This window comes from Rhinoderma darwinii, chromosome 5 (genome assembly GCF_050947455.1).
Source record: "Rhinoderma darwinii isolate aRhiDar2 chromosome 5, aRhiDar2.hap1, whole genome shotgun sequence".
Lineage (NCBI taxonomy): Eukaryota > Metazoa > Chordata > Amphibia > Anura > Rhinodermatidae > Rhinoderma > Rhinoderma darwinii.
Window position 1 is genome coordinate 23696803 of NC_134691.1, and position 288358 is coordinate 23985160.

Sequence of the window (288358 nt, forward strand, 5' to 3'; positions counted from 1 at the left end):
CTATACTACTCTCTTGCACTAGCGTGTATAAGCCTATCTGCAGTCTGTATGCAAAAAAAAACAAATATACCCGCTCCCTCAGAGCGCACTGACACTCTGGCGTCTGACAATTCACGCTGTGAGAGTATTATAAAATACACCTATACTACTGGCAATCTGACCAGAGTTAAGATGGCGGCCCAGGAGAAACGCGTGCACGTGACGGCCTTTCCATACTTCCCACACTCCTTATGTAACGGTCAAATTACGTCACTCGTTAGTCTCGCTAAAGAAAATAAGAATTACCCAGGATTCCAAGCGTCTATAGTTTAGGCGTCAATCTCAGGGGGCGTGGCTAACATTCCCGCTGAGCTGCCCCGCAACTCTTCAGGTGTAGCGACCGGGGGAGGGGGGCGTGGCTTGTCGTCTCCTCCACTCCCATATACCTACAGTTATCATTACTCCCAAGTCTCCTCACAACTGCGGCAAGACCAGGTACTGTACACACGGCACATGTGACACGACTAAGACGCGATATATACAGTTATCATGCACCAGAGCACAGGCTGATATGTGCATTATATAGTATTATTACATTATACCATTCTGTTTGTCCCTAGACTAAATAAAGGACTTGTACTTCCCTGTCAATCCATGACTAGTTCCATCAGTCCTATCTGTTGTGGAGAAAGCTGGGTGACAACCAATATGGCCGCAACTACAGCACCTGTATGTGTGGTCACCTGGTGTCCTGAATGCGAGAAACGAATTACCGTATAACTAGACAGGTTTTCTATTCAGGAGCCTGGGAAAGATGGGTGACAGCCCCTATGAGCGCTGTAATGGTGGTCATCTTGCTTGACACCCAACTTTATAAAAACAGGCAACTGGACAGCTCCGCTGTGATCGGCTGATTGTCCTGGCGGTCTGGCAGGAGACGCGCTTTGTGTTCTGGCTCATAGAGGGGGGTTATGAGGAGGGGGTTCCACTTTATGATCTACATATGTCTTCATAGGGTTTATTTCTGGGTATAATCCACCATGACTGACACATTGTAGTATGGAGCCGTTTTCATACATTTATATTCACACTGTGTCTTGTTTCAGCTCATCGTCACCCAAGAAAATCTACAAGTTCGTCGCCTTCAATCTGGCGTCATGCAAACTACGGACTTGGGGAGCAAAGAGACCGGGAAGATCTGGCACAGGAAGCCGACAGCGGCTACTAATGAGGGGTACGTGTACGTGCGGGGTTGTCTCATCAGAGGTGACCCCTTTCTGATTGCTGCCCCTAGAATGATCGCTGGCAGCCAGGCATTTACCCTATCAGCGTTGGGTTCCGTCGGGTGAACCCCTCAACGGAAAGGCAGACGGAAACCCTAGCTTCCGTTTGCATCTCCATTGATATCAACGGTGACGGAAACATTGCTGATGGTTTCCGTTTCGTCAGTCACTTATGTGAGGGGGCGGGGGAGCGCTCTGCTCATGAATACAGCGGACTTGTAATTGGAGTTGTACGATACTATTTCAATACCGTGCACCCCCAAACAGTTCAGTACCGTGGATTCATGTATTTCGATACTAAACTGTGTTGCTAACTAGCAGAGGCGCCGGCCCTGGAGGGAGAGCACATGGCGGGCACACTGCACAGCGCCAGTTATGTTCTCTCTCTTCAGTGCCGGCCGCATCACATCATTCCGATGGTGTGTGCCCAACAAGGGTACGCGCGCAATCAGGAGCGGGGAAACCTCTGCTCTCCACCGCTATTTCCTTGAATGCTGTGATGAAAGCGGACCGCAGAATGAGCAGGGGGGACCCCCCTTTGATCGCATCACAGGGAATCTCTGGGACATACCATATATGGGCAGACAGCTGAGGGTCTATTGACGGACGCCAGGGCTGTCTGACCATATTTCCTGTTATTAGGGCATACTGAGGTATGTCTTGCAACTGCCTGTGTACTTTTAGTGCACAGGCTAATGTACTGGTATATAGATATATGCCTGTGTACTATCAGTATATAGATATATGCCAGTACATTAACCCCTTCCCGTCGTAAACAACTTTCAGGTTTTAATTTTCGTTTTTTCCTCCCCACATTCCAGAAGCCATAACGTCTTTATTTTTCCGTCTATATAGTCCTATGAGGGCTTGATTTTTGCGGGACGAGTTGTAGTTTTTCGTAGCACCATTTATTTTGCCGTATAATGTACTAGGAAATGGGAAAAAATTATTTGTGGGGTAGAAAATGAAAAAAAACAGCGATTCCTCCATGGTTTTTTGCGCGCCGTTTTTACGGAATTCACTGTGCAATTTAAACCACATGTTAACTTTATTCTGTGGTTCAATACGATTACGGCGATACCAAATATATATAGTTTTTTCTATATTTTACTACTTTTACAAGTAAAAACCAAATGTAAAAAAGAACATTTATTTTGTGTCGCCAAATTCTGAGAGCCGTAACGTCTTTATTTTTCCGTCGATTAAGCGGTATGAGGGCTTATTTTTTGAGGGATGAGATGTAGTTTTTAATAATACCCTGTTGGGGTTCATGCGACGTTTTGATCACTTTTTATTTCATTTTTTGTGGGAGATTTTGTGACCAAAAAATAGAGATTCTGGCGTTTACAATTTTTTTTTTTTTACAGCGTTCACCGTGCGGGTTAAATAATGATATATTGTAATAGTTCAGACTTTTACGGACGCGGCGATAACAATTATGCTTATTTATTTTTTTACTATGCTCTAGGGGGGAAATGGGAGAAGGTTTTTGTTTTTTTAATATTTTTATTTTTTTGACACAAAAATAAGACTTTATTTAACTAATTTTTACTTTTTTCTATTAGTCCCCCTAGGGGACTTCAACCAGCGATCGTTAGATCGCTTGCACGATATACTGCAATACTAATGTATTGCAGTATATCGTGATTCTGACTGGCAACTATTAAGCCCTGCCGGAGACAGGGGTTAATAGGTGTACAAAGATGGCGGACCTGGAGGTCTTCATTAGGCCCCCAGGCAGCCATAGCAACCATCGCCCCCCCAAGATTGCATTGCGAGGGGCGCAATGAGCTGTTAGAGGGGGTCGCCCCTCTTTCTTACGATTAAATAAATACTGCAGTCGCTATTGACCGCGGCATTTAACTAGTTAAACGAGCGGGATCACACTCGAGCGCAATGCCGCTCATTACTCTGAAGTGTCGGCTGTAACAAACAGCCGACACCAGCATCGTATGGAGCGGGTTCACTCCGTGAGCCCTTACCATAATTCCCCTACCCCGCTATGACGTAACTGTATATCATATGTCGGGAAGAGTTAAAAAAAAATAAGTGTAAAAGTAATAGAATAAAAATGATGTTAAATATTGTAAAAATACACAAATGACCCTTTTTTTATTTTTTAACAATAAACATTATTCAAATAAGTCCCAAAACATAAAATATAAAACATATTTGGGATCATCGCGTCCGTAATAACCTGCACAGCAAAGTTATGGCATCGTTGATGATTAAACTGCTTTTTATTTCTGTGTTTTTGTCCACATAAAATGTATATAAATTAAGCGATAATGTAAATGTACCAAAAAACAAAGCCTCATGCAGCTGCGTCTAGCGAAAAATGTAACAAGTTATGAGCGCGGGATGCAAAGAGGAAAAAAAAAGTGTTCTGTCCTCAAGGCTGAAATCGGCCGTGTTCCTAAGGGGCTACCCCAATGTTGCCGTTATGAGGGAAATGATGGGGTCACTTATCAAAGGGTAACTAAACGTTCAACAAACTTCTGTCATGTTATAGTGACGTGTCAGAATATTGATTGGTGGGGGTCCGAGCACTGAGACCCCCACCAATCACTAAAACGAAGCGGCAGAAGTGCTTGTGTGAGCGCTCAGCTGCTTTGTTTCTGATAGTCTTTTTCCGGAAATCGGTGTATCGGAGGACGGACTCAATAGAAAGTCTATGACCCTGTACACCGCTGCGTCTGCTTTACGGAAAATGCCGAACAGAAATTAAGTGGCTGAGCGCTCACACGAACACTGCTGCGGCTTCGTTTTAGCGATTGGTGGGGGACTCAGTGCTCGGAGTCACTATGAGATGTCATAAGTTTGTTGAACTTTTAGTTACCCTTTAATGTGAGGCACATAGTATGATCAACTTTGAACCTCACATTAAAAGTATTAACCCCATCATGTACCTCACATTAACCCAATGTTGCCCATTATGACTGGGGAACATGATGGGGTTAATTACTATGAAGGTGAGGCATCTGGGGGTTCAAAATTCATCACACCTCGTGCCTCACATCCGAAAATGAGAATACTTTTTTTTTTAAATAGTTTTATTGTTGGCAAAGTATCGTTTTGGGATCGGAAATCGCAGTACTACACAAAGTATCGGTATCTAAGTCCAAATTCTGGTATCGTGACATCCCTACTAGTAATTAGGAGTCTGCTGTATTCTTTATTAGGCTAATAGTAGAGCCGACCTGTCCCCATATAATGCTGCCCTTAAACAGAACAGCAAAGTGTGACGACGGATCTGCTTTAAAGTCTAACTAAACTTTTTTTACACTTTTGACATGTCATAGTGACATTTCAGAACTTTTGATTAGTGGGGGCCTGGGCACTGAGACCCTCACCGATCAATAAAGAGAACAGACCGAAGCGCTCGGGTGAGCGCTACGCCGCTTCGTTCGCCGCTTCGTTTCTGGTCAGCTTTCCTTGGATAGCCGAGTGAGCGGTGTATGGACTCATGGAGGACATTGATTATTCTCACTAGAAGTAAGTCCTCATACACACCGCAAAGAATGCATGGAGCCTGTACAGACCGCCACGGCATTCCTATAGGTTAGGGGTGCACATCCTTTTTTGGTCCTAGGGCCACAATGTCGGACTGTGCCACTCACAGGGGCCGCAAGTATATTTGTCCTTATGAATTATCCATTTTTTTTCTTTGCAGGATTATAGTGAATTTACTCCATGGAGCGGTGGGTTCCCAGGCAAAAACAATGCGGTTTTTACAGGTTGCGTTTGACAGCTCTGGAGATTGCTTTCTTGCCGGAGATCACTTAGGAAGTATTTATCACTTCAACCTCAACAGAAACAGGTGAGAAGATTCTTGTCCTTTAAAAAGTGTTGACAAAACAACAAATAAAGTTGGTGTGAAGCACGCTCGACCCACCCCCCCCTCCGCTAAATACAATCTCCTTATCACCGCGGTACTGCTGGTGAGGAGGCATGGGGGTTGGGGGTCCCTCGTACTAATGATCATGAGGACCCCAGTGATCTAGCACGTTGATAGGTGATAAATGTTTAACCTTTTCTTCTCTAACCCCCGACAGTCACATGTTATCACCAAGGGAAAGCTGCTTCTGGCCAGACGTTTTTGGGCGCTGCAAGGGAAATGTAGCGTTACATGGCGGTCTTTCAAATGAATGCCTGTCCATGTAATGCATGGACATTCCAGGTCCACCAGATCAAGAGCCACTCTCTGTTCTCGGGTCCCGAGTGCCCCCCCCACTACATCCATATGTCTTAAGAGGTTTCCTTCATGAGACAACAACATTCAAGAGGACCGGTCACCTCTCCTGACATGTCTATTTTAGTAAATACTTGTATTCCATGAAATAACAATTCTGGAAAAAAAATTCTTCGAACTTTGTGTTGTCATTCCTCTGTTATTCCTCCTAGAAATGTATTAATAAACTGAGAACTTGGACATTACCATTCCTCTTGTCAAAGGGGCGTGTCCCTACAAAGTAGGAGACACTCAGCACTGATTGGACATTGCCAGTCTGGGGGGACATTCTCCCAAATGGTAACGCCCAGTTGTCAATTTATTCATATGTTTCTAGGAGGAATAACAGAGGAACGGCAAAATGGAAAGTTCTAAGAAAAGATGTTCCAGAATTGTTATTTCATGGGGAATACAATTATTTTGTAAAACAGACGTGTCCGGAGAGGGGACAGGTTCTCTATAATGGATGAATGTACTAATATTCCTATTCCTGGGCCATGTAAAGGTGTTAATGTTTTTTTTCTTATATTGTTTTCTTAGATTTGATCTTGTTCAGAGAACTTTGCAGGCGTGCACTGCTCTGGCGTTTAATTTACATAGGAAATCTGAATTCCTTGTGGCTTTGGCTGATTACTCTGTCAAGTGTTACGACACAGGTAATTTATATATTACACAATATGTCATTCTCCGGGTTCTTCTCTTATAGGTTTGATGACATCACAGGCCCCTTTTTGGCAAAAGTGTTTGTTTTGAATCTCCTAGTGACAGAAGCAGCAGAGTATCAGACTCCTCTGTCACAGATTAGTGTATTAACCCCTAAGAGACATGCTACGTACAGTTACGCCGTATGTGCACTTCCTTCACGTGGCTCAGGGGCATATAGCCTGCGGCAGGTGCCGGCTGTCACACCCGTTGGGAACAGCCGGGATAACTCCAATCCTGGCTTATTAACCCCCTCCGATGCCTTGGTCATTTGCGACCGCGGCATCTGAGTGGTTAGACAGAGAGCGGGGATTCTCTCTCTACCCTGATCTCCCCTTCCGCAACGAAAGTATTGCAGCGTATTGTATGGTAAAGTCTCCACGAGGGACTAACAATAAAAAGTAACAAAAAAAAGTTTAATAACATTTTTGAAATATAAATTAAAAAAAGTGAAAATGCAAAGTTAAAAAAGAGGTTTTTTTTATACAAAAAAGATTATGTAAGCAATAAAAAAAAAAAAAGTTAACCTAATTAGAATCACCGCACATGTAAAAGTCTGAACTAGTTAAAATATCACGTTCTATAATCTACTAGGTCAATGCCATAGGAAAAAAAATAATTCACAATACAAGCATTGCTGTTTTTTGGTCATCTGGCTTCCAAAAAAAATAATTTAATAAATAGTGATCAAAAACTTGCATGCGCCCCAAAATGGTACCAATGTTAATTACAGCTCGTACCGCAAAAAACAAGCCCCCATACCGCTCAATCGATGAAAAAATAAAAGTTATCGGTTTCAGAATGTGGCAACGCAAAAAGTTGTCAGATCGGTGCGGGTCCCAAAGGTGGGACCTGCACCTATCTCTAGAACGGGGCTCCCTAAATTCCATTCTAGCTTTTTCTGCTCCTTCTGCCTCCCGGCTACTTACTGATTACATTGTTCGGAGCCACGCAACCCGCAACCCGCTGAGCTACGCTGTTTGCGTAAGCCCCGTAGAACCGAATAGTAGTTACGGAAACAACGTAGCTTCACTACTTCCGTAACCGCCATTTACTACTATGGGAGTTACAGAAACAGCATAGCTCAGCAAGTTACGTGGTTTCCGTAACTCCCGACCATGTAATCAGGAAGTGGCCGGGTGGCAAAGTGAGCACCAAAAGCTAGAACGGGGCTTAGGGGGCCCTGTTATAGAGATAGGTGCAGGTTCCAGAGGTGGGACCCGCATCTATCTGACATTTATGACATATCCTGTGGATAAATCATAAATGTCCCTAATGGGGAAAACTCCTTTAAACGTAAAAACAAACGTATAAATTCCAGGATAAAGTAAACATGTGGTTTTTATTGCACGGTGAACGCAGTAACAGCGAAATACAAAGAACAATGGTGGAATCACAGGTTTTTTTTCCCCATTCCACCCCACAAAGACATTTTTTTCAGTTTCCCAGTGCATTATATGGTACTATTAAATACTCCTCCTGCACAAAAAAATAAAATCCTATGTCGACGGAAATATAAAACGTTACGGCCCTTCGAATCTGACAATGCAAAATCTAAAATGAGAAAAACAAAAATTGTCTGTCTCCCACGGATTAAAGGCGTTGTCTCATCTTACGGACGTTCTGCAAATAGCACCCTGGCGGACACAGCCCGTCAGTGTATTACATGAACCAGCCACTCTCAAGTCTGAAAATGTCAGTAGTTCTGACGCGTCGCGCCCATCGCTGTTGTTTTGCTTTCTAGATAACAAGGAGCTGGTGAGCTGGATGCGTGGCCATGATTCTACCGTCACATCCATCTCTGTACATGGGTCCGGCAGATACGCAGTCACCACATCCAGTGAGACGGCTCAGCTGTGGGACCTGGACACCTTCCAGAGAAAAAGAAAGCTAAATGTACGCCAGTCCGTAGGGATACAGAAGGTGAGCACTTCTATATACACTGCTGAATGGATGTACATGATAAGACCGTCAGTGCGTGTTTATTTATATAGAATTACACTTCAATACAAGTAATATCGGGGAACACAATCTGTCACCACAATCTTAGATTATCTCTCGGGTTAGTTGCAATTGAGGACATAAATCATCTCTCCTTTCCCAGCTAACATTAAAAATGTCCGCAGCCCGGTAGACCAGATGGTAAGTACGAGTGCCCTAAACAGGGTCATTTATTCATTCAGTCCGCCAGAGACCCCAGTATTCAGCAGGACAGTCCTGGATTGCTTTTACTGCTGTCATGGGATACTATACATCTTAGGCAATGGACATGAAAAAATGGTGTATCAGAACAATTAAAATGACAATCCCAGGACCACGCTTACGCGTTTCAAACTTCTGAGGTTCTTAATCATAGCTATTTTCCGTATTTTACGGGCTGTGCTCCCATACTTTACATGGGTGAATGTCGTGTGCTTGAGGTCTTAGCAATATCGTTTATGCATTTAGAACACTATTATTTACAATATGTCATAAATGTCAGATGGATGCGGGGCCCCACCTCTAGAACGGGCCCCCTAAACACCGTTCTAGCTTTTGGTGCTAATGCTGCCTCCCAGCCACTTCCTGACTTTATGGTCGGGAGTTACGCAATCCGGCAGTCCCATAGAACTGAATGGTAATTACGGAAACAACATCGCTCGCATGCTACGCTGCTTCCGTAACTGCCTTTCACTAGTATAGGAGTTACGAAAACGGCGTAGCTCAGCGAGCTACGCTGTTTCCGTAGCTCCTGACCATGTCCCGACCATAAAGTCAGGAAGTGGCCGGGAGGCAGCATTCGCACCAAAAGCTAGAACGGGGTTTGGGGGGGGCCCGGCTCTAGAGGGTCTTCGTGGTGGGACCTGCATCTATCTGACATCTGTGGATATGTCATAAATGTCCTTCATGTGAAAACCCCTTTAAGACCGGGTTGATAAATCCCAAGAGGCAGGTAACCAAAAGATGCGTAGACTTTTTCTTGCACTCACAGCCAGTTGTGATTTTTTTCTAAGCCATAATATTTTTTTTATTTTTGCAGGTATTTTTCCTTCCGTTAAGTAATACAATTCTTAGTTGCTTTAAAGATAATTCCATCTTTGCATGGGAAAGTGACACCCTCATCTGCAAATACCAGCTGCCAGCTGCAGAGAGTGGATCGGTTTTCCAGTATAAAGCATTTGCCATTACAAGGTACAGTTCCTAGTCTGTGAGGAAAAACGAGTGAAATTCTTTGATGTTACACTTAAAGGGGTTATCTAATTATTCATTTTCATACCAAAAAGTCCAGAAATACATTTTAAAATACCTTTGTCATGTTTCTTTTTCTTCCTTGTATCCCCTGAATGCTGCTGGGGGAGAGACTCTGAGCAGGATTAGTCTCCTTTCCTCCATTGGCAGCTGACAATATAGTCCCTTCCTACTTTCCCAGTAGATGGAAACCAATGAAAATATAATTATATAAAACAATAAAGACTAAGCGGGCATGTGCAGGGTTTGTATCTCCTGTCAGGATTCAGAGCTTTACAGTCCTAACAAGCTGTAAGGAGTCTCCGCTCTACTGCCATGCTACTGCAGAGACTCTGCTCCTTCCCTGACAAGCCGGGCAGAAAGCTATTTCTATTGGCTGCTCTGTTCTTTACTCTGCGCCATATGAGCTTTCTGCTCTCCGTTCTAATCGGCGCTACTGCGCTTGCGAAGAGTAAAGAGCAGGGACGCGTGTTTGTTACAGACAGTACGGGGCAAGGCATGAACGCGCCAATTACGCTGCCTGGCCCCTGTCGATGTGAGAAGGGAGGAAAGGGGTTAAACCGGGGAGCGACGTTAAGGTTTAGGATTAAAGGTGACGCCCTGGTTGCACCTAAATGCTCATTAGCATATAGTTAATAAAACTGATTTCCCTACAAAGTGGGCAGTAAACACAAATTGAAAATAAACGTTAGAAGCAGGTTACTCTCCTACAATACCCTGGTACTAGTTTAATTTAGACATTCTGGTGACAGACGCCTGTGTCTTGGATTCATGATCCTGGAAGTGTTCTCTGAAGTGTCTATTCTACAAAATTGGTGCTTCTGTCCATAGCATCTCCTACATGTTCTTTTACACCCCCCTGTAAGCTTCGTGTGCACCCACTTCCTTCCCAATTTTTCTGCCTTTGGTAAGCAGCTGTGAATTCTCAGACATCATTTTTTCCAGTTTTTTTTCCCCCCCCCTTGTGTGGCTGAAGGACGACCTCACCTGTATAAGTGGTTTGTGCAACATTTTGCCTTATATTTCCAAAACTAAATTCCATCACTGTTTTGCGTGGGGTCATACAGTAATGTTCTTCTCTCTGTGTTTGTGCTGCAGGGACGGGAGGATGTTGGCAGCAGGAGGGAAATCCAACAACCTGCATCTGTGGTGCTTGAGCTCCAAACAACTGTTCAGAATCATCCAGATGCCCAGTAAAGTGCGCAGCGTGCGCCAGCTGGAGTTTCTTCCTGATAATTTTGATGGCGGCTCCAGCCAGGTCAGTGACTACACATTGTTCTGTGTTGCGCGGCGGTCACAAATGACACTCTCTGCTGACCGTGACGATTCTAGCGGCCAATCAGGCGACCGCTAGACTCGTCACTCAATGTGCATGAACGAGACAAAAGGTATCATTACAATGCCCTCCCCTTCCATATATCGCTCTGTCGGCAGTTTTAAGGCCTTAAAACTGCTGACCGATTCCCACAAAAATAATCCGGGTTGTATGAATATATCTGTCTCTTTCCCCAAGCTTATTCTGCATAGGATTCCATATTTGTTAATACGTAGGCCCCATTCACATCTCGTTTGGGCCTAAGTTTAACGTATATGCTGGGAAAAGCCCCCAACGTATAGATTAAACGTAGGCTGTGGCAGATGACTACCAGTGGCATCCGTCGTCATAAACTATTATGGCATCTGTTTAATGGATATGTCATTAGCTCTCGTGACCTTTTGACGTATCTATAGAAAAAAAGATAAAAGGAAACACGGCGCACAAGGGGCATCATCCCTGGGCGATTGAACAAATAGATAAATACAGGACGGTGCTCACCTGATCTCGTTGTGCTGGGAGCACAACGTCCTTGATAGCATGAAAATCAGAGGGGGTCTGCAGCCTGGGATATGTCCTGTGACCCGTAGGGTTCCGTTGTCAGTAGTTGAAGATATTTTGTAAAAGAAAATCCCACTGAACGGCGCTGATCCACCCAAATGTAAAGAAGCTAATCCAGTAGGCTCCCTGGAACAAAGAGCTACCGGTGGAGATTCCAATAAGATCCTAGACTGTTAGGTAAGGATCTTTAAACTAGTTATTGCGTTTTTAAAAAGTTACATATATGGAGATGCTACGCGTTTCGAGACCGAACACACACAATTGTGTTTTCTCCTTGCCTGATGAAGAGACCAGTTCGGTCTCGAAACGCGTAACATCTCCATATATGTAACTTTTTAAAAATGCAATAACTAGTTTAAAGATCCTTACCTAACAGTCTATGATCTTATTGGAATCTCCACCGGTAGCTCCTTGTTCCAGGGAGCCTACTGGATTAGCTTCTTTACATTTGGGTGGATCAGCGCCGTTCAGTGGGATTTTCTTTTACAAAATATCTTCAACTTTTGACGTATGTGTCACCCATAGACTAATATGGCATCCATTTAACGGGTACGTGATGAAAAGCTCATGATGTTAAGTGTTTAACGGATGCATGTGATGGCATCCGTCACCTATAGCCATCCACGTCAAAAAATAATACAGAGCAATATGCAGTATTTAACTTTTTTGCGGGGTGGAATATCGTGGTCTACTACACTATTTCGTACCTAAAAAAGAAATACTGACATGTACCAGCCCGATGGAGACCAAACAGACACTTTTTTTGTCCTCCGTCGGGCTAATAGAGCCCCCTGGACACGTCTATCATGTACGTTAGTAGCTTTACCGACGTACACACTAGGGAAATTACGAGATGTGAATGGGGCCTAACCAAGTCTTCTGAGTGCCAAGTGCTCAATCTATACCTGGTAGTTTACTGATTGCTCCCGACAACCTGTCACCTGACAAATGGCAAGAGTGAACCCAGATATATAAGGTGCTGGAGGTTATATCATAAAGGGTAGATACAGATTAGAAGTTGTCAGCGTGACTACCAATGATTGCTAGAATTAACAAACTGCGGCACTTGTCACGGTCACCCTACTTCTTCTCTTGACTTTTCTCGGGAGGGACAAAGATGGGCCCTAAAATGCAGCCCGGATTGGCTGACCGAACATGGAGTATTCAACTCCCGCTACATTAATAACCATTGCTCATATGTGATATTCTAGGTTCTAGGGGTGCTCAGTCAAGATGGGATAATGAGATTCATCAATATTCAGACGTGTAAACTTGTGTTTGACATCGGAAGCGATGAGGACGGCATAGTAACGTCATCTGTTAGTCCAAATGGTCGATACATCGCCAGCATCATGGAAAATGGCAGCATTAACCTATACAACGTCCAAGCTCTGACTAAAGAAATGAATAAGGTAGGGCCAAGATCATTTCTCTAAACGTCTTTCTCCCATGATCCTCTGCTTTTGCTATTACTAATCTCTGTGCTATGTTCTTTATTTCAGCCGCCACCACCGCTAGTGAAAGTAGTGGATTTAACAAAAGACAAGGACTCTACCGCTAATAAGTCTGGGACGACTATTGAGAAAGTGAACGTTTCGACTGGACGACCTTGTCGGCCTTGGAAGTCCAAACAAGAAGTAGTGAAGACGAAATATCTGCAACCAGAGGAGAATAACACGTCCGATAACAAAGAGGTGCGTTGTTTTATGACATATTGTAGATTTGTTTGTAAAAGTGTTTTCTGTTTTTCGACCAAGGAAACGACAAACTAAAGGCCGGGTTCAACATTTCTACAGGAAACGGGGTACATAAAAGCGACATTTTGGCTTGGAGACACTTGTAATGATATATTATGGAATGTCCTTATGAGTGAATCTGTAATATAATGTTATTACAACAATCGTTCCCTTTACAAGCCGAAATGTGTCCAATAATAATTCCTATAAAGGCTTCTATTATTCCACTTACATTGTGACACGGACTTGAGGAAGCGAATGGGTTCTAGACTTTTTCAAGCGTTTTTTTGGGTTGTAAGTAAAGCTAGTTTTCTACAACTTTCTAATATACTTTGTGTTTCAAATACTGACCATTGTCTAGATCTCTGCTTGCTGACAGTGAATAGGACCGTTCTTGTTTACAGCCAGGGGCTGAAAACCTGTACATACTTTAAGGGGTATACCCATCTAAGACAGTTATGGCACATCAGTTACGAAAAGAGCGGGTTTCCGTAATTCCCGGCCACCTTTCTACTGATTCCACGCCTAGATACAGCAGCCAGCTCCCCAGTTGGGACGGGGTCAGGGGACACACCGTTCAGTAGATGGATGTGGTTCCCAGAGGTGGGACCGGCATCTATCAGACATTTCTGGCATATCCTGTGAATATGACTTAAATATCGAAGATGGAAATACCCCCTTTAAAGGGTGTATTCTTATGGGGCATAATGGTAATGGCAGAGAGCAGGTTATCTGTAAAGCTTTCACTGCAATCTCGTTACAGCCACAGCAAAAAAATGCACTTACATGCCGTTTTACTGCGGGGCAGTGATGGTGCGGCTCTAAGGGGGTTATTTCAAGAAAACCAGCTTAACTTGCATAAAATACGTGGTTTTTTTATTTGGTTTTGCTCTGTATTCCAATTTGGATTCACAGTTTTCTAGTTACAAGAAGAGAAACGTAATCATTTTGCATGTGGATTTGGGGTCCTTATTTTCTTGCAAACAGTAATAGCTTTGTATTCATCTTTGCTACAGAACGAGTTACCAAGTGGACTAAGCAAGCAGCGGCTCCGAGCTATACTAAAGGGGTTTGGAGAATATCCAGCAAAATACAGGTAAGAATTGGATCACAACATGTTCTTGTATTCAATATTTCTGTTCCTAAATGTCAACTTGTAGATCAATAACAGTGTCCACTTGATCATATGATGGACTGGGGTGTAAGAACAGAGGTTGTGTCAGGCAACGTCAAGTAGATGGGGAATAGAACATCTTGTAGCCGATCAGATGACAGGAATTGAGAGCAACATCAGATGGGTATGGTGATCTGTCCGTCCTCTAATTGTGTTATTCTGAGCGTAGACATTTAGTTTCAAGTTTGTGGTTGGAATCTCCCATTCGTTGCGATATGACAGTAATGCACATTCAGTCCCATTGCAATGAATAGGAGAATTTGATGACAGACTCGTAACTCTAAAGATCTCCAAGATAAGGAGCTTAGAGTAGAAGAGCAGCCCCTTCATGCTAGTGATTGGTGGGGATCACAAGACCCAGTCTTCCAACGGTGACATTTTCTGACGAGTTAAAGCCTTTTGCACAATTTTCACACTTTTGACGCTAAAACCTGAATTATAATATTAAAAAATAAATTGTAGATTATACCCCCATACCCATATATTTTCTGAAAGTAAACACTTGACGCATTGTAAAAATGCAAGCATTCAAGCATAACGTTGTGTAAAAAAATGCATAGAAATTCATGTTTGTGGCTAAAAGTCAGACCCATGCTGAGCCTGAGGCACACAACACCTCCTAAATTTTAAAAATCACGATAACCCTTACACCTCTTTCACACGAACGAGTTCGGCTGTGACAAACAGTCCGAGTGTCAGCTGCATTTCCCAGCCTGACCACGGTACAGATGAATGAGACTCCTGGCATAATAGGCATTTTATGAGGCTAGGAGGCTCTGCTGTTCCGTACTGGATAATTTTGTTCAGTATTGAACAGCAGTTCCGTGGGGAGGCAGGGACTCCTAGCAGCATAAAATGTCTATTATGCCAGGAGTCCCGTTCACCTGGACCGCGGTTGGGCTGGAAAATTCAGCCGACACTCGGACCGTTTTTCAAGGCCCGAACTCGGTCGTGTGCAAGAGGTGTAATACCTACATACACATATCACATATTGAGCAGACCAAAAATCTTTGAGTTGCAGATGCCGGTAAGTATCAAAATCAATAAATGCTCTGATCAGGCGCAGCGGATGACTTCTCGTCTTCTCACTTTTTTGGTAGAAATTTCCCATTCCTCAAACGTGATAATAGAAGAACACGTGCTTTGCTTGTAGAAATTCGCAGTTAAAACGTTTGTAAAGACATGCATTTTTTACCATCCGGTTTTCACAGCAATTCAGAAACCCATGAAAACTGCTTCTGAACTGCAGTAAAAACCTGATGAAAACGCCCTGTGGAATCTCAGCCCTATAATAAAACCTCATTTAAATTAATATGCAATTTTCTAATGATACAATTCTTTTTAAGGGAGAACCTTCCCTTTTAACCATTACTTATTTTGATAAATCTTTTGACTGTTTATGGCGTAGATTGAAATTAGTCGTTCCTTGGTATGTAATGTTTCTCATTGCTTTGTCTTCTAAGGACTGTTATACTTTTTATGTTCATACAGAATGTTTATCTGGCGTTCCCTTCTCCAACTCCCCGAGAACCATGCAGCCTTCAGCAGCCTCACCGACAAGGGCACGCATCCCCAGTACACCCTGCTTCACCAGGAATACCCCCTGAAGAGTACAAAGCTCCTGAGGGTCTTACAGAGGTAAGATTAAGATGGCTAACAGAATTTTATCCACTTTTGTCACCACAAGCTTGCAGGTCATGATAGATTCTGTTTCAGTTTTGACTCCTGTCAATGACCTTTAAAGGGTAGCTAAACTTTTTTTTAAAAAACTTTTGGCCTGTCATAGTGGCATAGACTTTCTATTGAGCCCGTACAACGCTCACTCAGTTTTTCTTTAGGAAAACCGATCAGAAACGAAGCGGCACAGCGATCATCTGTGCGCTTCTGCAGCTTCATTTTAGCGATCACTGGGGGTCTCTGTGCTCGGATCCCCACCGATCAAAACTTCTGATATGTCACTATAACATGTCAAAAGTTTGTTTAAAAGTTTAGTTACCCCTTAAGTGAAAAATTAACTTTTTAACAAAATATTAGTCCATTTGAAATGCAAGACTATAAACTTTTAAACTACTTCACCATTGCTGCACCTGTGTACATTATGTTATACGTACTGTATAGTTTGCTTTACTATTTCGCACATGTTGGTTTTACAGTCTACAGGGTGGGCCATTTATATGGATACACCTAAATAAAATAGGAATGGTTGGTGATATTAACTTCCTGTTTGTGGCACATTAGTATATGGGAGGGGGGAAACTTTTCAGGCTGGGTGTTGACCATGGCGGCCATTTTGAAGTCGGCCATTTTGTATCCAACTTTAGTTTTTTCAATGGGAAGAGGGTCATGTGACACATCAAACTTATCGAGAATTTTACAAGAAAAACAATGGTGTGCTTGGTTTTAACGTTACTTTATTCTTTCATGAGTTATTTACAAGTTTCTGACCACTTATAAAATGTGTTCAAAGTGCTGCCCATTGTGTTGGATTGTCAATGCAACCCTCTTCTCCCACTCTTCACACACTGATAGCAACACCGCAGAAGAAATGCCTCCCGATCTGACCCCCTTAGACTTTTATCTTTGGGGGTCATCTGAAGGCAATTGCCTATGCTGTGAAGATACGAGATGTGCAGCAACTGAAACTACGGATACTGGAAGCCTGTGCTAGCATTTCTTCTGCGGTGTTGCTATCAGTGTGTGAAGAGTGGGAGAAGAGGGTTGCATTGACAATCCAACACAATGGGCAGCACTTTGAAAACATTTTATAAGTGGTCAGAAACTTGTAAATAACTCATGAAAGAATAAAGTAACGTTAAAACCAAGCACACCATTGTTTTTCTTGTAAAATTCTCGATAAGTTTGATGTGTCACATGACCCTCTTCCCATTGAATAAACTAAAGTTGGATACAAAATGGCCGACTTCAAAATGGCCGCCATGGTCAACACCGAGCTTGAAAAGTTTCCCCCCTCCCATATACTAATGTGCGACAAACAGGAAGTTAATATCACCAACCATTCCCATTTTATTTAGGTGTATCCATATAAATGGCCCACCCTGTATATATGTCTTGTGTTTTCTCTGGGACAGGAAGCACAATTTTACTGATGTGTGGGGAATTGTCAGCCATGTATACTACACTACATCAAACCAGTCTACACAGGCTCCAAATATTAGTTTGATGTAAGAGAAAGCTACATCTCCCACAATGCACTGCAAGAAAGTGCAGTGATGACCTAAACTGTTAGAGGTGGGGTCTGTCAACTATACAAAGTTCTTTCAAGATATTCAAAAGTAGAGCTTTTTCGCCTCAGGCAAAACCTGTCATATGTACTATTGGGGTATATGGAGGTTACAGAGGAGGGTTCCCCACTTCAGACCTCCCTCTATTAGCCGGAGTGAAGAGCCGCTAACCAGCAGTTCTTCTGGCAAACTCAGGCCTTCCATGTATTATGTGGACGGCCATTCATCTGAAGGGGAAATAAGCAGTCGACTGCGTCTTCTCCCGGCAAAATCACTGTTTGCTGGGGGATCTCGGGAGCTGCTCGTGTTAAAGGTGTTGGTCTGTGTTGAGACAGACCCTTTTAAAGCGGTGATCTTCGTATAATGAAATATTCTGCAATTTTAACATATTGTTTCAATCCACCCACGTTTTCATGATCTCTGCTTGCTGTCAGTAAATGGGAACATTCTTGTTTACATTCAGATACTTGAAACCTGCACAGACCTAATACTTCCCACAGCAGAGTGTACCCAGTTTAGGCAATACATCAGCAGCACAAATCTGTCTCCTGCCCTAAGGGTTTGCTACAATGTATCAGTGCAGGTAAAATGTATCTGTTAGAGTCCAGGCTCTTTAATTCACAGAGAATGGACTTGACTGGATACAATTGTAGTAAACTCTCAGCTGTGTGAGCAGGACTAGGTTAGATGCGTAGCTGTAGGAGGTGCAGAGATCGCAGTTGGATCTGGTGCCTAAGCTGTCCATAGGCCTCGCTGTCATAAAAGACGATACCAGAATTATAATAGACGCATGGTAAGTGGGGAGCGCTGTTACAGATATTGCATTGGGGTTCAGGAGCTACAAGATACTCCTCTGGATTGGGTCAAGATGGGATTTCGGACTCTAAATGTAAACCATTAATATGTCTCCATTCATTATACAATGATTGCCATTTCCAGGCTTTTTGTTAATAAATAATTGTGAGTTCTTCAAATAATGGGGTTTCTCTTTGCTGACTAGGACACTATCTGCATCGGCTCATTGGTCTGCGATATTTGGAGAAACGAAGTACCTTCCCCTCTTGGCGTTTCCATTTGTAAAACTTTTTCAGAACAACCAGCTCATCTGCTTTGAAGTTGTTGCCACGGTGATAAGTAAGATCGATCGTTTTATTTACAAGGGAAAGTCACTATGAATTAAAGGGATAACGCTTATAGACGTGGCTCCACATATATGTCAAGGATTTTATACAGATTTTAGTTGATGATCCTTGTGCAACTGCCTCATGTCTGTTGCTTTGGACCATTTTGTTAGAAGGGTCCCTCCCCCTACAATAAGATGATTACTGGGAGTCCTGATGCTAAAAGTCCCAGCGATCAACCTGTAATCTGTGTGGATCCCCGACAGGAGGTTTTGAGCTCTTGGGCAGCGCCACCATAGGTGAAATAAAGCTGCACACCGTTCCCATTGAAATCAGTGGGCTGCCCATATAATGCATGGATTTGCTGGGTCATCCAGAGACATATACATTATTATTAGTAGCCGCTCTCCACTCTGACTACTGAGATCCTGAATGGCGGACTCTCCTCTATTAATGCAGAATTCCCTAATAGGGTATTTGAAACTGGATTTCCTAATCTGCCAACCCCTGTAGCGCCCGGTTACGAGTCCCCCATGACCCTCTTGAACATTATACTTAATTCTATTGATTAGTTGGTAAGACTTACACTAGTATTTTTTTTTTCCTGTTAGCCAATTGGTGCCAGCATTGGTTTGAGTATTTCCCGAATCCTCCTATAAACATTCTTGGGATGGTTGAAAATCTATTATCTCATCATGACAAGGAGCTTCTCCAGCACTTTGTGAAGTATGACGTCACGTCACAGGTAACCAGTACAGCCTGCGTCTAATCTGTCCACGTGTGATTTGGATGTATCCTTGTATGCGTGGATGAGGATATACTTCTTTGGTATTTTATGGCCTGTTATATAAAGACTCGAGACCCAAAATGTCACACGACTGTTAAGGAGAAGCTTGAATGTGCACAAGGCTCCGGGACCAGATGGGTTACACCCTAGAATTCTTAAAGAGCTTAGTTCAGTTATTTCTGTCCCCCTTTTCATAATATTCAGAGAATCTCTAGTGACTGGTATAGTGCCAAGGGACTGGCGCAGGGCAAATGTGGTGCCTATTTTCAAAAAGGGCTCTAGGTCTTCCCCGGGTAATTATAGACCAGTAAGCTTAACATCCATCGTGGGGAAAATGTTTGAGGGGCTATTGAGGGACTATATACAGGATTATGTGACAATAAATAGCATTATAAGTGACAGCCAGCACGGTTTTACTAAGGACAGAAGTTGTCAAACTAACCTAATCTGTTTTTATGAAGAGGTAAGCAGAAGTCTAGACAGAGGGGCCGCTGTGGATTTAGTGTTTTTAGACTTTGCAAAGGCATTTGACACTGTCCCCCATAGACGCCTAATGGGTAAATTAAGGACTATAGGTTTAGAAAATATAGTTTGTAATTGGATTGAGAATTGGCTCAAGGACCGTATCCAGAGGGTTGTGGTCAATGATTCCTTCTCTGAATGGTCCCCGGTTATAAGTGGTGTACCCCAGGGTTCAGTGCTGGGACCCCTATTATTCAACTTATTTATTAATGATATAGAGGAAGGGATTAATAGCACTATTTCTATTTTTGCAGATGACACCAAGCTATGTAATATAGTTCAGACTATGGAAGATGTTCATGAATTACAGGCAGATTTAAACAAACTAAGTGTTTGGGCGTCCACTTGGCAGATGAAGTTTAATGTAGATAAATGTAAAGTTATGCATCTGGGTACCAACAACCTGCATGCATCATATGTCCTAGGGGGAGCTACACTGGCGGATTCACTTGTTGAGAAGGATCTGGGTGTACTTGTAAATCATAAACTCAATAACAGCATGCAGTGTCAATCAGCTGCTTCAAAGGCCAGCAGGATATTGTCGTGTATTAAAAGAGGCATGGACTCGCGGGACAGGGATGTAATAATGCCACTTTACAAAGCATTAGTGAGGCCTCATCTAGAATATGCAGTTCAGTTCTGGGCTCCAGTTCATAGAAAGGATGCCCTGGAGTTGGAAAAAATACAAAGAAGAGCAACGAAGCTAATAAGGGGCATGGAGAATTTAAGTTATGAGGAAAGATTGAAAGAATTAAACCTATTTAGCCTTGAAAAAAGAAGACTAAGGGGGGACATGATTAACTTATATAAATATATTAATGGCACATACAAAAAATATGGTGAAATCCTGTTCCTTGTAAAACCCCCTCAAAAAACAAGGGGGCGCTCTCTCCGTCTGGAGAAAAAAAGGTTCAACCTGCAGAGGCGACAAGGCTTCTTTACAGTGAGAACTGTGAATCTATGGAATAGTCACCGCAGGAGCTGGTCACAGCAGGGACAGTAGATGGCTTTAAAAAAGGGTTAGATAATTTCCTAGAACAAAAAAATATTAGCTCCTATGTGTAGAAATTTTTCCTTCCCTTTTCCCTTCCCTTGGTTGAACTTGATGGACATGTGTCTTTTTTCAGCCGTACTAACTATGTAACTATGTTACTATGTAACTAACTATGAATGTTTTCTCCTGACTGTTTGCATATTCATGGACGTCTGTAAAGCCGTGACGTCGTAAAACACATTTCCTTGAATTAAATGGACATTACTAAGGATCAGTATATTTTACGTGTTTGTGACCGGTTTTCCGGAGACAAACTTTAATATCACTTGGCAGCAGCAATGGCCATGACAGTCCCGTCACACCATGCCAAGACAGTCGTGATGCACACGGCGGTGCCGATGTACCGTCGCAGCCATGCTGTGTGGTTATGTAACGGCTGCTATTTGTGACATCACATGATGTTTCATTGGCCATGGAAAAAGGGCAAATAAGTGCTTCTATTCTGTCGTCTATAGGAGCCATATCGCAGGACCACATCAAAACCTGCAAATGACCACAGGACAAAAGAAAAACTATTCACTTCTATGGCCCCAAACCACAATGTAATTAATGTAATCCAGCCGTCTATACATTTTTCACTGGGGTATTGCAGCTTTTGTGGACATCCAGCATCTATTAGTCTATGTTGACCTCAGCTTTTTTTTGCCTACGTTTAACGTATAAGCTGGGAAAAAGCTCCCGACATATACATTAAATGAAGGCTGTGCAGGATGCCTAACATTGGCATCCGTTACCATAGACTTTAATGTTATCTGTTAAACGGATACCATTATAGTCTATAGGTGACAGAGGGCACTATAAGGCATCCATTTAACAGATCCGTCACCCATATACTATAATGGTATCCGTTTAATGGATACATCATGAAAGGCTATTGGAAAACCCATGACGAATCCACTAAGCCGATGACTGTCACGTATGCCATACAGGGGCATACGTCACCCATAGGCTCCATGTTAAAAAAACAAACTGCGCTGTATAAGTTATTTTATTTATTTTTTGTGGGATTGCGTAGTTCACTAAGCTACACCATCCATCAAAAAAAAAAAGTTATACCAGCCTGATGGAGGCCAAAAGGGCACTCTTTTGGCCTCCGGGCTAATGGAGCCTTATGGACATGTTTACATTGGGAGCTCTCCCGACGTACACGCTTAACGGACCTCACATGCGTGATGTGAACAGGGCTTAAATAAGATCCAAATGTTTGTTCTTCATCAGCTCGATGGTATTTTCTATAGTGCTAGTACTTTGATGGGGTTATTTCCTATGGGAACATATGCGTTCGCTCTAAGTTCTTTGTACTTGGATATAACACTAACAACCGTCCTTAGGTCTGTTATCTAAGGACATAAAGGCAGCAGCAGTTCTCGCTGTCAGGCATGTATGGCTTATGCTGTGGATATATAATACAAGCTTCAAACTCTGAAAGGAAATGTTAACCAGGGGCTCTGACATTAGTATCACTAGTGTAGGAAACTACTGAGGTCAAATAGTAAAAACATTTAGTTAAAAAATGTTTTGAAAATTAAGTTTTATTCTGAATATTATTCCAATCCTGCCTCCGTATGGAGAACGTTTTTATTCTCTAGCCTAGGTTCTGTTTTCTTCTATGCTCATTTTCTCCCACTACTGAATAATGCACATTTGATGTGTTAAAAAATGACTACCACTGTCACATACCCTCCCCAACTTCTCTTTTTAATACTGCCCCCTATGTAGAAGAATATAACTACTATAATACTGCCTCCTATATACAAGAATATAACTACTATAATACTGCCTCCTATATACAAGAATATAACTACTATAATACTGCCCCCTATGTACAAGAATATAACTACTATAATACTGCCCCCTATATACAAGAATATAACTACTATAATACTGCCCCCCTATATACCAGAATATAACTAGTATAAGACTGCCCCTATATACAGGAATATAACTACTATAATACTGCCCCTATATACAAGAATATAACTACTATAATACTGCCCCTATATACAAGAATATAACTACTATAATACTGCTCCCTATATACAAGAATATAACTACTATAATACTGCTCCTATATACAAGAATATAACTACTATAATACTGCCTCCTATATACAAGAATATAACTACTATAATACTGCCCCTATATACAAGAATATAACTACTATAATACTGCCCCCTATATACAAGAATATAACTACTATAATACTGCCCCCTATATACAAGAATATAACTAGTATAATACTGCTCCCTATGTACAAGAATATAACTACTATAATACTGCCCCCTATATACAAGAATATAACTACTATATTACTGCTCCTATATACAAGAATATAACTACTATAATACTGCCCCCTATATACAAGAATATAACTACTATAATACTTCCCCTATATACAAGAATATAACTACTATAATACTGCTCCTATATACAAGAATATAACTACTATAATACTGCTCCTATATACAAGAATATAACTACTATAATACTGCCTCCTATATACAAGAATATAACTACTATAATACTGCCTCCTATGTACAAGAATATAATTACTATAATACTGCCCCTATATACAAGAATATAACTACTATAATACTGCCCCCTATATACAAGAATATAACTACTATAATACTGCCCCCTATATACAAGAATATAACTAGTATAATACTGCTCCCTATGTACAAGAATATAACTACTATAATACTGCCCCCTATATACAAGAATATAACTACTATATTACTGCTCCTATATACAAGAATATAACTACTATAATACTGCCCCCTATATACAAGAATATAACTACTATAATACTTCCCCTATATACAAGAATATAACTACTATAATACTGCTCCTATATACAAGAATATAACTACTATAATACTGCCTCCTATATACAAGAATATAACTACTATAATACTGCCCCCTATATACAAGAATATAACTACTATAATACTGCCTCCTATATACAAGAATATAACTACTATAATACAGCCACTATGTACAAGAATATAACTACTATAATACTGCCCCCTATATACAAGAATATAACTACTATAATACTGCTCCTAGATACAAGAATATAACTACTATAATACTGTCCCTATATACAAGAATATAACTACTATAATACTGCCCCCTATGTACAATAATATAACTACTATAATACTGCCCCCTATGTACAAGAATATAACTACTATAATACTGCCCCCTATATACAAGAATATAACTGCTATAATACTGCTCCTATATACAAGAATATAACTACTATAATACTGTCCCTATATACAAGAATATAACTACTATAATACTGCCCCCTATGTACAATAATATAACTACTATAATACTGCCCCCTATGTACAAGAATATAACTACTATAATACTGCCCCCTATATACAAGAATATAACTGCTATAATACTGCTCCTATATACAAGAATACAATTACTATAATACTGCCCCCTATATACAAGAATATAACTACTATAATACTGCCCCCTATGTACAATAATATAACTATAATACTGCCCCTATATACAAGAATATAACTACTATAATACTACCCCCATATACAAGAATATAACTACTATAATACTGCTCCTATATACAAGAATATAACTACTATAATACTGCCCCCTATATACAAGAATATAACTACTATAATACTGCTCCTATATACAAGAATATAACTACTATAATACTGCTCCTATGTACAAGAATATAACTACTATAATACTGCCCCCTATATACAAGTATATAACTACTATAATACTGCCCCTATATACAAGAATATAACTACTATAATACTGCCCCCTATATACAAGAATATAACTACTATAATACTTCCCCTATATACAAGAATATAACTACTATAATACTGCTCCTATATACAAGAATATAACTACTATAATACTGCCTCCTATATACAAGAATATAACTACTATAATACTGCCCCCTATATACAAGAATATAACTACTATAATACTGCCTCCTATATACAAGAATATAACTACTATAATACAGCCACTATGTACAAGAATATAACTACTATAATACTGCCCCCTATATACAAGAATATAACTACTATAATACTGCTCCTAGATACAAGAATATAACTACTATAATACTGTCCCTATATACAAGAATATAACTACTATAATACTGCCCCCTATGTACAATAATATAACTACTATAATACTGCCCCCTATGTACAAGAATATAACTACTATAATACTGCCCCCTATATACAAGAATATAACTGCTATAATACTGCTCCTATATACAAGAATATAACTACTATAATACTGTCCCTATATACAAGAATATAACTACTATAATACTGCCCCCTATGTACAAGAATATAACTATTATAATACTGCCCCCTATGTACAAGAATACAATTACTATAATACTGCCCCCTATATACAAGAATATAACTACTATAATACTGCCCCCTATGTACAATAATATAACTACTATAATACTGCCCCTATATACAAGAATATAACTACTATAATACTACCCCCATATACAAGAATATAACTACTATAATACTGCTCCTATATACAAGAATATAACTACTATAATACTGCCCCCTATATACAAGAATATAACTACTATAATACTGCTCCTATATACAAGAATATAACTACTATAATACTGCTCCTATGTACAAGAATATAACTACTATAATACTGCCCCCTATATACAAGTATATAACTACTATAATACTGCCCCTATATACAAGAATATAACTACTATAATACTGCCCCCTATATACAAGAATATAACTACTATAATACTGCCCCCTATATACCAGAATATAACTACTATAATACTGCCCCCCTATATACCAGAATATAACTAGTAGGTATGTCACGATACCAGAATTTGGACTTCGATACCGATACTTCGTTTAGTATTGCGATTTCGATACCAATTTCAATACTTTTGCCAACGGTAATAATAAAAAAAAATCTTCCGTTTTCTGATGTGAGGCGCAACATGTGATAAATTTTGAAGGCGCCACACATTAATAGTAATTAATCCCATCATGTTTCTCAGTCATATTGGGTTAATGTGCGAGGTACATGATGGGGTTAATTACTATTAATGTGAGGAACATGGAGGGTAAATTCATCGCACCTCGTGCCTCACAATAATAAGTGATAGAAAGCCGTGTTTATTTCATTTTTTACAGCGTACACATCATAAATGATGCAAAAAAATTGTTGTGCAGGTTATTACGGCCGCGCCAATACCGAATGTGTGAATATTTTATGTATTGAGACTTATTTTAATGTTTATTGTAACAAAGGTGTGTGTGTGTGTATTTTTTTTAAAATTTAACAATACTTTGTTTTTACTTTATTTTTAAACTCTAATGTACTGACATATATCAGATATGTGCCAGTACATTAACCTGTGGACGGATAGTACACAGACATATATCAGATATGTGCCAGTACATTAACCTGTGGACGGATAGTACACAGGCTGTTGTTAGGACATACTTGGGTATGTCCTAACAACATGAAATATGGTAAGACAGCCCTGGGGTCCGTCAATAGACCCTGGGCTGTCTGCCCATATATGGTATGGCCCTCGATCGCGTCACAGGAATTCCCTGTGACTCGATCCAGGGGCATCCCCCCTGCTCATTTTCCCCTGAATGCTGCAGTCAGCTGTGATCGCAGCATTCAGGGGAATAACGGCGGAGATGAGAGGTTTCTCTGATCTCCGCCGTTATAGAGCGGGGCTGCGGCTGTGTAATACAGCCAATGCCCCGCTCCTGACAGGAAGTGCGCGCGCGGTCAGCATGAGGAGGTGCGGCCGGTGCTGCACTAATGAGCGGCAGTTCAGGCACTGAAGACAGAACATGGGGGTGTTTTGTAGTGCGCCCGCCATGTTCTGTCTTCAGTGCCGCCGCTCATTAATGCAGCGCTGGCCGCATCGCATCATCCTGACCCCGCAAACTTATCATGACTCAGGAGCGGGGCTGTGGCTGAATTACACAGCGGCAGCCGCGCTCCCATACATTCATGTATTACTATACTGAGCTGTGCGGCTGCGCAGCTCAGTATCGAAATACAGGAAATAGCGGTATCGAACTGTTTAGGGATGCACAGTATCGAAGTTTCGATGCACCGTGCATCCCTAATAACTAGTATAAGACTGCCCCTATATACAGGAATATAACTACTATAATACTGCCCCTATATACAAGAATATAACTACTATAATACTGCCCCCTATATACAAGAATATAACTACTATAATACTGCCCCCTATATACAAGAATATAACTACTATAATACTGCCCCCTATGTACAAGAATATAACTACTATACTACTGCCCCCTATGTACAAGAATATAATTACTATAATACTGCCCCCTATGTACAAGAATATAACTACTATACTACTGCCCCCTATGTACAAGAATATAATTACTATAATACTGCTCCTAGATACAAGAATATAACTACTATAATACTGTCCCTATATACAAGAATATAACTACTATAATACTGCCCCCTATGTACAAGAATATAACTACTATAATACTGCCCCCTATATACAAGAATAGAACTACTATAATACTGCCTCCTATATACAGGAATATAACTACTATAATACTGCCCCCTATATACAAGAATATCACTACTATAATAATGCCCCCTATATACAAGAATATAATTACTATAATACTGCTCCTATATACAAGAATATAACTACTATAATACTGCCCCTATATACAAGAATATAACTACTATAATACTGCAATACTGCCCCCTATATACAAGAATATAACTACTATAATACTGCCCACTATATACAAGAATATAACTACTATAATACTGCCTCCTATATACAAGAATATAATTACTATAATACTGCGCCTATATACAAGAATATAACTACTATAATACTGCCCCTATATACAAGAATATAACTACTATAATACTGCCCCCTATATACAAGAATATAACTACTATAATACTGCAATACTGCCCCCTATATACAAGAATAAAACTACTATAATACTGCCCTCTATATACAAGAATATAACTACTATAATACTGCCCCTATATACAAGAATGTAACTACTATAATACTGCCTCCTATATACAAGAATATAACTACTATAATACTGCTCCTATATACAAGAATATAGCTACTATAATACTGCTCCTATATACAAGAATATAACTACTATAATACTGCCCCCTATATACAAGAATATAACTACTATAATACTGCCCCCTATATACAGGAATATAACTACTATAATACTGCTCCTATATACAAGAATATAACTACTATAATACTGCACCCTATATACAAGAATATAACTACTATAATACTGCTCCTATATACAAGAATATAACTACTATAATACTGCCCCCTATATACCGGAATATAACTACTATAATACTGCCCCCTATATACAAGAATATAACTACTATAATACTGCTCCCTATATACAAGAATATAACTACTATAATACTGCTCCTATATACAAGAATATAACTACTATAATGCTGCTCCCTATATACAAGAATATAACGACTATAATACTGCTCCTATATACAAGAATATAGCTACTATAATACTGCCTCCTATACACAAGAATATAACTACTATAATACTGCCCCTATATACAAGAATATAACTACTATAATACTGCCCCTATATACAAGAATATAACTACTATAATACTGCCTCCTATATACAAGAATATAACTACTATAATACTGCCCCTATATACAAGAATATAACTACTATAATACTGCCCCCTATATACAGGAATATAACTACTATAATACTGCCCCCTATATACAAGAATATAACTACTATAATACTGCTCCCTATATACAAGAATATAACTACTATAATACTGCTCCTATATACAAGAATATAACTACTATAATACTGCTCCCTATATACAAGAATATAACTACTATAATACTGCTCCTATATACAAGAATATAACTACTATAATACTGCTCCCTATATACAAGAATATAACTACTATAATACTGCCCCTATATACAAGAATATAACTACTATAATACTGCCCCCTATATACAGGAATATAACTACTATAATACTGCTCCTATATACAAGAATATAACTACTATAATACTGCACCCTATATACAAGAATATAACTACTATAATACTGCTCCTATATACAAGAATATAACTACTATAATACTGCCCCCTATATACAGGAATATAACTACTATAATACTGCCCCCTATATACAAGAATATAACTACTATAATACTGCTCCCTATATACAAGAATATAACTACTATAATACTGCTCCTATATACAAGAATATAACTACTATAATGCTGCTCCCTATATACAAGAATATAACGACTATAATACTGCTCCTATATACAAGAATATAGCTACTATAATACTGCCTCCTATACACAAGAATATAACTACTATAATACTGCCCCTATATACAAGAATATAACTACTATAATACTGCCCCTATATACAAGAATATAACTACTATAATACTGCCTCCTATATACAAGAATATAACTACTATAATACTGCCCCTATATACAAGAATATAACTACTATAATACTGCCCCCTATATACAGGAATATAACTACTATAATACTGCCCCCTATATACAAGAATATAACTACTATAATACTGCTCCCTATATACAAGAATATAACTACTATAATACTGCTCCTATATACAAGAATATAACTACTATAATACTGCTCCCTATATACAAGAATATAACTACTATAATACTGCTCCTATATACAAGAATATAACTACTATAATACTGCTCCCTATATACAAGAATATAACTACTATAATACTGCTCCTATATACAAGAATATAACTACTATAATACTGCACCCTATATACAAGAATATAACTACTATAATACTGCTCCTATATACAAGAATATAACTACTATAATACTGCCCCCTATATACAGGAATATAACTACTATAATACTGCCCCCTATATACAAGAATATAACTACTATAATACTGCTCCTATATACAAGAATATAACTATAATGCTGCTCCCTATATACAAGAATATAACGACTATAATACTGCTCCTATATACAAGAATATAGCTACTATAATACTGCCTCCTATACACAAGAATATAACTACTATAATACTGCCCCTATATACAAGAATATAACTACTATAATACTGCCCCTATATACAAGAATATAACTACTATAATACTGCCCCTATATACAAGAATATAACTACTATAATACTGCCCCTATATACAAGAATATAACTACTATAATACTGCTCCTATATACAAGAATATAACTACTATAATACTGCTCCCTATATACAAGAATATAACTACTATAATACTGCTCCCTATGTACAAGAAATTCCTCTATAGAAATCAGTGATCACCTGGATGGCAGCATTTCCAGGGTTATGGCTGTGTCACTGATCCTATAGGTGTGTAATATAAGAGATACGGTTCTGGGATAACGGTCTGATTCCTCTCGTGTGCAGGTTTACGCATGGCCTCTGCTGGAAACCTTATTCTCTGAAGTTTTAACAAGAGAAGAATGGCTGAAGCTGTTTGATAATGTATTTTCCAATCATCCGTCCTTCCTGCTGATGGCAGTGGTGGCCTATATCCTGTGCTCACGCTCTCCATTACTGCATTGTAGCCAGAAAGAAGACTTTGAGGTATTGAAAAAAATTTCTATATGAACAGTCAAGGCCATAACTATCTTATTGCTTTTCAGCAAAATTAGGGGCGGGGCTTTGACAAGTTCAGCATAGTGCATGAGAAAAGCAGTTGTCACAAAGAATAATGCAGTATAATCGATGCATAGATCATTTGAAGGTCTAATGGGACTAAAAGTATAACCTAATAAACTAACAATGGAATTAGTGGTTTGCCACCTTCACAATTTAACTTTAATTTTACAGTGGTTTCCTGAAGGTGTCGGATTTATAGATCTTTTGGATTATTGGTCTGTCTTATAAAAGCATAAAAAACATCCTTAGATATTGATTGACACTAAAATATCCTTAGAATAGGTCTTCAATATGTAAAAGGGGGTGGTCTGACCCCCAGGACCCAGGGATGAGACCCCCCCCCCCCCCACCTCTCCTGAAGAGAGTCCATGAACCCGTTTAATCAGAGAAATATTGAAATTGGTTCTCTCTAGTTCATGTCCTGTGGAATTAATAATCTTTATATAGCGCCAATATATTCCGTAGCATTTTACAGATTACCGTGAAGTTCTATGCTGAAATTAAATGCCGGATTATCAGATTTTCTTGACTGTTGGATTCCAGATTAAAGGTGTGGTATGATAATGAAAAAAAAATCATAGCTGCTGTCTCCCAAAAACAGCAGCACTTTTCTTCATGGGCTTTGTCTGGTATTCAAGTAAATGGGGCTGAGGTGCAATACCAGACACGGCCTGTGGACAAGAGTGGCGCTGTTTCGGGAAGAAAGCTGCCATGTTTTTCTAATCTCCCACAACCCCTTTAAAGGAGCTTCTCTTGGCACATACCCACAGAGGTGAAAAAAGAAAAGTAAACTTAAAAATAGAACCGCAATGTTTTAACATTTAAATGTGAAAAATTCTTTCAGCTCCTTCATTTTTGTTTTTTTTATGATTCTATAGTATTTTTTCCATCACCGGAATAACCTGGATATCAACGCAATGATTAAAGAGGCATACCATGTTATGGACGCCACACCGGCCGAAATTCACCCACAACACCAACTGAACGAATTTGTGCCGCTTACTAAGGGACAGTATCCAATATTCAACAAGTACCCCAAATTCATTGTGGATTATCAGAGTCAAGAGAGAGAGAGAATCCGGCAGGAGGAGTTGGAGTACTTACGAGAGCGGTAAGAGAGCGGGACCGGTCACTTTACACTATGGAGCCATTCTGTGCTGTGTACATAGAACGTCACTGATCGGAGGAGGATGACATTTGGTTTCCTGCAGAAACGATCGTTTTCTATTTTCATGTGGTCCTTGTGTAGGATCACTCCGCATGCTTACACCCATTTACAATATAGAACTGGTATTATTTGTACATGTATTTTCTGATATATTTAGATACCTACTGGCTGCCTTTTTAGTGCAGTCGGTAACTTTTGTTTCAGACATTTATAAAAACTCCAGTATAAGCTGCACGTGGGTAAAAATAACAAATGGGCACATAACCATTCAAGTCCCGCGCCGGCGGTCCAGAGGTCCCAGGCCCAGACTGTCTTTGTTTATTAGACCAGTTATAGTTTATAATGTATATTAAAAAAAAATAGCATCAAAGGGGTATTCAAAGAATCAACAATCGTCGGTGATCATTGTCTGATCCTAAGGTTCCAACCACTGGGATCCCCACCAAAAACGATGTCTCGAGCCCCTTCATTCTCCTCGCTTTATCTCCCACGGTCCCATCAGTAAGGCTTCGTTCACACCTGCGTCAGGACTACGTTCATGGGTTCCGTCTAATCTTTCCGTCAGGGGAACAGATGAACGGAATCCAAACGGAAACCATAGGTTTTCATTTGCATCACCATTGATGCCAATGATGACGGATCCGGTGCTAGTGGTTTCCGTTTGTCACCGTTGTGTAAGGGTTCTGTCGTTTTGACGGAATGAATGGCGCAGTTGACTACGGTATTGATTCCGTCAAAACGACGGGACACTTAAACAACGGAGACCAGCGTAAACCATTTCCACCGGATCCGTCACTAATGAAATCAATGGTGATGCGAACGGAAACCTATGGTTTCAGTTTGGATTCCGTTCATGGGTTCCCCTGACAGAAAGCTCAGACGGATCCCATGAACGGAGTCCCGACGCAGATGTAAACGAAGCCTAAGGCCCCCAGCGATCAGACGATTATCTCCTGTGGATAGTAATAATATAGATGATAATTGTCGATTGAGGCAGCATTACTGGGAGATTGTAATGACATGTCCCCTTCTGTTGAGGGCAATGTTTGTACTGAGATCTTGTGCAAATCCAATTACAACAAATCTTTATACTACCTGTATTGAATAGTAGCAGGTATGGGTGTATATGTGAGGACATTTATATATTTGGTGACTTGGATCCACTCAAGGTCTTTATGACAACACTGCACGTGACCGGAATCAGGAGAGCTCATCAGAATCTTTCACTAGTGCAGCCTCAGACTTCGGGCCTGTAACTTCAGCATAGTTGTACGATATTAGAAAACAGTTTTTCACGGTTTTAATACAGAGATTACATGTCAAGAATATTAGGATTTCTTAATTCTAAATTGATGTCATTTTTTTATATTTTCTTCTGAGCCTTGACACTTTGTCTGTCTTGGTGTTTTGTGCAGTCAAATATCCCATGAAATGGAGGCTGAGGCTTTAAGACGTAGAGCAGATGATGAAGCCTGGTACCAGCAACAAGAGCTTCTCCGCGGGGCAGAACAGCAGAGACGACAGCTTCTTATTGAGGAGGAACAAAGGCTCCTGCAACAGAGGCAAAGGTAAAAGAGGATAATAAAACAAACCTGCGGATGTACACAGCAGTCTCCGAGAACCGGCCTGCAATAAAGTACACCCTTTATTCTATGGTAATTAGTGGGTAAATTAACTTCGTGTTTGTCAGAAAATGTGTTAAATATCTTCTAGCCCCTATTAAAGGGTTTTTCCAGCTTCTGACAACTGATGACCTATCCAACGGATAGGTCATCAGTACATGATCTGTGGGGGTCCGACACCCAGGCCCCACACAGATCAGCTGGTCTGGTGCCACCGTGCAGCGGACGTACAAGCCGGAAGCAGTTGTCTCCGGCCACAGAATAGCGGCCGAGCTGCAGCACTGTTCAAGTGAATAGGAGCAGACCTGCAGTTCTGCAGCATGGCCGCTATTCTATGTACGGAGCCAACTGCTTCCGGGCTTATCGTTGCGGGGTCCGGGTGTTGGACCCGCACCGATGACGTACTGATGACCTATCTGGTGGATAGGTCATCAGTTGTCAGAAGGTGGACAACCCCGGTAAAAATTGGGCTTGGCTCCATCTGAGAACTGAAAAGATAGACCATCAATACCTGATCGGTGAGGGTCAGAGGCACCCCCACCGATCAGCTGATTTAAAGGGGCCACGGCACTCATACGAGCGCTGCTTCCTCTACATTCCTTATCTGCTCGTTATGTGAATCGCCGACACCATTGTTGCGAAGAATCACAGTATTACAGCCTTCTGCCATTCTAGTAAAAATGAGAAGGCTGGACTACCATCTACCGCCGCTACAAGTGTGTCGGCGATTCACAGTAGGAGCAGGTTGAAATGAAGGGGAAGCAGCAGAGCATAGGCCATCAATTTATTAGGACTGGAAAACCCCTTTAGGGTGGACATAGACATGACCGTATGTCTGTGGATCCTGCCTGTAATCTCATCTAGTAGACTCACCCAATATGATTACTCTCTGGAGGGGGTGATCCGAGTCTATCGGTTGTGATATTTATTTTTTTCCTTTGTTCCAAAAGGTATGTTGTTACTTTCTTGTGCGAACATTAGGGATTGTGCAGGGTTAGAAAAACCTGGCTGCTTTCTTTTATAAACTATGCCAATCCTGACCATTGGTTGTATCTGGTACTGCAGGTGTTTGAAAGACAGCAGCCATGTTTTTCTAACAGGGACAACTTCTATATTCAGCCTAATTCAATGTGCACTTTAATGAGGGGTCACCAGAAATATTCATTGCCAGATGAGAGAAGATAACATGTCTTTGGCCCGCTTTAGTTTTGGCTGGAGATTAGACCTCCCAGACCTGACCCTCATGAATATTATAAATGGAGCCGGTACAGGAGCAGTATAATATGGCTCCTACTTTAGTTAGCCTTGCTGACTAATGGTGAGAGTGCTAGTTTTTTGGGACCTTGAATACCTCCCTACCATTCAGGTTCCCAGTAATAAAACGGAGATGTACGATTTAAATTTTCTCAATTGCGTTCGCAAATAAAATGACGAGAGCAACGTGTTTTCTCCTAGGCTCACAGCAGTAAAGCGAGAGCTCAAACTGAAGGAACTTCAGCTTCTAGAGGCCGCAAGAAGACGTTTTATGAAGTATCAACAGGATCAAAGAAAGATGGAACTCCGACGTCTGGATGATGAGATTGAAAGGAAGATGTGCACACGGGAAAGGGAAACTGCTGCTGTAGCTCAAGACGTGGAGATCCGGCAGATGGAGCTGGAAGCTCAGAGACGTTTCTATGAACAGGTACAGCCATATGACTGGTTCGGATCACAGGTCGGAGCCGTGGACAGATCCTGAGCTTCACAAATATTGTTTTGTCCACCGAGTGTTTTTAAATGAATTCTCTTTATTACTTTTTTTGCCTTCTAGTTAAATATATATTATTTTTTTTATTCAGCAATTGGCTAAAGAGCTTGAGGCTGAGACACAAGAAGTGAAAGGTGAATTCGACACCAACAGGAAAAAGGCCGACCTGGAAGAACAGATGTTCTGGAGGCTAATGGAAACGGAGGCTGATCTCCAAGACAAAAAGGTTCGACTATTTCTTTCAATTCATACAACTACAGTCTAAAGATTAAAGGAGTTGTACAGGTTAAAAAAAATATGGCTGCTTTCTTCCAAAAACGGTCCACAGGTAGTGTGTGGTATTGTAGCTCCGCCCCCTTTACTTCAATGGAGTTTAGCTGCAATACCAGACACCACCCATGGATAGGAGTGGCGCTCTTTCTAGAAGAAAGCAGCCACGTTATTCTAATCCTGTACAACCACTTTAATGTAACAATGAACATCACCCAAGAATGTAAAAGAACATAGTCTAATCCCCACCCCTCACACCAGGGTGCTCACATTTATTTGGGTAAGACGCGGTCCGTCTTTAAATCCCTTTTTTTCAAAAGGGAGGTTCATTCACAAGACACACAAAGTAAATATAAATAGGTGGGAGCTCCATGCAATGACAAGGTTATAGCAAACGCAGCCGTATACTCAGCTGAAGAGTTGTGTACGGTCTTTGCCTACCGGAAAGATCTCCTATATATGTCCTAGATTAATGTGAGAACAGCAAAGAAATCTAAAAACTTTTTGGAAAATCTGTGTATATGATAAAGACCTGTCTGTGTGTTACATAGATGGCCATTCGTTTGAGTGGCTGGCATATATTACTACATGGCCAGTTGAAGCTTTCCACGGTGATTACAGACGATCGCTGCAGAATTCTATATCCTGACCCATAATGATTGGCTGATTGCCAGACCAGCTTTAATATAAAGAGAGGCTGTAATGATGAGACAGCCCCTTTTTAGAGAGGCAAATATTCACAAGCACCCACCTCCCTCCAATCTGTTCCAGAGGGTCTTACACCTTTCCTCCGAACAGTTTTTTTTCATAAACAGTAGCTCCCTATCCTGAAAGTCATAAATTTGTCAATATGTGTGATATACATTATGTAAAGGTACACCGTTCTCATCCTACAAAGATTACAATACATTCAATTAACTCGGCTTAAAGGGCTGTCTCATTAGAGACAACCCCTTTCAGAATGCGGATCCGAGTCCCGCTCCCGGCACCCCCAACAAACAGCTATATTTGCCAGGGGAAGCCGCAGCCAGCCAATGGAAATGTAGTATTAAAGGGTGGCCGTTCTTGTAAGAAAAGGGCCGCCCAAGTCCGCCAGAACGGGAGACGCTTGTTTATAGTGGCTCTATGTTCTTTCTCATAGATGAGGTTCCTGAGCACCGGTACCCCCCACTGTGATGTCCATATGCCCTATTAATACAAGGACCACTCAAGTCCGCCAGAACGGGAGACGCTTGTTTATAGTGGCTCTATGTTCTTTCTCATAGATGGGGGTCCTGAGCACCGGTACCCCCCACTGTGATGTCCATATGCCCTATTAATACAAGGACCACTCAAGTCTTCCAGAACAAGCGGCTCTTCGTTCTGGTTCATAAAGGGAGGTTCAGAGCACGGTATCCCCCTCTTCCTCCTACTATGATGTCTATATGCTCTAATAGGGCATATGGACAGGGGTCGTCTTTATTAAGACCACCCCCATAATTCTGCTTCACAATTCCCACTTTTGTACAGATGCTGTAGAGCTGAGTTTGTTGCTTGACCAACTTGATATTACAGTGGGTTATCTGCAATTTTACACAGGATTGCAGGTAGAATTACCAAAATGCATAAATGGAGGACATGCAAAGAGTAAATGACAAATTCAGCTCTGCTATAAAGATGTATTTTTTTATTCGCATTTCTAGCATCTTCTCACAGTATATGCACGTTTTTGTTTTGGTTTTTACAGCTGTTGGAGGAGAGTTTAGCAAAAGCCGACCGCTTATGTTCAGAGACCGAGTGGAAGCTCCAGGCTCTTCATAAACAGAAACAGGATGACGTGCAGCGTGGGAAACATTATGAAGACGTTGGGAAATTAGCAGAGAGCATCAAAGAGCAGGAACAGCAGTTGTGTGATGTGATCAAAGAACTGGAGGCAAGAAAGGCAAGAGAAACCAGCGAACCCCACTCCATATACATTTATATTACTAAGCAGTCCGTTATGTCCACTCACAGATGATACAGAGCTGCACTTGTCATTTAATTGTAGGGTTGCATTGCTTGTGTATTGTGTTACCTCTCTGAAGATCACAATCTAAGGCCCCATGCACACGACCGTGCCCGTAATCACAGTCCGTAATTACGGGTACGGGCGGCCGCGGTCAATTGTCCGCATTTGCAGATCGTACTCCCATTATAAAGTATAGGAGCAAGGTCCGTAAAATAAAAAAATAGGACGTGCTCATTTTTACTGAAGGTTTCTACGGCACGGACACATGCCCGTAAATATACGTGAAGGTGTTTGTCAGCCATAGAAATGAATGGGTCCGTAATGAGTGGCGAAATCTACGGTCATGCGCATGGGTCCTTAGTTCTTCGATCTTCTCAGTTAGGCTTTTCTCAGCCTGTGGGAGTCAGCTTGCTTGCCTGCCTGTTTCTAACCCTGATCAATGTAATGTAACATGAACAGGATTTCTTCACTCACAGACTGTCACAGGGCTCCATGTTTGATACAAGATTCAATATCTAAAAATGGATAAGGTGCCGAGTCCAGTGGTTGTATTCTTCGGTGTCCTCAGAGACTCAAGATTAAAAATTCAGATATAACAAAACTGACTTGTGAGGTGGCCTGGGGTATGGAAACAGCTGAGCTACGCTGTTTCTGTAGCTCCTGAGTTCCAGAAACCATTCAGTTCTGAGAGTTACGGAAACCGCATAGCTCAGCAAGCTCGGCTGTTACCATACTCCCGTCCAGCTTATAACTGAGTGGTAGGGGACAGCGGGAGAAGGTAGGACAGGGGTCGGGGGGCCCCTGTTCTAAAGAGGAGTTTTTGTTAGGCCGTCAGCTGCCATGGAAACCATTGTCTCCCTAAAACCTTTCTCCCCAGGTGCTGTTCTGGAGATCGCCCTCTGATCTGGCTGTGATCGCTGAGCGCAGTACTGTCATGAGCCGCATTGTATACTGCGTCGGAAATACCCGACGGTCAAAAACTGCAGTTGTTTGTAGTATTTCCTATACAAGGTCCCATATGACATGCAGGTTTGGGAAGGCCTGTAGACCAATGTTTCCATGTAGCTCTGCTGGCTTGCGGATTTCCACATGCTGTTCTTTATTAGGCTGCGTTCTATAGCTCCTTCCTATACATTAGTGTATTGGGCAGACAGACTACTTGGCTGTAAACACTTTATTACTAACCAGGGATGTTTACATTTAGTCTCTTGTTTTGGTGGGGAAACTAGATGTATACAGCGGCATGGGGGTAGGCTTTAGCTCATTTCCATATTGTCTGTTTAACCTCCACAGTGGGCAGAAGTTTCCAGCAGACGATCGCAGCTGGAGACGGAGCAGCTCTCAAAATTCACATTGGATACAGAGAGGAGGAAGTTTTTATATACAGGAATGGTGCAGGAGGTGCAGCCAGAGGACGTCCTGCAAGAGACGGAGAGTGAATATTCTGGTCTGTATACACTTTGTGCTATTATTTATTTCCGTTCAACTTACCCTTTTAAGTAACTAAACTTTTATAAAACTTTTGGCTTGCCATAGTGACATGTCAGAAGTTTTAATCGGTGGGGGGTCCGAGCACTGAGAGGATAGCCAATCAGAAACAAAGCGGCACAATGGTCAACCGAACTATTCTGCGGCTTAGTTTTACCGATCGGTCGGGGTCTCAGCGCTCGGACCCCACGGTCCCTTCTTTTATAAAAGTTTCAGCTTCACTTGTTTGTAACCTATGCATTTCTCTAAACTTTAAAACACGGCTCCACCGAAAGCCTCATAATCCAGGATTAAAGGGGGTCTATCCAGGATTTAAAAAGAAATGTAATTCTAAATGTTTTTTTATTCCCAAAACAGTGCCACACATTGGTTGGTTTTGGTATTGCAGATCAGCCCCATTTACTTGAATAGATCTCAGTTTCAATACCATACACAGCACATAGACAAACGTGGCTCTGTTTCTGAAAAACGTTTAACCCCCTCGTGTCACTCACAGGTAGCTAAGATTTGGGGTACAGTTTGTAAAGTCCCTACAATGTAGAGCTTCCAGTGCCTATGAACAGGGTGGTCATCCGTGAGTTTCTGTATGTGGCTTTGATCTTCTTTGCTTCTCTGTATTTTGACACTGCGTGGGAGCTGTATACTTAGCACTAAAAACAAATTCTGTCATGTGAAAGGATTTCCTTCATTTGCATACAGAACAATAACACTTAGGTGTGAATAAGGACTTTTCATATTTGACTCATTGGTCCTCTACAGTGTGAGGAACCCAACTAGCCGTTCCCCATGTTTCAGGACTGAGAGCTCCTCCGTGTATGGGTTAGGGAACAATGGATAGTTGGGATAAACTCCAGTCACATCCTAAAGGGGTCGTCTGGTTTCATAAATTGCTTTTCAAATACCCTATTAAAGAACTATGAATTACTATCGTGGGATCCTTCATTCAGAACCCAAAGCAGAGAACCACTACAAAGAGCGTCTCACTCTGGAGGACCTGACATGTCTATGTATTACACAAGACAGCCCACTGATTTTAAGCGGCACCATGTAATACTTAGTTTCTCCTACAGTAGCGCTGCAGTGAGGTTGAAAGCTTGTTTGCTGCCAGGTTCTCTCACAGATTACCGCTGATCGCTGGGCTCTGAGCAGTTGTGCACCATGTGAACAGCTAATTTTTGTGGGGGCTATTAAAAAAAACAACCCCCCCCCCCCAAAAAAAAAAAACAACTTATTGTCAGTAAGTGCAATTAACCCCCATGTGGTGAGATTTCTTATACTGGAAACTGTATTTGCTTTGTTTTACAGACCGGCTTCGCGACCTGAATCTTGGTTCTCCAGATAGGAATTCTTCTACACAGGGTGATACAGAAGCTGGGAGCAAACCACAAAATGTTTGTTTAAACAACGTCTCCTCCTCCAGCTCATCCACTCATTGTAAGTTGTATTCACAGTTTATTTCCAGGATTCACCAGTCTTTTCTGCTCATTCGTACCACATTAGGCATACAGAGGGATAACTCTTACACCATAAACTGTACCCTAATCTAATGTAGGAAAAACAAACCGTTCTCCTGCATGATGGGAGTCAGATAAGCTTTTAGGGTTCTGACATCAAGCTGACTGTTTCCAACAGCAACCAGGAGCATTCAGTGCAGCTCCGGGCTATAGTACAGGATAAGTAACGTTATGTGTTTACAAAATTACTTCACTTTTTATGTAGATTATATATAAACTTTAAAATGGTGCTCAAATGGGGACTATACACTTTATATTTAAAAAATATATATTGGCAGCCCCGTCCTTTGTCGATTTAAACCTACTTCCCTTCTCACACAGAAGTGTTTACTCTCTGCCGAGTATTACAGAGAGAGAAATAAAGCATTGTTTGTATTCAGCTTAAAGTAGTTCAATGTGGTTCGTGACTAGGCCGTGCTGAGACTTCTTGCTGTGAGAGGGGAAGAGGTAACAACTTAATCAGGTCTAGAGCGAAAATGTACAAATATTGCAGATCAAAAAGGGTAACCAATGTGACTTTACATTCATAGTGTTCAGGATTACATTTAGTTAAAAGATTTAAGTAGAAGCAGTTTAACGAGGATTTCTATCTGTACTTCTGTACATGTTGTTCCAAAGGGGTAAAGGGATTTGACATCTGAAATAATGTTTGTGAGGGTAGGCCAGATTGGTGGAGTCCATCTTTGTGAATGTAACACGTCTTCTGTATGGATATCCTCTACAGATGTAGCTAAGCTGAGTTTACTGTGTTACCCTTTGGGGCTACTTTGGGTTAAATCTGAGTTAGGCCTCATGTACACGGCCGTACTATGACTTCCTGCAAGCTCGGAGTTGTACACAGCAGTAATAAGACACCTATAGAAGTCTATTGGGCCATACTGTACCTTCATATGATTCTGATGTCAATTGTGGCATTCTCCGTCACATACCGTATTACAGAGCCGTGCTGCAAGATGTCGCTGCGGAATTTACTTTGCCCCTTCGAACATAGGACTTAACCTGCAGTTGTCTATGAGTTCCAAATCAACTAATACATTCTCTGGAGGTGCGAGAGAGGCCGGCCGGGAGAGACTAACTAGCCACGCAAAATTGGTGTTCAAATGAGTGTCTGCCATTAGTGGCCGGACGCATCTTTACTTAAGACCATACGAGAGTAGGCGTTCCCCTCATACTTACACATATACATTCCACGTATGGTATAATACAGAATCGCCCAATCTCGTCATAGTATGTATTTTTAGCCTTATGTTTCGATGGGTCGTTGGGTTGTTAACATGTCAAAACTTGTAATCTATTCGCAGAATACAAAAGGTTATTGGGTCAAATACCAGAGGTCTTGGGACCTAAAAACAACTTTAATAGAATATACATTCCCCTCTGCAAGCCATTTATTCTGCAGCTGTCCACGATAAATCTTACTGACAGCAACTTTATGTTCACATATCATGAAACAATATTCAAAATGTCTCTTGACAGACAGAGCTCGTCCACACGTAGCGGAATTGCTGCATTTTTTTCCGTCCGGCATTGCGGATGGAAAATCCGCATCATAATAGAGTAGCAGCGAAGTGGATGAGATTTAACAAATGTCATCCACACGCCGTGTAAATATGAGCAGAAAAACCGATCAGAAATGGACCTGCCGTGCAGAATTTTATTCCGCAGCATGTCCACTTTATTTGCGTAATCGCTGCACATTTGCTGCGGGTTTTCTCCATTGAATTCAACGGGGAGGTAAAACCCTGCAACAAATAACAGTTGCGTTTTTTGCCGCGGAATCGTTGTGAACCCGCTGCAAAAAAACGCAACTCTGAATTTTTTTTAAAAAAAACTATACTTTCCCAGAAGTCTGTGTTCCTCCCTTCAGCACGGCCTCCTGGGATGACTATTCATCTTACGTGACAGCTGGAGCCAATCACCGGCTGTAGTTTCGGTCACACGGGATGAAACGTCATCCAAAAAAGGCCGGCCTGGATGACGTCAGAGGGCCGGCCTCCTGGGATGACGCTTTATCCCATGTGACCGCCGCTGTAGCCAATCACAGGCTGCACCGGTCTCTTGGGATGAAACGTCATCCCAGTAGGCCGGCCTGCTGCCAGGCCGGTTAATGCAGCAGTTTTCCGCAGTGGACATTCTGGGCGAAAAACGACACCACAGTTTGGAGCGTTTTTTCGCCCGGAATTCCCTTTGGCGCGCAGGGCGGATACGCTGCGTGCTATTACGCAGCGTATCCGCCCCGCGTGAACCCGGCCTAATTCTGTTTTATGGTGCCGTATCAGAGCATACCCGTTGTATGGAGATGCAATAAATTCTGGGTGCAGCTGTAAAGGTTGTGCCTTGTGCGTGAGCTCTTAAAATAATTCTGTATTTCGAGTCCTATGTAAACCCACAGATAACACAGTGATATTACCATAACATGTGGCAGATGATAATCTCGTCGGCATCTGACGCACACTCACCTCTGCTATATTTCTACAGGTTTATATTTCTGTTTTTTTGTCTCTTCAGTTTCTCTGGACCGAGGAAGAGAAAACTTGGAGAGTAATGAGCGTGCCCTTATGTCAGAAGTACGAGAGCTCAGACACAAACTGGCTACACAGGCCCGGAGACCATACCACACATCACATTATCCGGGCACACAGTGGACTTGAAGGAGGCTTCAGAGGGGAGGATATTTTATTTATCAGATTTATATTTATTTTATCTCCTGTTTTGCTAACCTTATTATGTACAGTAAACGGAATCGTGACAATGATCATTAAACGCATTTTATTACTGAAGAATCTGTTTATCACAGGGTGAAAATGCTGCAGGGACACAGAATTATGACCAACATGACTTTATATACTTCTGACATCCACTAGGTGGCACTGGCTGCCTGGTTGAAGAAAAACGCTTTAGAAGTATTTTTTGGGGGCCAATATTTTCCACTTTTATCCTTGCTATTGGACACCCCTGTCTTCTATGTTCCCATAGGTCGGATACGCTGCGTAAAAATCACGCAGGGTGTCAGACCTGGAACCCGCAGTACATTCTGTCTGAAAATTTGCACCAAATTGTGCGGTTTTTTTAATGGAATTTCCGTTGCGGAAGAAAGCCGTTCATACTTACCCCCTCTGTATTCTCTGCGCGTAGTCCGGCCTCCTGCGATGACGTTAAAGGCCATGTGACACTGCAGCTTGTAATTGGCTGCAGCATTCACATGGGTTAAAACGTCATCCCAGGAGGCTTGACTGCGGGGAAAAAGGAGGGTGTTCTGGGTAAGTATGTTTTTTTGTTTTGTTTACCGTAGTTGGCGAATACGCCGCCAAAGTCGCAACACTTGGCTTTCTGTTGCGGGATTTGCATCCTCATTGAATTCAATGGGGATAACCTGCAACGGAAAATCAACTAAAACACAGCATAAAATGACATGTGGAATTAATGTCTGCACCAATTAACATTTTCGCTTGCGTTTTTTTCCGCAGCGTGGGCATGAGATTTTCGAAATCTCATCCAGTTTGCTGCTAATGTAAACGCTGCGGAATATCCACACAGAATTCCATTGCGGAAATTCCACGGTGTTTACACTATGTGGGAACCCGGCCTTAAAAACATTTGTGATCGAATGGGTCGTTGTAAAGAGATCACTGATTTCCAGCGCGGTCCTGTAATAGGACGCTACCGGTGTAACAAGTCGCTCCTGAAATGTCTTCCCTCCTGGATATTCCACCATCAACTGTGACTGATATTATTGTAAAGTGGAAGGAACCGCAGCAACTCAGCCACGAAGTGTCAGACCACGTGAAGTTACAGGGCGGGGGCGCCGAGGATCATAGTGCATAAAAGTCGCCAACGCTCTGCCGACTCAATAACTTAATAGCTCCAAACCTCCTCTAACATCCGCACAAAAACTGTGCCCGGGGGCCGAGCAGCTGCACGCCAGCCTCACATCACCAAGCACAACGCCAAGCGTCAGATGGAGGGGTGTAAAGCCACCGCCACTGGACTCTGGAGCAGGGGAGACGTGTTCTGTGGAGTGACGCTTCTCTATCTGGCAGTCTGATGGATGAGTCTGGGTTTGGTGAATACCAGGAGAATGTTCCCTGCCTGACTGCATTGTGCCCGCTGTAATGTTTGATGGAGGAGGGGTAACGCTATGGGGGTGTTTTTCAGGGATCGGCTCCTTAGTTCCAGTGAAGAGAAATCTTAATTCTTCAGCATAACAAGATATTGTGGACAATTGTAGCTTCAACTTTGAGGGAACAGTTTGGGGTTCAGCCCTTTTCTGTTCCAGCCCCAGTACACAAGGTCCATATAGACATGGGAGGTTGGTTGGGGGGAGTTTGGTGTAGAAGAACTTGACTGGCCGCACCGAGTCCTGACCTCAACCCCATCCAACACCTTTGATGAACTAGAATGGAGATTACAAGCCAGACCCCCTCCTCCGACATCCGTGTCTGAATGAGAAAAAATTCCCAGACACCCCAAAATCTTGTAGAAAGTCCCCAGAAGAGTGGAAGATGTTTTATCTGCAAAGGGGGGACCAACTCCATATTCATGTCTATGGATGTAGAATGGGATGTTAGAAAACCTCCTGTAGGTGTAACGTGTAGGCGTCCCAATACTTTTGTACACACAGTGTATATCGATTGGTCATATTTCCAGTGATCTTTTTCCTTTTTGATACAGTGCGGCTCAGCACACCCGTTCATATCTGAAAGTGGCTCACGAATTAGGGCCTATTCACTTCAGTGTTTGCTTTCCGTTCTGGGGTTCGGTCGGAGGTTTCCGTCGGGTGAACCCCTCAACGCAAAGTCAAACGGAAACCTTAGCTTCCGTTTACATCACCATTGATATCAACGGAGGCGGAAACATTGCTAATGGTTTCAGTTCGTCACCATTTCGGCAGGATTCCGTTTTTGTGACAGAATCAATAGCGCGGTCGACTGCGCTATTGATTCCGTCGAAAAAACAGATCTGCGCACACGTGGAAACCTGAGCATGCGTGGTTTCTACGCTGCGCGCCATTTTCTCCCCCCTAGCCATGGACCAGAAACTATCAGAGGAAATTATGTCAGTGATGTCCGGAGCGGAGCTGGAGTCCCAGTCAGAGTGCTAGTAGCGCACCGACAAGGACTCCGGCGCTGGGGTTAGGGGACTCCACAGAGTCCTGGAGCAGAGCCTATACTAGCGTTCTTCCTGGGACTCCGGCTCTGGGGTCAACTTACGTTTTTTTTGTTACTATTATGTAAGAGAGTGTTTGGTACAGCGCTGACATGTTGATCACTCTCACTGATCTAACGAGAGCAGTTAGGTTATGTTCACACAGAGTTTTTTTGCAGGCATAATATTCTGCCTGGAAAAATCAGCTCCGGTTTTTTTTTTAAGCACCACATGCGATTTTTGACGCGTTTTTTTGCCACTTTTTTTTTAGCTATCTCCAACAGAAAGATTGAATAACCACGAGCGTTTTTTGCCGGAAAAAAAAGTGTCAAAAATCGTGGCAAAAAAACTTGTTTATTTCCGTCTCCTATTGATTTCAATGGGGTTTTTGAGGCAGAAAACGCCTCAAGATAGGGCATGTCGCTTCTTTTTCCCGCGAGCATTTTTTTTTTTTTTTTTGCTCGTGGTAAAAAAACGCCTCCATCTCCAATTGAAATCAATGGGAATCCATTTAGTCCGTTTTTTGCTGCGGTTTTTGCCACGGTTTCTGTGGCAAAAACCGCTGCAAAAAAACTCAGTATGAACAGGGCCTAAAATGGCAACGGAGATTCAAAAATGGTTAAAGCTGGGTGTAGTAGGCGTGATGAGTCCCTGCTGCTGGGGCATTGCATGCTTGGACACAAGTGGTGCATGCTGGGAACTGTATGACCGAAGAAGCAGGGCAACGAACACACAGAGGTAAACAAACCTCTCAATGTAAACAAAAGAGCATAATGGTAAAATAAAAAATTAGATAACGATATTCAGGGGGCATTAATAGATAAATTGAGAAGCGTGGCCGTGATTAAAAAAAAAAAAAAAAAAAGTTTTGTAAAACACCTTTTAAAGGTTGGTGGTCTCTGACATAAATAATAAAATTCTGTCTGTCTTCAGCCACCACTAGAGGGAGCTCACTGCATACTGTTTATACATTGCACTCCATAATTCATTTAACGCTATGTCTATGCAGGGGATTTGGAACTCTGTATCGGTAAAAACCCAGCTCCGACTGCTGCATAGATATATTAAAAAGGAATCAGCGCAGAATGTTGAACCTAACCATTACATAATGATAACGGGGGACATTTAATTTAAAGCAGACCTCTTACTAGGTCCCATAAGTTGATAAGCTGGTTTGGGGTTTTTCCTGGACCCCCCCTGTTCCAGAGATATGGCCACTGTGGTGTTTCCTCCCTCTATGCTAATTTGCTGTAGTTTGCCAACAGGGCGTAAACTACCCACAAGCTGCCTCCCATTGATTGGTCAGCATCAGAGGCAGGGAAGATAACTCCACCCCGATGGCTAACTACAGCAAATTAGCATATAAGGAACTAACACAACAGTGGCCATATCTCTGGTACGGGGGATGCATGAAAAAATAAAAACCGCGCTGGAATCAGGGAGACCGCGCTATTCAGGTCAGTTAACCAGTTCACCTTCTATGACCTAGTGACAGGTCCTATTTAAAGTTTAGGTTAATTTTAGGAGAAGATTTTAAGAAAGAATTTGGTAATTGCTATAATAACAATTCCCTTATATAATGTGATAATGAGAATCGCTCCCTTTAACTGTCAGGGCGTTCCGATTACAACTCGCACGGCCGCCGGGTAAATTTCACATTCCCCGCAGCTTCCCTGCCAATCCATCATAATGTATTGTGCACATTCCCTTATATATTTTTCATGTGAAAGTTGATAAACCAGATTCTTTCCTTCGATGCATCTGATTTTTGTTTTATGCCTCATGGGGTTAGATTGTTACTCGGCCCCTCGCTTTGAGCCCCCAGAGATTTTCCATACAAATTAATTGAAGGACCAACCAAGAATTTCGCAGAAATTTTCCTTGTTCTGCCCTCGTCGTACTGACAATTCTCTGTAACGTCTTTAATCCCATTATACCCATTACCCAGGGACGAGCTGTTCTGCGCCTCCTGCGGCTTCATGTCATTCAGGCTGGTTTATATTAATTATGCCATTTTTATTTCTATGTGATCTGTGGGTGAGGGGGGCATTAACCCTGTTATCCCCATTGATCAGCAGAATGACGGGGACTGGACACTGACTTGGAGCACCAGAGCCCCCTCACTGCAGCGCACATCATAAGGATATGATATCAATGTTCTATTATGTAAAATTCCTTAAATGATGTAGCAGAGCTGAGTGATGTTTCAGTCTCTGTACTTAGGAAAACCTGATACGTTTTCTTAGAAATGGAATTACCTTCATAAATTGTATGTGCACCAGTTACTGGATCATCTATTTTTTCCCCACTGGTGATTTTGTTGGTATGTGGTCCTTCTCTTGCTATAATGGAAATCTGGACTTTCAAGGAGACCTGCAGTGTAAAGCATGGGGGACGGTCAGAGTAGTAGCCAATCTGATCAAGCAGAGCTGCATATCTGTATAAATGATCTTGTTGACATGACCATTGTGTATTTTTACACTATGGTCTTGCACTTTGGCTTACTCCAATGGTCTACAAATTTTAGGAAATTGTGTCCTTTAGGAGGAATATACAACCGCGTACATTATATAATGAGAAGTAATGAAAAAGCAAGATGACTAAACACATTTGGCAAACATATTCCGGGAAATTACTTTAAAAATATTTGTATTTATCATGAATTCTATAGAGAATCTAAAAATATAAATTTCCACCTTTTAACATTGTCGTTTTTATGTACAAACTTCTTTGCTTATTAATTTCTTTAAATATATCTTTATAGTGTTCTAAGCACTTTCTAATACAGAGATCCAAATCCCCTGCATAGACATAGAGCTAAATGATTGTCTTCCTGCAGCAGCTACTAGGGAGAGTTTAGAGAATAATGTTTTATTATTGAGTTCAATGTATAACTAGAGTGCAGTAAGCTCCCTCTAGTGGTGACTGCTGGCATCTAGAATTTTATCATGTACATTTTTGTCTTTGGAGCGGATTTGGAGCACTGTATCAGAATAACAGAGAAACAACCAATATAGAGATTTATTAGGAATTTACATTTACTTTAATGTCAGGACTGCTTGCTTTGACCGTTTAAGCAGCTGAATGAGGGTAAGACTGTGCGGTGACTAACATCTTTGCTCTCTTTTATGCCTTAGTCCTTTGCTAGGAGATCACTACACCCATCCTGTAGCCCTCAAAAATATTTTCAGGGATATATTCGATTGTTTGTGTGGTTTTGGGGTTAAGGGATTTACTCAATTAGGTATCAATATAAAAAAAATAACAGCAACTCTGCTCAGTCAAGGAATGTCGCTTATCCCTATAAGTACTTGACCCAATATAGAAGTCTTGAGTCATGCAGTGCAGATCAATATTGGATTATATAACAAATTATCTGTCAATGTGCTGCATATTCACTATGTGGACACCCCTCCTAATTATTGCATTCAGATTTTTAACTCTCACCCACTGCAGACAGGTTTATAAAATCAAGTACACAGCCATGTAATCTCCATAGACAAACATTGCTAGTAGAATGGGTCGTACTGAAGAGCTCAGTGACTTTAAACATGTCACTGTCATAGAATTACATTTTTACATTGTTACAAGTCAGTTTGTCAAATTTCTGATCTGCTAGATCTGCCCTGGTCACCTGTAAGTGTTATTATCTACTAGATATGCCCGGTCATCTGTAAATGCTATTATAATCTGCTAGCTCTGCCCGGTCAACTGTAAGAGTTATTATTATCTACTAGATCTGCTTGGTCATCTGTAAGTTCTATTATTAGCTGCTAGATCTTCCCGATCACCTGTAAGTGCTATTATTATCTGCTAGATCTGCCCCAGTCACCTGTAAGTGTTATTATCTTCTAGATCTGCCCTGGTCACCTGTGTTATAATTATCTTCTAGATCTGCCCTAGTCACTTGTAAGTGCTATTATTACCTGCTAGATTTGCCCCGATCACCTGTAAGTGCTATTATCTGCTAGATCTGCCCAAGTCACCTGTGTTATTATTATCTACTAGATCTGCCCGGTCACCTGTAAGTGCTATTACTATCTGCTAGATCTTCCCTGGTCACCTGTAAGTGTTATTATCTTCTAGATCTGCCCTAGTTACCTGTAAGTGCTATTATCTGCTAGATCTGCCCCGGTCACCTGTAAGTGCTATTAATATCTGCTATAATTTCCCCTTGGCACCTGTAATTGTTATTATTAGCTGCCCCGGTCACCTGTGTTATTATTATCTGCTAGATCTGCTCCAGTCACCTGTAAGTGCTATTATCTGCTAGATCTGACCCGGTCATCTGTCAGTGTTATTATTTTGAATTGAAAACATAGACCACACAAACACACTGAGCGGAGCTGCCGCTGAAGCGTGCGACATGTAATATCACCGTTGACAAAAAATTTAATAGGCCTGCATTGCCAGTTTGAGAGCGTGTTGGGCAGCCAATGGCTACATGGCACATATTGTAAATGAGAAAAAAACATCTAGAATATTTATACTCAAAAGAAATACATGTGTACATACATAAAACACATACGTGGCTTGTATGGCACTATTTACATGGGCGCTGTGTGGTGGCCCTGAGTTTCTATACAATGTATACAGATATTTATTTTGTTGAATATTTGAATAGTTTAATATTTGTTTTGTTGCTGAACTCTGCATTACACTATTTATCTGGACTCTGTATGACGCTATCTGGGAGCTGTATTCATTATTTATCTGGACATTGTATGACACTATCTGGGAGCTGTATTCATTATTTATCTGGACACTATGACGCTATCTGGGAGCTGCATTCATTATTTATCTGGACACTATGATGCTATCTGGGAGCTGTATGCATTATTTTTCTGGACACTGTATGACGCTATCTGGGAGCTGTATGCATTATTTATCTGGACACTATGATGCTATCTGGGAGCTGTATGCATTATTTTTCTGGACACTGTATGACGCTATCTGGGAGCTGTATTCAGTATTTATCTGGACACTGTATGACGCTATCTGGGAGCTGTATGCATTATTTATCTGGACACTGTCTGACGCTATCTGGGAGCTGCATGCGTTATTTATCTGGACACTATGATACTATCTTGGAGCTGTATTCTTTATTTATATGGACACTATGATACTATCTGGGAGCTGTATGCATTATTTATCTGGACACTGTGTGACACTATCTTGGAGCTGTATTCAGTATTTATCTGGACACTGTATGATGCTATCTGGGAGCTGTATGCATTATTTATCTGGACATTGTATGACACTATCTGGGAGCTGTATTCAGTATTTATCTGGACACTGTATGACTATCTGGGAGCTGTATTCATTATTTATCTGGACACTATGACGCTATCTGGGAGCTGTATTCATTATTTATCTGGACACTATGACACTATCTGGGAGCTGTATTCAGTATTTATCTGGACACTGTATGACGCTATCTGGGAGCTGCATTCATTATTTATCTGGACACTATGATGCTATCTGGGAGCTGTATGCATTATTTTTCTGGACACTGTATGATGCTATCTGGGAGCTGTATTCAGTATTTATCTGGACACTGTATGACGCTATCTGGGAGCTGTATGCATTATTTATCTGGACAATGTATGATGCTATCTGGGTGCTGTATTCATTATTTATGTGGACACTGTATGATGCTATCTGGGAGCTGCATGCGTTATTTATCTGGACACTGTATGATACTATCTTGGAGCTGTATTCTTTATTTATATGGACACTATGATACTATCTGGGAGCTGTATGCATTATTTATCTGGACATTGTATGACACTATCTGGGAGCTGTATGCATTATTTATCTGGACAATGTATGACGCTATCTGGGTGCTGTATTCATTATTTATCTGGACAATGTATGACGCTATCTGGGTGCTGTATTCATTATTTATCTGGACACTATGACGCTATCTGGGAGCTGCATTCAGTATTTATTTGGACACTGTATGATGCTATCTGGGAGCTGTATGCATTATTTATCTGGACATTGTATGACACTATCTGGGAGCTGTATGCATTATTTATCTGGACAATGTATGACGCTATCTGGGTGCTGTATTCATTATTTATCTGGACACTGTATGACACTATCTGGGAGCTGTATGCATTATTTTTCTGGACACTGTATGACGCTATCTGGGAGCTGTATTCATTATTTATCTGGACAATGTATGACGCTATCTGGGTGCTGTATTCATTATTTATCTGGACACTGTATGACACTATCTGGGAGCTGTATGCATTATTTTTCTGGACACTGTATGACGCTATCTGGGAGCTGTATTCATTATTTATCTGGACAATGTATGACACTATCTGGGTGCTGTATTCATTATTTATTTGGACGTTGTATGACACTATCTGGGAGCTGTATTCATTATTTATCTGGACACTGACGCTATCTGGGAGCTGTATTCAGTATTTATCTGGACACTGTATGACTATCTGGGAGCTGTATTCAGTATTTATCTGGACACTGTATGACACTATCTGGGAGCTGTATTCATTATTTATCTGGACACTGTATGACACTATCTGGGTGCTGTATTCATTATTTATTTGGACGTTGTATGACACTATCTGGGAGCTGTATTCATTATTTATCTGGACACTGACGCTATCTGGGAGCTGTATTCAGTATTTATCTGGACACTGTATGACTATCTGGGAGCTGTATTCAGTATTTATCTGGACACTGTATGACACTATCTGGGAGCTGTATTCAGTATTTATCTGGACACTATGACGCTATCTGTGAGCTGTATTCAGTATTTATCTGGACGCAGTACGCAGTATTCATTTATGACTAATATTTGTATGAATTCTTTGGTAATATTACAATGGGTGCTGTATGATGAATATTTAAATCTTGGATGTTGATATTATTTAGACTTTACAAGGCAGTACTTTGTGGATACTGTATGGTGTTATTATATGGGCTTTTTTAAAGTCTCTACGATCAGGTATGGGATGACTATGGCATGTTGCTGGACCAGTAGTCCACCAAAGATAATATTGGTAACCTACTAGACACCAGCAGTAGCGGGGTCCAGGGCGGTTACGCTGTGTTCTTTTACGCAGCATAATTGCCCTGTGTGAACATACCCTAAAGGTAGTATTACATGGCCCGACGTGGGTCCTGTAAACCAGCGCTGATCAATGAGACACTTCGTTGATCGACGCTCGTTTGCTTCTTTCACAAAGGAGCTCGTATGGGAACGCTTCTTTGCCCGATAATTGGCCAGTGTAAAAGGAACTTTACTGGCGGATTTTCCCACAGAGTACAGATCGCTGGGGGTCCCAGCAGGGGGAGACTTTGTAATCCACTTATTGTCAAGGGACCCTTCTAACAAGCAGAGATGGTCCAAAGTGAACATCCCTTTTACCCCCACCTCATGGGGACTCATACTCTATAGCAGTGGCTCTCCAGCTGTTGCAAAACTACAACTCCTAGCATGCTTTGACAGCCTTTGTGCTCTATAGTATAGCATAGATAGAACCAGTTCATTGAGTATTTATTTTCCATACATAGAAATGAAAAGCCTCTACATGTCTTTTCCTCCTATGACCAGAACATGACCTCAACTAGTTTGCCCTGATCTGTTCCCAGCCCTATAGGCATTGTAGGTGTAGTCATCCTCCAGAAGTGTGTACTATATCATGACCTGTCAGTCCTACAGCTCAGAACTCAATCCTGCCAATAAATCTTCTGGCTTTATAGCGGGCGCACCTACCAAGTTTATTGTAAAGACAAAATGGAAATCATGTGGAGCACATTCATAATGTATATGTAATACATATAGGGGGCTCACTTATTGCTCGTACCGTACCCTCCAACTGAGGCACCGCCATGAGGTCTCAATCTGTAGTATTGAACTCCATTCCAAAGGTCCATACAGAACACCTAATACAAAAACAGATTTAAAAATGGGTTGTGCTAGATTATAAAAATAATTTATTTTTTTTTCAGGAATATCACCACTCTTGTCCAAAGGCTGTGTCTGGTATTGCATCTCAGCCCCATTAAATGACATGCTGCAATACCAGAATGGACAAGAGTGGGGGTTGTTCCTGAAGAGAAAAGCAGACCCTTTTTTCTAGTCCCAGACTATCCTTATAACGGGATGCGTTTCTCACAAATTGTGATAACTCCCCGTCCAGTGCTCAAGAATATTCCTCATCTCTTATTTTATAATGTCATATTATTCTTATTCACAGTATTTCACTTGTCAGAGCAGAAGCTTGTGCACCCGAGAGGCTATTTTTTGGCTATTAATTGTAAATGGGAACAGACGGTTGCCACCATTTTCAGGTTAACGAGCTCAGTGTTTTAGTCACCCAGTCACCCACCTGCATACAACTACGCCCAATGTCTGCCCCGCACTTGTCATATTCACTCCCTCTCCTCTGTTCCATCTGTAGCAGCCCTCTTTCCCCCGACTACAACTCTGGTATCGGATTATGGTGAGGTGCTGTGCCAGGACCCAGAAGAGTGGTCTAAAGGTCCTCAACAGTGAAAAACTGATTGAATTATAAGGCCATGTTCACACGTGGCAGAATTTTTCCGCTGCAAATGTTGGTGCAGATTTGGGGCAATTACGCAATGAATCTGCAGCAACATTTGCATATCTGACAGGTAATTCAGACGTCGCAGATATCACAGCGGACCTGCCACAGATTTCAGTTTTTGCATTGCAAAGGCTGAAATCCGCAGTGAAATTCCGCTGCTTCTCCGCAAAATAATGTGCATGCTGCGGAGGGGAAATTCTGCACCGCAGCCTAAATTCCGCACAGTTATTTTCCGCAACGTCTGAACTAACTGTCCTAAAAATGTATAGAAATAAATGTAAAGAACGGCTGCTGCAGAATTCCACTGCGGACTGTCCACAGCGGAATTCCACAGCAATTCTGCTACGTCTGAACGTGCCCTTAGAAACATTTGTTTGCAGCTATTTCTAGTAAAGGTGGGGCAAGCAGTTCATAAGCCTAAGGCATCATTTACACGAGCGTAATATACGCGCGTGTCGTACGCACCTATATTAGGCTATGGGGCAGTGCAGACAGTGTGTAAAGTTTGCGCAGCGCAAGTGCGCTGTGTAAAACTCACGACATGTCCTTTCTTTGTGCGCTGTTGGCGCATCACGCACCCATTGAAGTCAATGGGTGCGTGAAAACCACGCAGGTCGCACGGAAGCACTTCCGTGCGAACTGCCTGTTTCGCGCACCAGCTGTCAAACTCTGAATGTAAACAGAAAAGCACCACGTGCTTTTCTGTTTACAAACATCCAAACGGAGTGTCATAATGATGGCGGCTGCGCGAAAATCTCGCAGCCGCGCATCATACACTGATGACACACGCAGCTGTTAAGTGCCTTTTGCGCACGCAAAAAACGCTGCGTTTTTTGCGTGCGCAAAACGCACACGCTCGTGTAAATCAGGCCTAAGGGGGCAGATATTTTTTAGTCACATGGGTTACATGGATGTTGGGTAAAGATTTCCTTTGTCTAATATTATATAAACCACGCAGTGTGACAAATGTGCACTAATAAGGGACATATGAGGAGGCAAATACTTTTGAAATATCACTTTATTAATGAAGCAGAACTATGTGTTAATAAAAGTATATTTAGGAAATTGCTAAAAGGTTGTGGGAATTTTTTTTATCCCCATCCTAGCACACCCAGTTTTGCTTTTTTCATTTTTTTTTTTTTTTTCTCCGCCCTAACTTTTTTTTATTTTTCCTTCAACATAGCCGTATGAGGGCATGGCTTAAGTTGACCTGCGATTTGGGATTTAAATGTTGTGAGGTTTAGGCTGGATTCACACGAGCATGTTACGTCTGTAATGGACGGAACGTATTTCGTCCGCTAGTCCCGGACCGAACACACTGCAGTGAGCCGGGCTCCTAGCATCATAGTTATGTACGATGCTAGGAGTCCCTGCCTCGCTGTCGGACAACTGTCCCGTACTGTAATCATGTTTTCAGTAGTACGGGACAGTAGTTGCACGGAGAGGCAGGGACTCCTAGCATCGTACATAACTATGATGCTAGGAGCCCGGCTCCCTGCAGTGTGTTCGGTCCGGGACTTGCGGCCGAAATACGTTCCGTCCATTATGGACGTAATGACCTCGTGTGAACCCAGCCTTAGTTGTATATGTGCTCGGGGCACAGAGGGTTTACATGCAGCTGTGTCCTGGATGAGAGGGAACTGAGAAGGAAACGAGAAGATTGTAATTCTACGTAACAACACAAATGTAGTCAATCAGTATCTGTTTAAAGTTGGGCCTATGAGCACTGTAATGGCCGCCATCAGTGGTTGTCACCCGATTTTATACGACTGAGCAGAATATGAAACATTTGCTGCCACAGTAATTTTTGAGTTTTTAATTTTCATTTTTTCCTCCCTGCCTTCCAAAAGCCATAGCTGTATGAGGGCTTGTTTTTTGTGGGATGAGTTGTAGTTTTTAATGGCACCATTTAATGTAAATGTAATGTTTAATTCATACTGTAGGCAAATATAGAGGTGGAGGATGCATAGCGTGCAAGTATATGCATGTAGGCAAAACCTTTTCAGGCTTGACGATCAAAAACATTTACAAGATACAGGATTTTTTCAACTGTAAAACCAAAGGCCTTGTATATCTTATGACTTGTAGTTGTCCGTTGGCCTATGTAGGCAAACCTATACGGGAAATCAGGAGGAGAATAGGGGACCACCTTGGAGATATAATGCATAAAAGAGATACTTCAGTGCAGGGCCAGCGTCAGCACCCGGCGAACACGGGCAAGAGCCGGGGCCCACTCGGTGACCAGGTGATGACGCTGCCGTGATGGCTCCTCCAGGAGTGGAATCCCTTGCCAGAGTCTTGCCGGGGATTCTGCTTCTAGAGGGAGCCCCTGTCTAGGAGGCGGCGTAATTACTGCTGTAGCTGCCATAGCGGCTGTCACAGGGTCTGCGGCATGAGAGGGCCCACGCCATGAGGATGCCTGTGCCACTGACCGTCACGGTCCCCCCATGCCCAGTGGCCCCGCTAGCAGCCTATATGGGGTCATTATACTGTATGGAAGGCACTATACTGTGTGGGCTGAACTGGGTGTGTATGAGGTGGGAATAGAGGCGTGGCTTAAAAGAAAAAAATTGCCACTGCTCGCGTCTCTCTTTGTGATACCTGAAAGTTGGGAGGTATGAGTTTCACGTTTCATATAAAAAAAAAAATATACTCATACAATTTGCACCCCTGTACTCCTCGTTTCCATCCACCTGAATTCACAATATATATTAATGTCTAGAACACGAGGTATCTAGTATTTTAATGCAGGTTGAAGTCCTGTATATATGGACATGCATCCGTATATTAGACCCTAGAACACGAGGTATATTAAGCATGGTGTTATCCACACAGACACTTGCCTATATACAAAATTCTGGTATATTATAATCTGATGCCTAAGACACAGAAAGGCATCTATATACTCCATTCTATAATGAGGTATTTGCTTTCCTAGACATCTAAAAATAATTTAATGAGCCACGTAGCTGTAGGTAGTAAGTATTGGGGTTGAGGATCATCCATGATTAATAAGCAGGCATTAAATGACCACAATGGTGCTTTATATCCACCTCTAAACTGCGACCTATTCCAAACCTACCCACCATTGTGGGAATTGTGAATACGAGCAAATCCCACTCACTTGAACCAAAATGTAAGTGTGGACTATTTTTAAGTCACAAGTTTTGTTTATTTTTTTTTTTAAACTTGTTTTTATTGAAAAGTGAGTTTGTTTTATCACATTATGAAGAATAAAAAAACAAAATGCAAAGGACAACAGTGTCCCTATCAATACACCTAAGCACTCGCAGGTGCTGAACAAATCTCAACAGTATTGCCATCCTGTTTACTTCACTTACCCAAAAAAAAAGGCATAATAAATTTTTTTTACTGATAGTACATCCATTCGCTTCACATTTTCACAACTGTATAAAATTCACACAATATGTTTATATGTGAGAGGTCCGGGAGATCCACTACATTATCCGTCTCATCCCTACCTGCCTATCTTCTCCTCCCCCCCCTCCTTGCATCCACTGCCGTCTCTATTTCCCTCGGAGTGTATGTTGTCTCAGTGCTGTTGCACCATATGTCCCATATTTTGTGGAAGTTGTCCGGCCGATCTCTATGTTTAAAAATGATACGTTCATATGATATAGTGGAATTAACCATCTGCTTCCATACTGTAACCTTAGGAGGTCGACGATCCATCCATCTCATAGAAATGCCTTTGCGGGCCAAGAAAAGGGTCTCTTGTAGAAATATTTTGGTATGACGGGACCATATGTCTTCCTTCAGTATTCCAAATAGACACAACTCTGGAGTCCCTACAACAGGAAATGGTAACATTAAGTTGAGGAAACCGATGATCTCTGACCAGTAAGAGCGGAGGTGTGGGCACATCCATACCATGTGCCAGAAGTCAGCTGGGGCATGTGAACATTTCGGACAAGCCGGTTCTGATATGTATTTCATTTGAAATAGGCGCTGAGGCGTCAGATACGCCTGATGAATATAGTACAGCTGGATGAGCTTATTATTAGCAGCGGGTGACACATGTAAGTGTGATTGTAGTAGGTCTTCAATGGAATCCTCCGTCAAAGAAGGGATTAGTTGAGACCACCTGGAAATAATCGGCAGTGGGTTCGCATTAGCCTTCTGTTCAATCAAGTGAGCGTAAATAGTAGAGATCAGACCTCTGGGGCCCTGTGATCGGACCACCCCGATGAGTGGGTAGGAGGAGATGGGTTGACGCTGTCTCGGAAACTGCTCAGCAAGGAGGTGACGCATCTGCAGATATCTGAAGAAATGCTGTCGAGGAAGCCGAAATTTTTCTTGCATTTGTTCGAAGGACAGAAGGATATTATTTTCATACACGTCTCCAATCACTGTGACACCCACATCAATCCAGTATGTGGCATCTGGGAACTTTACCAAGGATTCCAACACCGTGTTATGCCACAGAGGAGTTTCTGCGGGGATGTCTGAAGAACTCGATATAGTCATAGCCACTTTCCAGACTTCCCTTGCCACTCGACAGACAGGCAGTAAAGAGGATCTTGGCACGTCCTGATGAAACAACACCAGCCACAATGACTTATGTGCAGAATAGTCCAGTAACATACCCTCAAGGCCCGGGGGCCGTTTGGATTGCGTCCAGGTGCTTAGGTATTTGAGTTGGCCGGCCAGATAGTATAAATAAATGTCCGGGAGAGCAATACCAGCCATCTCCTTTGGTCTTTGTAGCTTCTGTAAGGCCAGTTTTGACCTAGACCTTCCCCATATAAAGGAAATGATGAGGGACTCCAGTTTCCGGAAGAAGGACTTTGGTATGGGAGTGAATATATGTTGTAAAATATAAAGACTCTTAGGAAGTATCACCATTTTAATCAGATTAATTCGTCCCATGACCGACAATGGGAGGGCCGCCCATATCTTAAACTTTTCTCTGGCAATGGATAATAGAGGATACACATTGAGTTGTAGGGAGATTGCCGCCTTTCTGGTAATGAGTATACCCAGGTATTTAAATTGGTCAACTACAGCAAGTCCTTCTCTCGTGGAGCCCGCCGACTGTGTTTCCCCAGGCTGTAAAAACAAGATGGTCGATTTGGACCAGTTAATGCGCAGTCCAGAGTAATCTCCAAAGGTGTTTATAAGGTGCATCATTCTCGGGAGGGAAGACTGTATCTGCGAAACAAATAACATAATATCATCTGCGTACAGTGCAATACGGTCCTCACCCGTATTGTGTGGGACCCCTTTTACTTCCGGATCTGATCTGATGAGTATTGCCAATGGTTCCATTGCCAGTGCAAAGAGTAGGGGTGACAGGGGGCAGCCCTGCCTAGTTCCCCTACCTAGGTCAAAGGAGGTAGATGTGAGGCCATTCAGCGCTATATTAGCCCTGGGATGCTTGTAAATTATCTGTATCCATGACACAAATGCAGGGCCGAATCCAAAACTAGACAGAACACTAGCTAAGTAGGTCCATTCCACAGAGTCGAAAGCCTTAGCCGCATCCAAGGAGGCCAGGGCCCAGTTGTTTTTGTTACGCTCGCCTATCTGCGCCACCGTCTGGACTCTCCTCAGATTATCAGACGTACTCCTCCCAGGGATGAACCCCGATTGATCCGGGTGAATAATGTCAGAGATGACGGAATTTAGTCTAAGAGCCAGTACTTTAGTCAGCAGTTTGTAATCTGTGTTGAGTAAAGAGATGGGCCTGTAAGATCCGCAATCCATTGGTGTTTTATCCGGCTTCAGAAGTACAATTATAGTCGCATCATACATTGAGGCCGGCAGAGTTCCTTTTCCAAAGGAGGCATTCAATATTTCCAGTAGTTGTGGTAGGAGTTGCTCCTGATATTTAGTGTATACCTCCAGGGGAAGTCCATCAGGGCCCGATGCCTTGCCCTTTGCCATGGTGGTCAATGCTTCCGATAGTTCAGGTAGCGTGATAGGGGCTTCCATAAACTCCCTCTGTGACTCCGTTAGTTGTGGAATCTCCATGTCCAGTAGGTAATCCCTGATGTTCTGTGGAGACACCTGTATTTTAGATTCGTAGAGTTCTTTGTAGAATTCAGTGAAGCGAGACATAATCCGCTCATTGTCGTGTACCACTACCCCTGCCGCGGAGTGAACACGCAATATTGCTGGCGAGGACGAATTACTATGAATCATGTGTGCCAGCAAGCTGCTGGATTGATTACCCAGTTCAAAGTATTTCTGGTTGGAGAAGAATATGCGACGCTTCGTTTTTTCCTGCAGGAGATGAACATATTCCCTGCCTCTCTGTAGCCACGTCTGTTGGTTCAATGGAGTGGGATCTTCTATGAATGCGGCCTCTAAAGTTGTACATTCAGCTGCCAGCAGTTGTTCCACCTCAGAGGCCTGCCTTTTGTGGTAGGAGATCGAGGACTGCAAACACCCACGCAGGTATGCCTTCAATGCGTCCCATAAGGCTGAGTGGTTGTCAAAGGGAAGGTTTTCTGCAAAGAACACTGTCAATTGATCCGGGATGCGGTCCTGATCCCCAAATACTTTAAGCCAGAATGGGTGAACTTTCCTAGGCCCTCTATATAGGTGATGGGGTCGTAAATTGAGCTTTACTATTATAGGAGAGTGATCTGACAGTGCTCTGGGTAAGTGAGAGATACTTTCCAACATGCCGTAAGCTCTGGCGTTACTACACACATAATCAATCCTGGATAGTGAGTTTCTCCCAGGTGTGAAGCATGTGTATTCGCGACCATTGGGATGGCGCTGTCTCCACATATCTATCCAACCCATCTCCCCCAAAAAGCCCGCCAGCGGAGTAGACCCGGGCAGATGCCCAGGGACCGGACCTGGATAAAACTTGTCTGTGGAAGGATCTATAAGAAGGTTGAAGTCTCCCATACATATCACCCCAGCTGCTGGAAATTGGGATGCAAATTTGGCCGCCTCATATAACACAGTCATGGAGGCCGGAGGAGGAAGATAAAGCCCAATCAGTACGAACTGCTGTCCTTCAATCCATGCATGCACGAAAATTGACCTGCCCTCCTTGTCTGTCTGCAGTGCACCCGGTTCCCATCTGAGCGATCTATGTATCAAAATGGAAACCCCTCTAGAATATGTACTGTGCGTAGAATGGGCCGACCACTGAATCCATGTTCTATTTAAGCAGCTGACAGTAGATTGTATAAGATGTGTTTCTTGAAGGCATATTATCTGTGGACCTTGCTGCCGGATAAATGAAAAAGTCAGGTTCCTCTTATGGGAGTCTCCCAGACCCCTCACATTCACAGAAAGAATAGATAATGTCATAATACTTCAATTGCTAAGAATATACCAGTAAGAGAACAATGATAAATGCTTTCAGTTGAGATATGCAGTAAAACAGTCAGGTTATCAGCAATAACAAATATAGAACAACCAATGCTATGCACTGATTGCTACGCTTTTTTATTATCACAAAAGTGATAATTGAGGCAAAACGGGGGATCACCTATATATCAGATGACTAATACAGGTGAGCAGGAACAAAGAAAAAAGGAAGAAAGCACAATTGAGGTAAAAGGAACCGGCGTTGTGATTCCCAATTTCGCGGGTAATTGTCCGCTAACTACAAACATTACATATTGTTTTTCTTAGAAAAGATAAGCCAGTTTCCACCCGCCCATTATGCAAATTATCAACTTAACTTGAGAGGTCATGTATACAGAGAGTAATACCCTTTATAGTCATCTGCTTTACGGTGCCCATTACATCAATATAATAATAAACAACGGTATTACTACATGTTTCGCAATTCTTCTCTCAGAACTTTGCATATAAGAAATTACGAGAATAATATAAGGCAGAACTTGCATGAGAACATCGTTCCAGGATAAGATAGATTAATACTCATCTGGACATCCAAAACGAGATCCCGTACAGGAAGGCAGGTGTAACAAGTGTTCACAGTGAACAGTTCCATATGTTGTTGCAGTCTCCAGTTCTATCTTCGAGGAGAGCGTCCCAGTGAAGACAGCCATTCATCCGCCTCCAACGGTGTGTTGAAGAAAACCGTCTTGTCTTGGTGTATAACCCGCAATCGCGCCGGAAACGCCATTGAATAAAGAATTTGATGATCTCGCAACCGTTTCTTGACTGGTACAAATGAAGCCCTCGTTTTCTGTAATGCCGCAGAAAAATCCGGAAAGAGCAGGATAGTGGTATTCTGGAATCGGATTTCTCCATGCGTACGGGCAGCTTGCAGGATAGCGTCCCGGTCCCGACTGCTGAGGAAGCGTGCTAGCAGAGGTCTCGGTGGGGCGCCCGGCGGCGGTGGTCTGCCAGGTACACGATGCGCCCTTTCAATGGTATAAGATGACGATAATACAGCATTTGGTAGAATTTCTTTAAACCAGGCTTCAATAAAGGAGCTGGGGTCTCTGCCTTCACAGCGCTCAGGGAGCCCAAGGATCCGTATATTATTGCGTCTCAGGCGATTTTCCAGGTCGTCTGCTCGCTGTAGCCATTGAGTAGCCACTCTATCCAGCTGTGCCAGCTTTCCTGTCTGTGGCGCCACTTTATCTTCTAGCCCAGAAATGCGGTCCTCCGTCTCCCTCACCCGGTCCCTTAAGTTCTGCAGGTCCTGTCTGAGGAGTCCCACATCCGACTTTACTTCAGCAATCTTTCCTGTCAGGGAAGAGGTGGAGAGCTGTATAGCGTCCAGGAGCTTGGCTGATACCTGCGCCAGCGTTAGTTCCGGCTCAGGAGCAGGCTGAGCCTCTGGCTGTGTGTTCTCTGGTGGAGGAGGCGGCAAGGAGGAAGAGGCGTCGGCGCCATCTTGAGGAGCAGCGCGGGCAAACTCCTTCAACTTCTCTGCAGCCATGGAATGCCGTGTACGGTTCATGTTACCCTCTTTATGTCGGCGAGGTCGTCTTCTGGCTCTGTGAGGAATTGTAGCGGTACGTCAGCAGGATAAATGTAGGGAAATCGGGGCCGAAAGCGGAGCTCCTAAATCATGCGACCGGTCCCGTCGGCAGTTGGCCACGCCCCCCAAGTTTTGTTTATTTTAAAGTATATCCAATAAAAGTTATTTATTAGTATTAGTGGATACCCTATTCCAGTGAAAACACCGTTTAATGTACCATAATGGACTGGGAAACTGGGGAAAAATTAGTTATTCCTCTATTGTTTTTTAGGTTTTGTTTTTACGGAGTTCACTGTGTGGTAAAAACAACATGTCAACTTTGTTCTTGGATCAATACGATTACGATGATATTAAATGTATAAAGTTTTTGCGTCGCTATATTCTGAGAACCATAACTTGGTTCCGTCAATGAAGTGGTGTGAGGTCTTGTTATTTGAGGGGTGAGCTGTAGTTTTTATTGGTACCTTTGGGTGCATATGACTTCGATCACTTTTTATTACATTTAGTGTGCAGCTAAGGCGATCAAAAAACATAATTTTGGGTGTTTCGTTTTAAATTTTTATACAGCCTTCACCATGCGGGATAAATAATATTATATTGTAATAGTTCGGTCTGTAATGGATGCGGCGATACCAATTATGTTTTTATTTTTTTATTTTATAAATTAATTTAGGGGGAAAATGGGAAAGGGGAATTTTTTTTTAACTTTCATTATAACTGTGTTCTAAAAATTGTTTAGTACCCCACTTCGATTGCTGATACAATACACAGGTCCTAATAAGAGCAGAGAGATGGCAGAGCTGGGAGCCTTCATTATGCCTCCAGGCTACCAAGACAATCATCCGCTCCCCGCGATTGCGTATTGGGGAGGCAAATGGGATGACCGAGGGGCCTCCCTCTTTCTAATGGCTTAGATGGTGGGTTCACTATTGACCGTGACATCCAAGTGATTTTATGGCTGGGATCAGAGTTATCTCCGATCTTGGGCATTATAGTGATGTAGGGTGTCCCCTGTTCTGGACCCTCATCTATTAGAGTGAAGAGCAGTTTCAAAAAGTGTAGAACGTTAAATGTCGAGAATGGGGTGCATCTATCAGCAAGGGTGGATTTATAGGAAAACTTATGTTCTTCAATAACTGACAATAAACAACACGATTTGCATAGCTATGTGCTCTCAGGGTGCACATGTGCTGTTCTCCAGATTCCTAGAATCCTTCACCCCTCACGAGTGATGAAATCTTGAGCAGGGATTTATATAATCAATCACATCCCTACATGTAATAAGGAGTGGTATCTACAATCAGGAACACACCTTGAAATGTTATCTCAGACTTAATATTATTATTCAAGTCAACTGTTTAGCATTTTGCTCAACTTTTAATCTCCTCATTGAAGATGAAGAACATATTTATGATCATTGGTCCTAAAGATGGCCATACACTAGAAGGAAAGTGCAGCTCATGCGTGATTGATTGATTGATTGATTGATTGAGACTGTCTGCATAAAACAACTAACATCTAACCATAACCTGTGCTGGGAATGCATATACCTTAAGGCTGGATTCACACGAACGTGGCGTTTTTGCGGGTGCAAAAATCACTTGCCAGCTCCGTGTGTCATCCGTGTATGATGCGCGGCTGCGTGATTTTCGCGCAGCCGGCATCATAGAGATGAGGCTTGTCGACGCCCGTCACTGTCCAAGGTGCTGAAAGAGCTAAATCTTTCATCACCCTCGACAGTGAATGCCGAACACAACAGCAAAAAACCTGTAAAAAAAAAAGATAAAGTTCCTACTTACCGAGAGCTTCCCGGCCGTTGCCTTGGTGACGCGTCCTTGGTGACGCGCCTCTCTTGACATCGGGCCCCACGTCCCTGGTTGACGTGGCAGTCCAAGTGACCGCTGCAGCCTGTGATTGGCTGGAGCTGTCACTTGAACTGAAGTGTCATCCCGGGAGGTCGGACTGCAGGAAGGAGACAGGAGTAATCGGTAAGTTAGAACTTCGTTTTTTTTTACAGGTTCATGTATTTTGGGATCGCAAGTCACTGTCCATGGTGCTGAAACAGTTTAACTCTTTCATCACCATGCACAGTGAATGTCTCCCGATTTCGCGGACCGGAATTTTTTTTGCCGGGTTCGGCCAAAACGAGTTTGGCCGAACCCGGTGAAGTTAGCTTCGGTTGTCGGGGTTCGCTCCTCGCAAAGACACTCCGTTTGGATGCTTGGAAACAGAAAAGCACGTGGTGCTTTTCTGTTTCCATTCATCCTTTTGACAGCTCTTGCGCGAATCACGCAGTTCGCACGGAAGTGCTTCCGTGCGGCATGCGTGGTTTTCACGCACCCATTGACTTCAATGGGTGCGTGATGCGTGCAAAACGCCCAAAGAACGGACATGTCGTGACTTTTTTTCAGCGGACTCACGCTGAGCAAAAACCACGGACATGTCTGCACGGCCCCATAGACACATATAGGTCAGTGCAACGCGCGTGCAAATCACGCGCGTTGCACGGACGTTTTTCACGTTCGTCTGAATAAAGCCTAAGAGTAACAAGTAACGGCCGCAAAAGAGGCCGGGAAGCGGGAGCTCGGGGGTTTTGTTTAATGGAGGAGTGGAGTTGGGCTATAGACCACCCCTCCTATACCTTAATGCACCAATCACAGCACAGCCAATGCGACCATGCCATTAGCTGTATCCGGTGCTCCATAAAATTTTAATTCCTAGACCTATTCTAAAATGTTTAACCCCTGCCTGATGCTACAGTCTCAGGCCCGTCGGTTATACACCTGCGGGCCTATAACAACTGTCTGATCACTTTTAGGACTTCTGACACCTCAAAGAACCTCCAACACTTTAAATAACTTTGTACACCTCCAAGAATCTGTGACAACCCTAAAAAACCCCAATATCTCAAAGAAGTTCCAACACCTTCAATAAGCTTGAAGTCCTCATCTCCAAGAACCTCTGCCGTATCCAAGAAGCTGACATTTCCAACAACTGTAGAAACCTCCAAGGGCATATGAGAGTTTGAACTCCTATCAATTGAGCTTGTGTATAAATAAGTTCAGTCAAAAAATATTGGCCAAAAAGTTCACTAAAAAATGTCTTATTTTCACAATGAATAACGATTTGCCTATTATGTCATGTATGGCTAAGGCTGCGTTCACATCTGCGTTCGTTTTTCAATTTTCTGTTCTATCATAGGAATGGAAAAACCAGAAATGGAACCCATGAATTGGTTCTATCGAGTTTCCTGTAATTTTTTACCTGATCTGAGACGTAGGTTCCTAACTGATGTGCACAGAGCCTAATTGTCAGGGCCGTATTTACGATTAGATCTGGATCACATGGAGTGGGCAACATTTTTGTTTTTGTTTTTTATATTTTCAAGCTTTATATATTTATTATGCTGTTTATTTATTATGAGACATATACTTTTTCACTTTCATTATTCGCCCCATTGGTAAAGAGGAGGGGAATCTTGATCACTACATATTTCCTTTTTCATTAATTGTACATTATTTATACATATTGCTATACACTGATCAGCCATAACATTAAAACCACCTGTCTAGTATTGGGTAGATTCCCCCTCGTGCCCCAAAAACAGCTCTGACCCATCAAGACATGGACTCCACAAGACGCCTGAGGGTTCCTGTGGTATCTGGCACAAGATGTCAGCAGCAGATCCTTTAAGTCTTGTAAGTTGTGAGGTGCGGCCTCTGTGGATAGGACTTGTTTTTCCAGCACATCCCACAGATGATCGATCGGATTGAGGACAAGTCAACACCTTGAACGCTTCATCATGTTCCCCACATCATTCTTGAACAATTTTTGCAGTGCGGTAGGAGCATTATCCTACTGAAAGAGGGCGCTGCCATTAGGGAATACCGTTACCATGAAGGTTGGTACTTGGTCTGCAGGAATGCTTAGGTAGGTGGCAGTGGCGGATCATCATTAGGGCGGTTCCTAACCGCACATGACCGCATGAGCCCCCTCATGCCCGGTGGCGTCGCTAGCACCGAGGGGGCCCGTTGCTAGCGGCAGCCACATTCATTTGTAAAATAATTTATAAATAATTAATATTATAGGCTGCAGGCCACGTTAGGTCTGCAGCCTATAAGGCGCTGGGAAGACTGCCTGCGCAGGCCGGCGTGATGAGGTACTGCATCACGCTGGTCTGCGCATGCGTCTAGTCCGGAGGATTCACATGTGTCCAGCTGGAGCGGCCGCCACAGGGCAAGGTAAGTCATATATATATATATATATATTTTTTTTAGGTGGGGGTAGCGCTGTGTATATATTCAAGGAGGGGGGGGGAGTGCTCCGTGACAGTATATACAAGGGGGGGTTCTCCATTACACTATATACAAGGGGGGGAGTGCTGGGTGGCCCTATATACAAGGGGGAGGGTAGTGCTGTGGGCCTATATACAAGGGGGAGGGGAGCACTGTGTGACACTATATACAAAGAGGGGAGTGCTCTGTGACACTATATACAAGAGGGGAGTGCTCAGTTAAATGCATGGCTGAAGTCTTGGTGTAGAGGAGAAGGATTTGGGTTCCTAGAGCACTGGGCTGACTTTTCATTGGGGTACAAACTGTATTCTGCAGATGATTTGCACCTAAATGGAAGGGGGTCCGCTGTGCTGGGGGAGAGAATTCTAGCTGGGGTGGCGGAGTATTTAAACTAGGGCTGAGGAGGGAGGTCAATGTAGAAAAAAAAGGGGTAGCCAGGTTAGAGAGGGGTCAGACTATATTGGTGGGGGGAGAAACAGAATGTGGGGAGAGGACTAGACAACAAGATAAGGAGATCCTTTCGTTACAAAACATCAGTGTAAATAAAAAGGACCGATTAATGTCAAATCACATTTCTGATAATAAAAGTGAAAAACTGACAGGCAAGTTAAAGTGTATGTTCACAAATGCCAGAAGTCTAGCAAGCAAAATGGGGGAGCTGGAGGCCTTGATACTGGAAGAAAATATAGATATAGTTGGTGTTGCTGAAACATGGCTGGACTCTTCACATGACTGGGCTGTAAATCTACAGGGTTTTACACTTTTTCGTAAAGACAGGACAAATAGGAAAGGTGGTGGTGTATGTCTGTATGTGAGAAGTCATATGAAGGCGAGTGTGAAAGAGACAATAGTGGGTGAAGACTGTGAGGAGGTTGAAACCTTGTGGGTGGAACTAGAAAGGGAGGTAAACACTGAAAAAATTACTTTTGGTGTAATCTATAGACCCCCCAATATAACTGAGGAGATGGAAGGTCAGATATATAAACAGATGGAGCGGGCTGCACAGGCGGGTACTGTAGTGATAATGGGAGATTTTAATTTCCGGGATATTAATTGGTGTCATGGTTCGGCTTCAACTGCAAAGGGGAGACATTTCCTCAACCTGTTGCAGGAAAATTTTATGGGCCAGTTTGTGGAAGACCCGACTAGAGGTGAAGCTCTGTTGGATCTGGTCATTTCTAATAATGCAGATCTTGTTGGGAATATCAATGTTCGTGAAAACCTCGGTAACAGTGATCATAATATAGTTACATTTTACCTATACTGTAAAAAACAAACGCAGGCTGGGAGGGCAAAAACATTTAATTTTAAGAAAGCCAATTTCCCCAGGATGAGGGCTGCAATTCAGGATATAGACTGGGAAGAACTAATGTCAAATAATGGAACAAATGATAAATGGGAGATTTTCAAATCTACTTTGAGTTATTATAGTGCAAAATTTATTCCTACAGGTAATAAGTATAAACGACTCAAATTAAACCCCACATGGCTTACACCTTCTGTGAAAGGGGCAATACATGACAAAAAAAGGGCATTTAAAAAATACAAATCTGAGGGTACAGCTGTAGCCTTTGTAAAATATAAAGAGCTTAATAAAATCTGTAAAAATGTAATAAAATTAGCAAAAATACAAAATGAAAGGCAGGTGGCCAAGGATAGTAAAACAAATCCTAAAAAATTCTTCAAGCATATAAATGCAAAAAAGCCAAGGTCTGAACATGTAGGACCCCTAGATAATGGTAATGGGGAGTTGATCACAGGGGATCAAGAGAAGGCAGAGTTACTAAATGGGTTCTTTAGCTCTGTATATACAACAGAAGAAAGAGCAGCTGATGTAGCCGGTGCCAGTACTGTTAATATATCAGTTGATATACTGAATTGGATGAATGTAGAGATGGTCCAAGCTAAATTAAATAAAATAAATGTGCACAAGGCTCCGGGACCAGATGGGTTACACCCTAGAATTCTTAAAGAGCTTAGTTCAGTTATTTCTGTCCCCCTTTTCATAATATTCAGAGAATCTCTAGTGACAGGTATAGTGCCGAGGGACTGGCGCAGGGCAAATGTGGTGCCTATTTTCAAAAAGGGCTCTAGGTCTTCCCCGGGTAATTATAGACCAGTAAGCTTAACATCCATCGTGGGGAAAATGTTTGAGGGGCTATTGAGGGACTATATACAGGATTATGTGACAATAAATAGCATTATAAGTGACAGCCAGCACGGTTTTACTAAGGACAGAAGTTGTCAAACTAACCTAATCTGTTTTTATGAAGAGGTGAGCAGAAGTCTAGACAGAGGGGCCGCTGTGGATTTAGTGTTTTTGGACTTTGCAAAGGCATTTGACACTGTCCCCCATAGACGCCTAATGGGTAAATTAAGGACTATAGGTTTAGAAAATATAGTTTGTAATTGGATTGAGAATTGGCTCAAGGACCGTATCCAGAGGGTTGTGGTCAATGATTCCTTCTCTGAATGGTCCCCGGTTATAAGTGGTGTACCCCAGGGTTCAGTGCTGGGACCACTATTATTCAACTTATTTATTAATGATATAGAGGAAGGGATTAATAGCACTATTTCTATTTTTGCAGATGACACCAAGCTATGTAATATAGTTCAGACTATGGAAGATGTTCATGAATTACAGGCAGATTTAAACAAACTAAGTGTTTGGGCGTCCACTTGGCAAATGAAGTTTAATGTAGATAAATGTAAAGTTATGCATCTTGGTACCAACAACCTGCATGCATCATATGTCCTAGGGGGCGCTACACTGGCGGATTCACTTGTTGAGAAGGATCTGGGTGTACTTGTAAATCATAAACTCAATAACAGCATGCAGTGTCAATCAGCTGCTTCAAAGGCCAGCAGGATATTGTCGTGTATTAAAAGAGGCATGGACTCGCGGGACAGGGATGTAATATTGCCACTTTACAAAGCATTAGTGAGGCCTCATCTAGAATATGCAGTTCAGTTCTGGGCTCCAGTTCATAGAAAGGATGCCCTGGAGTTGGAAAAAATACAAAGAAGAGCAACGAAGCTAATAAGGGGCATGGAGAATTTAAGTTATGAGGAAAGATTGAAAGAATTAAACCTATTTAGCCTTGAAAAAAGAAGACTAAGGGGGGACATGATTAACTTATATAAATATATTAATGGCACATACAAAAAATATGGTGAAATCCTGTTCCTTGTAAAACCCCCTCAAAAAACAAGGGGGCACTCCCTCCGTCTGGAGAAAAAAAGGTTCAAGCTGCAGAGGCGACAAGGCTTCTTTACAGTGAGAACTGTGAATTTATGGAATAGCCTACCGCAGGAGCTGGTCACAGCAGGGACAGTAGATGGCTTTAAAAAAGGGTTAGATAATTTCCTAGAACAAAAAAATATTAGCTCCTATGTGTAGAAATTTTTCCTTCCCTTTTCCCTTCCCTTGGTTGAACTTGATGGACATGTGTCTTTTTTCAGCCGTACTAACTATGTAACTATGTAACTATGTAACTATGTAACACTATATACAAGGGGGGAGTGCTCTGTGACACTATATACAAGGGGGGAGTTCTCCGTTATACTATATACAAGGGGGGGGAGTGCTGTGTGACCCTATATACAAGGGGGAGGGGAGTTCTGTGTGGCACTATATACAAAGGGGGGGGACGCTACCACAGCTGCCTGACCAAGAATGGAACCCATACTTGCGACATAACTTTTCAAAACAAAATTATCTTAGGGGTCAAATCACTCGTAATTACCAATTACACTATGTCCAATGGGGAGGGCTGTGTAGCACTATATACAAGGGGGGCTGTGTAGCGCTATCCACAGTGGTATGTGTGTGCCACTCTTTACAGGGGGGGCTCTGTGGCGCTAGTTACAAGAGGGGGAGGCCTCTGTGGCGATCTCTACAGGGGGGCTGTGGTGCTATCTATAGGGGGCTGTGTGTAACGCTGTCTACGGGGGGATGTGTGATATCTACAGGGGGCTGTATGTGGCGCTATCTATGGGGTGGAGTAATATCTACAGGGGGCTGTGTGTATGTGGTGTTTTACAGTGTATGGTATTATTATATTCAGGGGTGCAGTGTTTGGTGCTATTATATTTAGGGGCACAGTGTGTGGCACCATGATAATTTTATTTTCGTTTATAGGTGTGGAAATGGTGTAAAAGTGAGGAGCCGAAGATATCTGAGTGGCAAACTCTGCAGAAATGGGTCATGGCCGGGAGACGTCGTCATGAGCTCTGGACCGGATGGAGAAGAAAAGAGGAAAAAAACTTCTAGAATCTGAGACGTCGTCACCTGTGAGTCACTAGATTTATAGAGAATCTGTTACCTCTCCTGACATGTTTATTATAGGAAATCCTTGTATTTCACAAAGAGTATTTCTGCAGTCCACGACTGATAGGCAATTTCTCTTGTCAGGAGGATGTGTCCCAGCACTGTGTGATACTGTCAGTATGTAGGGACAGTGACAAGGGGAATCGTAACACCCATTTGTTAATGCTTGCCCAAAAAGGTAGTGTTAAAAATAGTTACGGCGCAGCAGGGTGGCGGTGCGGAAGAGGGGGCCCAAGTTTGGGTAACAGCCCAGGCCCTATGGTCTACTTAATCCACCACTGGTAGGTGGTATGTCTAACATCCACATGAATGTCAGGACACAAGGTTTCACAGCAGAACATTGCCCCGAGCATCACACTACCTCCACCGGTTTGTCTTCTTCCCATAATGCATCTTGGTGCCATCTCTTCCCAAGTTAAGCGACGCACACGCACCCGGCTGTCCACATGATGTAAAACAAAACATGGTTCATCAGACCAGGTCACCTTCTTCTTTTGTGCCAAAACAATGATGCATGTCAAATTTAAATCTGGCGAATTTTACATTGCCTCTTAGCCACGTCCTTAATAAGACGCTTTTCATAACTGTCGAGGGAGGCGTAAAAAGTGTCTAAAACACATAATAAATTTGTTGCACAACATTACGTCACTAAATACCCATAAGTGTATGTGAGGACATATCACACCTCCCCAAAGGGAAGAATAACACCAAGTACAAATTGTATCTTGCAAAAATATGAATCCTTTATTACAATAAATCATAAAAACATATTGGCCATCAGGACCTAAAATTAGACAGACAATTAAAATACACTGATATAGAGAACAAGAAGGCTACTCAAGAGATAACATATACTCTACAGTGCTGTATGGTATAATAGCACTACGGGTCACTTGATCAAACAAGCTGTAAATGTATAATACAAAGAAATGTGAAGACCACAAATAAGGTTCAAACACCCATGTCTCCACACAAAAACATGTCATTGACCCAAACAACATATAGAGAGGGATGGCAGCAAACACTTAGTGTCAATATATATGAAGCTAAATAGAAACCAGGAAATCACCATAAATCAACAAAGGTCCCAGAGACTATACCAAACCATGTGTTGCATGATAAGCCTGAAATGAACTCAACCACAGGAGCCCCGATGCGCGTTTCGCGGTAGCTTTTTCAAGGGGTACTGACAGGTAGGGTGACTAGTGTTATATTTATACTAAACGGCAGGAGGGGTTCCTACAAAGTAACCAATAGCGATTTGAAGATACCTAATTGTGTGCATCCAAGATGAATCAGGTGAAGAGCATCAGACAATTAACTGATTCATATATAAATACCTTAGTGTTGGGCAGTGAGTAACAGACACCGCCATTGTTTCCCCATACATGCGTCTGGAAGACGCCACTGCGCATGCGCGTGCGCATCAGCATGAGAGCGCCGTGGGGAGAGTGTAAGGTCGCGCATCAATGACGTGCCGTATTGAGGTGGCCATATTGGATATGGGCAAGAACGATCCAACAAGCCCATATACTACTGATACCTTTGGAATAGAGTGAGAGCGGAGCAGATATAATCGATCGGCGTCTCTAAGTGTAAACCCAAATATATATAAACAATGCAGTTGTAGTATGAATACTAGACATACACAGACATATCATTGAATAGTTATAGATTAACATTATAACATGATGTCATTTTATAAGTCCATGAATGTGAAGGAAACGTATACATACATAAATAAAAATGCAATAATATTGAAAAGTATATTTATAATATAAAAGAAGAAGGGGGATTTGTACAATACTAATGACCAAGAAAAGTGATGAATAAAAAGTGGGTGAACACACGTGCACAGTGATGTGGTGAAAAAAAACAAAAAGAAAAATAGAAAACAGATAAAGTGAAACACACGTGATAAGGCGCACCTGAGGAACAATCAATTCATTTTATTAGCAGCAATAAGACATACAACAATAATTTAGTGTTATAATATAATACAGTGTAGAAAAACAATCTATGAAATGAAAAAAAAATATATATATATATATATATATAAGTGAATAAGTTCAAAAATGTAATAAAATTAATGTGAAAAATATATCAAAATATGAATATATATAAAACAATATACAAATATATAATAAATTTAGTATGTAAATGTCATAATGTGTATCAGTGGAAAAAACACATAGTAATATAGAAAATAAATACATAAACATAAAAATATCAATAATAAACAGTATATAACATATTTATATAAATATAAACAAATGAATATACATATTACTAGAAAAATATATTTTTTTTTATATACTTTACAAAAATCTTTCTATATAGAATTACCATAATATGTGGCTATAAGAGAACACACATTCTAGATATATGTAATGTGCGAAAACCCCTTGAAAAAGCTGAAGAATCAATAAACAAGGCCAGCATAAATATAACGAGACCATGTTAATTAGTAAAAACTGCAAAAAATATTTATTAAAACACGTTTTGTGTGATGCTTGATATTCTATTCCGCCCATTAGTTATAAAGCCAATATAAATAGGACCCCTATAAGAAGATAAAAAGACACAATAACAAAAATTATGTCAATACATGCCATCAAATACCAAAAAAGATTCAAAAGAGATTTATAACAACAAGTACACAAAATTACGTAAACCGGAGGATCAATTCAATGTTATCAATAAAATCTCCGGTCGACCAAACCAGTCAGATTTATAAATATATACACAAAGTTAAAAGCTAATGATGCCATAGGACCCTAAAGATTATAGGAAGGAGGCAAAGGACATTTTTTCGTTGAGCCCCAGAGGTTAGCTAGTCTTAAGTTTTGTGATCCATTTGCATTCGATACGTTCCAATTTACGGAAAGTATCGCCTCCACGTGATCCAATAATGATTTTGTCAATGCCCTGTACCTTTAAATCCTACCACCTATTATTATGGAAATCCCGAAAATGTCTGGGGATAGATTTAAGTTTCTCAATTTCCTCCCAATTATTACTCTCGATTTTTCCAGCCTTTTTAATGTCCCTCACATGTTCTTGAATTCTCATTTTCAATTCTCTTGTGGTCATGCCTACATACGAAAGACCACATGGACATGTGGCCATGTAAAGCACACCAGTGGTACTGCAATTGATAAAATGTACGATTTTGAAACATTTTTTGTTTTCTGAGTCTGGGAATGTGTCCGTCTTAACAATCAAATTGCAGATAGAGCAATGCCCACAAGAGAAAGATCCAGTCACTGTTGACATCTAATAAGAAGAGGTTTAGTCTATGGAGGCGATTTAGGCTACTAATTCCCCTACATCCCATATGGGACACCATCACTTTAGCGCAATTTATAAATAGATAAAATGTCGGGTTTAAATTTAACTATTTAGTCTCTCACATTTTAAGTAAAGTGACCCCCCCCCCCTTCAGCTGTCGGACATGCCATAACAATTCTGTGCACTATCTTGGTGGTTCGGACATATCAGGCGTTATTAATGGAAAACAAACTTTCAAGGGGTTATCCATTTTTAAATAATCTATTAGAGCACTGAGGTAGAGGAGAGTCACTCATTTAGTACCTATATCAATTATGCAGAGCAGAGAATAGCTACAAAGAGCGTCTCTGTCTCTGGAGGACCTGCCACATCTGTGCAGTGGCGTAACTACCGCAGTAGCAGCCGTAGCAGTTACTACTGGGCTCGCAGCTTGAGGGGGCCCGTGCCGCCAGCCGACAAGCCCCCCCCATTTGCTCGGTGGAGCCGCTACTATGGGCCCCGCGCCGCCAAGCCTCCAACAAGTATGGGCCGGGCGACACAGGCCCTCTGATGCCTGTAGGCGTCGCTAGCACCGGAGGGGGCCCCGGTGCTAGCGACAGCCAAATACATTCTTTAGCGCTGAATGGCTGGGCATGCCCGACCATTCAGCGCCTTACAATGACGCTGATTGGCTAGCGGCGCAATGACGTCATCGCGCCGCTTCCATGCTTGAAAGGTGCTGATTGACGGGGCAAGTCATTCTGCCCCGCCAATCAGTGTCATTGGACGACGCTCGTTCAGCTCTTGCAGACCCGCTCATATCTGCATTGCCAGCGAACAGGAACGGGCTCATGGGAGTATGTAAAGTTTTTGTTTTTTTTCTCCTCATAAAACTGTTAATGGCATTATCTATAGTGGGGGCTCTATCTACAGGGGGGTCATCGTCTATATACTATATACAGGGGGGGTCTATATGTGGGGCACTAGCTACAGGGGTGTTCTGTATGTGGGGATTTGGGGCACAATCTACAGGGGGGTCTATATGTGGGGATGTGGGCAACTATATACAGGGGGGTCTATATGTGGGCCACTATCTACAGGGGGGGTCTATATGTGGGCCACTATCTACAGGGGGGGTCTATATGTGGGCCACTATCTACAGGGTGGTCTATATCTGGGGCACTATATACAGGGAGAGCTATATATAAGACACTATACAGGGGTGGGCTATATGTAGAGCACTATCTATAGGGGAGCTATTTTTTGTAGGGCACTTTCTATAGGGGTGGGCTATATGTGGGACACTATATACAGGGGTGGGTTACCTGTGGGGCACTAGCAACTGGGTGGCTATATGTAGGGCACTGTCTACAGAGGTGGGCTATACGTGGAGCACTACCTATAGGGGAAGCTATATGTAGGGCAGCACGGTGGCTATGGGGGCACTATCTAGAGGTGGCACGATGTGTGTGTGTGCAGGGCCGCCATCAGTAATTTCAGGGCCCCATACAGCTAAATTTTCTGGGCCCCCCTACCATGGCACCGCCTGTTAACGGTACTCCGTCCAGCACTATATCATGCTACCCAGGGCCGCCATCAGGGGGGTATTAGTTGTACTGATTTGAGGGGCCCGGCCAAACCTAATTGAAAGGGGGGCCCAGCAACTGCCGCGACTTGCCTTTGGTAGAAAAAAAACAGGCCCTTGCAATGGGGCCCGTTTTTTTCACCAAAAGAATGTCGTGAGCTGCGGGCCCCCCCTCTCGTCATGGGAGCCATCAAACACCGCCCGCCCGTGCGACCGATCGCAGGCACCCGCAAACTCCCGCACGTGCGCACTCGCGAGCGTCCGCGAGCGCGCACCCGCGACCGCCCGCGCACCTGCGACCGCCTGGAACCGCGCACCGAATTTTGAGGCAGATTCTACCCACACTATCTTGCTGCGTTTTTTGCCCGCGGCGATTGAGGACAGCAGACAAAAAACACAGCGAAAAATGCATTTTCTGCCTCCCATTGATTTCGATGGGAGGTCAGAGGCGGAACAGCGGCAAGAAAGGATGTGCTGCTTTTTCTTTTTTCCGCGACTGGCTCCCATTGATTTCAGATTAAATCAATGGGAGGCGGTTTTGGAAGTTGTTTGGTGCTGATTCTGACGCAGTGTCCGAGTCAATATTTTCACGCGCCTCGCACGGACCTATGTTAGTCTATGGGGCCGTGCAGACGGTCAGTGATGTTCACGCAGCGTGTGTCCGTGTGTCCACTGCGTAAAACTCACGACATGTCCGATATTTGTGCATTGTTCGCGCATCACGCACCCATTGAAGTCAATGGGTGGGTGAAAATCCCGCCCAGCACTTCCGCAGCCGTATAAACTATGAATGTAAACAGAAAAGCACCACGTGCTTTTCTGTTTACAAACATACAAACAGAGTGTCATAATGATGACGGCTGCGCGGAAATCACGCAGCCGCGCATCATACGCTGCTGACACACGGAGCTGTTATGGACCTTTTGCATGCGCAAAACGCCACGTTTTTTTGTGCGCGCGAAAAGCACACGCTTGTGTAAATCCGGCCTTAGGGTAGGAACACACTAGGCATGAACGCTGCAGATTTTATGCAACACATTTTATTGTGGATAATCCGCAGCGTATCACAGTCGCAGCCGAGTGGATGAGGTTTGAACAAATCTCATCCACACGCTGCAAAAAAAATTGACCTGCAGTGTGGCTTTTTAAACCGCAGCATGTCAATGTATTCTGTGGAATCGCTGCTCCTCTGTTGCGGAAATGCTGCGGTTCTGCAGCAAAAATCACAAATAAGAAAAAAAAAGGCACTTTTTTAAAATTTATAAAAAAGTTTCGACTTGCCCCGGCCACGCAGGAGTTTGCAGGTGCGCGCGATCGGTCACGCGCGCGGGCGGTGTTTGACGGCCCCCATGACGAGAGGGGGGCCCGCAGCTCACAACATTCTTTTGGTGAAAAAAACGGGCTCCATTGCAGGGGCATGTTTTTTTCTACCAAAGGCAAGTCGCGGCAGTTGCCGGGCCCCCCTTTCAATTAGGTTTGGCCGGGCCCCTCACATCAGTACCCCTAATACACAGGGCCGCGGCATCAGGGGTGTGTGTGTGTGTGTGTGTGTGTGTGTGTGTGTGAGACACAGTGAATGGTACTATTATAATCAGGGACACAGTGTATGGCGCTATTATTGTTAGAGGTGAAAGAGATGTTGAGAATTTTAACTTTGTTTATAGGTGCAGAAATGTTTTAAAAGTGAAAAGCTGAAGACATCTGAGCGGAAAACTGCAGAAATTGGTCATGGCCGGTAGAAATCCATCATAGATGTCTGGAACGGAGGGAGAAGAAAAGAACTAGAATCTGAGACGTCACCGGTGAGTCACCTAATGTAAATGTTTATTCTGCCTCTAATCAGCACTGTAGTCACTGTATGATCCTGAAGAGTCACATAGTCCTGCCTCCAAACCCACCTTTCCATGTTTGAGTGACTGATACAACTTTCTCGGATGCCCCACTGCCTTGTGGCACTATACACAAGGGGGGGGGGGGGGGGGTTGTGTGGCACTATACACAAAGGGGGCCTGTGTGGCACTATACACAAAGGGGAGCTATGTGGCACTATACACAAGGGGGAGCTGTGTAAAACTATACACAAGGGGGAGCTGTGTGGCACTATACACAAGGGGGAACTGTATGGCACTATTTACAAAGGGGAGGGCTGTGGCTCTATCTACAGGGGGCTGAGTGTGGTGCAATCTACAGGGCTCTGTGTGTGGCAATTTCTACTAAGGGGGGGGGGGCTGTGCTTCCCTTTTCTACTAAGGGGAGCTGTGTGGCACTATATACAAGGGAGGGGGCTGTGTGGCACTATATAAAGTGGGAGCTGTATAGCGCTATATACACTGGGGGCTTTATGGCAATATCTACAGGGGGCTGTATGGCACTATCTACAAGGTGGAGGTTGGGGCGCTATCTACAAATGGGGTGTGACACTGTCTATAGGCGGGGATATATACCACTGTCTACAGGCGGGTTGTATGGCACATTCTACAGGGGGCACTATTTATAAAGGGGGCTGTTTGTGGCACCTGAGGGCGGGGCCCCGGTCAAGAGTTTGCTATGGGGCCCAGTCTTTCCTAGTTACGCACCTGCGTCCGTGCATAATCCAGACAGTCCATTGTTGTAAATGGGCCTGTAAATGCATAATTTCCCCTGTGGTGGCACTGCAGGGGATTTGAAAACTTGCTAATTGGCACCTGACAGCAAGTGTTCAAATCCCCTGCAGCACCAGTGGATCGCTGCGTCGCTGAGGGACACCCTGTGATCAGCTTTTTGTCAGGGACCTTTCTAGCAAAAAGGGATTGTCCAAAGCCGTCCCTTCTACCAACACAAAGTGTCGCTGGCCATTCACAGGCGTTACTGCATTAGTCTATTTTTGCTGTACATGGCCATAAAGTGAGACAACTTGTCCTGGTCTGCAGCTACATAGTTTGTAGTCCATTGACAATTTTAGAAGTTCTCAACTCTTATTGTTCAGAGTATCTTTTATGATTTAAAAAAAGGAAAAAAAATTGTTGCATATTTTTGACACTTGTTGGAAGCCTTCGGCAGGAGCTTCTGATACCTGTGAATCATCGGCTGGATTGACATGTTACATGACTGAGCGAAGTGTGATCTACATGACAGCGAGTGACAAAGCCACAAGGGGAGTTGCTGAATCTCCGTGTAGCCCACAGGTATAAGGCGTGTCTCCACCTAGATAAGGGTGATTACAGGGTTGTCACTTCCCCCCGGATCCCAGCTCTGCTGCATTTTTTACTGTTTATGGGGCTGCTGAGAAGAAGTGAATGTTCTTCTGGACATGTCATGACGAGGTTCTCCTGAACTTCTATCCTAAGACAAAAGACAACTGAGGTCTTCAGGAAAGGTGGCAGAAGCCTAAGAACTTCTCTAAACCAGGAAATATGAATAGGTCTAAGGCACTGGGGAAAATCAAAAAGAGACTTGAAGAAGCCAAAAACAGATGGGCAAGGCTGAGCAAGCCAGAGTTCTGCCATAATGAGAGTGCCCGGTTGGCAACGGATGCCCTCTTGGATGGTGGATCTGAGGACTACCAAAAGATCCTTGAAGAAGAAGGAGAGGTGGACTTTCTATCAAAGCAGGAGATCCAGTATGTCCTGGGCAATGTTAAGGAACCGTATTATACCAATGAAAGCCACGCAGAGAACGGAGAGAACGGGTCTCAACAAAATGGGAATCATTCCCACCAGTCCGAAAGTTGTTACCCCATTATTTCGGATAAGAGTGAGACCACCACACCGCTCCACAACTGGAGTTCAGAGGAGAAACCCTACCTGAAGGACAAGTCCAGTGCTACCGTGTACTTCCAAACCGATAAGACCAATAATATCAGGGAGACCATCAGGAGGAGTATACACCGGACTGGCCAGGTAGGTACACATGTATACACTGTATTCAACTATGGCATTCATTAGCAGAGCTGAATTTGTAATTTAACTCTTTGTGTCTGCATTGTTAATGCACGAGAACTCTCAAAATAAAGGTGGCACATTAGGTCCTATGTAAAAGCACAAATATTGCTTTGTAATATCATAAGCTATATGAGAAACTTAGCTCTGCTACATCTCACAAACTCGTCTTTGGTACATCTGTTGCAGTAGACCAAATGCTATTCATTGATAACGCAACAGAAAATAATTTCTTTACATAATAAATGTGGTTATACCAGACCTCCTGAATTTTAACTAACAAATGTCGCGGAGCTGAACTGTTCGTTTAACAATTTTCAGCTGCATTGTTTTTATCTGTTGATAGTTCTTGGTGTGTTATTATATATTATTATTTAACTTCAGTCCTATATAAATTCGCAGAAAACACATTGTGACATCACAATAAGTTGTGTCAAATGACAAACTCAGCTCTGCTATATTTGTATTAAACTGTTCAATGGTTGCTGTTGTACATAATATATAACTGTGTATCTTGAGCTGCATTTACAGATAGGCGGACTAGGTAACTGCTTAGGGATCTGTCGCTCGTGGGCAGCTAAGGCTTCGTTCACATCTGTGTCAGGGTTCCGTTCTGACGTTCCGTCTGAGCTTCCTGTCAGAACTATTCGACTAGTTGACTACTGTATTCATTCCGTCAAAACGACAGAACCCTTGCACAACGCGGACAAACGGAAACCATTTGCACCGGATCCGTCACCATTGAAATCACTGGGGATGCAAACGGAAACCTACGGTTTCCGTTTGTCTCATTCAGGGTTCCGTTCTGACTGGAAGCTCCGACGGAACCCTGACGCAGTTGTGAACGAAGCCTTAGACGATTTCCTTTTATTTTGCATTTATGTTTGGCTTTGTTGAGTTTCTTATCCTCATATTACTTTCTTTGGATAACTATTAGCAGCAGGGGATAGAGAGACCTCGATAACAATATTGTGGTACATCGTAATATCATGACGAATCATGCTAATTGACAAACTCAGCTCTGCTACATCTTATGCATATGTCTTTATTGGGATGCAGATGCGACAGAACGGAATTGTATCCTTTCGGGCTGCATTATCATAATTGTAAGGATAGGTAAATTGCAGTCCTATGCAAGACCACATTGTACTATCACATCTGCCTAGTTCTGCAGCGATATTAGAGTGTGGGGATGTGTCACTGATTTGCCAATCAGAAGTATGGAAAAGCTGGGTGACACCCCCTGTGGGGTCTGTAATGGTGACTATATTAGTTGTCACCCAGTTTTCCCAGAAACAGATATCACTAATAAAAGTCTGAATAAGATATTTAAAGGGTGAGGCCCTATGCACATCACGATGCCGTAATCACAGCCCACGATTGCGGGCACGGCCGGCTCGCATTTTCGGGCCGTGCTCTCATACCAAGTATAGGAGCACGGCCCGTAAAATAAGGAAAATAGCACATGCTCCATAATTCCCGGCACGGTTCTACGGCACGGACACCTATCCGCAGCACTACGGAAAGGTGTCTGCAACCAATAGAACCGAATGGGTCCGTAAAACCGTGGAGCATGGTACGGTCCACGGTTTTTACGGTTGTGTGCATGGGGCCTGACTAAACGTTTGACAAACTTCTGTCATGTCATAGTGACATGTCAGAAGTTTTGATTGGTGGGGTCTGAGCACTGGGACCCCCACCAAGCGCTAAAACGAATCGTCAGAAGTGTTCGTGTGAGCGCTCAGCCGCTTCGTTTCTGTTCGGCTTATTCCGGAAATCAATGTATCGGAGGACGGGCTCAATAGAAAGTCTAAGAGGCCGTATACCGATACAATGGCTTTCCGGAGAAAGCCGAACAGAAACGAAGCGGCTGAGCGCTTCTGCCGCTTCATTTGAGCACACGAACACTTCTGCGGCTTCGTTTAGCGATTGGTGGGGGTCTCAGTGCTCGGATCCCCACCAATCAAAATCTCTGACATGTCACCATGACATGTCAGAAGTTTGTTAAATGTTTAGTTACACTTTAAAAGTATCTGTACTTTACACAAACTTTTGATATGTCATAGAGACATTTCAGAAATTTTGATCGGTGGGGGTCCGGGTGCTGAGACCCCACTGTTGCTAAAACAACGGTGCAGAAGCGCCCTGCATCTTCGGCTGTGATCGGCGCTCCTTGTTAGGCTGAAGACGGAATCATAGATATTCTACGTGAGCCATCTTCAGTCTGACAGCGAGAACCGATCACAGCCGAAAATGCAGGATGCTCAACTGAGCGCTTCTACACTTCCATTTCAGCAATGGTGGGGGTCTCAGTATCTGGACCCCCACCGATCAAAACTTCTGATATGTCTCTATAACATATCAAAAGTTTTTGGAAAGTGCAGTTACTCTTTAAAGCCTTCATGACACAAGTTTTTCCTGTTTCAGGGATAATCATTTTAACGAGATTGACTAAATAACATGAGGTCACTAAGATGTATAGGTCAATGCCATAACCCCGGGGTAAAGCAAGTGAACAACCTGAACAGGTCCCTGCAAGAGGTTTACGTGATCAGGGTAACGCATAAAACAGCATGAGGGTCAGCTCAAATGTATCTCCTCAGTGCCCCCGGGGTATAACGACCTTCTACTCTGGGATAATAATAATGATCTTGACAGTTTCCATTAATTTATAGGGACCATAAACATACTGATCAGAGCTGACCTAGAATCCAGAACACTGAGACCCTTCGGCATCAATTCCTTTGTTGAGTTGAAGGTGATGGATAATTTTATAGCTTTTCCCATAGCAGAGCTACATTTTTGAGATTGCAGTGCATTGTGGGAGTTCAGCTGTAAGGTCACACAGGGCCGGCCTGCCTCACCTGTTCCTACTGAGGGGGGCACCACCTACCGGGGTCAAACCTATTGAAAGGCAGCTGCAACATATAAAATGTTTTTCTTTCAGATGGATCCAAACATTTACCCTGCACCATATCCCATATGTTTGGATCTGTCTGCCCATTGACTGAATCACAAAGTTTTTGGGATTTTTTGTGGTACCATCAAAAATAAAATATCCCAATGAAACCCTGTAACATTTTTGTGGCATACATTCGCCCCTTGGTAATGTCTATGGTACATATGATGAATATATCGGTTGTTCCTGTATCTTCCGTTCATTATAATGGAGAGTGTCTGCGCAGCCACCTCGCCTCTACAAACAGGTGAGATGAGACCCCTGCTCTGGGGTTGGGTGGTGGTCTCAGCAGCTGTATTCCCACTGATCAAACATTCATGGCACAATGCAGAGAGTAGTCCATACTGCAGAGCAGTCCCGTTTTGCACGGACAACAAAGGGGGCGGGGCAGGGCATATGCAAAATATATTAAAAAGAGGTGTTTCTGTGACGCTTCAGAGGCTTCCTGGGGTGAATAGGGGCGTGACTTAAGATGTCCTGCGATTTGGGGTGAGGGACAGTGTTTGAGTGCGCCTGTGTCCTACATGAGAGGGGACCGAAAATGGCGGCGAGAGGATTGGAATTTTACTCAACAATACAAATGTATATGTCAATCAGAATCTGTGTAAAGTTGGGTGACAACACTATGAACACTGTAATGGCCGCCATCCATGGTTGTCACCAGATTTTATATGACTGAGCAGAATATGAAACCTTTACAGTCATTTTCGGTTCTTCATTTTAGTTTTTTCCACCTCGCCTTCCAAAAGCCATAGCTGTATGGGAGCTTGTTTTTTGTGGGCTGAGTTGCAGTTTTTAATGCCACCATTTAATGTACCGTATAATGTACTGGAAAATAGAAAAAATAATAATGGTGGGGTGGTATGGAAAAAAAAACAGCGATTCCTCTATTGTTTTTGGGGTTTTATTTTTACAACGTTCACCGTACGGCAAAAAGGCATGTTAATTTTATTCTGCGGGTCTATACGATTACACCGATACCAAATTTATAAAGTTTTTTTATATGATGTTCCAATTTTACAAGGAAAAAACAAATTGTTTAAAAAAAATTATTTTGTGTTGCCATATTATGAACGCCATAATTTTATTTTTCCAATGATTGAGCGATGTCAGGGCTTAATTTTTGCGGGGCGAGCTGTGGTTTTTATTGGTACCATGCTGGTCTGGTATACATCAACTTTTTGATCATTTTTTATTTGGGAGCAAACGTCACCAAAAAACAGCAATTCTGGTATTTATCTTTTTACATGTTCATCCTGCAGGTTAAATAATGTTATATTGTAATAGTTTGGACTTTTATGGATGCGGCAATACCAATTATGTTATTTTTTTATTTTTACTTTGGGGGAAAAATGGGGAAAGTTTTTTTTTTTTTACGTAACTGTATTTTACTTTCTATTTAGTCCCCCTAGGGGACTCGACCAAGCGATGGTTTGATGGCTGGTTCAATATACTAACATACTAATGTATTGCAGTGTATTGTGCTATTTACAGCCTCCTATTAATGCCTGTTCTGGTAGAGCTTAATAGGAGCAGAAAGATGGCAGACCTGGGGGCCTTTTATTACGCACCCAGGCTGCCATTACAACCATTGGCACCCTCCTCTTTCTAAGGGCTCAGATGATGCGGTCGCTATTAACCACGACATGTAAGTAATTTCACAGCTGGGATTGGAGTTATCTCTGATCCCAGTTTTTGCAGCAAAGTGTTGGCTGTAACATAAAGTCGACACCCGCTGAACATAGAGCGGGTTCAGCCTGTGAGCCCGTTCCATACTTCTTCCCCCTAGTGACCATAACGTTCAGCTACGTCATATGTTGGTAAGGTGTTAAAAAACGTAAACTCAGAAGCTTATAATAGAGAGCTACGTATATAGTTGGGTGACACGTTACTTTCCAGGACTATTGCTCAATGTCTCACATTGTTGACATATAGCACATTGCTTTCCCCGACCCCGCACAGATAATACCTTCACCCCTAGGGCAGGCGGCGCCGCTTGTTGACATTATTTACCTCATATCCTTGAGGATTAACATCATTGCTCTTATTTGTGACAGGACACTATAGTCTTGAAATGACATGTTGTATAAATGAGGACAGCCCCTTCCAAATGCAGATCGCCAGGGATCCAGCTTGGGATGGCTCTACTGTAATGATAATGGGAGATTTTAATTTCCGGGATATTAATTGGTGTCATGGTTCGGGTACAACTGCGAAGGGGAGACATTTCCTCAACCTGTTGCAGGAAAATTTCCAGTTTGTGGAAGACCCGACTAGAGGTGAAGCTCTGTTGGATCTGGTCATTTCTAATAATGCAGATCTTGTTGGGAATGTCAATGTTCGTGAAAACCTCGGTAACAGTGATCACAATATAGTTACATTTTACCTATACTGTAAAAAACAAACGCAGGCTGGGAGGGCAAAAACATTTAATTTTAAGAAAGCCAATTTCCCCAGGATGAGGGCTGCAATTCAGGATATGGACTGGGAAGAACTAATGTCAAATAATGGGACAAATGATAAATGGGAGATTTTCAAATCTACTTTGAGTTATTATAGTGCAAAATTTATTCCTATAGGTAACAAGTATAAACGACTCAAATTAAACCCCACATGGCTTACACATTCTGTGAAAGGGGCAATACATGACAAAAAAAGGGCATTTAAAAAATACAAATCTGAGGGTACAGCTGTAGCCTTTGTAAAATATAAAGAGCTTAATAAAATCTGTAAAAATGTAATAAAATTAGCAAAAATACAAAATGAAAGGCAGGTGGCCAAGGATAGTAAAACAAATCCTAAAAAATTCTTCAAGCATATAAATGCAAAAAAGCCAAGGTCTGAACATGTAGGACCCCTAGATAATGGTAATGGGGAGTTGGATGATTTAGAGAAGTCAGCAGCACAACCAAATCGATTTAATCAACAGGAGAAGACAATTTCCCAATAGTGGGTGGTGCACGCAGCAAAAAAGTCCCAGGTCCAAAAGAGACAGCTTACATAGAAGAGAAAGGAACTGCAGCACTCAAAGTTTCCAAAAACTGTGTTGGTTTATTCACCAAGCATGTGAGGGTATGTTCACACGCTTAACAAAAAACGGCTGAAAATACGGCGCTGTTTTCAAGGGAAAACAGCCCCTGATTTTCAGACGTTTTATAAGCCACTAGCCTTTTTTGCTGCATTTTTTATGCCAGTTTTTGGATCCGTTTTTCTATTGAGTCAATGAAAAACGGCTTCAAAAACGGCTCAAGAAGTGTCCTGCACTTCTTTTTGCGAGGCGTTTTTCCCATTGAAATCAATGGGCAGATGTTTGGAGCCGTTCAGCCTCCGTATATTTAGCTGTTTTTCGGGGTGTTTACGGCTCGAAAACCAGCGGAAAATACCCCGTGTGAACCCCTGCAACGTTTCAACCCAACATGGGTCTATATCCAGCATGATTTCAAATATTCAGTGCGCACTTTATATAACACATCACATGTGACGTCATTTCCTGCATCCAATTCTGTGTAAACAACGCTTTAAATACTGTAAAAAAGCACATAGTATAACCGATAAAATACATCCATATAATCCATATAATACCAACTTCTAAAATATGTGCGGATCGCCGAAGAATACATCTGTACAAACAATGTCAAGCCCATAATATACATCGCGTCCGTAGATGCCCATTGCGCCTGCCCAGCACTTTCCCCTCCTTCCTCCACATGTCTAGCGTCTCCTGTTTTCATGGAGAGCCACACGTCATTTCTAAGGATCTGGGCATGCGTCCGCCTATTCAGTAAGTGATGGGACAAATATGGAACGTTTTACCATTACCAGTTGACTGATGACGAATAAAAATGGATTGCGCATGCGTATACAGGGGATCATTACGTACAGTTGTTACAGAATAATGCCATCTTTCCTCGTCTTTAGTTCTATTTAAACTCTTATATTGCCCTATCAAGGGTCCATTCAGGTTGCTCTCCTATCAACTAGATTCTCAGCTGATTATCGCTATTGAATCCCACAATTACCCAATTCCCAGAAATTCCATCTGCCCCACCTCGGACTCAAGAGCTAATCCAGCCATAAAAGTAACCATTTAGATAAAAATAAGTATATGTGGGGTCTAACCTGGGCTTTTCAAGCATAGTATTCACAAAGGGCTTTTATAAACATAGTATTCGTTCTACATGCCCAGGCACAAACCCTCAAGAGAAATACAAACATTCCAAATGTATTATAGTTGTATCTCTGGTGGAACAGATGGAGGTCCAAGGGACAATGGAGTTAGAATTCTGCACCGGTCTCCATTTTCGGGTCTTTTTGTACATTATATTCCTGGTTCCATTCACCAAAGCGTAATAAACACCTAAAAAAACATAAAATCAGAATGAGTGATTATATCCTAATAATCACATAGTGAAAAAACACAACCAAAGGTTGGACACCGAGTCTTGAATACAATCTCTACGATGACGTCTACAGAATTAAGCCGGGGAAATATGTCTGTAGTCCTAAAATCCCTATTCAACCCTTTAGGCTCGAGAGTATCCAATTGATACATCCATTTTAATTCAAGTCTCTTCAGAGCCTCCTCTCTATCTCCCCCTCGTCTTATGGGGCTTACTCCATCTATTATTTTAAATCTTTACATTTTTACTTCGAATTGTGTATTTATGTTGGTTGATCTGTGACCTACATTCTTGGGTGGTCTTTCCTACATATAGATATCCGCAGGGGCATTGTATCACATACACAACAAAGCTCGACTGACATGTGAAAAATTGCTCAATGTTATATATTTTTCCCCGTTCCACCTGAGACACAACTATAATACATTTGGAATGTTTGTATTTCTCTTGTGGGTTTGTGCCTGGGCATGTAGAATGAATACTATGCTTATGAAAGCCCTTTGTGAATACTATGCTTGAAAAGCCCACGTTAGACACAACCCCACATATAGAACCTATCCACAGGGTATATACATGTATCATTTTACATAGTCATTTCCCCATGTAACACGACTGTGCTCCTTTTATATATATATATATATTACACCAAAAAAGAGGACATGGAGTCTATAAGTCAAAAGATAAAACGTAGATTTTTATTTCACAAATTCAAAAAAATCAGTACATAAACTGTTTACAAATGAATCACCACAGATGACAGAAAAGGACCGCCAAAAAATGAGACAATTATCGTGAGAGGTTTCACATAACAATTTTATGTCCACATATACGTTGGTATACAATATCGTGAAAAAGTGCATAGTGCAAAGTGAATATTTGACCATTTATATGTCTAGTTGTTGAGATATGAGAACTACATTATTACCAGCCTCCACAGGAAATCCAATAGAAACCCCCCTACCACTATTCCATTATACTCCATATACTATTTATAAAGTGCTGAGGCCCCTAGACGAAGGCGGAAGCCGAAACGCGCGTCGGAGCAGGTCGCGATCTTTGAGGTACAGCAACATGGGTCAGTAGTCCACCATTTATTCCAGGTCGTTCATTGTTTGCACTTAGCACTTTATAAATAGTATATGGAGTATAAGCGGTGACCCCAGAGTTCAGTGCTGTGACCACTATTATTCACCTTATTTATTAATGATATAGAGGATGGGATTAATAGCACTATTTCTATTTTAGAAGTTAACACCAAGCTATGTAATATAGTTCAGACTATGGAAGATGTTTGGAAATTACAAGCTGATTTGGACACACTGAGTGTTTGGGCGTCCACTTGGCAGATGAAGTTTAATGTAGATAAATGTAAAGTAATTCATCTGGGTACCAACAACCTGCATGCATCATATGTCCTAGGGGGAGCTGCACTGGCGGATTCACTTGTTGAGAAGGATCTGGGTGTACTTGTAAATCATAAACTGAATAACAGCACAATGTCAATCAGCTGCTTCAAGGGCCAGCAAGATATTGTCGTGTATTAAAAGAGGCATGGACTCGCGGGACAGGGATGTAATATTACCAATTTACAAAGCATTAGTGAGGCCTCATCTAGAATATGCAATTCAGTTCTGGGCTCCAGGTCATAGAAAGGAGGAAAAATACAAAGAAGAGCAACGAAGCTAATTAGGGGCATGGAGAATATAAGTTATGAGTACAGATTAAAAGAATTAAACCTATTTAGCCTTGACGACTAAGGGGGGACATGATTAATTTATATAAATATATGAATGGCACATACAAAAAATATGGTGAAATCCTGTTCCTTGTAAAACCCCCTCAAAAAACAAGGGGGCGCTCCCTCCGTCTGGAGAAAAAAAGGTTCAACCTGCAGAGGCGACAAGGCTTCTTTACTGTGAGAACTGTGAATCTATGGAATAGTCACCGCAGGAGCCGTCACAGCAGGGACAGGAGATGCTGCAAAAAAGGCTTAGATAATTTCCTAGAACAAAGAAAATATCAGCTCCTATGTGTAGAAATTTCTACCTTCCCTTTTCCCATCCCTTGGTTGAACTTGATGGACATGTGTCTTTTTTCAACCGTACGAACTATGTAACTATGTAACTATGTAACTATATCCTGGGTAATAAATTTCTACTGCCGCTACCCTGTGCCCATCAGGCAGAGCCCACCCTCTAGCTGGTTAATGATTTATCTGCCATCATGGTGCCAACCGCAGTATTATTTAGGACACCTCATAGTGAAATTACTTGGCCACTATATGGCACTGTGTTCTCTATATGACACTAATAATAATAATCTTTATTTATACTGCACCACATATTCCGCATTACGTAAAATTTGAGAGGGTACATGTTCAGCTTTCCTTTGGAGATCGAGGCTTATTTTTGCCTCATACGTCAGAACAAAAAAAAGGGGATGTGACCTGTAAGAAGTGGTGACAGAAATATGTCCTGTACGGAGCGGAACCCATAATTATCAACATCCGTGAACACTTCTGTCTATGATTAGACTTGAACACGGGTGGAACCGATAAAATATCAAGAACAGGGAAATGTCTTTACGAAGACCACCCACCCAAATTGCACTCAAAAAATTGCAGAATAGGAACATAAAAATATAAAGGCCTCATGTGTTGGAAAAATCACTAGACATTTTAGAAAGCAGAGCAGGGGCATGACTTAAAATGCGCCAAATCGTGCCAAACAAAACCTATGCGTACCAAGATTTGGTATAAAGAAAAGTGTGCGACATGTCTAGCAAGATGCGCCAAATTTATTATACAACGTGCACCACTGTAATAAATATGACGCATCTTCAGACTGCCTGGTCCAAGTTTATGCTGTCTAAATCTTACGTGCAAACGTTGTAAAATCTCACTCCGGTTTTGCTGGGATGTCACGTGACATGGGATTACAAATCATACATAAACAAAGTAAATAAAACACAAGACAAACAAATGACCAATTTATAACTTTAATGCTATGTTCACACGCTAAACTAAAAACGGCTGTAAAACTTCTGATTTTCGCCGTTTTTACCCCCTTCCCGACATTTGCCGTAAGTATACGTCATGGAAAGCCAGGGCTTCCCGCAAGATATCGTATACTTACGACAAATTGATGGCACCGGCACATAAGCTGAGGCGGTACCATCATCCCCAGATATCAGCGGTATCGTACAGCTGACACCCTGCTGTAATGGCGGGGACAAAAGTTAGCTTTGATCACCGCCATTCATCCCTTAAATACAGCGGTCAAAAGCGATCGCTGCATTTAAGGTGTTTGCAGCTCATCACCATCCCATCAATGAATTCGCCGGGTTCTTGGTGGCTGCAATGGCAACCGGAGGCGTAATAGTGGACTCACGGTCTATCTAGTGCAGAAAACTTCCAGCCCCCGCCCAGAGGCGGGGCCTAAAAGGCTTCCGTGGCCGCCGGCAAGATGGCGCCGGCTCAGGAGATGAGCCGGCATCATCAGCGGTGGATGTCAGCTGTATGTTACAGCTGACATCCACCTGTAACAGCAGGAACCAGAGATAGCTCCGATCCCTGTTATTAACCCCTTAGATGCAGCTATCGAAAGCGATCGCTGCATCTTTGTGGTTGTCAGCAGATCGACAGCTCTGCCCTGCAATCGCAGGGCTGCTGACTGCTACTATGGCAATAAGAGATCTACCAATGGCCTCCTGCTCTGCCATTACCGAAGCCGATTAGGCCACGCCCGGAGGCGAAGCCTAATCGCAAAAATGAGGCTCTGTCAGGAAGGTCAAACATGGCCAAAGCGGGAAAGGGTTAAAGCGTTTTTTTACGGACGTTGTTGGAGCTGTTTTTCTATTGAGACGATGAAAAATAGCTCCAAAAATGGCTCAAGAAGTGACATGCACTTCTTTTTACGGGGCATTTTTTTACGCAACGTTTTTACAAAAAGAAAACCAAAAACACCCTGTCGGAATATAATGCAGTTTTTCCCATTGAAATCAATGGGCAGATGTTTGAAGGCGTTCAGCTTCCATTTTTTCTGAAAATAAGCCGTGTGAACATACCCTAAACAAGACTTAGCGATAAGCTCAAACCTCCAAAAAACAAGCTGTCTAATCAAAGTACTGAGTAGCATTACCCCAACTGGCCAGTCAACCCTCAAAATTGACTGGCCCAACCCCACCAAGGGAAACCTCAATCATTGCTTGTATATTCAAATAAAAAATTTCCATATCTATATCGGATAGATGGACTGAATCCCTTCTAAAAATGGCGGGTACAACGCCTTCCAAATCAAGAAAGAAAAACCGCCTATCCGCGGCAAAAATCAGAACATTCAACGATTAATACATTTTCTAATTTTCTCACAAAACTTTAAATCCAAAGACTGCAACCACAGCAGTTGAGGGATTATCTCAGGGAAAACAATCTTAAGGCCGTGAAACAGAAGTCTGATTCTCAGAAGAGATTGTTTCATCTCAAGTAACAAATCAATAGTACTCAATTTACCGACATCGTTACCACCCAAATGGATAATAATAATATCTGGATCAGGATACAATTGAGTGGTTGACAAAATTTGATCAATTAGTCCATTTAATTTCTGACCCCTCAAACCCATCCAATGTACTTTAACCAAATCAGGGTTCAGTGACAAGTTCATATTATAGCATCTCTCGGCTGCTCTCCGTTCGGCCCAGTAGACGAAAGAATGGCCAACGATCCAAACTGTATGACCTGAAAAAACTAAAACGAAACTTAGACAACTAATAAAGACGGTCTGATATCTCTCAGAAAACATTTAGGATCCCAACGACCCAGCTGCCTAATTAAACGAGGGGCTAAACCCACTCTGTAAGCTTCTGTGGCTGCTCCAATTCTAAAAGAATGCGTAGAAAAATTATGCGAGTGCAAACCGAGTGCCGATTTACACTCCTTAACCCCTTCCCGACATTTGACGTATCCATACGCCAAAGTCGGGTAGGGGAAGTATGGAACGGGCTCATGGAGTGAACCCGCTTCATACGATGCCGGTGTCGGCTGTTTGTTACAGCCGACACTTCAGAGTAACGAGCGGTAACGCGCTGGAGCGCGATCCCGCTCATTTAACTCGTTAAATGTTGCAGTCAATAGCGACTGCAGCATTTAAATCGTCAGAAAGAGGGGGCGACCCCCTCTAACAGCTCATCGCGCCCCCCGCAACGCAATCACAGGGGGGCGATGGTTGCCATGGCTGCCTGTGGGCCTAATGAAGTCCCCCAGGTCCACCATCAGTCAGAATCCTGATATACTGCAATATATTAGTATTGCAGTATATCGTGCAAGCGATCTAACGATCGCTGGTTGAAGTCCCCTAGGGGGACTAATAGAAAAAAGTAAAAATTAGTTAAAGTATTTTTTTCCCATTTTCCCCCTAGAGCATAGTGAACAAATTAAAAAAATAAACATAATTGTTATCGTCGCGTCTGTAAAAGTCTGAACTATTACAATATATCATTATTTAACCCGCACGGTGAACGCCGTAAAAAAGAAGAAATTGTAAACGCCACAATCTGTATATTTTGGTCACCTAATCTCCCACAAAAAATTAAATAAAAAGTGATCAAAACGTCGCATGTACCCCAAAATTGTATTATTAAAAACTACAGCTTATCTCGCAAAAAATAAGCCCTCGTACCGCTTAATCGACGGAAAAATAAAAAAGTTATGGCTCTCGGACTTTGGTGACACAAAATAAATTTTCTTTTTTACACTTAGGTTTTTACTTGTAAAAGTAGTAAAATATAGAAAAAATGATATATATTTGGTATCCGCGTAATCGTGTTGACCCACAGAATAAAGTTAACATGTTGTAACTGAACGTGATAAGGGTTCAGGGGAAGTATGGAGCGCGCTCACAGGCTGAGCGCCCTCCATACACAGCGGGTGACGGCTCTGTAATACAGCCTACATCTCACAGCAATGGGCGGAATCAAAGATCACTTTGATTCCACCCATTTAACACCTTAAATGCCACCGCGGCATTTAAATTGTTAGAATCAGGGGGGCTCCTTTCAAACAAACCTTCGTGCCTCCCCCCCACTGCGCAATCGGCCGTTAACAATGGTTGTTAGGGCGGCCTAGGGGGCTAATAAAGGCCCCCAGGTCTGCCATCTTTGTACTCTTTTGAAGCCTTGCCTCCGGCAGGGCTTCAAAGAAGACTGTCAGAATCACGATATACTGTACAGTATTGCAGTATATCATGCAAGTCATCAAGTCCCCTAGGGGGACTAATAAAAAAAGTAAAAACAGTTAAATAAAAGTTTTTTTCATTTACCAAAAAAAAAAAATATTAAAAGTTCTTAAAAAATATATATTTTTCCCATTTTTTCCCTAAATCAATGTTAAAAAAATAAAAGTTAACATAACTGGTATCACCGCGTCTGTAAAAGTCCAAACTATCACAATATCGCGTTATTTAACCCGCTCGGGGAATGCTGTAAAAAAAAATATATAAAACACGCAAATTGCTGTTTTTTGGTCACCTTACCTCTCAAAAAAAAATGAATAAAAAGTGATCAAAAAGTTGCATGTACTCCAAAATGGTATCGGTGAAAACTATAGCTCGCCCTGCAAAATTTAACACACTGCTAAATTGTTGGAAAAATTAAACTGTTATGGATACCAGAAAATAGCGTCACAAAAGACCAAATGCCCTAAGAATTTAACTACTGGTGGGCATGTACCATGATTTTTAAAACTTTATTATCAACCCAAGACTGATCCCATGCTGCAGCACACCAGCGACCTTCCCAAAATTCTCCAAATCCAATAGAACCGGAAGCATCAGTAAACCAATGAAGTTGCTGAGAGATCCCAAACTCAGACTGCCAAAGAGAACGACCATTAAAAGTGGACAGAAATTCAAGCCGAAAAATTAAAATCCTCCCGCATATCAGATGGTAATGTAACAAGGAATCTTTGATTCTTTATACTCGCGATCACTATAGCAGCCCGACTAGGAAAAATTCTGCCCATGGGCATGACGCTAGACGCAAAAGCCAATAAACCCAAAACCGACTGAAGCTCCTGAACGGAAACTTCTTTCAAGCTACACATTCTAAACATTCATGGGTAACCTAAACTCACAGGCTGTGGATTCAATAACTCTACCTAAATACTCAAAACAAGAGGTGGGGTACATAGATTTATCATGAGCTAGCGGTACCCCGAAATCCGCACAGGTACAACAAATACAAACAGAGGACTCATAGGGACCTAAAAACAGAAAATCATGTAAATAATGTATAATATCACCGTTCATAACCTTTAGGCCCTGTCCACACGTTTTTTTTACGTGGAAACCGCGTTGGAAAACACGCCAAAAAACTTCCAAAAATGCCTTCCATTGATTTCATTGTGAGGCGTAGGCGTTTTTTCCCGCGATCGTGGTAAAAAGAAGCGACATGCCCTATCTTCGGGCGTTTACGACTCAGACCTCCCATTGACATCAACGGGAGGCAGAGAAAGCGTTTTTCGTTGCGTTGTTGCCCGCAGCGCTCAGTAGCCGCGGGTGAAATATGCTGCAAAAAACACAGCGAAAAATGTGTCAAACGGCACGCAGGCAAATCAAAATCTGCCTCAAAATTCCAGACGGAATTTTGAGGCAGAAATTTCTGCCTGCAAAAAACTCAATGTGAACATACCCTAACAGCAACAGCCCCTTCTAAGAGTATGTTCACACGATTAACAAAATACCTCTGAAAATACGGAGCTGTTTTCAAGGGAAAACAGCTCCTGATTTTCAGACGTTTTTTGAGTAACTCGCGTTTTTCGCTGCGTTTTTCGTTGCGTTTTTTAGGGCCGTTTTTGGAACTGTTTTCAATAGACTCCTGCGCCGTATTTTGGCAGCGACGCGCAAAATGACAGCTCGTCTGCACAGAACATCGTAAGACCCATTGCAAGCAATGGGCAGATGTTTGCCGAAGTATTGGAGCCGTCTTTTCAGGCGTAATTCGAGGCGTAAAACGCCTCCATTACGTCTGAAAATAGGTCGTGTGCACATACCCTTACAATATTTGGTACATAATCTTGACGGTTTCACTAATAAATAAGCGCTATACTTGGCGGTTTCTGATATAACTGGTGAGAACGGGACATCGTGTTGTCTATGGTTCAGTCTGAAGTTAACGTTGTGGTGCAGGGGATCTTTGTTCACATATGAAGTGCTGAACTGACGATTCAGCCGATTCATACAAAGTCTTTTTGGTGGATCAATCACTTGGTAGCTTGCGCCCTACCTGGCAATCTCAACTGGCAGCTCTCGTCCTGCCCGGCTATCCAACAGCGGCTCACGCCCCGCTCAGCAAATCCGCAGGATATGTCATAACTGTCAGATAGATGCACTACAATGGGAGTTACGGAAAAAGCGTAGCTCAGCGAGTTTTGCTATTTCCGTAACTCCCGACCATGTAATCAGGAAGTGGCCGGGGAGGCAGCGTGAGCACTATAAGCTAGAACAAGGTTTAGGGGAAAATGACTTAGATAACTGGAAGGGAGCTTGAATAAAAGAGTACACCTGGATGTCTAGCTGCGGCTGTACACTCATGGTGCACTCAACTGAGATACGGTCTCCTTTTTCTGCAGTCATTTTTCCCATTCGACTGCAGTACAGAACCTGTGAATGCCTCACTCCTCCAGAAGCAGCAGTAGTGCCCTGCATGGGCGGATTCTCAGCTCTACGCTAGGCTCCTCCCATTTTTTTAAGCGGCCGCACTCCACAGCTGACCTCTGACGCTAATGTGCCTTCACAGAGTCCCGTCTTACAAAATATATACTGCTCTATGGAAAATAACCTTTTCTCCTAATACAAATACAGTTGCATTATATAACATAACATAACATTAGGTGCTTAAAGCTGTTCTGTCACCAGTTTATAAGTGCCCTATCTCCTACCTAATCTGAAAGGCGCTGTAATGAAGATAACAACAGTTTTTTGTGTTTTTTTTAATAAAAAGGTATGATGATTTTTTGTTTTGTGCTAATTTGTTCTAATTGCCAAACTAGGCGTTTTTTTAACTTTTGACCAAGTGGGCGTTGTAAAGAAAAGTGTATGACGCTGACCAATCAGTGACCAATCAGCGTCATACACTTCTCTCCATTCATGTCCAGCTGTACTCACAGCACAGCGTGATCTCGCGAGACCTTTCTGCTTTTATATAGTCACAAGACTCCTTGGTGACTACTAACATTCGTATAATTTACAGCAGGGGATACATTATCTCATATATAATGTACAATGATTATTTATGTAGCGCTAACATATTCCTCCTCGTTGTACATTTGTTCATACATTTCTATATAAAACCTTATTTGGGATAATTATTAGTGATCTTTCCTCAAATATATTATGACATAAAAACGAATCCCATTATTGTATTCTGTCCAGGTCATCGCTATAATGATGGATGAATTTACCGACGCCGAGATATTCTGTGATATATTAGAAGCCGCAAACAAAAGGAGCGTGTTTGTCTACTTACTCCTTGACAACAGCAAGTTACAGCCTTTTATGGACATGTGCGAAAAACTACAAGTCAAGGACGTACATCTCAAGGTACAGACCGTCGACCGCCATCTTTATTATGCATCATCTTATTAATATTCTAAGAAATCATTTACTTATACTCAGAAGATATATAAGGTGAGGGAGATATACTGAGGTGTGACTCCACCTTGTAGAGTGGAGTGACTACTATAAAGATAATTAGGGACCGTGGCGTAACTACTATAAAGGCAGCGCATGAAACTGTTATGAGACGTGATGAGAGAGGTAATCTGTAGGGGAGAAAAAGAAAAAATGCACCGGTGGATAGGTCATCAGTTGTCAGAAGGTGAACAACCCCTTTAAGACAGACAATGACTTACTGTAACTCGGTCAGTATCTTACATTTCTGCCCTCAGCTCTTGAATCTCGGGGCTGCTCAGACCGGCAGATAAATGTGAATGTCTCTGGCTCTTTTTTTGGCACCCCACCCCCCTATAAAACAAAAATTGTTATACACTAAATGTGTATGTATTTTACAATCGTACTGCTGGGAAATATAACTCATCCCATGAAAAGCAAGCCCTCATACAAATGTGTTATAGAAATAAAAAAGTTTGTCAAAATGCCTTAAGGCAAAAAAGAAAAATGTTGCTGAATCTTATGCTAAAACTGCCTGTGACCTGAACGGGTTATGAACAATTCAATAGGACAAATTTCTACAGTAGGGTCACCAGTGTTTCGGCAGGAGGACTAACTGAGTGGTTACCCTTTAAGTAACAACATATTTCTCACTCTTGTATAATATTTGATAGATTATGTGACATATTCCATGTCTTGATTAAAACAAAATTATATTATTATATTTTTTTGCATACATTCAGTAGTGCATGTGAAAAAATGTGACATTATAATATACGAGTATGTTTTTGGGGAAAATTGCATCTTTTTCACCATCCAGCAACCTGCAGTCCAGAAACACCCTCATTATCCATAAAACGGTCTAATGTAAAACAGTAAATAGAAGACAAAAAGAAGGGGAGGAGGGGGATGTAGCTCCAGCTTCATTCTCGGAAGAAGGGGAGGAGGGGGATGTAGCTCCAGCTTCATTCTTGGAAGAAGGGGAGGAGGGGGATGTAGCTCCAGCTTCATTCTTGGAAGAAGGGGAGGAGGGGGATGTAGCTGCAGTTTCATTCTCGGAAGATGGGGAGGAGGGGGATGTAGCTGCAGCTTCATTCTTGGAAGAAGGGGAGGAGGGAGATGTAGCTGCAGCTTAATTCTCGGAAGAAGGGGAGGAGGGGGATGTAGCTGCAGCTTCATTCTCGGAAGAAGGAGAGGAGGGGGATGTAGCTCCAGCTTCATTCTCGGAAGAAGGGGAGGAGGGGGATGTAGCTGCAGCTTCATTCTCGGAAGGGGAGGAGGGAGATGTTACTGGAGCATCATTCTCGGAAGAAGGGGAGGAGGGGGATGTAGCTGCAGCTTCATTCTCTGAAGAAGGGGAGGAGAGGGATGTAGCTGCAGCTTCATTCTCGGAAGAAGGGGAGGAGGGGGATATAGCTGCAGCTTCATTCTCGGAAAAAGGGGAGGAGGGGGATGTAGCTGCAGCTTTATTCTCGGAAGGGGAGGAGGGGGATGTAGCTGCAGCTTCATTCTTGGAAGAAGGGGAGGAGGGAGATGTAGCTGCAGCTTCATTCTCGGAAGAAGGGGAGGAGGGGGATGTAGCTGTAGCTTCATTCTCGGAAGAAGGGGAGGAGGGGGATGTAGCTGCAGCTTCATTCTCGGAAGAAGAGGAGGAGGGGAATGTAGCTGCAGATTCATTCTCTGTGTTTAAGTGAAATAACATATGGATCCTCTTATAATGTTTTAAATAACATGTTTTTGGAGTCTTAATGTCTTAAGTAAGATGTTTTTGGAGTGTTGGAAGAACCTAAAGAACCCAGAGGTTATCATGCGGAGAACATACAAACTCCATGCAGATATTGCCCCTAGTCAGCCTTGAATCATTGAATCAAATGCTGTATGCTACGCTAACTTTTAGGAGAAAAGGGTAACTTGACCCTTGGGTCTGTATCGCCCTACTTTTTTTTTGTAATCTGCTGGACTCAATGTGGAAAAAGGGGACACTCAACAAGCTTGAGAAAACCATAGGCAAGGGAGAAGGTGCCATCTGCCCTGGGGAGGAGGTGGATGTAGCTGCAGCTTCATTCTCTGTGTTTAAGTGAAATAACATTAAGGGGAGAAATCTGATTGGCTCAGAGCACACAGTACTGCTCTTACATCACACCAGGAAGAGTCCGCCCAATCCGCAGGCATGGCGAAAGATACAGAAACCAGCAGAGGGAAGGAAAAAGACTTAAAATCTGAAGGTTACACACAACATTTCTGACTGTACAACATCTAATACATGTCTACAGCTAACTAAGAGGGGGATTTCTTATTATTAAACGATAGATACATGTAAAGAAATCTGGTGGAGTTGGGGGCGACTTCTGGGTGAGATATGTTTTCATATGTCTCTATAAGTGGATTTATGTTGCACTTATTTTTTTTGCAGAACATATCCGTCAGGAGTGTAACTGGAGAAGTTTATTGTGCAAAATCAGGAAAGAAGTTTTTTGGACAAATTCATGAAAAGTTTATTATATCTGACTGGAGATTTGTCCTCTCTGGATCGTACAGGTACGGAACTGTCTCTTTCTATATTCTGTGTGTTTCAATTGGCAGAACTGCTTGATAAATGGCAGAAATATATCTGTAAAGAGCATATTTAGTGTAGAGATATATGACAATATTGTATGCCATAGTTGGCCCTTAACAGAACATGGCCTTCCACCCGTTAGCCCTAAATTGGCCAAACCAAGAAGCTCAATAAAGTCTAGAGATGCAGGTGGTCTGCCCCACAACAATATTAAGCCTTCCACCATCTCATGGCAGCATCCCAAAATATCAATGCTTCTCTAGAGAAACCACCGGCCAGGGCCACACCATCACCTCAGGCAATACCCTTCCCTGACTGCATGATGAGACAAGTTAGAAGATGTTGGCCATTCGTGCGGTGAAGAAACACAGCTCCACCTTTGGATTCCATACACCAGTTATATCAGTTCAGGTCCATAATGCTGCTAAGCTCAAGCAATGCCTTTCTATGACTGTAGGGGGCAAGATTGTCAACTACCCCTGTTGTTAGTAAGAGCTCATGCACACGTCAGTATTCTGGTCAGTATTTTGCTTCAGTATTTGGAAGCCAAAACCAATAGTGGAACATAAACAGAGAAAACATAATGGAAAGATTTGCACCTCTTCCGTGTTTTGGACACACTTCTGGTCTTGGCTTCCAAATACTGAAGCAAAACACTGACCAGAATACTGACGTGTGCATGAGGCCGAGGTCTTGGATCTTAAGTGATCAGTAGAAAGTTATTTGAGTATAAATAAGATCTGCTCATTCAGCCTCATCTTATCCACACAGAACCATCAAAATGATGGTCTTCAAGGGTTTGGTCACATCTGCCACAGACCTGGTTGACCTGTTTTTTTGTTAGAACAGTTGCTTCATTGTGTATGTAACTATTGGTATTATTAAGTAGCATGTCTGTTGTCTTCTTTACCTTGAGACATAGTCAATACTTATTATCATTAAGTTCCACCAAGTCAGTATGACTCCAGGTGAATATTCTTTCTCTAGAAAGTTCTGACTTCCGTTTGGGTCTCCCGGCTTCTCAGTGTCATGTTCATGATTTTTGTGGTGGTCTAAATCCGTCTTGAATCATCTTTTTCATTGAGATGAATCCTCTTATAATGTTTTAAATCAGATGTTTTTGGAGTCTTAATGTCTTAAGGAAGATGTTTTTGGAGTGTTGGAAGAACCTAAAGAACCCAGAGGTTATCATGCGGAGAACATACAAACTCCATGCAGATATTGCCCCTAGTCAGCCTTGAATCATTGAATCAAATGCTGTATGCTACGCTAACTTTTAGGAGAAAAGGGTAACTTGACCCTTGGGTCTGTATAGCCCTACTTTTTTTGGTAATCTGCTGGATTCAATGTGGAAAAGGGGGACACTGAGCAGGTTTGAGAAAACCATGGGCAAGGGAGAAGGTGCCATCTGCCCTGGGCCTTTCCCATGGGTCCCATATCAACTTCAGGAGTTACTTCCAAGTAGGTAAAAACTACTTCTATATCTTCTCAATCAATTTGAAAGCAGATTATGTGCATATCCTCTTATGATAAGGCGTAAATACGGGCGTTTTGATTGACCTTGTTAAAATATCCATATATTTTAAAGCATAACATTAGACAATATGTAAGTACTCAAGTTCCATTCTCCTTTCTCTATTACCTCTATCAGATCTGGCACCAGCTTGTTTATCATCCATTCTATCTATGGAAATGTAGATAATATCTAATACAGGATGATACACGGCCTTATAAAAAAGGTGTGAAAAGAAACATCAAAGGCCCTTTGTAATCTGGAACCAAATGTATAAAACACCAGCACAGTGTTCCTGGAAAACATGTATAATTAATAAGACTCAGTAGGTGTGGACGCCAAAGCTGCAGTTGCTGGGCGTGTGCTCCATGTAGTGTCCTGTGCCCGCTCATATCCTTATGGTTACATTTCTTTCCTTTTACCAAGTCGAAACGGCTTAGAGGAAGGAGAATTTCCTTAAATATTTGACCAAAGTAAAGCTGGGGTTACCCATTCTGGTGATCAATGGGGGCTACAGGCGTCAGACCCCCACCGATCAAAAATTTCTTTATGTACAAGTTTTTCTAAGGGCCTGTTCACATCAGCGTTGGCCTTCCGTTCAGGGGTTCCGTCAGAGGTTTCCGTCGGGTAACCCCTCAATGGAAAGGCAAACAGTCGACTGCGCTATTGATTCCGTCAAAACAACGGAACCCGTTCACAACAGTGACAAACGGAAACCATTAGCAAAGTATCCATTACCATTGAGATCAATGGTGATGCAAACGGAAGCTAAGGTGTCCGTTTACCTTTCTGTTGATTGGTTAACCCGACGGAAACCTCCACGGAACCCCTCAACGGAAGGGCAACGCTGATGTGAACAGGGCCTAACATAATGGAAGCAAACAGATGCTAACTGATGCAATTAAAAATCCCATTGATTTCAATGGGATTTTTAACGGATCCGTTTTTATCAGTTATTTTAATATAAAAACGGATCAGAGTAACGGATTATACAACGCAAGTGTGAACTTAGCCTTAACTAAAATAAACCTTGAAAGAGCACCTGTCAAATTCACAAATGTATTAAAAACTGCCAGCATATCTTCATTCCTTCATAATCGCAAACTCCAGATCAGTTTTGTATTTTCTAATGCCCCCATTCCTGTTAACACCCAGTATTTATATTAATGACTAAAATGTCAACCTGTCAGATTTCACAGCCCAATTTTTAAGGTTGGTAAACCTGGGTCGCTGTCACTGACCAATCAACGCGGTCAGTGTCAGAGTGGTTCCAGCAGTGGGATCTTGTGAGAATTACAACATCTCGCGAGATCACACTACCTTCTGCAGACGCAGAGCAGAAAATGCCACCTCTGGGCAATGAACATTATTCCTATTATTACAAGCTCATTGTCCAGGGGAAAATGTTCGTTGCCCAGGGGGGTCATGCAACTTCTTTATGTGCCAGAGGTAGTTTTTTCAGGGATGGAGAAATAATGTTTAGCAAGTCTGATGAAGAATAATAAAGATGCTCGTTGTGAAGGAGTTTTCTTACCACTATGGAGGGCTGCACCTTTCCCGCTGCTTCCCCTCTGTGATTGCAGCGTCAGTCCTGGCCATAGATCCCTTCTGCTTCTGCTTGTTTCGGCGCCGCTGTCAGCAATATTTTGCTTTTTCACACAACTATTAGCCGCTGACTAAGGCCCCATGCACGCGACCGTAGATTTTGTCCATAATTACAGACCCATTCATTTTTATGGCCGACGGACACCTTCCCGTATATTTATGGGAAGCTGTCCATGCCGTAGAAACCTTCCGTAAAAAAAAGGGCATGTCCTATTTTTTTATTTTATGGACCATGCTCATATGCTTCATATTGGGAGCACGGATGACTGTACGCAGCCGTCCACGGCCGGCCATGCCTGTAATCGCAGACCGTGATTACAGGCATGGTCATGTGCATGGGGCCTTACTAACTATAGGGCAGTTTTACTTGTTGGATAGAAACTCTCTTGAACCCTTTCCCACCACAGCTATTTAAAAAAAAATCTACATATTCCAAGAACCATAACTTTTCATTTTTTCCGTCAACATAGTGATTTTTTTTATGGCAGAAATTGAAGTTTCTAATGGCCCCATGTAATATCATATAATGTATTGAGAAACTTTTACCTATTATTTTGTGGGATGGAATGAAAAAAAAAAAAACAGCAATTCCTCCTCTGTTTTTTGGGGTTTTGTTTTTACGGCGTTCACCGTGGGGTCAAAATGATACGTTAACTTTATTATGTGGGTCAATACGATTAGAGCGATACCAGATTTATACATTTTTTAATGTTTTGTTACTTTTGCTAAATAAAAACAATTTTATAAAAAAAACTTTGACAATACTTACAATATTCTGAGGCGCATAACTTTTTAAATTTTTCCATTGATGGGGCTATGTGAGGGTTTTATTTTTGCAGGGCAAGCTGTAGATTTTTTTTGTACTGTTTTGGGGGTACATATTGCTTTTTGATCATTTTTTATAAAAAATTATTTGGGAGGCAAGGTTACAAAAACATTACATGGTAACAGTTTGGATCGTTACAAACAAGTCGATACCAATTATGTTAATTTGTTATTATTTACATTATTTTAGGGAAAAGTTGTTTTTTTTAAATTTTATTATTTTCTATAATCTTAAATACTTTATTTAACTAATGTTTTATTTATTTAATTTATTTTTGTAACACTAGAGGACATGAAATTGCGATTGTTAGGCTTCATTCACATCTGCTTCATGGTTCCGTTCTGGCGTTCTGTCGTAGCTTCCCGTCAGAACGGAACCCTGACTAAAACCATAGGTTTCCATTTGCATCGCCATTGATTTCAATGGTGACGGATCCGGTGCCAATGGTTTTGGTTTGTCTCAGTTGTGCAAGGGTTCCGTCGTTTTGACATGGTTTCCGTTTGTTTCAGTCAGGGTTCCGGTGTGAACGGTGTTTCAGATGTGAACGAAGCCTCAGATTGCTTGCACAATACTCTGTGATACTTATATATTGCAGTGTATTGTGCATTTTTAGTCCTCCTAATAAGCACTGTCTCAGCAGGGTATAATTGGAGTACCAACATGGCAGACCTGGAGGCTTTCATTAAGGCCATGACAACCCATCGGCACCCTGCGATCGAGTCAGTTGCAGGGGGTCATTTTTCACAGTGGTTCCTCAATGGTAAAAAGGTTGGGAACTTCTGTGTTACATAGCGGTGTATTTTGCATTCATATTGGCCAGTATTAGTGGTGTATGACCTGCATGGCCACACATTACTTTTACTACCGAGGGGGGTGCCACTGGCCCTTATTACCTGGGTTCCCAGACCTTGCAATGCAGCTTCAAACACTGCGATATTATTTAAGCATCTACCTGGTAATTTTATTTGAGGACTATATGGTTCACTATAATATTTACATGCGATAGATCTGTTGCAAAAATTTCTACATACGAATGGGTTTGCACCTGTAGCATGTGTATGAATTATTAGAAATCCCATTCTTATGTATGGGACAGTCACAGAAATTTCTGCAGCAAATCTGCATATACCCCAAGGATGGGTCAATAGGCATTTAGGCCGCCCCTCTTTACAGTCATGTTAATTTCTGACTGATTTTCCAAATGTTTTCTGATGATAATTAGTCCGCAGGTATGTTATATGTGGTGCACTCAGGTGGTCACAGACACCAAAGGGTCCCAGTTCAAGAGCAGTATATGGGACCCTAATTGTCAAAGTTGCTTTTAAGGCAACAGAGGCGCCCTAATCTAAGGGGGGGGGGGGCCTGTGCAGGTTCACAGGTTTCACATATCACATTTCTGTCCCAACTGTGGTGTTGCCCTATTTGGAACCAAATAATCATGGGCACCTTCTTAATAAATATTTGTCAAAGAAATAATTTTTTCTAAATGTTTTTGTTTGAAGACCTAATAAATGTATTCATATTGTCATATATACTGGAATTTGGCTGCGCGATTATGATCATGATTAATGAGTGTTATCACGGTGCCTACAATAAACAATGAAATGATCATTTCAGCTCTGCTACATCTGAATATACAAATAGAAACAATATTTTTTTTAATGCATTTCCCTTTTTTTCTAAAAATAAATCACCTATAGATTCTTTATCATTTGGATCAGTATAAAATATGTACAATTATTTGGCCAAAGTACATGACCTGCAGCCAAGCATTTATATGAGAAATACTAGAGCCGGCTTTTATACTCTTTCAGAAATGGATAGTGTAATATCATATATTTACTAGAACGTAAGCCCCGGGGAGGCACTTTAATGGATATAATAGCCGGATAGGTGTAACATTGGTATGTGGAGGCCTCTTTTAAAAAAGCTCAAAAATTTCACTACTAATGAATTCTTAATTGTGATGTTTACTTGGAAAAGCCCGAGGAGAAGTCACGCAGGTTTCTAAGAATATTAATGAGAAGTTCTGTATCTGTACAAAACAGTATACAGGGCAGAATATATTATGTTATAATCCTGGGAGTAACCAGCACATGAAGATATACCTACGTATGTATCAGTTCATCTAAGAATATTAAGAACTCATAGATTCTACTTAAATCACCTGCAAAAACATTATGGGCCTCACGTATCAACACAGGGACAGAGCGAGCCACCAATCAGACCCTACAATTTGTTGCCCCAGAGTGGTTTAGATAAGCTCTGATTGGTTGATTGATACTGCCATAAACATGAGATTTTTGGCAGTGGATTCCGCCAGTTTTTATGGGATACGCTGACAATCTGATGTCTACGGAATGCCCATCTGCCCGCTACATCTCCCATCAAAGGAAACAGGATCCTTTGATTCCCCCAAGAAACCTGAGGCACTTGTCTCATACACTTATTAAATGGGGTATCTGTTTTAGAAAACTCATTTTCATATATCCTGTTAGGGAATTCTAAATTAATAGAAGTGGGTTTTAATTTCAGGACCCTCATCTCTTGGCCAGAGAGGAGAGCAGTTACAAAGAACATCTCTCTGGAGCACCGGTCCTGTCCTGCATTACATGGACGACCTATTGATGTGAATGGACACTGTGTAATGCTTAATTTTGCCTGTGGTGGCACTGCAGGGAAATTAAACACTTACTGGCAGGTTTCCCAGCAGCTGATCACTGGGGTTCCAGTAGGGGGACACTTTATGATTGTCAAGGAACCCTTTTAACAAGTAGGAATTGTCCAAAGTGGAGAACCCATTTGATAGGTGAGGTGGGCAACTGATCAGCATGGACAGATGATCATTTGGGCAACATCTTTTGTCTATAGCCAGTTTAACCTCTTCCGTGTGATGCCATAATAGTACGTCACTAGTGGTGGATTGTATGGGCAGAACCAGGGGCGTCGCAAGCATCGGGCCTGTGTGGCCCAAGCCCCAGATCTTTGGCTCGGTGCCCTGGATCTCCGGGCGACTGCCGCTGTTTGGGTCGCAGAGGTCGCAATTGCGACTGGGCCACAGCCCCCTGCACCACATCTAGAAAAATGTACTGTAGTAACTGGGGCCTATGTCATAAAATACACGGATCCCTGTTACTATAGTAATAACACTACACTTACCCTCCTTCCCAAGCGCAGCGGAAGTCCTGACATCTTCTCTCACCATGAGGTGACGACGCTGTGCGCCACTCATGCTGGATGGTGTCGGGACATCCACTGCACCCGGAGCCGAAGAAGAGGGTAAGTGTAACATTATTGCCTGCTGGAGTCCTGTATCTAAGCCTGCCTTGTGGTAGGCTTAGATAAAGGGTATAACAGAAAGTATCACACATGGTCCCTGTATCTAAGCCTACCACATGGTGGGCTTAGATACATGACCATGTATGATACTGTCTGATGGGCCCTTTATCTAACCCTACCACATTGTAGGCTTAGATACAGGGCCCTAGCAGACAGTAATCTTATACTGTATAAGATTACTGACTGCTGGTGCCCTGTATCTAAGCCTAACAAGTGGTAGGCTTAGATACTGGGTCCAACAGACAGGTATCACATATAGGCTCTGTATCTAAGCCTATCACATAGTAAGTTTAGATACATGGCCATGTATGATACTATCTGATGGGCCCTCTATGTAAGCTTACCACATTGTAGGTATAGATACAGGGCCCCAGAAAACAGTAATCTTATACTGTATAAGATTACTGTCTGCTGGTGCCCTGTATCTAAGTCTAACATTTGGTAGGCTTACATACAGGGCACAAATGGGGGGAACCCCACATAATTTATTTATTTTTAAATGGAAAACACGCTGTGCCCCCCCCCCCCATTTTTCATAAGTAGCCAGCAGGGCAGGCCCTAGGATAGATGGCGCTCTGTGCAAAATGATCTTTCGGCGCCCCACCCCATCATTAAAAAAATGCCCCATAAAAATGCCCCATAAAAAAATTATAATGCCCCTTTAGTGCCCCCATACAGTATAATAATAATATTTAATAATATATTACAACCCCTTCAAGGACACAGTATTTTGTCCTCTAATTGTGCCCACAGTATTATGCCATCTGTAGTACCCCTACACAGTATAATGTCCGCTTAGTGGCCCCCACACAGTATAATGCCCCCTGTAGATTTTGCCATATAGCCTTCCTGTAGACAGTGCCATAATCCCCCACCTCCTTTTTGTAGATCGTGCCATAAAGCCCCCCCACCTCCCCCTTGTAGACAGTGCCATACAGTTCCCCACCTCCCCCTTGTAGACAGTGCCATACAGTCTCCCATCTCCCCCTTGTAGACAGTGCCCCCAAACAAAAACAAAAATTGTACTCATCTAGGTACCTCACCTAGTACCTCACTGAGCTGCTCCACGACGGGATCCTGTAGCCTATTACAGAGTTTCCCAACCTTTTCGGACTCGAGGCAGCACTGGAAAAACAAAATTTCCTCAGGGCCCCTACCAAAATTGTTTTGAGAAAGACAGAAAACGGCTAAGAACAAGCACGACACTCGTAGGGTATGTTCACACACGTTTTTTGTAAGGCAAAAAAAATCTGCCTCAAAATTCCTTCAGGAACTAACAGAGTTGTGTGACCTTTCTTTTGTGGTTTTTCTTAAGCCGTTGAAGCAAATGCAAAAGACGCAGGAAAAAAAGCCCCAAACGAGCGCTGCAGGTATTTCAATTGGAGGTCAGAGGCAGAAACCACTTGAAGACCATCAGCCCCCCACTCACAGTAAAATGACCATCAGCCCCCCATTCACAGTAAAATGACCATCAGCCCACCACTCACAGTAAAATGACCATCAGCCCACCACTCACAGATTTCCCCTGTAGGTAGTGCCACACAGCCCCTTGTGGGTAGCGCCTCATAGCCCCCTTGTGGGTAGCACCACACAGCCCCTTGTAGGTAGCACCACACAGTCCCCCTGTAGGTAGCACCACACAGCCCCCTTGTAGATAGCACCACATAGCCCCCTTGTAGATAGCACCACATAGCCCCCTTGTAGATAGCGCCACACAGCCCCCTTGTAGATAGCACCACACAGCCCCCTTGTAGATAGCACCACATAGCCCCCTTGTAGATAGCGCCACACAGCCCCCTTGTAGATAGTGCCACACAGCCCCCTGTAAAGTGCGCCACAAAGCCCCCTGTGGAGTGCGCCACACAGCCCCCTGGTAGGGAGTGCCGCAAAGCCCCCTGCTATGGAGTGCCACACAGCCCCCTGATAGCGAGTGCCGCACAGACCCCTGGTAGGGAGTGCCGCACAGCCCCCTGGTAGGGAGTGCCACACAGCCCACAGCCCCCTGGTAGGGAGTGCCACACAGCCCCCTGGTTGGTAGTGCCACACAGTCCACAACTCCCTGGTTGGTAGTGCCACACAGCACACTGGTTGGTAGTGCCACACAGCCCACAGCCCCCTGGTAGGTAGCGCCACACTGCCCACAGCCCCCTTGTGGGTAGTGCAAGGATTATGAATTGACCCTGATAGCTGGTGGGCAATAGACTTTCAAAAATGGACAACTGTGCAGGAGCACACAAAATACCCAGGGCTATCAAATAAATGTGTGGAAATAAACTAAGATATAACTTTTATTTAGTCTAGCTAAAAGGATTAATCCTTTTAGCTAGATTAAATAAAAGTTATATCTTAGTTTATTTCCACACATTTATTTAATAGTCGGGAAAGCTGGGTATTTTGTGTGCTCCTGCACATTTGTCCTTTTCTGTAGGTAGTGCCACACAGCCCACAGCCCCCTTGTAGATCGCAACCCCCCCCTTCCAGTATAGATAGCGCCACTGTAGCTCCGTGAAGGAGCGGAATCCTCGTGTGGTCGGGGATTCCGCTCCTGGAGCACTCCTTGATGTCTCTGTCCATATATGTACAGTGACATCAGGGGAAACTCCTGAAGCGGAATCCCCGGTCACAACGTTGCCGACGCTGTGACTGGGGATTCCACTCCAGGAGAAGCTCCTGTCGTCTGTGTCCATGCCGTCATTGGCTTCTCCTGGAGTGGAATCTTCGGTCAGACCCACTGACCCGCTGGTAGTTGCAATGGCACGGGGATACACACACCCACTGGCGCCCCTCTTGCAGTGTGGCGGCTGGCGCCCTGCTAGCCAGATACAACACAACAGCAGCCACAGCCTAGCATTACAAGGGTGAAATTACCCACTGTTTTTGGCTTTCCCAGCCTAATAATACCAGCCTGCAGCCACCCCAGTACCGGACCATTACTACAGATGTTCTACTCAGTTCTTCCCTTTACCCCTGGTGGTGTTGGGGAACCGGGGTAATAATGGGGGTTAGTGTTAGCCTTTTCACCAGCTAACATTAAGCCCCGCCTTAGTGATGGATGCTGTCAACCAGACAGCAGCCATTACTAAAGCGGTAGTAATAACTATTAGGGCGGGTTCACACGTGGCGGAATTTCACTTAAATTCCGCTGCGGACACTCCGCAGCGTTAATCCGCAGCGGAGCCGTTTCTCCATTGACTTTCACTTTAATTTAGCAGTGTTCGTTTAGACGATGCGTACAATTCCGCTGCGGAGCATAGGCTGCGGAGCGGAATGTGGTGTCCGCAGCATGCTCTGTCTGTTGCGGAGCAGTGGCGGACTCATGGCGGAATTTCTCCATTGACTTCAATGGAGAGTCAAAATTCCGCAATGAAGTCCGCAGATCTTATGTGTGCTGCGGAGCGTATTGGTTTTACTACCATGACATTTCTTCATTCTGGCTGGACCTATGTATTTCTAGGTCTACAGCCAGACTGAAGAAGTCAATGGGGCTCCCGTAATGACGGGAGCGTTGCTAGGAGATGTCTGTAAATAGTCACTGTCCAGGGTGCTGAAAGAGTTAAGCGATCGGCAGTAACTGTTTCTGCACCCGGGACAGTGACTACCGATCTCAATATACATGTATCTGTAAAAAAACATATAAGTTCATACTTACCGAGAACTCCCTGCGTCTGTCTCCAGTCCGGCCTCCCAGGATGACGTTTCAGTGTAAGTGACGGCTGCAGCCAATCACAGGCCAAGCACAGGCTGCAGCGGTCACATGGACTGGCGCGTCATCCAGGGAGGTCGGGCTGGATGCCAAAAGAGGGACGCGTCACCAAGACAACGGCCGGTAAGTATGAAATTCTTTTACTTTCACTAGGGAAAGTGCTGTCCCTTCTCTCTATCCTGCACTGATAGGGAGAAGGGAAGCACTTTTCCCGCAGTCCGCAGCAGCTAGTCCGCATCAATTTTCTGCACATTTTGTGCAGATCCGCAGCAGAATCTGCGACGCAGATTCTGTGCGGCATTGATGCGGACAGTTGCGGAGGAAATCCGCCACGTGTGGTCATGCCCTAATAATACAGACATAGAAAAAATATTTTATTGAAATTAAAAAAAACTACACAACTCTCATTAACCATTTTATTGAGAATAAAAAAGCTGTAATCGAAGTAGTCCTCGAATCCAAAGTAGTCCAACAACCGAACCTGTAAAAAAACACAAACACACCAAAATAATTAGTAACACATAAAAAAGCAAAGAAATTCTTATACTTACCTTTCCTGGGTCCAGCGCTGGAGCCGCCATGTCAGCGAGCTGGTCCCTATATCTAATCTATCATGTGTGATACTGTCTGCTAAGCCACTGTATCTAATCCTATCCATAGCTATAGGGTCATAGTGCTATAGATGTGCTGTCTCTCATATATATATATACACACATATACATACACGCACACACATTTTTTTTGGGGGGGTGAACATAGGTTAGTACTAGGATACTTACTGCTTGGGCCCTGTATCTAAGCCTATCATGTGTGATACTGTCTGCTGAGATAAGGTGGGTATGTGGGACTACAAGGCAATGTCTACAAGGGGATTGCATGGCAGGGGTACTGTGTGTGGAAACATACAGGGGGGTTGTGACACTATATACAGGGGGCATTGTGTGGGGAACGCTCTACAGGTGTCTTTGATTAGAGCCCCAATACATAACTTTGCCCCAGAAATGCCAAATTTGCCCCTGAGGTTTAGTACAAGGATACTTGCTGCTGGGGCCCTGTATCTAAGTCAACATTCACACGAGCGTGAGAGATTTACGTGCGTAAAAAAACAGGTGTAAATCTGGTTGTGCGCTTTGCGTTTTGCATCAGTGTGCTTCGCGTCTGGCATGTGTTTTTTTCATTGTAATTGATGTGTGAAACACGACAGCACACGGATGTGCGTCCGTGTGCTGTCCGTGGTTTTCACGCACCCATTGACTTCAATGGGTGACTAGGTGCGTCAAATACATCAATATAGGACGTGCAGTGAGTTTCACGCAACGGACAGTCGCTGCATAAAAACTCCTGCATGTGTGAATGCCCCCATTGAAACCAAAGGGTCTGTGTGCTGTGCATTGTATCAACGCTCAGCACCCGGACGAGATTCACGCTTGTCTGAATGAGCCCTATAATGTGTGATACTGTCTTCTGGGGCCCTGTATCTAAGCCTTTTTATGTGTGATACTGTGCTGGGGCCCTGTATCTAAGCCTATCACGTATGACACTGTCTGTTGGGGCCATGTATCTAAGCCTATCATGTGTGATACTGTCTGCTGGGGCCATGTATCTAAGCCTAGCATGTGTGATACTGTCTGCTGGGGCCATGTATCTAATCCTTTTTATGTGTGATACTGTGCTGGGGCCCTGTATCTAAGCCTATCATGTATGACACTGTCTGCTTGGGCCATGTATCTAAGCCTATCATGTGTGATACTGTCTACTGGGGCCATGTATCTAAGCCTATCATGTGTTATAATGTCTGCTGGGGCCATGTATCTAAGCCTTTTTATGTGTGATACTGTGCTGGGGCCCTGTATCTAAGCCTATCATGTATGACACTGTCTGCTGGGGCCATGTATCTAAGCCTATCATGTATGATATCGTATGCTGAGACAATGCATCCAATTCTATTCAGCGGTGTAGCTATAGGAGCCTTAGTCTTATATATATGCTATCTCCGATGTATGTAAAAACTTATTTCTTTTTCGGGGCTTGTGCCTCTGATCTTTTAAGACACCAGCAACGCCCCTGGGCAGAGCAGAGCCATTAGCAAGAATGTGGATGCAAATCCTAGCCGCACTTCTGCTCTAACGGCAGAGAAACTTCTGATCTCCGACATTTAATAAAATATATGAAAGAAATTAAAAGCAATTAAATGATGAGTGGCAACTTTGAAGAGGCAAAATAAAAAGATCAAAATTAGCCGGGTCCTTAATGTTGCCGTCCCATCTCATATCATAAGAACTTCTAGAGAGAGCTCATCGGGGTGTAGCTCCGGGAGGTGCAGAGGTAACAGTATAAAAAGACAAAGCTCAAAATATTAGAAGACGTCACCCAAGAGGACAACTACAGAACTTATATATTAATCAGGATATTTTTTTCATTTTGGGGAAATGGCCTTTTGTCTCCTGATAGAATCCAGACTAAATCCTTGAATCCCCTGCAACTACTTAAATGACTTAGCGGTGCAGAAAGTGTTTGGTTTCAGCTTGTGGGTTACTCTTTTACACATATGAAATAACAAGGTGCAGTTACCTACAATCTCCAAATCCCACAATAAATTCATATATTTTTTAAAAATAAAATATATTTCATGAGATATTAATTTATCACAAATTACCCATCTTGTTCTAGTTATCAGGGGTGTAGCTATAGGCTGTGCCGAGGTACCAGTCGCATCCAGGTCCTGGTGCCTGATAGAGCCGAAAGGCCCCTCTGCCACATAGGAAGACTCCAGTATTATCAGTGCCACATGGCAGGAGGCGGGCCCTTGTATAGATTTTGCTTTGGGACCCGGGAGCTTCAGGTTACGTCTCTTCTAGTGGTGCTCCTATTGCAAAATAACATCCACCACAGTGGGGCAGACCCTGGTGTCCTTAAGTTATATCTCCCAGTTCCTGGTGTCCAGTGGTCACTTACCTGCCTTATAGGGAATGTGTTGCCAGCAAAACATGTTTTTTTTTTTTTAGTTAAACAATCAGTGTATAGGTGATTAAACATTGTTCTAATTTTTATTTCTTTTTTCCACGAGTCAGGAAATATTATAAATTGGATTCAATTTATAATATTTACCAGCACTGGTCACTAGATGGAGCCATTCCCAAAATTGCAGCATTGCATGTGGTAAAGCAACCACATTGCTTTATGCTGCAAAATTGGGTAAAAATCCCTCGCTCTAGTGAGCTCTCAGAATCCCCCCCTCCTTTATCCTGGCTAGTGCCGGGAGAAACGAGGGGTTTGAACGGTCTAACCTCCTACACTGTGTGTCGCCATTTTTTGAGCTAACACACAGTGTAGTAGGTTAACATACAGTAGTAAACACACACTGAAACACGAACATACATAGAAATCTCTTACCTGCTCCAGTCGCCGCCGCCCCCTCCGGTCCATCCGCTCCGTCTGCTGCCGCTGCTCCATGTGCACAAGTCCGGAAGCCGCGACCGGAAGTAGTAATCTTACTGTCCGGCCGCGACTTCCGGTCCACAGGAAAATGGCGCCGGACGGCGCGCATTTCAAATTGAACTGTGTGGGAGCGGCGCATGCGCCGTTCCCACACAGCGGCGTACACGATAGTGGATGGAACGGGCCCCGTTCGCAGTCCCTATGGGACTGGAGCTGCCGTATTCCATGTCTGTATGTGTCGTTAATCGACACATACAGAAATGGAAAAAAAAATGGCAGCCCCCATAGGGAAGAAAAAGTGTAAAAATACAAAAAAGTAACACACAAACACACAAATTATTCCAAACGTTTTTAATAAAGCACTAACATCTTTAAGATATTAAAAAACATTTTTTGGTGACACTGTTCCTTTAAAGGCCACGTTCTGGTGCTCCTAAGCTTATTGTGCTCTAGACTAGTGGTCCCCAAGCAGTGGCTCGGGAGCCACATGTGGCACATAACTTCAAGTTGTGTGGCTCGCAATAGAATCTCTGAGTTATGACCATAGGCTTTGACTACAAAAAGATTTCCAAATTGACAATATTGGAGACATATCCTTACCTCTAAACAGTGCCAATTTGGATGGTATATTACATATTTTCTTCAGTTTGTGCCACTCTACAACATGCAATACCATTTACTTCACTTCCGTCACATGTTTCTCCATGTTTGGAATGTGGCTCACGACCTAGTCCTAGTTTAATGTGGCTCACAAGGTCCAAAAGATTGGGAACCTCTGCTCTAGAGCTTTGTTGCCTTGTGATTATGAGCCTGTATCTAAGTAGACTAAGGTCCTATGCACACGATCGTGCTTTTGCGGCCGCAATTCCCCCGAAAATCCACTGGAGAATTTCGGCCCCATTCATTCCTATAGGCCCATGCACACGACCGTGGTTTCCACGGTCCGTGCATGGCCCAGGAGCCTGGACTGCAGAAATAATGTACATGTCTTATTACGGTCGTGTTCTGCGGTCCAGGCTCATAGGAAATAATGGACGCAGCCATGTGCACGGCCCGAGATTTACGTGCGGCTCATGGGTGACACTCCACGGCCGGCCGACCCGAAAATCACGGCCGTGCACATGACTACGGTCATGTGCATGAGGCCTTAGGAGACCAGGCCATTGTGGTCCAGTAGACAGAAGAATCTTCAGGACTTAAGGTTCCAATAAAGGTTACCAAGCCATGATTTCTCCTAACAAACAATTTCTTCTAACACTGGGCTCAATGTTGATATTCTACGCCCCAACATAGTCTGTGCACCGGTCTATTCAAAATCACCTATCACATGTGTCTTAGCTCCAGGCTTCCTCACACTTATAACTTGTTTTCGGAGGATGATATTATATAAACTGGCCGCCTATTTTTCACACTCAGGGTCAACTAAACTAATGTCAGAACCTGCCAAATACATGGAAAGCTTGTATGCTGCCGTTTTCTTAAATTGAATGGAACCTCGGGCTGTAGCTACATGAATATTAGGATTCCTGAGAACCGAATTTTGACATTGAACAAACCACATATATAAATAACCTCCCATGGTCCTCCTAGGGGGAAGCTCGGGGCTGCAGAGGTTCTAATTACGCATAGTGGAATGGGCTTCCATAGTAGAGGACTGAAGATAATTAACGATGCGAATGTCTAGTTTTGTCACTACGGCCTCTGTCCTAAATCATCCTGGGTGCATACAAGATAGAACTTTGTTTCCTATAGAGTTACCTTATACTCGCATGTACATATAGGCCGATCGGTGAAGAGAAGAGTTAGGGGCTTGCTCCTTCATTGAGATGATTCAGATCCTGTAGCAGGATGAGTGCATTATATGCCCACAACCCCAGGGGTTTAGCTGGTATGGGGGTCGCGAGCTACGCCCCAGGTTTATGCCTCCGGTTTTGGATGCCAGAAGGGGTAACAACAAGCCACTTTGCCTTGGCCAGGGTATTTAGATGCAGGACTAGGGAAGTGATTACCATGTACAGTACAGTGTGGTCACATGGACAACATACCGTCTAATCTTAAAGTATAATGGGAGCCGTCTACAGGAAGCTCCACCTAGTGGTGGCTGCAGGCAGACAGAATATTATCATTGAACTCTATGGCTGTATGAAGGAAAGCAGTGGATTTGGAGCCCTTAAGCCCCATGAATGTGTCACAATATAATGAGAGCTCAGGAGCTGAGCTTGCACCATACGTGATGGGTGCCAGCTGTTTCATATAGCTGACACCCAACTGCAACGGCTAGGATCAGAGATAACTCCGATCACAGCTGTTTAACCCCTCAGGTGCCACAGTCAATAGCAAATGCGGCATCTGACCGGTTAGACAGAGGGGGGGGGGGGATCACTGATTTCCTATGGGGAAGTCAATCGTGGCATGGTCCACCGAATATAGGAAACATTCTCCCTTAGAAGCATTGCTATTAGAGAATACTATGGTGCCTCATGGCTGATCACTGAGTCTGTAATACGCCCCCCATGTGCCTCCATTTACACAGCTTTAACATTTGCATGGTCCTAACTCTTCATTTTTTTAACCAAATGTTATATAATATGCTGTCAAAAAACTTCTCTCCTTCTTGAGTGACCGGATAATATTGATATATTAGTAATAATATCCAAATTGTTCTATTAACCAGTTTTTCAGAGTCACAGTGAGGAATATACTGTAGAACGAGCAGTGGGGGAGGATGCAGCAGAGCTGAGTACATGCATGACAGGACATATACCCCTGGGCTGCTCCGCCTATGACATGTGGAAAATCACTAACAAGCTTTAACTTTGCAGCCAGTGTCAGCGCTTGTCTTCAGCCCGCTAGGAAATGATTGCATGACATATATAAAGATCGACATGCCAAGGACCTATCACAATGAGGGAGTTCCAATCATTTACCTGCATATGTCCCCAGCTTGACACTTCAATTATACTGTCAAAACATAAAGAAATGACTGGTTGTATGAGTGGTGGGAGAAATATATAAATAATAGACTGTGAGATATTTCAAGTGATGGGGTCATAGGGAGCGTACAAGGAGGAGGAACGTTAACATGGTGGGAGTTGTAGTTTCACCACAGCTGGAGAGCCACAGGTCAGAGACCACAAACATATAGGGTAAAGGGGCAAATGCAATTAGTTTGTGGCTTCATTTTTGAAGGATTATTTATTTTGGTGAAAAGGGATTGCACAATAGGGTCTGCTTTTTTGCTGCAACAGCGCCACACTTGTCTATAGTCTACCTCTGGTATTGCTGCAATTAAATGATTGAGGCTAAACTGCAATACCAAACACAGCCCATGGACAGGGGTGACGCTGAAAAAAACAATCAGAATCCTTTTCTAACCTCGGACAACCTTTTGATGTCACAGAGGAAAACTTGGTGATGTCATCAATTCTTTCATCCATGATAGGTGTTAGTATTGTAACCCTTGTCATAATATTACAACACAGGCAGGAGTTCTCAGGGGATCTGCCCTGTGTTATTAAGGCACACTGATGCCACGTGGCGCAGGCTTAACCCTTTACCCTACAGCACATGAATAGACAGCTCAGGGTTTATTGAAAGGCTAGGGCTAACTAATAACTGTGAGGAAAAAACCACACACAAAGATAATGGGGGGCCTGTATCATCAGAGGATTTTTTTACTCCCCTTTTCTGCCCTTTGCTTTTCTTCCTCGATGGTGCAAATTGCTCGAAATGTATCCAATGTTGGATGCAGCAGTGTAGGGGCTCACACACTTTCTACTGAGCCCATACCCCGCTCGCTCTGCTTTCAGAGCAAAGTTTATCAGAAATAAAGGGGAGCAGAACTCAGCTGAGCGCATCTTCCCCTTTTGTTTTAGCATTCGGTAGGGGTCTCAGCACTCCCACCGATCAAAACTTCTGACAACACTGCAACATTTTAAAATAACGCCCTTCCAAAATATGACGTTTGTTCGTACGACACTGTAACCATGCCTACTTTGCGCGTCAAAATTCAGAAATGACGAGGGGGGGGCGTAAATCTATCCTTAAATGGCACAAGTGACTGTTAAATCTGAAAACTGTTGCACATTACGCAAGAAAAGCAACGCAAACAAGATGAGAAATGCCCCCCAATATTTTTACATTTAATACAAAACATCAAATACTATACAAATATTTGGTATCATCTTTAGTGAAACAACCTAAAAATCTTTAACATTATCGGTAAATGATATAAAAGTTCTATAAAAAGAAGGTACAACTAGTTCTGCAAAAAAGAAAAGTTTTCAGTATTTAGGGGTTAGGCTATGTTCACACGGCAGCCTCCGTTACGGCTGAAATTACGGAGCGGTTTTCAGGAGAAAACCGCTCCGGAATTTCAGACGTAATGGCAAGTGCAGGCGCTTTTCGCAGCGTCCATTACGGACGTAATTGGAGCTGTTTTTCCATGGAGACAATGAAAAACAGCTCCAATTACGTCTCAAAAAGTGACAGGCACTTCTTTGACGCGGGCGTCTTTTGACAGCGGCACGTAGAAAAAATGACCGTCGGCACAGAACATCGTAAATCCCTTTCAAATGAATGGGCAGATGTGTGCCGACGCTTTGGAGCCGTATTTTCAGATGTAATTCGAGGCTAAAATGCCCGAATTACGTCCGTAAGTAGAGTGTGTGAACCCAGCCTTAGCCTTCGGGCGTTTTAGCCTCGAATTATGTCCGAAAATACGGCTCCAAAGCGTCGGCACACATCTGCCCATTCATTTGAAAGGGATTTACGATGTTCTGTGCCGACGGTCATTTTTTTTACGCGCCGCTGTCAAAAGACGCCCGCGTCAAAGAAGTGCCTGTCACTTCTTGAGACGTAATTGGAGCCGTTTTCCATTGACTCCATGGAAAAACAGCTCCAATTACATCCGTAATGGACGCTGCGAAAAACGCCTGCACTTGCCATTACGTCTGAAATTCCGGAGCTGTTTTCTTCTGAAAACAGCTCCGTAATTTCAGCCGTAACGGAGGCTGCCGTGTGAACATACCCTTAGTGTTAACATATGACATAAAGCGTAAAAATAAATAAATACGTAAAAATTGGGGGTTTTGTTTAGCACTGATTGTCACCATGACAATAAACAAAGTGGCATGTGCAGACGTCTAACTAGTTCTTGCTTTTCAGTAAATGGTGTAAAAAATATAATTTTTTCATTTTATTTTTAAGTGCCGTGTCCTCTCATTTTGTGTTAAAAATGTCATCTGTTAAATAGAAAATTTTTGTAAATAGAAAGATTTTTTCTAATTATAATTTATCATTTTGGCTGAAAGGAAAGATGATTCATGAAATTTTACCTGAAATATTTATAAAATAAAGTCCGGAATGTTGCTCAACATTCAGATTGTTGAGATATATTAATTCCTAGCTTAGGGTTATTTCTATACAAGATGATGCCAAAAAGTCAAAATCATTCAAGTTCCTTCAGAGGGGAAATATGATGATCTTTTTTTTTAGATGACATGACAAAAACTAGTATTTAGTAACAAAGTTAAAAAAAGGGTCAGTTTTTTTTCTTTGTTTCCGTCATTTTATTTTGCTGTCAGAAACAGCGCAACTAATGTTCATAAAGGCACTTTCAGACGTGGCAGAATTGCCGCAGTGGAATTCTGCAGCAGCCGTTTTTTTCCATTGTTTTCTATACATTTTTAGGAAACTTAGTTCAGACATTGCGGAAAATAACAGTGCGGAATTTAGGCTGCGGCGCAGAATTTTCCCTCCGCAGCATGCACATTATGTTGCGGAATTTCACTGCGGATTTCAACATTTGCAATGCAAAAACTGAAATCTGTGGCAAGTCCGCTGTGATATCTGCAACGTCTGAATTACCTGTCAAATATGAAAATATTGCTGCAAATTCGCAACGCATCTGCAGCAACATTTGCCGCGGGAAAAATTCTGTCATGTCTGAACCTTCCCTAAGGGCATGGCCAGACGTGGCGGAATTGCTCTGCGGAAATCTGCAGCAAACATTTTCTCCATTGCTTTCCACTGCTTTTTAGTTGGGTTCGTGCACATGTTGCGGAAAACTCCGCTGCGGACCATAGGCTGCGGTGCAGAATTTGGTGTCCGCAGCATACACTGGCTGTTGCGGACGTGTAGCGGACTTGTTGCGGACTCATTGCGGAATTTCTCCATTGACTTCAATGGAGATTCAAAATTCCGCAATGAAATCCGCAGATGTTATGTGTGCTGCGGAGCGTATTGGTTTTACGAACATGACATTTCTTCATTCTGGCTGGACCTATGTATTTCTAGGTCTACAGCCAGACTGAGGCCCCATGCACACGAACGTAAAAACGCCCGTAATCACGGGCCGTTATTACAGCACGGGCAGGCCCATAGAAGTCAATGGGGCTCCCGTAATTACGGGTGACTACGTGTATGCACCGGTAATTACGGGAGCGTTGCTAGGCGACGTCAGTAAATAGTCGCTGTCCAGGGTGCTGAAAGAGTTAAGCGATCGGCAGTAACTGTTTCTGCACCCTGGACAGTGACTTCCGATCACAAGATACATCAACCTGTAAAAAACTATAGAAGTTCCTACTTACCGAGAACTCCCTGCTTCTTCCTCCAGTCCGGCCTCCCAGGATGACGTTTCAGTCCATGTGACGGCTGCAGCCAATCACAGGCTGCAGCGGTCACATTGACTGCCGCGTCATCCAGGGAGGTCGGGCTGGATGTCAAGAGAGGGACGCGTCACCAAGACAACGGCCGGGTAAGTATCAATTTCTTTTTACTTTTACTAGGGAAGGGCTGTCCCTTCTCTCTATCCTGCACTGATAGGGAGAAGGGAAGCCCTCTTCCCCTCAATACGCAACGGCTAGTCCGCATCAATTTACTGCACATTTTAGGCAAAGCCGCAACAGAATCTGCAGCGCAGATTATGTGCGCCATTGATGCGGACTGTGGCGGAAGAAACATGCCACGTCTGGTCATGCCCTTACTGTGTCTAGTATTGCATCTTAGCCCTATTGTCCGCTACCAATGGACACGGCCAGCGCTGTTTCTGGAAAAATAATAAAAATAAAACAGACCATTTTTTGTAATCTCATATAACTCCTTTAATCCCCTAGCCACAGCTTCAAGGTAATCGTATGTAAAGGACCTGAGGTGGTTAAGGTACCGCCACATATTCTTACGTCAAGGTGATCATGCGAGCACTGCAGAATTGGACGGAAGCCAAATACCTGCAGTTAGTCCCTTCAGTGCTGCAATCAAACTTGATCGTGGCACTGTATAAGGGGGGGGGAAACCTCTTTTACCTGTGATTATCTTAAGATGCCCAAGAGTTCTCTTATGGTTAACACTGAGGGTATGTTCACACGGCTTATTTTCTACCATTTTTTGGTCCATAAACGCCCCAAAAAAACAACAAAAAATACGGAGGCTGGACAACTCCAAACATCTGCCCATTGATTTCAATGGGAAAAACGGTGTTTCGTTCCGACGGGGCGCTTTTTTTACGTGGCTGTTTGTAAAAATGTTACATAAAAACACGCCCCGTAAAAAAGAAGTGCATGTCACTTCTTGGGCCGTTTTTCATTGTCTCAATAGAAAAACCGCTCCAAAAACGGCCGTAAAAAAATGCATCAAAAAAGCTTGATGCATAAAAAAACGGCTGAAAATCAGAGGCTGTTTTCCCTTGAAAACAGCTCCGTATTTTACAGCCGTTTTTCGTTTGACATGTGAATATACCCTGACCCTCAAATTTCTATTATATATACTGGTGATATGCCCCAACAGATTCCTTTGCATATTTCTATAATATATTGTAATTTTAAAAAGAAACGGAGGAAAAAAAAAAACAGATTGTACAGTTACAGTCATTTAATGGGACAAAAAAATACAATAAAGTACTATTAAAACGAAACAATAAAGTAAAAAAAAAAAAACACACAAAACTAAATTTTATATAACCTCTTAATATTGCCATAACATGTTCTATAAAATATATACCTAGTGACTTTTTTGAGTTCTTATTTGTTTGTCCCCAAAATTTTAATTCATAAAAATTAAACACTACAGATATCTCAAGGTGGTATGTATGGAAAGTACAAAAACTCACACAGCTGTGTCAATAAAAAAGTTTTTAGTTTTTTTTTAATAAATTCTGCAATAGTAAGAAACCAAAAAAGGTTGTGTGGTCCGGAAGCTTAAAATGAGCTTGATCCTTACACTGTGAAAATAAATCACCATCTAAAATTGAGCTAATCTTAATTTTGTATTTCAAATATTAGAAAAAAGATTTAGTCAAATGTAAGAATAAGAAAGAAACATAAAATGCATAATATTTTTTTTTATTCTGACCTCAATACGACGGGTAAGCATACTGATCACTGTTTAAAATGTATGGTCACTTCTGCCGTTTCCTCCGCTCCTCCGACACCCGGGCAGGGCCGGTTTTAAAGGGTGGCAACCTGGTGGCTCTGAGGATGGGAAACCAGCAGTAAACTAAAACCAATTGCCGTTTTCTGTGGGAACTATATGGCAGCATTTATGGGCTCTTTAACTTCTCAGAGATGCAGCCAATTTTCGTTCTTTCATTTTATTTTTTTCCTCCCCGCCTTCCGAAATCCAAACATTTTTAATTTTTCCGTAGACATAGCCATATGAGTGCTTGCTTTTTTGCGGGACAAGTTGTAGTTTTTAATGACATTATTTAATGTAACGTACTGAAACGGAAAAATAATTCTTTGTGGGGTGAAATGGGAACAAATCTTTATTGTACAGGTCAATACCATTACGGTGATACCAAATTTATATCGTTTTTTTCTGTTTTACAAGGAAAAATCTGTTTGTTATAAAAAACATTTGTTTTGTGTCGCCTTATTCTTAGAGCCATAACTTTTTTATATTTCCATCAATTGGGGCGGTGTGAGGTCATTTTAGGGTACATAAGACTTTTTGATCACTTTTTATTACATTTTTTTGGGGGAGTTAAGGTGACCAAAAAAACAGCAATAACGTTATATTAGAGTAGTTTGGAACTTTTTCGGAAGCAGCGATACAAATTCCATAATTATTTTTTTTTAACATTACCTTAGGGAAAAAATGGGAAAAGTCCCTCTTTTTTGAACTTTTAATATTTTTTCAATAGGAGCAGAAAGATGGTAAACCTGGGGGCCTGCAATAGAGAACCAATGGCACCCTGCGATTGCGTAGCGGGGGGGCCAATGGTCTGCTGGAGGATTCTGCCCCCTTTTTTTTAACGCTGAGATGCCGCAGATGCTATTGAAGGCAGCATCTAAGTGGTTAAATGGCCAGGATCGGAGTTATCTTCGATCCTGGCCGTTGCAGTGAGGCATCGCCTTTATGTTACAGCCGACACCCGCTGAGTATGAAGTGGGCTCAGCCGGTGAACTTGCTCCATACTCCCCCCTTGTTGGCTGTCACATATAGTTACGTGACATGTCGCAAAGGGGTTAAGGGAGTATTATTTGGATACTGCATATTATTTGGCCACTATTTGGTGGTATTATGTGAGTTGTATATGGCAGTATTATCTTGCTCCTATATGGCAGTGTAGTAGTATTAGTTGGGCTGAGGACTTCTAGGACGTCTTCTTTGCTCGTTGTCCAGTGCCCCATTCTCTATAAAACCGGACCTGCACATGGGTCACTCAGTGTCACCTTTTGGTCTCCCTAAGGTCCTAATGTCCCTCACCCCCCCCCTTTTAGATCTGCGTGTACCACTAATAAGTCCAAAATCCTTGTTGTCCTGTACAATGTGGATCCTGTATTTTCTCTTCATCCATCATTTCCTTTTCACACCTTTCAAGCTAAATACAGATTTATCAACATTGTCGTGCAGCGCAGCTAATTTGGTTCTTTCATTTATTGATTAAATCTTTCATTCTCTTAAATGCTTTTGATTTACACCTCTCCTGTCACTGAGAAATGATTATATTGGCTCTAGTCCAGAATTGCTATGTGCTTCTTGGCAGAGACTCCAGCGGTATGTGCCAGGATTGGGTGTAGCCTCTGCAGCTGGCATGGTTATCCATCATTCCACTAATTTATGGGTACAGGTGTATGGCGCAGATACAAACACGCGCTTCAATATGTTCCATTCCTTTCATTCGCTAATTTGTGTGAAGAACATTTCATCGTCTCAGTGGGGGGTGGGGGGGGGGGGGCGTTGGATAAAAGTGGAGGAATTGCATAATATGATTGGAATGTTTTTGATTCAATAATTATACAAATTATATATAATCTTTTCTAGGATGTTTTTTATTTATATGTTTTTAAAAAAATGTACACAAAATATTTTGGCTGGTTACTTTGCTTGATCTTGGGCATAGTTTCTCAACCTGTAGTAAAAGTATACTAGGGGGTACGCAACACAAATCTTAGATTTACATCTATTGCCCCAGACATTGTTTTTGTAGCAGGCCTCTTCCTCCCCACTTTTATAGGCTGCCTCTGTTATTAGGGTACTGTTGCGGACTGTATCTGTTATGTGGGCACTGCTGCAGCTGTGTTCCATTAAAACATTAGCTCATGGGCATACTATACCCGCAGCAGGAATAGCGGCTGATATGGGGACCCGGACACTGAGAAGGCCAACTCAGCTGCAGGAACCCCACTTTTTGTGGGTACAAGGAATACGGTAGTCTGTTTCTGCGATTTGTGGATCCTTCTTTGTGCAGGAGACTTGGCATAAGACATTACTACCCATGCCTTGTTTATGGCTCAAATAAAATAAGTACTACTGATGTTTGCATTATTACACAAGGAGGTGGACTATTCAGGGTTAGCGTTAGTAGGGTTTGTGGGATTGTGTTTGGTTTGGTTTCTTAGGGGTTAATAGGTTTTGGTGCTTAGGGTTAACAGGGTTAGGTGTAATAGTTAGGAGTTAGCAGGGTTGGGGTTAGTAGGGTTTGTGGGTTAGTGTTTGGAATAGTTAGAATGGTTAGTAGTCAGTAGGGTTCGGTTTTGTAGAGTTAGGGGTTAGGTTTAGTAGAGTTAGGGGTTAGAAGAATTAGGGGTTAATAGGGTTAGGGTTAGCAGGATTTGTGGGTTAGTATTTGGTTTATTTGGTTAGGGGTTAGTAGGGCTAGTGGGTTAGGGTTAGTAGTGTTAGGTTTAGTACAGTTAGTGGTTAGGGTTAGGGGTTAGATTTTAGTAGAGTTTAGGGGTTAATACGGTTTAAGGTTAGCAGGATTTGTGGGTTAGGGTTTGGTTTATTTGGTTAGGAGTTAGTAGGGTTAGGTTTAGTAGAGTTAGCAGTTAGTAGATATAAGGGTTAAGGGGTTAGGGTTAGTAGGGTTAGCAGGATCTGTGGGTTAGTAGGGTTCGGTTTTGTAGAGTTAGGGGTTAGTAGGGTTAGGGTTAGGTTTAGTAGAGTTAGGGGTTAGAAGAATTAGTGGTTAATAGGGTTAGGGTTAGCAGGATTTGTGGGTTAGTATTTGATTTATTTGGTTAGGGGTTAGAAGGGGAAGTGGGTTAGGGTTAGTAGTATTAGGTTTAGTACAGTTAAAGATTAGAAGAGTTAGGGGTTAGTAGCGTTAGGGTTAGGTTTAGTAGAGTTAGGCTTTAGAAGAATTAGGGGTTCATATAGTTTAGGGTTAGCAGGATTTGTGGGTTAGTGTTTGGTTTATTTGGTTAGAGGGTCAGGTTTAGTAGAGTTAGTGGTTAGTAGATATAAGGGTTAGGGGGTTAGGGTTAGTAGGGTTAGGGTTAACAGGATCTGTGGGTTAGTGTTTGGTTTATTTGGTTAAGGGGTTAGTGGGTTAGGGTTAATAGTGTTAGGTTTAGTACAGTTAGTGGTTAGTATAAATAGGGGTTAGTAGGGTTAGGGGTTTGGGTTAGTAGGGTTAGGTTTAGTATAGTTAGGGATTAGAAGAGTTAGGGGTTTACAGGGTTAGCAGGATTTGTGGGTTAGTGTTTGATTTATTTGGTTAGGGGTTAGTAGGGTTAGGTTTAGTAGAGATAGTGTTTAGTGGGGTAAGGGTTATGGTTAGGTTTAGTACAGTTAGTGGTCAGTAGAAATACGGGTTAGTAGGGTTATGTTTAGTAAAGTTAGAGGTTAGTAAGGTTAGGGGTTAGTAGAATGTGGGGTTAGTGGGTTTAGGTTTAGTAGGGTTAGGCTTAGCAGGATTTGTGGGTTAGGTTTTGGTTTAGTACAGTTAGGGATTAGTAGGGTTAGTAATGTTAGGGGTTAGCTTTAGTAAGGTTAGAATTAGCAGGATATGTGAGTTAGGTTTTGGTTTAGTAGAGTTAGGGGTTAGAAGAATTAGGGGTTAATAGGGTTAGGGTTAGCAGGATTTTTGGGTTAGTATTTGGTTTATTTGGTTAGGGGTTAGTAGGGCTAGTGGGTTAGGGTTAGTAGTGTTAGGTTTAGTACAGTTAGTGGTTAGGGTTAGGGGTTAGATTTTAGTAGAGTTTAGGGGTTAATACGGTTTAAGGTTAGCAGGATTTGTGGGTTAGGGTTTGGTTTATTTGGTTAGGAGTTAGTAGGGTTAGGTTTAGTAGAGTTAGCAGTTAGTAGATATAAGGGTTAAGGGGTTAGGGTTAGTAGGGTTAGCAGGATCTGTGGGTTAGTAGGGTTCGGTTTTGTAGAGTTAGGGGTTAGTAGGGTTAGGGTTAGGTTTAGTAGAGTTAGGGGTTAGAAGAATTAGTGGTTAATAGGGTTAGGGTTAGCAGGATTTGTGGGTTAGTATTTGATTTATTTGGTTAGGGGTTAGAAGGGGAAGTGGGTTAGGGTTAGTAGTATTAGGTTTAGTACAGTTAAAGATTAGAAGAGTTAGGGGTTAGTAGCGTTAGGGTTAGGTTTAGTAGAGTTAGGCTTTAGAAGAATTAGGGGTTCATATAGTTTAGGGTTAGCAGGATTTGTGGGTTAGTGTTTGGTTTATTTGGTTAGAGGGTCAGGTTTAGTAGAGTTAGTGGTTAGTAGATATAAGGGTTAGGGGGTTAGGGTTAGTAGGGTTAGGGTTAACAGGATCTGTGGGTTAGTGTTTGGTTTATTTGGTTAAGGGGTTAGTGGGTTAGGGTTAATAGTGTTAGGTTTAGTACAGTTAGTGGTTAGTATAAATAGGGGTTAGTAGGGTTAGGGGTTTGGGTTAGTAGGGTTAGGTTTAGTATAGTTAGGGATTAGAAGAGTTAGGGGTTTACAGGGTTAGCAGGATTTGTGGGTTAGTGTTTGATTTATTTGGTTAGGGGTTAGTAGGGTTAGGTTTAGTAGAGATAGTGTTTAGTGGGGTAAGGGTTAGGGTTAGGTTTAGTACAGTTAGTGGTCAGTAGAAATACGGGTTAGTAGGGTTATGTTTAGTAAAGTTAGAGGTTAGTAAGGTTAGGGGTTAGTAGAATGTGGGGTTAGTGGGTTTAGGTTTAGTAGGGTTAGGCTTAGCAGGATTTGTGGGTTAGGTTTTGGTTTAGTACAGTTAGGGATTAGTAGGGTTAGTAATGTTAGGGGTTAGCTTTAGTAAGGTTAGAATTAGCAGGATATGTGAGTTAGGTTTTGGTTTAGTAGAGTTAGGGATTAGTAGGGTTAGGGGTTAGTAGAGTGAGGGGTTAGCTTTAGTAAGGTTAGGCATAGCAGGATTTGTGGGTTAGGTTTTGGTTTAGTAGAGTTAGGGATTAGTAGAGTTAGGGGTTAGTAGAGTGAGGGGTTAGCTTTAGTAAGGTTAGGCATAGCAGGATTTGTGGGTTAGGTTTTGGTTTAGTAGAGTTAGGGATTGGAAGGGTTAGGGGTTAGTAGAGTGAGGGGCTTAGCTTTAGTAAGGTTATAATTAGCAGGATTTGTGGTTTAGGTTTTGGTTTAGTAGAGTTAGCGATTAGTAGGGTTAGGGGTTAGTAATGTTAGGGGTTGGGGTTGCAGCTGTCTTTTCTTGGTGATCTGTGGTTGGTCTGTAATGAGTGCAATGTGATTTATTCTTTTAGTTAGAGAAGCTGTCAACTATCAGTTGGAATCTGTCAACAATGTGATGACAGATACAACCCTAAAGCCGTTGTCATTAGCAGCGAATCATGTGCTGTGGTAAATTGAGCCCCAGATTTTGCAGCATATTTCACTCCTTGCATTGCAGCAAATACGGAAGAAATCTACATCATGCATTAAAATATGCATAATTATCACAATTTTAATCCCAAATTAAGCCCATTTTAAGCTCTGCCCTGTTATGTTCAGGAACGCCCACATTAAAGAAAAAATAACATTATTTTGCTTACAACCGCTTTAAAGAGAACCTGTCACCTGCCCAAAAAATTGCAGCTGATATGTCAGTTAGGCTGGGTTCACACGACCTATTTCAGACGTAAACGATGCGTATTATGCCTCGTTTTACGTCTGAAAATAGGGCTACTATACATCGGCAAACATCTGCCCATTCATTTGAATGGGTTTACCGACGTATTGTGCAGACGACCTGTCATTTACGCGTCATCATGTGACAGCTGTCAAACGACGACGCGTAAAAATACAGCCTCGTCAAAAGAAGTGCAGGACACTTCTTTGGATGTTTTTGGAGCTGTTTTCTCATAGACTCCAATGAAAACAGCTCCAAAAACGGACGTCAAAAACGCTGCGAAAATGGCGCGAAAAAAGCGAGTTGCTCAAAAAACGTCTGAAAATCAGGGGCTGTTTTCCCTTGAAAACAGCTCTGTATTTTCAGACGTTTTTGGTAACTACGTGTGCACATACCCTTAGATTGCAGGCGTCTCACCGATTCTTATTCTTTTATTTTTTTTTCCAGCCCCCACCATTCCTGACATATCGGTGCCATTAGTTTTGGTGACCGATATGTAAATTAGGCCTTTGACTCTCAAGTGAGCGGGTAACACTTGTCACTTGATAAGGAGTAACCACCCACTTGACAGTCAAAGGCCTCATTTACATATCGGGCACCAAAACTAACGACACCGATATGTCAGGAACGGTGGGGGCTGGAAAAGAAAAAAAAAAAGAATCAGAATCTGTGAGGCGCCTGCAATCTAACTGTGATGTCAACTACAGTTTTTTGGGCAGATGACAGGTCCTCTTTGAAGGCAATCCCATCCCCCCATCCCTGTAATGCTATATTTATACATGGACACTAATAACTGTGTATATATATATATATAATATATGTGTGTGTGTTTTGGAAAGAAATGCAAGAACCCATAATCATAAAAAAAAAATATATTATATAAGAAACCCACTGACAATAAAATACATCTCAGGATCCCGAGAACCTTCACTGCTATCATCTCGGGGGCCTATGTGACATAAAGATGGGCCCAGCAACAACTGTGGGGCTAAACCCCCGACTCTCTTGGGCAGTTGGTGGCTCACTGGTTGGCATTGTTGTTTTGCAGTACTACACGTGTTTGCGTCGATTTCACAACCTCCAAAAGCATAATGATGGACTTCTCCTATACATAGCCACCATGGCCCTGTGGGTGTGATGATGTCACAGGCGCCTCTCCTCTGTGTCGTCGTCTTCTTCTTCTTGAAGCTGAGCTGTCACCATTATACATGTACTATAATAATACTTGTGGCTTGGTTTTCCCTCAGGGTTAATAAATGTTAGAGGCACGTAAAGTGTTGATAAGATTATCCCCATCTCGGGGTCTCTGTTCCTACATGCTCATAACCACCAGTCATTGACAGCAGTATATTGTTCTTTGACTTTTGCATTCTTGCGTCGATAGTCAGAAAATTGAGAAGGTCTCAGATCTGCTCTGCAACCATATAAAGGAGGGCGCACTCTTAGAACTGCAGCGGAGAATTTTATTTTTTTCTATTCTTCCTCTTTAAACCGATTCATGATCTTTTTTTCCATATGCAAATCTATATGCAAATACAAATCCAGGGGCATAACTATAGGGAATGCAGGGGTAGCATTCATACCGGGCACTGGTACCAAAAAAGGGCCCAAAGCCCCCTCTGCCACAAAAGAAGACACCAATATTTTAAATGGGACATGGTATGAGGGGGGGGGCACGGTTACAGATTTTGCATTGGGGCCCAGGAACTTCAAGCTACGCCTCTGTGCAAGTCCATAAAATCTCCGGCTTCTGCATAATTAGTGCAAATCCAACATGTAATAATTACATGCTCCGTGGCAGAAATGGGCAATACTGCCGAAAAAGAGCAGTTCTGCACAATGACTAGCCCCATTGAATGACATAACTTTTCCCTGCAGAATCGAATAATGTATATATAAATGTGAGAGGGATGGAGCTTGGAGAGGTGCAGCAGGAACCGCAAGATATGACCACAGATATGGCTCTGCATTGAGAACTTAACATATAAGGAATCATACCTCCCAACCGTCCTGTATTCCGGGCGGTGTCCCGCTGTCCCGGGCGGCCGGGGGTATGTCCTGCTGTCAAATGTATCTGCGTCCTCAGGACGCAGATACGGTTGAACCCAATTCTGAAGCAGGGAACCATCAGTTCCGTGCTTCAGAATTAGTTCAGAGCGGAGGAGCAGAGAGAGCTCCACCGCTCGCCGAGGACTCCCCGGGCACAGCACTACTTTAAGCACTGTGCTTGAGGAAGCCCTTGACATCACTGTCCATATATGGACAGTGACGTCAGTGGCTACTCCCTGAATGGAATCCCTGTTGCCGATGATCTGCCAGGGATTCCGCTCCTAGGGGAAACCCCTGAGGTCACTGTCCATATATGGAGATTGGCGTCAGGGGCACCTCCTGGAGCAGAATCCCCAGCCAGAGTCGGCAACGGGGATTCCGCTCAAGGTTTAGCCACTGACGTCACTGTCCATATATGGACAGTGATATCAGGGCTTCCCTCTAGGAGCTCTGGCTAGAATTCCACTCCTAGAGGGAGTCCCAATGGCGCTATCTACAGGGGTAGTGGTGCTATCTTCAAGGGGTGTGTGGCACTATCTACATGGACACTGTGGCACTATATAGGGGCACTATCTACAGGGGACACTGTGATGCTATCTACATGGGCACTATCTACATGGGCACTGTGTCACTATCTACGAGGGCACTAGCACTATGGGCAGCTAAGAAGGCATTATATTATATAAGGGCAGCTAGGGGGCATTATACTGTATGGAGGCAGCAATGGGGACATTATGCTGTATGGGAAAGCTTTGGGGGTATTAAGCTGTATGGGGCAGCTATGGGGGCATTATACTGCATCGGGCATCTGTGTGGGCATAGATACTGTATGGGGGCATTTTTCTGTATGGGGCAGCTATGGGGCATTATGCTGTATGAGAGAATTTGTATAAGCATTATATTGCATGGGGGCATCTGTATGGGCATTATACTGCATGGGAGAATCTGTGTGGCATTATACTGTATGGGGGTATCTGTGTGGGCATTAAACTGTATGTGGGTATCTATGTTGGCTTTATGTGGGAGGCACTATTGGAGCATGATACTGTGTGGGCTGAACCGTGTGTGATTGGGTGGGATTAGAGGCATGGCTTAAAATAAAAGGAGGGGATGGGGGTATGTATTATGAATAAGAATGCTAAGGATGTGTGTTGAGGGGGGGTTAGGGGGGCAATTAATTGAATGGTTGATCATGACACAACTATCACATCAGTGACGGAAAGGGGCAAATTTGGAAACAACTGCCCAGGGCGCCAAGAGCTTCTCCTGCCGCTAATGACCAGATATCTAATGCGTAATGTTAGTCCAATGTTGGCGACTTTTCTGCATGCGGAGATGCATGTTTTTTGTTTTTTCTACCTTCAAAGGAAGGTGCACACAGCCATTGAAATGGTCCCCGATGATGTTCACTGACTTTTTATAGGGTGCGACTGTTATTGCTACCATAAAGATGCCCTTGGATGCAAATTTTACTTGACTTTATCAAGGGATTTTCTATTTTTATGTAACTAAAACGAAATCATTGTGTAATGAAAACCTATTCGGCGTACTAATATAGTTTGTGTTTCAAGATCTCTGCTTGCTGTTAGAACTTGAAAACCGTTCCTGATAATGTCTTGGGCTTGTGTAGGCAAGAAGTAGCAGAGTTAAATGGTTAAATGGTTATTCCCAACTCAGATGTCTACGGCATATCCACCTCTGAGACGCGCTCCTATATCGAGAACGTGGTCGCTTGCTCAACTGGTTCCATAACTCCTATAGAAGTGAATGGAAATGCTCGGCCACCTCTCTATTCATTCACCAACTGAATGTGACGGCCTGTGGCCACCTTACATGGGGAGGTCAGATGACCCATGTTCTGGAGATAGGTGCAGGTGCCAGAGCTATGACCCCCCCCCCTCTATCAGATATTTGTGGCATATCCACAGCAGTTAAGAATATCCCTATAAGATAATTTAGTTGGATTAGTGGCAGTCACGTGTAAAGCCACCGATAACATCATAAAATCATGAGTGGTGCCAATTTACAAACTCAGCTCTGCTACATCTGTATGCCATTTTAATATTAAAGGGTAACTAAACGTTCATCAAACTTCTGATATGTCATATTGACATGTCAGAAATTTTGATTGGTGGGGTCTGGGCACTGAGATCCCTCCGATCACTAAAACGAAGCGGCAGAAGCGCTCGGGTGAGCACTGAGCCGCTTGATTTCTGTTCGGCTTTTCTCGGAAAGCTGATGTAACGGTGTACGGGCCCATACACTCTCTATTGTGTGCGTACATCGTTACCTCAGCTTTACGAGAAAAGACGATCATAAACCAAGCGGCCGAGCGCTCACCCGAGCGATTCTGACTCTTCGTCTTAGCGGTCGGTGGGGGTCTTAATGCTCGGTTCCCCCACTGATCAAAACTTCTGACATGTCACTATGACATGTCTGAAGTTTTACGAAATTTTAGTAACCCTTTAAATGTTCCAAAAATAAGAAAACATCTGAGCCTTCACCAAATTGTGACACTAATGTAGTACTCTCTTGTGTTTTCAGCTTTACATGGCTTTCTGGACAAGTACATAGAAACTTTTTGACCAAGTTTACAGGTGAGGTTGTTGAGTTGTTTGATGAGGAGTTTAGACATCTCTACGCTTCATCCAAACCGTTGATGGGATTAAAGTCTCCAGCTCCAATGCAGCCAGTATTAAGGAGAGAGGACAGCGTCATGAGCACCATAACGGACAGCAGCACTCAGGAGAGCGCCAACACCACCTCGGACCTTCTGAGCAGCTCCTCAGCCACCAGCATCTCCCAACTTTCCCAACGCCCATTATCCCCTTCGTACACAACTCCGACTCAGTCTTCTCTTCAAAGGATAAATTCCTTCCATGGTTACTCCTCTTTGAGGTCTCCTCCACCCCAAACCAACTACCAAGTGAACTACTACCAAAGGAATTATCTACCAGAAAGCCCAACACATCTCTTCAACAACAATAACAACATTTACCGCTCCATGAGAACCCGAAGAGAAGAATTAACATCCAGATTCACCCAAGGATGGAGATGGTTCTCTAAGCCGACAATGACTTAAGTCCAAGGGACTATATTATTATGTACATACACAGAATGCACTGAAAGATAATTCCCTAACCAAACAGTAACAGTGCGCTATAAAAAAGTGTCTATTATACTGATGTTCTCCACAAATATGAACAACTTCTGAATATTCTTAAGTCTCTTTATGATCCAGTGTTCATATAATGCAGCCAAAAAGTATTGATTGCCTATTTTTTACTAAATGTTTTTGCTTTTTTTGGACTGTTGTCATAAACTTTGTGGGATGTCAGTGTACTGTTGTGTAAGTTACCACTATGGGGGTCATAACTATAACCTGAGGTCTTGAAGGTCTTCATTCATAGGGGTACCTTGTTTTAATATCTGTAAAAGGTCTGTGCTATACTGTGACTTCTGTTCCAGTTGACTTACATAAGACTTCAGGGTTGAGGGGCAGTATAATGCCAATGGACTCTGGCAGTGTGTTGAAATTTTGGGTAGCATTTTTGCAGGGAAGTTGCCCGAACACAGATTAGTCATTATTCTCTAACCCTAGATTATGTATAGATATAGAGGGGCTCTCTGGGACTAAGTACACAATGCGGGTCATGTAACCATGCAATCACACCAGTTTCCCAGAGTAATTGCATTGAAAAAGATGGGTTGAACGCCATCTATATGAAGGTCTACTGCCACTTTTCCTGGCACAATGATATACTAAACATTCTCTGCTGCATAAAATTTTAGAAAAGTTGAGGTTTACAACCCTAGGTGAGACCTGGAATTATTCGGTATGGTGGGCCATATTCTCTAACAGCATTGCACCATACGGCCTACGGTCAAATTTGATTGCCAAGAATGTATGGTAGATAACAACTCCTGTGAACGCTTAGATACATGTAACGAAAAGGTGGTCACCCAGATAGAAGGTCAAGTGGTTGCTAAGCAACCTTATTCCCCAAGCCCTACATAATACACTTAAACTGGCCATACACATTAAATGAATGTCAGCCAAAACCAAAATTTTTGGTAATATTAGACAGTGACTTAATATGCAATCCCCTGATGTCTGCTGTGGGGTGGAAGAACGATCAGGTATATTGGATTTTAACATATCTAATCCCTTGTTCTTCTAGGAGATAAGCCAGAGCCAGAGAGGTCTAGTAATAGCTTATTCCCCTCACCCTATGGAGATAAACATGCATGATCAGCCGATAGCACCATGCATGGTTAAGGGGGATTCAGGAAAGATAGCTGTCGACCGAATGAAATCTCATACCGCAGCTATCTCATGCCTGTGGCCGTCTTGAAGTTTGGCCGCTTGGAAAAATTCCTTTTTGTTAGAATGGATCCATTCTGATAAGCTGATCACTGAGTATCCTGCTCCTAAAGGGGGTTTTACACTGGGCAATTATTGGGCAGACGAGCGTTAATATAAGGCTCGTTGCCGATAATTGCCCTGTGTAAACAGGGGAACGATCAGCAGATGAAAGAGCAAATTCTCGTTCATTTGTTGATCATATCGGTTTAAAAAAGTAAAATATTATCGTTGTCGGCAGGACATCTCCCTGTGTGAATGGGGAGATGCGCTGCCGACATGATAATAACGGATGGGGACGAGCGATCGGAGTAACGACCGCTCGCCCCCATCCATAGCTCCATGTGACAGGAGCAAACGAGCGCCGATCAATGATGTCTCGTTGATCGGCGCTCGCTGCACCAGCCTCTTATCGGATGGTGTAAAAGGGCCTTTAGACCTCCACTCATCAACTGTAAACTCTGTGGGAAGCAAGTATTAGATTCCTCTGCAGTGCCACCACTGGAGAAATGAAGCATTACACAATGCCAATTTAAATCAATGGACTGTCTGTGTAATGCACAGACTTCTCGAGTCCTTCAGAGTGAGAGACCTTTATAGCACTCTCTGCTCTGGGATGAGGGTGCTGAATGGGGGACATTCATAAGATAAGCACATCACCTTCCCACCTCAGCAATGTGGCCTTTTCATAGATTCATAGATTCATTGAGTAGGGATCCACCAGTCTGTACATTGTACACAGTCTTCCTCCTGTTACCTGCTAAGCCTGTCACATAATCCTCTCACTGACGTACCCCATAGAACTGTAGGACAAGAAGTGTTATCATAGTCACGATGAACACATTAGGCAGCTATACATTTATGTAGCAATAAAAGCGGATATGATCTATCACTTTAAATTATCTCGACTACGTTACATAGTATAACATTAAGGAAATTAAATAAAATGTAAGATGTCAATGAAGCACTGATGGGATTGTATGTAAATGGCTATAATAAAGTGTATATAGTAAAGTTGTATTCGCTGTCATTGATTGTTCTTTTATATTGCACTAATTTTCTATACAAAAGATAAATATGCTGTATCTGGAAATCCAAGTGAAAAACCTACACATACAGGACCATGATGCAATTGCAACCTCTGCCCCGTTTATGGTTACATCACCTGTCTGGCAACTTAAACTCCACCCATCAATTAGGCCACACCTACAGTCATGTAAGGCTTTAAAATATTCATCTGCTCTTAGGGTAAGGCCACACAAAGCGGCCCTGACACGGTCGCAACGCTCTAGCGCTGGCACTATGTAGGTGCGGCTGTCAAATACCCTGTTAAAGAGTCTGCTAATTATTTTCTTAATGGACAACTAGGCGTGTTTTTACTTTTTACAAACTGGGCGTTGTGAAGAGAAGTGCATGATGCTGACCAATCAGTGACCAATCAGCGTCACACACTTCTCTCCATTCATGTCCATTTGTATTCACTGCACAGCGTGATCTCGCGAGATCACGTTGTGCTGTCACATACACCCACATTAACTTTACTGAAGTGTCTTGAGAGTGAATAGACATCACCTCCAGCCAGGACGTGATGTCTATTCACACTCCCGACACTTCAGTAAAGTTTTTGTGGGACTTACTCATGCAGCACAGCGTGATCTCGCGGGACATGAATGGAGAGAAGTGTATGATGCTGATTGGTCACTGATTGGTCAGTGTCATACACTCCTCTGTACAACGCCCAGTTGGTCAAAAGGTAAAACACGCCCAGTTGTCTATTAAGAAAATAATTAGCATAAATCTAAAATTGTTCATAACTTGTTAAAAAATGATTGTTTTTGAAAATAAAAACCACTGTTATCTACATTACAGCGCCGATCAGTTTATGTAGGAGATAGAGCACTTATAATCTGGTGACAGAGCCTCTTTAAGGGGTATTCTGATTACACGCTCATGCGCACTGCCGCTCCATTCATTCTCTATGGGAGCGACGGAGATAGCCGAGTGCAGTGTTCGGTTTTTTCCGGAGCTGCCATAGAGAATGAATAGGGGGTAACTTGTTGTAACCTGCAAAATCGTGCGCCCATAAAGGGTGTATTAATTCATGGCCGCATGATTTTGCAGATAAAGGGACGGTTTACCCGCATTAATGTGTGGCCACTAACAGGCTGTTTGACAGCCGCACCAAACTTGGTGCCGGCGTGGTTGCTGGCCCCGTTGCGACCGTATCAGGGCCGCACCGTGTGGCCTTACCCTTACAAAATAGGTTTGGACATTGCGGTGCGCTCCTCACAGCATCTAGCACCCTCTGCAGCCTTCCCCTTGTTTCTCCCTGGGTGTCCTCCTTTCTCTATCACAGCGCTGTGAGTGCATAATTAACATATTAATATACATAATTTACATATGATTGCACAATAGTCAGTATATTAATATGTACATTTTCATCCAGTAGGCGCCCCTCTTTCATTGCTGCCTACTGTACCTATAGGTAAATCCTGCCCATATATGTGTTGTATAGGACTGCAGAGAATTATTTGAAATAGAAAGTTATCACGAAGAGCAAAAAACAACCAATAAATGGCAAATCTAACTCTGCTCCATCTGAATCTTTGACAGATAGTCTGAAAGCTACAAGTTTTACAGTAGTATAGGGCAACGTAGGACTCCCCACTGTCCCAGGAGTTGTAAAACTGCATGTCCCATCATGTCCTTCCTGAGTGGGGACCCTACGATTTCTTAAAAGTCAACAATACAGAAAGGAATGCCGTGCCCCGAGGCTGCGTGTACGAGTGTATGAATCATATAGATTAAATGGGTAAATACTCTGACATTTATATAAATACAAATTGTTATCAAGCTCCGAAATCATGACACGTCTCCTATAGGAAAGTATCGGAACCCGCGTCATTGGTGCTTCTTCAAGTTCTCCGCTTCACACTATTTCCTATCTGAAGATCAAAAATGTTTTGCCTAAAACAACTCATAGAAAACAATGGGATCTGCCGAAAATCGAATGTAGTGGTGTCCAACCGGTACTAAGCAGCATTCCTTGACAGTCATGTCAGACTGGGTTTCCTTGGGTCCACCAGCGGACATGAACGGGAGGACCGTCCTCCATCTATATAGTACATGTACACATTCACTTTTATTACATTGTAATCTTTGCTGCTATCATTGTACACACAGGTCATATCATCAATAAGATTAAGCTCTAATAGGTTATTTGTGAATCATCCCATAAGAAGAAGACTCTAGTCGCACCAAAGTCTGCTCAAAATGGGATAGTCCTCTACTGGGCAATTGGGACCCATTAGAGTGTCTTAAAAAAATTACGCAATTATAATCTTTATTTTTACCAAGATTTTACTCTTGATTGGGGGAGCTACCATGACCCTAGTTTTATAATAGGAACGTTCTTGCCTGATACATGAAGATGTCAAGGAGGTCACTGGTGATTTCTATGCCTTTTCTTTAAAAAAAAAATAATAATTCAGGCTCTGCATCACTAACACGACAAAAACAGATTTTATTTTTTATTTAATTTTGCCGCTATTTTGATAGTAGGAGAGATCACCAATGATTACCTTCTGCTCCATAAGAAAACAAACACAATACTGCGGCAGCCCTCTGGGGCGCTAATACATATCCAAACATTTAATATTTGAATAATTACATTACTGACAAATATACAATGCTGTAAACATTTGGTTCTTAGTGCACTTTTTGTATCAGATTGTGTGGTCCATCTGCCACGACCACATTCAGATGGGTTCATGTGGTCACTTGCTGCCATCTAATTTATATTCGTTTGCTTATGGACTACACCAGGAGATGCTGACAAAGTTTGTATTTTGCATTGTATGCCCTGCTCCATGTCACAGGATGGCACAGAGACAACCAAACCAACTCTACTGTGTTCGTCACTGTCAAACAGCTCTCATATCTCAGCTTCTTGGACCCTTGTAAGTATAAGAGGGATATATGAGTTGATTGCAGTCGTACCTGAATTTTCGGACTGCAATGGAGCGATTCTAGTCCTAAGTGTAAAGATTTTCATTCTCGAATCTACCCCTCAAAGACAATTGTCAGACGAAAGAGATTTCTAGTATCGTTATGTGTATGGGTGACATCCAATATTGTTAGACCAAAAATGTTCTAGTATCAGTGGAAAACCTTGCAACTGTTGTGATAAACAAGGGAAAATCTTCACATTCGTGACCCTCATAGGGCGCATGTGCGGGAAAATAAAAAAACCAAAACATTCTGTCTGATCACAAAGCTGTTTTGATATATGAACGTGATTCCCATGAATAGTATAGGATCAAAGTTATTTTCGTGTATGTCCAGCATTAGGCTTTACGTTTTTTAAAATGGCCCAAACAAAATTGTACCCTGGAGGTAATTGCATACTGTATATCTTTTCATTTGCTCTCGAAAAAACATCCTAAATGTTCAAGGCGAGCAATGTGAGGTTCTGATATATGATTATTTTGTAATGTATGTGAAAAATTTGTGCAAGAGGGCTTGGAAAATTCTTGCACTACAGTGAACAGGGTCGCGCTGGTGTTGTGGCCTATGGATAAGCTTGAGTCTGTCTATGTACGTATGACTTGGAGACATTTGAAGCATGTAGATCTCAAGCACCCCTTGTTTTTCTTTTGTGTTTAAAGGGTATGGGTCATCAGAAAATATCCTATTGTTTAAATCAGGTTTTTATGTTAAACATATTTTTTACAAATTTTTAATGATATTTTTTATTTTTCTATGTCATTATTTATATATAAAAAAATAATGCTAAAATTTTGCAGTTCTCCCTCTGGCTACTGAACCTCACAATAGACTGACCCCTCCTGTTCTGTAGATATAACTTCTCGGCATCATCTCATTATCATCACAGGCAGGATTACTGTAATATCCGTGGCTGCGGGCTGTCAGCTCCAACCTCCCCCTGACAGCCGCATCCACGAGTCGGCAATCGCTGACCCCAGCCTCCTCCTCAGGAGACGCCAGCGCTCGCGTCCACTCACCTCTGCCGGATCTTAAAGGGGCAGTGCGTGCACCGGACCTCATGGACGAACTTTGACCCGTGAGTACCCTGGACTATAAGAGGGGTCCAGCCCCCTAGTTCTTTGCCTGAGCATTGTTGTGTTCCCTATAGCTTGTCTATGTGATGGCCTCCTAGTGTGTTTCCTGTTCCAGTTCCTGTTCCTGTACCTATACGTGTTTCCAGTTCCTGTTCCTAGCAATCCATACCTTTCTGGTCTAGCACTGTGCTGTGCCAAAGTGGTGCCGTGCTGCATCCACGTCTGACCTGCTTCACGTCGCCTGACGTCCGCCTGCTACCCAAGTCCCAGCCGAGCCTGCCCTGCTGTTGTCTGAGCTGCCGCAGGTACCTATAGAACTATAGACAGTGACCTGCTCCCTGTTGGCCAGCTGCCTTACTGCCAAGTCGGTACGGCCCAGTGGGTCCACAGACCCTTCGTGACAATTACACTGACAGGTAACACCTCTATATAGATAATACAGGATCCACCATTCATAATAGACTGACATTTCCTGTTCTGTAGAGATCACTTCCCCCCAGCAGTCATCTCATTATCATTACAGGCAGGATTACACTGACAGGTAACACTTATATATAGATAACACAGGATCCACCATTGAGAATAGACCGACCCTTCCTGTTCTGCAGAGATCACTTCTCAGCAGTAAATTCTCACTATGATCACAGGCAGGATTACACTGACAAGTAACACTATTATATAGATAACATAAGATCCACCATTCATAATAGACTGGTAATACTTCCTGTTCTGTAGAGATCACTTTTCAGCAGACATCTCATTAGCATCACAGGCAGAATTACGACAGGTAATGCCTCTATATAGATAACACAGAATCCACCATTCACAATAGGTGATAGCCACAGCTACTCTCCTCCTCCTCCCTGCACAATGACATTGGCACAGGTCGCAGTGCATGTAAAAAAAAAGTCTTCTATAGCAGTCAACCTGTTCACAGGTTGCTATGCTCCATGTGGCTTCTGTAAAGCATATCTGTAAATGCTGTTAAGGGCAGCTCCGGCAAGATGTCTGCCCCCATAATCACGTACAGTAAATAGAAGAGTAAAATCTACAATAATAATTAAAAAAAAACAGATTAGAAAATAAGATTATGTTTCACTTTCTGGTATTAATTATCAAAAAGAAAATATAGGTGACACATTCCCTTTAACTTGGTCTGACCTTCCACCTGGTCGTGGATACAGCAAAGACGAGGTCCAAGGTACCAGAAATTACTATAAAGCTTAAGTTTAATTCATATTGTTATAAAAGGGAAAGTTTCAGTCAAGCCAGGACCAAACCACGAATAACTTGGAGACATTTCCATTACACACATCAATAACATTAATGATAATTTTCCCATACCCTCATTGACAGCATTGATAAATGTGCCCCCTGTCTTCTTACACAGTTACTGCTTCTCCTTGTTAAGTAATACTCAGGTCACTGCTCATTAATTGTGTTGTCGACAGATCTCGCCAAGCAAGTTCTACAATGTAATGCCGATGCTTTCTCTTTTACTAAACATCTTGTATGGCACATTATTACTCATACCAACTGCTTACATAAAGCAAGATCTACATTGGGACCTGGTCAGCCACGGGGAATGATTTTTCTACCCGGTACTCTTCTCCAATACATGGGCATGTTGCTGAATGGTGCCAGTGCATGCAGGGCCGCCATCAGGGGGGTATTAGGGGTACTACTGTAGGGGGCCCGGCCAAACTTAATTGAAAGGGGGGCCCGGCAACTGCCGCGACTTGCCTTTGGTAGAAAAAAACAGGCCCCTGCAATGGGGCCTGTTTTCTTCACCTAAACAATGTCGTGAGCTGCGGGCCCCCCTCTCGTGAAACACCGACGTGAGCTGCGGGCCCCTCTCATCACCGCCGCAAAACACCGCCCGCTTGCGCGCGTACGAGCGAGCGCGCGGCCTCCTGTCATGACGTTTCATCCCATGTGACTGCTGCAGCGGTCACATGGTCTACAGCGTCATCCCAGGAGGCGGGGCTACGTTCAGAAGAGAGAGACGCGTCATCTAAACTACGGCCGGGGCAAGTCTAAACTTTTTTTTCCCTGCAGGATTCCCGCAGTGGACACGCCTCACGAAACCTGCGCCACTATTTGGTGCGGTTTTGCTGGCAAAATTCCCTGCGGCTACTGGGGCGGATAAGCTGTGTAGTTTTACTCAGCATATCCGCCTAGTGTGTCCCTTATGATGTCGCTCCTGGAGCTGCTGCCGGTCTCTAAATAGGCAGTTGGTCCAGTAGAATTTGGAATTATTTTTTTTTGTGAACCAGCTTAAAAAAATACAAAACTTTTGTGTTAGGGCCTGTTCACATCACCGTTCGCTTCCGCTCCGGGGTTCCGTCTGAGGTTCTGTCGGGTGAACCCCCGCAACGGAAAGTGAAAGTGACAGCACAGCTTCCGTTTCAGTCACCATTGATCTCAATGGTGACGGAAACATCGCTAATGGTTTCCGTTCGTCACCATTCCGGCAGGTTTTCGAACGGAATCAATAGCGTAGTCGACTGCGCTAATGGTGACGGAAACGGAAGCTGTGCTGTCACTTTCACTTTCCGTTGCGGGGTTCACCCGACGGAAACCTCAGACGGAACCCCCGGAACGGAAGCGAACGGTGATGTGAACAGGCCCTAACACAAAAGTTTTCTATTTTTTTTTAAGCTGGTTCACAAAAAAAAATAATTCCAAATTCTACTGGACCAACTGCCTATTTAGAGACCGGCAGCAGCTCCAGGAGCGACATCATAAGGGACACACTAGGCGGATATGCTGAGTAAAACTACACAGCTTATCCGCCCCGGTAGGCGCAGGTTTCGTGAGGCATGTCCGCTGCGGGAATCCTGCAGGGAAAAAAAAGTTTAGACTTACCCCGGCCGTAGTCATGGTGACGCATCTCTCTCTTCTGAACGTAGCCCCGCCTCCTGGGATGACGCTGTAGACCATGTGACCGCTGCAGCAGTCACATGGGATGAAACGTCATGACAGGAGGCCGGGCTGCGCTAAGAATAGAGGATCGCGTCACCATGACTACGGCCGGGGCAAGTCTAAACTTTTTTATCAATTTAAAAAAGTGCCTTTTTTTTTTTCTCATGTGTGCTTTTTGCGGCAGAACCGCAGCATTTCCGCAACAGAGGAGCAGCGATTCCACAGAATACATTGACACGCTGCGGCTTAAAAAGCCACACTGCAGGTCCATTTTTTTTGCAGCGTGTGGATGAGATTTGTTCTAATCTCATGACTTAAGGTATGTTTGATGACTTTCGCTGTCTACAGCCTTACACCCCAAACCCCAATAAGAGACCACACATGAATTTTGGTGTAAAGGCCACAGCAGCCATTTATTAAACACACACCTTTTTCTGATAAAAGAGCATAACCATAAAACACATCATAACACTCCATGATAACATCCTGCTCTATTTCCCAACTCCAGATAAAGGATCCTTGAAGGCACTTCAATCATTAAACTCCATCATTTCCTTATTAGGTCTGGACCTCTTACCCTACAGCCGTTCTGCACCTGACCCGAGGGCACCAACCATGTCCAAGACCTCTCTCTCCCTTCCTGGGGACCCTGCCCATCAGGAATATATGCCATATCAGCTGGGTAACCACTCCCCAGCCCCTCCAATACTATCCAGGGTTAAACGCCCTGAGTTCTCTTTCAACAATCTCCATTGTTGATTCTCCTTATTACCATTACGTGCCTCCAAAGACCCCTCCTCCTAACGCCACGACAATCATGTGTGACCCCTTACACATGATTGTCCCTCCACAACTGCAGGGCTTTTTCCATGCCCTCCTTGATGTCCAGGGTCCACATATCAAGACCCACCTCGGTTAAATGAACACCATCCGGCCTGAGGAAACCTACCTCTCTGCCCTCCAACTCCTTATGCCGCACCACAATGCCGCCATTGCGAGCCACAAACCTGCCAACCACCTTGTTCACCTTTGCTCGCGCTTTATTCAAACTATGGACGGAACGTGCCTGCCGCCACACCTTGCGAGCCACAATATCCGACCATACGATCACCACTCCTGGAAAAGACGACCATAACCGCAACAGATCGATCTTAACATCCCTCACCAAATCCCTGGACGACCGAATGCTCAAATCATTACCGCCAAGGTGCACCACCAAAATATCCGGCGCCCTGTCCAAACCTGCATAAAAATGGACCTCTGGTAGCAACCTACACCACAGCATGCCCCGCAGACCCAACCATCTGACCTGAACCTCTGCGTGATCCAGGCCCAACTGCCGTCCGGCCGGACGAACATCTGCACGCACACCTCCCCAGTGCACGTAGGAGTGCCCAACAATCCAGATCAAGCAGGGACCTGCATTTAAAACAACACAAAAACAGCAATGTAACAAAACATATCCACCTCCAGCACATCTTATCACCACCGCCTCAAAGCAAGTGAGGCCGCACATACAACCTATATCGATCTGACTCCCACCTACCGATCTTCTTAACCATCGCCGGGGATAAACCCCACCGCGCTGCTTCCGTAGCTGCGCCAATTCTAAAAGAGTGAGAGCTAAAACCTGCTCCACCTCTGCCAGACAACAGGATACATTTCTTGAACACCTGTGCAGATAAGAGATACAAAACACAGCGCCACATAGTGTAGATTACCAGGGGTAAAGAGGTGCAAAATCCAGAAATCCAATTAGGTGCTCACCTAGGATCAAAGGACAACGATCAGTGGAGAGAATGGTTGCTGCTGCTGCCAGGACTCGGTGCCGGTGTTCCAAGGAAAACCGCAAGGGATATACTGATATACAGATAAAAATAGAGTCTCCAAGGCGCTGCTGCACGGGGAAAGCAATGAGCATGAAGGATATGTGAGGTATAAGTAATATATTGAAAACAAGGCTACGCGTTTCAATGCCGCACCGGCATCTTCATCAGGCCATAAAAGAAACATAACAACTGCACAGTTTAAATACACATTGAACAATTAAAATTTTTTTGTTTTTATGTCTATAATCCGTTTATTTATCTATTGTACTGTACCTACATAATTGGATTCCAGAACTGTATATTATTACATAATTGTATTCCATAATTGTATATTATTTCATCATAACATCAGTTTATAATGGTATCTTACTGTACCACAATTGGTATCATTTTCATAGTACAGCTTTAATGGATGCCCGTCTTTCTATCTACAAATGCGCTGTCATTTTAGCATACTTTTGGATGCTATTATTTTCAGCATTTGTTTCAGATGTTTTCAACATCATTCTGTTATCATCATTCTGTCCTTCCAAATTCATTCATCTGTTTTTTAACATCCATTTGGATGCTATCTTTTAAACATCCATTTGGATGCTTTCTTTTCAGAGTAATCTTATTGCCGCACATATATATATATATATAAGTTTCACTGTAGATCTGGATCTTTCTTTTTTTCTTTTATAAATGTCATATTTTTATTACTCCAACATTATGAGTATTTTAATCATATTTTATCCCATTTGCAATTCTATACCCTATGTACCATTATTGGTCTGTTGGCTATGTGTTTTCCTTCTATGCAGTTGCGTATGTTTGACATTGCTGCTGTCCATGGTCCTGACCGCTGATTATACCATCTACTGCCTCGTGTGAATTGTTGCATTCCTTTTCATTCGTGACGTCATCCGAGAACTTTGACCCCAGTCACATTGGCGGGTGTTTTTAATTGTTCAATGTGTATTTAAACTGTGCAGTTGTTATGTTTCTTTTATGGCCTGATGAAGATGCCGGTGCGGCATTGAAACGCGTAGCCTTGTTTTCAATAAATTACTTATACCTCACATATCCTTCATGCTCATTGCTTTCCCCGTGCAGCAGCGCCTTGGAGACTCTATTTTTATCTGTATATCAGTATATTGAACACCTGTGAAAACTGGAATTTTGACAAAGACAACCCGTCTGCATGAACCAACAAGGACTCCGGCCCCTCAGGCCTCACCGCAACAAACTCCCGAAAACAGCGGACCGGGCACACCTGCGACCCTGGTAACTCATACAAACGCACCACAAAACCTCTTCCCTCCTGATCTGTCTTAGATCTACGAAGCAAACAAGAAAGGCAGGAGCCATCCAAATCCACATCCGCGTACAATAAACCCCCCGCCACACTCTTACTGGCCGACACCAACTCCGATATCCGGAACGCCCCAAAGAACGCCAAAGAAAAGGCCAGTGTAAATAGCCGCTCTTCAAACCCCGAAACACAAACATCCTTCAACAAATCACAAATCGCTACCGACAGCTCAAATGACACCGGCTTCCTGTGGTCCCTAACTGCGGAACCCCTCCTGAAACCCTTCATTGCCTGCCTGACCAGAAAGGACTTAGTCACGTCCTCCTCACCTTTCTTCTTAAACCAAAAAGCCAAGGCCGACAAACTCCGAGCGACCGTTGCTGCAGACGCCCCTTCACTGTACGCCTTTCCTATAAAATACAGCAAACACGCCGGCCGATCTGCAATACCGGCCTGCGCATTTTCTAACAAAGCCTCCCATACCTGCCATACCGCACTATACCTCTGCCACGTGACCGCACTAACAGACCTTTCCACGAGCGACATCGCCATTGCTACACCACCTTCCACAGATGCTCTGGACAAGGCAGGCCATGAGACTCCGCCCCCGGCGCCAGCAGACGAAACCTGTCCCACTGTTGACGAGAAAGGGAATCAGCCACAGAATTAAGCACCCCAGGAATATGCACTGCCACAAAATGCGCATTCAACATCAGACCTCTCAAAACTAAATGTCGCAATAGTCGCACGACTGGCGGAGAATTAGCTGTCTGAGCATTAACAGCCTGAACGACACCCAGATTGTCACATACGAAACGCACTCTCCGGTCCCGCAGACAATCCCCCCACAACTCCGCAGCCACCACAATCGGGAACAGTTCCAGCAGAGCTAAGTTACGGACAAAACCACATTCATGCCATGCATCTGGCCAAACTCCTGCACACCACTGCCCCTGGAAATAAGCCCCAAATCCGCAAGCACCTGATGCATCTGTATACAGCTCCAAGTCCACACTAGACACCGGCTGATACATGAGCACCGACCGCCCATTATAGCTCTGCAAAAACTCCCCCCACACCAACAAATCAGCTTTCAACTCCGCCGACAACCTAATAAAATGATGAGGGGAATGCACCCCTGCGGTAGCACTTGCCAATCGCCTGCAAAACACCCGTCCCATGGGCATAATCCTACAAGCGAAATTCAAATGCCCCAACAAGGATTGCAAGTCCCGCAACTGTATCTACTTCCTGCGCAGCGCACTCGCCACCAACCCTCTCATCTCCAGCAACTTATCATCAGGCAAGCGACACTCCATATTATCTGAATCAATCATGATTCCCAAAAACTTAATGACCGTCGTGGGTCCCTCAGTTTTTTCAGGCGCCAGAGTTACCCCAAAATCCTTTGCCACTCTCTCCATAGTGTGTAGCAATCCTGCACACACATAGGTACCCGGCGGCCCGATAAACAGGAAATCATCCAGATAATGCAGGGCAGATTGCACCTGCGCCTCCCGACGGACCACCCACTCCAAAAACGTGCTAAACATCTCAAAATAAGCGCATGAAATGGAGCAGCCCATCGGGAGGCAACAATCTACAAAATATTCCTCCTGCCAATAACATCCCAGCAAACAAAAACTATCCGGATGCACCGGCAATAAACGAAAAGCGGCCTCAATGTCAGTTTTTGCTAACAGAGAGCCCTTCCCGTATTTCCGAACCCAAACAACCGCCGCATCAAAAGAAGTGTAACTGACCGCGCACAATGCCGGATCAATGCCGTCATTCACCGACTCGCCTTCCGGATAAGACAAGTGATGAATAAGGCGGAATTTATTCACCTCCTTTTTTGGAACCAAACCTAACGGGGAAACTCGCAAACTCTGAACAGGCGGGGAGGAAAACGGCCCCGCCATGCGGCCCAAAGCCACCTCCTTCAGCAGCTTATCCGTAACCAGATCAGGCTGCGCCAAAGCAGACGACAAATTACGGACTACCCCATCACGTCCAACCGACGTACAAGGAATCCGAAAACCTTCTGAAAATCCTGACCATAACAACTCTGCCACTTTCCTATTTGGATAGCCCCCTAAAAACGGGAGCATCCTTTCCACCCTCACCGGCGTCACCCCTCTTCTGCTCAGAATCTCCCTGCCTGCCCTTATGCTTCTTGAAGCATCTGGACAAACCATGGGCGCCTCCGCAACCGGAGCACTCGTGCTTGTACCTGCAGTCTGGGCCGAACTTGCAATGCCCCTCATTATACTGCCAGCAACACCCCTTTCCTGAGGATCCTGACCGACCCGCTGCTGACCCCTGACCGCCGGCCGCATCCCGAAAGGGCTGCTGCCCCTGTTTTGGCGCAGACATCAAACGCATCCACAAACTGATATCTTTGTGGTCCCATCGCAACGACGGGCGCACCGACTTCCGCTGACGAAACTGTTCGTCATACCGCAACCACGCATTACCACCGTATACACGATACGCCTCCCCTACCGAATCCATATAACAGAATAGCGCCGAACAGTTCTCCGGCGCCTTCTCACCCACCACACTAGCCAAGATAGCGAAGGCCTGCAGCCAATTCGCAAAAGTCCGAGGAATCAAGCGATACCGCCGCCGCTCCTCCTCCTCCTTCTTACTTTCATCCGGTTTCCACCGGTCCAAATTAAACTTTTCTAACGGCAGCAAAGAAAAAATCTCAACATATTCATCTTTCCAGATCTTTTCCCTAATCTCCACCTTCAAATGTGCCCCCAGCGGGCCCTCAAAACACACATAAACCTCACCTTTAGCCGCGTCAGCCAAACGCACATCCTCCACCACTTTCTTAGCCGCACTCGCCGCCGCGTCAACCGCTTTTTCCACCGCCACTACGGCACTCACAACCGGCGCCACTTCACTAACACCCGCAATCCCTGCAGCAGCTGCACCAGAAATCGCCTCATTAGCAACCGCACTCCCCGCCGCACTAGCAGACGCCTCACTAGCAGCGCCCCATACCCTCGCTGGCGACTGCTCTACGCCTGGCACAATTCTCATAAAATATTCCTGCATCCCTCTAAACATCAAATGCATTTGAGACATTGACAACATCCCCCCCACACATCCCCGGCACCACATCCGTGGTAGACTCACCCGGCCGTCCCTGAGGTGACCTCCCAGCGGACGCGTCCTCCACTCCTGATGAGCCCGGCGTCGGTCGTGACGATCCTAGGGAGTGGTGCTCCTGCACCCCACACTCCCCGTAGCTCCGCGCACTTCTGGTCGGTGAAGCTCTAGGCCCAGCGGAACGCGGCCCGTCTATGGTCCTGCCACCCGCTGGTGGCGCGACATATTTGTCCACGATCCTGCCACCCGCTGGTGGCGCGACATATTCAGCCTGACAGCCCTGCCGATCCAGTCCTTCTGCAGGGCTGTCAAAAATAAATCTTCTGCTCGTCACTTGTCTCGCAGACCGCTGCCCCCCCTTGTCCGGATGGGGCCCGGCGTCGCTCACCGAAGCTGCCCGGGTCCTTCCGGTCGCTGCCGCCGCCACACGCCTCCCTGCTCCAGCAGGAGGCGATCTCGCTCCCCATCTGGAGGCCGCCCGCCTCTTCCTCCGGATCGGGTCTGATGTCCGGACGTCCTTCTGAAGAGCTCCTCCGGCACCAGGAACATCGGCGCCGGAGAAAGCCGTCACTTCCGGTCCAGCGCGCACTTCCGGTCCAGCATGCACTTCCGGTTCAGTGTGCATTCCGGTTCAGCGTGCACTTCCGGTCCCGCCTCCACTTCCGGTCTTGTCGTTGCAGACAGGAGGGAGGAAGATGGCCGCCGCGGCCCCCCCCCTCCTGTCACCTCCGGTCTTGCCCGCCTGATGGGATTCCTCCCAGACCTCCGCGGCCCGTCGCCAGGGTGCAGCTCCGGACCAGCAGGAGGAGGAGGGTCCCTGGAGGGGCTCCCTCGGCGCCGACCAGACCGAGGTGTTTCTGCTGATGAAGGCCTCTCCTGAGGCCTGGAACGCCTGCTGCTGCGTCCCTCACTCTCCTCTCCAGCCGCTGGAACTGGAGGAAGAGCCCCGGCAAACAGCGCATCCAGCCATCCCACGCCGTGCTGCATCGCTGCATGCCGGATCCTGGCCATCGTGTTCTCCATCGCCGCGTCCATCAGGTAAGTGAAAAATATGATATATATATATATTTTTTTAAATGTAATAGGACAAATTTTTCTCCTGTTGTCCAGCTGGAAAGAGGGCTGCCTCTTCCCCGCATGGACTTATATACTTTACTCTCCACCCACCACATATAGATACATTTTGCCACATGCCCCTTTTCCTTAGCCCTCCAATCCCTATAACATAGTCTAAAACCTAGTAGCCAAAACATAGCAGCCTAAAAATCCCAAACACCTAGTCATGCGCTTCCTTCATTACGGCTGCGCCTACATTACGCTGGGCTTACTTCCCCTCTGCTGCGACTGTAATACAGTGCGGGTTTTCCACAATAAAATGTGTTGCATAAAATCCGCAGTGTTCATGCCTAGTGTGTTCCTACCCAAATGCCGGATTTACACGAGCGTGTGCTTTTTGTGTGCGCAAAAACGTGGCGTTTTGCGCATGCAAAAGGTCCATAACAGCTCCGTGTCAGGAGCGTATGATGCGCGGCTGCGTGATTTTCGCGCAGCCGCCATCATTATGACACTCTGTTTGTATGTTTGTAGCACGTGGTGCTTTTCTGTTTTCATTCATAGTTTATACTGCTGCGGAAGTGCTGGGCGTGATTTTCACGCACCCATTGACTTCAATGGGTGCGTGATGCGCGAACAATGCACAAATATCGGACATGTCGTGAGTTTTACGCAGCGGACACACGGACACACGCTGCATGAAAATCACTGACAGTCTGCACGACCCCATAGAGTAACACAGGTCCGTGTGAGGCGCGTGAAAATCACTGACAGTCTGCACGACCACATAGAGTAACATAAGTCCGTGCGGGGCGCGTGAAAATCATGCGCGTTGCACGGATGTATTACACGTTCGTCTGAATAAGCCCTAACAATAAGGCCCAGTTCACAGAGTTTTTGGGCCTTGATATTGACTCGGACACTGCGTCAGAATCAGCACCAAAAAACTTCCAAAACCGCCTCCCATTGATTTAATCTGAAATCAATGGGAGTAAGTCGCGGAAAAAAGAAAAAGCAGCACGTCCTTTCTTGACGCGGCTCCGCCTCTGACCTCCCATCGAAATTAATGGGAGGCAGAAAATGCATTTTTCCCTGCGTTTTTTGTCTGCTGTCCTCAATCGCCGCGGGCAAAAAACGGGGCAAGATAGTGTGGGCAGGTCAAAATCTGCCTCAAAATTCGGTGCGCGGTTCCAGGCGGTCGCGGGTGCGCATGAGCGGGAGTTTGCGGGTGCGCGCGATCGGTCGCACGGGCGGCAGTGTTTGACGGCCCCCATGACGACCCCTATGCTACCCAGGGCTGCCATCAGGGGGGGTATTATGGGTACTGATGTGAGAGGCCAGGCCAAACCTAATTGAAAGGGGGGCCCGCAGCTCACGACATTCTTTTGGTGAAAAAAACGGGCCCCATTGCAGGGGCCTGTTTTTTTTCTACAAAAGGCAAGTCGCGGCAGTTGCCGGGCCCCCCTTTCAATTAGGTTTGGCCGGGCCTCTCACATCAGTACCCATAATACCCCCCCTGATGGCGGCCCTGGGTACCATGATATAGTGCTGGACGGAGTACCGTTAACAGGCGGTGCCACGGTAGGGGAGCCCAGAAAATTTAGCTGTAGGGGGCCCTGAAATTCCTGATGGCGGCCCTGAGTGCATGCACAATAAAGTGGTTGAGATCTCTGACTCAATCAACATAAAATCTGAAAACACTCTGACCAGGGCATACTTATGTAAAACATGCCAACTGTACCAATAAACTGTATGCCATATTTATATACCACTAACAACAAAGGACTATATACTGTAAATGTTACATCTGACATGACCTGAGTGGTGCATATTCTGCTCTCCACAAGAGAATGGACACTCTTTAACTCTAGATAGTCTTCTGTATGGAGCGCCAAGCATGGAGAGTTGGGCAAAACTGTTGAACAGGTGAAATAAATTCCATAATATTCCATAATATTAATGGTTTCAACTATCTACTACAAAGGAACTTGAAGCTGCTGTAATTGGCCCCCTAGCATGTAATACTGGTGTCCTGTTAGGTGGTAGAGAGGCTTTTGGGCCCGCTTGGACACCAGGGACCGGATGCCCCTGCTACTTCTGTACTCTCTATGGCTACACCCCTGGTCCGCACAGCCTGCTCAATAAAACATAACTCCATAGAATAGAATAATATTTGTTTTTCCTGTACTTTTTACCCCTTGTCTTGCTTGTTTTCATCCTAGTTATCTAAAACTTCTATATGAAATGGATCTAATACAAACTGGTGTAGTATAGAACTGTGATACATTGTTGCAGCATATACAGTGAAGGAAATAAGTATTTGATCCCTTGCTGATTTTGTAAGTTTGCCCACTGTCAAAGACATGAACAGTCTAGAATTTTTAGGCTAGGTTAATTTTACCAGTGAGAGATAGATTATATTAAAAAAAAAAACGAAAATCACATTGTCAAAATGATATCTATTTATTTGCATTGTGCACAGAGAAATAAGTATTTGATCCCCTACCAACCATTAAGAGTTCAGCCTCCTCCAGACCAGTTACACGCTCCAAATCAACTTGGTGCCTGCATTAAAGACAGCTGTCTTACATGGTCACCTGTATAAAAGACTCCTGTCCACATACTCAATTAATCAGTCTGACTCTAACCTCTACAACATGGGCAAGACCAAAGAGCTTTCTAAGGATGTCAGGGACAAGATCATAGACCTGCACAAGGCTGGAATGGGCTACAAAACCATAAGTAAGACGCTGGGTGAGAAGGAGACAACTGTTGGTGCAATAGTAAGAAAATGGAAGACATACAAAATGACTGTCAATCGACATCGATCTGGGGCTCCATGCAAAATCTCACCTCGTGGGGTATCCTTGATCCTGAGGAAGGTGAGAGCTCAGCCGAAAACTACACGGGGGAACTTGTTAATGATCTCAAGGCAGCTGGGACCACAGTCACCAAGAAAACCATTGGTAACACATTACGCCGTAATGGATTAAAATCCTGCAGTGCCCGCAAGGTCCCCCTGCTCAAGAAGGCACATGTACAGGCCCGTCTGAAGTTTGCAAATGAACATCTGGATGATTCTGAGAGTGATTGGGAGAAGGTGCTGTGGTCAGATGAGACTAAAATTGAGCTCTTTGGCATTAACTCAACTCGCCGTGTTTGGAGGAAGAGAAATGCTGCCTATGACCCAAAGAACACCGTCCCCACTGTCAAGCATGAAGATGGAAACATTATATTTTGGGGGTGTTTCTCTGCTAAGGGCACAGGACTACTTCACCGCATCAATGGGAGAATGGATGGAGCCATGTACCGTCAAATCCTGAGTGACAACCTCCTTCCCTCCACCAGGACATTAAAAATGGCTCGTGGCTGGGTCTTCCAGCACGACAATGACCCAAAACATACAGCCAAGGCAACAAAGGAGTGGCTCAAAAAGAAGCACATTAAGGTCATGGAGTGGCCTAGCCAGTCTCCAGACCTTAATCCCATCGAAAACTTATGGAGGGAGCTGAAGATCCGAGTTGCCAAGCGACAGCCTCGAAATCTTAATGATTTACAGATGATCTGCAAAGAGGAGTGGGCCAAAATTTCATCTAACATGTGTGTAAACCTCATCATCAACTATGAAAAACGTCTGACTGCTGTTTTTTGCCGACAAGGGTTTTGCCACCAAGTATTAAGTCTTGTTTGCCAAAGGGATCAAATACTTATTTCTCTGTGCACAATGCAAATAAATATATATAATTTTGACAATGTGATTTTCTGTTTTTTTTTTTTAAATATAATCTATCTCTCACTGGTAAAATTAACCTAGCCTAAAAATTCTAGACTGTTCATGTCTTTGACAGTGGGCAAACGTACAAAATCAGCAAGGGATCAAATACTTATTTCCTTCACTGTAGAACTTCCCGGACCACTTCCTGGGCCTGTAGCTATGTACTCAAAAGGTAGTCACCCAGAAAGGAAGTCTGTTCCTATAGAACCTGAACCTCACCCTGCAGACTACAGTGTGGAGGCTGCAAGAAAGAAACATAGATTTTGTGTATATATATATATGATAATATATATAGATATTTATATACAGATACTGCAGTGGAACTGGGATTTCTAATCAAACCATCTTCAGCTATGAAACCCACATTGATATTTTTAGGACAAATACAATGAAGCTGAATACGTCAACCTTATCCACATCTATATTTAATGCAACTAATGCATCATCCGTCATATTTGCCGAGTGATGTCAGTCCGCCTTCATTCATCACATATGATGTTATATGCTGGGTTACATGAATGGATACTGATCATATACTGGAGATGGTACTTAGTTATTCAGCTGTTCTGCTAAGTGATTGGCAGAAGTAATGGCACTTTAAGCCTCCAGCTTTGTGTGGGTGGACAGGAAGCAAGGTATTATGGGAAGGATAAATTATAAGCTAACAGTCTTACTTGTTATTTAAGCAGGTGCCTGTATGCCGAGAGCTGGAGGAGCCTACACCATTGTGTTCAATAGCTGTGTCTTGTGCTATGGTATATGGTGCAGAGCCTAAGGCATCACTTGACTTTAATCTTTTTTACAATTCTCACGGTAGGAGCCTATTTAAAGATAATAACAATAATCCAAGTGCATTTATGACTAAATAATGTTACCTTTGAACTTTCAGGACCTTTTCATCTTGTGTTTCTAGAGTTTAGTGTCATTTCTATAAGGGCCAAAACGCTATAGAGGAAAAACCTTTAGTGATATTTACGACAAAATGACATTCATTTAGGTTTAGGTTTATCTTTAGTGTCCAATAGAAATAATACCAAAGTATTCCACTTCGCTGTGTGCATAAGGAGATGGGTAAATCACTGGTCCTCATGGTCATGCAGTGGGTGAGCCCAGTCATTGCCTAATGGCTTATGGGGTAGCTGCAGACCCCATAGCAGTCACATTGGTAGTTTTGCGCCATGTATCAGTTTTCTAAAACTCTGCCCCAAAGGATACAATCAAGACATGATGCATAATTTTAATATTTATCCTATTCCTATTCTAGCTCCCTAAACTAATTTCTGTGGCTTGCAAGATATTCAGAGAAGCATATCCTAGAATACTAGGTACAAGTGACCCTACAACTAACCTCCAGCGATAGAAAATGCAATTTTCCAATGAATATCGAGTACCTGATTGAATTACTGGCCCTCATGGACTGGATGCTAAATGTTTTCCATTTATCACCAGGCAGCAGATGCTGACCACCAGTGATTGGGACATTGAACATATCACTGACCACCAGGGAGAGGGTTGTGAATGTTACCTATATCACCAGGTACTGGTAATCTAAATATTCTAATAACAAAAAGACACTAAAGATTACTTACCCACTGACCACATGTGCCTCATGCAAATATCTCAGTAGATTTGGGGCTATATGACCATTGATGATGTTCTCATGCTAGATAATGCTATCTCACGCTACATATTATTACCTCATATGTATTATATAATTTGCTTATATACTAAAGCATTGCATATAGTGGCTCAAAATGAAACAGATTTTGGGTCCTTGGGTGTAGGTGACCTGATACATTATTTTTCCAATGGCACCAGAGCTTCAAACTACACCCCTGCAGAGATGGAAATATTAAGTTGGGTTTCTACTGTTGTTTTCTCTTTAGCACTAGATTCAACAGTGTATTGAGAAGTTGTCACCTGGAACCCAACTTATTATCAAAGCTATTGTAAAAAATTACACGTTTCGGAATCGAATGATGCCCATACACATTAGATTAAAGTGGACCAAACCGATCCCGACCCTCTCCAATGGAAGAACCTTTATTCTTGCAGGAAATAAACCACTGCTAAAGGGTCTGGCAGCGGCTCAATCCACTCTCTCCATTGAAAACAGATGCATGTGTATAGGAGAGTAGGGAGGAACAGCTGTCGGCTGAACAAGCACCCAGCCGACATCAATTGTAAGTGTAATTTAATATTGTAAGTGTAACGTCCGTGGTCGCTGACCACGAAATCCTCCCATCTTGTCGACGCCCTTCTCTGCAGAGATGTCTGCACATGCGGCTGTCCTGTTCCGCAGTGACCACTAGGGTCCGCTCGTGAGCTCAGTTCAGCCTTAAGGAGCCAGAGCGCACACATGTGTCAGATTGAGCTGATTGCTCCCAGATCACCCAGAACTATAAGAAGGGCTCTGCCCCTCCCTGGATTGCCTGAGTGTGTTTGTATCTACCCGTGTCTGTCTTGCAAATGGTTCCTTGAGTGTTTTCCAGTTCCAGTGTTCCCGTTCCTGCTACCTGTATCCTGTTTCCCGTGCTACCGTGTTCCTGTGCTATACTGAGTTGGAGTCGTGTTGTGTCGCCTACTACACCCGCTGTGTTTCTCCGCACCTGTTGTCTGCCTGCTGCCAGAGTTCCATCCAAGCCTAAACCATCGCTACTGTCTGAATTGACACAGGTACCTTTATCCGAACAATAGACATTGACTTTGTACCCTGTTTGACCAGCTGCTATACCGCTACGGCGGTACGGCCCGGTGGGTCCACATACCCACAGATCGTGACAGTAAGTGTAATTTAAGCTTTTGTAAGTGTATGGTCAGCTTAAGACTGGAGCCAAAAATACGAAGATGTTGTGAGTATAGTTATTTCACTTGGAGTGTTACCAATTCTTCATCTTAACAGAAAAAGGGGTTAAGAGAAGGTGTTATTCTTTAGTACCCAAAGTATCCCAAAAAATTTCCTACACACACAGGCCCACAGAGCTGAATAGGTAAGATTAATCCTAGTGTGAGAGTAAGACCAGCCAGGGCAATTTTGGGTATGATCACCTCATTATGAGATTTACACGCCTCTATAATTATTACTAAAATGGACATACTTATTAGATACCTCCACAAAAATTACCCTGATATTGACTTATATGGTGAGATTAAAAAAGCCATGTCCATCAAGTTTAGCCCTAGATCCAGAGCAGGGATGCACAACATTTCCTGATCTATATGCTAAATTGTCCCATTGCACCATGGCCAATGGCTATAAAATGCCACAAACATCCCAGATGGGCGTAGCCCTTTAAAGTGTAACTCTATGAAAAATGACGCACTTGTTAGGCCTAGAGGCCTGAAGTGGCGATGGATGACAAATGGATTGGAGGAGTGCCATAGAGAATTCTTGTCATGCACTGCCCCTTCAGGCCTGCAGTAGCCATAGCACACTAACAGTTTTTTACTTAATCTGTTGACTGGTGTGTATTTGAGAAGTGTTGGGACAGAGACAAGCATGTCTGTGTCCCAATAATTGGGGGCCAAACAGTACAACAATGCGGGCCGCATGTGGTCCCCGGGTCACAAGTTTTTTAGCCCTGATCTAGAGGAAGGCAAAACCAACCTTGAATAGCATGGTACAATTTGGGATAGAGTAGAAAACCTCCTTCCAGACCTGTATACAGAAAATCAAACCAATCCCTGAGTTGACATTCTACAAGGAAGTTTTTGTTGTTTAGCCAGGAAGTTCATTTTAGGGAAACAAAAATTCCAAAATATGATGATTGTTGATATAAAAAAATGCATTTACCGTTGATTTAAAGGTCATGTGCAGGGATCTAGAGAGTTGTTTAAAAACGAAACACAAGTAAAATCCCAAAATAGATCATGCAAAAATATTTGAGTTTCGCTCGGAAATGACACTATGGTTTCTGCTGTCAATCAGCGTGTCATCATTGTACAGCACAAGAGGCAGGAAAATGTCAACTTTGGTCACAAAAAAGGAAAAGAAAATCTCAACTGTTCTACTGCATTTACTATCTGTGTATGTTCTGCTAATCCTAACGGTGGAAGTACCGCCTTAAAACTAAAACCAGAATGTAGTTAGACATTTTGTAAATTATAGAGTTAAAGGAACAGTGTCATCACAATTTTTTTTTTAATATGTTAAAGATATTAGTGCTTTATTAAAAACGTTTATATTTATTTGTGTGTTTGTGTTTTACTTTTTCTCATTTTTACACTTTTTCTTCCCTATGGGGGCTGCCATTTTTTTTTCCATTTCTGTATGTGTCGATTAACGACACATACAGACATGGAATACGGCAGCCACAGTCCCATAGGGACTGCGAACGGGGCCCGTTCCATCCACTAACATGTACGCCGTCTGTGTGGGAACTGCGCATGCGCCGCTCCCACACAGTCCAATTTGAAATGCGCGCCGTCCGGCGCCATTTTCCTGTGGACCGGAAGTCGCGGCTGGACAGTAAGATTACTACTTCCGGTCGCGGCTTCCGGACTTGTGCACTTGGACCAGCGGCAGCAGACGTTGCGGATGGGCCGGAGGGAGCCGCGGCGGCAGGAGCAGGTAAGAGATTTCTATGTATGTTCGTGTTTGTGTACATTTACTACTGTATGTAAACCTACTACACTGTGTGTTAGCTAAAAAAATGGCGACACACAGTGTAGGAGGTTAGACCGTTCAAACCCCTCGTTTATCCCGGCACTAGCCAGGATAAAGGAGGGGGGGGGATGCTGAGAGCTCACTAGAGCGAGGGCTTTTTACCCAATTTTGCAATGCTGCAATTTTGGGAATAGCTCCATCTAGTGACCAGCAATGGGAAATATTATAAATTAGAATTAATTTATAATATTTCCTGACTCGTGAAAAAAATAAAAAAAATGTGAACAATGTTTAATCACCTACACACTAAATGTTTAATTAAAAAAAAAACAACATGTTTTTCTGGCAACACATTCCCTTTAATAATGACGCCATTCTATAAGTCATTGTAAAGCCTGCTCTTAAATATGGGGTGCAGTTTAGGACTATCCAATGTAAAATGGATATAGTAGATCTGAAGAAGGGTATCCCAATCATAGACATTTATGGCCTATCCCTAAGACCTGCATAGGACTCCTCTTCATTTTTTTCAATTTAACTTTTTGTCTTGATGTTCTGGCGTCACCTCTGCTCACATTTATACGTTCTACTGCACTGCAATGTAGAAAAGCCAGTTCCTTCCATGAACAGGTCAGAGCGTGAACTCAAAACATGACACATCTTGTGAACCCATAACAAAGATCCGAGTATAGGGGCAGCGTACTCTGACATGACGGTGACCTTTTCAACCAGCAACAATCTTTCTAGACTGCAAGGACCCATTATCCACTTTACCTGCCCAGGACCTTAACCATCCTTCTTTGAATTAACACACCAACACCTTCTTTATGCAAATGTGGAAGTGGCCACAGCTTTATTATTATTTACAACCATCGGCATGAAGACATATATATATTTATTTATTTCCTCTCCTCCTGAAATGCCGATGCTCCCTGTCTCCATCAGGCATGTAGGGTGCTACCTCCGTCTTCATCTGCCGTACTTTCCGCCAGCTGTGACATCTACGAAAAAACCAGAAAAACGCCAGAACGAGAATATAACCGTAGAAAAATTTTTTTAAAAAACAAAACCAAAACCACCAGGGGAGGGAGGGCGGGTGTTTCTTCCACTGCAGCTTGAAGGTAAGAGGGCTTCCTGCTCCAAACCTCTGCCTTATATCTTCTTAACCACGCCCCTCTTACCCCTTGTTGACCAATCCTGATCCTGGGCATTATTTTAAACCGTTCCATCCTTTCTTAACCCCTTGCAGTCCCTGACACTCTCCCTAGGCGCTTCAGTGTCTACAAGACTGCAAGGACCCATTATCCACTTTACCTGCCCAGGACCTTAACCATCCTTCTTTGAATTAACACACCAACACCTTCTTTATGCAAATGTGGAAGTGGCCACAGCTTTATTATTATTTACAACCATCGGCATGAAGACATACAGTGGAGGAAATAAGTATTTGATCCCTTGCTGATTTTGTAAGTTTGCCAATTGTCAAAGTCATGAACAGTCTAGAATTTTTAGGCTAGGTTAAGTTTACCAGTGAGAGATAGATTACATAAAAAAAATAAAAGAAAATCACATTGTCAAAATTATATATATTTATTTGCATTTTGCACAGAGAAATAAGTATTTGATCCCCTACCGACCATTAAGAGTTCTGCCTCCTCCAGACCAGTTACACGCTCCAAATCAACTTGGTGCCTGCATTAAAGACCGCTGTCTTAAATGGTCACCTGTATAAAAGACTCCTGTCCACAGACAATTAATCAGCCTGACTCTAACCTTTACAACATGGGCAAGACCAAAGAGCTTTCTAAGGATGTCAGGGACAAGATCATAGACGTGCACACGGCTGGAATGGGCTACAAAACCATAAGTAAGACGCTGGGTGAGAAGGAGACAACTGTTGGTGCAATAGTAAGAAAATGGAAGACATACAAAATGACTGTCAATCGACATCGATCTGGGGCTCCATGCAAAATCTCACCTCGTGGGGTATCCTTGTTCCTGAGGAAGGTGAGAGTTCAGCCGAAAACTACACGGGGGGAACTTGTTAATGATCTCAAGGCAGCTGGGACCACAGTCACCAAGAAAACCATTGGTAACACATTACGCCGTAATGGATTAAAATCCTGCAGTGCCCGCAAGGTCCCCCTGCTCAAGAAGGCACATGTACAGGCCCGTCTGAAGTTTGCAAATGAACATCTGGATGATTCTGAGAGTGCTGTGTTCAGATTAGACTAAAATTGAGCTCTTTGGCATTAACTCAACTCGCCGTGTTTGGAGGAAGAGAAATGCTGCCTATGACCCAAAGAACACCGTGCCCACTGTCAAGCATGGAGGTGGAAACATTATGTTTTGGGGGTGTTTCTCTGCTAAGGGCACAGGACTACTTCACCGCATCAATGGGAGAATGGATGGAGCCATGTACCGTCAAATCCTGAGTGACAACCTCCTTCCCTCCACCAGGACATTAAAAATGGTTCGTGGCTGTATCTTCCAGCACGACAATGACCCGAAACATACAGCCAAGGCAACAAAGGAGTGGCTCAAAAAGAAGCACATTAAGGTTATGGAGTGGCCTAGCCAGTCTCCAGACCTTAATCCCATCGAAAACTTATGGAGGGAGCTGAAGATCCGAGTTGCCAAGCGACAGCCTCGAAATCTTAATGATTTACAGATGATCTGCAAAGAGGAGTGGGCCAAAATTCCATCTAACATGTGTGCAAACCTCATCATCAACTACAAAAAATGTCTGACTGCTGTGCTTGCCAACAAGTGTTTTGCCACCAAGTATTAAGTCTTGTTTGCCAAAGGGATCAAATACTTATTTCTCTGTGCACAATGCAAAAAAATATATATAATTTTGACTATGTGATTTTCTTTTTTTTTTTATATATAATCTATCTCTCACTGGTAAAATTAACCTAGCCTAAAAATTCTAGACTGTTCATGTCTTTAACAGTGGGCAAACTTACAAAATCAGCAAGGGATCAAATACTTATTTCCTTCACTGTATATATATTTATTTATTTCCTCTCCTCCTGAAATGCCGATGCTCCCTGTCTCCATCAGGCATGTAGGGTGCTACCTCCGTCTTCATCTGCCGTACTTTCTGCCAAGAAGGGGGAACTGAGAAACCTACTCAGTCCCCCGACCACCCCCACCAAGCAACGCCAGCCCTCTCTCGGCACCATCCAAGAGATCCAATAAAAAGATATCGAGCCCGATATCATTCAGATGCACTCCATCCGGTGCCAGCAGATCTGCATTATCCCCCTCCAGGGATTGGTGTCGCAACCCGATCCCCCCTATAGAGCGAATGAACCGCAACACCCGCACATTAATTAACCTGCGCACTCTCTCCAAAGCTGCCATATTCCTCGCTCCTCGCCACACCGTGCGCGCCACTATTTCGGACCAAACTATCACGCAACGGGCGAACAGATCTCGAAAACGCGCCAAATCAGTTCGTATAATTGACAATAACTCAGCCATTTTCACTTGGCCGATATCATTTCCACCCGCATGGATGATTAGGACAACAGGTCCGTACGTGTGCCTTGTAACTGCCACTACTTCTGGCAGTAACTGCACCCACCGTAATCCCCGGACACCTCTCCAATGGACGTCGGCCTGTGCGAGGCCCAAATTCGGACCTAATGGCCTTCGACCCGCTCGAACCGCTGCCCAATGCACATACGAATGCCCCAAGATCCACACTTGGGGGCGCCGCAACCCTAACAAAGAAATTAAGCTACATTCCGGTCAAATGAAAATTACAGGCAGGGTTAACATAACACTCCATATAACAGGAAGGAAAAACAGGGGGGGGGGAAGGGGAGGGGGCGACCTTTCTTATGAAAAACTTCCAGCTTACACCATCTTTAAAACCAGATCAGGTCGCACATATGACTTATAGCTATTAGAGCGCCATCTACCCAGACTCATGATAGCCGCTGAATCCAAGCCCAAGGCATCCGCCTCAGTTGCCGCACCTATCCTAAATGAATGTGTACCAAACTCGCCCGGCGGCAAACCTAGATACTTCAAGCCGGCCTTAAAAATCGCCTCGAATTGAAAACGCGACATCGCGGATCCATCCTGATGGATCAAGAATTGCGTCCCGGGCACTCGGACCAACACGAATTCCTGGACCCATTTTACCGGGCAATACTGCCCCCCAATCCTCCCAATCGACAGCCAAGCCCCCTTTCCTACCACATCAGTCTTTGACCTCCGCACACAGACCCTGAGAGAATCTCCCAACGTTACTACATCCGATCCGAGAAGACCACCGCTCGCACTTACTCTGTGCGGAACCAGCTCACTAACCCGCAAAGCGGCAAAGAAAGCCAACGAAAACGCCGCGCCGAACAAGGACACTTCATATTCATCCCGACACACAAAACATAAAACGGCTAGAAGCCGACCCAAAAGTGAAAAAGATACTGGCCGCCTCGTGTCCCTTGAACACGCCTCTTTTTTCCACCCTTTTAAAGACTGCCGAACTACAAATTCTTTTGTAACATCTCTGCATCCCCACAATTTTAACATAAAGGCCACTCCTGCTAAAAACTTGCTCGCCGTGGCCGCACTACCCCCTTCCTGACGTATTTGTACCAAACTTGCTAACGTGACGTCCAGGTGACACCCCTCCTGTGATGGGAAGTCATTCCCCGCAATCTCCAACCACCGATCCCACGCTCTGCAATGACTCTTCCAAGTCGCCGGTACCACCGAACCCCTCAACAGTCTCATAAGTTGTCCTCGACCAGGGCCCATAAGTGAAGGGGGGGGGACACCCCTTCTGCCAAAGCTGCCGGGTGCAATTCCCGAAACCGGGACATCTGTGAACGAGACAAAGCATCAGCCATCACATTACTGACACCCGGAACATGTTTTGCACGAAACCACACATTCAAACGCAAACACTTCAAAACCAACCATCTTAATAAAGCTAATACCGGCAACGAACTAGACGACAACCCGTTCACCGCATGCACCACCGCCATGTTGTCTGTCCAAAATACAATCCTCTTATTCACCATCACGCTACCCCATAACTCTATTGCAACTATAATAGGAAACAATTCCAATAGCGTTAAATTACGTAAGACTCCCAAATCACTCCAATGCAAGGGCCAAGGGGATCTACACCAACTTCGGCCCAAAATTGCTCCAAAACCATCACTTCCGGCTGCATCCGTAAATAATTCCAAATCTACATTAGACAACTCAGCGTCCTGACACACCGACCTCCCGTTAAACGAACTCAAAAAAGAATGCCAGACAAACAAATCCTTCCTCATACAAGAGGTTACCCTGATAAAATGATTTGGCTTCGAGATACCTCTAGTGGCTAAAGACAAACGCCTAGAAAAAACACGACCCATTGGAATTATACGACAAGCAAACACCAGCAATCCCATTAACGACTGTAACTGTTTTAACGTCACTTTTTTCGACCCCATGACCTGGTCAACCTGCGTCACTAGTCTTGCCAATTTATCATCCGGCAACCGAAAAATCATCCGCTCGCTATCTATTTCGATACCCAAAAATGACAAAACCGTTACAGGACCTTCCGTCTTATCCTCGGAAATAGGTACCCCGAAACGCGACATCACCTGTCGAAACACTCTCAGCAACGTGCTGCACAACCCAGAGCCCCCCGGGCCCACAAAAAGAAAATCATCCAGATAATGAATGACCGAGTCACAACCAGACTCCAAACGAACTACCCACTCTAAAAATGACGCAAACATCTCAAAGTAACTGCATGATATTGAACAACCCATAGGAAGGCACATATCCACGTAAAACCCTTTGTCTAAACAACAACCCAGCAGGTGAAAACACTCCGGATGAACCGGCAGCAAACGAAAGGCCGCTTCAATATCAGATTTGGCTAACAACGCCCCTTGTCCAGCCGCCTGTACCAACCTTACTGCAACATCAAAAGACGTATACGAAACCGCCGCCTCCGCCCTAGAAATACCGTCATTAACAGAACCACCGCGAGGAAAAGAAAGGTGATGAATCAGCCTAAACTTTCCTCGTTCCTTCTTTGGAACTAAACCAAGGGGGGAAACTCGCAGATTCGTATACGGCGGCTCGCTGAATGGACCTGCCATTCTTCCTAATTCCACTTCTTTAGCTAATTTTAGCCGCGCAATGCCCACATTCTCATTGATCGACTTCAAATTGTCAGCCAATGACAATGTCGCAGAATATTCAAAAGGAATCTCAAAACCAAACGAAAACCCGTTAGTGAGCACCTCTGCTTCCCGCCTCCTGTGGTACCGCTCTAACCATGGGCCCATCTCGAGCACGTTCACCGGCGTTCTCCGCTGCGCCGGAAGGAGGTGCCTTGACCGGCTGCTTACCTCTCCGGAAACACCGGAGCGCCGAATGAGCGCCCCCACAGATGGAGCATTCATGTCGAAATTTGCACGTGGCAAAGAAACGACAGTGGCCCTCATTGTAGAGCCAACAGGCACCTGTGGGCCTAGCGGCCGCAACTCCAGGGGCGGGGCCCGGTGCTGCGGCCGCACTGGGAAAGGGGCGTTGTTGCCTACTCCCTTGCGCTAAAATAAGCTGCAACCACACGTCCGTTGCCTTCGTCGCCCAACTAATATCAGGCGACAAAGCCAAACGTCGCCGAAATTCTTCATCATATCGCCACCAGGCCGCACCACCGTGCAGCCTGTGGGCGCTGAAAATTGTGTCAAAATAGACAAACAACTCGGCCCCTTTCCCAGGATAGCGTTGGCAAATAACATGAGCCAGTGTAGCGTAACACTGTACCCAGTTGCCAAATGTTTTCGCTACTTTTGCTTTCCTATCCGAACCTCTCTCAAAGCCCCGCTCCTTGTCGACAGTCACCTGCTCCACCGAGACCAAGGACCAAATATCCACAAATTCATTCCTCCAAATCTTGTCCTTGACCTCAGCTGACAAATGAGTCCCGAGAGGAGCGACTCCACAAAACAATGAATCTCTAAACGTCAAACTAGCTAAAGCATTCTCTTTCTCAGACGGGGGCATAGCTCCCTCTGGTGGCACAGAGGGACACGACGTTCCCTCATTCACTTTCAACCCAGCCACCACGGCTTTTAAAACAGAAATCAAATCCGCACCCGCTGCATTAGGTTTATTAAGCCATGCGTCACCGCAGGCCGACTCACCGCTCCCAGAGGTCCCACCGACTCCAGAGGGTCCTTCAGCCACTTGCCGCGGCACTGGAACCACGGCCTGCACCTCCTCCACCGGCCCGGCGGGAGGTACAACCTGGGACAGCTGCTCCTGATCCACCGACAAGCGCTGCACCTCCCGGCGTCGACTGCGTCTCTGCGGCCGTGAGGATCTCCTCGACGACCTCCTCCATGATCCGGATGATGCGGACGTCGTCGCAGACGAGGAGGAGAAACCATCGCTGGAAGACGAGGAATACCGTCGACCACGCCTCTTCCCGTCACCTGACCTGCGACGTCCATGATGGCCGTGCCGGCGATGTCCACCAGCCCGGCGTTTCCTCCCTCGCCTGGAACGCTCCCTTCTTGGACCTGCAGGAGAGAAAGATGACAAGGCAGGAGAAGGGCAAATAGCATCCAAAACACCCTCACTCCTATCTTTCCTAGCACACTCCCCCCCTGCCCCTGACCCGTGCTGACAGGGGCCCGGGGGGGACCGGGGTGGAGAAGCGACAGGCACCGCAGAAGCCCCCGCCCCCTGGCTGGGCTGCTTGCTCACCGTCCGCCTCCCCGCACCCGCCGCCATCTTCTTTTTTCGTGCGCCGCCATCTTGTGTCCTGGCTGCACAACGCCTGCCAGGACGTCCCGCCCCTGTTCCCCCCGCCGCCAATTCTGGCTGCGTAGAGAACAGCACGGGGAAAGATGGCGCCGACCCCGGCTGCACACAGGCCCCAGAAGCAAGTCCCAGCTCCTGTGAACATGCCGCATGGTAAGCGACCATGTCGGACCAGTCGCCTGAGTCCGCCATATTCACCCCACTGTCACGATAGTCGGCCGCTGCCTCCGCGCCCGCATCAGCAGCTCGAGGCGGGTTGTACCGTGCCCGTGCCGGTTTAACAGCCGCCCTCTTACCGCCATGGGGAAGGACGCCAGCGCGACGAGTGGACGGGGGGGAGGGGGGCACTATGTCGACCGACGAAGCACCCGTCGACATAGGCCTAGGGGACCTGCTGGGACCACCGCATGACTGTGCAGCAGTCACAGCACCCCTCATAGCAACAGGGCTAGGGCTTAGTCTAACCGGAGGGCGTGTAACGCGCTGCGGCCTACCTCGGGTAGCCGCTCCCGACTGTTCCGTGCCCCGCTCAGCTCCTCGCCTCTCTCCTTCCTCCAACAGGGATTCCAGCCAGGCAGGCCCCTCTGCCGCTACCCGCTGTGCCACCTTCCGCAACAGTTCTTCTGCCATCTTCTTAACGACCACGCTCTGAATCTCCACAGCAGCAGCAAAGGTGTTTCTTCCACTGCAGCTTGAAGGTAAGAGGGCTTCCTGCTCCAAACCTCTGCCTTATATCTTCTTAACCACGCCCCTCTTACCCCTTGTTGACCAATCCTGATCCTGGGCATTATTTTAAACCGTTCCATCCTTTCTTAACCCCTTGCAGTCCCTGACACTCTCCCTAGGCGCTTCAGTGTCTACAAAGACAATGTAAGGGAACACGGAGTGGAGCCTGTTGCAGGGTTTAGGTGGAGCTCGTCTATACTCTCCCTATTAAACTATCAACAATACTATTGTTAAAGGGGTAATGCCATGAGTCAACAGTCCAGAAATGCTGATAATAGCGGTTTCTAAAGTAATTTGCAGTGTTTCTAGCCTATAAAATAAATTTCTTATCTTTTGTGCTTCCCTGTGTCCCCCTTGATGCTGCTACTAATCAGTGCTGCTGGGAGAGAGCCTCTTAGCAGAATCAGTCTCCTACCTTTTCTGACAGCTAACGATATAGTTTCTTCTTAGGCGACTTTCCCATTGCATTTGCAGTGTCTATTTGCCATACTTTAAACATATCAATAGGCCCCTATTCACCCGACACAGGCCAAAAGAGTGTCCTTTTGGCCTCCATCGGACTGATATACATCGGTATACCTTTTTCTTCTGTATAAAATAGTCTGCGCTATTCCATACAGAGGCCTACAGTAAAAAACTATAAGTCGAATCTATCAGATGTATCTGTAAGTCAGGGGTTTCTCCCGATGTATTCCTCCGATCAGGGGCGTAACTAGGCCCCCTATAGCAATCTTTTGACTGGGCCCCCCAAAACCAACACTGCACGACCATTAAACGAATATAGGACAAAGCGGCATACAATGAGATCATCCCACATGCTCGAGGATTCTGGATGCCCTCGTAGCTAATAACAATCGACGAGAGAACACCCTACCCATGGGAAAAATCCGGCAAGCAAAGATTAAGAGCCCCAAGAGGGACTGTAGCTGCTTAAAGGTTACCTTTCTTGACTTAGCTACTTGTTCCACATGCGAATCCAAATTCATTAGTTTCTCATCCAGCAGTCTAAATACCATTTTCCGTGTATCTATCTCGATACCTAGGAAACACAAAACCGTAACTGGGCCCTCTGTCTTTTCCTCTGACACGGGAACACCAAAATGCAACCTGAGCCTCACAAACGCGCTTAATAACATAGCACAAACTCCGGAGTCACTCGGACCTACAAAAAGGAAATTGTCCAAATAGTGTATGATGGAAGACACACCTAACTCAAAACGCACTACCCATTCTAAAAACGAAGCAAACATCTCGAAATAACAACGGGAAATAGAACAGTCCATCGGGAGACACATATCAACATAAAACAGCCCATCGAGGCAACAACCTAATAAATGAAAGCAGTCCGGCAGTAAACGAAAGGCAGATTCAATGTCGGACTTCATCAATAATGCCCCGAGACCCGCACTACGAACTAAGTGCACCACTACATTAAACTACATTTATGACACCGCCGCGTCCTCTTTTGATATCCCGTCATTGACCGAGCCCCCACGAGGATATGATAGATGGTGAATCATCCTAAACTTTGCACTACCTTTTTTGGGGTCCAAGCCGAGAGGGGAGACCATCAAGTTTGGGTAAGAAGGCTCCTCGAAGGGGCCAGCCACCCCACCCAATGCAATTTCTTTAGACAATTTTACCCTGACCACTTCAACGTTATCCCTAGCAGATTTTAAGTTATCTGACAACAGCATAACTGACGACTCTTCGAAAGCAATAACGAAGCCCACGCTAAAACTGTTAGCGAGGGCCTCGGCCTCCTTTCTCCTGTGGTACCACTCTAACCATGTTCCCATCGCGAGAACGCTCACCGGTGTTCTCCGCTGTGCCGCAAGGGGCCCCTTTACCAGGCTGTTTGTCCCTGCGGAAGCAGCGAAGTGCCGCGTGAGCGCACCCGTAAATGGAGCATTCCTGACTAAACTTGCAGGTTGCAAAGAACCTGCGATGTCCCTCATTGTAGAGCCAACAGTCTCCTGTAGGGAATGCGGCCGCAGTCCCAGGAGCTGTTCCTGAGTCTGTGGCCCTACCAGGGGCGTAGCTAAAGGCTCATGGGCCCGGGTGCAAGAATTCAGCTTGGGCCCCCCTACCCCTCCCCAGCACCACCATCATCATCAGACCCCTGCGCGCTCCTATGCCCAGATGCCTTGCCCAACAGCCCCCATAGTATAATGCCCCCACACAGTTAATGCTCCCATAGCTGCCCCCACACAGTATAATGCCCCATAACGTATATTGCCCCCCCATAATAGCCCCATACTGTATAATGCTCCCCATATCAGCCCCCCATACAGTATAATGCCCCCCCCCACAATATCAGCCCCCCCATACAGTATAATGCCCCCATATGTGCATAATTACTTACCTATCCCCGTTCCCACGTTGAGTGGAGGATCCTTCGCCTCCTCCGGTGTGTACTATGAGTGACTCAGCGCAGGCAGGCGCGATGATTTCGCTACATCCTGCCTGCCTGTGTTGAGCCACTCACGGCACAGGGAATGCTGGATCAAGGAGATGTCAGCTCCTTGCTCCAGCATTGATTGGAACCGGGACCTCGGTGAGTGACTCACGAACCCCCAGGGGGACGCGACCCACAGTGTAGGGATGTCACGATACCAAAATTTGGACTTCGATACCGATATTTCGTTTACTTTGCCAACAGTAATAAAAATAAAAAAAAGTTCTTCCATTTTCTGATGTGAGGCAGGAGGTGTGATTATGAATTTTGAATGTGCCTCACATTAATAGTAATTAACCCCATTATGTTTCTCAGTCATAATGGGTTAATGTGTGAGGTACATGATGGAGTTAATTACTATTAATGTGAGGCACATGGAGGTTAAATTCATCATCGCACCTTGTGCCTCATAATTAGGCCCCATGCACACAACCGTAAATAACCTCCATTCACTTTCATTGAGCGCGGACACATTTCCGTAGCGCTACGGATGGGTGTCCGTGCCGTAGAAATGTTCCGAAAATTATGGAACATGTCCGTCCTTTTGCATTTTGCGGGCCATTCTCCCATACTTTGTTACTTTGTATGGGAGCACGGCCCGAAAATGCGGGTGGCAGTGGGCGGCCGGCCGTGCCCGCAATCGCGTGCCGTGATTGCGGGCACGGTCGTGTGAATGGGCCCTAAGTGATAGAAAGCAATTTTTATTTTATTTTTTTACAAAGTACACATCATAAATGATGCAAAAAATAGTTGTGCAGGTTATTACGGGCGCGCCAATACCGATTATGTGTATGTTTTATGTATTGAGACTTATTTTAATGTTTATTATAAAAAAGGTGTATGTGTATTTTTTTTTTAACATTACTTTGTTTTTACTTTATTTTAAAACTTCAATGTACTGGCCTATAGCTATATGCTAGTACATTAGCCTGTGTACGGATAGTACACAGGCAGTTGTTAGGACATACCTCAGTATGCCCTAACAACAGGAAATATGGTAGGACAGCCCTGGGGTCCTTCAATAGACCCTGGGCTGTCTGCCCACATATGGGATGTCCCTTAATCGCGTCACAGGAATTCCCTGTGACGCGATCCAGGGGCATCCCCCCTTCTCATTTTCCCCTGAATGCTGCTGTCAGCTTTGATCGCAGCATTCAGGAGAATAGCGGCGGAGATGAGCGGTTTCTCTGATCTCCGCCGTTATAGAGCAGGGCTGCGGCTGTGTAATACAGCCATTGCCCCGCTCCTGATATAAGTGCGCGCGCGCGGTCAGCATGAGGAGATGCGGCCGGCACTGCACTAATGAGCGGCGGTTCAGGCATTGAGGACAGAACATGGGGGTGTTTTGTAGCGCGCCCACCATGTTCTGTCTTCAGTGCCGATGCTCATTAGTGCAGCGCCGGCCGCATCACATCATCCTGACTGCGCGCAGATGTCAGGACTCAGGAGCGGGGCAGTGACTGTATTACACAGCCGCAGCCCCGCTCTCATACACTCGTGTGTACTATACTGTATTGTGTTGTATTGTGCAGTTTGCGGTGGAGGAACGGGGGGGGGGGGGCTGTGATTTAACGCCCCCCCCTCTCCACCGCAAACAACACAATACATTACAAGGCATCACAACACATTACATTACAATACATAACGTTACAACACAACACGTTACATTACAATATACATTACACTGCAGCTTACCTGGAGTCCTCCGCACCACCTCTTCTGCTCTGTCTGAAAGCCGTGTCACGTGACAACACGGTCACATGGTACACACCATGTGACCGTAACCAGGAAGTGCCGGCTTCACGGACAGAAGATTCAGTTAGAAAACATGCTGTATGGCAACGGGGGCCCGTGGGCCCCCCAGGCTTAGGGGCCCGGTCGCAATTGCGACCGCTGCGACCCCTATAGCTACGCCACTGGGCCCTACTGGGAAAGGGTCTAACCTGCTTCCCACTCTGCGCGAGAATCAACTGCAACCATACGTCCGTTGCCTTTGACGTCCAACCAATCTCAGACAACAAAATTCTTCGTCGTAGCACCACCACGCCGCACCTCCGTGCAGCCTGTGAACACTACAGATGGTATCGAAGTATACAAACAACTCCACACCCTTTTCAGGGTGTTGCTGACACACTACATGCGCCAGGGTAGTAAAACCCTGAAGCCAATTGCCAAAAGTTCTGGCAACTTTCACCTTTTTATCCGAACCTTTCTCAAAAGTGCGCTCTTTGTCCACCGTCACCTGTTCTACCGAGATCCAGGACTAAATATCCTCAAATTCGTTCCTACCAATTTTCTCCTTGATCTCAGCAGACAGATGATTGCCGAGAGGGGAGTCACCATAAAACACAGAATCCCTAGACGTTAAACAAGCCAAACTGGCTTCCCTCGCAGATGAGGGCTTTACCCACCCTGGTGGAAGAGAAGGTGCGGTAGCACCATCACTTTTTTCCAACCCGGCCACCACAGCCTTCAAAACAGACACTAAGTCATTACCAGACATCATAGATTTAGAAAGCCATGCGTCAACGCATGAGGACTCATCGAGTTCAGGGGTCCCTGCCACTCCCGAGGTCGCTGCTTCCACCACTGGCGCCGCCGGAACCAAGGATTGCTCACCACCCGGTGCACAAGCCAAAGAGTCACCTTGGGACGACCCGCCCAGGTCCTTTCCAGCATGCTGGGAATCGACACGACGCCGCCCGTGGTTCCGCCCATCAGCGCGGCTGGACATCCGCGGCGGTGAATATGAAGATGATGGTGAGGAAGAAGAGGAGGGATGTCTTCCAGAAGATGACGAGGGAGATCTCCACCTCCAAAACTGACCACTTTTGTTGTATCGATACCTGCGGGGACCATGCCCACGACCACCTCCCGATCGAACCTGCAAAAGAAAAAAGGGACAAGGCAGATGAGTGACCAGCATCACGCAGATTCCCCATGGAACCTGCCACATTAGATACGTCCCTACTCTGGCCCCCCTGCTGAAGGCCAGAACCGAACGGAACACTTGAAAAAGGATACAGCTGCTGACGACTCTGCAGCCCTGGTTGATGGCGGACTTCTTCTTCTTCCCTGGATTTTGTATGTGCATGAGGGGGAGAACCATGCAGCGCCCCCACCGCTGCGACCCCGCGGCGCTTCTTCTGCCCAGACTTTCTCCCACGGACCGCCCCATGCACAGACGCTGCTGCCCCTGCCATTTCACCTGCTCCCAGATGCAGAGATGGGGCAGCAGCAAAGGTCAGAGGCACCGCATTTTAGGACGGACCCTGTGCGCATGCGCGGCCCATCTCCACTGCACCGGCCTTGTCTTCCGGAGCCGCCCCACCCCCTTCACCGGTCTTAGGATAGATGCTGCCCTGTGCGAAATTATCTTTCGTCGCCCCATCCCCATCATAAAAAAATGCCCCATAAAAAATATAATGCCCCCCCCACAGTTTTATGCCCTATATAGTGCCCCACACAGTATAATGCCCCTTTAGTGCCCCCATACAGTATAATAATAATATTTAATAATATAAATCAAGAACACAGTATTTTGTCCTCTAATTGTGCCCACACAGTATAATGCCCCCTAAGTGCCACACACAGTTTATTCCAAAAAGATACAAATTTGCAATGAAGCAAAAAGGATGCCTTTATTTCCAGTCAAGCTATAGTAATATGTAATGTACATGGAAATAAAATATAACTTTTATTGGTTAGGATTAAATATAATTAGAACAAAGACAAAAATCTGAATCTAAAATTTAGCCAGAGTTCACTGACAGGTGGATTTGTATCGATCAGATACAATCAGTGTATAGTGTAAACTGTCTGCCTTTGTGTCTACTGCGGCATCTGCAGAACACCGGGCGACACAATTGAGTGGCGTATATATCTCAGTCAGTGAAGACTCTGAGGTTAAAAGTAATGTGGAGGCCCCCCCGACATGTTTCGCTGCATACGCAGCGTCTTCAGGGGTTCAAATGGGGCTGAAGACGCTGCGTATGCAGCGAAACATGTCGGGGGGGCCTCCACATTACTTTTAACCTCAGAGTCTTCACTGACTGAGATATATACGCCACTCAATTGTGTCGCCCGGTGTTCTGCAGATGCCGCAGTAGACACAAAGGCAGACAGTTTACACTATACACTGATTGTATCTGATCGATACAAATCCACCTGTCAGTGAACTCTGGCTAAATTTTAGATTCAGATTTTTGTCTTTGTTCTAATTATATTTAATCCTAACCAATAAAAGTTATATTTTATTTACATGTACATTACATATTACTATAGCTTGACTGGAAATAAAGGCATCCTTTTTGCTTCATTGCAAATTTGTATCTTTTTGTGACAATTTAATGCCTGCCAGCCTGCTGGGTCTCTTTTCACTTATACCTGCCACACACAGTTTATTGCCCCCTGTAGTACCCCTACCCAGTATAATGTCCACTTAGTGGCCCCCACACAGTATAATGCCCCCTCCCCTGGCTGCCACACACAGCTCCCCCTTGTAGATAGTGCCCCCTGTAGATTGTGCCATACAGCCTCCCTGTAGACAGTGCCATACATCCCCCACCTCCCCCTTGTAGATCGTGCCATACAGTCCCCCACCTCCCCCTGTAGACAGTGCCCCCACACAAAAATGTTTTACTTTCCTAGGCCCTGTTCCCACGACAAGCTGAGCTGCTCCAGGATGGCTTTGCTGGTTATAACTAATCTTGCAATAAATTACCTGTAATTTATCCGATATGGGTTGCAGGGGCGGATTGGCCATGTACTTCAGCGGGAATTTTGCCGATCCACTGCTCAGGGGCCGCTCTCCTGTACAGTCCTGTACAGGGCCGCACCATCCATGAGGCGAGATGAGCTCGATATTAGCCACTGAAACCAGCCGTAGCCACACCCTCCTACACTAATTGTACCAGCGTCTATAGAACACAGAAACAATTACAGATACAATTACATGCATAAGAGCTGAATGGCCGGGTATTGGCCACTCAACGCCTTACAATGACTATATACAGGGGTGGGTTATCTGTGGGGCACTATCTACAGGGGGGCTATAGGAAGGGCACTGTCTACAGGTGTGGGCTATATGTGGGACACTATATACAGGGGGAGCTATATGTGAGGTACTATCTACATAGGTGGGCTATATGTGGAGCACTATCTATAGGGGAGCTATATCTAGGGCAGCACGGTGGCTCAGTGGTTAGCACTATTGCCTTGCAGCTCTGGAGTCCATGTGTGGGCACTATATATAGGGTGTATGTGTGTAGGACACAGTGTATGGTACTAATATAATCAGGGCAGAAATGTTTTAAAAGTGAGAAGCTGAAGACATTTGAGCGGAAAACTGCAGAAATGGGTCGTGGCTGGGAAAAGTCATCATAGAGGTCTGGACCGGATGGAGTAGAAAAGAGAAAAGATCTAGAATTTGAGAAGTCACCGGTGAATCACTTAATGTAAATGTTTATTCTGCCTCTAATCAGTAATGTGGTCGCTGTATGATCTGTAGTGAGATGATTATATGATTTTTTTGTGAAACAGCAACTCCCAGCATATCCTTACTATTGTTTGGGCCATGCTGGGAGCTGTAGTTTTATGCCATACAAACCTATATGGCAGGGGTTGCATTACAATGAGCTGTATTTGTGCTTCTGCTGTGTATATGTACTGAGCTTAGTTCTGGTGCTGTATATATGTACTGAGTTTGGTTCTGGTGTTGTATTTATGTACTGAGCTTGGTTCTGGTGTTGTATATATGTACTGAGCTTTGTTCTGGTGCTGTATATATGTACTGAGCTTTGTTATGGTGCTGTATATATGTACTGAGCTTTATTCTGGTGCGGTATATATGTACTGAGCTTGGTTCTGGAGCTGTATATATGTACTGAGCTTTGTTCTGGTGCTGTATATATGTACTGAGCTTTGTTATGGTGCTGTATATATGTACTGAGCTTTATTCTGGTGCGGTATATATGTACTGAGCTTGGTTCTGGAGCTGTATATATGCATTGAGCTTTGTTCTGGTGTTGTATTTATGTACTGAGCTTTGTTCTGGTGCTGTATTTATGTATTGAGCTCGGTTCTGGTGCTTTAGTTATGTACTGAGCTTAGTTCTGGTGGTGAATTTATGTATTGAGCTTTGTTCTAGTGCTGTATATATGTATTGAGCTTTGTTCTGGTGCTGTATATATGTACTGAGCTTGGTTCTGGTGCTGTTTATATGTACTAAGCTTTGTTCTGGTGTTGCATTTATGTACTGAGCTTTATTCTGGTGCTGTATATATGTACTGAGCTTGGTTATGGTGTTGTATTTATGAGCTGAGCTTTGTTCTGGTGCTGTATATATGTGTGTATATATATATATATATATATATATATGAGCTTTGTTCTATTGTTGTACATATGTACTGAGCTTGGTTCTGGGGCTGTATTTATGTACTGAGCTTGGTTTTAATGCTGTATATATGTACTGAGTTTAGTTCTGGTGCTGTATATATGTACTGAGCTTGGTTCTGGTGTCGTATATATGTACTGAGTTTGGTTCTGGGGCTGTATTTATGTACTGAGCTTGGTATTAATGCTGTATATATGTACTGAGCTTTGTTCTGGTGCTGTATATATGTACTGAGCTTGGTTCTGGAGCTGTATATATGTATTGAGCTTGGTTTTAATGCTGTATATATGTACTGAGCTTTGTTCTGGTGCTGTATATATGTACTGAGCTTTGTTCTGGAGCTGTATATATGTACTGATCTTGGTTCTGGTGCTGTATATATGTCAGAGCTTGGTTCTAGTGCTGTATTTATGTACTGAGCTTGGTTTTAATGCTGTATATATGTACTGAGTTTTGTTCTGGTGCTGTATACACTACCGTTCAAAAGTTTGGGGTCACCAAGACAATTTTGTGTTTTCCATGAAATCTCACACTTATATTTATCAGATGAGTTGCAAAATGACTAGAAAATATAGTCAAGACATTGACAAGGTTAGAAATAATGATTTTTATTTTAAATAATAATTTTCTCCTTCAAACTTTGCTTTCGTCAAAGAATGCTCCATTTGCAGCAATTACAGCATTGCAGACCTTTGGCATTCTAGCTGTTAATTTGCTGAGGTAAATCGGGAGAAATTTCACCCCATGCTTCCAGAAGCCCCTCCCACAAGTTGGATTGGCTTGATGGGCACTTCTTGCGTACCATACGGTCAAGCTGCTCCCACAACAGCTCTATGGGGTTGAGATCTGGTGACTGCACTGGCCACTCCATTACAGATAGAATACCAGCTGCCTGCTTCTTCCCTAAATAGTTCTTGCATAATTTGGAGGTGTGCTTTGGGTCATTGTCCTGTTGTAGGATGAAATTGGCTCCAATCAAGCGCTGTCCACAGGGTATGGGATGGCGTTGCAAAATGGAGTGATAGCCTTCCTTATTCAAAATCCCCTTTACCTTGTACAAATCTCCCACTTTACCAGCACCAAAGCAACCCCAGACCATCACATTACCTCCACCATGCTTGACAGATGGCGTCAGGCACTCTTCCAGCATCTTTTCAGTTGTTCTGCATCTCACAAATGTTCTTCTGTGTGATCCAAACACCTTAAACTTCGATTCGTCTGTCCATAACTCTTTTTTCCAATCTTCCTCTGTCCAATGTCTGTGTGCTTTTGTCCATATTAATCTTTTCCTTTTATTATATCAGTCTCAGATATGGCTTTTTCTTTGCCACTCTGCCCTGAAGGCCAGCATTCCGACGTCGCCTCTTCACTGTAGATGTTGACACTGGCGTTTTGCGGGTACTATTTAATGAAGCTGCCAGTTGAGGAACTGTGAGACGTCTATTTCCCAAACTAGAGACTCTAATGTACTTGTCTTGTTGCTCAGTTGTGCAGCGGGGCCTCCCACTTCTCTTTCTACTCTGGTTAGAGCCTGTTTGTGCTGTCCTCTGAAGGGAGTAGTACACACCGTTGTAGGAAATCTTCAGTTTCTTGGCAATTTCTCGCATGGAATAGCCTTCATTTCTAAGAACAAGAATAGACTGTCGAGTTTCACATGAAAGCTCTCTTTTTCTAGCCATTTTGAGAGTTTAATCGAACCCACAAATGTAATGCTCCAGATTCTCAACTAGCTCAAAGGAAGGTCAGTTTTATAGCTCCTCTAAACAGCAAAACTGTTTACAGCGGTGCTAACATAATTGCACAAGGGTTTTCAAGTGTTTTCTAATCATCCATTAGCCTTCTAACACAGTTAGCAAACACAATGTACCATTAGAACACTGGAGTGATGGTTGCTGGAAATGGGCCTCTATACACCTATGTAGATATTGCATTAAAAACCAGACGTTTGCAGCTAGAATAGTCATTTAGCACATTAACAATGTATAGAGTGTATTTCTGATTAATTTAATGTTATCTTCATTGAAAAAAAACTGTGCTTTTCTTGCAAAAATAAGGAAATTTCTAAGTGACCCTAAACTTTTGAACGGTAGTGTATGAGTATGTGTGTATATATATATATATATATATATATATATATATATATATATATATGTGTATGTGTGTGTATATATCTAATATGTGTGCGTGTGTGTTTGTGTGTGTGTGTATATATATGTGTGTGTGTGTGTGTGTTGTGAGACTGAGTGTGTGTATATATGAGTGTGTATGTGTGTGTATATGTGTGAGTGTGTGCATATATGAGTGTGTGTATATGAGTGTGTATGTATATATGTATGTGCAGGTATATATACACGTGTATATATATATAAGTCCGTATATGAGTATATATATATATTTGTGTATATATATATATATATATGTGTGTGTGTGTGTGTGTGTGTGTGTGTATATATATATATATATATATGTGTGTGTGTGTGTATACATATATGTGTGTGTGTGTGTGTGTATATATATATATATATATATATATATATATATATACACACACACACGTGTGTATGTACGTGTAGAAATATGAGTGTGTGTGTACCTATATGGATATATATATATATATATATATATATATATATATATAAAATGTGTGTGTGTGTGCTTTGTGTTACGCAGGGGCATAGCTGGGAAGGGACTTCAGGGGCTTTCAGAGTCTAGGCTGCCTGCAAACAGTGGGGATAGGCAGTTAGTTAGTCCAAAACATCTAATGTTTTTCAGTGCACCCTTAAGGCCCCATTTTTTTTACGGCCATTACACGGCTGCATTAAAATACAATGCAGCTATTCACGCAGCCTGGTCCCTGAGCAGAGCATCAGGTAGCTCTCTGCCCAGGGACTCCAGCACTGCTCCTGACGTCACTATCCATATATGGACAGTGACGTCAGGACTTTTCCCAGGGCCAGAATCCCCAGGCAGAACCTCTATTAGTGTTATGCCCGGGGACTCTGGGGAAGCCCCTGACATCACAATCCAAACATGGACAGTGACGTCAGGAACTTTCCCTGGACCGTAGTCCCGGGTCAGAGCCCCTACTAGTGCTCTGCCCGGGGACTCCGGCACTGCTCCTGACGTCACTAACCATATATGGGCAGTGACGTCAGGAGTTTCCCATCCCTCCAGCGCTGCACCCAGGAAAGGGAAGTATAATAATTGTTTTGCTTTTTTATGTGTTACTGATTATTATTATTTTTGTGTTTTTTGACAGGTTCGGTTTTTGAACTACTTCAGATTCGAGGACTACTTCAATGACGGTGTTTTTTTTTTTATTCTCACTAAAAAATGTCAACGAGGGTTGTGTGTATCTTTTTATTGCAATAAAATATTTTTTCATGTCTCCATGTTGTTTGTAAATATATTACTACTGCCTTAGTAATGGCCGCTGCCTGATTGACAGCATCCATTACTAAGGAGGAGCTTAGTGTTAGCTGGTGAAAAGGCTAACACTAACCCCCCCCCCCCCCCCATTTTTACCCGGGACCCACCACCACCAGCGGTACCGGAAAGAGCCAGGTACGATCCAGTACCCGACCATCTGTAGTGATGGTCGGGCAATCGGGCGGCCGCAGTCTGGTATTATTAGGCAGGGAAAGCCCAAAAACCATGGCCTTTCTCATCCTGGTAAAGCTAGCCTGCTGCTGTGTTGTATCTGGGTGGTTATGAAAAATAGGGGGGACCCCACGTAATTTTTTTAAATTAAAAAAAAATAATTTGAAAAAAAAGACGTGGGGTTTCCCCCATTTTTCATAACTGTTGAGGTCAAAATAAAAAAAAAATTTGAATACATTTTATGCTTGTTACTTATTCTTACATTTTTACTAAATCTTTCTTAAATATTGAAATACAAACCTAAGAATGTCGATGGAAAAATAAAAAGGTTATGGCTTTTGGAAGGGGGGGGGAGTAAACAGCGAAAATAAAAAACAGAAAAATGGCTGCGGCGCCAAGGGGCTAAAACATTGGTTTAAATATAGCAACTAATGACCTTGTTTAATCCTTCTACTGTGGCAGAAACCACGAAGAACAAAGTACTGCTTGTACAGTAGAGATAATGCCTGGATGATGGACATGCGGTTCAGGATGTTTATATTTGCTGGTTGAGAAGTATAAAGGTTCTATAGGAGCAGACGTTCCAGTTGTCACAACTGCTTCTGACGTGAACTTAGATCGGAGGATGACAACACGTCAAGATATCTAACATAAACATGATATAACTCGTCATTTAACTCTTATTAGTCCTTCCATAAGCCTGTCACCTGCTTGACATTGAGATGCCTCCCTCCCTAAAGGCGTAATACCATTCATGCAATATAAAGAAATACCAGGTGCACACCTAAAGTTATTGAGGACGCAGGAAGCCAATAACTCAAAAAAATAAAATAAAAAAAGTGTTGAATAAGGTTTTTATTTATAGAGTCCTGGGTATGTATTTAGCTTTTTTGGCACGTGTATCAGAACATGTAAGGCCCTTACACTCTAGTACTCCCTAGACTCTCTCAGGGCTGCATGGACCGCCATACAATGTTCCATTGGGTGCCGTATGTACGGAGCTATTCGCCTTAGAAACAATGCTTCTTGGGGAGAAAAGCTCCGTAAACATGGCATTCGATGTAGAGTGCCATGAATTTTTTTCTGTAAGTTCTGTACAGAATCCAACAGAAAAAAAGTCTCTGTATGCAATCAGTACAGTAAAGACCTCAGGGCCGGTTCCAGGTTTACGTTGGCACTTGGGCGATAGAGTCACTGTATGCCTTAAGTTAACTTCTTTCAGCCACCCAGCATACATTACAACAATAATGGCACCAGTGATGTTTTTATCATGGTTTTTGCAGCCTTTTTTTGCGTGCGTTTTTTTGTAGTAAAAATGACAGAATTATGTATTTTCCTGTAAAAAATGCCATGTGTGAACATACCCTAAAAAGGAGAGAGGCAGCGAAGAAAAAGTGGCAGCAAGGCTTCTAATTTTACAGTGGGGAGGTGAGAGTGCTGTACTTGTTCAGATAGGCAGAAACTCTTTTCTGTTTTTGCCTTCCCACATTCATAGCCATAACTTTATATTTTTCTGTCTGAACGTTTTTTTCTCTCTTTTGTGAGACGGGCTGTAGATTTTGTAGGCTTCATTTTGCCATACACATAAGTAAGCGTTTAATATACAGTTAGGTCCAGAATAATTTTGGCAGTGACACAATCTTCATGGTTTGGGCTCTGCTGCCACCACATTGGATTTGAAATGAAACAACTGAGATGCAATTGAAGTTTAGACTTTCAGGTTTAATTCAAGGGGTTGAAAAAAAATATCCTGTGAAACGTTTAGGAATTGCAACCATTTTTCTACACATAATAATTGGACAAATTAACATTACCATAAATAAAATGTTTTTTTTTAATACTTTGTAGAGAATCCTTTGCAGACAATGACGGCCTGAAGTCTGGAACCCATGGACATCACCACACGCTGGGTTTCCTCCTTTGTGAAGCGACGTCCAATCAACCTTGCTGCATTTGGTTGAATCTGAGCAGAAAGTAAATCCCTGAACACTTCAGAATTCATCCGGCTGCTTCTGTCTTCAGTCACATCATCAATAAACACTAGTGACCCAGTGCCTTTGGCAGCCATGCATGCCCATGCCACCACACTGCCTCCACCATGCCATCACACTGCCCCCACCATGCCATCACACTGCCTCCACCATGCCATCACACTGCCTCCACCATGCCATCACACTGCCTCCACCATGCCATCACACTGCCTCCACCATGCCATCACACTGTCACCACCATGCCATCACACTGCCCCCACCATGCCATCACACTGCCTCCACCATGCCATCACACTGCCACCACCATGCCATCACACTGCCCCCACCATGCCATCACACTGCCTCCACCACGCCACCACACTGCCTCCACCATGGCATCACACTGCCCCCACCATGCCATCACACTGCCTCCACCATGCCATCACACTGCCACCACCATGCCATCACACTGCCTCCACCATGTTTTACATATGACGTGGTGTGCTTTGGATCATGAGCCGTTCCAAGCCTTCTCCATACTTTCTTCCTCTCATCATTCTGGTACAGGTTGATCTTAGTTTCATGCTGTTCCAGAACTGGGCGGCTTCTTTAGATGTTGTTTGGCAAAGTCTAATCTGGCCTTTCTATTTTTGGGGCTGATTAATGGTTTGCGCCTTGTGGTGAACCCTCTGTATTTGCTCTCATGAAGTCTTCTCTTTATGGTAGACTTAGATACTGATGCACCTACTTCCAGGAGAGTGTTCTTCACTTGGGTAGATCTTGTGAAGGGCTAAACAGCTAAAATGCCAAAACTTGTGTCACTGTCCAAATACTTCTGGACCTAACTGTATATGAACTTTTATCATGGTTTAAATGCCAAGAAAAATCTATTGTGCCATTTTTATTTACGCCATTAAGGCCTCGTGCACACTTACGTCACCGTTTTCACGGCCGCTTTTGACGGGTCTGTGAACCCGTTTTAGCGGCCGTGTGGTTTCCGTGTGCACTCCGTGTTTCCGTTTCCATGCGCCGAGCATGGTACTGTCCAGGGTGACAGTACCATGCTCGGCGCACGGAAAATACAATTTTAATGTAATAAAAAAAAAATACGTTCATACTTACATTCCTCCTGTCCGGCCTCCAGCGATGACGTTCAATCCATGTCGCCGCTGCAGCCAATCACAGGCTGCCTTGGCCTCTGCAGTCAATCACAGGCTGTCGCGTCACAAAAGAAGGTCGGACTGGAGGAAGAAGAGGGACTCGTCACCAAGACAACGACCGGGTACGTATGAAAGGCTTTTTATTTTATTTTTAATCAGCAGCCTATTTTCTCTATCAGTTATTGATAGAGACAAGTGGCTGCCGATTAGTGTAATATTTTTCTAATGTTTTTCTGCCCGCCCGGCGGTTGCTAGGCAACGGCTCCATCACACACGGACGGCACACGGATGCCTTTCGTGTGCCTTCAGTTTTTTTGACGGCCCCATTGACTTGCATGGGCCTCACGTTCACGGAATCCCGGACCAAAGTAGGACATGCTCTACTTTGGATCGGAAAGGAGCAACGGACCGTCAAAAAAACTGAGGTGTGCATGGCCCCATTGAAATGAATGGGTCAGTGTGCTATCAGTGACAAAAACGGATAGCACCCTGAAGGAAAAAACTGAAGTGTGCATGAGGCCTTACTAATCACCATAAATTAGATGTTCACTGTATTGTACGGGTTGTTACGGTTATGACTATGTACGGTTATGACTATGTACGGTTATGTTTGTGTATCAGGAACGTTCTGTTCCAGTTTAGGAGTTCGGGACTCGCAAGTCTGGGGATCCTTGTTGTGGATTGCGAGCTTGCGTCCTTTTGGCCAAAATGATTACCAATACCCCAGGTATTTTTCATTATTATGTATATTCGCTTCTCTTGGACACAACCGGGTCTTTGATGCTGGGAGAGCATGGTGTGTTGTTGTTTGGCATAGCAAGCAGGGTAGCCCGCTCTATGAATTATCAAGGCGTCACAAATAGGCTTCTACCTGGCTATACACGTTGTGCCTCATGACGTACACACTATCCCTCCATGTTTCACTCACTTGCACCCCATTATCCATTTATTTCTATTGAGGCACTTCATTTATTACTGCCCCCTATATTTCACTTATAGTATTACACTTGCACACACACTATTCATTTATTATTTCTTACTACACATCCCATGCACCACACACCACTCCCCTCAAGACTAGTGGGAGTGGCTATTATTATTTAAAGCACCTGCTCGCCCTTTCATCAGCATTTCTGGCCTGGCTGTGTCCATTTGTAAGTATGGCCTTTTTCGGTGGTTTTGTATATGTCCCTGTGTTTTTATCGGTTCTGGTTATGACTATGCCAAATATGTCTTCGTTATTTACTGTTTTGCGGTGTTTATTTAGTAAAGTGTATTATAATGGTTTATTGTAATTGTTTTTGCACCTTTATTTTTTAGGAACTGTACTTAAAAAATAATAAACATTTTTTTTTACCTTTAATGTATTGGAATATAGAGATATATATCTATATACCAGTACATTATTCCAGTGAATAAGAATTCTATTGATGTTTTTAGGCCGAGAAAATCCTCTCATAGATAACAGTGCAGCCTGTGGTCACTTATTGTTTCTGCCTCCCGTTCAGCAGGTCCTGAGTTTGAGACCTGGCAGAGACCTGATGAAAGCAAAGGCAGAATAATAGTTAAATATATTGAGGCATCTTCCCAGAGCTGTAGATTGTGCTGACCCGGGACTTTAAAGACCTAATGCACTTCTATGAGTGCCCCATTAGAGCTCCATACGAAATGGAGTTGTAATACGGCCATGTTTATGAGATCAAATTATTACTCCTAGAAATAGTTGTCCCAATTATTCAGTGTTGGGCACTATATGTTTTTTTTATCTGTACCTGAACTTACTGTACCCATATAACCCTGTGTCCGGTGCCGGGCTGAGGTTCCATGAGCCCACCAGAGCAAATCATTTTGAGGGTCCGTCGCCCAACTATACAGAACATGTGTCCACGTCCACTTATAATGGTATCCTAATTTGTTATTATCATTGCACACACAGAACATATCACCAATAAGGCCTAGAAATAAATAAATAGGTTATTTGTGAATCAACCCATAAGAAATACACCCTACTGGTAAGAGGTCCAAAGTCAGCCCCAAAGGAGTTGTCTTCTGCTGAATCTTTAAAGTTGTATTGTATAAGAAACCTACTATTGTTTCAGAGCCTGGGCCCACCAGAGTATCCTCTGATTCTTTGGGGGTCAGTATAACGCTGACAAATATCATTGCCACCCAAATCCCACAAAATATTGCCATACGGTGCCCAGAAGCCATCTATAGTTGACTGCTTTTCCAGCCAGCAGGTATCCCTTTGCTATAGTGTCAAAAGGTTAAGGCTCTGTGCACACGGCTAAAATACGTCTTAATGTAGGCGCCGTATATTTAAGCTTTATTCAGACAAACGTGTGTGGAATCGGGCGTGAAAAGTGGCCTTGTTTCACGGCCGATTTGCACCCATGCGGGACCCGTTTTCACAGATTTCTCATAGACTTGAGTCTATTGAGGGATCTGTGAAAACGGACAAAAATAGGACATGTTCTATTTTTTCACAGGCCCTTTACACGGTCCGTTAAAACAACGGCCGTGTGAACAGTCTCATAGAAATACATGTGGCCGTGTGACGGCCGTTAATAAAACAAACATACGTCACACGGACGATTTACACGTTCGTCTGAATAAAGCTTTAGTGTTGAGGATGGGATCGCCTCCTGTCCAGGGAGATGAAGAAAACCTTAGAGAAAACTCTTCTGATCTCCTAGGATGGGATCTGATCTCGTCCTTGGAACTAGATATATACAGTTCCTGCACTGAACCGTTTTACGGCCGTGTACGTAGATCTTAATGGTAGAAAAAAATCAACTTCCAGAAGTAGTTATGTGAATTCTGGGTAATCAATTGAAATCTCTTAGGTGTTTAGTATGTACTAAGAATTGGCTCATCCCATTTGAGGTTGAATAAGACAGTGATTACATACAGGAATCTCAGAGTTTTAGCAGATAACAACTGTACACGAAATCTTCAAAACCGAGAACATGTGACTTGTGTGTTAGGAAAGAAGAAGGTGAAAAGTACAAGGAATTTGTGGTAGTTTTGATCATCAATCATCATCGGCTCTAATCTTAAATAAACAAAGATAAACATTGCTGTAGTTACCGGGGGAACGTAGCTTCAAACTAAATATTTCCATCAGATGGGTGATCTTTTGTGATACGTTACGACATTCCAGAACATAATGCACCGTGGTGACAAAGAGGTTATTGATGGAACAAAAAAGACAGAAAATAATACCTGGCGGGGATGGCAGGGAGGACTGAGGCAGAAGATGGTGCAATACAGCTTATAATATAACTTGTATAATATCATTCTTTACTTTTCAGGCATATTTTACTAAGGCCCTGTTCACACAGAGTTTTTTGGCGCTGATTTTGATGCGGAAACTGCGTCGAATCAGGGCAAAAAAATGACCAAATTCTCCCGCCATTGATTTCAATGGGAGGCAGAGGCGTTTTTTTCCCCGGACGGCTTTTGGCCGCTTGCAGGGAAAAGTGTGGCATGCCCTTTCTTGCCGCGGTTTCCGCCTCTGACCACCCATTGAAATCAATGGGAGGCAGAGAAACCTGCCTTGTTTCCGAGCGTTTTTCACTACATAGTTTCCACGGGAGCCTTGCATCAGCTTCAATAGTGAAAAGCGCGGGCGAAAAACACGGGAGAAAAAGCACAGGCAGTTTAAAATCTGCTTCAAAATTCCTGAAAGAATTCTGAGGCAGATTTTTTCTCCCTGCACAAAACTTTGTGTGAACTGGGCCTAGCAGTGTGGCAGCTTTGCAGCACTCCAGTGTTAGGGCCTGTTCACATCTCGTTTATTTCTTCCGTCCGAGTGATACGTCGGAAAAACTCCTGACGTATACTTCCGACGAAAGGTAGCGACGTATCCCACTGTATATGCAATGTCATTGTTCATATATGGACAGTGACGTCAGGGGCTTTTTCAGTCCTAGAGTCCCTGGTCAGTGCGCTACCGATTCTCTGGTTGGGGACTCCGTAGTTGAAAGCCTCTGACATCACTGTCCATATATGGAGGAAAGAAATATCATGAATTGACTTGTTACAACGATGGCATCCTATTACAGGACCACGCTGGAATTCAGTGAACGACCCATTCTATCACTAATGTTTGTAAAGGCGACTGCATGGCGAGGGGATGGATTTTATACACCTGTAGCAATGGGACTAAATAAAACACCTGAATTTAATGATTAACCCCTTGGAGATTCAGCCAGGTCTGCCCTTGTGGACACAGCCTAGTTTTTCAAATCTGACATGTGTCACTTTATGTGGTAATAACTTTGGAATGCTTTTACTTATCCAAGCGATTCTGAGATTGTTTTCTCATGACACATTGTACTTTATGTTACTGGTAAAATGTGGTCAATGCATTTAGCATTTCCTTGTAAAAAGAAAAACACACCAAAATTTTGCGAAAATTTAGAAAAATTTGCATTTTTCGAAAATGTAAATCTATCTGCTTGTAAGACAAATAGTAATACCAGACAAAATAGTTACTAGTTTGCATTTCCCATATGTCTACTTTTATGTTTGCATAGTTTTTTTTAAGTCCTTTTATTTTTCTAGGACGTTACAAGGCTTAGAACTTTAGCAGCAATTTCTCACATTTTCAAGAAAATTTCGAAAACCTATTTTTTTCAGGGACCAGTTCAGTTCTGAAGTGGCTTTAAGGCAGTGGCGTAACTACCGCTATAGCAGCTGTAGCGGATGCTATGGGGCCCGCGGCATGAGGGGACCCGTGTCGCCTGCCGGCACGAGCCCCCACCATGGCCGGAGGCTCCGTTAGCAGCCGCTATGGCTGCTACAGCACGACGCCACTGAACACAATGGCAGAGCAGGGAGGTATCTCCCTGCTCTGCCATTAAACAAAAGACATGTATCCCCTATCCACAGGACAGGGGATACATGTGTGATCGCTGGCATTGATAGGGAGAACGGGGGACTGAAAGTCCCCTGAAGTTCTCCATCACAAACCTCGGACTTCCGGGGTCTGTGTCGGCAGCTCTGTAGAAATGAATGGAGCGCCGGTCGATTTCATTTTTATTGAGCTGCGCAGACGCCGGAAGTCAGAGGTTAGTCATGGAGAACTTTGGGGGACTTTCGGTCCTCCGTTCTCCCTATCGCTGCCTATCCCGCTGGATAGGGGATACATGTCTTTTGTCTTCTCACACTGTAGGTCGCATTTTTTTAGTCATAACTTTTTTTATTTTTCATCAAAAAGCTGTGTAAGGCTGGGTTCACACGTGGCGGAATTTCACTTAAATTCCGCTGCGGACACTCCGCAGCGTTAATCCGCAGCGGAGCCGCTTGTCCATTAACTTACACTTTAATTTAGCAGTGTTCGTTTAGACGAGGCGTAAAATTCCGCTGCGGAGCATAGGCTGCGGAGCGGAATTTGGTGTCCGCAGCATGCTCTGTCTGTTGCGGAGCAGTGGCGGACTCATGGCGGAATTTCTCCATTGACTTCAATGGAGAGTCAAAATTCCGCAATGAAGTCCGCAGATCTTATGTGTGCTGCGGAGCGTATTGGTTTTACTACCATGACATTTCTTCATTCTGGCTGGACCTATGTATTTCTAGGTCTACAGCCAGACTGAGGAAGTCAATGGGGCTCCCGTAATGACGGGAGCGTTGCTAGGAGACATCTGTAAATAGTCACTGTCCAGGGTGCTGAAAGAGTTAAGCGATCGGCAGTAACTGTTTCTGCACCCGGGACAGTGACTACCGATCTCAATATACATGTATCTGTAAAAAAACATATAAGTTCATACTTACCGAGAACTCCCTGCGTCTGTCTCCAGTCCGGCCTCCCAGGATGACGTTTCAGTCTAAGTGACGGCTGCAGCCAATCACAGGCCAAGCACAGGCTGCAGCGGTCACATGGACTGGCGCGTCATCCAGGGAGGTCGGGCTGGATGCCGAAGGAGGGACGCGTCACCAAGACAACGGGCGGTAAGTATGAATTTCTTTGACTTTCACAAGGGAAAGTGCTGTCCCTTCTCTCTATCCTGCACTGATAGGGAGAAGGGAAGTACTTTTACCGCAGTCCGCAGCAGCTAGTCCGCATCAATGTACTGCACATTTTGTGCAGATCCGCAGCAGAATCTGCAATGCAGATTCTGTGCGGCATTGATGCGGACAGTTGCGGAGGAAATCTGCCACGTGTGGTCATGCCCTAAGGGGCTTGTTTTTGCGTGACGGGGTGTATTTTTTATTGGTACTATTTTGGGTTACATGCGATATTTGATCACTATTTATTCTATATTTTGGAAGGGATGGTGACCAAAAAAATAGTGATTCTGACATTGTTTTTTGTTTTTTTTTGCAGTGTTCACCGTGCAGAAAAATAACATTATAGTTTTATGGTTTGTGTCATTATGGACGCGGTGATAACAAATATGTGTACTTTTTTATCGGTTTCATTTCTTTCCTATAATAAAATACTTATGATAGGAAAAAAGCAGTGTTTACTTTTTTAACTTGAAACTTTTAATTTTACACTTTTGTTCAACATTTTTATAAACTTTTTGTTTTGTCCCACTATGGTGCTTGAAGACCTGCACCTCCAATCTTTACGCGAATACATTGCACTACTTACGTAGTGCAATGTATTAGGGTATGTTCACACGCCTTCTTTTCGGCCGTTTTTCGGGCGTAAACCGCCAAAAAACGGGCGAAAAGTCGGAAGCAGAACGCCTCCAAACATCTGCCCATTGATTTCAATTGGAAAAACGGCGTTCTGTTCCGACAGGCCGTTTTTTTCGCAGGCGTTTTTCAAAACTCTAAAACTATAGACTCTATAGAAAAACAGCTCCAAAAACGGATGTAAAAAAACGCTGCGAAAAACACGAGTGGCTTAAAAAACTTCTGAAAATCAGCAGCTGTTTTCCCTTCAAAATAGCTCAGTATTTTCAGACATTTTTGAGTTTGTGTGTGCACATACCCTAAGTTGTCAATTATTCACTGACAGCAAGCCTATTAGGTACCATCTCTGGGCGGGGCCTAATGGGATTCTATACGTGGCAGACCAGGAGGCTATTGCTAAGCCTCCGGTTGCCATAGCAATGATCAGCACCCATGCAATCACATCGCAGCGATGCCAATCGGCTTCAAACCACTAAGATGCCACAATCACTTTTGATCGCGGCATCTAAGAGGTTAATGGCCGGGATTGTACAGCAGGGTGTCAGCTGTAACATACAGCTGACACACGCGACTGATGTTGCAGGCATAGCTTCTGAGCCTGTGCCATCTTGTTTCTGGGGCTGTGGGCCTTTTAGGCCTCGCCTCCGAGCGGGACCTAACAGGCTTCCGTACTTGGCAGACAGGAGGCCATTGTTAGTCCTCCGGTCTGCCAAAGCAACCATCAGAACCACGCGATTGCATCGCTGGGTTCTAATCTGCTGGTAAACCCCATAGCTGCAGCGCTCGCTTTTGAGCGCTCCACCTAAGTGGTTAATCCGCCAGATCGGAGCCTAGATTCAGTCCTGGCCATACAGCACGGTGTCAGCTGTAATATACAGCTGACACCTGGTGGCGATGGTGCGGGCTCAGCCTCTGAGCCTGCACCAGCAACACAATGTAGAGGTACGTTGTGCTGCCTTAAGACCTTGGCAACAGCAACGTAATAGTATGTCGCTGAGGGGTTAAAGGGGTTATGTGTGAACCAAAAATAATTAGCAGTGTAGTCTAGTTGCACAACCTTTTTTGATGCGGATACCACTCTTCGTCATGTGACTGGCCCCACTGTACTCTATATACAAGCAGTAGCAGTAGCACAATGAGTACATAGAATACAGTGGGGCTGATCACTTGAAGAAGTATCGTATCGTCATCAAAGAAGACTGTGCAATTTGACTTCAGGTCCCCCGACAGCGCTATAAAAATTTATGAAAATCTCAGAACCAGCGCGACGGGGGACCGAAATGTATATTAATGAGTGTACTCACGTCCTGGAGGGACAACACTGCTAATAATTTTTAGTCCCCACATATCCCCGTTAAGAGGTCCCAATACATTTGTCCATATAATGTACGTATGTGCTGAGATCAGTCGAATGATGGAGATAGATCTATGATGATGTTATGCTCATATATTTTTATATTTTTCATCTAATGATCAGCAGAATCTGCTCAGGAATTAAATACAATACCAACAAACAGCAGCCGCTCATACAATAGACTGGGCCTGTACGGGCATTGATACCACCAGGACACTATGTACAGATATTAAACACACCTTGATGTATTGGCATTGCATTGTATTTGTAATATAAACTGTTTTTGAACTTGTCACCGCCCCAGGTAAGACACTTTACAACTTTTCCCACCTAGCAACTGGACTTGAAAACAATTTCGAGCAAAACAAACTCTGATTTAAATTACTTGTCAATGTCAATATAAGGAATAATGTTCTCCACTAAAGTGAAGTTAAACAGCGTCTACATGTCAGGCCCCCTTCGTATCCCATCTGAAACCCGCAGTACAATCCGTCCAAATACCGCACCACGCTGTGGTGCGTTTTTTCAGACGGAATTTCCGCTGCGGAAAGCAGCGGTAAAAACCGCTTATACTTACGTAGGTTGTTGATATGGCGACGCGTCCCTTCATCTAAGTCCGGTCAGGCCTACCTGGCTGACGGTGCAGCCCATGTGACCGCTACAGCCTGTGATTGGCTGCAGCGGCGGTCACATGGGATGCAACGTCATCCCAGGAGGCGGCCTCTGATGTCATCCAGGCTGGTCTCCTGGGATGACGTATCATCCCATATAACCACAGCTGCAGCCAATCACATGGGATGCAACGTCATCCCATGAGGCCGGACTGGCAGGAAGGAGGAGGACGTTCGGGTAAGTATGATTTTTTTTTTCTGTAGTTGTGTTTTTTGTGGTGTAATCGCTGCAAATAAGCTGCAAATGTCGCAACACTTGGCTTTCTGTTGCAGGTTTTGCATCCCAAAACGGAAAATCAACAAAAACGCAGCATAAATTGACATGAATTCCGCACCGCAGGTAAATTTATTAACGTTTACGCTGCGTTTCTTTTCTGCAGAGCGGGCATGAGATTTTATGAATTTCATTCACTTTGCTGCTACTGTAAATGCTGCGGAATTTACGCACAGATTTCTGTTGCGGAAATTCCGCAGCGTTTATGTTATGTGGGTATGTTCACACGGCTTATTTTCGGCCGTTTTTCGGGCCGTAAACGGCCGAAAAACACCCGTAAGATCGGAAGCAAAAAGCCTCTAAACATCTGCCCATGGATTTCCATGGGAAAAATGGCGTCCTGTTCCGACGGGGCATTTTTTTACGCGGCCGTTTTTCAAAATGTCCGGGTAAAAAAAAGAAGTGCATGTCACTTCTTGAGCCTTTTTTTGGAGCCATTTTTCATTGACTCTATAGAAAAACAGCTCCAAAAATGGCAGCGTAAAACGGCTGAAAATCAGGAGCTGTTTTCCCTTGAATACAGCTCTGTATTTTCAGCCGTTTTTGTTAAGCATGTGAACATACCCTTATAGTCAGACAAAAAAGGTGCCTAAATATCCAAAAACTTTCACTAGTCTGAAAACTGCCAACTAGCCATGATTGCTAGAATTAGATTTTTTCCACAAAAGTACAACTTCTACTTTCCATGATCGAATATTGATTATAAATATTTGATCTTTCACCAAATTTATGGTAAATCAGAGATGCAATTTACCAACTTTTTCATGTTTTCTGGCGAAGAAAAGTTGCAAAGGGCCCAAAAGTCGCTATTTGTGTTGCAAACTGTGAATTTTGGCCTTTTTAAGGCGTCCTCGCCACTTTTGTGTAAAAGGGCGTGTATTTGCAAAAGGTCGTGGCCACAGCAGTTTGACAAATTTATTATAATTTATTCCAAAAAATTAGCGTAACTTATAGTGGAAATCTACGCCAGCTCCTAGCCCGGATCGAGCCCCGTACCTTGCCCCCTAGATTGGACTACCCCCTGGTATCCGATTACCCCCCACCCTCATTAGTCAGAACATTTTTATAAAAACCATGCTCACTTCCCCTCAGCATGCAGTGGCTCATTCAAGATCCTGATGCCGGGCAGTATCAGGACGTTGTATGGGAGGCAGCACTCCAGACGTTGAGTTCTGCATGGCATATAACTCAACCCTGACGCTGCTCGGTGTCAGAACCTTGTATAAGCCGCCGCATGCTGAGGTGACCTAGAGGTGAGAAGAGGAGTGGAGAGGTGCAAAAATTGTATTTTATGTCCAATTGGGAGGGGGGAATGGATAGTGCACGGTCGCAGTCGTTGCGCCAACAATTGAGGCACATGGGCAGCAGGAAGATGCGACAGATCGTTTAAGGGGCGTCCAGCTCTTAATAAATCTGTTGCATTTTACGCCAGTCTCAGTAAATCTGCCTCAAAATGTCTACCTTTAGGCTGCCCATTAAGGTCAGATATTGATGGAAGATCCCTCGACGTTTAGTGTGATCTTTAAACATTTTGGCTATGGGGCTGCCAGACCCTTAGGCTTCATTTACATCTGTGTCAGGGCTCCATTCGGGGGTTCCGTCGGAGCTTTCCGTCAGGGGAACCCATGAACGGAACCCTGACTGAAAGAAACGGAAACCATAGGTTTCCATTAGCATCACCATTGATTTCAATGGTGACGGATCTGGTGCAAATTGTTTCTGTTTGTCACCGTTGTGCAAGGGTTCCGTAGTTTTGGCGGAATCAATACCGTAGTCGACGATTGGTTCAGCTGATGCAATTTTTCAGTGTTCTTTAGAGATAAATGATCGTCACGGTAGTCTGACAAGATTTATGTGGGACAATTGTCAGGATACAAAATTGCCCAGTATACAAATTATTTTAATTAGGGGAATTTTTTTTTGTGTAGCTACTTTTCAGTAGCATAAAACATTGCAACATTTACCAGATCGAGGTCACATTGTGTCATGTACGTTCAGCTTTAGAGACCTAGTGTAATGACAGGGATAGGGAAACAGACAAGTGAGCCCTAATCTACCCGCCACTCTGTCCCTGCCTACTTGCAATGACCCGCCCTAGGCGACGGGCTACAACTGGGCGGCGGTCCCTACACTCAGTAAGTGCACGAGACAAACATACAAGGGAATACAAAGCAAAGGGAAAGGGGCAGTTGCCCACGGAAACACCGTGAGCAACAGAGTGGTGAACGAGCCAAGTCAAACCAGGAGAGCACGAGGTACCAAACGCAGAGCAGAAGAGTAGTCAGTAAGCCAGGGTCAGTATGGAGCAGGATCAAATAGTTAGGAGCTGTAGCTGGGCCAGGAAACCACACGGAAAGAATCACAAGCAAGGGAGAAACAGGAAAGGCAGGTATAAATAGACAGAGGGCGGGAGCTAGAACCGTCTGGCCAGGCTGCGATAGGCTCTCCCACTCCTAAGCCTGCCATCCTGAGTGGTGGAAGAAGGAGTCAGTCTCAGAGACGTAGATTCAGGTGTAGACTGATTACCTATGGGAGTTAACCCCGAAGCTGTGCCTGGCAGATCCTTTACAGTACCCCCCCTTTTATGAGGGGCCACCGGACCCTTTCTAAGTGGACCTGGTTTACTGGGGAAACGAAGGTGGAACTTCCTAACCAATACCCCAGCGTGAACATCCCGGGCGGGTACCCAAGTCCTCTCCTCAGGCCCGTATCCTCTCCAATGGACCAGGTACTGGAGGGAGCCTTGGACCATCTTGCTGTCCACAATCTTGGCCACCTCGAATTCCACCCCCTCAGGGGTGAGAACGGGAACAGGAGGTTTCCTCGAGGGAGCCAAGGATGGGGAGCAGCGTTTAAGGAGGGAGGCATGAAACACGTCGTGTATACGAAAAGATGGGGGTAACTCCAGCCGGAAGTAGACAGGATTGAGGACTTCAATTACCTTATACGGCCCAATAAACCGGGGAGCAAACTTCTTGGACGGGACCTTAAGACGCAAGTTCCTAGTCGATAACCACACCAGATCCCCGACCATAAACAAGGGGTTAGCAGAACGTTTTCCATCAGCCTGAGTTTTTTGTACGCTCTGGGACGCCTCTAGGTTCTTCTGAACCTGGGCCCAGACTGTGCACAGTTCCCGATGAACGACCTCTACCTCGGGATTGTTGGAACTACCAGGTGAAACAGAGGAGAACCGTGGATTAAACCCAAAATTACAGAAAAAGGGGGAGACCCCTGACGAGTTACTGACCCGGTTATTAAGGGAAAATTCAGCGAGGGGAATGAATGAGACCCAATCATATTGACAGAGATAAAACACCTTAAATATTGTTCTAGAGATTGATTAGTCCTCTCAGTTTGGCCATTAGTTTCAGGATGGAAGGCAGAGGAGAAGGACAGATCAATCTCCAACTTCTTACAGAAGGCTCTCCAAAACAAAGAAACAAATTGTACCCCTCTGTCCGAAACAATATTGACAGGGACCCCATGGAGACGCAGGATGTGTTTGACAAACAAGGTAGCTAACGTCTTGGCGTTGGGTAGTTTCTTGAGGGGCACAAAGTGGCACATCTTACTGAAGCGATCTACTACCACCCACACCACCGACTTGCCTTGGGATGGAGGCAAATCGGTGATAAAATCCATGGAGATATGTGTCCAAGGTCTCTGGGGAATGGGCAACGAACGTAGTAAGCCCGCTGGTCGGGACCTGGGAGTCTTGGACCTAGCACAAACCTCACAAGCGGCGACGTAGGCCTTAACGTCTTTAGGCAACCCAGGCCACCAATAGTTCCTGGCAATGAGGTGTTTGGTACCCAGGATGCCTGGATGACCAGATAGTGCGGAGTCATGATTTTCCCTAAGTACCCTTAGCCGGTATTGCACGGGAACAAACAGCTTGTCCTCAGGAAGGTTCCCGGGAGCTGAACCTTGATCAGCCGCAATTTCAGAGACTAAATCAGAATCAATAGAAGAAATGATTATACCGGGAGGCAAAATACAAGCAGGATCTTCCTCCGAAGGAGGGCTGGCCATGAAGCTACGCGACAGTGCATCGGCCTTAATATTTTTAGACCCAGCCCTATAGGTAACCAAAAAGTTGAATCTGGTAAAAAATAGCGCCCATCGAGCTTGTCTCGGGTTTAGCCTCCGGGCAGATTCTAGGAAAACCAGATTCTTGTGGTCGGTAAGGACCGTTACCTGGTGCCTAGCCCCCTCCAGGAAGTGGCGCCACTCTTCAAATGCCCATTTAATGGCTAAGAGTTCGCGGTTGCCAATATCATAGTTACTCTCAGTGGGCGAAAACTTCCTGGAGAAGTAGGCACAGGGGCGGAGATGGGTGAGGGACCTGGTACCCTGGGAAAAAATAGCCCCCACTCCCACCTCGGATGCGTCAACTTCTACGATAAATGGCTCCATTTGGTTGGGCTGAACCAGCACCGGGGCCGAGATAAAGCACTTCTTAAGGACCTCAAAAGCCTGGACAGCCTCAGGAGACCAGTGGAGGAGATCAGCACCTTTGCGAGTGAGGTCCGTAAGAGGCTTAGCGATGACCGAGAAGTTAGCAATAAATCTCCTGTAATAATTAGCGAACCCCAAAAAACACTGTAACGCCTTCAGGGAGGCAGGTTGGACCCATTCCGCCACAGCCTGAACCTTGGCGGGGTCCATGCGGAATTCATGAGGAGTGAGGATTTGACCCAAAAATGGTATATCCTGTACCCCAAACACACATTTTTCGGTTTTTGCAAACCGTTTGTTTTCCCGAAGGACCTGGAGCACCTTCCTGACATGCTCAATGTGGGAGGGCCAGTCCTTGGAAAACACCAGTATGTCATCAAGGTACACTACAAGAAATATCCCCAGTTAATCTCTCAAAATCTCATTTATGAAATTCTGGAAGACCGCCGGAGCATTACACAACCCAAAGGGCATGACGAGGTATTCGAAATGACCTTCGGGCGTGTTAAACGCAGTCTTCCACTCATCCCCCTCTTTGATGCGGATAAGGTTATACGCCCCCCGTAGATCAAACTTAGAGAACCATTGGGCCCCCTGAACTTGATTAAAGAGATCAGGAATCAAAGGAAGGGGATACTGGTTCCTTACAGTGACCTTATTCAGGTTACGGTAGTCAATGCATGGCCTAAGACCACCATCCTTCTTCCCTACGAAGAAGAAGCCAGCACCTACCGGAGAAGTAGAGGGGCGAATGTAACCCTTGGCCAGGCATTCCTGGATATACTCTCTCATGGCTTCACGTTCGGGACAAGAAAGATTAAATATCCTACCCTTAGGAAGCTTAGCTCCTGGTACCAATTCGATAGCGCAATCGTATTCTCTATGAGGAGGTAACACTTCGGAGGCCTCCTTAGAGAAAACATCAGCGAAGTCCCGAACAAACTCAGGTAGCGTGTTCACCTCCTCAGGGGGAGAAATAGAATTAACAGAAAAACATGACGTCAAACATTCATTACCCCATTTGGTAAGCTCCCCAGTATTCCAGTCAAACGTGGGATTATGCAACTGCAACCAGGGAAGGCCTAAAACCAAATCGGACGATAATCCCTGCATCAACAGTACAGACCACTGCTCCAAATGCATGGAGCCAACAAGGAGTTCAAAAACAGGGGTATGCTGTGTAAAATAACCATTAGCAAGAGGAGTGGAGTCGATACCCACTACCGGGACAGGTTTAGGCAAATCAATCAAAGGCATAGCAAGAGACATAGCAAATTCCACAGACATGATATTAGCAGAGGACCCTGAATCCACGAAGCCACTGCCGGTAGCAGACCTACCACCAAAAGAGACCTGAAAGGGAAGCAAGATCTTATTACGTTTCATATTTACGGGAAATACCTGTGCGCCCAAGTAACCTCCCCGATGATCACTTAGGCGCGGAAGTTCTCCGGCTGCATTCTTACGCTTAGGACAGTTGTTCACTTGATGCTTGTCATCCCCACAGTAGAAGCAGAGACCATTCTTCCTGCGGAAATCTCTACGTTGTTGGGGGGACACGAAGGCCCCGAGTTGCATAGGTACCTCTGAGTCTTCCGGGGAAGAACGAAGCAACGGAACCTCGGGAGGCATCATGGGGGAGTCGGAGAAGAAAACACATAAACGTTCACGTTGTCGTTCCCTGAGACGTCGGTCAAGTCGTACCGCTAAAGCCATAACCTGGTCTAGGGAGTCAGAAGAGGGATAGCGAACTAGCAGGTCTTTCAGGGCATTCGACAGACCCAACCTAAACTGGCACCTTAAGGCAGGGTCATTCCACCGAGAAGCTATGCACCACTTCCTAAAGTCAGAACAAAACTCCTCAACAGGTCTCTTACCCTGACGTAAGGTCACCAGCTGACTCTCGGCAAAGGCAGTCTTGTCAGTCTCGTCATAAATGAGTCCGAGAGCAGAAAAGAAAAGATCAACGGAGGAAAGTTCAGGGGCGTCAGGAGCCAAGGAGAAGGCCCATTCTTGGGGCCCGTCCTGGAGCCGGGACATAATTATACCCACTCGCTGGCTCTCAGAACCTGAGGAGTGGGGCTTTAAGCGAAAGTAAAGCCTACAACTCTCCCGAAAGGAGAGAAAAGCCCTCCGGTCCCCTGAGAACCGGTCGGGCAACTTGAGGTGGGGTTCAGGAGGTGAGGTGAGGGGAACTACCAAGGTAGCATCAGGCTGGTTGACCCTCTGAGCCAGGGCCTGGACCTGTAGGGAGAGACCCTGCATTTGCTGAGCCAGGGTCTCAAGGGGGTCCATAGTGGTGTCAGGGACCAGGGTAGACTAGGTATGGGCTTGTGATTATGTAATGACAGGGATAGGGAAACAGACAAGTGAGCCCTAATCTACCCGCCACTCTGTCCCTGCCTACTTGCAACGACCCGCCCTAGGCGACGGGGTACAACTGGGCGGCGGTCCCTACGCTCAGTAAGTGCACGAGACAAACATACAAGGGAATACAAAGCAAAGGGAAAGGGGCAGTTGCCCACGGAAACACCGTGAGCAACAGAGTGGTGAACGAGCCAAGTCAAACCAGTAGAGCACAAGGTACCAAATGCAGAGCAGAAGAGTAGTCAGTAAGCCAGGGTCAGTATGGAGCAGGATCAAATAGTTAGGAGCTGTAGCTGGGCCAGGAAACCACACGGAAAGAATCACAAGCAAGGGAGAAACAGGAAAGGCAGGTATAAATAGACAGAGGGCGGGAGCTAGCTCCGTCTGGCCAGGCTGCGATAGGCTCTCCCACTCCTAAGCCTGCCATCCTGAGTGGTGGAAGAAGGAGTCAGTCTCAGAGACGTAGATTCAGGTGTAGACTGATTACCTATGGGAGTTAACCCCGAAGCTGTGCCTGGCAGATCCTTTACACCTAGTCAGAGGTGGATCTCATGACCAGCCATATATATGGCGCTGTACAGACTCACTGTTGTGTAAAGCCGTAATACGGCACACATGGAGTCTAATTTCATAAAGAGGAATCACGTTTGTTCTGTTACATTCATACGGAATTTGATAGGAAGAAAAATCACGGCATGCTCCTTTCGGATGCTGTTTCTATGGGAGAATATCTCTATAACACAGTGCTGTATGGAGTAGAATGGAGCCATAGGGGCGACTTGTACACAACTCTGCTAGGTACATAATGTTTAAACTGTGGATATGTTGTACTAAAATAACTGACTAAAATTAGAAACTTTAGGCTAGGACTACACGCCAACTTTTAGTTGTCCATGGTTCGTAGTGTTTTCAGCCGTTTTTAGGGCCATAAACGTCCCGAAAAATGGTTGAAAAATCGGAAGCAGAATGCCTACAAACATCTGCCCATTGATCTCAATGGGAGAAACGGCGTTCTGATCCCATAGGGCTTTTTTTACGCGGCCGTTTTTCAAAACGACCGCGTAAAAAAACGACCGCGAAAAAGAAGTGCATGTCACTTCTTTAGCCGTTTTTGGAGACGTTTTTCATTGACTCCATAGAAAAACAGCTCCAAAAACGGCCGTAAAAAACGCAGTGAAAAACTCGAGTTGCTTTAAAAACAGCTCCGTATTTTCAGACGTTTTTTGTTAGCGTGTGAACATACCCTTAAAGTGTAACTAAACATTCAGAAAACTTCTGACATGTCATAGTGACTTGTCAGAAGATTTGATCAGTGGGCGTCTGAGCAGTGAGACCCCTACCGATCGCTAAAAGGAAGCGGCAGAAGCGCTCGGGTGAGCCACTTTGTTTCTGATCGGCTTTTCTCGGAAAGCTGAGCAATTGGTGCGTGGGCTCATAGACTTTCTATTGAGTCCAGAAACCAAATGGCTCAGCGCTCACCTTAGCACTTCTGCCGCTTTATTTTAGTGATCAGTGGGGGTCTCAGTGCTCAGATCCCCACCGATCAAAACTTCTGACATGTCAAAATGACATGTCAGAAGTTTTCTGAAAGTTTAGTTACCCTTTAAAATTACTGCAATGTCGGATGTGTGTACCCTAATATGGTGTGGGCTCAGGAGCTGAGCCTGCGCCATACACGGCTTGTGCGGGCTGTTTCAAACAGCTGACACTTGCCTGCAACGGTGGGGATCGAAGATAACTCTGGTCCCGGCCATTTAACCCCTCAGATGCCGCAGCGAATAGCGACTGCAGTATCTAAGTGGTTAAACAGAGGGAAGGGGCTCCCACAGTTCCCCCATCACCCCCACAAGGAAAGATTTAATCGAGCACAGATAAAGTATATACACTGCAATACATAAGTATTGCAGTGCATTGCATGAGCGATCTAACAGTCGCATGATGAAGTCCCTAGGGGGACTAAAAAAAATAAAAAAAATGTAATAACATTTTAAACAATAAAAAAACAAGTTTAAAATAACTCAAAGTTCCCAAAAAAAACTCCTTTTCCCATTTTTCACCAAAAATTATGTAAGCAAAAAAAAAAAGTTAATCCAATTTGTATCCCCACGTCCATAAAAGTCTGACCTAGTAAAATATCACATTATTTCACCCATTGAGTGGACGCTGTAGGGAAAAAAAAAAATCGCAAAAGTTGTAATTGTAGCGACAAAATCTACAGCTCGCCCCACAAAAAACGAGCCCTCACACTGCTGCGCTGACGAAAAAATTAAAACGTTTTGGCTCTCAGAATATAGCAACACTATTTTTTTTTTCAACAAATAGTTTTTCCTTGTAAAAGTAGTACATCGTGAAAAAAAACTATATCAATTTGATATTGCCGCAATCGTATTGAGCCAAGGAATAGGTTAACATGACGTTTTTACTGCATGGTGAGCGCCATAAAAACGACACCCAAAGAACAATGGAAGAATCACAGTTTTTTTCCCATTCCACCCCACAAACAATTTTTTTTCAGTTTCCCTGTACATCATATGGTACATTAAGGGTATGTGCACATGATGAGAGGCTTTTACGTCTGAAATTACAGACTGTTTTCAGGAGAAAACAGCTGCCTCGTTTCAGACGTAAATGCAGCTCCTCGCATTATGCGAGGCTTCTTTGACGCCTGTAATTTTGAGCTGTTCTTCATTGACTTCAATGCAGAACGGCTCAAATTACGTTGCAAAGAAGTGTCCTGCATATAATGTATATAAGTGTCCCGCATATAATGTATATAAGTGTCCTGCATATAATGTATATAAATGTCCCGCATATAATGTATAAAAGTGTCCCGTATATAATGTATATAAGTGTCCTGCATATAATGTATATAAGTGTCCCGCATATAATGTATATAAGTGTCCCGCATATAATGTATAGAAGTGTCCTGCATATAATGTATATAAGTGTCCTGCATATAATGTATATAAGTGTCCCGCATATAATGTATATAAGTGTCCCGCATATAATGTATATAAGTGTCCCGCATATAATGTATATAAGTGTCCCGCATATAATGTATATAAGTGTCCCGCATATAATGTATATAAGTGTCCCGCATATAATGTATATAAGTGTCCCACATATAATGTATATAAGTGTCCCGCATATAATGTATATAAGTGTCCCGCATATAATGTATAGAAGTGTCCTGCAAATAATGTATATAAGTGTCCCGCATATAATGTATATAAGTATCCTGCATATAATGTATATAAGTGTCCTGCATATAATGTATATAAGTGTCCTGCATATAATGTATATAAGTGTCCTGCATACAATGTATATAAGTGTCCTGCATATAATGTATATAAGTGTCCCGCATATAATTTATATAAGTGTCCCGCATATAATGTATATAAGTGTCCTGCATATAATGTATATAAGCATCCTGCATATAATGTATATAAGTGTCCCGCATATAATGTATATAAGTGTCCTGCATATAATGTATAGAAGTGTCCTTCATATAATGTATAGAAGTGTCCCGCATATAATGTATATAAGTGTCCCGCATATAATGTATATAAGTGTCCTGCATATAATGTATAGAAGTGTCCTTCATATAATGTATAGAAGTGTCCCGCATATAATGTATATAAGTGTCCCGCATATAATGTATATAAGTGTCCCGCATATAATGTACATAAGCGTCCTGCATATAATGTATATAAGTGTCCTGCATATAATGTATATAAGTGTCCTGCATATAATGTATATAAGTGTCCCGCATATAATGTATATAAGTGTCCCGCATATAATGTATATAAGTGTCCCGCATATAATGTATATAAGTGTCCCGCATATAATGTATATAAGTGTCCCGCATATAATGTATAGAAGTGTCCTGCATATAATGTATATAAGTGTCCCGCATATAATGTATATAAGTATCCCGCATATAATGTATATAAGTGTCCTGCATATAATGTATATAAGTGTCCTGCATATAATGTATATAAGTGTCCTGCATACAATGTATATAAGTGTCCTGCATATAATGTATATAAGTGTCCCGCATATAATGTATATAAGTGTCCCGCATATAATGTATATAAGTGTCCCGCATATAATGTATATAAGTGTTCTGCATATAATGTATATAAGTGTCCCGCATATAATGTATATAAGTGTCCCGCATATAATGTATATAAGTGTCCCGCATATAATGTATATAAGTGTCCCGCATATAATGTATAGAAGTGTCCCACATATAATGTATAGAAGTGTCCCGCATATAATGTATATAAGTGTCCTGTATATAATGTATATAAGTGTCCTGCATATAATGTATATAAGTGTCCTGCATATAATGTATATAAGTGTCCTGCATATAATGTATATAAGTGTCCTGCATATAATGTATAGAAGTGTCCTGCATATAATGTATATAAGTGTCCCGCATATAATGTATATAAGTGCCCTGCATATAATGTATATAAGTGTCCCGCATATAATGTATATAAGTGTCCTGCACTTCTTTGCCGAGGCAGTCAATTTACGCGTCGTCGTTTGACAGCTGTCAAACGACGACGCGTAAATGTCAGGTCGTCGGCACAGTACGGCGGCAAACCCATTCAAATGAATGGGCAGATGTTTGCCGACGTATTGTAGCCCTATTTTCAGACATAAAACGAGGCATAATACTCCTCGTTTACGCCTGAAAATAGGTCGTGTGAACCCAGCCTAAAGGGGTTTGCCACGATCGGACAACTGATGACTTATCCACAGGATAGGTCATAAGAATATGATCAGTGTGGGCCCGACACCCGAAACCTGCACCGATCAGTCGTTCTGGCTGCCTCCAGGCGCCGGATGTTTTGAATGGTATGTAGTACTTGGATCCGGAAGCAGATGGCTCCAGTCAAGGATTGGTGGCCGAGCTGCAGGACTGCTCCTATTCAAGGGAATAGGAGCAGAGCTGCAGTTCCGCAGAATGGCCACTATGCAGTGTACGGAGCCATCTGCTTTCGGCTCTAACTACTGCATACCGTTATACCGTTCAAAACAACTGGCGCCGGAGCGGCTGATCGGTGCGGGGTCGGGTGTCGGACCCCCACCGATCATAAACTGATGAGCTACCCTGTGGATAAGTCATCAGTTGTCTGGTCAAGGGAAAACCCCTTTAAAAGGTACCATTAAAAACTAGAACTCAAGTAATGAAGGGTTGTTTTTTGTGGGACGAGTTCTAGTTTTTGATCGCTATGTCGATGAAAAAAATGTAAACGTTCTGGTTCTTGGAATGGAAGGGATTAATGGGATCTTTTGAAACCATAGTAATAAACAAGAGCAAATAATTGCACCGTAAAAACATGTTTATAATGAGTCTGCATCTTGCCAAGTGTAAAAAAATAGAGTATATATAATATCACGTTCATTACAATGATTAAAAGCCGATCCATCTGTCCTACAATTATTTAATGAGAACATCACATTGTATCGTGCAGCCTTTATTAACCGCACAAGTTAGAACCCGGCAACTTGATGAAATCTACAGGTAGGTGTCAAGATTAATTATCACTTCCAAGCCAAAAAGTGCAATCAGATGCCAGTGTTGGCAGAACTTATTTCAGGTTCAGCTTCAGAATGATCTATAGTTCTGTTATTCTCATGATTCTATGTACAATTTATTATTCTCCGACACGCCCGTACAGATGTAGCCATCTTTATCTTGACTCAACGCATTAAATACACAGTAGCAAGAAACTTTAACTTGACTTTTTCAATGCCTTTTCAATGGCTTTTATTGTGAGATATCACGCTGCAGCAAGTTATCAGTCAAGATAAACTTGGCTACATCTGTATATCAACTGCACAACCTGTGGCATCTCAATATATGGCGCAGTGATTGCAACTGCACCTGGATTTGTATGATTTGGGGGCCCTCTGACACTGATACCACATATAAGGTGGGTATCATAAAGACGGATGACTTTGTTAATTACAAAATGTTGTAGATACATAGGATCGAGCTGCTCCATACAAATGAATACCTCACTTTTGGAGCATATACATGACCGTATACATAACTACGTAGATGGCACGGTCAATAGCGACCGCGGCATGTAAGCCGTTAAAATAAGGGGGTCAGCCCCCTCCGACTGCCCATCGCCCCACCTACAATGCGATCGCAGGGTACCGATGGTTGATATGGCGGCCAGGGGGGCCTAATGAAGGCTCCCAGGTCTGCCATCTTTGTACTCCTATGAAGCCCCGCCTCCAACTGTCACAATCACGATATACTGCGAAACATCAGTATTGCAGTATATAGTGCAAGCGATCCAACAATCCCTAGGGGGACTTATAAAAAAAAACGTTAAATACAGTTAAAAAAAAATAGTTTTTTTTAGTGTAAAAATTGTTAAAAATATTAAATGTTAAAAAATTAACATAACTGGTACTGCCGCGTCCGTAAGAGTCCAAACTATTACAATTTAACCCGTTCAGTGAATGGAGTCCAAACAAAACAAAAATAAACTTCCAAATTGCTGTTTTTGGGTCACCTTAGCTCCTAAAAAAATTGAATAAAAAGTGATCAAAAAGTCGCATGTACCCCAACATGATACCAATAAAAACTACAGCTTGCCTCGCAAAAAACAAGCTATCACATCGTTGAATCGACAGTAAAAAAAAAGTTATGGTTCTCAGAATATGGCGACACAAAACAATTGTTTTAACAAATAGATTTTTCTTTAAAAAGTGGTAAAACATAAAAAACTATATCAATTTGATATCTGCATAATTGTATCCACCCGTATAATAACATTAAAATGTCATTTTTACTGCGCAATGCACATCGTAAATACGAAACCCCCCAAAAAACAAAGGTGGAATCCCTGTTTTTTGCCCATTTCACCCTACAAAGAATTTTATTTAGTTTCCTAGTAAACATTTGGCATATTAACTGGTTGCCGACACAGGACGAGAATGCTCATCCTGAGCGGCGAGTACTTGGCGCATTAGGACGAGCATACTCGTCCTGTGTGACAGCCGTCTCTGCAGGCGATCGAGAGCGGGGCAACGGCTGTAATACACAGCCACGGCCCCGCTCTGACAGCGGAGAGAAGAGAAACATCTTCTCTCCGCCGTTAACCCTTTGAACGCCGCGATGAAAGCAGATCGCGGCGTTCAAGGAGGGGGGACTGCACTTTGATCGCGTCACAGAAGATAACTGTGACGCGATCAAAGCCCATAACTCATATGGCCAGACAGCCCAGGGTCCATTGAAGGACCCCAGAGCTGTCTGAACATATTTCCTGTTAGGGCATACTGAGGTCTGCCCTAACAACTGCCTGTGTACAATCAGTAACAGGCTAATGTACTGGCATGTAGATCTATGCCAGTACATTACAGTTACAAAATTAAAATGATAAATCCCTTTATGGGATTAAAAAAAAAAGATAAATGAATGTAAAAAAAAAATAATGATAAATAAATAAATAAAAAGTAAAAAAAATACACAGAAACACACATTTTTTATAATAAATAAACTTTTTAAAATATAAGTCCCAAAACATGAAATAATATAGACATATTTGGTATCGCCACGACCATAACAACCTGTACAACAAATGTATAACATTATTTAGGATGATCGGTGTATGGTGTAAAAAAATATATATTAAAACTGCTGCGGAACTGCTTTTTTTCTGCATTTTCGCCAAAATAAAAATGTATAGAGATTAAACGATAATGTATTTGTACCAAAAAATGGTACCTACATAAAGTACAACTCCTCCCGCAAAAAAACTAAGTCTCATACAACTACGTCGTACAAAATATAAAAGAGTTATGAGCGTCGGGATGCAAAGAGGGAAATCTAAAAATATTGCTCTGTCCTCAAGGCCAAAATTGTCCGTGTCCTTAAGGGGTTAAATAATGCAGTGAAAACGTACAATTCGTCCCACAAAAAACGAGCCCGCACACGACTATGTCAACGGAAAAATTATGTCTTTTGGAAAAGGTTTACTTTGGGAAAGGCTTCCCAGTTTTATTTTCCTGAGATCTGATACCGTTTTTGGCACAAATTATACGAGTCTTGTACATGACCTGCCTAGGTAGAGTCGTGTGTTAACCTTAAACCATACTATCCCCCACCCCCATTTAGTAACGACACATGACACCGAGGTTGGATGTGAAATGGCCACAGCAGCCGTTTATTAATTTCACAGTTTTATAAAAACAATTTAAATCCGAAACATTCGGATAACTAGTTAGGAATCCACCAGAGAATTCCTCCTAATAATTCACATGACCCAACATGGGTCAGAATCATAAATAACAATTAAACGTTAACATTAACCCGAGCAGAGGAAGTCCTTGAAGCCCCTTCAGATGTTCCTTTCAAGAACACACCGAATTAGCCATCTGCAAACCACTAATTACCTCCAGCCGTAAACCAGCTCGGAAGCACCGTTCACCTCTGCAGATGGCTCCAACCACTAGAAGTCCACTTCAAGGGGATAACACCCGTTGAAGCCCTCAAGTGATATACCGACCACTAGAAGTCCACTTCAAAGGGATAACACCCGATGAAGCCTTCAAGTGACATACCTTCTACCAGAAGACCACTTCAAAGGGATAACACCCGATGAAGTCTTCAACCATGTACCTTTTTTGGGGGACGCATACCCCCGATGCGACCCCCCCACCATTTTGTACTGACTGGCCTCAAGGACTCCCCCCGCCAGCTGCCATGACAACAGAACCTACTCCGGAAAAAAGAAAAACATGTTAAATAAACACACAAAATAAAACACAACGCTCATATACGGACGTACAGAAGACCTAAGGAGTAACAAAACAAGGGTGGGAGGGTGGGAGCTTTGCTTCTTGTGTATTACTCCTCCCGCTGCTTCCGGCTCAATGCCGAGAAACAGCGGGAAGCGCAGTAACGGCCCCCCCGTCCCCCCTAGCTCCTCCCCGTCCCTCCTTCAGCTCCTTCACCTTTCCCTCACCTCTTAACATTAACCCTTTCCCTACCAGGACGGTCATGTCGGCTTCCCTCAAGCCTGCAGCTGCGTCCAGCCTCTTCTTGACCTGCCTAGGTAGAGTCGTGTGTTAACCTTAAACCATACTATCCCCCACCCCCATTTAGTAACGACACATGACACCGAGGTTGGATGTGAAATGGCCACAGCAGCCGTTTATTAATTTCACAGTTTTATAAAAACAATTTAAATCCGAAACATTCGGATAACTAGTTAGGAATCCACCAGAGAATTCCTCCTAATAATTCACATGACCCAACATGGGTCAGAATCATAAATAACAATTAAACGTTAACATTAACCCGAGCAGAGGAAGTCCTTGAAGCCCCTTCAGATGTTCCTTTCAAGAACACACCGAATTAGCCATCTGCAAACCACTAATTACCTCCAGCCGTAAACCAGCTCGGAAGCACCGTTCACCTCTGCAGATGGCTCCAACCACTAGAAGTCCACTTCAAGGGGATAACACCCGTTGAAGCCCTCAAGTGATATACCGACCACTAGAAGTCCACTTCAAAGGGATAACACCCGATGAAGCCTTCAAGTGACATACCTTCTACCAGAAGACCACTTCAAAGGGATAACACCCGATGAAGTCTTCAACCATGTACCTTTTTTGGGGGACGCATACCCCCGATGCGACCCCCCCACCATTTTGTACTGACTGGCCTCAAGGACTCCCCCCGCCACCGCGAAACAGGCCTTGACCACCTTAAGCCTGTGAGTTCCTCCACACCACCACCGCCCTTTCTATGCCTTCTGCTATAGCCAAGCTCCAAATATCAATGCCAACCTCGGTCAGATGAACCCCGTCACTCCTCCAGAAATTCCCCAATCCTGACTCCAAATCCCTATGCCTCACGCAAATGCCCCCGTTCTTTGCCACAAAACGGGACACCGCCCGGTTAACTTTTATCCGAGCCTTATTGACTCTCTCCACCGATCTAGCTAACCGCCAATGCTTCCTTGGGACTATGTCCGACCACACTACCACCAACTTGGGATAAGATACCCACAAACACAACAAATCATGTTTGATATCCCGCACCAACTCACGAAAAGGGCGGACTCCTAAGTCATTCCCACCCACGTGCAACACTAAAACCTCCGGAACCCTATCAAGCCGCACATATGTCTGGAATTCCGCCAACACCCTGTTCCACGACATACCTCTAAACCCCAGCCAATGCACAACCGCATCCTGTCGCGGAATGCGCAACTGGCGACCATCCGGGCGGACGTCCGCCCTCAAAGCCCCCCAGTGCACGTACGAATGACCCATCAACCACACCAGACAAGGAGGCGAATCTGAAACGGAAAACACAGTTAGGCACCACCATATAACATTTGCAAGCATAAACAACAAAATTACAACATATGGGGGCGGACATAGGACTTAAACCTTTTTGACTCCCAACGACCAATACGCCTCACCCCCTCATCATCCAACCCCCAGCGCCCTGCTTCCGTTGCTGCGCCAATCCGGAAGGAATGAGATGAATATGAGCCTGCCGCAACCCCAACCGCCGTCAAACATTTTTTAAAAACAGCTCCAAACTGAAACCTGGACAAGAACGACCCGTCCACATGACGTAACAAAGGCAAATCTGGAGACCCCCTGTTTTTTGTAAAACCCCGCATGCACTCTACTGGGCACATGACCGACCCCGGGAGAGCGAACAAAACTATCAGTTTTCCCTTCCCTAATTGGTCAGTTTTTGATCTACGCAACCATACCTCCAACCGATCTGCAAAAAGGCTCACCTCCCCAGATCTCAGCCCCCCTGCCTGTTTAGTACTTGGCGACACCAACTCACCTATTCTAAATGCTCCGAAGAACGCCAACGAGAAAGCCAACCGAAACAAATCCATTTCATCTGAAGAACGACATACCGATGCCAATGAACCGCCCAACAAGCCCAGCAAAGCAAACGACACCGGCCTTCTACTATCCGCCTCCACCCTACCTCTGCGCAACCCCTTCAAAGCCTGCGATACCAGAAATTCCTTCGATACATCCCGCAAGCCCCGCAACTTAAGCCCAAACGCCACCGCGGATATAAACCGGTTCACCTTCGCTACTGAAAACCCCCCCTCCCAGGCATCCCCTAACCAATACAAAAGTGCCACCAACCTGTCTCTATCCGTATTAACATCACCCAACTCTCTTACCCACTCCTCCCACTGCCTCCAACAAGCAGCATAAGCCCTCCACGTCGTGCGCGCCAAAGACCTTTGTAACAGCTGCTCTACGGGACCGATACCAGATCCCATAGATGATCCGGACACGCCAAACCGAGACGTTCCGCTCCCGGGGCCAATTGCCGAAACCGGTCCCACTGCGAGCGAGAAAGAGCATCAGCAACACAATTCCGTACACCCGGGACATGCACCGCCACCACCCACGCGTTCAGCGACAAACACACCAACACTAAATGTCGCAACAATTGAAACTACCGGAGGAGAGGACGCCGTGATGTTATTAATGGCAAGCACCACCCCCATGTTGTCGCAGTAAAAACGGACCTTCTTATCCCTGAGCCTGTCCCCCCAAATGGTAGCCGCCACCACGATGGGAAACAGCTCGAGCAGGGCCAGATTCCGCGTCAATCCACTGGACACCCAGCTAGCCGGCCATTGACCTGCGCACCACGGACCTCCCCCGTAAGCTCCAAAGCCACCCGCCCCAGCCGCATCCGTGAAAATATTCAGATCACTCGTATCCTGCGCTGGGGCCATCCATAGCGAGCGACCATTGTACTGGCCCAAGAAGTCATCCCAAACCTGAAGATCAGCTCGGTGCTCCTCCTTGAGCCTCACAAAATGATGCGGCGCCCGCACTCCCGCCGTTGCCGCCGCCAACCTTCTACCAAACACCCTCCCCATCGGCATAATCCGGCAGGCGAAATTCAACTTCCCCAGCAGCGACTGAAGCTCCCTCAGCGACATTTTCTTCCTTCTACAAGCCCGTCGCACCTCCAGCCTCAAAGCACCCAGCTTATCCGCCGGGAGCCGACACTCCATTGCCACCGAGTCAATTTCGATTCCCAAGAAACAAATCGTCGCTACCGGGCCCTCCCTTTTTTCCGGCGCCAAAGGGATCCCAAAATCCCTCGCCACCTTCTGCAGGGCATGAAGCAAGTTACCGCAAACCGGCGAACCCCCCGGGCCAACGCACAAAAAATCATCTAAGTAATGGATCAACGAATCGACCCCGGATACTCCCCTCGTTACCCACTCCACGAAGCTACTAAACGCCTCGAAGTATGCACAAGAAAGAGAACACCCCATCGGAAGGCACCGATCCACGTAAAAGGCCCCATTCCAAAAACAACCCAACAGCCGTTGGCTTTCTGGATGCACCGGCAACAACCTGAACGCCGCCTCGATGTCGGTTTTTGCTAGCAGCGCCCCCGGACCCGCAGCCCGCACTAACCCCACCGCCTTATCGAATGAGGTATAAACTACGGAACACAACTCGTGATCAATCCCGTCATTTACCGACGAACCTTTGGGATACGATAAATGTTGAATCAAACGAAACTTTCCGGGCTCGCGTTTAGGGACAATACCCAAAGGGGACACAACTAAATCTTTCACCGGCGACTCCACAAATGGCCCCGACATGCGCCCCAACGAAACTTCTTTTAACAACTTTTCCGACACGACTTCCGCATGCAAGTAAGCCGATTTTAAATTTCTCCGCGTAACCGGAACCTCATAAGGAGGCGGAGGAATAACAAAACCAACACTAAACCCTTCATAAAGCAACTTAGCTGCCGCCCTATCCGGATACTCATTTAGATAAGGGGCCATCCTTTCCACCCTCACCGGCGACACCCCCTTGACCAGCCCCGTGCTGGTTCCCGGACCTCTTTTTCCGCAGACATTTTGCCGCCCCGTGTGATGCCCCATTACACTCGGAGCACACGTGCTTGAACTTGCACGTGGCCCCGAACTTGCACTGGCCTTCATTGAATTGCCAGCAAAACCCCGCCTTTCCCCCGCCGCTTGGTCCACTCTGACTAGTCTGGCCTCCCTGGCCACCGCTCCCGGGAAAGGGCTGCCTAACCGGAGCCGTAACCCGTAACCAGAGAGCAATATCCTTCTGGTCCCACCGAATCGCCGGCCGAACCGCCTTCCGCTGACGGAATTGCTCATCATATCGCAGCCACGCCTGACCCCCATACGCCCTATGAGCCTCCCCAATAGCATCAAAATAACAAAATAACGCCGAACAATTTTCCGGCGCCTTTTCCCCTATCACACTAGCCAATATGGCGAACGCCTGCGACCAATTAACGAACGTCTGCGGGATAAGCCTATACCGCCGCCGTTCCTCCTCGTCCTTTTTACTCTCATCCCGCTTGCTCTTATCCAAATTGAATTTAGCCAGCAGCAAGAGAGAAAAAATTTCAACATATTCATCTTTCCAGATCCGATCACGCACCTCCTGCTTTAAATGCGCCCCCAACGGACCCTCAAAACAAACATACACCTCCCCCCGAGCACGATCGTCCATGCGCACTCGATCGCCGTCCTTCTGTGCCTCAGTCTGCACCGACACCGCGACCGCCTCTCTAACCGCCACCACAGGACGCGCCTGCAACGATCCCACTTCCCTGGGGCCTTCCCAAACTACCGCAGGGGACACTTCCGTTACTACCGGCGCCGCGGCCCTATCCAGGCGCCCCACCAGCTCCCGTAAGCAACCCACTAAATCTGCCAAACCCGCTCCGTCGCGTCCGCCCGCGCCACTACCGGCCCCCGATGCTATGCTAGCAGCCCCCCCGCCGACACCCGACATAAAAATCGCTGGATAAGACAATAATGGAGTTATACACTCACCGGGCTGCACAGGCGCTGTGTTCCCGTCAGCCGGACCATCCTGACCTCGACGATAGACGTCCAGTTCACCTTCCTCCAGTTCTTCTCTCGCCGACGACTGTCCCTCCCAACGACCTCTTCGGAAAGGGGATGAGGACGCGCTGACCGATGGGCCGGCAACCTGCCGCCCGACCGCCGGGACCCAGACTTCCGACCGGACCTGTTGCCTCGACGTCGCTGCAGATCTAGTCGTCCGTCTAGACGATCCTGACGAAGCCTGCCCCCTGGCCGGAACATCACCATGCGGGGCGGCCGTACCTTGCTCTCGACATCTTCCATCTGATGGGGGAGGGGTGACAGGGAGCCCGGCCTGCGACTCCCTGCTTACCGCCGGACCCCGTCGCGGCCTGGGATTCCTGCCAGGACGCAGGGCCTGGGAAGGGGCGGTCCTCCCAGCTGCCTGGCCTGCAGCGTCCGGGATCGGGCTCCCTCTGCGACGCCGTGTCCGCGGGACTACCTCCGGACTCAGGCGCTCTGGAGGTCGGGACCGCCGAGAGGGACGGGTCGACACAGCCTGCATCGCCGTCACCCCTGCTACCGCTCTCTGCCTGCCCAGCGCAGGAGCGGTTGTTGCCGACTCCCCCCCCGCCGCCATAGCCATGCTCGTAGGGGGGCCGGGGGAGGGGAGCCTGTCCCTTACAACAGACCCCGAACGCCGTGCCCGACGTGGCGAAACGGCGTCCGGGATCCGCGTTAATGCAGCCACGGTCCCCTCCAGCCATCCGGGACCGTGGTGCACAGCAGCGGCACGCAGCCGCTCTAAAATCAGGGCCTCTGCCATACTAAAAAGCCGGGCAACGGGGAGCTTTGCTTCTTGTGTATTACTCCTCCCGCTGCTTCCGGCTCAATGCCGAGAAACAGCGGGAAGCGCAGTAACGGCCCCCCTAGCTCCTCCCCGTCCCTCCTTCAGCTCCTTCACCTTTCCCTCACCTCTTAACATTAACCCTTTCCCTACCAGGACGGTCATGTCGGCTTCCCTCAAGCCTGCAGCTGCGTCCAGCCTCTTCTGGACCTGTGAGTGACGTCACAGAGATCTGCACTGCCAGAAGCTGGGCGTTCTGAAGAGAAGTGGATGATACTTCTCTTCAGAAAGCCCAGCTAGTAAAAGTAGTAAACACGCCCCGATGTACGCACATAATACACGCCCACTTGTACTTTTACTTTTCAACACGCCCAGTTGTACTTTTGCAAGCCTCATTTGCATAAATACGAAAATGGTCATAACTTGGCCAAAAATGCTCGTTTTTTAAAAATAAAAACGTTACTGTAATCTACATTGCAGCGCCTATCTGCTGCAATAGCAGATAGGGGTTGCACAATCTGGTGACAGAGCCTCTTTAAGTAACCTGACCTCGCCCCACTCACATACGCCCCCTCCTAACCACCCCCCCCTAACTCCTTAACTCCTTCCCTTCCTACATCCCTGATCATGGTGGCCTCCCCCTATGACATTCTGCCGGGTCCAGCCTGTACTATCTCAGCTCTGCTACACAGTACAGATAATGTAGTAGATGTTACCTGCCGTCCTATGTAACACTACAGATAACACCAGGGGCGTAACTAGGAAAGACTGGGCCCCATAGCAAACTTTTTTACAGCCCCCCTGTAGATATCTACAAAAGGGGCTGTATGGCGTTATCTACAGAGGGGGCTGTATGGCGTTATCTACAGAGGGGGCTGTATGGCGCTATCTACAGGGGGGGCTGTATGGCGTTATCTACAGAGGGGGCTGTATGGCGTTATCTACAGGGGGGCTGTATGGCGCTATCTACAGGGGGGGCTTTATGGCGTAATCTACAGGGGGGCTGTATGGCGTTATCTACAGAGGGGGCTGTATGGCGTTATCTACAGGGGGGCTGTATGGCGTTATCTACAGAGGGGGATGTATGGCGTTATCTACAGGGGGGGCTGTATGGCGTTATCTACAGAGGGGGCTGTATGGCGCTATCTACAGGGGGGGCTGTATGGCGTTAGCCTACAGAGGGGGCTGTATGGCGTTATCTACAGGGGGGCTGTATGGCTCTATCTACAGGGGGGGCTGTATGGCGTTATCTACAGGGGGGCTGTATGGCGTTATCTACAGAGGGGGCTGTATGGCGTTATCTACAGGGGGGGCTGTATGGCGTTATCTACAGAGGGGGCTGTATGGCGTTATCTACAGGGGGGCTATATGGCGTTCCCTACAGGGGGGGGCTGTATGGTGTTCCCTGCAGGGGGAGGCTGTATGGCGTTCTCTACAGGGGGGCTGTATGGCGTTCTCTACAGGGGGGGCTGTATTGCGTTCCCTACAGGGGGGCAGTATGGCGTTCCCTGCAGGGGGGGTCTGTATGGCGTTTCCTACAGGGGGGCTGTATCGCGTTCTCTACAGGGGGGCTGTATGGCGTTATCTACAGGGGGTCTGTATTGCGTTATCTACAGGGGGGGCTGTATGGTGTTCCTTGCAGGGAAGGCTGTATGGCGTTATCTACAGGGGGGCTGTATGGCGTTATCTACAGAGGGGGCTGTATGGCGCTAACGCCATACAGCCCCCCTGTTATAGAACGCCATACAGCCCCCCTGTAGAGAACGCCATACAGCCCCCCCCCCTGTAAGGAACGCCATACAGCGTCCCCCCTCCCAAAAAAATCCGATCTACAGTGTGTCCTACAAAGGATAGGGGATACATGTGTGATCGCTGGCAGCGATAGGGAGAACGGGGGACCGAAAGTCCCCTGAAGTTCTCCATGACTAACCTCTGACTTCCGGCGTCTGTGACGGCAGCTCAATAAAAATGAAAGGAGCGCCTCCCTGCTCTGCCGTACTGTTCAGTGGCGTCGCGCTGTAGCAGCCATAGCGGCTGCTAGCGGAGCCTCCGGCCATGGTGGGGGTCCGTGCCGGCGGGCTGCTACGGCGGTAGTTACGCCATTGGATAGCACACTGATAACTCTCTGAGTACTGATAATGTAGTTGTGTCCCCTGCAGTCCTATGTAAAACCACAGATAACACATTGTGCTAAATTACAATCTCAGCTCTGCTACACAGTACAGATAATGTAGTAGATATAAGAGACAAACACATGCAGGGACACAGACAGACAGAGACACACACACACACACACACACACACAGAGACAGACGCACACACACACACACACACACACACAGAGACAGACGCACACACACACAGACACTCACCATGTCTCCTTGCTGACAGGTGAGGATGGGCTGTGGGCGGAGCTTCCTCTCTGCTTCTCGGCAGAGCACAGAGCACGGAGTAGAGGCAGGGAGGCTGCAGCACGGGAGTGGACCTGTCCCCTGACCTGAGTTCATCTGACCTCATGTCACTGACGTGAGGTCAGGTGACAGGTCAGGTGACTGGACTGGTCCACTCCATGGCTGTCACAGACCCCAGTCAGAACGCTCTATATTTCCTGCCTCTTCCTAAGCTGCTGCAGGTGTCCGACATACGGGGCGCCTGTCAGCAGCGATCAGCTGCTCTTCGGCGCCCCCCGTTCCCTTGCGCCCGGGGCACATGCCCCGCCTGCCCCCCCCCCTAGCTATGCCCCTGGTGTTGTATCAAGCTGGTTATGAAAATTGGGGGGGGGGGGACCCCACATCGTTCTTTCCAATTTATTTATTATTATTTTTTAATGATCTGGAGTCCCTCCCATTGTTCATAAGCAGCTAGATACAATAAAGCAGCAGCAGGCAGCATTACCAGGATGGGAAGGGCCGCTGTTTCTGGCCTTTCCCAGCCTGATCATACCAGCCTGCGACCGCCCCATTGCCCGACCATCACTACAGATGGTCAAGTACTGGATCGTACCCGACTCTTCCCAGCACCCCTGGTGGCGGTGGGTACTGGGCTAATAAAGGGGGTTAGTGTTCGCCTCTGCACCGGCTAACACTAAGCCCCGCCTTAGCAACGGACGCTGTCAATTAGCCGGCGGCCATTACTAAGGCGGTAGTAATATAGTTTTTAAAAAAACACAAAGACATAGAAAAAATATTTTACTGAAATAAAAATAAAAAACACATACAACCCTCATTAACCATTTTATTGATAATAAAAAAAAGCAGTAGTCCTGGAATCTGACGTAGTCCAACGACCGAACCTGTAAGAAAACACAAACACAAAAAAAAAAGATCAGTAACACATGTGTTAGGCTTAGATACAGGGCCCATGTGTGATACTGTCTGTGGGACCCTGTATCTAAGCCTACCACAAGGTAGGCTTAGATACAGGGTCCAGCAGACTGTAATCTTATACAGTATAAGATTACTGTGTGCTGGGGCCCTGTATCTAAACCTACCGTGTGGTAGGCTTAAATACAAGGCCCATCAGACAAGATCACACATGGGCCATGTATCTAAGCCTACCATGTGATTGGCTTAGATACAGGGCCCAGCAGACAGCATCACACAATCTGTGATCCTGTCTCATGGGCCCTCTAAGCCTGCTACATCGTAGGCTTAAAGAGGTTGTCCAGTCCCTAAATACTGATGGCCTATCTTCAGGACAGGCCATCAATAGCTGATGTGTCGGGATCCGACTCCCGTAAGCCGGCCAATCAGCTGTTTTAAAGGGGCCGCAGCACTCGTACGACAGCTGCTTCCCCTTCATTTCACTACTCGCTCACACTGTGAATCACCAACACGGATTCACAGTCTGAGCAAGTGACCAGAATGAAGAGACCGGAATGAAGGCGAAGCAGCTCTCGTACGAGTACTGCAGCCCCTTCAAAACAGCTGATTGGCCGGTTCCCGGGAGTCGCACCCCGCCAATCAGCTTCAGCAGACAGGGATATTAATCTTACCCTCCTCTTCAGCCGCGGCGGAAGTTCTGTCCTGACTCTATCCAGGATCACGATGTTGTGCGCGGCGCACAGCGCTGTGACGTCAGGATCTCCGCTGCGCTCCATAACCAGGAAGGTAAGTACTGTCAGTTACTATAGTAACAGGGGCCCGCGGCCCGAGTTACTATAATAACTTTTTATTGATGTGGTGTGGCGGGCCCTGACTTCGGGGGCCCGATCACAATTGCGACCGCTGCGACCCTATAGCTACGCCACTGGTCCTCTCCTATTCCCTGTTTCCCTGGTTCTGTAGGGTCTTCTATTCCCCCTTCCCTGGATAGGATTGAACCTAACTGAATCTGAAAGGTCTGCTTCTGATGCCGATACGTCAATATCAGATTCTTTGTGATCTGGAATTTTGAAGCAGATTTTGACCTTCCTGCATGCCGTTTGCCGCATTTTTCACAATGTTTTTTGCCCGCGGCCATTGAGCGCTGCAGGCAAAAAACTCCACAAAAAAACACTTTCTCTGCCTCTCACTGATGTCAATGGGAGGACAGAGACAGCAACGCCCGAAGAAACAGCATGCTGCTTCTTTTTCCCGCAAGCGTTATTTTACGCTTGTGGGAAAAAACACCTCCGTCTCCCATTGAAATCTCTGTATTGTACTTTGTAGGAGCACCTCCTTTTTTTTCAAATTGGGGATCAGTTTTAAGTTTTAATGCTTGCTCTCTAAGTTCAGGCAATTTTCGTGATTTTTGTTCAGGATTTGATTTTTCCTCTTCTAATAGAAGGGACATAAACCTGAGGGGGCTTCCTGTCGCTTCCTTCTCTAATTTGCTCATTAGGTTATTCGATCTTAGGTTATGTTCACACTGCATATTTACAGACGTTATTCGGGCGTTTTACGCATTGAATTACGCCTGAAAAGACGGCTCCATTACGCCTGCAAACATCTCCCCATTGCTTGCAATGGGTTTTACTATGTTCTGATCAGACGAGGTGTAATTTTACGCGTCGCTGTCAAAAGATGGCGCGTAAAAAGATGCCCGCGTCAAAGAAGTGCATGTCACTTCTTGGGACGTTTTTGGAGCCATTTTTTATTGACTCCATTGAAAAACAGCTCCAATTACGTCCGTAATTGACGCCGCGAAAAACACGAATACTTGCAAAAACGTCTGAAATTCAGGAGCTGTTTTCGCCTGAAAACAGCATTGTAATTTTAGACGTAATTGGCTAAAGCGTGTGAACATACCCGTACGCCTCGAATTACGCCTGGAAAAAACGCCCCTAATACGCCTACAAACATCTGCCCATTGCTTTCAATGGGTTTTACGGTGTTCTGTTCCCACGAGCCTTAATTTTACGCGTCGCTGTCAAAATACAGCGTGTAAAATGACGGCTCGTCAAAAGAAGTGCAGGACACTTCTTGGGACGTTTTTGGAGCCGTTTTTCATAGAGTCTATTGAAAACAGCTCCAAAAACGGCCGTAATAAACGCCGCGAAAACGCTGCGAAAAATGCGGGCTGCTCAAAAAACGTCTGTAAATCAGGAGCTGTTTTCCCTTGAAAACCGCTTCGTATTTTCAGACGTTTTTTGTTAAGCGTGTGAACACACGCTAAGGGTATGTTCACATGCAGTGACCAAAAACATCTGAAAATACGGAGCTGTTTTCAGGCGAAAACAGCTCCCGATTTTCAAATGTTTTAGTAGCAAGTCACGTTTTTCGCTGCGTTTTTTACGGCAGTTTTTGGAGCGGTTTTTAATGGAGTCAATGAAAAACGCCTCCAAAAACGTCCCAAGTAGTGTCCTGCACTTCTTTTGACGAGCCGTCATTTTACGCCGTATTTTGACAGCAACGCGTAAAGTTAAGGCTCGTGAGAACAGAACACTGTAAATCCCATTGAAAGCAATGGGCAGATGTTTGTAGGCGTATTATGGGCGTTACGAACGCGGCGATACCAAGTATGTGTACTTTTTTTTAATGTGTTCATTTTTTTCCTATAATGAAAATCTTATTATAGGAAATAAGGAAATAACGGACACTGTGCGCCGGGAACCGCTCCGTAACTGTACGTCCTGGTGCGGGAAGCAAGCACTCTGCAGGACGTACAGTTGCGGCGCAGCGTGAAGAGGTTAAAAAATATAATATTACAGGTTATGAGTCCTAGATTCTGGAGATGGGACGTTGATCCCGGGATTTATTCTGATTGCCATATTTAGAGTCAGGGAGGAATTTTCCCCCATATGAAGCAATTGGCATCAACCTCATGTTTTTTTTTTTTATCTTCCTCTGGATCATCACGGTAGGGTTATAGATTGGACTTGATGGACCTGTGACTTTTTTCACTCTTATGAACTATGTATACAAACTAATGCGAAATATTTGGGCAGAATGATGATTAATGAAACTAGATGTAACGTGATGACAGCGGTTCCAGCTGGATAAGAAAACTTCTCCCTAATCTTTCTGAGCGCACAGGACCGAACTTGACTTTTTGTACCAGAAATAATGCAAACTCTGTAAAAGCCTGATAGGCCGGTATCGATGATAATATCTGTTGGAGAAAACGAAAATATAAGTCATTCTGAACAAAACAATGAAAATTAAAGATTTTATGATAATTTGGAAAACTAAAGCCTTGATTCTGATTTATGGCGAATAAATAAGTGGCAGAATGTATAATATAGATCCCTATAGCATGCAGTTACATATGTCACCCACTGACCCCCATTGTAGAAAAATAAAATGTTTGCAGTATCCCTTTGTATCAAAAAACATGACCAACTACGTATTCCACTGCAGTACAAAAAGGAATGACAACATATACGTAGTCCCCGAATATATGACGAAAGGCATACATTGAACCCGTGATAGGCCATGGACACGTTTGACATATACGTCGGTGACATTTCCTGGCATATATATATATAAAAAGCGTGGTGTGAATATAGTATAACTATGTATAGTGGAAATAAAGGACATTGAGGATTGAGGTTGAAGTTGATATCAGACCATCACACTGATCAGAAATATATCCAGAATAGAAATTTCCCAAAATTCATTTTCGGGTCCGTTTCGATCAAATAGGGCCGTTTGATTCCGTCTAAATAAGTTTTGCCGAGAACCGCAAGTGCCCTGATTGCCCTGAAAACTCGTGTTTGACTCTTTGATGTCTTCTAGGACTGTTTCCAAACCTGTAGCATTTTCTGGTTTGGCATTTTATATAATTGGCTATGCTAGATGGAGGGGAAACCACAGTGCATTTTGGGATGGCTGTCTGCAAGTTATTATGGGGAAGCATGCCTAGGGTCATGGGATCCTTTTTCTAAATTGTAAAATGGCGGCCGTCACTATGCGGGGGCCGCCAATTTGACACAATTGGTGCACTGTGAACCCCAAAAGTTTAACATTTTGGTCAATCCGGTACTCTTGCCACATTTCGACCGAGTTCGATTCATGTAGAATCCATTCGCTCATCCCTAATCCAGAACTTGTAATATCTCTAAAGGACTATATGGTCCATCACTCTCTTTGGCGCACACAACAGCAATGATGTTCTAAGATAATATCACAGAATAAAGTAATGACTTTATCTATGTTCATAGACAACAGTCCGAAATTTTAAAAAATTCCCAAAATATTTTTTTTTACACATTTTCTTTTGACAATCCTTTTATCATTAGAAGGGTTTGTCGATGATGAGCTTATTAGGCTGGGTTCACACGACCTATTTTCAGACATAAACGAGGCGTATAATGCCTCGTTTTACGTCTGAAAATAGGGCTACAATACGTCGGCAAACATCTGCCCATTCATTTGAATGGGTTTGCCGACGTACTGTGCCGACGACCTGTCATTTACGCGTCGTCGTTTGACAGCTGTCAAACGACGACGCGTAAATTGACTGCCTCGGCAAAGAAGTGCAGGACACTTCTTTGCAACGTAATTTGAGCCGTTCTTCATTGAAGTCAATGAAGAGCAGCTCAAGATTTACGAACGTCAAAGACGCCTCGCATAATGCGAGGAGGAGCTTTTACGTCTGAAACTACGCAGCTGTTTTCTCCTGAAACCAGTCTGTCTTTTCAGACGTAAAAGCCTCTCATCGTGTGCACATACCCTTACAGAGAGCTCGACTGCTAGAATCCCCAGCAATCAGTCGTGATCTTTAAGGTAACCTGGCAGCAGGTGTTTAATCACCCTGCAGCACCACCACAGGAGAAATAAGGCATTACACAGTGCCCATTGAAATCAATGGTCCGTCCATATAACCCGGCACAAGGACGTGTCCGGTCCTCCAGAGTGAAAATACTCTTTGTAGTTGTTCTCCGCTCTAGCTAAAAAATGAGGATTCAAAATGGGGGATCCCACTCAATGGACCCAGAATTCCAGAACTTGAAAATGAGTTTTCTAAACCAGATAACTTCTTTTAAAAAATACTTTTTTCAACAGCAATAGAAACAGTCAGGTCATTTATACCCCCTTCCCACTCTGCAATTCAACTTCTAAAAATTATGGATCTCCCTCCTATTTGCTGTGATGATGAAACGTTGATAGCACGAAATGATGAAGACAATCAAATAATAAACTCCCCTCCCCCACATTGATAAATAATAGAGAACAGAAAATTTTATCTAAAAGTAAAATAAAGTCTTCACCTGGGTCCTCTGTGCGTCGCATGTTAATACAAAGATGTTGTAAATCCTTGACACAGTGTTGGCAATAGGCAAGAGATGAGCTTTGGAGTGAACTCAACAAGCGAGCTTCTCTGCCGAGATAAGGGTGTACAAGGAACAGAAGGAGACCTAGATGTGTCATCTTCATGTTTCAGGTGTTATTTTCTCGCCCACTAGCCCATAGAGTTTGGAAATGACAGGCATAGAAGATGGCGCCGGGCTGCAAGAAAAATCACATGGATATTAGATTTATAAAAAAAAAATCCCAATATATCAATCCATTCAATAACGTTAGGTTTCCAGGATGTAATCCGTTATATTACCGCTGCCTGTTGTCTACTGCGCCATTTTTCCATCATCCACGTGTTTTAAAGTGGATCCGTGATCTCATCAATTCCCTCCATATCAGGGAATTCATCCTCTCCTTGAAACCACTCCATGATGTAACTAAGAGGATCGATAAGGCTGGCGTCAAGAAGAAAGACAGCCATCCAATATCCGAGGAATAGAAAGAGCTTGGTCCATAAGCCGTCATAGGGAGGCCCAAAATTATAGGACTCCAGATTCTGCAACAAATAAGGAAACGGTTATTAAAGTGTTATTGACCTTATACAAGTGAATGAATCTTATATTTATATTACAAAAAGAAACCAGAAGTATTAAAAAAGGTTATAGGAGGAGACTTCAGCCCTTCCCTCTATATTACTGTGTGCTTGATTGACAACAGATTTCTCAGGCAGCAGAGGTGGGGGAGGGGTGAGTGGGCACATAGGAGATTGTGCCCACTAATAACAATCAGCGGCGGCCAGAGACAGCAAGGCTTTTACATAACAGCTAGTTTGTTGAGAGTGAGGTGATGGACATAAAGCCTCTTTCTAGAAAGATCTTCAGGGGCGCAGCTATAGTGGGGTGCGGAGGTAGCAGTGGCACCAAGGACCATGGAACCTGGTTCCCTAAAGGGCTCTCTGGCCCATACATAGACACCAGAATGGCACATGGGAGGGTCAGGGCCCTGATAGAGGTTTTTCTTTATGTACCAGGAGCTTCAAGTTAAGGCTCTGAAGTTCTTGGATGGTGCGCCAATTTATTTTGTGGATTGTAATACAACAATAATTATGAACCATGGAAATCATTATCAATCCTTTATATGCCATAAAGTAGGCAGTGGGAAGCACTGGTCAGGCCCTCTGTTTACTGGTCCATTGTGCAGCTGCCTATATGGTACAGTATTCCCTATAGAGCCCCAGTGCAGCTACATATATGTTACAGTATGTCCTATAGAGCTCCTATGCAGCATATATGGTCCCGTATAGTATGGTCCCTACAGAGCTCCTATGGTTCAGTATATTCACTCCTGATAACAATACTGTAATTATAATAATAATGATACTATAGAGGGTAAAAGTCGCACTCACTTCATGAATCCATATGAGGCTTTTCTGGAGCCAAGACACGTCTTCCTCTACAGGTGGAGCTGGTGTTGGAGTCACCTGTAGTAATATAGTTATTTTATACATTTCATTATAGTTATTTTATACATTTCATTATAGTTATTTTATACATTTCATTATAGTTATTTTATACATTTCTTTATAGTTATTTTATACATTTCATTATAGTTATTTTACACATTTCTTTGTAGTTATTTTATACATTTCATTATAGTTATTTTATACATTTCTTTATAGTTATTTTATACATTTCATTATAGTTATTTTATACATTTCATTATAGTTATTTTATACATTTCATTATAGTTATTTTACACATTTCTTCGTAGTTATTTTATACATTTCTTTGTAGTTATTTTATACATTTCTTTGTAGTTATTTTATACATTTCATTATAGTTATTTTATCACTCTCAGTAAGTCAGTAGGAGGATTGAACTATCACCGGCTCCTATATATCTCACTGATGGATTGTAATTGAACAATTATTATCTAGTAGTCAGTAGGAAGCACTGTTATTTTCTATTTAAGATGCTGGTGGGCCCTCTGTTTACAGCGCCCTGTACAGCTGTACATGTAATACAGTATGCCCCATAGAGCCCCTATGCAGCAGCATATATAGTACAGTATTCCCTATAGAGCCCCTATGCAGCAGCATATATGGTACAGTATGCCCCATAGAGCCCCTATGCAGCAGCATATATAGTACAGTATTCCCTATAGAGCCCCTATGCAGCAGCATATATAGTACAGTATTCCCTATAGAGCACCTATGCAGCAGCATATATGGTACTGTATGCCATATAGAGCCCTTATGCAGCTGTATATATGGTGCAGTATTTCCTATAGAGCCACTATGCAGCAGCATATATGGTACAGTATGTCCTATAGAGTCCCTGTGAGGTAGCATATATAGTGCAGTATGTCCTGTAGATCTCCTATGCAGCAGCATATATGGTACAATATGGCCTATAGATCTCCTATGCAGCAGTATATTTGGTACAATATTCCCTATAGAGCCCCTATGCAGCAGTATATATGGTACAGCATGTCCTGTAGATCTCCTATACAGCAGTATATAAGGTACAGTATGTCCTGTAGATCTCCTATACAGCAGTATATATGGTACAGTATGTCCTATAGAGCCCCTATGCAGCAGTATATATGGTACAGCATGTCCTGTAGATCTCCTATACAGCAGTATATAAGGTACAGTATGTCCTGTAGATCTCCTATACAGCAGTATATATGGTACAGTGTGTCCGCCCCTGATAGCAATACTACTATATAATAATAAAAATGATACTACACTGAGGAAAAATGACACTTACTTGATAAATCCAGTTAAGGCTTCTCTGGAGCCAGGACACCTCTTTCTCTTTGGGTGGAGCTGGAGCTGGAGTTGGAGTCACCTGTAGGAATATAGTTATTTTTTCATTTTAATTATCAGTAAGTCGGTAGGAGGATTGATCTCACACCTGCTGCTAAGTATCTGACTTATAAAGAAATGTTATCAATCCAAGTAATATGTCATCTGGATCTAAGTACAACTTCAGCAACAAGAACAATACAGAAAAGCACACAAAACAGAAAAAAGAAAATCATCCCGTAACCAAACATCACAACCACCATTGTCCTCTGCAAAGTTCTCAGACTGATTCTTGTTAGGATTATGGATGTAAAGCAAATTACACTCCCCCAATAAGAAGAATAACTATTCTGTGAATATCAGACTCACCCAAGAGATCTGTGTCTTCAGGAGGACTAGGAAGGTCATGCAAGGTGACGCCTTGGGTGGATCGGGTGGTAGCGGAGTAACCTGCAATAAACAGAGTGAACATATAGGTCTGGGGAAGGTCAATGTCTGGTGGTGTTGTCATGTCATGGGCAAATCCTCTGTATGGGACCGTCACAGTGGTCGTTATGGCCAATAGTTATAAGGTGATAGGCTTCTCTAGGGAGAGGATTTACCCAAGTATCCAATGGGCCATGGTGTGTTTACTTATGTTACATACGTGGTGGAAGACAATAGCCCAAGGCTTAAAATGTAAGTTTTATCTGGTTTATTAATGATACATTTTGGTTATTTTGTAGTCACTACACGATGACTACATTGACCATAAGTCTCTTTGTTCCTTTTAGATTCATATTTTTGGGAGGGATACTACTGTATATGTAATAATTTCAGTCTAGTATGACATCTATAAAAATACTTAAAAATGTTTGACTTACTCCGAAGATGTTCTCCTCGACCCACCTAATGACCTTCTTGATCCGAGACGGTTCCTCCTTTTGTGGGATGGGTTTTTCTATAGTAATCTGTAAGACAAGATTGTCACTGTACATTAATTGTCTGCTCAACGCCAATGTTCAGCCTGTAAAGCATGGACTGATTGTTTTCATACAAGGACACCAGGTAAAAAGGCAGAGGATTTGCCTTTGTAGATCCTGAGTAAACAACTCAACGACAAGTACTACACATGAGTCAAATATTGTATATAGCTCCACTTCTAAACAATAATTTCTTAACCCCTTCCCGACATCCACTGTACATGTATGTAACTATGGGTCCGGAACTGAGCCTACGACATGTACAGCCTGTGTCAGCTGTATATTACATAAGGTCTGGGATCAGAGATAATTCCAATCCTGGCCATTTAACCACTAAGATGCCATGGTCAATACTCTTCTCTGTCCCCCCATCACCCCCTGTGACGCAGGGGGCAGTGGTTTATCAGGGAAGCCGGGGAGGGCTAAATGAAGGGGATAGTATCCTATTAAAGGGGTTGTTTTAGAATTAACAATTATCACTTATCTACTGGATAGGTGATAAATGGCTGACCACTAGACCCGCCCCTGCTGGGACCGCCACCAATAGCGAGAATAGGGTTCCCGAACTGTATCTCCTTACCGCTGCTTTATTCAATGTCTATGGGACTGACGGAAACAGATGGGCGCTGTACTCAGCTGTTTCCATTATTCCCGTGGACTTTGAATGGAGCAGACGAACGCATTCTCAACCACCCCTCTATTCAATGTCCTCCTCATTGTGGTCAAGCAGTGAGGAAAAAAACAGGGGGTTCGAGACCCACACTCAAGCAATCGGTGGGGGCCCCCAGTGATCAGACAATTATCACATATCCTGTTGTATACCCCATTTAAGCCCTGTGCAGTGAATTGTATGAGCCAATCAACACACGTTTAAGTCCCCTTAGTGGAACTAAAGAAACGGAATATTATATATATATATATATATATATATATATATATATATAAAATATGTATTTCAAGAATATATAAGAAAAAATAAATAAAAGTTTTTCAAAGGACCTTTCCCCATTTTTTATGTAAATAATGTAAACAATACAAAATAAACTTCTCACCAGGGCTACATTGAAAGGTTCCAGTAAAAAACAAAAAAAACTTACAAAAACAAGTCCTCATACGTACGCTTATGTTGATGAAAAAATCAAAATGTATGGCTCATGGAAGGAGAGCAATTAAAGTAAGAAAATTAAAATGGGCTGTGAGGGAAAGGGGTTTTATAATATAATTTCATTGTTGGAGCGAGCCAAGACAAAAGACAAGACCGCTGGGTGAACTGGGTGATTAATGGGCATACAACATATAACATACATGGACAATATTGATAGTAAATTCTTACTCACCCCAAATACCGTCTCTCCCATATGCTCACAGCAGTCCCAAAATAGGGCATAGCCTTCCTTGGGGGGCAGAGCAGGTGGTGGAACAACCTACAATAAAAACGTAACAAATTATAGAGAAAAGCAGACATGACCACAATAAATGACTTATAATTGGGGGTCAGTAAATAACATAAGACCTCACGTATGCGCTGGAGGAGATGTATTCTCTGTGCATTACTTATGCCATTACTCTTTATATTAGTATGTAACTTATCTCATAACAGCCAAACCGAGGACGCCTCCATGGGTCTTTCTTTTTTAGTTTGGAGAAGTCTATAGTTTGACTGATATGAGCTAATTTGCACACTTTTTTCCCATGAAGCATTGGCTGTAAATAAGTCTCCATACATCTGCTTGCTCTCCTCAATAAGAGCCAGTACTCCCACCACACTCTTTATATTAGATTATGACTCAGCAGCGACATGTGGTCTCCTGCGGTTCACTGTAAAATGTGTGTATCTGAAGAGGATACAACTGATGTACAATATAAGATACAGTATAAGTGGGGCAATGATATCATCCCCCGACTCACCCCAAATATGGACTTTGTCATCCATCTGTATATGTCCGATAACTTGGACGGCTCTGCTCCAGGGGGCACTGCTGGGGCATTAGTCTAGAATAAAAAGTGAGATAGTAAATTGTAAGAAAATACAAAGTACAAATGTCATAATGTAACACAGTGGTAGCCGGGGCCTAGACTGTCAACATTGTGTTTTCATAAAATGTAATAACCATTCACATTGAATAAGCCCCCGGACAACATGTGACGCTCATTGTAATAGAAAAGCCCCACTTACCATCTGTGAACCAGTCACAGGGCAGATTAGTATCGCAATAATATAAAGCTTCAACCACATCGTCAGTCGCTTTCACCTCAGTGAAATGAGCCAATGTGGAGGCAGCAGAGAAAGTGACCACACTGGTGTTTATGACATCACAAGCAACACCACCTGTGACATCATAGCTGCATAGAACGGAAAAACTGGATTATACCAGATTATACCAGATTACACCAGATTATACCAGATTATACCAGATTATACCGGAATATACCAGTTCTGTAACACAAATATTGAACATATTAAAATGTTTGTAAATAATGGGCAATATTTACCAAGCAAAATGTGCCATAACTTTTTCAAACTTTCTAAAAAAAAAGGGTTGTGGCTAGCAGAAGTTGTAAGATGCCCACATTTCTGAAAAATATAAAAGTACTGTAGACATGTGCAGCAGTCATGAGGTGAAGTAAAGAAGAGAAGAGCGCCTAACATCCCTACCAATTTCAGCCGTGTGCAATTTGCTCCATTTTCGGCGCCGTGTAAACTGATGCCTTCTATGACAGTATTGATAAATCATAAAAATGAGGCTTTAAATTGCTATTCAAGAAAGCCTCATGGACTATAGATGCTAATCCAGCATTGCTCACTTATAATATATATTAGAAGGGATAAATGACTCGATGGGCATGTTTTGTCATTTTGACGATTTGCCGGTCCATTGAATATGATGGAAATCGATTTGTGTAGCTCTTACTTAGTTAATCAATTAACCAAAGTAATGTAATAGATAGTAAATGAGGCATTTTCCCGGATGGTCACTTTAAATATCAGGGTTTTATTATATATACAGTACACAATCATCTAGCAGAAAATCTGACGTATACAGCACCAAATAATTCATATTACCTTTCTAATATACAATACCGGAGATTTGCTTAGACACGTACACTTTGGACTTTGAAGTGGATGCCACGCTGTGAAACGCGTCCATTACTAATATAGTGTGCGTGAGGACTGAGACTGATTTTAATGAGACGCCATCTACGCATGAGAAGCATTTGCTAAATCTAGTATTGGGGCAAAATGTGCGCAAATGTTTTTAAAAGAAATCTAACTGAACTGCTGGGACTGCAGCATCTTATCCACAGGTGCCGGGGCTGCACATTTACAAACGGCCGCAGCTTCCCCATCCATCACTGCTTTCCATTCACTGACAGTGAGGCAAAGCGCACTAGAAGTACCAGCTTGGCCGCACTACCAACATAAGCACCTGCAAACCTACTAATCAGGTGCCCCAAGAAGTGAGATTACTACAAGTACAAAAAAACTTTGAGTTGTGCTGATCTGGCGCGTAAAAACAGAAAATAGCTGTTCAAATAACGCTGACATTGTATATAACGGCATCGGAAGTGTAATAACATTCAAGTGGATACAATGTATAGAATATATCATAAGCTCGGGCCATTATACATCTGGTATGAGAACACCGACATCCACCATCTGATAAACACAGACACTCACCATCTGGCAATACTACTAAGGGTAAGTTCACACTGGCGTTACTATACGTTTATCTCTCTTCCGTCAGAGGAAGAGAGGATCGAAAGATTAAGTGGAAAGCAACGGTTCCGTTAGAATTACCATTGATTTTAATCAATAAAGTTCTGCAGACTGCACTTTTGCTTACGTAGAAAAAAACGGAAACTTAGCGAACGGAGATAAATGGAAAGCAACTGAAACCAAAGAATTACCATTGAAATCAATGGTAAATCTAAAGGAACCGTTGCATTCCGCTTAATCCTTCGATCCTCTCTTCCTCTGACAGAAGAAGGTAAATGTATAGTAACGCCAGTGTGAAATTAGCCTAATACTGCTAATACTGCTAAGGCTCTGTTCACATCTACGTTGGGGTCCCGTTCTGACTGAAGCAATAGTGTAGTCGACTAATCTATTGATTCCGGCAAAACGACTGGTCCGGTGCACAAAAGAGACAAACGGAAACCAGGGGCACCGGCTCCGTCACCATTGAAATCAGTTTGTGTCTGTTCACGGTCCCGTTCTGACGGAAACCTCCGGCGCAACGTCAGAACGGGACCCCAACGCAGATATGAACAGAGCCTAATACTGCCAATATTACTAATATCCTAATACTACTAATACTATATCATTGCCCTGCTTATACTACTAATACTACTATTAGGGTATGCCCAGACGTGGAGGAGTTCTTCCGCCACTGTCCGCATCAATGCCGAACATAATCTGCGTTGCAGATTCTGTTGCGGCTTTGCCTAAAATGAGCATTAAATTGATGCGGACTAGCCGTTGCGTATTGAGGGGAAGAGGGCTTCCCTTCTCTCTATCAGTGCAGGATAGAGAGAAGGGGCAGCCCTTTCCCTAGTAAAAGTAAAAGAAATTCATACTTACCCAGCCGTTGTCTTGGTGACGCGTCCCTCTTTCGCCATCCAGCCCGACCTCCCTGGATGACGCGGCAGTCCATGTGACCGCTGCAGCATGTGATCGGCCTGTGATTGGCTGCAGCCGTCACTTGGACTGAAACGTCATCCCGGGAGGCCGGACTGGAGGAAGAAGCAGGGAGTTCTCGGTAAGTAGGAACTTCTATTTTTTTTACAGGTTGATGTATATTGTATATAGTCACTGCCCAGGGTGCTGAAACAGTTACTGCCGATCGCTTAACTCTTTCAGCACCCTGGACAGTGACTATTTACTGACGTCGCCTAGCAACGCTCCCGTAATTACGGGTGCACACACGTAGTCACCCGTAATTATGGGTGCACACACGTAGTCACCCGTAATTACGGGAGCCCCATTGACTTCCTCAGTCTGGCTGTAGACCTAGAAATACATAGGTCCAGCCAGAATGAAGAAATGTCATGGTAGTAAAACCAATACGCTCCGCAGCACACATAACATCTACATTATATCTGCGGACTTCATTGCAGAATTTTGACTCTCCATTGAAGTCAATGGAGAAATTCCGTAATGAGTCCGCAACAAGTCCGCTACACATCCGCAACAGTCAGTGTATGCTGCGGACACCAAATTCTGCGCTACAGCCTATGCTCCGCAGCGGAATTGTACGCAACGTGTAAACGAACCCTACTAAAAAGCTGTGGAAGGCAATGGAGAAACGTGTACGCTGCAGAATTCCGCCAGGTCTGGTTATGCCCTTACTAATACTACTAATACTAAATCATTGCCCTGCTTATACTGCTAATACTACTATTACTAATACTATGATATAATTTCCCTGCTTATACTGCTAATACTAATAATATTACTACTAATACTATGATATCATTGCCCTGCTTATACTGCCAATACTACTAATATTACTACTAATACTATGATATCATTGCCCTGCTTATACTGCTAATACTACTAATATTTCTACTAATACTATGATATCATTGCCCTGCTTATACTACTAATACTACTATTACTAATACTATGATATCATTGCCCTGCTTATACTGCTAATACTACTATTACTAATACTATGATATCATTTCCCTGCTTATACTGCTAATACTAATAATATTACTACTAATACTATGATATCATTGCCCTGCTTATACTGCTAATATTACTACTAATACTATGATATCATTGCCCTGCTTATACTGCTAATACTAATAATATTACTACTAATACTATGATATCATTGCCCTGCTTATACTGCCAATACTACTAATATTACTACTAATACTATGATATCATTGCCCTGCTTATACTGCTTATACTAATAATATTACTACTAATACTATATCATTGCCCTGCTTATACTGCTAATACTACTAATATTACTACTAATACTATGATATCATTGCCCTGCTTATACTGCCAATACTACTAATATTACTACTAATACTATGATATCATTGCCCTGCTTATACTGCTTATACTAATAATATTACTACTAATACTATGATATCATTGACCTGCTTATACTGCTAATACTACTATTACTAATACTATGATATCATTTCCCTGCTTATACTGCTAATACTAATAATATTACTACTAATACTATGATATCATTGCCCTGCTTATACTGCTAATATTACTACTAATACTATGATATCATTGCCCTGCTTATACTGCTAATACTAATAATATTACTACTAATACTATGATATCATTGCCCTGCTTATACTGCTTATACTAATAATATTACTACTAATACTATGATATCATTGCCCTGCTTATACTGCCAATACTACTAATATTACTACTAATACTATGATATCATTGCCCTGCTTATACTGCTTATACTAATAATATTACTACTAATACTATATCATTGCCCTGCTTATACTGCTAATACTACTAATATTACTACTAATACTATATCATTGCCCTGCTTATACTGCTAATACTACTAATATTACTACTAATACTATATCATTGCCCTGCTTATACTGCTAATACTAATATTACTACTAATACTATGATATCATTGCCCTGCTTATACTCATAATACTACTATTACTACTACCGTGTTTCCCCGATAGTAAGACACCCCCGATTGTAAGACGTATCGGGGGTTTCAGGGGGGTCGGCTAATATAAGCCGTACCCCGAAAGTAAGACATATGTCTTACTTTCGGGGAAACACGGGGGTATTGCCGCCTCCTGCCCACTTCCGCGCCGCCCCCCTCTCCATACGTCACCGCGCCGTCCTGTGATGGCGCGGGTACTGAGACTGTACCCACGCGATCAGCGGCAGGAGCATGGCTGTTATACACAGCCTGGCTCCTGCTGCAACTGCCGGAATCGAAGCGCGCGCCGATTCCGGCAGTTTAACCCATTAAATGCCGCTGTCAATAGTGACAGCGGCATTTAATGTGTTTGACAGAGGGGGGAGCTCCCTCTGTAACCCGATCGGCGCCCCCGAAAAACAAATCGCGGGTCGCCGTCGGGTTTCCATGACAGCCGGGGGTCTAACAAAGACCCCCAGGTCTGCCTTCAGCATCTTCGGTATACTAAGCTAAGTATACCAAAGCATTATATATGCGATCGGCACATCGCATAGTGAAGTCCCCTGGTGGGACTAAAAAAAAAAATGTAAAACAGTTAAATAAAGTTTGTGAAAAAAAATAAAATAATAATTCGACAATTTTTTTCCAATATAAGACATACCCCGAAAGTAAGACATAGTGGGGCTTTTGGGGATAAAAAGAAAGTAAGACACTGTCTTACTTTCGGGGAAACACGGTAGTACTATGATATCATTGCCCTGCTTATACTGCCAATAGTACTAATATTACTACTAATACTATATCATTGCCCTGCTTATACTGCTAATACTACTAATATTACTACTAATACTATGATATCATTGCCCTGCTTATACTGCTAATACTACTAATATTACTACTAATACTATGATATAATTGCCCTGCTTATACTGCTAATAGTACTAATATTACTATATCATTGCCCTGCTTATACTGCTAATACTACTAATATTACTACTAATACTATGATATCATTGCCCTGCTTATACTGCTAATACTACTAATATTACTACTAATACTATGATATCATTGCCCTGCTTATACTGCTAATACTACTAATATTACTACTAATACTATATCATTGCCCTGCTTATACTGCTAATACTACTAACATTACTACTAATACTATGATATCATTGCCCTGCTTATACTGCTAATACTAATATTACTACTAATACTATGATATCATTGCCCTGTTTATACTCCTAATACTACTATTACTACTAGTACTATGATATCATTGCCCTGCTTATACTGCTAATAGTACTAATATTACTACTAATACTATATCATTGCCCTGCTTATACTGCTAATACTACTAATATTACTACTAATACTATGATATCATTGCTCTGCTTATACTGCTAATACTACTAACATTACTACTAATACTATGATATCATTGCCCTGCTTATACTGCTAATACTACTAATATTACTACTAATACTATATCATTGCCCTGCTTATACTGCTAATACTACTAATATTACTACTAATACTATGATATCATTGCCCTGCTTATACTGCTAATACTACTAATATTACTAATAATACTATATCATTCCCTGCTTATACTGCTAATAATACTAATATTACTACTAATACTATATCATTGCCCTGCTTATACTGCTAATGCTTCTAATATTACTACTAATACTATGATATCATTGCCCTGCTTATACTGCTAATACTACTAATACTATATCATTGTCCTGCTTATACTGCTAATACTACTAATATTACTACTAATACTATATCATTGCCCTGCTTATACTGCTAATACTACTAATATTACTACTAATACTATGATATCATTGCACTGCTTATACTGCTAATATTACTAACATTACTACTAATACTATATCATTGCCCTGCTTATACTGCTAATACTACTAACATTACTACTAATACTATATCATTGCTCTGCTTATACTGCTAATACTACTAATATTACTACTAATACTATATCATTCCCTGCTTATACTGCTAATACTACTAACATTACTAGTAATACTATGATATCATTGCCCTGCTTATACTGCTAATACTACTAATATTACTACTAATACTATGATATCATTGCCCTGCTTATACTGCTAATAGTACTAATATTACTACTAATACTATATCATTGCCCTGCTTATACTGCTAATACTAATATTACTACTAATACTATGATATCATTGCCCTGCTTATACTCCTAATACTACTATTACTACTAGTACTATGATATCATTGCCCTGCTTATACTGCTAATAGTAGTAATATTACTACTAATACTATATCATTGCCCTGCTTATACTGCTAATACTACTAACATTACTACTAATACTATGATATCATTGCCCTGCTTATACTGCTAATACTACTAATATTACTACTAATACTATTATATCATTGCCCTGCTTATACTGCTAATACTACTAATATTACTACTAATACTATATCATTGCCCTGCTTATACTGCTAATACTACTAACATTACTACTAATACTATGATGTCATTGCCCTGCTCATACTGCTAATACTAATATTACTACTAATACTATATCATTGCCCTGCTTATACTGCTAATACTACTAATATTACTACTAATACTATATCATTGCCCTGCTTATACTGCTAATACTACTAATATTACTACTAATACTATGATATCATTGCCCTGCTTATATTGCTAATACTACTAATATTACTACTAATACTATATAATTGCCCTGCTTATACTGCTAATACTACTATTATTACTACTAATACTATATCATTGCCCTGCTTATACTGCTAATACTACTAATATTACTACTAATACTATGATATCATTGCCCTGCTTATACTACTGATACTACTAATATTACTAATAATACTATATCATTCCCTGCTTATACTGCTAATACTACTAATATTACTACTAATACTATATCATTGCCCTGCTTATACTGCTAATGCTACTAATATTACTACTAATACTATGATATCATTGCCCTGCTCATACTGCTAATACTACTAATACTATATCATTGCCATGCTTATACTGCTAATACTACTATTATTACTACTAATACTATATCATTGCCCTGCTTATACTGCTAATACTACTAATATTACTACTAATACTATGATATCATTGCACTGCTTATACTGCTAATACTACTAACATTACTACTTATACTATATCATTGCCCTGCTTATACTGCTAATACTACTAACATTACTACTAATACTATATCATTGCCCTGCTTATACTGCTAATAATACTAATATTACTACTAATACTATATCATTGCCCTGCTTATACTGCTAATACTACTACCATTACTTCTAATACTATATCATTGCCCTGCTTATACTGCTAATACTACTAATATTACTACTAATACTATGATATCATTGCCCTGCTTATACTGCTAATACTACTAATATTACTACTAATACTATGATATCATTGCCCTGCTTATACTGCTAATACTACTAATATTACTACTAATACTATGATATCATTGCCCTGCTTATACTGCTAATAGTACTAATATTACTACTAATACTATGAAATCATTGCCCTGCTTATACTGCTAATACTACTAATATTACTACTAATACTATGATATCATTGCCCTGCTCATACTACTGATACTACTAATATTACTACTAATACTATGATATCATTGCCCTGCTTATACTGCTAATACTACTAATATTACTACTAATACTATGATATCATTGCCCTGCTTCCAAGCACCTAGTCATGCGCTTCCTTCATTACGGCTGCACCTACATTACGTTGGGCTTACTTGACTTAAGGTATATTTGATGACTTTCGCTATCTATGACCTTCCACCCCAAATCCCAATAAGAGACCACACATGAATTTTGGTGTAAAGGCCACAGCAGCCATTTATTAAATACAAACCTTTTTATGCGATAAAATAGCATAACCATAAAAACATCATAAAAACACTCCATAATAAATATCCTGCTCTATTTCCAACATTCTCCAGATAAAGGATCCTTGAAGGCACTTCAGTCATTAAATAAAAAACTCCATCCTTTCCTTGTTAGGTCTGGACTTATTGCCCTACAGCCGTGCTGCACCTGACCCGAGGGCACCAACCATCTCCAAGACCTCTCTCTCCCTTTCTGGGGACCCTGCCCATCAGGAATATATGCAATATCAGCTGGGTAACCACTCCCCAGCCCCTCCAATACTATCCAGGGTTAAACGCCCCGAGTTCTCTTTCAACAATCTCCATTGTTGATTCTCCCTCTTGCCATTACGTGCCTTCAAAGACCCCTCCTCCTACCGCCACGACAATCATGTGTGACCCCTTACACATGATTGTCCCTCCACAACTGCAGGGCTTTCTCCATGCCTTCCTTGATATCCAGGGTCCACATATCCAGACCCACCTCGTTCAAATGAACACCATCCGCCCTAAGGAAACCAACCTCCCTGCCCTCTAACTCTTTATGCCGCACCACAACACCACCATTGCGTGCCACAAATCTGCCAACCACCTTATTCACCTTCGCTCTTGCTTTATTTAGACTATGGACTGAACGGGCCTGACGCCACACCTTGCGAGCCACAATATCCGACCAGACGATCAGCAATCCAGAAAAAGACGACCACAACCGCAACAGATCTATCTTCACGTCCCGCACCAAATCCCTGGATGACTGTATGCCTAAATCGTTGCCAGCAAGGTGCACTACCAGAATATCCGGCGCCCTGTCCAAACCTGCATAAAACTGTAGCTCTGGCAAAAATCTACACCACAGCATGCCCCGCAGACCCAACCATCTGACCCGAACTTCTGAATGATCCAGGCCCAACTGCCGTCCAGCTGGACGAACATCAGCACGCACACCTCCCCAGTGCACGTAGGAGTGCCCAATGATACATATCAAGCAGGGACCTGCACCTAAAACAACACAAGACAGCAATGTAACAACTCCATATCCACCTCCAGCACATCTTATCCCCACCGCCTCAAAGCAAGTGAGGCCGCACATACAACCTATATCGGTCTGACTCCCACCTACCGATCTTCTTAACCATCGCCGGGGATAAACCCCACCAAGCTGCTTCCGTAGCTGCGCCAATTCTAAAAGAGTGAGAGCTAAAACCTGCTCCACCTCTGCCAGACAACAGGATACATTTTTTGAACACCTGTGAAAACTGGAATTTTGACAAAGACAAACCATCTGAATGAACTAACAAGGATGCCGGCCCCTCCGGCCTCACTGCAACAAACTCCCGAAAACAGTGAACCGGGCACACCCGCGACCCCGGTAATTCATACAAGCGCACCACAAAACCTCTCCCCTCCTGATCTGTCTTTGATCTAAGAAGCAAACAAGATAAGCAGGAGCCATCCAATTCAACATCCGCGTACAATAAACCCCCTGCCACACGCTTACTGGCCGACATCAACTCAGATATCCGGAACGCCCCAAAGAACGCCAAAGAAAAGGCCAGTGTAAATAACCGCGCTTCAAACGCCGAAACACAAACATCCCGCAATAAATCACAAATTGTTACCAAAACCCAAATGACACCGGCTTCCTATGGTCCCTAACTGCGGAACCCCTCCTGAAACCCTTCATTGCTTGCCGAACCAAAGAGGACTTAGTCACGTCCTCTTCACCTTTTTTCTTGAACCAAAACGCCAAGGCCGACAAACTCCTAGCGACTGCTGCTGCCGACGCCCCTTCACTGTACGCATTTCCTATATAATACAACAAACACGCCGACCGATCTGAAATACCTGCCTGCGCATTTTCCAACAAAGCCTCCCATACCTGCCAAACCGCACTGTACCTCTGCCACGTAACCGCACTAACAGACCTTTCCACGAACGACATCGCCATTGTCACACCACCTTCCACAGATGCTCTGGACAAGGCAGGCCATGAGACTCCGCCCCTGGCGCCAGCAGACGAAACCTGTCCCACTGTTGACGAGAAAGGGAATCAGCCACAGAATTAAGCACCCCAGGAATATGCACTGCCACAAAATGCGCATTCAACATCAAACCTCTTAAAACTAAATGTCGCAATAGTCGCACGACTGGCGGAGAATTAGCTGTCTGCGCAATAACGGCCTGAACCACACTCAGATTGTCACATACAAAACAAACTCTCCGGTCCCGCAGACAATCCCCCCACAACTCCGCAGCCACCACAATCGGGAACAGTTCCAGCAGAGCCAAGTTTCTGAGGAAACCGGCTTCATGCCATGCATTTGGCCAAACTCCTGCACACCACTGCCCCTGGAAATAAGCCCCAAATCCACAAGCACCTGATGCATCTGTATACAGCTCCAAGTCCACACTAGACACCGGCTGATACATGAGCACCGACCGCCCATTATAGCTCTGCAAAAACTCCCCCCACACCAACAAATCAGCTTTCAACTCCGCCGACAACCTAATAAAATGATGGGTAGAATGCACCCCTGCGGTAGCACTTAACAATCGCCTGCAAAACACCCTCCCCATGGGCATAATCCTACAAGCGAAATTCAAATGACTCAACAAGGATTGCAAGTCCCGCAACTGGATCTTCTTCCTGCGCAGAGCACTCGCCACCAACTCTCTCAACTCCAGCAACTTATCATCAGGCAAGCGACACTACATGTTATCTGAATCAATCATGATCTCCAAAAACTTGATGACCGTCGTGGGTCCCTCAGTTTTATCAGGCGCCAGAGGTACCCCAAAATCCTTTGCCACTCGCTCCATAGTATGTAGCAATCCTGCACACACATAGGTACCCGGCGGCCCGATAAACAAGAAATCATCCAGATAATGCAGGGCAGATTGCACCTACGCCTCCCGACGGACCACCCACTCCAAAAACGTGCTAAACATCTCAAAATAAGTGCATGAAATGGAGCAGCCCATCGGGAGGCAACAATCTACAAAATATTCCTCCTGCCAATAACATCCCAGTAAACAAAAACTATCCGGATGCACCGGCAATAAACAAAAAGCGGCCTCAATGTCAGTTTTCGCTAAGGGTATGTGCACACACACTAATTACGTCCGTAATTGACGAACGTATTTCTGCCGCAAGTACCGGACCGAACACAGTGCAGGGAGCCGGGCTCCTAGCATCATACTTGTGTACGATGCTAGGAGTCCCTGCCTCGCTGCAGGACAACTGTCCCGTACTGTAATCATGTTTTCAGTATGGGACAGTTGTCCTGCAGCGAGGCAGGGACTCCTAGCATCGTACATAAGTATGATGCTAGGAGCCCGGCTCCCTGCACTGTGTTCGGTCCGGGACTTGCGGCCGAAATACGTCCGTCAATTACGGACGTAATTAGTGTGTGTGCACATACCCTAACAGTGAGCCCTTCCCGTACTTGCGAACCCAAACAACCACTGCATCAAAGGAAGTGTAACTGACCGCGCACAAGGCCGGATCAATGCCGTCATTTACCGACTCGCCTTCTGGATAAGACAAGTGATGAATAAGGCGGAATTTATTCACCTCCTTTTTAGGAACCAAACCTAACAGGGAAACCCGCAAACTAGGAACAGGCGGGGAGGAAAACGGACCAGCCATGCGGCCCAACGCCACCTCCTTCAGCAGCTTATCCGTAACCAGATCAGGCCGCGCCAAAGCAGATGACAAATTACGGACCACCCCATCATGTCCAGCCGACGTACAAGGAATCCGAAAACCATCTGAAAAACCTAAAAACAACCACTCTGCCACTTTCTTATTTGGATACTCCCTTAAAAACGGGAGCATCCTTTTCACCCTCACCAACGTCGCCCCTCTTCTGCTCAGCATCTCCCTGCCTGCCCTTATGCTTCTTGAAGCATCTGGACAAACCATGGGCGCCTCCGCAACCGGAGCACTCGTGCTTGTACCTGCAGTCTGTGCCAAACTTGCAATGCCCCTCATTATACTGCCAGCAACACCCCTTTCCTGAGGAACCTGACCGACCCGCTGCTGACCCCTGCCCGCCGGCCGCAATCCGAAAGGGCTGTTGCCCTTGTTTTGGAGCAGACATCAGACGCATCCACAAACTGATATCCTTGTGATACCATCGCAACGACGGGCGCACCGACTTCCGCTGACGAAACTGTTCGTCATACCGCAACCACGCATTACCACCGTATACACGATACGCCTCCCCCACAGAATCCATATAACAAAACAACGCCGAACAGTTCTCCGGCGCCTTCTCATCCACCACGCTAGCCAAAATAGCGAAGGCCTGCAGCCAATTCGCGAAAGTCAGAGGAATCAAGCGATAACGCCGCCGCTCCTCCTCCTCCTTTTTACTTTCATCCGGTTTCCACCGATCCAAATTAAACTTCTCCAAAGGCAATAAAGAAAAAATATCCACATATTCATCTTTCCAGATCTTTTCCCTAATCTCAACCTACAAATGTGCCCCCAGCGGGCCCTCAAAACACACATAAAACTCGCCTTTAGCAGCGTCAGACAAACGCACATCCTCCACCTCTTTCTTAGCCATACTAGCCACCGCATCAACCGCTTTTTCCACCGCCACTACGGCACCCAGAACCAGCGCCACTTCACTAGCAACCGCAATCCCTGCCGCAGCCGCACTAGAACTCGCCTCGCTAGCAACCGCACTCCCTGCCGCACTAGCACTCGCCTCGCTAGCAGCGCCCCATACCCTCGCTGGCGACTGCTCTACACCTGGCAAAACTCTCGCAAAATATTCCTGCATCCCTCTATAAACAACAAATGCATTTGTGACATAGACAACATTCCCCCCACACATCCCCGGCACCACATCCGTGGTAGACTCACCCGGCCGTCCCTGAGGTGACCTCCCAGTGGACGCGTCCACCACTCCGGATGAGCACGGCATTGATCTTGACGGTCCTGGGGAGTGGTGCTCCTGCACCCCACGCTCCCCGTAGCTCCCCGACCTTCCGGTAGCTGACGTCCTAGGCCCAGCGGAACGCGGCCCGTCCACGGTCCTGCCATCCGCTGCTGGCGTGGCATAATCAGAATGACAGCCCTGCCGTCCCAGTCCTTCTGCAGGGCTGTCATAAACGAACCTTCTTCCTGGTGCTGAATGGACAGCTGACCGCTGAGAGATGAGGCTAGTCGACGTCAGTCACTGTCCATGGTGCTGAAAGAGTTAACTGATCAGCAGTAACTCTTTCAGCACCCTCGACAGTGAATTCCGATCACCATATGGAGTAACCTGTTTAAAAAAAAAGAAGTTCGTACTTACCGAGAACTTCCCGGCCGTTGCCTTGGTGACGCGTCCTTGGTGACGCGTCCTTGGTGATGCGCCTCTCTTGACATCTGGCCCCACCTCCCTGGATGACGCGGCAGTCCATGTGATTGCTGCAGCCTGTGCTTGGCTTGTGATTGGCTGCAGCTGTCACTTGGACTGAATTGTCATCCCGGGAGGTCAGACTGGAGGAAGAAGCCGGGAGTTTTATCGGTAAGTCAGAACTTTTTTTTTTTTTTTACACGTTCACGTATATTGGGATCGGAAGTCACTGTGCAGGGTGCTGAACCAGTTAAACTATTTCAGCACCCTGGACAGTGACTGTCTCCTGACGTCGCGTACCGCAACATTTTTTGCCGAGTTCGGTCAAAACTAGTTCGGTCAAACCCGGTGAAGTTCGGTTCGCTCATCTCTAAGACACTCCTTTTGGATGTTTGTAAACAGAAAAGCACGTGGTGCTTTTCTGTTTACATTCAGAGTTTGACAGCTCTTGCGCGAATCACGCAGTTTGCACGGAAGTGCTTCCGTGCGACCTTCGTGGTTTTCACGCTCCCATTGACTTCAATGTGTGTGTGATGCGCAAAAAACGCACGATTATAGAACATGTCGTGAGTTTTACGCAACGCACTTGCACTGCGCAAAATTCACGCATCGTCTGCACTGCCCCATAGAGTAATATAGGTGAGTACGACACGCGTGAAAAGCACGCGCTTTGCACGCGCGTATATTACGCTCGTGTAAATGAGGCCTAAAACGTTTTTTTTAGTTTTTTCTTTAAAACAGTTATAGTAACAGGACAATTATTTTCTCCTGTTGTCCAGCGGGAAAGAGGGCTGCCTCTTCCCCGCATGGATTTATATACATTACACTCCACCCACCACATATAGATACATTTGCCCCATGCCCCTTTCACTTAACCCTCTAATCCCTATACAAATAGCCTCAAACGTGGTAGCCTAAAACCCCAAACACCTAGTCATGCGCTCCCTTCATTACGGCTGCGCCTACATTACGTTGGGCTTACTAATTATGCCATTGACTCCGCTGGACCGTGTGCTGTGTATGTAGGGACACAGCCCTGTTAAAGGGGAATCGTAACACCAATTTGTTAATGCTTGTGTAAAAAGATAGTGTTAGCAATAGTTACGGCTTGGGAGGGTGGTGGTGGAGAAGGGGGGCCCAAGTTTGGGTAACAGCCCAGGGCCCATGGTCTTCTTAATCCGCCACTGCTACCACTATAGCAGCCGCAGTGACTGCTAGCGGCGCCTCTGCCCTCATGCCTGGTGTCGCCGTTAGCAGCCGCTATGGCTGCTACAGCGGTAGCGACGGCCACTATGTGAAGAAGCGCCCGAGCCGGAAAGGCGACTGCCTAAGGCTGGCCCTGGGTGCAGTTAGCGAGTGGCACCTGACCCGCTGGTAGTTGCAACGCTGCGGGGATACACACACCCGCTGGCGCCCCTCTTGCAGTGTGGCGGCTGGCGCCCTGTGCGACCGCACTGGTTGAACGTATCTAAGGCCGGCCATGCCCACCGCCACCAGGGATACTTGGAAGAGCCAGGTACGAGCCAGTAGCCGACCATCTGTACTGACGGTCAAGCACCGGGGCGGCCGCAGGCTGGTAGTATTAGGCTGGGGAAGGCCAAAAACAGTGGCCCTTCCCACCCTGGTAATGCTGCCTGCTGCTGCTGTGTTGTCAGAGGCGTAGCTAGGTTCTCCTGCACCCGGGTCAAAGATTCAGTTTGGCGCCCCCCCCTCAACTTATTTCCCGACATCTCATTCCCCCTCGCCATGTTTTCTTTCCCTACCAATCAATGAGGTGTAATTTTTTTTCACAATTTTTTTAATGTAAGGCGAGTATAAAAGCATTTCTACATTTTACAAGCGATATAGTTATATAATGTAATTAACATAAAAATAAATTAAAATAAAATAAATTAAAGAGGCCACACACAGCCCGCTTCCCCCCTAGTAGATAGCGGCACACTCCCACCCCTTGTACTTAGCGCCACACTGTGAACAGACCAGTGAGCGGTAGCCTACCGCTACCACTCTCCGCTCTGCCTGGTGTGACTTACCGGAGAAGCCGAGGAGGTCATGCGGCGCAGGCAGCGGCGGAGTTCCTTCTGACTAGGGTTGGTGACAGCCAGGGCCGGCCTTCGCTTGGATGGCGCCCTCTGCGGGACTATCTATTGCCGCCCCCTACACGAACCAAAAATTAACCACATATATGGACACGCTGGAACATGTATACTGTACATACATAAAGATAGATATTTAGACATACAGGCAAATATACATACACACATCAGGAATATATACAAACAGGTAAATATATAGACGTACAAACACATATATACACACACACACACACACACACACACACACACACACACACACACACACACAGATAAATACACAGACAGGAACATATACAAATACATAAAAGGCACAAATATACAAGCACAAAGACACATTCACAAACAGACCCATATATACCCACACAGCCACATATGTACACAGCACAGATAAAGTAGTAGATGTTACATGCAGTCCTATGTAACACCACAGATAACACAGTGATAACTCTCTGAGTACTGATAATGTAGTTGTGTCCCCTGCAGTCCTATGTAACACCACAGATAACACATTGTGCTAAATTCCAATCTCAGCTCTGCTACACAGTACAGATAATGTAGTAGATGTTACCTGCGGTCCTATGTAACACTACAGATAGCACCAGGGGCGTAACTAGGAAAGACTGGGCCCCATAGCAAACTTTTGACTGGGGCCCCCCTCCCCTGGGTGTCACACAACCCCCCCCTTGTAGATAGTGCCTTTTTTACAGCCCCCCCCCCCTGTAGATATCTACAAAGGGGGCTGTACGGCGTTATCTACAGAGGGGGCTGTATGGCGTTATCTACAGAGGGGGCTGTATAGACAACAATCTGTCTTGGTCTGAACGTTTAGCTCTTACCACTTTGGAAAAAAGACAAAACATTATTCTGAAAGCATCCGATAAGGGTGGGAATATTGTGGTGATGAGTAGAGAAGACTATAAGAAGATGTGTGAGGACATCTTGCTCAATCCTGACTGTTACACCATTCTAAAGGAGAACCCCATAGCACTGTTCAAAAAGGAGCTTTTAGGCATCCTACGTGATGCAAAGTGTAGTTCCCTGATTAGTGCTAGTGAATTTAACTTTCTGTTTCCACAATTTCCCATCATGGCATGTTTTTATAGCCTGCCCAAAATTCATAAAGGGTACCCTCCCTTACGTGGCAGACCTATTGTATCAGGTATCAATAATCTAACCCAGAATGTGAGTACATACATAGACGAGGTGTTGCGTCCCTTTGTGCTAGGTCTTACATCATATGTACGTGACACTATGGATGTTTTAAAATAAATTGATGGTATTACGCTGGAACAAAATACATTTTTGGCTAGCCTGGACGTTGAGGCATTGTACTCCTCTATTCCACATGGACTTGGCTGTGAGGCAGTGGAATATTTTTTTAAATCTCGAGGCACTCAATATGTGGCTCACAACCAGCTTGTGTTGCAATTGTTACATTTTGTGTTAGAAAGGAATGTATTCATCTTTGAGGACCGCATTTTTCATCAGCAACGTGGCACAGCAATGGGGAGTCCTACTGCTCCCACCTATGCGAATTTATATCTTGGCTGGTGGGAAGAGACAGTAGTGTTTGGGGATAAATTTGCAAAGTGGACTTCATCAATAGGCATCTGGATTAGATACATTGATGACGTGTTGTTGCTTTGGAATTCCACAGTGGAGGAATTCAATGCCTTTGTGGCAGCCCTTAATGATAATAATCTAGGGCTGAGGTTTACATGTGAAATCAGTGATCAGGAATTATCTTTTCTAGATCTAAAGATTATGAAAACTAAGGAAGGCACAATACGTACTAAAGTACACCGAAAGGAGACAGCAACTAACAGTTTTTTACAATGGAATAGTTGTCACCCTTATCCCCTCAAACGAGGTATCCCCAGATGCCAATTCATGAGAGTACGCCGGAACTGTAGCTCGATGGATGATTTTGAGATACAGGCACAGGATCTCACAAATAGATTGAAGGAGAGAGGTTTCCCGAAGGGGGTAATTAGAAAGGCCTATGAGGGAGCGAAGGATGCAGACAGGCAGAGTCTTTTAGTCCCTAGACAACGTAAAGAGGAAAGGGTTACGAGACTTATAGGTACTTATGACTCCAAACAATCTGAGATCATGCAAATATTAAAAAGATACTGGCGTATCCTAAGTGCAGATGTGGACTTGGTGGATCAGATTACACAATGGCATTCAGTCACGTTCCGTAGAGGCAAAAACATCAGAGATAGGGTGATGCACAGCTGCTTTGACCCTATAACACAAAAAGGAACCTGGCTGGATAGGCAGATACCAGGCACACATAGATGTGGCAGTTGTAAGGCTTGTGACTTTATCCAGAATGGGAGAAAATTCAAAAGTGCTACCACCAAGGTCGAGTATGATATTCGAGACTTTGTAAATTGCAAAACAGCAGGGGTGGTTTATTTGATAACATGTCCATGCCCACTGAATTATGTGGGCAAAACGGTGCGGCAGTTTCGGCGCCGGATTAGAGAACATGTTGGAGATGTTACAAATGAAAGAGATACTCCCATATCCAAACATGTACATGCAAAACATCAAGGCAGAGCAGAATGCTTAAAATTCCAGGCGATTGAACTGGTACGTCCTCCAAAACGGGGAGGGGACTGGGACAATCGTATTCTGCGTAAAGAGGCCCAGTGGATTTATAGACTGGCTTGTGTACAGCCTGAAGGTCTAAATGAGCAAACAAACTATACCTGTTTCATTTAAATACACATTTCAATGTTACTATTTATGGTTGTTAAAGTATGTGTGTGGCTGTCATTCCTGGTTACAATACAGTTACTTGCGGTACACCATTTATTGCTAACAGGTATAGTCTTTCCTTTCAAGAGAAGTGTTTCAAATTCTAAAGTGTGGCAAATATAAATATCGCTTATTTATCCATACCAAGTGTATTTACAGAGAAGGTGCTTTATCAATGGCAGCCGAGTTGCGGTTTTGAGCTGATCCGCAATATCTACCCTATTTGCTATTATGACACTCCATCCTCGATGAGAATGGGCTTATGTGCAGTAAGGAGATGCGCCTACAGCCTCCCGTTTGATGTTGTCGATGTTACTTCCGGGTACGTCAGCTGACGGCCGGGAGTCACATGGTCAGGCGTCACGAATGAGGTGGGCTAGTGTGATTGGCTGTTTCGAAGTGCGCTGCCGAGGCCAGGGGGAGGAGTATTAGTTATATCAACTCTGAGTCCCGAGTGAAGCGTGCCGCTGACATCCATGCGTGCACGCTTCCGTGTTGTACAGCAGAATATCTGCTAATGAATCAATATCGCTGGCATCCTAGCCAGAATGACCAAGTTACAGACCCCTGATGATATGTATAGAAACGCGTAGTGTCAGGTTAGTGAGGGATCATAGCGTAGGGGACAGTGGCATTGTTGTGTACCTTAGCACCAGGAGATTTAGGAGCGGTAACTGCAGGCTCCGGTGTGTTTTAGGGTCTAATCCACTGATACACCAATGTTGAAACGTTGATCCCATATTTGTATCTTTCAAGTATACCCAGTCAGAGAGGGTTCACAAACGAGCCAGGACTTGGAGTATGTGTTTAATACGTTTTTAATACACACGGTGGGGCTTTTCACAGTGGTGACTATACCCCTGTTTTTAGAGAGTTATGAAATAAAATGTATACGTTTTACTCATATATCACTTCAGTGAACTGCGGTCCTATGTAACACTACAGATAACACCAGGGGCGTAACTAGGAAAGACTGGGCCCCATAGCAAACTTTTGACTGGGCCCCCCCTCCCCTGGGTGTCACACAACCCCCCCTTGTAGATAGTGCCTTTTTTACAGCCCCCCCTGTAGATATCTACAAAGGGGGGCTGTATGGCGTTATCTACAGAGGGGGCTGTATGGCGTTATCTACAGGGGGGGCTGTATGGCGCTATCTACAGGGGGGCTGTATGGCGTTATCTACAGAGGGGGCTGTATGGCGTTATCTACAGAGGGGGCTGTATGGCGTTATCTACAGAGGGGGCTATATGGCGTTATCTACAGAGGGGGCTGTATGGCGTTATCTACGGGGGTGCTGTATGGCGCTATCTACAGGGGGGGCTGTATGGCGTTATCTACAGAGGGGGCTGTATGGCGTTATCTACAGAGGGGGCTGTATGACATTATCTACAGGGGGGGCTGTATGGCGTTATCTACAGAGGGGGCTGTATGGCGTTATCTACAGAGGGGGCTGTATGGCGTTATCTACAGAGGGGGCTGTATGGCGTTATCTACAGGGGGGCTGTATGGCGTTATCTACAGAGGGGGCTGTATGGCGTTATCTACAGGGGGGGCTGTATGGCGTTCCCTACAGTGGGGGGCTGTATTGCGTCCCCTACAGGGGGGGCAGTATGGCGTTCCCTGCAGGGGGGGCTGTATGGCGTTATCTACAGAGGGGGCTGTATGGTGTTATCTACAGGGGGGGCTGTATGGCGTTATCTACAGAGGGGGCTGTATGGCGTTATCTACAGGGGGGGCTGTATGGCGTTATCTACAGAGGGGGCTGTATGGCGTTATCTACAGGGGGGCTGTATGGCGTTCCCTACAGGGGGGAGGCTGTATGGCGTTATCTACAGGGGGGGCTATATGGCGTTATCTACAGAGGGGGCTGTATGGCGTTATCTACAGGGGGGCTGTATGGCGTTCCCTGCAGGGGGGAGGCTGTATGGCGTTCTTTACAGGGGGCTGTATGGCGTTCTCTACAGGGGGGGGCTGTATTGCATTCCCTACAGGGGGCAGTATGGCGTTCCCTGCAGGGGGGGCTGTATGGCGTTCTCTACAGGGGGGCTGTATCGCGTTCTCTACAGGGGGGCTGTATGGCGTTATCTACAGGGGGTCTGTATGCCGTTATCTACAGGGGGGGCTGTATGGTGTTCCCTGGAGGGGGGGGGCTGGATGGCTTTATCTACAGGGGGGCTGTATGAAGTTATCTACAGAGGGGGCTGTATGGCGCTAACGCCATACAGCCCCCCTTGTAGAGAACGCCATACAGCCCCCCTGTAGAGAACGCCATACAACCCCCCCTGTAGGGAACGCCATACAGCGTCCCCCCTCCCCAAAAAATCCGACCTACAGTGTGTCCTACAAAAGACATGTGTGATCGCTGGCAGCGATAGGGAGAACGGGGGACCGAAAGTCCCCTGAAGTTCTCCATGACTAACCTCTGACTTCCGGCATCTGTGTCGGCAGCTCAATAAAAATGAAAGGAGCGCTGGTCACGCATGCGCACAAGCGCGACCGGCGCTCCATTCATTTCTACGGAGCTGCCGACACAGACCCCGGAAGTCCGAGGTTAGTTATGGAGAACTTGGGGGGACTTTCAGTCCCCCGTTCTCCCTATCACTGCCAGCGATCACACATGTATCGCCTATCCTGTGGATATCCTGTGGATAGGGGATACATGTCTTTTGTTTAATGGCAGAGCGGGGAGATATCTCCCTGCTCTGCCGTACTGTTCAGTGGCGTCGTGCTGTAGCAGCCATAGCGGCTGCTAGCGGAGCCTCCGGCCATGGTGGGGGTCCGTGCCGGCGGGCGACACGGGCCCCCTCATGCCGCGGGCACCGTAGCAGCCGCTACGGCTGCTACGGCGGTAGTTACGCCACTGGATAGCACACTGATAACTCTCTTAGTACTGATAATGTAGTTGTGTCCCCTGCAGTCCTATGTAAAACCACAGATAACACATTGTGCTAAATTACAATCTCAGCTCTGCTACACAGTACAGATAATGTAGTAGATATAAGAGACAAACACATGCAGAGACACATACAGACAGAGACACACACACACACACACACACACACACACACACACAGACAGACACACACACAGACACTCACCATGTCTCCTTGCTGACAGGTGAGGACAGGCTGTGGGCGGAGCTTCCTCTCTGCTTCTCGGCAGAGCACAGAGCACGGAGCACAGAGTAGAGGCAGATGCTGGGAGGCTGCAGCACGGGAGTGGACCTGTCCCCTGACCTGAGTTCATCTGACCTCATGTCACTGATGTGAGGTCAGGTGACTGGACTGGTCCACTCCATGGCTGTCACAGACCCCAGTCAGAGCGCCCTATATTTCCCGCCTCTTCCTAAGCTGCTGCAGGTGTCCGACATACGGGGCGCCTGTCAGCAGCGATCAGCTGCTCTTCGGCGCCCCCCTTCCCTTGCGCCCGGGGCACATGCCCCGCCTGCCCCCCTAGCTACGCCCCTGGTGTTGTATCTAGCTGGTTATGAAAATTGGGAGGGGGGGGACCCCACATCGTTCTTTCCAATTTTTTTTTTATTTTTTATTTTTTGAATTATCTGGAGTCCCCCCATTTTTCATAAGCAGCTAGATACAATAAAGCAGCAGCAGGCAGCATTACCAGGATGGGAAGGGCCGCTGTTTCTGGCCTTTCCCAGCCTGATCATACCAGCCTGCGACCGTCCCATTGCCCGACCATCACTACAGATGGTCAAGTACTGGATCGTACCCGACTCTTCCCAGCACCCCTGGTGGCGGTGGGTACTGGGCTAATAAAGGGGGTTAGTGTTCGCCTCTGCACCGGCTAACACTAAGCCCCGCCTTAGCAACGGACGCTGTCAATCAGCCGGCGGCCATTACTAAGGCGGTAGTAATATAGTTTTTAAAAAAACACAAAGACATAGAAAAAATATTTTATTGAAATAAAAAAAAAAAACACATACAACCCTCATTAACTATTTTATTGATAATAAAAAAAAGCCGTCATTGAAGTAGTCCTGGAATCTGACGTAGTCCAACGACCGAACCTGTAAGAAAACACAAAAACAAAAAAAAACTATCAGTAACACATGTGTTAGGCTTAGATACAGGGCCCAGGTGTGATACTGTCTGTGGGACCCTGTATCTAAGCCTACCACAAGGTAGGCTTAGATACAGGGTCCAGCAGACTGTAATCTTATACAGTATAAGATTACTGTGTGCTGGGGCCCTGTATCTAAACCTACTGTGTGGTAGGCTTAAATACAGGGCCCATCAGACAAGATCACACATGGGCCATGTATCTAAGCCTACCATGTGATTGGCTTAGATACAGGGCCTAGCAGACAGCATCACACAATCTGTGATCCTGTCTCAAGGGCCCTCTAAGCCTGCTACATCGTAGGCTTAAAGGGGTTGTCCAGTCCCTAAATACTGATGGCCTATCCTCAGGACAGGCCATCAATAGCTGATGTGTCGGGGTCCGACTCCCGTGAGCCGGCCAATCAGCTGTTTTGAAGGGGCCGCAGCACTCGTACGACAGCTGCTTCCCCTTCATTTCACTACTCGCTCACACTGTGAATCACCAACACGGATTCACAGTGTGAGCAAGTGACCAGAATGAAGAGACCATAATGAAGGGGAAGCAGCTCTCGTACGAGTACTGCAGCCCCTTCAAAACAGCTGATAGGCCAGTTCCCGGGAGTCGCACCCCGCCAATCAGCTTCAGCAGACAGGGATATTAATCTTACCCTCCTCTTCAGCCGCGGCGGAAGTTCTGTCCTGACTCTATCCAGGATCACGATGTTGTGCGCGGCGCACAGCGCTGTGACGTCAGGATCTCCGCTGCGCTCCATAACCAGGAAGGTAAGTACTGTCAGTTACTATAGTAACAGGGGCCCGCGGCCCGAGTTACTATAATAACTTTTTATTGATGTGGTGTGGCGGGCCCTGACTTCGGGGGCCCGGTCACAATTGCGACCGCTGCGACCCTATAGCTACGCCACTGGTCCTCTCCTATTCCCTGTTTCCCTGGTTCTGTAGGGTCTTCTATTCCCCCTTCCCCTGGAAGCCCTCAGGCGTATTAGCCGTTGGGCTCATGACTGTGCGGCACAGTGGGGGTTAAAGGAGTAACATGAGGGCCTGGGTGGGTAGAGTCAGGCGAACAGCGTGCTTAAGGAATCAGGATGGGGACGCAGGTATCCATCCCTCTGGGCGATCCGTAGGCGGGCCGCGGGCGGGTACCACTCCCTTCATTGCCAGGGTTCATAAGTCGGCGGCGGGCGGCCATCTTCCTCTTCTGGCCGTTTGCTTGTCCACGGTGGTGAGTACACTTACCTCGGGATCATGAACCGGCAAGAGTTAGAGGAAATTATCCGCCTTCGCCTCCATAGTGAGGGTTCGGTATGGCTGCAGTCTCTGTTAGACGAGACGGTGGCACCCGAACCTCCTGGGAACAGTCAGCTCCCCGCAAGGCGTTCTGGGCGTCGCTCTAGGCCGCCAGTGCGGTTGTCCCCCTCCGGTACCCAGCGAGTTCGAGCAGAGGCCCCTAGTCTGGTGGCGCATGCGCAGTCAGGTCCCGGGCCGCAGCTATCGCAAGACCGGCAGGAGGACGTGATTCCCCCGTCTCCAGGCCCGACTACTTCCACTGGACTGGGAAGGGCTCGGCCTTGGGCAGCAGCACCGCCGCCGCGGGGGTGTACACAGCCTAATCCGGCAGCGGCTCTCCTTCCAAGAGGTCGCGGGATGGGAACTAGAAACAGCACCAGAGGGTCAGTCCCGCAGCACATTCCACCAAGCGCTGCTACTGGAGGAGTGACGCAACCGGCACCACTACCGGCGCCCCTTCCTACGACAGCTGTGACTGCACTGGTTGTTCCTGCTGTCGGGGGTCCTAGTCTTGCGGATACGGACGATATTGAGCGGGCGCCGTCAGTCAGCTCAAGGGGCACCAACAGGACTAGGCGATCCCGCTCACAGTGGTCTTCCAGACGCCGTTCATCCAGGCGCAGCAGTCGGCGATCGCGACATAGACGAACTCCTTCATCCTCAAGTTCCGGATCGTCGAGCTCTTGCACTGGGTCGTCCCATCAAGGCAGTCGCCGCAGCCATGACGGGCGTCGCCATAGCACACGGGCGTCCGGTCGCCGAAGGTCTGCGAGCTCAAGGACGGGAGAGGTGCCAGTAGCATCTCCTGCACCTGCCCCTCCCCCACTGCCGCCTCCGACGGCCCTGGTCCCAGTGCCGGCTTCTGGACGCAGTGAGTATGACTGCCTTCGGGCCTGGGGTTCGGGGGTTACATCTGATGTTGAAATAGTGAATGTGTTGCGATCCCTGTTGGCGGGTGGGGCAAACGCCCTCCCCACCCCGGTCCCACTGGAGGTACCAAAAACGCTAGTTGAAGCGTCTACGTCTATGACCGGCCCTTCCTTACCCGCCTTCAGGGATACGTATTTTTGTGGTATCCCCCCTCTTGGAGCTCATTTATCCGACGATACCCGGTAAAAAATAGCACGTAATGAATACGTGGATGTTTTGTCCCTGGTGTCGGTGGACTCGGCTACCGTCGACAGGGAACGTCGCTTTGAAAGAGGGGTCCCGGCCAAGCCCAAAGTAGCAAGAATGTTTAACAATCGGTTACAGGCGTTTGAAGTATTAGGATGCGTAGCTTCTCAGAATAACCCGGATAAATCTTTCCAGCTTTTCGTGTATTTAGATACGGTTTTTAGTGCTTACAAGTCCCACGGGGGTACGGCCTGGTGGCGTTATGATGAGGAGTTTCGCAGGCGCATGTCACAAAAACCGGAGGTAGGGTGGGACACTAAGGCAACTGATCTATGGCTCAGACTTATGATTTCCCAGCGCCCCTTTCAGCCCGGGGCCCCTCCCCCATCAGCATTTGGTCCAGCCGCGGGGGCCGGGGCCCTCAACATTAAACGTAACGGGTCCTGCTGGCTTTTCAATGAAGGACACTGTAAATTTTACGCTTCCTGCAAATTTAAGCACGAGTGCTCTTCCTGCGGTGCCGCCCACCCAGCCGTTCGTTGCAATAGGCGTAGCGCCCAAGCCCCCCGTCCCAATAGTACGGGTAGGATCCAGGGCCCCAATCCGCGTGTTAGAGATGTTGCCATGGCTAGACCGGTACCCCAAGATGGGGGAGGCCGTCCTGCTTAGGACGGGTTTTTCATTTGGTTTCTTTATCGCTTTTGTTTCCGACCCGGCGCCCTCTTTTTCGGGAAATTTAAAATAGGCGTCCGAATTCCCAGATGTTGTCAGGGCCAAATTGGACAAGGAGTTGGAGTTGGGCCGGATGGCCGGCCCCTTCTCGGGTTTACCATTCCCTAACTTACATATTTCCCCTTTAGGTGTAGTTCCCAAGAAGGAACCCGGCAAATTCCGTTTAATACACCATCTGTCGTACCCGAAGGGGCGGTCGGTTAACGACGGTATAGATAAGGACCTAGCGGCTGTTTCCTACGTATCTTTTGATAGAGCGGTTGACTTAGTATGTCGGGCGGGGCAGGGAGCTCTAATGGCAAAATCCGATGTGGAGTCCGCGTTCAGATTGCTACCCGTCCACCCTGATTGTTATCACTTACTCGGCTGCCAGTTGCAAGGGCAAGTGTTTTACGATATGTGCCTACCCATGGGATGCTCCATTTCCTGTTATTATTTCGAAGTTTTTAGTTCTTTCCTAGAGTGGGTTTTGAGAGACGTTACGGGTTGTGCGGACACTACACACTACTTAGACAATTTCCTTTTTGTAGGCCCTGCTAGTTCGACACGTTGCCAATCGTTTCTTGATTCGTTTCGCAGTATATCTGCCCGGTTCGGCGTCCCCCTTACTGAAGAGAAGACCGAGGGACCGACTACAGTTTTGTCTTTCCTCGGAATCGAGATTGATTCGGTACAAATGGTGTTCCGTTTGCCGGCGGACAAGGTCTCAAAATTGAGGTCTCACCTGTCCGCGGCCATGGCGGCCAAAAAGTTGCAGCTACGACAGGTTCAGTCATTATTGGGTTTGTTGGTGTTTGCGAGTAGAATCATGCCCATGGGCCGCATTTTTTTCGCGTAGTTTGTCGTTAGCCACGGTTGGGGCACGGTCCCGCACGCACTACGTGCGCATCACTTCAGTGCTGAGGAGAGACTTACAGGTGTGGGTCAATTTCATAGCTGAATACAACGGGCGAACTTGCTGGCGGAGCCCCCCGGCATCCAGCCACGAGATTCAGTTGTTTACCGACGCCGCCGGCTGCGCAGGTTTTGGCGCCATACTCGGTTCATCTTGGTGTGCTTCTCCCTGGCCTCCAGTGTGGCGTGACCGGGGCTGGTGCAGAAATTTGACGCTCCTTGAAATGTTTCCTATCGTAGTTGCCATTGGGGTGATAGACTGGCTAATTCCTCAGTGGTATTCTGGTCTGACAATGCTAGTGTTGTTTATGCTGTGAATCACTTAACTTCTTCTTCCCCCCCCGGTGGTTGCGTTGCTCAGGCGTCTTGTTTTAAGATGCCTTCAACACAACATCCATTTTAGGTCCAGACATATTCCCGGTATTTGTAATAAGGTTGCTGATGCTTTGTCGCGTTTTAATTGGCAGGCGTTCCGTTCACTTTGCCCGCAGGCGGACTTGGTGGGGGCCAGCTGCCCGGACACGTTGTGGAGGATGCTGGACTCCAGTTGGTCCCCCTCGTGAGATCATCGCTTGCACCATCCACTTGGGCGGCATATGGTAAGGCGTGGAATAAGTGGCTGGATGTGGTTGGTGAGCGCCCCTTGGGGCCGTATGCTGCTGATCTTAGCTCCTACGTGTTGTCATACTTGTCTAAATTATTGCAGCAGGGGGTTTCGGGTGCGGTGGCGCAGCGGCGACTTTCAGGTTTGGCCTTCTTTTTTAAGTTGCGCTCGTGGCCGGACGTGACTAAATCCTTTTTCATAACACAGGCGTTAGAGGGCTGGAAGAAGTCCTCGGTTAGGCGCGAATCTAGGCGCCCAGTCTCTTACCCAATTCTCATAAAACTGTTACAGGAGTTGCCTGTCGTTTGTTCTTCTCCTTTTGAGGTTAAGTTGCTCACTGCGGCGTTTGTGTTGTCCTTTTTCGGTGCCCTGCGCATTTCCGAATTTGTGACCATGGCGGCCACCCGCCCGGGGGGCCTGCTTGCTGATGACGTGGTATTGTCTAACGTCGGCGTTCGTTTTCGTATACACAGGTCTAATACAGATACATTTGGGAAGGGTTGTTGGATTTCCCTGCGGCCGGTACCCGGGCCGGCTTGCCCCGTGCAAGCTATTACACAATATGTGCGGGCCCGGTTGTCCGGTACCCAGTTCCTATCCCATGTAGATGGCAAACCTCTTACCAGGTTCCAGTTTACGGCGGTGTTCAGGTCCGCCTTGTCCTGGGCTGGTTTCCCCCCCAAGGAGTTTGGCACTCACTCATTCAGGATAGGAGCTGCCACTACGGCCAGCGAACTGGGATTACCCGACGGGGAGGTTCGGCGCATAGGGCGCTGGCGTTCGGAATGTTTTGCTGGTTATATTCGCTCGGATTTGATTTTACATTAATATTGTGTTCATTACAGGTCCTCGTCCCGTTATTTGGATTCTTGGCCACTCCTATGTCTTTTGGGCTGAACGGCGGGCTTCTATATGACCAGGAGGTCTTTCATTGGGTATCCTGGGATCTGATGTACACTGGAGAGGAGTTCGTGGGCTGAGATGGCTGGACGTCTTGCCTGAAGTGGTAGGGATTAGTAGGCAGCGGGTGGCTCCTACCGTGTTGGTGATACATGTTGGAGGGAACGACATGTGTTCGGTGCGGTTAGGGGAGCTGATAGCGTTGATTCAATCCGATTTCGAAAGGTTTACGTCGTTCTTCTAACAGTTGGTTTTTAGTATGGTCTGAGGCGATTCCTCGGGCGGAATGGGCAGGGGCACGTGATCTTAATGCCATTGAAAGGGGGAGGCGCCTGTTGAACACCAGGGTCTCGAGGTACGTCAGAGCCGGTGGGGGGGGGTGGTTATTCGGCATAGGCAGTTGGAAGGGGATAATAGGTGTTTACTTTTGCCGGATGGGGTGCACCTCACGGATATTGGGCTGGACATCTTTTTGTCCGGAATCAAGGATGGTATGGAGGAGGCTTTGTTCAGGTTGACCGGGGGTCGTGGGGGAGGAGGGCTACGCAGTTGAAAATGCGCATCCTCCTCGTGGCGGTATTTTGTTATAAAAGAAGTGACCTACATGCCCTGCCCTAGGCAGGCTGGCATACGGGTATAAAACGGTTAATAAGTTATGTGGAAATTGGATAATAAATAAATAATAAATAAAGCTGTGGCCGACCCTCGCGTCAACCCACGTTTAAGAGGAAATTGGTGTCGGTCTAATTATTTAGGGGTCATAGGTAACCCCCCCCCCCCTGGCCTTTACGGGATGGTGGGATGCGCACAGTCTGGGTAGGATTGAACCTAACTGAATCTGAAAGGTCTGCTTCTGATGCCGATACGTCAATATCAGATTCTTCGTGATCTGGAATTTTGAAGCAGATTTTGACCTTCCTGCATGCCGTTTGCCGCATTTTTCACAATGTTTTTTGCCCGCGGCTATTGAGCGCTGCAGGCAAAAAACTCCACAAAAAAACGCTCTCTCTGCCTCCCACTGATGTCAATGGGAGGACAGAGACAGCAACGCCCAAAGAAACAGCATGCTGCTTCTTTTTCCCGCAAACGTTTTTTTACGCTCGTGGGAAAAAACACCTCCGTCTCCCATTGAAATCTTGTAATTGTACTTTGTAGGAGCACCTCCTTTTTTTTTCAAATTGGGGATCAGTTTTAAGTTTTAATGCTTGCTCTCTAAGTTCAGGCAATTTTCGTGATTTCTGGTTCAAGATTTGATTTTTCCTCTTCTAATAGAAGGGACATAAACCTGAGGGGGCTTCCTGTCGCTTCCTTTTCTAATTTGCTCATTAGGTTAGTCGATCTTAGGGTATGTTCACACGGCCTATTTTCAGACGTTATTTCGGGCGTTTTACGCATTGAATTACGCCTGAAAAGACGGCTCCATTACGCCTGCAAACATCTCCCCATTGCTTGCAATGGGTTTTACTATGTTCTGATCAGACGAGGTGTAATTTTACGCGTCGCTGTCAAAAGATGGCGCGTAAAAAGACGCCCGCATCAAAAAAGTGCATGTCACTTCTTGGGCCGTTTTTGGAGTCGTTTTTTATTGACTCCATTGAAAAACAGCTCCAATTAAGTCCGTAATTGACGCCCCGAAAAACACGAATACTTGCAAAAACGTCTGAAATTCAGGAGCTGTTTTCGCCTGAAAACAGCTCCGTAATTTTAGACGTAATTGGCTAAAGCGTGTGAACATACCCGTACGCCTCGATTTACGCCTGAAAAAACGCCCCTAATACGCCTACAAACATCTGCAAATTGCTTTCAATGGGTTTTACGGTGTTCTGTTCCCACGAGCCTTAATTTTACGCGTCGCTGTCAAAATACAGCGTGTAAAATGACGGCTCGTCAAAAGAAGTGCAGGACACTTCTTGGGACGTTTTTGGAGCCGTTTTTCATAGAGTCTATTGAAAACAGCTCCAAAAACGGCCGTAATAAACGCCGCGAAAACGCTGCGAAAAATGCGGGCTGCTCAAAAAACATCTGTAAATCAGGAGCTGTTTTCCCTTGAAAACCGCTTCGTATTTTCAGACGTTTTTTGTTAAGCGTGTGAACACACGCTAAGGGTATGTTCACATGCAGTGACCAAAAACATCTGAAAATACGGAGCTGTTTTCAGGCGAAAACAGCTCCCGATTTTGAAATGTTTTTGTAGCAAGTCACGTTTTTCGCTGCGTTTTTTACGGCAGTTTTTGGAGCGGTTTTTAATGGAGTCAATCAAAAACGCCTCCAAAAACGTCCCAAGAAGTGTCCTGCACTTCTTTTGACGAGCCGTCATTTTACGCTGTATTTTGACAGCGACGCGTAAAGTTAAGGCTCGTGAGAACAGAACACCGTAAATCCCATTGAAAGCAATGGGCAGATGTTTGTAGGCGTATTAGGGGCGTTACGAACGCGGCGATACCAAATATGTGTACTTTTTTTAACGTGTTCATTTTTTTCCTATAATGAAAATCTTATTATTGGAAATAAGGAAATAACGGACACTGTGCGCCGGGAACCGCTCCGCAACTGTACGTCCTGGTGCGGGAAGCAAGCACTCTGCAGGACGTACAGTTGCGGCGCAGCGTGAAGAGGTTAAAAAATATAATATTACAGGTTATGAGTCCTAGATTCTGGAGATGGGACGTTGATCCCGGGATTTATTCTGATTGCCATATTTAGAGTCAGGGAGGAATTTTCCCCCAAATGAAGCAATTGGCATGAACCTCATGGGGTTTTTTATCTTCCTCTGGATCAACACGGTAGGATTATAGGTTGGACTTGATGGACCTGTGACTTTTTTCAACCTTATCAACTATGTATACAAACTAATGAGAAATATTTGGGCAGAATGATGATTTATTAATGAAACTAGATGTAACGTGATGACAGCGGTTCCAGCTGGATAAGGAAACTTCTCCCTAATCTTTCTGAGCGCACAGGACCGAACTTGACTTTTGGTACCAGAAATTATGCAAACTCTGTAAAAGCCTGATAGGCCGGTATCGATGATAATATCTGTTGGAGAAAACGAAAATATAAGTCATTCTGAACAAAACAATGAAAATTAAAGATTTTATGATCATTTGGAAAACTAAAGCCTTGATTCTGATTTATGGTGAATAAATAAGTGGCAGTGTAAAGGATCTGCCAGGCACAGCTTCGGGGTTAACTCCCAGAACTAATCAGTCAGCACCTGAGAATACATCCCTGAGACTGACTCCTGCTTCCACCATTCAGGCTGGCAGGCTTAGGAGTGGGAGAGCCTATCGTAACCTGGCCAGACTCAGCTAGCTCCCGCCATCGGTCCATTTAAGCCTGCACTTCCTGTCCCTCGGTGCTTGTGACTCTTTCCTTGTGGTTTCCTGGCCCAGCTACAGCTCCTGCTATTTTTGATCCTGCTCCATACAGACCCTGGCTTACCGACTACTCTTCTGCTTTTCGTTTTGTACCTCGCACACTCCTGGCTTGATTCGGCTCGTTCACCACTCTGGTTGCTCACGGTGTTGCCGTGGGCAACGGCCCCTTTTCCTTGCTTGTGTTCCTTTGTATGTTTGTCGTGTTTGTCGTGCACTTACTGAGCGCAGGGACCGCCGCCCAGTTGTACCCCGTCGCCTAGGACGGGTCGTTGCAATTAGGCAGGGACAGAGTGGCGGGTAGATTAGGGCTCACTTGTCCGTCTCCCTACCCCCTGCCATTACAGGCAGAATGTATAATATAGATCCCTATAGCATGCAGTTACATATATCACCCACTGACCCCCATTGTAGAAAAATAAAATGTTTGCAGTATCCCTTTGTATCAAAAACCATGACCAACTACGTATTCCACTACTGTACTAAAAGGAATGACAACATATACGTAGTCCCCGAATATATGACGAAAGGAATACATTGAACCCGTGATAGGCCATGGACACGTTTGACATATACGTCTGGAGCATTTCCTGCCATATATATATATAAAAAGCGTGGTGTGAATATAGTATAACTTTGTATAGTGGAAATAAAGGACATTGAGGATTGAGGTTGAGGTTGATATCAGACGATCACACTGATCAGAAATGATAGAAATATATCCAGAATAGAAATTTCCCAAAATTCATTTTCGGGTCCGTTTCGATCAAATAGGGCCGTTTGATTCCGTCTAAATAAATTTTGCCGAGAACCGCAAGTGCCCTGATTGCCCTGAAAACTCGTATTTGACTCTTTGATGTCTTCTAGGACTGTTTCCAAACCTGTAGCATTTTCTGGTTTGGCATTTCATATAATTGGCTGTGCTAGATGGAGGGGTAACCGCAGTGCATTATCGGATGGCTGTCTGCAAGTTATTATGGGGAAGCATGCCTAGGGTCATGGGATCCTTTTTCTAAATTGTAAAATGGCAGCCGTCACTATGCGGGGGCCGCCAATTTGACACAATTGGTGCACTGTGAACCCCAAAAGTTTAACATTTTGGTCAATCCGGTACTCTTGCCACATTTCGACCGAGTTCGATTCATGTAGAATCCATTCGCTCATCCCTAATCCAGAACTTGTAATATCTCTAAAGGACTATATGGTCCATCACTCTCTTTGGCGCACACAACAGCAATGATGTTCTAAGATAATATCACAGAATAAAGTAATGACTTTATCTATGTTCATAGACAACAGTCCGAAATTTTAAAAAATTCCCAAAATAGTTTTTTTTACACATTTTCTTTTGACAATCCTTTTATCATTAGAAGGGTTTGTCGATGATGAGCTTATTAGGCTGGGTTCACACGACCTATTTTCAGACATAAACGAGGCGTATTATGCCTCGTTTTACGTCTGAAAATAGGGCTACAATACGTCGGCAAACATCTGCCCATTCATTTGAATGGGTTTGCCGACGTACTGTGCCGACGACCTGTCATTTACGCGTCGTCGTTTGACAGCTGTCAAACGACGACGCGTAAATTGACTGCCTCGGCAAAGAAGTGCAGGACACTTCTTTGCAGCGTAATTTGAGCCGTTCTTCATTGAAGTCAATGAAGAGCAGCTCAAGATTTACGAACGTCAAAGACGCCTCGCATAATGCGAGGAGGAGCTTTTACGTCTGAAACGACGCAGCTGTTTTCTTCTGAAAACAGTCTGTCTTTTCAGACGTAAAAGCCTCTCATCGTGTGCACATACCCTTACAGAGAGCTCGACTGCTAGAATCCCCAGCAATCAGTTGTGATCTTTAAGGTAACCTGGCAGCAGGTGTTTAATCACCCTGCAGCACCACCACAGGAGAAATAAGGCATTACACAGTGCCCATTGAAATCAATGGTCCGTCCATATAACCCGGCACAAGGACGTGTCCGGTCCTCCAGAGTGAAAATACTCTTTGTAGTTGTTCTCCGCTCTAGCTAAAAAATGAGGATTCAAAATAGGGGATCCCACTCAATGGACCCAGAATTCCAGAACATGAAAATGAGTTTTCTAAACCCGATAACTTCTTTTAAAAAATACTTTTTTCAACCGCTATAGAAACAGTCATGTCATTTATACCCCCTTCCCACTCTGCAATTCAACTTCTAAAAATTATGGATCTCCCTCCTATTTGCTGTGATGATGAAATGTTGATAGCACGAAATGATGAAGACAATCAAAAAATGAACTCCCCTCCCCCACATTGATAAATAATAGAGAACAGAAAATTTAATCTAAAAGTAAAATAAAGTCTTCACCTGGGTCCTCTGTGCGCCGCATGTTAATACAAAGATGTTGTAAATCCTTGACACAGTGTTGGCAATAGGCAAGAGATGAGCTTTGGGGTGAACTCAACGAGCGAGCTCCTCTGCTGAGATAAGGGTGTGCAAGGAACAGAGGGAGACCTAGTTGTGTCATCATCATGTTTTAGGTGTTATTTTCTCGCCCACTAGCCCATAGATTTGGAAATGACAGGCATAGAAGATCACGCCGGGCTGCAAGAAAAAACAAAATTACATGGATATTAGATTTATAAAAAAAAAATCCCAATATATCAATCCATTCAATAACGTTAGGTCTCCAGGATATAATCCGTTATATTACCGCTGCCTGTTGTCTACTGCGCCATTTTTCCATCATCCACGTGTTTTAAAGTGGATCCGTGATCTCATCAATTCCCTCCATATCAGGGAATTCATCCTCTCCTTGAAACCACTCCATGATGTAACTAAGAGGATCGATAAGGCTGGCGTCAAGAAGAAAGACAGCCATCCAATATCCGAGGAATAGAAAGAGCTTGGTCCATAAGCCGTCATAGGGAGGCCCAAAATTATAGGACTCCAGATTCTGCAACAAATAAGGAAACGGTTATTAAAGTGTTATTGACCTCATACAAGTGAATGAATCTTATATTTATATTACAAAAAGAAACCAGAAGTATTAAAAAAGGTTATAGGAGGAGACTTCAGCCCTTCCCTCTATATTACTGTGTGCTTGATTGACAACAGATTTCCCAGGCAGCAGAGGTGGGGGGAGGGGTGAGTGGGCACATAGGAGATTGTGCCCACTAATAACAATCAGCGGCGGACAGAGACAGCAAGGCTTTTACATAACAGCTAGTTTGTTGAGAGTGAGGTGATGGACATAAAGCCTCTTTCTAGAAAGATCTTCAGGGGCGCAGCTATAGTGGGGTGCGCAGGTAGCAGTGGCACCAAGGACCATGGAACCTGGTTCCCTAAAGGGCTCTCTGGCCCATACATAGACACCAGAATGGCACATGGGAGGGTCAGGGCCCTGATAGAGGTTTTGCTTTACGTACCAGGAGCTTCAAGTTAAGGCTCTGAAGTTCTTGGATGGTGCGCCAATTTATTTTGTGGATTGTAATACAACAATAATTATGAACCATGGAAATCATTATCAATCCTTTATATGCCATAAAGTAGGCAGTGGGAAGCACTGGTCAGGCCCTCTGTTTACTGGTCCATTGTGCAGCTGCCTATATGGTACAGTATTCCCTATAGAGCCCCAGTGCAGCTACATATATGTTACAGTATGTCCTATAGAGCTCCTATGCAGCATATATGGTCCCGTATAGTATGGTCCCTACAGAGCTCCTATGGTTCAGTATATTCACTCCTGATAACAATACTGTAATTATAATAATAATGATACTATAGAGGGTAAAAGTCGCACTCACTTCATGAATCCATATGAGGCTTTTCTGGAGCCAAGACACTTCTTCCTCTACAGGTGGAGCTGGTGTTGGAGTCACCTGTAGTAATATAGTTATTTTATACATTTCATTATAGTTATTTTATACATTTCATTATAGTTATTTTATACATTTCTTTATAGTTATTTTATACATTTCTTTGTAGTTATTTTACACATTTCTTTGTAGTTATTTTATACATTTCATTATAGTTATTTTATACATTTCTTTATAGTTATTTTATACATTTCATTATAGTTATTTTATACATTTCTTTGTAGTTATTTTATACATTTCTTTGTAGTTATTTTATACATTTCATTATAGTTATTTTATCACTCTCAGTAAGTCAGTAGGAGGATTGAACTATCACCGGCTCCTATATATCTTATTGATGGATTGTAATTGAACAATTATTATCTAGTAGTCAGTAGGAAGCACTGTTATTTTCTATTTAAGATGCTGGTGGGCCCTCTGTTTACAGCGCCCTGTACAGCTGTACATGTAATACAGTATGCCCCATAGAGCCCCTATGCAGCAGCATATATAGTACAGTATTCCCTATAGAGCCCCTATGCAGCAGCATATATGGTACAGTATGCCCCATAGAGCCCCTATGCAGCAGCATATATAGTACAGTATTCCCTATAGAGCCCCTATGCAGCAGCATATATAGTACAGTATTCCCTATAGAGCACCTATGCAGCAGCATATATGGTACTGTATGCCATATAGAGCCCTTATGCAGCTGTATATATGGTGCAGTATTTCCTATAGAGCCACTATGCAGCAGCATATATGGTACAGTATGTCCTATAGAGTCCCTGTGAGGTAGCATATATAGTGCAGTATGTCCTGTAGATCTCCTATGCAGCAGCATATATGGTACAATATGGCCTATAGATCTCCTATGCAGCAGTATATTTGGTACAATATTCCCTATAGAGCCCCTATGCAGCAGTATATATGGTACAGCATGTCCTGTAGATCTCCTATACAGCGGTATATAAGGTACAGTATGTCCTGTAGATCTCCTATACAGCAGTATATATGGTACAGTGTGTCCGCCCCTGATAGCAATACTACTATATAATAATAAAAATGATACTACACTGAGGAAAAATGACACTTACTTGATAAATCCAGTTAAGGCTTCTCTGGAGCCAGGACACCTCTTTCTCTTTGGGTGGAGCTGGAGCTGGAGTTGGAGTCACCTGTAGGAATATAGTTATTTTTTCATTTTAATTCTCAGTAAGTCGGTAGGAGGATTGATCTCACACCTGCTGCTAAGTATCTGACTTATAAAGAAATGTTATCAATCCAAGTAATATGTCATCTGGATCTAAGTACAACTTCAGCAACAAGAACAAGACAGAAAAGCACACAAAACAGAAAAAAGAAAATCATCCCGTAACCAAACATCACAACCACCATTGTCCTCTGCTAAGTTCTCAGACTGATTCTTGTTAGGATTATGGATGTAAAGCAAATTACACTCCCCCAATAAGAAGAATAACTATTCTGTGAATATCAGACTCACCCAAGAGATCTGTGTCTTCAGGAGGACTAGGAAGGTCATGCAAGGTGACGCCTTGGGTGGATCGGGTGGTAGCGGAGTAACCTGCAATAAACAGAGTGAACATATAGGTCTGGGGAAGGTCAATGTCTGGTGGTGTTGTCATGTCATGGGCAAATCCTCTGTATGGGACCGTCACAGTGGTCGTTATGGCCAATAGTTATAAGGTGATAGGCTTCTCTAGGGAGAGGATTTACCCAAGTATCCAATGGGCCATGGTGTGTTTACTTATGTTACATACGTGGTGGAAGACAATAGCCCAAGGCTTAAAATGTAAGTTTTATCTGGTTTATTAATGATACATTTTGGTTATTTTGTAGTCACTACACGATGACTACATTGACCATAAGTCTCTTTGTTCCTTTTAGATTCATATTTTTGGGAGGGATACTAATGTATATGTAATAATTTCAGTCTAGTATAACATCTCTAAAAATACTTAAAAATGTTTGACTTACTCCGAAGATGTTCTCCTCGACCCACCTAATGACCTTCTCAATCCGAGACGGTTCCTCCTTTGGTGGGATGGGTTTTTCTATAGTAATCTGTAAGACAAGATTGTCACTGTACATTAATTGTCTGCTCAACGCCAATGTTCAGCCTGTAAAGCATGGACTGATTGTTTTCATACAAGGACACCAGGTAAAAAGGCAGAGGATTTGCCTTTGTAGATCCTGAGTAAACAACTCAACGACAAGTACTACACATGAGTAAAATATTGTATATAGCTCCACTTCTAAACAATAATTTCTTAACCCCTTCCCGACATCCACTGTACATGTATGTAAGTATGCGTCCGGATCTGAGCCCACGACATGTACAGCCTGTGTCAGCTGTATATTACATAAGGTCTGGGATCAGAGATAATTCCAATCCTGGCCATTTAACCACTAAGATGCCATGGTCAATACTCTTCTCTGTCCCCCCATCACACCCTGTGACGCAGGGGGCAGTGGTTTATCAGGGAAGCCGGGGAGGGCTAAATGAAGGGGATAGTATCCTATTAAAGGGGTTGTTTTAGAATTGACAATTATCACTTATCTACTGGATAGGTGATAAATGGCTGACAACTAGACCCGCCCCTGCTGGGACCGCCACCAATAGCGAGAATAGGGTTCCCGAACTGTATCTCCTTACCGCTGCTTTATTCAATGTCTATGGGACTGACGGAAACAGATGGGCGCTGTACTCAGCTGTTTCCGTTATTCTCATGGACTTTGAATGGAGCAGACGAACGCATTCTCAACCACCCCTCTATTCAATGTCCTCCTCATTGTGGTCAAGCAGTGAGGAAAAAAACAGGGGGTTCGAGACCCACACTCAAGCAATCGGTGGGGGCCCCCAGTGATCAGACAATTATCACATATCCTGTTGTATACCCCATTTAAGCCCTGTGCAGTGAATTGTATGAGCCAATCAACACACGTTTAAGTCCCCCTAGTGGAACTAAAGAAACTGAATATTATATATATATATATATATATATATATATATATATATCTAAAATATGTATTTCAAGAATATATAAGAAAAAATAAATAAAAGTTTTTCAAAGGACCTTTCCCCATTTTTTATGTAAATAATGTAAACAATACAAAATAAACTTCTCACCAGGGCTACATTGAAAGGTTCCAGTAAAAAACAAAAAAAACTTACAAAAACAAGTCCTCATACGTACGCTTATGTTGATGAAAAAATCAAAATGTATGGCTCATGGAAGGAGAGCAATTAAAGTAAGAAAATTAAAATGGGCTGTGAGGGAAAGGGGTTTTATAATATAATTTCATTGTTGGAGCCAGCCAAGACAAAAGACAAGACCGCTGGGTGAACTGGGTGATTAATGGGCATACAACATATAACATACATGGACAATATTGATAGTAAATTCTTACTCACCCCAAATACCGTCTCTCCGATATGCTCACAGCAGTCCCAAAATAGGACATAGCCGTCCTTGGGGGGCAGAGCAGCTGGTGGAGCAACCTACAATAAAAACGTAACAAATTATAGAGAAAAGCAGACATGACCACAATAAATGACTTATAATTGGGGGTCAGTAAATAACATAAGACCTCACGTATGCGCTGGAGGAGATTTATTCTCTGTGCATTACTTATGCCATTACTCTTTATATTAGTATGTAACTTATCTCATAACAGCCAAACCGAAGACGCCTCCATGGGTCTTTCTTTTTCCGTTTGGAGAAGTCTATAGTTTGACTGATATGAGCTAATTTGCATACTTTTTTCCCATGAAGCATTGGCTGTAAATAAGTCTCCATACATCTGCTTGCTCTCCTCAATAAGAGCCAGTACTCCCACCACACTCTTTATATTAGATCATGACTCAGCAGCGACATGTGGTCTCCTGCAGTTCACTGTAAAATGTGTGTATCTGAAGAGGATACAACTGATGTACAATATAAGATACAGTATAAGTGGGGCAATGATATCATCCCCCTACTCACCCCAAATATGGACTTTGTCATCCATCTGTATATGTCCGATAACTTGGACGGCTCTGCTCCAGGGGGCACTGCTGGGGCATTAGTCTAGAATAAAAAGTGAGATAGCAAATTGTAAGACAATACAAAGTACAAATGTCATAATGTAACACAGTGGTAGCCGGGGCCTAGACTGTCAACATTGTGTTTTCATAAAATGTAATAACCATTCACATTGAATAAGCCCCCGGACAACATGTGACGCTCATTGTAATAGAAAAGCCCCACTTACCATCTGTGAACCAGTCACAGGGCAGATTAGTATCGCAATAATATAAAGCTTCAACCACATCGTCAGTCGCTTTCACCTCAGTGAAATGAGCCAATGTGGAGGCAGCAGAGAAAGTGACCACACTGGTGTTTATGACATCACAAGCAACACCACCTGTGACATCATAGCTGCATAGAACGGAAAAACTGGATTATACCAGATTATACCAGATCACACCAGATTATACCAGATTATACCAGATTATACCGGAATATACCAGTTCTGTAACACAAATATTGAACATATTAAAATGTTTGTAAATAATGGGCAATATTTACCAAGCAAAATGTGCCATAACTTTTTCAAACTTTCTAAAAAAAAGGGTTGTGGCTAGCAGAAGTTGTAAGATGCCCACATTTCTGAAAAATATAAAAGTACTGTAGACATGTGCAGCAGTCATGAGGTGAAGTAAAGAAGAGAAGAGCGCCTAACATCCCTACCAATTTCAGCCGTGTGCAATTTGCTCCATTTTCGGCGCCTTGTAAACTGATGCCTTCTATGACAGTAATGATAAATAATAAAAATGAGGCTTTAAATTGTTATTCAAGAAAGCCTCATGGACTATAGATGCTAATCCAGCATTGCTCACTTATAATATATATTAGAAGGGATAAATGACTCGATGGGCATGTTTTGTCATTTTGACGATTTGCCGGTCCATTGAATATGATGGAAATCGATTTGTGTAGCTCTTACTTAGTTAATCAATTAACCAAAGTAATGTAATAGATAGTAAATGAGGCATTTTCCCGGATGGTCACTTTAAATATCAGGCTTTTATTATATATACAGTACACAATCATCTAGCAGAAAATCTGACATATACAGCACCAAATAATTCATATTACCTTTCTAATATACAATGCCGGAGATTTGCTTAGACACGTACACTTTGGACTTTGAAGTGGATGCCACGCTGTGAAACGCGTCCATTACTAATATAGTGTGCGTGAGGACTGAGACTGATTTTAATGAGACGCCATCTACGCATGAGAAGCATTTGCTAAATCTAGTATTGGGGCAAAATGTGGGCAAATGTTTTTAAAAGAAATCTAACTGAACTGCTGGGACTGCAGCATCTTACCCACAGGTGCCGGGGCTGCACATTTACAAACGTCCGCAGCTTCCCCATCCATCACTGCTTTCCATTCACTGACAGTGAGGCAAAGCGCACTAGAAGTACCAGTTTGGCCGCACTACCAACATAAGCACCTGCAAACCTACTAATCAGGTGCCCCAAGAAGTGACATTACTACAAGTACAACAAAACTTTGAGTTGTGCTGATCTGGCGCGTAAAAACAGAAAATAGCCGTTCAAATAACGCTGACATTGTATATAACGGCATCGGAAGTGTAATAACATTCAAGTGGATACAATGTATAGAATATATCATAAGCTCGGGCCATTATACATCTGGTCTGAGAACACCGACATCCACCATCTGATCAACACAGACACTCACCATCTGGCAATACTACTAAGGGTAAGTTCACACTGGCGTTACTATACGTTTATCTCTCTTCCGTCAGAGGAAGAGAGGATCGAAAGATTAAGCGGAAAGCAACGGTTCCGTTAGAATTACCATTGATTTTAATGGTAATTCTTTGGTTTCAGTTGCTTTCCGTTTGTCTCCGTTCGATAGGTTTCCTATTTTTTTCACGGAAATAAAAGTTCTGCAGACTGCACTTTTGCTTACGTAGAAAAAAACAGAAACTTAGCGAACGGAGATAAATGGAAAGCAACTGAAACCAAAGAATTACCATTGAAATCAATGGTAAATGTAAAGGAACCGTTGCATTCCGCTTAATCTTTCGATCCTCTCTTCCTCTGACAGAAGAAGGTAAATGTATAGTAACGCTACTGTGAAATTAGCCTAATACTGCTAATACTGCTAAGGCTCTGTTCACATCTACGTTGGGGTCCCGTTCTGACTGAAGCAATAGTGTAGTCGACTAATCTATTGATTCCGGCAAAACGACTGGTCCGGTGCACAAAAGAGACAAACGGAAACCAGGGGCACCGGCTCCGTCACCATTGAAATCAGTTTGTGTCTGTTCACGGTCCCGTTCTGACGGAAACCTCCGGCGCAACGTCAGAACGGGACCCCAACGCATATATGAACAGAGCCTAATACTGCCAATATTACTAATATCCTAATACTACTAATACTACTAATACTATATCATTGCCCTGCTTATACTACTAATACTACTATTAGGGTATGCCCAGACGTGGCGGAGTTCTTCCGCCACTGTCCGCATCAATGCCGCACATAATCTGCGTTGCAGATTCTGTTGCGGCTTTGCCTAAAATGAGCATTAAATTGATGCGGACTAGCCGTTGCGTATTGAGGGGAAGAGGGCTTCCCTTCTCTCTATCAGTGCAGGATAGAGAGAAGGGACAGCCCTTTCCCTAGTAAAAGTAAAAGAAATTCATACCTACCCAGCCGTTGTCTTGGTGACGCGTCCCTCTTTCGCCATCCAGCCCGACCTCCCTGGATGACGCCGCAGTCCATGTGACCGCTGCAGCATGTGTTCGGCCTGTGATTGGCTGCAGCCGTCACTTGGACTGAAACGTCATCCAGGGAGGCCGGGCTGGAGGAAGAAGCAGGGAGTTCTCGGTAAGTAGGAACTTCTATTTTTTTTACAGGTTGATGTATATTGTGATCGGTAGTCACTGTCCAGGGTGCTGAAACAGTTACTGCCGATCGCTTAACTCTTTCAGTACCCTGGACAGTGACTATTTACTGACGTCGCCGAGCAACGCTCCCGTAATTACGGGTGCACACATGTAGTCACCCGTAATTATGGGTGCACACACGTAGTCACCCGTAATTACGGGAGCCCCATTGACTTCCTCAGTCTGGCTGTAGACCTAGAAATACATAGGTCCCGCCAGAATGAAGAAATGTCATGGTAGTAAAACCAATACGCTCCGCAGCACACATAACATCTACATTACATCTGCGGACTTCATTGCAGAATTTTGACTCTCCATTGAAGTCAATGGAGAAATTCCGTAATGAGTCTGCAACAAGTGCTGCGGACACCAAATTCTGCGCCGCAGCCTATGCTCCGCAGCGGAATTGTACGCAACGTGTAAACGAACCCTACTAAAAAGCTGTGGAAGGCAATGGAGAAACGTGTACGCTGCAGAATTCCGCTGCGGACTGTCCGCAGCGGAATTCCAGAGCAATTCCGCCAGATCTGGTCATGCCCTTACTATTACTACTAATACTATATCATTGCCCTGCTTATACTGCTAATACTACTATTACTAATACTATGATATCATTGCCCTGCTTATACTGCTAATACTACTAATATTACTACTAATACTATGATATCATTGCCCTGCTTATACTGCTAATACTACTAATATTACTACTAATACTATGATATCATTGCCCTGCTTATACTGCTAATACTACTAATATTACTACTAATACTATGATATCATTGCACTGCTTATACTGCTAATACTACTAATATTACTACTAATACTATGATATCATTGCCCTGCTTATACTGCTAATACTACTAATATTACTACTAATACTATGATATCATTGCCCTGCTTATACTGCTAATACTACTAATATTACTACTAATACTATGATATCATTGCCCTGCTTATACTGCTAATACTACTAATATTACTACTAATACTATGATATCATTGCCCTGCTTATATTGCTAATACTACTAATATTACTACTAATACTATGATATCATTGCCCTGCTTATACTGCTTATACTGCTAATACTACTAATATTACTACTAATACTATGATATCATTGCCCTGCTTATACTGCTAATACTACTACTATTACTACTAATACTATGATATCATTGCCCTGCTTATACTGCTAATACTACTAACATTACTACTAATACTATGATATCATTGCCCTGCTTATACTGCTAATACTACTAATATTACTACTAATTCTATGATATCATTGCCCTGCTTATACTGCTAATACTAATAATATTACTACTAATACTATGATATCATTGCCCTGCTTATATTGCTAATACTACTAATATTACTACTAATACTATGATATCATTGCCCTGCTTATATTGCTAATACTACTACCATTACTACTAATACTATGATATCATTGCCCTGCTTATACTGCTAATACTACTAAAATTACTACTAATACTATGATATCATTGCCCTGCTTATACTGCTAATACTACTAACATTACTACTAATACTATGATATCATTGCCCTGCTTATACTGCTAATACTACTATTACTACTAATACTATGATATCATTGCCCTGCTTATACTGCTAATACTAATATTACTACTAATACTATGATATCATTGCCCTGCTTATACTGCTAGTACTACTAATATTACTACTAATACTATATCATTGCCCTGCTTATATTGCTAATACTACTAATATTACTACTAATACTATATCATTGCCCTGCTTATACTGCTAATACTTCTAATATTACTACTAATACTATATCATTGCCCCGCTTATACTGCTAATACTACTAATATTACTAATACTATAATATCATTACCCTGCTTATACTGCTAATACTACTAATATTACTACTAATACTATATCATTGCCCTGCTTATACTGCTAATACTACTAATATTACTACTAATACTATGATATCATTGCCCTGCTTATACTGCTAATACTACTAATATTACTAATACTATGATATCATTGCCCTGCTTATACTGCTTATACTACTAATATTACTACTAATACTATGATAGCATTGCCCTGCTTATACTGCTAATACTACTATTATTACTACTAATACTATATCATTGCCCTGCTTATACTGCTAATACTACTAATATTACTACTAATACTATATCATTACCCTGCTTATACTGCTAATACTACTAATATTGCTACTAATACTATATCATTGCCCTGCTTATACTGCTAATACTACTAATATTACTACTAATACTATATCATTGCCCTGCTTATACTGCTAATACTACTACCATTACTACTAATACTATATCATTGCCCTGCTTATACTGCTAATACTACTAACATTACTACTAATACTATATCATTGCCCTGCTTATACTGCTAATACTACTAATATTACTACTAATACTATATCATTCCCTGCTTATACTGCTAATACTACTACCATTACTACTAATACTATATCATTGCCCTGCTTATACTGCTAATACTACTAATATTACTACTAATACTATGATATCATTGCCCTGCTTATACTGCTAATACTACTAACATTACTACTAATACTATGATATCATTGCCCTGCTTATACTGCTAATACTACTAATATTACTACTAATACTATATCATTGCCCTGCTTATACTGCTAATACTACTAATATTACTACTAATACTATATCATTGCCCTGCTTATACTGCTAATAGTACTAATATTACTACTAATACTATATCATTGCCCTGCTTATACTGCTAATACTACTAACATTACTACTAATACTATATCATTGCCCTGTTTATACTGCTAATACTACTAATATTACTACTAATACTATGATATCATTGCCCTGCTTCCAAACACCTAGTCATGCGCTCCCTTCATTACGGCTGTGCCTACATTACGTTGGGCTTACTTGACTTAAGGTATGTTTGATGACTTTCGCTATCTATGACCTTCCACCCCAAATCCCAATAAGAGACCACACATGAATTTTGGTGTAAAGGCCACAGCAGCCATTTATTAAATACAAACCTTTTTATGCGATAAAATAGCATAACCATAAAAACATCATAAAAACACTCCATAATAAACATCCTGCTCTATTTCCAACATTCTCCAGATAAAGGATCCTTGAAAGCACTTCAGTCATTAAATAAAAAACTCCATATTTTCCTTGTTAGGTCTGGACTTATTGCCCTACAGCCAAGCTGCACCTGACCCGAGGGCACCAACCATCTCCAAGACCTCTCTCTCCCTTCCTGGGGAACCTGCCCATCAGGAATATATGCAATATCAGCTGGGTAACCACTCCCCAGCCCCTCAAATACTATCCAGGGTTAAACGCCCCGAGTTCTCTTTCAACAATCTCCATTGTTGATTCTCCTTCTTGCCATTACGTGCCTTCAAAGACCCCTCCTCCTACCGCCACGACAATCATGTGTGACCCCTTACACATGATTGTCCCTCCACAACTGCAGGGCTTTCTCCATGCCTTCCTTGATATCCAGGGTCCACATATCCAGACCCACCTCGTTCAAATGAACACCATCCGCCCTAAGGAAACCAACCTCTCTGCCCTCTAACTCTTTATGCCGCACCACAACACCACCATTGCGTGCCACAAATCTGCCAACCACCTTGTTCACCTTCGCTCTTGCTTTATTTAGACTATGGACTGAACGGGCCTGACGCCACACCTAGCGAGCCACAATATCCGACCAGACGATCAGCAATCCAGGAAAAGACGACCACAACCGCAACAGATCTATCTTCACGTCCCGCACCAAATCCCTGGACGACCGTATGCCTAAATCTTTGCCACCAAGGTGCACTACCAGAATATCCGGCGCCCTGTCCAAACCTGCATAAAACTGTAGCTCTGTCAAAAATCTACACCACAGCATGCCCCGCAGACCCAACCATCTGACCTGAACTTCTGAATGATCCAGGCCCAACTGCCGTCCAGCCAGACGAACATCAGCACGCACACCTCCCCAGTGCACGTAGGAGTGCCCAATGATCCATATTAAGCTGGGATCTGCACCTAAACAACACAAGACAGCAATGTAACAACTCCATATCCACCTCCAGCACATCTTATCCCCACCGCCTCAAAGCAAGTGAGGCCGCACATACAACCTATATCGGTCTGACTCCCACCTACCGATCTTCTTAACCATCGCCGGGGATGAACTCCACCGAGCTGCTTCCGTAGCTGCGCCAATTCTAAAAGAGTGAGAGCTAAAACCTGCTCCACCTCTGCCAGACAACAGGATACATTTTTTGAACACCTGTGAAAACTGGAATTTTGACAAAGACAAACCATCTGAATGAACCAAAAAGGATGCCGGCCCCTCCGGCCTCCCTGCAACAAACTCCAGAAAACAGTGAACCGGGCACACCCGCGACCCCGGTAATTCATACAAGCGCACCACAAAAACTCTCTCCTCCTGATCTGTCTTTGATTTACGAAGCAAACAAGATAAGCAGGAGCCATCCAATTCAACATCCGCGTACAATAAACCCCCTGCCACACGCTTACTGGCCGACACCAACTCCGATATCCGGAACGCCCCAAAGAACGCCAAAGAAAAGGCCAGTGTAAATTACCGCGCTTCAAACGCCGAAACACAAACATCCCGCAATAAATCACAAATTGTTACCAAAATCTCAAATGACACCGGCTTCCCATGGTCCCTAACTGCGGAACCCCTCCTGAAACCCTTCATTGCTTGCCGAACCAAAAAGGACTTAGTCACGTCCTCTTCACCTTTTTTCTTGAACCAAAACGCCAAGGCCGACAAACTCCTAGCGACTGCTGCTTCCGACGCCCCTTCACTGTACGCAAACTGTGCGCCCCTTCACTGTACAACAAACACGCCGACCGATCTGAAATACCTGCCTGCGCATTTTCCAACAAAGCCTCCCATACCTGCCATACCGCACTGTACCTCTGCCACGTAACCGCACTAACAGACCTTTCCACGAGCGACATCGCCATTGTCACACCACCTTCCACAGATGCTCTGGACAAGGCAGGCCATGAGACTCCGCCCCCGGCGCCAGCAGACGAAACCTGTCCCACTGTTGACGAGAAAGGGAATCAGCCACAGAATTAAGCACCCCAGGAATATGCACTGCCACAAAATGCGCATTCAACATCAAACCTCTTAAAACTAAATGTCGCAATAGTCGCACGACTGATGGAGAATTAGCTGTCTGCGCATTAACGGCCTGAACCACACCCAGATTGTCACCTACAAAACGAACTCACCGGTCCCGCAGACAATCCCCCCACAACTCCGCAGCCACCACAATCGGGAACAGTTCCAGCAGAGCCAAGTTTCTGACGAAACCGGCTTCATGCCATGCATTATGCCAAATTCCTGCACACCACTGCCCCTGGAAATAAGCCCCAAATCCACAAGCACCTGATGCATCTGTATACAGCTCAAAGTCCACACTAGACACCGGCTGATACATGAGCACCGACCGCCCATTATAGCTCTGCAAAAACTCCCCCCACACCAACAAATCAGCTTTCAACTCCGCCGACAACCTAATAAAATGATGAGGGGAATGCACCCCTGCGGTAGCACTTGCCAATCGCCTGCAAAACACCCTCCCCATGGGCATAATCCTACAAGCGAAATTCAAGTGACTCAACAAGGATTGCAAGTCCCGCAACTGGATCTTCTTCCTGCGCAGCGCACACGCCACCAAATCTCTCAACTCCAGCAACTTATCAGGCAAGCGACACTCCATGTTATCTGAATCAATCATGATCCCCAAAAACTTGATGACCGTCGTGGGTCCCTCAGTTTTATCAGGCGCCAGAGGTACCCCAAAATCCTTTGCCACTCGCTCCATAGTATGTAGCAATCCTGCACACACATAGGTACCCGGCGGCCCGATAAACAAGAAATCATCCAGATAATGCAGGGCAGATTGCACCTGCGCCTCTTGACGGACCACCCACTCCAAAAACGTGCTAAACATCTCAAAATAAGCGCATGAAATGGAGCAGCCCATCGGGAGGCAACAATCTACAAAATATTCCTCCTGCCAATAAGATCCCAGTAAACAAAAACTATCCGGATGCACCGGCAATAAACGAAAAGCGGCCTCAATGTCAGTTTCCGCTAACAGTGAGCCCTTCCCGTACTTGCGAACCCAAACAACCGCCGCATCAAAGGAAGTGTAACTGACCGCGCACAAGGCCGGATCAATGCCGTCATTTACCGACTCGCCTTCCGGATAAGACAAGTGATGAATAAGGCGGAATTTATTCACCTCCTTTTTAGGAACCAAACCTACCGGGGAAACCCGCAAACTAGGAACAGGCGGGGAGGAAAACGGACCAGCCATGCGGCCCAACGCCACCTCCTTCAGCAGCTTATCTGTAACCAGATCAGGCCGCGCCAAAGCAGACGACAAATTACGGACCACCCCATCACGTCCAGCCGACGTACAAGGAATCCGAAAACCATCTGAAAAACCTAAAAACAACAACTCTGCCACTTTGTTATTTGGATACTCCCTTAAAAACGGGAGCATCCTTTTCACCCTCACCGGCGTCGCCCCTCTTCTGCTCAGCATCTCCCTGCCTGCCCTTATGCTTCTTGAAGCATCTGGACAAACCATGGGCGCCTCCGCAACCGGAGCACTCGTGCTTGTACCTGCAGTCTGTGCCAAACTTGCAATGCCCCTCATTATACTGCCAGCAACACCCCTTTCCTGAGGAACCTGACCGACCCGCTGCTGACCCCTGCCCGCCGGTCGCATCCCGAAAGGGCTGCTGCCCCTGTTTTGGAGCAGACATCAGACGCATCCACAAACTGATATCCTTGTGATCCCATCGCACCGACTTCCGCTGACGAAACTGTTAGTCATACCTCAACCACGCATTACCACCGTATACACGATACGCCTCCCCCACAGAATCCATATAACAAAACAACGGCGAACACTTCTCCGGCGCCTTCTCACCCACCATGCTAGCCAAAATAGCGAAGGCCTGCAGCCAATTCGCGAAAGTCCGAGGAATCAAGCGATAACGCCGCCGCTCCTCTTCCTCCTTTTTACTTTCACCCGGTTTCCACCGATCCAAATTAAACTTCTCCAAAGGCAATAAAGAAAAAATCTCCACATATTCATCTTTCCAGATCTTTTCCCTAATCTCAACCTTCAAATGCGCCCCCAGCGGGCCCTCAAAACACACATAAACCTCGCCCTTAGCAGCGTCAGCCAAACGTACGTCCTCCACCTCTTTCTTAGCCTTACTAGCCGCCGCATCAACCGCTTTTTGCACCGCCACTACGGCACTAACAACCGGCGCTACTTCCCTAGCAACCGCAATCCCTGCTGCAGCCGCACTAGAACTCGCCTCGCTAGCAACCGCACTCCCTTCCGCACTAGCACTCGCCTCGCTAGCAGCGCCCCATACCCTCACTGGCGACTGCTCTACACCTGGCAAAACTCTCGCAAAATATTCCTGCATCCCTCTAAACAACAAATGCATTTGTGACATAGACAACATTCCCCCCACATCCCCCCCACACATCCCCGGCACCACATCCGTGGCAGACTCACCCGGCCGTCCCTGAGGTGACCTCCCAGCGGACGCGTCCACCACTCCGGATGAGCACGGCATCGATCTTGACGGACCTGGGGAGTGGTGCTCCTGCACCCCACGCTCCCCGTAGCTCCCCGACCTTCCGGTAGCTGACGTCCTAGGCCCAGCGGAACGCGGCCCGTCCACAGTCCTGCCATCCGCTGCTGGCATGGCATAATCAGAATGACAGCCCTGCCGTCCCAGTCCTTCTGCAGGGCTGTCATAAACGAACCTCCTTCCTGGTGCTGAATGGACAGCTGACCGCTGCCCCCCCCCCCGTCCGGATGGGGCCCGGCGTCACTCCCAGAAGCTGCCCGGGTACTTCCGGTCGCTGCCGCCGCACGCCTCCCTGCTCCAGCAGGAGGCGATCTCGCTCCCCATCTGGAGCCCGCCCGCCTCTTCCTGCGGGTCAGGCCTGGTGTCCGGACGTCCTTTTGCAGAGCCCCTCCGTCACCTGGAACATCGGCGCCGGAGAAAGCCGTCACTTCCGGTCCTGCGCGCGCATCCGGTCCTGCGCGCGCATCCGGTCCCGCATGCACTTCCGGTCTTGTCGTTGAAGACAGGAGGGGGGAAGATGGCCGCCGCGGCCCCCCCCCCCTCCTGTCACCTCCAGTCTCGCCCGCCTAATGGGATTCCTCCCTGACCTCCGCAGACTGTCGCCAGGATGCAGCTTCGGACCAGCAGGAGGAGGAGGGTCCCTGGAGGGGCTCCCTCGGCGCCGACGAGACTGAGGCATTACCTCTGGGGAAGGCCTCTCCGGAGGCCTGGAACGCCTGCTGCTGCGTCCCTCTACGCTCTCCACTCCAGCCGCTGGAACCGGAGGAAGAGCGCCGGCAAACAGCTGATCAAGCCAGCCAGCACCGTGCTGCATCACCGCATGCCGGATCCTGGCCATCGTGAGCTCCATCGCCGCATCCATAACAGGTAAGTGTAAAACAGTTTATTTTATATATTTTTTTTAAAACAGTTATAGTAACAGGACAATTATTTTCTCCTGTTGTCCAGCGGGAAAGAGGGCTGCCTCTTCCCCGCATGGACTTATATACATTACACTCCACCCACCACATATAGATACATTTGCCCCATGCCCCTTTCACTTAACCCTCTAATCCCTATCAAATAGCCTCAAACGTGGTAGCCTAAAACCCCAAACACCTAGTCATGCGCTCCCTTCATTACGGCTGCGCCTACATTATGTTGGGCTTACTAATTATGCCGTTGACTCCGCTGGACCGTGTGCTGTGTATGTAGGGACACAGCCCTGTTAAAGGGGAATCGTAACACCAATTTGTTAATGCTTGTGTAAAAAGGTAGTGTTAGCAATAGTTACGGCTTGGGAGGGTGGTGGTGGAGAAGGGGGGCCCAAGTTTGGGTAACAGCCCAGGGCCCATGGTCTTCTTAATCCGCCACTGCTACCGCTGTAGCAGCCGCAGTGACTGCTAGCGGCGCCACTGCCCTCATGCCTGTTGTCGCCGTTAGCAGCCGCTATGGCTGCTACAGCGGTAGCGACGGCCACTATGTGAAGAAGCGCCCGAGCCAGAAAGGCGACTGCCTAAGGCTGGCCCTGGGTGCAGTTAGCGAGTGGCACCTGACCCGCTGGTAGTTGCAACGCTGCGGGGATACACACACCCGCTGGCGCCCCTCTTGCAGTGTGGCGGCTGGCGCCCTGTGCGACCGCACTGGTCGAACGTATCTAAGGCCGGCCATGCCCACCGCCACCAGGGATACTGGGAAGAGCCAGGTACGAGCCAGTAGCCGACCATCTGTACTGACGGTTAGGCACCGTGGCGACCGCAGGCTGGTAGTATTAGGCTGGGGAAGGCCAAAAACAGTGGCCCTTCCCACCCTGGTAATGCTGCCTGCGTAGGCGTAGCTAGGTTCTCCTGCACCCGGGGCAAAGATTCCGTTTGGCGCCCCCCCCCCCCAACTTATTTCCCGACATCTCCTTCCCCCTCGCCATGTTTTCTTTCCCTACCAATCAATGAGGTGTAATTTTTTTTCACAATTTTTTTAATGTAAGGCGAGTATAAAAGCATTTCTACATTTTACAAGCGATATAGTTATATAATGTAATTAACTTAAAAATAAATTAAAAGAAAATAAATTAAAGAGGCCGCACACAGCCCGCTTCCCCCCTAGTAGATAGCGGCACACTCCCACCCCTTGTACTTAGCGCCACACTGTGAACAGACCAGTGAGCGGTAGCCTACCGCTACCACTCTCCGCTCTGCCTGGTGTGACTTACCGGAGAAGCCGAGGAGGTCAGGCGGCGCAGGCAGCGGCGGAGTTCCTTCTGACTAGGATTGGTGACAGCCAGGGCCGGCCTTCGCTTGGATGGCGCCCTGTGCGGGACTATCTATTGCCGCCCCCTACACAAACCAAACATTAACCACATATATGGACACGCTGGAACATATATACTGTACATACATAAAGATAGATATTTAGACATACAGGCAAATATACATACACACATCAGGAATATATACAAACAGGTAAATATATAGACGTACACACACACACACAGATAAATACACAGACAGGAACATATACAAATACATAAAAGGCACAAATATACAAGCACAAAGACACATTCACAAACAGACCCATATATACCCACACAGCCACATATGTACACAGCACAGATAAAGTAGTAGATGTTACCTGCAGTCCTATGTAACACCACAGATAACACAGTGATAACTCTCTGAGTACTGATAATGTAGTTGTGTCCCCTGCAGTCCTATGTAACACCACAGATAACACAGTGATAACTCTCTGAGTACTGATAATTTAGTTGTGTCCCCTGCAGTCCTATGTAACACCACAGATAACACATTGTGCTAAATTCCAATCTCAGCTCTGCTACAAAGTACAGATAATGTGGTAGATGTTACCTGCGGTGCTATGTAACACTACAGATAACACCAGGGGCGTAACTAGGAAATACTGGGCCCCATAGCAAACTTTTGACTGGGGCCCCCCCTCCCCTGGGTGTCACACAACCCCCCCCCCTTGTAGATAGTTCCTTTTTTACAGCCCCCCCTTTAGATATCTACAAAGGCGGCTGTATGGCGTTATCTACAGAGGGGGCTGTATGGTGTTATCTACAGAGGGTGCTGTATGGCGTTATCTACAGAGGGGGCTGTATGGCGTTATCTACAGAGGGGGCTGTATGGCGCTATCTACAGGGGGGGCTGTATGGCGTTATCTACAGAGGGGGCTGTATGGCGCTATCTACAGGGGGGGCTGTATGGCGTTATCTACAGAGGGGGCTGTATGGCGTTATCTACAGAGGGGGCTGTATGGAGCTATCTACAGGGGGGGGGCTGTATGGCGTTATCTACAGAGGGGGCTGTATGGCGTTATCTACAGAGGGGGCTGTATGGCGTTATCTACAGGGGGGGCTGTATGGAGTTATCTACAGAGGGAGCTGTATGGCGTTATCTGCAGGGGGGGCTGTATGGCGCTATCTACAGGGGGCTGTATGGCGTTTTCTACAGAGGGGGCTGTATGGCGTTATCTACAGAGGGAGCTGTATGGCGTTATCTACAGGGGGGGCTGTATGGCGCTATCTACAGGGGGGCTGTATGGCGTTATCTACAGAGGGGGCTGTATGGCGTTATCTACAGAGGGGGCTGTATGGCGTTATCTACAGAGGGAGCTGTATGGCGTTATCTACAGGGGGGGCTGTATGGCGCTATCTACAGGGGGGCTGTATGGCGTTTTCTACAGAGGGGGCTGTATGGCGTTATCTACAGAGGGAGCTGTATGGCGTTATCTACAGGGGGGGCTGTATGGCGCTACCTACAGGGGGGCTGTATGGCGTTATCTACAGAGGGGGCTGTATGGCGTTATCTACAGAGGGGGCTGTATGGCGTTATCTACAGGGGTGGCTGTATGGCGTTATCTACAGGGGGAGTAGTATGGCATTATCTACAGAGGGGGCTGTATGGCGTTATCTACAGAGGGGGCTGTATGGCGTTATCTACAGGGGGAGTAGTATGGCATTATCTACAGAGGGGGCTGTATGGCGTTATCTACAGAGGGGGCTGTATGGCGTTATCTACAGGGGGCTGTATGGCGTTATCTATAGAGGGGGCTGTATGGCGTTATCTACAGAGGGGGCTGTATGGCGTTATCTACAGGGGGGCTGTATGGCGTTATCTATAGAGGGGGCTGTATGGCGTTATCTACAGAGGGGGCTGTATGGCGTTATCTACAGAGGGGGCTGTATGGCGTTATCTACGGGGGTGCTGTATGGTGTTATCTACAGAGGAGGCTGTATGGCGTTATCTACAGAGGGGGCTGTATGGCGTTATCTACGGGGGTGCTGTATGGTGTTATCTACAGAGGGGGCTGTATGGCGTTATCTACAGAGGGGGCTGTATGGCGTTATCTACAGAGGGGGCTGTATGGCGTTATCTACAGGGGGGCTGTATGGCGTTATCTACAGAGGGGGCTGTATGGCGCTATCTACAGAGGGGGCTGTATGGCGTTATCTACAGGGGGGGCTGTATGGCGTTATCTACAGGGGGCTGTATGGCGTTATCTACAGAGGGGGCTGTGTTTCATCCATGTCACCGCTGCAGCCAATCACAGGCTGTAGTGGCGGTCACGCACGTCAGGATGACGTCAGAAGACCGGCCTCCAGGGATGACGCTTCATCCCACGTGACCGCCTCTGCAGCCAATCACAGGCTGCAGCGGCTTCTGCAGCCAATCACAGGCTGACGAGTCAGAAAGGAAGGCCGGACTGGAGGAAGAAGAGGGACTCGTCACCAAGACAACGACCGGGTACGTATGAACTGATTTTTATTTTATTTTTAATCAGCAGCCTCTTTTCTCTATCAGGGATGGATAGAGACAAGAGGCTGCCGATTAGTGTAATATTTCTGTTATGTTTTTCTGCCCGTCCTGCCATTGCTAGGCAACGGCTCCGTCACACACGGACGGCACACGGATGCCTTTCTTGTGCCTTCAGTTTTTTTGACGGCCCCATTGACTTGCATGGGCCTCACAGTCACGGAATCCCGGACCAAAGTAGGACGTGCTCTACTTTGGATCGGAACGGAGCAACGGACCGTCAAAAAAACTGAAGTGTGCATGGCCCCATTGAAATGAATGGGTCAGTGTGCTAGTCGGCAGAAAAACGGCTAGCACCCTGAAGAAAAAAGTGAAGTGGGCATGGGGCCTAAGTTTACGGCCGAATACCAGACACGAAAAAAACAACGTAATATCTTTTTGTAGTTGATGTTAGTAAATGTCTGGGTACTGTGCATTACTGGTTTTCTGGATGGAAATAAAGAACCTCCTGGTTTTACTATGACTTGGACAGCATATTCATCAACAATATAAGAGGAAATGAAATGGCCTTCAGCTGTTGGCAGTCAGTGTATGGACTTCTCACAATGAAATATTTATTGGTGAGTAATGGCTACGAGTTCATTGTGACAGGATAAGTAAGGGCGGGTTCACACATGGCGGAATTGCACTTAAATTCCGCTGCGGACACTCCGCAGCGTTAATCCGCAGCGGAGCCGTTTCTACATTGACTTTCACTTTAATTTCGCAGTGTTCGTTTACACGATGCGTACAATTCCGCTGCGGAGCATAGGCTGCGGAGCGGAATTTGGTGTCCGCAGCATGCTCTGTCTGTTGCGGAGCAGTGGCGGACTCATGGCGGAATTTCTCCATTGACTTCAATGGAGATTCAAAGTTCCGCAATGAAGTCCGCAGCTGTCATGCACATGTCATGTGTGCTGCGGATGCGTCTTGCTTTTTTTACTTGACATTTCTTCATTCTGGCTGGACCTATGTATTTCTAGGTCTACAGCCAGACTGAGGAAGTCAATGGGGCTCCCGTAATGACGGGAGCGTTGCTAGGAGACGTCAGTAAATAGTCACTGTCCAGGGTGCTGAAAGAGTTAAGCGATCGGCAGTAACTGTTTCTGCACCCGGGACAGTGACTACCGATCTCAATATACATGTATCTGTAAAAAAAAATGAAGTTCGTACTTACCGAGAACTCCCTGTTTCTGTCTCCAGTCCGGCCTCCCAGGATGACGTTTCAGAGTAAGTGACGGCTGCAGCCAATCACAGGCCAAGCACAGGCTGCAGCGGTCACATGGACTGGCGCGTCATCCAGGGAGGTCGGGCTGGATGCCGAAGGAGGGACGCGTCATAAAGACAACGGGCGGTAAGTATGAATTTCTTTTACTTTCACTAGGGAAAGTGCTGTCCCTTCTCTCTATCCTGCACTGATAGGGAGAAGGGAAGCACTTTTCCCGCAGTCCGCAGCAGCTAGTCCGCATCAATTTTCTGCACATTTTGTGCAGATCCGCAGCCGTAATCCGCAACCCGGATTAGGTGCGGCATTGATGCGGACAGTTGCGGAGGAATTCCGCCATGTGTGGTCATGCCCTTAGTGTCATTCCATGTGTTGTACAGAATATGTGGACGGTCGATACACCGAGATATTACTTATTTATAAAACAGCATGTGTTGTGTAGCGCTCCTTCCAAATAAATTCATCTGCAGTGTCTGTCCTCATAAGGCCTCGTTCACATCTCCGTTATGACTCTAGAAGAGGCTGGACGCAGCTGCAGGCTTGAGGGAAGCCGACATGACCGTCCTGGTAGGGAAAGGGTTAATGTTAAGAGGTGAGGGAAAGGTGAAGGAGCTGAAGGAGGGACGGGGAGGAGCTAGGGGGGACGGGGGGGCCGTTACTGCGCTTCCCGCTGTTTCTCGGCATTGAGCCGGAAGCAGCGGGAGGAGTAATACACAAGAAGCAAAGCTCCCCGTTGCCCGGCTTTTTAGTATGGCAGAGGCCCTGATTTTAGAGCGGCTGCGTGCCGCTGCTGTGCACCACGGTCCCGGATGGCTGGAGGAGACCGTGGCTGCATTAACGCGGATCCCGGACGCCGTTTCGCCACGTCGGGCACGGCGTTCGGGGTCTGTTGTAAGGGACAGGCTCCCCTCCCCCGGCCCCCCTACGAGCATGGCTATGGCGGCGGGGGGGGAGTCGGCAACAACCGCTCCTGCGCTGGGCAGGCAGAGAGCGGTAGCAGGGGTGACGGCGATGCAGGCTGTGTCGACCCGTCCCTCTAGGCGGTCCCGACCTCCAGAGCGCCTGAGTCCGGAGGTAGTCCCGCGGACACGGCGTCGCAGAGGGAGCCCGATCCCGGACGCTGCAGGCCAGGCAGCTGGGAGGACCGCCCCTTCCCAGGCCCTGCGTCCTGGCAGGAATCCCAGGCCGCGACGGGGTCCGGCGGTAAGCAGGGAGTCGCAGGCCGGGCTCCCTGTCACCCCTCCCCCATCAGATGGAAGATGTCGAGAGCAAGGTACGGCCGCCCCGCATGGTGATGTTCCGGCCAGGGGGCAGGCTTCGTCAGGATCGTCTAGACGGACGACTAGATCTGCAGCGACGTCGAGGCAACAGGTCCGGTCGGAAGTCTGGGTCCCGGCGGTCGGGCGGCAGGTTGCCGGCCCATCGGTCAGCGCGTCCTCATCCCCTTTCCGAAGAGGTCGTTGGGAGGGACAGTCGTCGGCGAGAGAAGAACTGGAGGAAGGTGAACTGGACGTCTATCGTCGAGGTCAGGATGGTCCGGCTGACGGGAACACAGCGCCTGTGCAGCCCGGTGAGTGTATAACTCCATTATTGTCTTATCCAGCGATTTTTATGTCGGGTGTCGGCGGGGGGGCTGCTAGCATAGCATCGGGGGCCGGTAGTGGCGCGGGCGGACGCGACGGAGCGGGTTTGGCAGATTTAGTGGGTTGCTTACGGGAGCTGGTGGGGCGCCTGGATAGGGCCGCGGCGCCGGTAGTAACGGAAGTGTCCCCTGCGGTAGTTTGGGAAGGCCCCAGGGAAGTGGGATCGTTGCAGGCGCGTCCTGTGGTGGCGGTTAGAGAGGCGGTCGCGGTGTCGGTGCAGACTGAGGCACAGAAGGACGGCGATCGAGTGCGCATGGACGATCGTGCTCGGGGGGAGGTGTATGTTTGTTTTGAGGGTCCGTTGGGGGCGCATTTAAAGCAGGAGGTGCGTGATCGGATCTGGAAAGATGAATATGTTGAAATTTTTTCTCTCTTGCCGCTGGCTAAATTCAATTTGGATAAGAGCAAGCGGGATGAGAGTAAAAAGGACGAGGAGGAACGGCGGCGGTATAGGCTTATCCCGCAGACGTTCGTTAATTGGTCGCAGGCGTTCGCCATATTGGCTAGTGTGATAGGGGAAAAGGCGCCGGAAAATTGTTCGGCGTTATTTTGTTATTTTGATGCTATTGGGGAGGCTCATAGGGCGTATGGGGGTCAGGCGTGGCTGCGATATGATGAGCAATTCCGTCAGCGGAAGGCGGTTCGGCCGGCGATTCGGTGGGACCAGAAGGATATTGCTCTCTGGTTACGGGTTACGGCTCCGGTTAGGCAGCCCTTTCCCGGGAGCGGTGGCCAGGGAGGCCAGACTAGTCAGAGTGGACCAAGCGGCGGGGGAAAGGCGGGGTTTTGCTGGCAATTCAATGAAGGCCAGTGCAAGTTCGGGGCCACGTGCAAGTTCAAGCACGTGTGCTCCGAGTGTAATGGGGCATCACACGGGGCGGCAAAATGTCTGCGGAAAAAGAGGTCCGGGAACCAGCACGGGGCTGGTCAAGGGGGTGTCGCCGGTGAGGGTGGAAAGGATGGCCCCTTATCTAAATGAGTATCCGGATAGGGCGGCAGCTAAGTTGCTTTATGAAGGGTTTAGTGTTGGTTTTGTTATTCCTCCGCCTCCTTATGAGGTTCCGGTTACGCGGAGAAATTTAAAATCGGCTTACTTGCATGCGGAAGTCGTGTCGGAAAAGTTGTTAAAAGAAGTTTCGTTGGGGCGCATGTCGGGGCCATTTGTGGAGTCGCCGGTGAAAGATTTAGTTGTGTCCCCTTTGGGTATTGTCCCTAAACGCGAGCCCGGAAAGTTTCGTTTGATTCAACATTTATCGTATCCCAAAGGTTCGTCGGTAAATGACGGGATTGATCACGAGTTGTGTTCCGTAGTTTATACCTCATTCGATAAGGCGGTGGGGTTAGTGCGGGCTGCGGGTCCGGGGGCGCTGCTAGCAAAAACCGACATCGAGGCGGCGTTCAGGTTGTTGCCGGTGCATCCAGAAAGCCAACGGCTGTTGGGTTGTTTTTGGAATGGGGCCTTTTACGTGGATCGGTGCCTTCCGATGGGGTGTTCTCTTTCTTGTGCATACTTCGAGGCGTTTAGTAGCTTCGTGGAGTGGGTAACGAGGGGAGTATCCGGGGTCGATTCGTTGATCCATTACTTAGATGATTTTTTGTGCGTTGGCCCGGGGGGTTCGCCGGTTTGCGGTAACTTGCTTCATGCCCTGCAGAAGGTGGCGAGGGATTTTGGGATCCCTTTGGCGCCGGAAAAAACGGAGGGCCCGGTAGCGACGATTTGTTTCTTGGGAATCGAAATTGACTCGGTGGCAATGGAGTGTCGGCTCCCGGCGGATAAGTTGGGTGCTTTGAGGCTGGAGGTGCGACGGGCTTGTAGAAGGAAGAAAATGTCGCTGAGGGAGCTTCAGTCGCTGCTGGGGAAGTTGAATTTCGCCTGCCGGATTATGCCGATGGGGAGGGTGTTTGGTAGAAGGTTGGCGGCGGCAACGGCGGGAGTGCGGGCGCCGCATCATTTTGTGAGGCTCAAGGAGGAGCACCGAGCTGATCTTCAGGTTTGGGATGACTTCTTGGGCCAGTACAATGGTCGCTCGCTATGGATGGCCCCAGCGCAGGATACGAGTGATCTGAATATTTTCACGGATGCGGCTGGGGCGGGTGGCTTTGGAGCTTACGGGGGAGGTCCGTGGTGCGCAGGTCAATGGCCGGCTAGCTGGGTGTCCAGTGGATTGACGCGGAATCTGGCCCTGCTCGAGCTGTTTCCCATCGTGGTGGCGGCTACCATTTGGGGGGACAGGCTCAGGGATAAGAAGGTCCGTTTTTACTGCGACAACATGGGGGTGGTGCTTGCCATTAATAACATCACGGCGTCCTCTCCTCCGGTAGTTCAATTGTTGCGACATTTAGTGTTGGTGTGTTTGTCGCTGAACGCGTGGGTGGTGGCGGTGCATGTCCCGGGTGTAC

At 44.5% G+C, this 288358-nt stretch overlaps 2 protein-coding genes and 3 long non-coding RNA genes across 6 annotated transcripts; 2 read left to right on the forward strand and 3 right to left on the reverse strand.

Moving 5' to 3' along the window:
• Positions 1–268: 268 nt before the first annotated feature.
• On the forward strand, positions 269–43280 carry TBC1D31 (TBC1 domain family member 31). The gene is made up of 22 exons (XM_075825760.1): positions 269–474; positions 1086–1213; positions 4936–5082; positions 6034–6149; positions 7940–8118; positions 9215–9366; positions 10522–10681; positions 12511–12711; positions 12802–12993; positions 14052–14131; positions 15701–15847; positions 18452–18585; positions 19184–19317; positions 30470–30649; positions 31603–31835; positions 33308–33460; positions 34970–35198; positions 35353–35487; positions 37258–37452; positions 38812–38965; positions 40312–40440; positions 43029–43280. The coding sequence occupies exons 2-22, from the start codon at positions 1137–1139 to the stop codon at positions 43169–43171; spliced, it is 3270 nt and encodes a 1089-aa protein (XP_075681875.1). The 5' UTR covers positions 269–474; positions 1086–1136; the 3' UTR covers positions 43172–43280.
• On the reverse strand, positions 33176–73169 carry LOC142651285 (uncharacterized). Of its 2 annotated transcripts, XR_012847596.1 has the most exons (4): positions 73103–73169; positions 53494–53585; positions 47924–48038; positions 33176–33443 (listed from the first exon to the last, which is right to left on the reverse strand). It is a non-coding gene; the product is annotated as an uncharacterized LOC142651285 (long non-coding RNA). The 2 variants fall into 2 exon arrangements; XR_012847597.1 differs by lacking the exon at positions 47924–48038.
• A 6840-nt stretch (positions 73170–80009) lies between these two features.
• On the forward strand, positions 80010–134079 carry FAM83A (family with sequence similarity 83 member A). Its single transcript, XM_075827965.1, has 4 exons — positions 80010–80495; positions 97322–97489; positions 99972–100096; positions 133420–134079. The coding sequence occupies exons 1-4, from the start codon at positions 80010–80012 to the stop codon at positions 133955–133957; spliced, it is 1317 nt and encodes a 438-aa protein (XP_075684080.1). The 3' UTR covers positions 133958–134079.
• Positions 134080–224957: 90878 nt separating this feature from the next.
• On the reverse strand, positions 224958–225899 carry LOC142652338 (uncharacterized). Its single transcript, XR_012847822.1, has 3 exons — positions 225858–225899; positions 225364–225444; positions 224958–225037 (listed from the first exon to the last, which is right to left on the reverse strand). It is a non-coding gene; the product is annotated as an uncharacterized LOC142652338 (long non-coding RNA).
• A 38807-nt stretch (positions 225900–264706) lies between these two features.
• Positions 264707–265624, reverse strand: LOC142652339 (uncharacterized). Its single transcript, XR_012847823.1, has 3 exons — positions 265607–265624; positions 265113–265193; positions 264707–264786 (listed from the first exon to the last, which is right to left on the reverse strand). It is a non-coding gene; the product is annotated as an uncharacterized LOC142652339 (long non-coding RNA).
• Positions 265625–288358: the final 22734 nt, after the last annotated feature.

What these genes read in the sequence shown, in the direction of transcription:
- TBC1D31 (XM_075825760.1), top strand. Translation starts at nt 1,137, where the DNA reads ATGCAAACTACGGACTTGGGGAGCAAAGAGACCGGGAAGATCTGGCAC. An exon ending in AAAGCATTTGCCATTACAAG is followed by an intron (nt 9,367 to 10,521) that starts GTACAGTTCCTA and finishes TTTGTGCTGCAG; the next exon opens with GGACGGGAGGATGTTGGCAG. An exon ending in AAGAACTGGAGGCAAGAAAG is followed by an intron (nt 37,453 to 38,811) that starts GCAAGAGAAACC and finishes TAACCTCCACAG; the next exon opens with TGGGCAGAAGTTTCCAGCAG.
- FAM83A (XM_075827965.1), top strand. Translation starts at nt 80,010, where the DNA reads ATGAATAGGTCTAAGGCACTGGGGAAAATCAAAAAGAGACTTGAAGAA. An exon ending in GTATACACCGGACTGGCCAG is followed by an intron (nt 80,496 to 97,321) that starts GTAGGTACACAT and finishes TATTCTGTCCAG; the next exon opens with GTCATCGCTATAATGATGGA. An exon ending in GTCCTCTCTGGATCGTACAG is followed by an intron (nt 100,097 to 133,419) that starts GTACGGAACTGT and finishes TTGTGTTTTCAG; the next exon opens with CTTTACATGGCTTTCTGGAC.